This window comes from Polypterus senegalus, chromosome 18 (assembly GCF_016835505.1).
Source record: "Polypterus senegalus isolate Bchr_013 chromosome 18, ASM1683550v1, whole genome shotgun sequence".
Lineage (NCBI taxonomy): Eukaryota > Metazoa > Chordata > Cladistia > Polypteriformes > Polypteridae > Polypterus > Polypterus senegalus.
In genome coordinates, this window is record NC_053171.1 from 51,162,566 (window position 1) to 51,450,923 (window position 288,358).

Here is a 288,358-nt window from a genome sequence, read left to right on the forward strand (position 1 = left end):
AAACAGAGTTTGTATTCAAAACAGAGGTGAATATGGAGCCAATGAAGTGACTGAAGGACTAGTGAAATATGCTCATATTTTCACACCCTCATCAGATCCTTGCAGCACTATTTTGAATTTGTTGGAGCTTTTGAAGGCTCTTGTTGGATATCCCAATGAGGAGTGCATTACAGTAGTCCAGCCTGAAGGAGACAAAGGCATGAACCAGCTTTTCAACATCACAAAGGGAGAAGCACGGACAGAGTTTGGCTATGTTTCGGAGATGAAGGAGTGCAATTTTACAGAGTTGATGGACATGTGTATCAAATAAGAGATGGGAGTCTAATCTGACAGCCAAATTTGATATAGAGGGGGAGAGGGTAATAGTATGAACAGAAAAGGAAATACAATTTACAGAGGAATGAAGTTGATGGGGTTACCAATTAAAAGAGCTTCAATTTTGGTGCTGTTCAGCATAAGGAAGTTCTTGGACATCCAGGCCTCAATCTCATCCAAGCAGGAGTAAAAGGTTGATGGAGGTGTAAGAGAAATCAAATCCAGTCTCATATAGAGCTGCATATCGCCGGCATAGCAATGGATGTTAAAAAGGGTCGGCCCAAGGACTGATCCTTGTGGGATCCCACAGGTGACAGTGTGGGTACGAGATTTAGCATCCCCCAGGGCCACATACTCAGCCCTATCTGTGAGATAGGACTCAAACCACTCCAGAGCTGTGCCAGAGTCCAATTATATGGTGGAGATCATGGAGAAGACTATTATGGTCTACTGTATTAAATGCTGTGAGATCCAGGAGGATAAGGAGTGATGAAGAACCCTGGTCAGCAGCCAACAGGAGGTTATTGGTGACTCTGACCAGGGCTGTCTCTGTACTGTGAGAAGATCGGAAACGAGATTAAAATTTTTCAAAGAGATTAAAGTTTTTGAAGTGATCCTGAAGCTGGACCAAAACAACATTTTCCAAAACCTTAGGCAAAAATGGAAGGTTGGAAATCGGATAATAGTTTGCCATCACTTCAGAATCTAAAGAAGATTTTTTTAAATGAGGTCTAAATTTTGCAGTTTTCAAGGCCAGTGGGAGCCGCTCTGGAGAGAGTGATTAATGATATCAGCAATGAGAGGGCTTATGTCTGATACATTAGCTTTTACCAGAGGAGTAGGAAAGGGATCCAAAGAACACGTTGAGGGCCTCATCTCTGGATGATAACCTGAACTTCTTTACCTGTAGTACAGAGGAACTGAGAAAGGAAGCCCATTGGCTTTGGTGTGGAAATATCCAGCGATGGAGGGCTGGAGACAGACAATGAGGAACGGATGGTATCTACCTTAGAGGTGAAATATTCAATAAAATTATTGCACTACATTAATCATTGGGAAACACAAACCACTCCACCATGATACAGTGATGATTTATAGTGGACACCTAAGTAATAACTACTGAAAATAGGGCTTTATAGCCATATGTGAATAATAAATTAAAAAATCTGTCATTTCAAACAGTAGTAACCAGTAGCAACTTTAGGAATGTCTTGGCTTTATTTAATGGTATCTTGATAAGAAAATGTGTTTATTTCTATCAAAAACATGAACATTTCTGGGTGTGCCCAGTCTTTTAAATGCTTGAGTATTTTATTCCAGTTTGCACTTTTATGATATTTATTGTCATTTTTGTTGCTGTTTTGCAAAGAAATGGAAAAACATTTCCTGAGGCTGCACTTGAGCCATCTTTACCTGACAAAGCACAGGTGATAAAGTGCTAATCTTGTAAAGCCTGTCCTTCCAGATTACTAAATGATGGTGTTGATTCTGTTTCTCTTTGGTTTTGCCCACAGTGTCATTTCTTTCTCACTGATAAGGCCTGATCTTTAATGTGCTGAAGTCACCTTTATGTAGTATAGAGCAGTGTCTGCACAATCTGCAGCTCACACTTCCACAGAGATGGCACCGACTGTGGGACATGCTTAAATCTAAAAGAAATCATTTCTTTCTGCGCTGTCTTATCAGTGATTGAAAAATACATCAATAAAAAAAATATAGAGAGACTGTTAGAACTGATATACGTAAAGGTATCCATTTTCCATCTTAGTGCTTCTGCGTGCTTTAAATCTGTCAAGGTTAATTGCTGTACGGCTTTTATAACTATTTCATTTAGTGATTGTCTCAGTAGTTTTAGAGTTTTGGGATGGGGGTCTTTATAAAAGAAAGACACAAGTTGTTCGTCTTCACAGCAATGAAGTCTACATAAGGTTTTCATTTTTAACTCTCTCATTTTCAGAACAGGACATTTTACAGATTTTCCTCCTTGATTGTATATTTATGAGTAATACTATTATTTCCACTAACCTCTTTGAACATTAAACTTGTTATTTGTTTAATTCAATTTCTACTGTATTTATATAAATAAGGCTTGTATTAAACTTTTATTGTCCATGAAACTCCATTAAAATGTAAACTTGGATGTAAGATGCTGTTGGCAATTTTGTGTTCTATTTTAAAACCCATATGGCCCATAAGGAAATGATATCCATCCATTTTATGAGCCCACATCTTCATTTACATGTTTGGGCAGTTAGATGTTGAAAAAGTTCATCTTGGGTTACATCCACAATTAAAAATGGTGTTTTTAAATGAAAACGATCTCTGTCCACACATTGCTTAATAAAGTACCTCCACCCATGCTATAAAGCCCAAAAATGCATATGACATAGTTAGGGCTTGCATGCATCGGTGGTGTTATGATTTGGAGTTAGAAACATGACACATGGTGTGAGGCCTCTAAAAAGCTCCACAAAAGGCAGGCCTCAACCTTCACATGCCAACCCAGAATAGGCTCACTTTAAACCAGCTTACCCCAGAAATCTACCTACAGGCTATAGGCCAAAATGGGCAGTTGGCCTTGAATGTTCAAAAAGACCATGATTTACAAAAATGTCTTACAAGGAAGTTAAACTCTGCCTTGTAAAGACAATCCCAAACTGCATTTTTTTTATAAATTGAGGTTTTGTTTACAGAAAAAAGAAAAATAACAAAAATTCTCAAAATAAAGAAAAGATGTGCCTAAAAAGGCAATACAAGGCAAACAAGTCCCAATACGTAACTCGATAGCAAAAAACAAAGGCAGAGCAGAAATAATCAGAAAACCAGCACAGGAAACCATCCTCGCTATTAACTCCATAGCACTAGAATGCACTGCTGATGACTCCTTTCCTCTCGGCTGCTTATCAAGCCAGAGGGCAGAGCCAGCAGCAGTGATGTCAGGGTGACCCCTCCTCCTGGGGTGCAGCCCACAAAGAACAGAACTACATTTTAAGAGAAAGTACACAATTAGCACATCACCCAGAAAAACAAAAGAATTAATATACAGTATATACAGTGGTGTGAAAAACTATTTGCCTCCTTCCTGATTTCTTATTCTTTTGCATGTTTGTCACACAAAATGTTTCTGATCATCAAACACATTTAACCATTAGTCAAATATAACACAAGTAAACACAAAATGCAGTTTTTAAATGATGGTTTTATTATTTAGGGAGAAAAAATCCAAACCTACATGGCCCTGTGTGAAAAAGTAATTGCCCCTTGTTAAAAATAACCTAACTGTGGTGTATCACACCTGAGTTCAATTTCCGTAGCCACCCCAAGCCTGATTACTGCCACACCTGTTTCAATCAAGAAATCACTTAAATAGGAGCTGCCTGACACAGAGAAGTAGACCAAAAGCACCTCAAAAGCTAGACATCATGCCAAGATCCAAAGAAATTCAGGAACAAATGAGAACAGAAGTGATTGAGATCTATCAGTCTGGTAAAGGTTATAAAGCCATTTCTAAAGCTTTGGGACTCCAGCGAACCACAGTGAGAGCCATTATCCACAAATGGCAAAAACATGGAACAGTGGTGAACCTTCCCAGGAGTGGCCGGCCAACCAAAATTACCCCAAGAGCGCAGAGACGACTCATCCGAGAGGTCACAAAAGACCCCAAGACAACATCTAAAGAACTGCAGGCCTCACTTGCCTCAATTAAGGTCAGTGTTCACAACTCCACCATAAGAAAGAGACTGGGCAAAACGGCCTGCATGGCAGATTTCCAAGACGCAAACCACTGTTAAGCAAAAGAACATTAGGGCTCGTCTCAATTTTGCTAAGAAACATCTCAATGATTGCCAAGACTTTTGGGAAAATACCTTGTGGACCGATGAGACAAAAGTTGAACTTTTGGAAGGCAAATGTCCGTTACATCTGGCGTAAAAGGAACACAGCATTTCAGAAAAAGAACATCATACCAACAGTAAAATATGGTGGTGGTAGTGTGATGGTCTGGGATTGTTTTGCTGCTTCAGGACCTGGAATGCTTGCTGTGATAGATGGAACCATGAATTCTACTGTCTACCAAAAAATCCTGAAGGAGAATGTCCGGCCATCTGTTCGTCAACTCAAGCTGAAGCGATCTTGGGTGCTGCAACAGGACAATGACCCAAAACACACCAGCAAATCCACCTCTGAATGGATGAAGAAAAACAAAATGAAGACTTTGGAGTGGCCTAGTTAAAGTCCTGACCTGAATCCAATTGAGATGCTATGGCATGACCTTAAAAAGGCGGTTCATGCTAGAAAACCCTCAAATAAAGCTGAATTACAACAATTCTGCAAAGATGAGTGGGCCACAATTCCTCCAGAGCTGTAAAAGACTCATTGCAAGTTATCATAAACGCTTGATTGCAGTTATTGCTGCTAAGGGTGGCCCAACCAGTTATTAGGTTCAGGGGGCAATTACTTTTTCACACAGGGCCATGTAGGTTTGGATTTTTTCTCCTAAATAATAAAAACCATCATTTAAAAACTGCATTTTGTGTTTACTTGTGTTATATTTGACTAATGGTTAAATGTGTTTGATGATCAGAAACATTTTGTGTGACAAACATGCCAAAGAATAAGAAATCAGGAAGGGGGCAAATAGTTTTTCACACCACTGTATACATGAGGAATAACTCAAAATAAACAAACAAATATAAAACAAACACAACTTTAACCCGATACATAACAGCCGGTAACAGGAAAAGGAAGTGTCCTTCATGCTTGGCATTTCTTTGTTACTTGCATTTACACACACAGAACATCAATGTTGAATAACAGAATCAAAAATGTAGATGCAAACAGGTAAGCAACACAACAAGTGTCATGGAAAGCAACTCCTCTATCTCCACCATGTTGGGATATGGTTTTCTTTCATGAAGGGTAAAACTGAGCAGGGAGTGAAACTTTGTAATGAGCAGAATCCAATCAGGGAAAGGCCACATAATAAGAACAAACCGATCAGAGCATGATTAGTGACTATGTTTTCAAAACTCTTTGTTTACACCTGTCCACCTTACAGCACTAAGCTTGCGTTTTCAGAAGTACACGACTCTGGAGAGTAGTTTCAAAAGTCGACATTTTCAAGCGTTACAAATACAAGGGTAGTGTTGACAAATACCGAAAACAAAGACTAATGTTTTGTAATATAAACTATCCTTTTAAAATGGAAACACAGCAGTGTGAACTATCATGAGGCACATCTGCACCTGCAATCAATGGAGAGCCTCCTTGTAACATAACATGTATGTTGCAAGAATGTGGGGGGAAAATCGTGTAGGGCAGAATGTCCAGAATCAAAGTCCACCCAAGTCAAGAGTTGATCCCAAGTGCCTGGATCTGTCAGGCAGCAGCACTGAGAAGATTTTTTTAAACTAATACATTTTGTATATTTGATTTGGAGCAGAAGGTAATTATACTGTATATTGTATGACATCTAAAACCATATGGTTTAATAGAAAGACATGACATGTAGTTCATTTTTGTGCATGACAACAGTTCCTCTCCTAGCTGGGGTTCAAATTCTGTTATGTCTTACAGATTCATTTTGATTCCTTTGTTTATGCTAATTTAGTTGATCATTATTAATATTGCGCCACCTGCCTGTCACTGTCAAGGGGCTGCCCCTCAGCCGACAACCCACAGTCCCTTGCGGTTATTTGTGAGTATGCTCATGGTGTGGTCAATTCTCTTGTGTTTATTTTGTATTACTGGATTTTTGATCTCTGTGTTTGTTTTTGACCATTCTTGGATTTTGTATTTAGATTTTGTCTGCTGTTTTGAAGACATTGCCTTATGTGGCTCTTGTCTTGTGCTTTTTGGAACTTTATTGTTTTACAGAGCATTTTGTAAAATTTAGTATTTTTATTTTATAAAGATTGCCCATTGCCCTTTTAGTTACTTGCCAGGGTTTGACTGTTTTTCTCCAATCTGTGGGCATTTCGAATGATTGTTGAAGACTTTGTACTTGAGACCTGTTAAGTTCAGAACGAATACCATGTCCAGTAAATATACTCAACACATTATTATTATTTTTAGGATTATTGCAGTAGCCATTTACAGTATGAGGAGTGTAATGGAGGTTCAGTGTTTGTCGCTGCCAGCTTGTGGCTCCATGTACCATATGGTTAGGCCATACAGCACCTTCAAATAGTATTCTGGCCCATTCACTTTAGCGTCATGCCTGGAGGAGACAAGACACCACTCACCAACTGTGCAGTACCTTTCGAATGGTAAAGCATGGTAGTGGCAGGCTGCATCAAGTTCTGAGAGACTAGTTTGGATTGAGGGAAAACTGAACCAAGCAAAGTACAGAGATATCCTTAAATGTAAACCTGATCAGGAGTGCTCTGTACTGAAGGTGAGCTTCAAACAGGACAAAGCTATGTCAGTACAGGAATGGCTTTGGGACAACATTTTGAATGTCCTTGAGTGGCCAAGCCACAGCCCGGACTTAACCCCAACCAAACATCTCTGGAGAGACCTGAAAATAGCTGTCCACCAATCGTCTCCATCCAACCTGACAGAGCTTGAGAGGATCAGTAGAGGGCAATGGCAGACAATCTCCAAATCCAATTGTATGAAGCTTGCCATGGCAAGTCCAAGAAGACTGCAGGCTCGAAATGCTGTCAATAGGCTTCAAATACTGTAATTACTGAGTAAAGGCTCTAGATGATTATGTTAATGTATCATTTTTTTATTTAAAAAAATTTGCCAACGTTCCTAAAAATCCAGTTTTGCTTTGTCTTTGTAGGATATTGAGTGTTGCTTAATGATGAAAAAAATTAAATAATATAGTACAAGTGTGCATCATAGCATAATTTGAAATAAGTGAAGGGGTCTGTGCTCTTTAATGGACCTTGTATGGACTAAAGGATTGAAAAACAGACAGATATTTCTTTGCAATTTAACATTGTAAAGCTTTATGTCACAGTAGGGAAGACACAGCCGGGGGACCACACTTCTCATAATGCCTTGTGTTTGTTTGTACCTCTGTACTACACATCTGGTGCAAGGTACTTCATCCTCAGAGAAACTGGTTGGTTGGCTCTCTGTGTTTAACAAGGACTTGGACACTCTTTTACAATTGTATATGAAAATATACACCACCTGTATGAAGGTAACTCCCAAATAACCTTTTGAATAATGTCTTAAAGGTCAACATGTACTTGTCTGCCCTATGTGTTGGAATCCCCAACATAGTTATCAAGGTCAAAATGACCCACAGTTCTGTTAATAGGTGTAATATTTTTATATGATTTTTGTTTTCACTTAACACTTTCTCATTTAAACAGTGTTTAAGGTTTTAACATTTCCTAACAACTTAAAGAAATAAACACAGGAAGAGAGTGAACACCTTCCATTAATCTAGTAATGTTATATTGTGAAGAAGAACAAGGAGAGTTTAAGCCTAGATCTGCTCAGCAGTAAAAACCTGGTGATGAAAGCAGGACCACTTCCAATGCACACTAAAATAATTGTCACACTGGGGGAAGCTCATACAGGCAGATGATCCAGTTTAAGTTAAAAGCAGATGTGATAGAAGACCAGAACCATCGGAAATCAGACTGACGTGCAGTACTCAACTCACATTCTGAGTAAAGAAGATTCCCTGAAAAAAACCATTGATATTAGGAAGTCAAAACTAAAAGATAAAAAGCAACATATAAGAAATGTATCACAAGAGATTTTGAGTTTCATCTTTAAGAGGACTGTCAGGGAGAAAGAAGCTGAGCTACAAGAGCATATTTCTGAAAAGTAATAAAAATTTAGGTTGGCATCTTAAGGTCCTGTCACATTACATGATTTTTCCAAGGATTCTCAGTTGCAGACTTCATTTACATTATCTTAGACAGTTGGAGGCAGTAATGTAGTCTGACATACTCAGTCCAACAGGTCTGCACCTCACCTCTCAAACAATGAGAGTCATAGGGGTGGCTTATTGTGTGTGTGAGCTGATAACCAATTAGCACTCAGCAAGAAGTACAACACGTAGAATGCATACAAAGAATAAAGAACAGAAGAGAAGCTCGTCTGTCTGATGTTGCATATCGTATGTACCACAACGGAATGGAGAAAAATAAAAAAAGGTTGAGACATCCAACCTCATAGTAAACACGGAGTTCCAGACATGATTCAGGAAGCATCAAAATTATATGCTGTAACATTGGATGCATTACTTAAATAAACTGAGATGAACTGAAGAATTTGGTTTCTAACTTTTCTTTTCCTTTAGAGACCAACACTGTGTGTGTTATGTGTAATTCACAGTCTTGATTCCGCATTGATATTCAGGTTATCTGAAGAATTTTAGACATCATTAATGATTTGATTAATATGTACATCCATCTTTATGCAGGATTATGGTGGATCTAGTTGCAGATTTTGATATCACAGGCATTCTAGAGTGTATTTTAATGGTAGCTTCCTTCATCAGAGCATAGATGGTTTTGCATTTTTAATTAGATGTAATAAACAGCACAGAGCAAGTCTTTTTGACTTAAAATGCTCCATCTATCCACCTCTTTTCTAAACCCATGATTACAGTGAGCCTGGCTTAAAATATTTTAGAATGTATTTATGGTCAGACATCCCATTCCCATTGGCTCCTGCGATATGTCAATATTACTATAAAGGGCTGTTACCACTTGAACCCAAACACAGGAAAAGTAGAGTTAGCAAACGGGTGAATAGTCATTTCTAACTGCATGAAGCTTTGAGATTTTTTTTTTTTGTTGTTTGCATTTGCTTTTTCTACATGGGCTAAATAAAATGGACAGACTCTTTAATTTAAAAACCTAAAGTGAGTCTGCCTTTAACATGAAAGTCTCTTAACTGATTTTCCCTCCCATACCCCACACCATACCTGCTACATCAACAACTCCTTTTTGAACAACAGTAGGCACTGTGCAGTCCAGGAGGTAATGTTCTCCTAGCATCTGTCAAACCCAGAATGGTCCACCAGACTACCAGAAAGTGAACCATGGTCCATCACTTGAGAGAACATGTTTCCACTGCTAAATAATACAACATCAACAATATTTATTTCTAGAGCACATTTTATACAAATGACGTAGCTCAAAGTGCTTTATAGAATGAAGAGAAAGAAACAAAATGTAAAAATAAAATTAGGCAATACTAATTAACATAGAATAAAATTAAGCTCCGATGGGCAGGGAGGACAGAAAAAAACAAAAAAAAAACTCCAGATGGTTAGAGAAAAAAATAAATCTGCAGGGGTTCCAGGCCACGAGACCAACCAGCCCCCTCTAGGCAGTCTACCTAATATAAATGATCTCAATCAGTCCTCATGGTATTCAGGGTTCACATGGAAAAACTTGATGATGATGGTCATGTGGACTTCTGGCCTTCAATCCATCAATCTAGGGACTGCACAGTGCTTGGATCAGGTGGTGGTGGCACAGATCACCACCACAGAAAACCGGAGAAAGAACAGCAGAGTAATCCAGTAATCCAGTACAGATTTCTGAGCCACCATGAAGGACAATGGTAATTAAATGCATATACAGAATATCAGGATTAAACTAAAATGAAGCTATGAGAAAGCCATATTAAAATGTTAAAAGCAGTATGCTTGTCACCAGTATTTCTAAACCTTTATAACCTTGTGACCCAGTTTTACCTTTTCATTTTCACTGAAGACTCACAGACAGCAGTTGATTTTTCCCCTTGGGGATTAACAAAGTATATCAAATCAGAATCAGATTTGATGATCGGGCAAAGCTAGTGCGGTTGGAAATGGACAAAAATATCACGCAGCACTGTTGATCTCTTCAGTGGACTGGGGGAGAGGATATCACAACAACACAGTAGCTGAAACAGCCTTTTTTTTCCTTCACTGGGTGTGTTTGCAAGGCCAGCCCAGCTCTTGAGCTAATGCTGCGTCCAGAGACAGTTTACAACTCTATTCTTAGTGATGCCATACAGAATATGCAATTTGTATGTGCTTCAGCACTCGGCAGCCCTGTTCTGTGAGTTTGTGCTGTCTACTATTTTGGGGCTGAGCTGTTATTACTCTTTTCACTTCACAATAATTGCACTTACAAGTGACCAGGGCAGATCTAGCAGAGCAGGAAATTTATGTACTGACTGACAGTGCCATGTTAAAAATCACCAAACTCTTCAATATGACCCATTCTACTACCAATGGAGATTGTACGGCTATGTGCTTGATTTGATGTACCTGTTACCAGTGAGCATAACTCCATTCATATTATTTCACTGCCCCAAAAGCAATCCATGAGCCTCATATCTTTCCTTCTCAGGACAGACGGGAACCTCAAAAGAATCAACTGCTCACATAGTGTCAACTGGAACTGTGCTGTGTGATCGTAGCAACTTTCAGCTCCATCCCACTGCTCGATTACTTGACCCAACCATAAGAAACAGGAATCATGTCATAATCTGGTAGGTCACTAGTACACCAATTAGAACTGGTTTGGATCACTATGGATCATTATTTCATTCATTACTCCACATTAATTATTTTTTTGGATAGGCTACCGTGTGTTCAGTTACTTTCAGTTACTAAGCAGTGCTGCAAAGTTAACTTCTACTGTTCACACTTATTTTCAATGTAGACTGTGATTATTATAGGCATAACAGAATGTAATGTCCATCTTTATATGGATGAGTCTGTTGTTCCACTGTTGCTATAGTATTCATTGCTTAAAATCCACAATGTCCCTTTGATGTTTTGTAAGTCACACTTTCTAATCCTAACATAGTTTTGAATGCTGATAAAACAGAATTGCTGTTTACAAGAACCGTTACATTGACTATGATCCTCCGAATGTGAAAGGAATCCAGCATTGACAGAGTTTCAGAATGAGGATCTTGGTGTTTGGCTTAATGAGAACTTTACCTTTAAATCTCATGCAAGTAATTTGATAAACAAATTGAAGATCAAAAATAGTTTGTGCTTTAGAAAAAAAAATGTATTTCTTTACTTGTAGCTGGAAGTGAATTGATGAAGCAAGCTTCTTGTCAGTTTTTGATTATGGGGATCTATAATAAGAGCAGGCTTCAGCCATGACTCAATAGCCTCTGGACTCAGTCAATCACAGTTACAGTTGTCACCACCGCACGCCATATAGTGAAACTGGATGGTCCTCTTTGTCTGTGATATGAAGCATACATTGGCTATTGATAATTTATAAGTATCTTATTTGCCTTTTGCTTTTACAATGACTTTCTCTAGTGCCTGGAATGTGCCTCATGTCCTGCGAGTAGTTACTGAACTTGGATGGTCTGCTTTCAGTTATTGTGCACCAGTAATCTATACTAATAAAAGGCAAAGCCCTCACTGACTCACTCACTCACTCACTCACTCACTGACTCATCACTAATTCTCCAACTTCCCGTGTAGGTAGAAGGTTGAAATTTGGCAGGCTCATTCCTTACAGCTTACTTACAAAAGTTGGGCAGGTTTCTTTTCGAAATTCTACGCGTAATGGTCATAACTGGAAGCTATTTTTCTACATATAATGTAATGGAGTTGAGCTCGAAAGCCGTGGGGGGGCGGAGTTTTGTGTGACATCATCACGCCGCCCACGTAATCACGTGAACTGACTGTCAACGCAGTGCGTAGAAAACCAGGAAGAGCTCCAAAAAGCGCTTAAGTAAACATGCATTATATAATTGAGAACGCAGCGAAAAACAATAAGAAGCGAGCGAGTGACATATACTACCATATTCATGAGTGCTGCTACTTCGGAAACAAAGCACGATGTAAACCTAAACTTTAAATTAAGTTCATAGACAGGCTGCCGCTGGCGTTTGTCATGCCCACGGGTAATGCAGGATACAAGTTTAATGAGAGGACGCAGGATATAAACGAGAGTTTTGATCACTTTGTAACTAAGTTAAAATTGCTGGTGAAGGGTGTGCTTATGCAAATTCCGAGACTGTGTTTGTGGGGGATTGACAGTTAAGGCGGGTGGGGGAGTCACGTCATCATCTCCCCTCCCATTCATCTCATTTCGCTCTGTGCTGAGCTCCGCGGCTAACGCCGTCTTCCGAAGCAACTTTGTCAGACTGCCACCAAATACTCACAGAAAAATCCACAAGTTAATACACACGCTGTCTCTAGAGTTTCTCCACACTGAATCCTCCAGGCACTACTTACAAAAGGTTACGTTGACAATCGTGTTATTTTTAAAATGTTTCCTTTTCTTAGCACAACCACAGCTGAGAAGCTTCGATGCATGTGCTCCATAACGCGTTAAAAATCACGCATTTAATCACAAGCAAAGGGGAACTTCTGTCAATGCATGATTTCCTGGTACACCGATTACATTGAACAGCGCTTCCCAATTCATTTTACCCTCGCACCTCCTTGGTTTGAGAAGAAGTATGAAAAAATATGAGGTTAACACAGAAAAACAGATCACCAATAGAAGCTTTATGAATAATCGATTCGCCATCAATAATTGTTTTGGTAAAGCCATACTCCTTCCATTTTATTATTTTTCCGCCACGAGCCATGTTTAAATGAACGGTAAAAAAGTAAGAGCAAAGCGAGGGTGACTTATTCAGGCAGGCAGGCGACAGCTCAATAGCTGGCAGGGCACATGCATCATTTTCAAAACATTAACCGAACAGTGTTTTTTTAATCTATTTTTCTGAATACGTTTTTGTTAACTTAGTTCAGTTCAGAGTCATTTCAATCAATAGATTTTGACTTTCACTTTATATATTCAGGAGTGAGTTTATATACTCCGATGTTGACTTTATATAATCAGGAATGACTTTATAAATTCCGACGCTGACTTTATATATTCAACTTTTGACTTTATATATTCCAGCGATGACTTTATATATTCTGACGCTGACTTTATATATTCAAGTTTTGACTTTATATATTCTGACGCCGACTTTATATATTCACAAAATCAATTTATTTGCCTGTTTGGCACCCCATAGTATATGTGTGTGTGTGTATATATGTACACATGTATGTATGTATGTATGTATATATATATATATATATATATATATATATATATATATATATATATATATATATATATACCAGCAACACTCATGACAATGACAAAACAATTACATTGTCAATCATGTTACGTTATTTTTAAAATGTTTCCTTTTCTTTTTACTTCTCTGCTGCCAAGCGGGTATTTTGCTATATATATATATATATATATATATAGATATATATATACAGTAGATATATATATATATATATATATAGATATATAGATATGACAACAACACTCATATCAAAGACAAAACAATTACATTGACAATCATGTTATGTTATTTTAGAAATTTTTCCTTTTCTTTTTCATAACTTCTTTAACACACTACTTCTCCGCTGCGAAGCGCGGGTATTCTGCTAGTTTGTAATAACCTTTAAAGCCTTAAATTTACATACACCATTTCAGATCACCATACTATACCCTGTTATTGTTTTAACAGATCATTTTCATATTTGTAATTGTTTTAATACTTTATTTCATTTATTTTTTTATTTCTGTGTTTGCTATTGTATTTTACAATTTTTGTTATACTTCTTTGCAGATGAGAGATTCCTTCAACATGCTTCAGGTTTAAATAGAGGTTTAAACAAATGAATGAATAAAGGCAAACATTATCCTTTGTAAAGGCCCCTTCATGGTTGACCTGGACAGGACTTTCTAGATGTATTTCCTAAACATACATAGAATATATAGAATATGGACAAGCTGCTTATTACTGATTTCTTATTTTTTACTAAATAAAAGCTTTATAATACTAGTACTAGTACTATGATATTATTTATCTGGACTTTCAGAAAGCATTTGATAAGGTGCCACATGAGAGGTTGGGCATCAAGTTAAAAGAAGTGGGAATTCAGGGTGATGTTTTTAGATGGGTGCAGAATTGGCTCAGACACAGGAAGCAGAGGGTGATGGTGCGAGGAACCTCATCAGAACTGGCTGATGTTAAGAGTGGTGTTCCACAGGGGTCAGTGCTAGGGCCGCTGCTATTTTTAATATATATAAATGATTTAGATAGGAATATAAGTAACAAGCTGGTTAAGTTTGCAGATGATACCAAGATAGGTGGATTAGCAGATAATTTGGAATCCGTTATATCATTACAGAAGGACTTGGATAGCATACAGGCTTGGGCAGATCTGTGGCAGATGAAATTTAATGTCAGTAAATGTAAAGTATTACACATAGGAAGTAAAAATATTAGGTTTGAATACACAATGGGCGGTCGAAAAATCGAGAGTACACCTTATGAGAAGGATTTAGGAGTCATAGTGGACTCCAAGCTATCAACTTCCAAACAGTGTTCAGAAGCCATTAAGAAGGCTAACAGAATGTTAGGTTATATAGCACGATCTGTGGAGTACAAGTCCAAGGAGGTTATGCTCAACCTTTATAATGCACTGGTGAGGCCTCATCTTGAGTACTGTGTGCAGTTTTGGTCTCCAGGCTACAAAAAGGACATAGCAGCACTAGAAAAGGTCCAGAGAAGAGCGACTAGGCTGATTCCAGGTCTACAGGGGTTGAATTATGAGGAAAGATTAAAAGAGCTGGGCCTTTACAGTTTAAGCAAAAGAAGATTAAGAGGTGACATGATTGAAGTGTTTAAAATTATGAAGGGAATTAGTACAGTGGATCGAGACTTGTATTTTAAAATGAGCTCATCAAGAACACGGGGACACAGTTGGAAACTTGTTAAGGGTAAATTTCGCACAAACATTAGGAAGTTTTTCTTTACACAAAGAACGATAGACACTTGGAATAAGTTACCAAGTAGTGTGGTAGACAGTAAGACGTTAGGGACTTTCAAAACTCGACTTGATGTTTTCTTGGAGGAAGCAAGTGGATAGGACTGGCGAGCTTTGTTGGGCTGAATGGCCTGTTCTCGTCTAGATTGTTCTAATTGTTCTAATTGTTCTAATTGTACTAGTGAGCAAAGCATTTTTCAGGAAGTGATTATGGTGTGCTTACCAGTGACCTTGCCTGGAGAATATTTTCCTGTAAACTTGCTGTGTGGCAGGCTTAGACAAACATTTCTTTTTCCCAGAGCCCCATGATACTTTGCAAGGCCTGCATGACATCACAGAGCTGTAGAGGCCAAGGGCTGTACTTTCACACATGCGCACTGTAATCATACTCTACCTCACACTTTACATTGCTGCCCGATCTGCTTTGTGCATGTATGATGTCAGTACTGAAATGCATTTAAAAAAAAAAGAAAGAAAACTTGCAGTATTTTCATTAGAGGGGTAAATTATCCCTCTGTGCTTACTGCTCACTCACTCCAGCACTCCATGGCTAAGTTTGTACGCCAGCCAAATGCTAGTGCAATTAGCCAACGCATGTAACAATGAGGCAAAACAAACCTTAAATGAGCCTGACTCCTCTACAAGTCAGTCAACACATGTGATACCCTGTGAAAAATGAAACATAATTGGCATTTCTGTCTTCTGGATGAAAGACAAAAGTGCAAAACATTTGCACAGATAGATATAAACAAATAAGAGGAACACAATTACAAAAAAAATGGAACAAGCCAGTCCACACTGCTGCTTCGTTGCACAGCTAATGTTTGGCCCAAAGCTGGAACATTGTGTAGTTTGTGGACATTTGTTGTATTTTGTTTGTGGTTATCGTGTGTTTTTTGTTGTTTGAGGAACGATGTTGAAGTGGTTAACAACGCTACCTCACAGCTCAGAACACATTTTTCACCATAGCGGGCAGATGCTTCCCAAGTCCTCAGGGACACTTAAATAGACAACTGCACCATTATAATCTACTCAGAACTTGTTGAGTTCCTCCTTCCCCATTGGCTTCAATGCATTTTGCAGAGTTTGACAAAGTTCTCCAACATTTCCGTGATCTTTCTGAACTCATGGCAAAGCAAACTCTATAGGGTTCACTCATCAATAATTATTAGCTCTGAGATCATTTCATGTGCTTTATTACATGCTGAGAGTCCTTTGGGAGGACTTTTGCAATAAGTCATACAAGCCTTTCTCTTACCAGCAGAGTGAAATCTGTCACAAGACAGGTAGCATAAGTACACAATTGTATACAAACCATTGCCAAAGCCATTCAAGTTACTATGGGACTGCTAGCATTATGCAGTAAGCAACTTCTGACACAGCAGTGCAGGATCAACAATCGTTCCTTTAATGTCAAGAAAAACATTGAAGCTGGTCATTGACCTGAGGAAGCAGCTGGCATTCACATCTGTAATAGATAATACTGGCAGCAGCTTTACATTTCTTAAAGTCACCTTCACAAGTGACATCACTGCTACTGGTGATTGGAAGAAGGAACATTTTATGTCAGATATAGTGAAGAATGCTTACAAACATCTTTACTTCCTCAGACATCTGAGGGAAGTCCATAAGTATAATCATTAAAATGGTGGAGTTCAATATTACTAGCAGTATAGCATCCAGGTACAGCATCCACTCAGGACAGAATGTTATGCCGCTTGGCACTATAGAGGGTTCTAAAGTCAGCATATTAGAGGGTCACAGCTGCTTACTGTTCAGAACACATACTGCTTTTATGACACTCGCAGCCTCAGAAAGGCTAACAGTTTTATTTAAGACCCCTGTCATCTTCCTCCATTCAGGACCATTAACACTCACAATCAGATTTAGCTTTTATTCTCAGGTCAGAAGGTTACGTAATAGCCATTCCTTCTGACAACTGCATGATTGTTTCTTGTGTAGATGGTCTGATGTTGCATTTAATGTATGGTGGTACTTTACTGTCGGTTGCTGGTATACTAAAACTGTCACAAGTCTGTTCAGTTAATTGTACACAATTGGCAATAAATCTGAACTTGAAGTTCATCGTCTACTGTTGCTAAAGATGATGCGATAGGCTGAAAGTGAACCTCCCCAATCAGAGAGACTATAACTTGTGAGGTAACAGATCTTCGTTTCCATTTTTGCTTCCAGAACCATACAGTCACAATGCATGTAATCTGATGGTGGGGGATGAGGAACACATCTGCATTTTGATCAGATTTTATTCTTATTTTATCTCCCACTTCTTTAAATTCATATTTAAATCACATTACAATTTACAGCAGTCACTTTATCAAACCTATGAAATAAATGACGATATTCATGAATGGCTAAGTTTGAAATGCCTTCTAAACTTCCTTGTCTTCTGCCAGACTTGTAAGCTTGTATATACTGAATGTTAATGTTAAGATTTATCTATTCTCTATTTTTGCACGAGAACCTTAAATTATTTGATAATGTAATGGATCTAATTATTTTAAAATTCAGCACTTTAGCTACTCATTATTTAGAATCGTGTTAATATGGATGATACGTCTAGCTGGTGTTCTGCCTTTCAAATGAGTGCAAACAGGCAATCTAATCAGTCATCTCTTTAATGTAGCTGGCCAAAGTCATCCATTTTCTTATCAATTCATTCTGCATACTGTATTAAACATAACGGTATTGTAAATAATTGTAATTATTCAATGAAATAACATCATTTTACACTTTTAATAGGAAAAGTAGTGCATCTTCCAAGACCCCCTGTAACTAAATGGCTGCAAAGACCTCCAAATTTACAAAAAGTCCTTTTATTAAAAAAAAACATAGAAAGATGAAGCTACAGAGTAATTTCTAAATTTGAATGGCAAATAAATAATAATTCAAAGTTAAACAAACACTTTGGGCCATCCAGTTTATATTTTTCTGTTACCTCAGGGCAGCAATTAAAATAATAAAAAGACCAGCTGTGAAAATACAGTTATGTACACAATGTATTTTTAAGAGTGTGTGTCATGTATATGGATATATACGCTATATATAGTGGCCACCAGAGGGTGCACATGTGCCCCAAACCCTTCAGACACCAGTATCTAACTGTATCTTCTTTCTTTTCACTTCACTCCTACTCAGCCTTGTCCACTGGCCCGAGCTGAACCCCCAAGTGAAAATGGGTGTCTCTTTTTATGCCAGACCCAGGAAGCACTTCCAGAGGTACAAACTTCCACTTTGGAAGTACTCAGTAACACATCTGTACTTACTGAGATTGGTTCAATTTGGAGTGACTGATCTGCCCAACCTGTGTGTCTTCAGAACATAGAAGGAATTTGAAGTAAACACAATAAATACAATATCTCGCTTAATGTAGCAGCACTTCAGAAGTCTTTAATTTATTCATCTGTTAGATATGCCAGTTGAGTTGCCAATTCCTTGCCTGCATGTCTTTGGAAGTGGGAGAAAGTGGGAATGCATTGAGAAAAACCCACACGATTAGCTACTAGAGTGAGAGCTTGTGGTGTGCTGGGGCAGCATCATTCACTCCTTAAAATCTGTAAGGGTAATTTATGGGAAAAACGTGTCTGAACAAAGAGTAAGTTGGTAACATGAGTGGCATAAGAGACGCCTTTTTAAAAGTTCTGCACATTTTATTTAGTAGTACTAGTATTAATATTGTGTACAGACCTATGCTGCTGGTATTTACTAATACAAATATTTGCAGAATTTGATCTTTGAGTTATTTTTCCTTATTGACTCTGGCAGGATTGTCGAAGATTTTACATTTATATACAATCAGTATCACCACTCTTTGTTTTAGCAGTGACATAAAAGTGAGAAAAGACTCTTTACAAGTCATCTGCTGCCCTCTGGTGTCTAAAATACAGATATACAGTAAAATCGTTTTTGCACATTTCAGTATTCTTGGGACTCATAATTAGTTAAGAGCGGTAGACACTGCCAAGATCATGACAGACCTGTCTAAACTTGACAGCACATTTTGATTGCATTTATTTCTATGGCACATTTTCATACACATGATGTAGCTCAAAGTCCTTTACATAATGTCAGGAGAAACAGATCCAAAAACAGAAAAAAATTAAACAATGTAATAAAAATATATAATAAGTAGAAACGTAGAATCCTTATATATAGGTTTGATTTTTACGTTTCGAAAATCAGATTCTGTAGTCAGTCCCCCACTGGACATTCTACCGAACATAAATGTTCGTAAATAGATCTTTATTGTATTTTTATTGGAAGATTTAACTTGGTGGGTCTTATGGCAAGTTGGGCTAGAGCAGGGGTCTCCAACACGTCACTTGCGAGCAATCAGTAGCTCGCAACCCCTTTCCAAGCAGCTCGCCAAAGGGTTAATGAATCCTACATAAATCTGAAAACTTAATTCGACAAATTAGGGGTGGGCAATCTTTCCAAAAAATCATATCATGGTCCTTTTAACAGAAAATTACTATCCACAATCTGAATTGCAATCTATCTTTTCAATGTGGCATACACTTAAGAGAATATCCAGACTCAAACTAATCAAGACCTAAGTAACACTTTATTTTAACAAAGTTGAATTCAATTTGTCACTCATTCGCTAGCTAAGTGGTGTTAAGGAACACATCCCGAAACTGGCGAGTGAGTGAGGAGAGCACATCACTCCCCCTACCTTCCTCTGGCCCATTGCATGGATCTTGGATTCTCGCAAATAAATCGGTACCGCAGGTGAACTATGATACAGTCGCAAAATCAACTGGAATGTTTGAGCAATTTATAGAAAAAAACCCGATCTAAATCCGTTGAGTAGTTTTCTCGTGAAAAGTGGACAGACAGAGAGACATTGGATTTTATATATCATATATTAGTAAACCTTCAAAATAATGTGCAGAGAAAGTCTCAACAGCATTTCTGGAGCTTAGTAGAGTCAGATAACTATAAGCATCTTCACCAAGCAGCTCTGAAAATGTCTGCTTTGTTTGGGTCTACATTGCGCTGTGAGTCTGCCTTTTCTGACATGAATGTCATGAAATCAAAGTTCAGAACAAGACTGACAGATGAACATTTAAATGACTCCATAAGAGTGAACCTAAGTGGCTGCACTCCACCATACACCTGCCTCTCCAGTTGACTCCATGCAGTGCCAGTCATCTAACTAACTAAAAAACACATCACACATACAACTGGACATGGGAATAAAGTGAACCAGTGACATGTAACAAAATAACAAATGAAAAAGTCATATCTGTGGATTTGTAATTGCATTGTTTTGTTTTGACAACATTCATGCTTTAATTCAATAGTGTGAGATGCACTAGAAAATGCATACAGACATACAAAATGCACTTGCAGGTGAACTACATATTTTTTTGTGATGTTTTAATGCAAAATGTGAGTTGTGGACACCAACATTTTGTAAATGTTCAGGCAAAACAAGCTTATTCAGGTTGTTTGGGTTGAAATAAGCAATGAGAATGAATGCCATTTTCATTTTGTAAAAGTAGCTCTCAGGGGAAAAAAGGTTGGAGACCCCTGGGCTAGAGCCTCAATCAGTTGGTGCTGGTGCAAAAAGAAAGCAACCAAAAAAGAGAAAAGTACAGTAAAGATTATTAACCTCCTTAGCGTTAGACCCAGCTGCAAAAACAGTGCTAAACGCAATAGTCCCGAGAATCAGTCTGTCAGCTGCACAGATGTGTCTTGCATAAGCGTAGAACCAAGAATCACTGGAGTGGTAAAAAAAAAACTGTCAGTGCTGCCATTCTTTGGAGAAATAATGCCTGAGTGCAGGTTTTCACTAATTATGAAATATCTGCACTTTACCAACAATGAACACTTTGATGAGAATAGCCATCCAGCACTCAAAATGATTAAAGTCTCACGGCTTATAAGGGCTTAAAATGATTAGGAAGCTGGAAATTGGAGGTGTGATGATGAATGTTGGTAGTGGATGTGCCCCGCAAGTTGGGTGTGCGATGGAAGAGAAAGACGATTTCTGGAGTAAGTTGGATGAGGTGATGGACAGTGTACCCAAAGGATGGAGAGTGGTGATTGGAGCGGATTTCAATGGACATGTTGGGGAAGGGAACAGAGGAGACGAGGAGGTGATGGGTAGGTATGGTGTCAAGGAGAGGAATGGAGAAAGCCAGATGATAGTGGATTTTGCCAAAAGGATGGACATGGCTGTAGTGAATACGTATTTTAAGAAGAGGGAGGAACGTAGGGTGACGTACAAGAGTGGAGGAAGATGCACATAGGTGGATTACATCCTAGGCAGAAGAGTTGGTCTGAAGGAGATTGAAGACTTCAAAGTGGTGCCAGGGGAAAGTGTAGTTAAGCAGCATAGGATGGTGGTCTGTAGGATGACGTAGGAGATCAAGAAGATGAAGAGAGTGAGGGCAGAGCCAAGAATCAAACAGTGGAAGTTGAAAAAGGAAGACTGCAAGATTGAGTTTACGGAGGAGGTGAGACAGGCACTGGGTGGCAATGAAGAGTTACCAGACAGCTGGGCAACTACAGCAGATGTAGTAAGAATGACAGCAAGAAGGGTGCATGGCGTGACATCTGGACAGAGGAAGGAGGAAAAGGAAACCTGGTGGTGGAATGGGGAAGTACAGGATAGTATACAGAGGAAAAGGATAGTGAAGAAGAAGTGGGATAGTCAGAGAGATGCAGAATGTAAACAAGAACACAAGGAGATAAGGCGCAAGGTGAAGAGAGAGGTGGCGAAGGCTAAAGAAAAGGCGTATGAGGAGTTGTATGAGAGGTTGGACACTAAGGTGGGAGAAATGGACTTGCACTGATTGACTAGACAGAGGGACCAAGCTGGGAAAGATGTGCAGCAGGTTAGGGTGATAAAGGATAAAGATGGAAACGTACTCATAAGCAAAGAGGGTGTGTTGAAAAGATGGAAAGAGTACTTTGAGAGGCTGATGAATGAAGAGAATTAGAGAGAGAGAAGGTTGGATGATGTGGAGATAGTGGATCAGGAAGTGTAATGGATTAGAAAGGAGGAAGTAAGGACAGCTATGACGAGGATGAAGAATGGAAAGGCTGATGGTCCAGATGGCATACTTATGGAAGCATGGAGGTGTTTAGGAGAGATGGCAGTAGAGTTTTTAAACAGATTGTTTAATGAAATCTTGGAAAGTGAAAGGATGCATGAGGAGTGGAGAAGAATGGTACTGGTACCAATTTTTAAGAGTAAGGTTGATGTGCAGGACTAACTACAAGGGGATAAAATTGATGAGCCACAGCATGACGTTATGGGAAGGAGTATTGGAGGCTAGGTTAAGAAGTGAGGTGATGATTAGTGAGCAGCAGTATAATTTCATGCCAAGAAAGAGCACCGCAGATGCAATATTTGCTCTAAGGGTGTTGATGGAGAAGTATAGAGAAGGTCAGAAGGAGTTGCATTGCGTCTTTGTGGACCTGGAGAAAGCATATGACAGGATGCCTTGAGAGGAGTTGTTGTATTGTAGAAGGAAGTCAGGAGTGGCAGAGAAGTATGTCCCCTTATACTTGATTGTGAGAGAATGATAATGATCTTCACAGACTGGAGTCCAAAACTGAACTGAGTAGGTTAGCAAACATGGCAGATTTATAGTAGAGAAACAGGAAGAGTACAGGAACTGGAAATTACTTGATCAGCCTGGATTTCTTGGGAGGTGGACATTGTGTCATTAGGAGTTGGGTTCTTTTTGATGGTCTACAGAGGGAGAAAAGGTAGAAGCATAAGAGGACAGCACTAACCCCTGGTTTTGCTAAGAAACACTTAGGTTTGAGCCTGCAAACTATCATTCAAATCATTTTTATAGACAATGCTGGCACAATGAATCACACACCACCACAGAGGTTTAATTAAAATGTGCACTCAAATCATATTATGATTTCTTTCCTAAACAGCACTCATTTTCAGTCTGTGTGGTAATTTTACATAGCCTATGGAGCGAGACTAATGCCGAGTGTAGTGTGGTGTGAGATGATGAAGGCTGCACAAGAGAGTTTACTTGATACGTATTACAATAAAATTGAACTTAACTGATTACACTGCGACAGCACAGTGGCACAGTGGTAACACTGCTGCCTCGCAGTAAGGAGACCTGGGTTCGCTTCCCATCTGCATGTTCTCCACGTGTCTGCGTGGGGTTCCTCCAGGTGCTCCGGTTTCCTCCCACAGTCCAAAGACATGCAGGTTAGGTGCATTGGCGATTGTCCCTAGGGTGTGCTTGGTGTGTGTGTGCCCTGCGGTGGGCTAGCACCCTGCCCGGGATTTGTTCCTGCGCCCTGTGCTGGCTGAGATTGGCTCCAGCAGACCCCCGTGACCCTTTGTTAGGATATAGCAGGTTTGAAAATGACTGACTGACTGATTACACTGCATTGCATTTTTTATAAAAGTCTGAGATTTTTTAAATAGTCAAGCCACCTACATGTCGAAACTAAGTTAATGGGACCAATCAGTGCTTGCACTTTCTGTGGTATGTAGCATGATAAAAAAAATTCTGAGAAAGCAAAAAAGGCATATTATGTAATGAAGACAAATCATGATGAAGCAGATTGAAGGACCACAAACAAATTACTGAATTTTATAACAAAAGATGGGGATATTGTAATAAAAGAACCAAGGACAATATTTTTGAGTAAACATTAATCCTCACTCTTTTTTCCTGATAGACATTTACTGAAGTCCATGACATGATTAGATAGTTCTGAGTTGTACTTCATAACTATTTTAAATCAACTTTTAATTTCTTGTATCACATTTATTGAAACAATGTGAGTGACTGTGTGTCTTTTAAATTTTTTATTGTCTAGTTATTTATACAATAAACATAGCAACTCACATCTGGGCATCAACATGCAATAATGTGAATAATCTTACTTGAAACGATTTTTCAAAGTGAAATTGCACTGCTGAGGCATTTAAGGCCACAGAGGAAAACAACAGTGAAGAGAGGAGCACAGCTGGGGCCTCATTTATAAAACTTTGTGTAGATTTGAGAGTGAAAATATGTGTTTACCAAAAAACAAGAAAATGCATACACCGAAAAAAATCAGATTTATGAAACCTGTTTACCATTTATAAATTAGAATCACTTTATAAATATGTGTACATGAGCATGCCATGAAACATCCATGTATAGAGCATGCTAATAAACCTCTTACATTTGTAAACACAATGCTGCATCACTTTTGATGCATTAAAACCCCACCACCTGCATTCAAGAGTAGCTGGTTGTGTTCCACAACTGAGACTGCAAGATCATGCACAGCTATATAACACATCTCTTCTGTGCTCTGGTGGTCTGGAAAAATTGTAAGGCACCATCATCTAGGTGGGTAGCCAGTATCACCTGGCACATGTAATGATGTGGTTGCTGTTTTAATGAATAGTGCAGGCCATATGAAAAACTGAGGGCTCGGCCATTTACCTTACCAACAAGCCAGCTACCACATAAAGCACCATCACATCTGTCAAATCTACATTGCCTCTACATAAATGATTCACGTATTGACCCAGGCCATAGAGACACAATTTTTTTCAGCCACATCTTGGATGTCTTTTGCATTAATGGAATGTCACTGCTTATCATTAACAAAAGCAGCTTCATTCTTGTTAGGTACCTGGTCTTAATTTGGTGGAGTTTGGAGTAAGGTGTAGAGTAGGAGGTTAACACTCACAGGAAGAGATGGTGGGAGAGAAAGGAAAGGGAGTGCTTGTTCTGTTGCTCTACGTGGGCAGGTAGAACACCCATAGTTTATTTGTACAGACTTGAAAATTAAATGAATATTTATGAGAGGAAGGAACAAGAAAAAAGATAAGGTCAAAAATATGCCTAATTAGAGATCAAAGAAAGAAATGACAAAACAAGAAACTTCTTCTTCTTCTTCTTTCGGCTGCTCCCGTTAGGGGTTGCTATCTTCTTCCATATCTTCCTGTCCTCTCCATCTTGCTCTGTCACACCCTTCACCTGCATGTCCTCTCTCACCGCATCCATAAAACTTTGCTTAGGCCTTCCTCTTTTCCTCTTCCCTGGCAGCTCTATCCTTAGCATTCTTCTCCCAATATACCCAGCATCTCTCCTCTGCACATGTCCAAACCAACGCAATCTCGCCTCTCTGACTTTGTCTCCCAACCTTCCAACTTGAGCTGACCCTCTAATGTCCTCATTTCTAATCCTATCCATCCTCGTCACACCCAATGCAAATCTTAGCATCTTTAATCCCATCTCTACCTTGAATGCTTCTGTCACTCCTACTACAGACCTCACCACAGTCACACTTCCCTCATACATATCCTATATAACTCTTACGTACTTCTCTGCCACTCTCAACTTCTTTATATAATACCACAGCTCCTCTCAAGGCACCCTGTCATATTCTTTCTCCAGGTCCACAAAGACGCAATGCAGCTCCTTCTGGCCTTCTCTATACTTCTCCATCAACATCCTCAGAGCAAACATTGCATCTGTGGTGCTCTTTCCTGGCATGAAACCATACTGCTGCTCACTAATCATCACCTCACTTCTTAACCGTTCTTCCACTACTCTTTCCCATAACTTCATGCTGTGGCTCATCAACCTTATCCCTGTAGTTTCTACAGTCCTGTACATCCCCCTGATTCTTAAATATCGGCACCAGTACACTTCTTCTCCACTCCTCACGCATCCTCTCTCTTTGCAAGACTCCATTAAACAATCAAACTCCACTGCCATCTCTGCTAAACACCTCCATGCTTCCACAGGTATGTCATCTGGACCAACGGCCTCCCCATTCTTCATCCTCTTCATTGCTGTCCTTACTTCCTCCTTGCTAATCCGTTGCACTTCCTGATTCACTATCTCCATATCATCCAACTTTCTCTCTCTCTCTCTCTCTCGTGTTCTCTTCATTCATCGGCCTCTCAAAGTACTCTTTCCATCTGCTCAACACACTCTCTTCGCTTGTGAGTATGTTTGCATTTTTATCCTTTATCATTCTAACCTGCTGCACATCGTTCCCAGCTCGGTCTCTCTGTCTAGCCAATCGGTACAGGTTCTTTTCTCCCTCCTTAGTGTCCAACCTCTCATACAACTCATCATATGCCTTTCCTTTAGCCTTCGCCACCTCTCTCTTTACCTTGCGCCTTATCTCCTTGTGCTCTTGTCTACTTTCTGCATCTCTCTGACTATCCCACTTCTTCTTCACCATCCTCTTCCTCTGTATACTCTCCTGTACTTCCCCATTGCACCACCAGGTTTCCTTTTCCTCCTTCCTCTGTCCAGATGTCACACCAAGCACCCTTCTTGCTGTCACCCTTTCTACTTCGATCCTTGGGTCTGCCCTCACTCTCTTCATCTTCTTGATCTCCAACGTCATCCTACAGACCACCATCCTATGCTGCCTAACTACACTTTCTCCTGCCACCACTTTGCAGTCTTTAATCTCCTTCAGATTGACTCTTCTGCATTGGATATAATTTATCTGTGTGCATCTTCTTTTACTCCTGTATGTCACCCTATGTTCCTCCCTCTTCTTAAAATACGTATTCACCACAGCCATGTCCATCCTTTTGGCAAAATCCACTATCATCTGACCTTCTTCATTCCTCTCCTTAACACCATACCTACCCCTCACCTCTTCATCTCCTATCTTCCCTTCACCAACATGTCCATTGAAATCCGCTCCAATTACCATTTTCTGTCCCTTGAGTACACTGCTCATTACTTCATCCAACTCCAAAAAGCATTCCAAAAATCCTCTTTCTCATCCATCAAACACCCAACTTGTGGGGCATATGCATTAACAACATTCATCATCACACCTTCAATTTCCAACTTCATAATCATCACTCTGTCAGACACTCTTTTCACCTCCAAAACACTCTTGACATACTGCTCCTTTAGAATAACTCCTACCCCATTTCTCTTGCCATCCACATCATGGTGGAACAATTTGAATTCACCTCCGATCCACCAGGCCTTACTCCCCTTCCATTTAGTCTCTTTTCAGCACAATATATCAACCTTCCTTCTCTCCATCATATCTGCTAACTCTCTCCCCTTACCAGTCATACTGCCAGCATTCAAAATTCCTGCCCTCAGTTCCACTTTCCCCCTCTCCTTATGCCTCCGGACACGTCTCCCCCATCTTCTTCTCTTTCTTCTTCTTCTTAGGCCAACAGTAGCCCAATTTCCACCAGCACCCTGTTGGCTAACAGTACTGGTGGCGGTCGTTGTTAACCCGGGGCTCGACTGATCTAGTATGGAAATTTGTATTGTCATTCGCATATTGATTTGGCAAAATTTTACACCATATGCCCTTCCTGACTTAACCCTCCCCATTTATCCGGGCTTGGGAACAGCGTGAAGAAACACACTGGTTTGTGCATCCTCTATGGCTGGGTTAAATGGAAAAACCAGAAACACTAATGCAAAAATCAAACTCAAAGTATAGAGCAAATGTCATTTTTTAAATTTCACAACAGAAAGCATGTAGTCAGGAAATTAGTTCTTTCAGAGGTAAACTAAAGCAGCGAGAGGTGGTGTTATATACAGTATCTTACCGATGATGGAATTATCACAACATCCCAGTGCATTTTGGGATGTGTTATCAAAGTAACTAGTGACTCAAAAATCCTTGAAATGGTGTTATGTGACTATAACATTTTAAATAAGGTTTCCAAAAAAACTGATTTCAGAAATGGATTTCATGGGTCAGAAAACCACTGAAATATGAATAACTTTGTTTTAAAGTTTAAGCATACTTCAAGAAAAAGTAAATATAAACACGAGTTACAACATTTAATAGGCCTAGAAAGACTTTAGATGAATTATGTTATTTTTATTCCTTCAAATAATTTAACTCAAGTGATTACTTTTTGACTACGCAGTATATATACAGTATATACAGTATTTTTACACAGTATAAATATACAGTACAGTATATATCTATCCATCCATCCATTATCCAACCCGCTATATCCTAACTACAGGGTCACAGGGGTCTGCTGAAGCCAATCCCAGCCAACACAGGGTGCAAGGCAGGAAACAAACCTCGGGCAGAGTGCCAGCCCACCGCAGTATATATATATATATATACCATGTTGTGTGCAGTGTGAGAGAGAGAGAAAGTGAGACAGGGAATAAATTTATATTTTCTCTATTTATAATTATATTTTGTATATATACTTTTATTTGGTGGAGTGGTGGTTCTGAGGCTAATGGTCTGTGTTGGTATCTGGAAGGTTGTGTGTTCAAATCCCATTACTGCCAGAAGAGATCCCACTCTGTTGGACCCTTGAGTAAGACTGCTTATGGGGCACTGTATAATTTTTGACTACAAAGGTCATGTGAAAAGACAATTTCCCCTTGGGGATTAATACAGTGTACCAAATACTCATTAATAACCTAATTGAAAGTCAAAAATGTAACTTTAGTACTCAGAAGACCCCATAGAGACACAGGGATAATGTATTAATTACTGTCCCACGATGGCAGCTATGACTAAAACTATGTAACAGCTATCACAGTAAACTAGAAAGTACTTTGACAATCCCAAATGAATGCCAGACAGTGAAATACCCCTAAATGCACTCATTTTAGAGCTGCAACAATTAATTGAGGTCACCAATAATAATCAATTAGAATAGCTTACAATGAATTTTGTGATTAATAAGTTGCCTTGTTTCACACCACATAGTTTACTTCATTGACCAACAGTAAGTACATGACATTTAGAGGTAAAGAGGAGACTGAAAACGTAAAAATATATTGATGGCTCAAAGAGCTAAGAATTCACAATTGTGGAGTCATTTCATCTTCATATTGTGTAAGAAATCCATGCCTTTCAGGATGAGTTCAGTCCATATGAGAGGACAACCATGATGTGGGAGCCCCTAAAATAAAACCCCATTTTTGCAATGGTGATCCCATGTCTCACTCACATACTTAGGAATAATCCAGTAGTACTGTTCTCATCAGTGCAGGAGACTGTTTGGGAACAAGTGTGACAGGACAAGGGTATAAAATTGATTATCACAAGTGAAGATCTCAGAGCAAACTACAAGTAAATTACAATTCTTAGGTTACAGGAGCCTCTGAAACCCATTATCAGTGAGACAGAAATTCACCATACCAGAGAGTCTTCAAATGCCTGTTAGGCTCATTGAGGGAGTGAGATGTTCAAAAGGAAGCGGGCATTTCATTCCACATGCAAAGAGCTACACATGAAAAGAGCCTGGATGAAGATTTGATCTTTGTCAGACCTGAGTGGAAGTCAAGGAGCATAAAACCTCACGAGCGTCTTTATATGTGGGTGCTGACCTACTGACTACTGTGAAGGACAGCATCAAGGATTTGAACGTAATGTGTGCTGCTACATGGAGCTAATGTTTTGATCCGAAGATAGAAGTGACATGAGCCCACTTTGGCTGGTTAAACCCATTATATGCCACTGCATTTTGATTCATCTGTAGTGGCTTGGTGACACAGCCAATACTCCCTGCCTATGGAGAGTTGCAGTAGGCTAGACATGACCTGTGCCAGTTGTGTGACTTTGCCATAAGCTTTTTTCATCTGTTATTGTCAATATAAGTTGAGGGTTGTATACATTTTGTACTGATTTACATGTTTGACTGAAATACGTTTTAATGTGAAGCCTTTATGTGAGATAAACACAGACACTTGTTGAAAGCAGAGAATGCCACTCATGTTTTTTGCTAAAGACTTCTAGCAAACAGCAGGTCACTGTGAGCATCTTGTTCCATGGAACATCCAATGTGGACTTTGATTTATCTTCTCTGTTGCCCAGTTAAACACTTGACGCAAACTATGTTTAAATAAACCTGATTAAAATTGTGTAATGTTTAACTTACTGTGACTATAAGCTGGTGGTCTTTGATGCCAAAGCAGAAGGCAGATGCTTTACAACGGCAATCATTTTCACTGGCCTTACTTTTTAGCTGGTGTCGCACACACAAACAAACCCTCTGGCAGATATGGTTAGACTGCTTGTCCACTGGATTTTTTTATTTTGTTGTGGCTTTCTCCAAGCTGAAAAGGTCCCAGATTTTGAAAAATGTAAACATTTGTTTTACAACAAGCAAGAAGTTAAAGGTTTTGATGACACGTACAAAAAAGTATGTCACTTCCAAAATGATACTTATGTTTTTGCCACACTTTACAACAAGGACAACACAAGTCCTCTTTACAGCGCATTCATTTTGAATTCAGACGAATGTGAAAGCAGCATCAACTTGGCCTCAGAATGGGTGGAATCAGAGGTAAGATCTTGGGAATTCATAACAAATTTCGGTGGGCATGGTGTCACTTATGTGTCTCCCAGCTTCAAGGATGTGACTCTTCTCTTTGGCCTGCATTTGAAAGATCTGCTTGCTCCGTTAATTGAAGATCCTGAGGCAGTCCGGTATGTATGATTGTGCAGTACTGTGTGATTGTGTCCTGCTATCCCGTCCAGGTTTGTGCCATGTCCTCAACTTCATGAGAACGAGTAACAGAAACAATGGATTCAGACATTAGATGAATAGTCATTTGCTTTATAAAGAGAGAGAGGCATATTAAATATAATTTAACCTTCTTTATTGGCAAGATTCCAAAATTTATGTGGAAGATTAAATTTACTGAAGTATTTTAAAGTACTATATGAAAAATATTCATCTACCTGTTCTTTTCTTGGTGACTGTTAGGTTTATAGTTTAGATGTTTGATATGTTTACCATTTATTTGCTTCTTCCATAAGCACAGTACCATAAACAGCATTAGAGTTTATTTCCTATTTTGATTTTCGTCCTAATTATTAAAGTCATTTTTAGTAATAATAGTAACTGCATATTTTCTTAAAGTGCATTTACTTAGTTTATTTCATATCATTCAGTTAGTTGGTTGATTATTATTTTGGTAAAACACAAAGGTACCCGATGAACTGTCAAGCTGCTGGGTTTTTTATGCACAGCAGTGTTACAGGTTTATTAAAAAATAAACCAGCACCCACAAACCGTCTGCCAATATCAGTCCTCTGGTCCAAATTAACCACTGATGAAGGGGACCAACAGTGATAAACACACTTTGTGCAGAGAAACGGGCATCTTGAAGCGTGTCGGCTTACAGCTTGATGCCCAAGTGGTAGAGACGGAGGCCTATGAGAACACATAACTCTTAGCATATCTTCACCTGGGCCATGGCAGCTGCCAATCCATCCTACTCCTACCCTTATTGGCAATAAATAGAAAGGTTCTGTTGTAGTTTGATCTGGTCTGCCATCTAATCAAAGTGATGGGAGGACCAGGATATCAAAGAATCAATTTGTTTGAATGGATGTTGAAAATTCATGGCAGCACTTGGAGTGTAATAGAATGCACGGTCGTGGTACAAATTTGGTGTTTCAGTCAACTGATTACCTCTTGTTTTTTCAGTTTCTTCCAGAATATTCTTTAAAAGCATTTTTGTCATAGTATTTACAAGATGTAGGAGAATCTGTTAAACTTCTGATTTTACAGCTTGATTCCATTTACATTCCTCCATATGCACAAATGTCCACTTCTCATCACCTTTTTCTTTCTACATCTTTCATATGCCTGAAATTAATAAAACTACATTCCATTCTGTTTTGATGACATTCTTCTTGAGATCTCTGATCAGATGCTTTTTCTTTAATTATTTTTTACGTATTAGGATTTATGCCTTCATTTTGTCTTTACATGTCTCTCTTCCTTCACCAGAGCAACACAAATGCGTCAGTTGCTTGACTGTAGCATTTCACTCTTCTTCTCCTTCTTTTAAAGAGACAATATAGTTAAATTTGTCACCTTTAAATACATTTTCATATAATACTATTCAGATTCAATCCCCACTCCTTTTAATATTTTTTGTAGGCCTTCCACTGAGCCCACCAATACAATTACGTAGTCATCTGAGAATGATTGAGTTGTATTTGAATTGAGCCCTAAGGCAGGCCGGAGATCCAAATGCTAAATGTTGTAGATTTATGAATAATAATTGTGAGAGACTTGCCTGGGCTGCAAACATTTCCAAGGCACAAGGTACATTGCCAAAAAAAAAAAAAGTTTTAGCCAGGCACTCTCTCTTTTTTATGATATTGTCAGTCAGTCAGTCATTTTCCAACCCGCTATATCCTAACACAGGGCCACAGGGGTCTGCTGGATCCAATCCCAGCCAACACAGGGCGTAAGGCAGGAACAAACCCCGGACAGGGCGCCAGCCCACCACAGTTTATAAAATTGTTTTTTTATTAAATTGAAAACTACAAGATGAAACAACACAGTCTATTTGATTTCAACGTGAAGCAAAGGAAAGACATTACAGGATAATCCAGCCACCAGAGAAAAGGCACCAGAAAAATGAATAAGGTAATTATTAACAGAAAATGCTTTTGAAGGGCTGCAGCAAACCAGGATTTAGACAAGTGAGCAAAAGTCCAGGTTTCAGCTACATCGCTGGGGGCACCATTAACTAAGGCTTATAAAAGTAAATGTGATGTGGCAATTAAGTAAATAGCAAAGAGCAAAAAAACAGAGGAGAAAGATTAAACATGGCACTTGGCAATTCAAAGTGATACAGTAGATGTTGTAAGGATCTCTCTTCTCCAACTCCAGTACCCAGCCAACTAGTGAGCGTCGCACAAGTCCTCAGTTAAACACAGCTCCATGTAAACGAAGCTTACCGCTAAAATATGACGTAAAAGACAGAACTTAAAAGCAGATCCTAGACAGCAACAAAGTTCATTAGTAAGTTAGTCATCTGACGGAAAATCAATCAGTAGTTTAGCCACAATTTAAACTTGAAGGTGAACTTGTCTAACTATTGTAAAATGAAACCACTCGACACACGTATACAAGGTTCGGGGCAGCCACCCATATAATATTCCTAGCTGCAAAGGAGTCTTTTAAGTTTCAGCACTGATGTAATCAGTACGGAGTCCAAAACAGAACTGCTCAAGGGTTGAAAAGATGGCGGTTTTAAATAATCAAACAGGAAGTGACATTTTAACAGGAAGTGATGTTGGTTGACCGGAAGTGATGTCTCTCTGACATCAGCCTGGGAGTCGGGACAGGAAGTGACAATCTTCTGGGCGCCGGAACTGGAAGTGACGTTTTCCTGGGCGCCGGAACTGGAAGTGACGTTCTTCTGGGCGCCGGAACTGGAAGTGATGTTCCTGATTCAGATAGGCTTTCCTGAGGCTGGTCTGCAGAGATAGTAAGAGATGGTTTATTGCACCCCGCCCTTCCCTGGCCTGGCGTGGAATTACCATTACTTGGTCCACACAACGTCCTCCTATTCACACATGTGTGACACTATTTACTTAATAAAATCCCTGCAGCGAGCAGCTCAGTGTGAGTGAGGAGGTTTTCGTAGTGGGAAGATAATGAAATTGTTTATCACATTAAGAGCCACCAAAGGTGCATCAAATAAAAAGTACACTGAGCTGAAACTTCAGTTTAGCAGAGTTGATTAAGTATAGCAGAAGTCCAGCATCGTGGGAAACTTCAAAAATGATATTTTGCTCCCAGTGAGCCTCCTTTAGAACAAACTAGCAGTCTAGAAACCTCAAACATTTAGTAATAAAAGTTATTTTTAATAATTGATATTAAACAAATATTATGGTAAGAGACGAAGGACTCATAGAACCTGTATGGCCATTATACATGTGAGGAACCTGCATAATCTCAGACTCTAACTAGGCATCACGATGAAGCGTTGTGTAACAACTGGGCTTTCACTGTTTTTTTTTTTTCCCTTTCACTTCAAAGTTTATGTTTCCAGTATAATTAGTGCTGCATTGTATCAGACACAGATTGGATGTGCTTAAGCCATGCTCCTGAGCTCACTTGATACTCTTTCTTCATAATCATCACCCCATTGCCTCATTCAATGCATGTCTCACACTTGATTTTGACAGATTCTGATTCCCCTTTTTCTGCTGTCCTTCTTGTTTCTTTTACAGTGTAGTTTCATTATTTCTTTATGTTCTTGTCTGTCAAACTATCTTGTCTAATTCTATTTATACAACATCTTCTCTTGTTTTTCAATTTTTCATGAACCTGTAATAACCCCTGCAGGTGATGACCTTGAAATCTATGGAATAAAATTGACAAGTTTGTGATTAGCTCTCTTTGTCACTTTTTCTTAATTGTTTAAGTTCTCAGAACTCGTATCTGCCTAGAAATGTCTCAGCAAGTCTGTGGTGACATGTCATGGAGATGTCTAGAGTTAAGCATCAACCTGGTTCTGACTCCTGGTAGTGTTGTCTTCTCGCTCTTTGTGCTACTGCAATAGTAATCGTTTTAATCCTTGATGTGCTTTCAGTTTTCACCAGCCATTTTACAGTTCTGGTGTATCTTCTTCACTACAGGGGCAGATTACATTTCTTATGCTTTGCTTCTCAAATGACATAACATTCTTGTGAGAATAGTGGAATGATGTTTGTTTAAAATGGGTGTTAATAACTATTGTTACATGGATTATTATATGGATACAGTGCTAATTTCTTTCTTTATCATCTTAGTGTCCACCAGACCAAAAGATCAATAAAAGCAACCATGATACAGCAAAAGAATTAAATAGTTATACGTCAAGTAACTACTACTGCAGCAACAGGATTCTGAACAGTTATGATTGTGGCCAGGTGCCCATGGATCACATCGGCGGGACTGATATTATTGTCCTGGAAGCCACCTTCTACGAATTTCAGTGGAAAATGTTTGAGGAAGCAGTGAGAGTCATTTTAGGTGCATCGTCAACAAATGGAACAGTTTATGTAATTACAGGTTTGGTACCTTCGGACCAGTTACTCACAGTAAAAAGCCTTTGCCCATTCTACTCTGCAACAGACGAGGTGACCACAACCACTGTCCCTTGCTTTATCTGGAGAGCATTGTGTTTCGAGGCAGCAGACCCCCAAGACTCATTCTCCTTAGCCTTTATGGGAAATAACAAGCGTGTTATGAAACCTGTCACAGTGAAACACCTAGAGCACATCCTTAAAAAACAATACAACCAAACAGATTTTCAAATCTTTGACAGCTGTTCTCATGAAAAAGATAATGAAATGTTTATTCGTTTGAGTGCACAAGTCTTTGTGCCAGAATTTCTCAAAAAAATTGCCAAGGAAAATTTCAGCCCAAATGCAAGAAGGACATTGGAGAGAGTTTTTTTTAAAGGTTTACAGCACAACACTTTTGGCTCTCACATGGAACATATTTTGGTTGAGGACATGAGTGTTAAAATGGAATACAAGAGTTTCGATGACTGGTTTCAAAGCAATGAGAAACTGAAAGCAAATGATAAACAGACCTGCATATTACAAAGCAGTGGCACACTGAAGTTTGAGGGAACACAGGAAGTGGAAGAGTCCAATCTCATCTGCAGCCTGAGGTCAGAGAAGTCAATGCCATTGGCGACAGTTACTGCTGATGGCACCCCATGCATAGCGGGAGATTATTGTGACGTAAAAGATGGGAGAAGAGAGTGCAGGACTGAAAGTGGAAGCATGCCTTGCTGCTCAAGTCCCTGTCTCTACAGCTCTAATCAAATGGCATTTTTCTGCAGGTCTTTGGAGCAAACAATTTCCTGTTCACCTCAATATTCCATTGTAACCATTTCTAACAAACTGTGTGTCACTAATCAGGGATGTGCCACCTATGGGAAAAACTACTACTGGTGTTTCACACAAGATGGGTCATGGGATTACTGCATTCCCCCAGCAGTCCAAGGCATTACAATAAAAGGTGTGGAATGCATCAGTGGGAAGGTGTGTGGCACCTATGGAAAAAAATACACTTGGTGTTACATTGATACGAAGAACAACTGGGATTACTGTTGCTTATCAAATATTCCAAATGTGGCCATCAATGGCAAGATGTGTCGTTCTGATCATAAGTGTGGTACCTATGGCAAAAATTACAACTGGTGTTACACTGGTATGGACAACAGCTGGGACTACTGCTGCATTCCACAGATTTAGTTAATTTAGTGTTCTAACACCTTATCCTAAAGAATTGAAGTAAGTGTAAGGAGAAGATACACGCAAAATATCATTTAGTGTGTATGGCTAATAGAGCTACTAATCAGGATTTATTTTCCAGTGTACGTATACATCTAATAAATTAGCTGCAATAATTTTAGTAGGCATGCTTTACACATTGCATATATATTTTCAATACAAAGTATTTTACATTTAATATAACAGATAATGGATGTGGCAGAAGGCAAGTCCATGGACTCCCAAGTAATTTCTTTCTTTCTTTCTTTCTTTCTTTCTTTCTTTCTTTCTTTCTTTCTTTCTTTCTTTCTTCCACTTTAGACATGGTGGAGACTAGCTTTGGTCAGAAATTCAAAAACATTGGGACCAATTTTAGATTCATTACATCTCATTTGGTAGCATACCTTTTTTTTGCCTTTGTCATTATTGCAAAGGCCTTCAGGTTTTTAGTTCCAGCTCAGGTTCAGATGGACATTTTGACTTGGAGTCTCAGGTTACTTTCTGGGGTTTTGGAGTTCTTCACACTATTGACAGAGAAGAAAAGAAATGGCCGAGGGCAACGTTTTCCACAATGCACTCTCCTTGGTTTCCTTACCATAAATGAAACAACATCAACATTGAAAGAAAAATAAATTTTACAATCTAAATAAAAATACATTAAAATACTAAATTAAGGTAAGTAGAAAAGTAATAAATAATAATTTCTTGAGAGCTTTCAATGCTGCAGTAAGTTCTTTTGCAGCTTGCCCTGTCTGTAAGCTCTGCAGAAATGTCTTCAATCTCAAGGCTTGGTTTTTGTTCAATGCTTGACCTTCTATAGACAGGCATGTGCCATTCCTAATCAGTCCAAACAACTTATTTGACATTATATGGACACCAAACAACGTGTAGAAACATCTCAATGATGATCAGTAGAATGGGATGCACTTGAGCCAACCTTGAAGTGTCATTGCAAAGGGTCTGGATATATGTGTCAGTGTGAGATCTCAGTTATTTATTTATTTTTTGTGATCAGCTTTTTAATAACTAAAGACAAATTGACAGGATATATGAATAAATGGACAAAGCATACAAAGTAACCTAACCCACCCTCTCCCACCTGGCCTGGGCAAATTGGCAAAATTTTCTAAATTCCTTTTTTCGCTTTGTCATTCTTGGGTTTTAATTATTGCTTGAGGGAAAAAAATAAATTGACATGATTTTAGCACAAGGCTGGCACAAAACAAAATTTTACAAATGAAGCCGTCTGAATGCTTTAGTCATATAGTTATATTCATGCGTGATTTAGTAGAAATGTAAGTAATGCAATATTGAAATGCTTTCTGTATTAACTTAATAATATATATTAAACATGATGACCTATGTATTTTGAAGGTTTCATTATCCTGCACAGCTAAGTGGTGCATTGCTATATTATAATAAGCTCTGGATTTCAAAATAAACATTGTTTTAAGCATGATAATGTTATTCCTGTGAGTCGCAGTTTTTCTGTAGTGATATGATCCTCTACAGTTGAGAAGAAGTCTTCATTTCTTTCTTTCGTTATGATAGTTTCATGACTCAAAATAGGTTATTATTAACCATCAGACTGTGATTGTGTGTGTTAGATGTCGTGATGTATGTTTGACATGTTGCAGTAAGGCAGAAAAAAGAAATTTGGGTACCCCTTGTCACACACGTGTGACTAGGAGCGAGCTGACTGGACCACGTAGAGATGATTACCCGCCAGGCCAGGGGGTGGCGGGGTGCTTTAAACCTTTTTCTGTTATCTCTGCAGACCAAATATGGGATAACCTGCCTGGTTTAACATCACTTCCTGTTCCGGGGCCCAGACTAACATCACTTCCTGTCTAGAACATATGAAACCTCCCTCTTTCCAGACCATTTCAGTTCATTCTGGGAACTCAACCTGAGAACATCCTTGTGTTGTCTTTAAACCTTTTGCAGTCAGGGACAATATACGGGTGGCTGCCCCAAACCTTTCTCATTCGTTTACACCCTATCAACGTCCAGCCGTGCTTCGTTCTGCAGGCTACATGTGAAAATTCAGGCTTTGCAAAAAGGGCTTAATTGCAGTTCATAAGACTGAAGATAACTTTCTTTGCTTGAAAAGTATGTTACCTCAGTTTTGTCAAGAATTGGGGCAGCTCATGTGGGATATGCCAATTAAATGTAAGTCATTGATATGCACATATATTCCCATGCTCTTTTCAGGAAACTAAATTTTTGTCATATAGAGGAGAGGATGCAGCACCTATTTAAGCCTAGTTGTCTCACTCAAGCTTTAAAATATTCAGTGAATGACAAAACACTTAAGCATTATAGTTAAAAAAAGTACTTGTTTAATTATTCTGTTCTGGTTTACCTTTATAGATTGTGGCGAGTGGCTGGGGTGCTACCCAGCTGGGATGCCCAGGAGGACAAGGGGGAGACCGCACTGGTGGCTTTGGGGACCACGGGAACGGAGCTTGGAAGCTCAACCCTATAGGGGCCCGTGGTCACCTTCAGGGGGCGCCTCAATGCATGAGGAGTCCTGGCCCTCAGCACTTCCGCCACACCTGGAAGTGCTGGGGGGAAGAAGACCAGGGACACCTCGAGTGCTTCCGGGTGCGCGACTGGTACTTCTGCCACACTGGGGAGTGCTGGCAGAAGATAATCGGGAGGCACCTGGAGGTGTCCGGGTGGGGATAAAAGGGGCCGCCTACCTCCATTCAGGGGCTGGAGTCGGGAGGACGAGAGACGAGGTCTTGGTGGAGAGGAGTGGAGGCTGCCTGAAGGAAGAATAGGCATTGTTTCAGGGCCTGGACTTTTGGGGAGTTTGGGGGTTGTGTGTCCACTGTAAATATATTAGTTTTATAAATAAAGCATGTGTTGGGTGATTATAACGATGTCTACCTGTCTGTGTCCAGGCCATCGCCCACAACATAAAAACAGCTATGGAGATAAAGAGCACATACTTAGTATACAAGAATCTTTAGTCTGACAGCAAAAGCAGGGAAGTGGGCAAAGTCTCTGCCAGATTTTTGACTTTTCAGCTGTGTCTAGTTGTCATGGTATGTAGAAAGTGGCGGAGTGGTGGCTCCAAGGCTAAGGATCTGCACTGGTATCCCAGAGGTTGCCAGTTCAAATCCCTGTCACTGCCAAAAGAGATGCTACTCTGCTGGACCCTTGAGTAAGGCCCTTAACCTTCAATTGCTCCAGGAGTGTTGTACAATCTCTGACCCCAAGGGGTATGTGAAAACCAAGTAATTTCCTTCGGGATTAATAAAGTATAATTTAAAAAAAAAAAAAGGCTTTCAGAGGCTGCATGCAATGTCCCCTGTTAAAATGTGGATAGTAGAAACTGGAAATAGGTTTTTATTTATTTAGTTATTTTTTGACACCCATTACCTTTCCCAAGACTTCTTATATTTTTTCTCTACAGGGTTTATTTTTTGTTCTCGTCTTCTTAGGAAATCAAGTCTGGGGAGCTGTCAAAAACAGGACCTGACAAAGCCTATCGAATCATGATTTTGGGCTTAACAAGAAATAAATTGTTGCTGTTTACAAGAACAAGTCCAACAATAAAAAGTTCAACTGCTCTGAATGTTAACCTTCTGGAATCTTCTTGTAGCTATGACCAGAACAGTTCAATAACAGTGTTGCTCTCGAGTATTACTTCTGTCCTACTGTGTAGTTAGTCTTTGGGGGTTTACACTTGAATATAGTATTATCTTGCAGCTTAAAAATGATGTGTCTAAAAGGTGCTTCTACAAGCGTACAGTATGTTTACTTTTTATCTGTGTTAATACGGTAATCTTCTGCACAAAGCATAACTGACAATTGTCTTGTAACTACTACTTACTACATGTGTGGGAGGAGTTTCTAGTTAATTAACAAAGGACATGCAGGTCCGGCAGAGATGCAGCTGTTAAAACTTGACGTTCAGCTTTTCTTGTCTTGTCTTGTAGGTGACAGCTTCACATTTCCAGCTCTGGACATTCAGGACGAGCCCCAAACTAAGAATGACATGATCAGGTTAGAGGCTGTCAGAAAAAGGAGCCAGAAATCAGGTAGAAGTGACCAGAGCATGCCAAATACATGGAAGAGATTATTTTCTATACCTACTTTATTTTTTATGCTGAGGAACTTAAGAACAAATGGACCAATTCTTGTGAAATTTAGTGGAGAACCTGCATTTGTTAGTCTTAAGAGCTGATTACAGCTGATTAGGATTTGGGGGAATTCTATCTATTCAGTTTGAACTTTAAGAGATCAAGTTTTGTTAAAGTTGATACCAACAACACCTGAACCGATGCTCAAAAGTTTATAAAATTTGCCAGACTAATTTAAGACTTTAAACAACAAATTCTGACTTCTTTCCAAAGCTTGAGCTTTAAGCTTTTAATGTTCCAAATTTTAAAATGCAGTAGTCACAGCAGCTAAACTCAATACAAAAAGCCCTGAGATTGCGTATTTATTAAATTATTTGCCCTAGAAATTTTACAAGACAATAGGCATCAGTTAATCAGGTCTGTCAGAAGTACTGTGTAACTAGTAAGTGCTTTCCTGTACTCCACATTTGTAGTTTTTTAGTTACCACGGGCCAATATTATTGGCAGGTAGTGTGGCGTAGTGGAAGCCTTTGGATTTCAGACCCAGAAATTGTGGGTTCAAATCCCGGTACTGACACTGTGTGACCCTGAGCAAGTCACTTCACCTGCCTGGGCTCCAGCTGGAAAAACCAAAGAAAAGGAACCAGTTGTATCTCAAATATTTTAAGACACCTTGAATAAAGGCATCAGTCAAATAGTAAGTAATACAAATATTATGAGGTTGCTGAAGCTTCTTACTCTTGAACATGCTTTACACAATTGTACATGAGAAAAACATTCCTGAATTAGATCATTTCCTGCTTTTCCAAGTGACTTGGCTTTTTTTTTGATGGTCATTGCCAAACTCAATTTTACATGAAAGTGAATTCTCATGAATTGAAAATTAATTAGCAAGAATATTGTAAATTTTTATTATTATATTTATGATTTTCATTTGTTTACTTTGTGCACTCAAGCATTTGTTTTTGTGTGTTTTGTCAGTCATATGTGCCCCCCTTTAAAGTCTGCAGACACAACTTTATTTGTGAAGAATTTTGTAAAGAAAGGAGGGGACAAGGGGGCATCCCCCTATTCCAAGCAAGCAGATGTGCATGTAAATGGAAATGATTATGGATGGCAGGGTGGAGGTTCCCTTTCAATGTCCATGGAAGCGAATGTATATTACAGTGGAGAAGCTTGTGGGGGACTTGTTAAATTTAAACTGAGACCATCAGCCCAGAGTTGTCTTGGATTGGAAGACACCACCTCCGCCTCTTCTTCTGTCTCCCTCCTTTCTTGCTTCTGGTACTGTGATAACAGCCACAGTATTGGCATTTGAGATTTACAGTGTGTTTGCTAACCATTGAGCTTTGGCCAGTTTTCTGCTTCCACTTGATACCTAATTGTTGACACCAAACATGATCACGTCTCTTTTTTCATATCTAGGACAATGCCTCTTTTTCACTCATCTGTCCACCCTATTGGTTAATAGTGTTTTTAACATAATGATAAATATCAACAGATAAAAAAAGTTATTGACATGTAAAAAACACAGGTAGGCTAATTTTCTTTTTTCCGTAATGTCAACAAATTTTAATTAGATCCATCAAGACATTTTTTAGATTATAGGGTATTTAGTTTTTATTTTGTGGGGTGTGTTTAACCTTAAATATTTATATATGGGGACATCTATTCTTAGCAGATACCTTTGGCCCTAGATGTACCATCCTGCCCAATTTCAGCTTTTTAATTAAATAGGAAATAACATATGAGTTCTGTATGTAGCAATGACACCCTAGGGTGCTGCTGATATATTATAATTACTCGGGTCTTCACCTTCCGTCTCAGGGGCACACTCCATCAGGTCCCCAGTCCAACACACCAACAGGGAAAGTTTCAACAACAACAACTTTATTCAAAGGAGCCACCCTCAATTGAATGGTGTCCCAAACAAAGAAATAGAATAAAAGCTTAACAACAATGCAGTGAAAATTAATAAACAGTAATAAGTATCTTATGCAAAAATGATATATACAATCCAATAACCTGTGCCTCTAAGCAAGCAGTATTTAATAAAAGCTCCCTTTTTGCTCCCAGTTCCTCAGGAAACCTTCTTCCCCTCCCACCTCACTGGCCAGTGATACCAGGAAGACAAACACAAAGAAAACGGCGTTGGGGCCCTTTGTTTCTATCGTTGGAGCGCTCTATCTCCAAATGGAGCATTTGTAATCCACCGAAAAGATATCTGTCCTCCAACTGGACTCTGCAAATAGGTGGCCACAATAGAGTAAAGTAAAGATAGGGATAATTGTGCGATATACAGCTCACCACTTCTGGGTTCCAGAAGACGCAGGCTGCAGACGCTCCTCAGTGATCCAATAATCCCCAGCGGCCCTCTCAAAGCTTCGATAAAATCACTCCTCTCACCGGTTCCTCCTGGTCGATTCTCTCTCTCCTCCGCAAAAGTCTATTCCTCCCCCCCTCACTCTCCAAGTCCGTCCTCTCTCTGTCTCCGCCACCCCAAAAACAGAGTCCCCCCCTGTATTCTATTCCTATCCTGATCAGCCGCTCTGCTGCCATCTAATGTCTCCTTCTTAAAATCGCAGCTCCATGACTCTCTTATTCAGACATACACACACAAGATGTCTGTGTGCATAGCTACACTCTTCCCCCACTGAGGAACCCTTTGTCCCCAAAGGGAGTAAATCACAATTTAACCCCTACAAGGAATAAGAAAATCGTCTCGCAAAGGGACTGCCCACCATGGTGTGTCAGACCAGGAACCAGAAGAGTAGACTTTGTTGTCACTCACAGGCTTCTCCTTAGCTTCTGCTCGACGGTGCACAATGGTGACGATCTCCTCTGTGCTGTTTCCAGAAGAGTCATAGGTCAGTCTTTTAGGAGGCCGAATGGCGCGTTTTTCCCTTGCTTCTGCAGGTTCTGACTGTGGAGTCGAGGTGTGTTTAGTAAGTGCTTCTGAGGGCTCTACGGAAGGTCCTGTCACCAGTGAAGAAGGTTCGATCCAGGGTTCTTCAGGTGGCCTGATGAAAGTTTCTAAATCCTCAGATTTAATGACAGCTTGAGGTACAAACTCAGGAGCTTCTGCCCTTAGTGTACCAGAGGGAAATTCAAATTCAGAGGGATGGTCATTCCTGGGCGCCTGAAACCATAACCAGTCAGAAGCGAACTCTTCATCAGAATCATCATCTTCCACTGCGATCTCACTGGACTGATTATTCTGAACACTCGACTGAGATCGGGTGATAGGGCGTCGTCTCTGAGGCTTTGGCTCCTCAGTAGGTGGTACTCGTACGGCTTCACTTAACGGTAGCAGGTGATTTCGGTGCCAAGTCTTTAGGGGACCAGTCTGTCCCTCAGGACGAATCCGGAATACCGGGATGCCTGGTAGCTGAGAGCAGATGATGTATGGTTGAGAACTCCATCAATCCGCAAGTTTTTGGGACCCTCTATTCTCCGAAGCTTCTCGCGCCTTTTCATAAGCCACTTTGAGGTCCTTCCGCAATCTCTTGACATAATTCTGATGAGTGGTAGCGGACGTCCCATCCAATGAGATGCCAAAAGCCAGATCGATAGGCAGTCTAGCTTCCCGTCCAAACATCAAACGGTAAGGTGAATACCCAGTGGAGTCATGTCTGGTACTGTTATAAGCATGCACTAAAGCAGACACAAACCGACTCCAATGCTGTTTATTCTCTGAAGTCAGTGTTCCCAGCATATCCAAAAATGTTCGATTGAACCTCTCTGGCTGAGGGTCACCTTGGGGGTGATATGGAGTGGTCCTGGACTTCGACACCCCCAACGTTCTCATCAGCTCTTTAATGAACTTGCTTTCAAAGTCTCTTCCCTGATCTGAGTGGATCCTCTGGGGGCAAACCATAATGGACAAAGTACTTCTCAACTAGAACTTTGGCAACGGTGGAGGCCTTTTGGTCTTTTGTAGGAAATGCCTGGGCATAACGAGTGAAGTGATCTGTGATGACAAGGATGTTTCCCTGACCACTAGTATCTGGTTCCAAACACAAAAAATCCATGCACACCAATTCCATTGGGCTTTGACTCTGCAGATGGCCCATTGTGGCAGCCCTTGAAGGTAGAACCTTCCGTTGAATACATCTCAAACAGGAACGGCAATAGTTCTCTACTTCAGCATGCATGCAGGGCCAGTAAAACCGATCTTGAACCAGTTGGAAAGTTCTCTCTGTTTCCATGTGACCATGATCATCATGCAACGCTGTCAGAGCAATGTGACGGTGCTTCTCAGGCAGAAACAACTGTAATTTCTCTTGAGAGTCCCCAGAGGGGGCTCTCCTATAGACCAGACCCTTGTTTAACTGCAATCTGGGCCATTCTTTATGCACCAGTTTTGCCTTTTCAACTTTATCCGTCAACAGCAATTCTTGGTTGTCAGACTCCAATGCTTGTGAGACCAACCGACAAAGAGGATCTTCCTGTTGGTCCTTCTTCAAGTCCTGACGATTTAAAGTGGGTAGACTGTCCTTCCTCAATTGCACCAAATCATAATACAATTCTGGGACCCCGGCAGCCATGACTCCGACTACTTGAGCTCCCACTGTGCCCTTTGCCTGCCAATCCACTCCTTGGTATATGGTCTGAACTTCCTCCGGGCCTAATTGAGCCCACCGGCCATCTGTGGCATAGGGTCTGTGTGATAGGGCATCTGCATCGCGATTAACTGTTCCTGGCCGATACTTCAGACTGAAGTTAAATTCAGATAATGCAGCCAGCCATCGGTGTCCTGTGGCATCCAGCTTAGCTGTAGTGAGGATGTAAGTGAGCGGATTATTGTCTGTCTTTACCTCAAAGCTGGCGCCGTAGAGGTAGTCCCGCAACTTGTCCACCACCGACCACTTCAAGGCAAGAAACTCCAATTTGTGAGTAGGGTAATTCCTTTCAGTCGGCGACAGACTCCTGCTCACATAAGCGACAGGTCTCAACTTCCCATTAAACTTCTGATACAGTACTCCACCAATTCCTTCTCGACAAGCATCAACATGCAACTCATATGGTTTCGTTGGATCCGCATAGGCCAGCACTGGGGCATGAGTAAGACTCCGCTTCAATTGGTTGAAAGCCTGCTCACAAACAGAGGTCTATTTGCTCTGAATATTCTCTTTCGACCCCCGAGGCCCTTTCATAGAGTTCTTTGAAACATCAGAAAAAAGGTCACCTTCTCCCATCTCATTCTTTAAGAGCTCATTCAAAGGCCTAGCAATCTTGGCAAACCCTTCCTCAAATCTTCTATAATAAGAGCAGAACCCGAGGAACGATCTGAGCTCTTCCACAGTGTGAGGAGGTGGCCAAGAGGTCACAGCTTCCAATTTCGCAGGGTCAGTAGCAACTTCCTCTGCGGTGACCACATGTCCCAGGTAAGTGACTGATGGCAGACAGAATTGGCACTTGTCTAGAGACAGCTTCAAACCCTCGCCTTTCAGACGGTCCAGCACCTTAATCAGGCGTTGCTCGTGCTCTTCAAGTGTCCTCCCGAAGACGATTAGATCATCTAGGTATACCAGTACTTCTAGAAGATGCATGTCCCCTACTGTCTTTTCCATCAATCGCTGGAAAGTCGCTGGAGCTCCAGTAAGACCCTGGGGCATCCGATTGAACTGATAGAAGCCGACAGGACAAATAAAAGCCGTCTTCTGTAGGTCATCTGAATGCATGGGAATCTGATGATACCCGCTCCTCAAATCCAGCACACTGAACCACTTAGCCCCTGTGAGACACTGGAGAGCATCTTCAATTCTGGAAGTGGTATATTGGTCAGGTATAGTCCTCCTATTCAAAGTGCGGTAGTCGATGCACAGACGGAGAGACCCATTCTTCTTCCGGACCACCACAATTGGAGAAGCGTAGGGGCTCCTTGAGTCACTGATTACCCCAGTCCGCTTCAGCTCGCCAATCTGTTCCCAGAGGTCGTCAAAGTCGGCCAGAGGAATTCTCCGAGACCTCTCCCGGAATGGTCTGTTATCCGTGAGTCGGATGCGGTGTTGGACACTTTTCGCACAGCCCACATCAAACTCATCTCGGGAAAACATGTCCTTTCTTTCCGACAATATCGCCTGGATCGTTTTCTTCCACTCAGTTGGAGCTGGAGAGTTCTCTGGATAAAACTGTTCCTCACAAAGTTCAGTGGCTGCTTCCCCCACTGAGAAAAGAGGTGCGACCAGGGTGACTGGTTTCGCTTCGCCCAATAACATCCGGGTTTTAAGTCTAACTGGAAAGCCAGTGGTATTCCTGACACTTACAGTAACTTTCCCTCCATTGCGCTGTAAGGCCTGAGTGGATATGGCCTCTGGTATCAGGTCCACTGTGGATACTGAGTCTCCAGCGGAGGCACCTTCCAGCATCACATAAGGTCCCGGCTGCTTCCAGGTCAGTCGTACTTCAGCTTTTAAACAGACAACTTCCCCTGGTTGCAAGACTCTTTCTCTATTGCTCAGAGACCAGAGTTTTCCCACTCCTTCTGACGGGACGTCCTCCTCTTCGACAATACTCTGGTACACAGCTCTCAAAGATGGATGTATGTTCTCTTCTGAACAGCCTCTTTGTCCCACTATTGGAGTGAGCTTCCTTCTCACCAGGTTGGAGTTTGTTCCTATGATCAATGAGCTTCCGGTGAACCCAGAGGGACGGGAACACACGATCGCAAGGGTGTCATAAGTACCTTCGGATGCAGCCAACTGAGGACCTGCAGTCAGTCTAACTTCCACATAACCATCATAGGGGAGATTCTGATCCCCTACACCTCGAAGGTAGGTGTTTAAGGTGCTTATCATAGAAGTCCCGACATAGCAGAGTGACTTAAGCCCCAGAATCCAGGACAGCTCTGGTGTAGATCCCCTCTACTTGAATAGGAACCACTGGAGAAGGCCCAATTAAGTCCTTGGGAACTTTTAAAAAACTTTCGAAACTAGCAGCCCTTGAGTTCTGGACGGTGGCCCTCTCTCTCCCTTGAGAATAGGTAGAAGACTTATGTGCATGTCTCTCCTGTAATAAGGAGACAGACTCAGGCTTGGAAGTCGGAGAATGTGGCCCTGATGGTCCGGAAATTGTTACGGAGACATTACCATTCTGCCCTCTGGGACTCTTCTTTTTACTTTTTGGAGGAACTGAATTGGAGCTAGCCGAAGTCTTTAGGCACCCGGTTGGCTCCTTCACCGGGGCCCTTTGGAGTTTTCCGACGACTTTTGACTTTGTAGTCTCTCTTGGAGAGCACTCAATATCTCTTCTAGTGGGTCGAAAGTAACTCTATCCTCTGTACACTGTGCCTGTAAATGTCCAGTTTTCCCGCAGTGAAAACATTGTCTTCGATCTAAGGGCTTCTTGTTCACGTGTTGAGCCCCCGATGTTGTCTTCTCAAAGGCCAAGGATACTACAGCTTTCTGGATATCTCCAATAGACTGTCGTAATTCCTCTTGAGTCTGTATGACCTGTGTAACCGATCTCTGTGAATCGTTGAATGCTTGCTGCAAGGTAGAGTGGGATTTGGCCACTTGAGTCACTGCCTGCATCAAAATGTCAAGAGCCGATACTTCACCCGTTGAGCCAAGGGGACCATGAGTCGGGGGTTTTATCTGCTGCTGCTCGTCATCGGCTGACACGTTCAGAGTGGTCAATGCAGAATATGCAGAGGTCCCAATGTTCAGTGAATTCAAAGTGGTGGCAGGCTGACACTTGGCTGCTACCAAAACTTCTTCCTCCCGAATAGTTTTCATCAACCTAGAGTAGGTCAATGGTTCATCTTGGCCCCTCACTCTCAGCTTCAGCAAGATAGGGTCCAGAGGTAGAGCTCCTCTGAGGATCTGGCGTAACAGCATTTGGCTGGCGGTTTCAGGCGTCAGTCCATCTTTCAGGATCACTTGGTGTAAGATCTTGTCTAAACAGGTGACAAATGTGGATAGCTTTTCCCCTTCCTTTTGGTAAGTATGTTCAAACAAATACTTCAACTCCTCACTGCTCTTGACACACCCAGAAATCTCCCTCAAAGCTTCTAGGTATTCTGCCGCGGTGCAATCAGGCTTGTCTCGTTTCAAGTTTCGGATAATATCAGATGCAGGGGCCCGAAGACTTTCAACAATCCTCTGTCTCTTTATGGGATCAGGAGCTTCCCACTCACCCAGAGCTTGTGTGGCTTGATCAATCCAGGTCTCAAATGCTTCTTCTCCACTCGGCACAGGTAGGTTTCCGCTGAAGAATCGCAGTTTTCGGTATCCATAATTAATAGGTGAAGAATAACTGCGCACAAAGGTCTCTACCAGTCTTCCTATATCAGTGAAGAACGATGCAGGAGAATACCCTGGTATGGCTGTACTGGGTTCAGGAGAGAGAGTGTTAGAGTTCTGTCCTGTTCTGTTCCTCCAGGTCGATTCTCTCTCTCCTCCGCAAAAGTCTCTCTCCTCCGCAAAAGTCTATTCCTCCCCCCCTCACTCTCCAAGTCCGTCCTCCCTTCGTCTCCGCCACCCCAAAAACAGAGTTCCCCCCCTGTATTCTATTCCTATCCTGATCAGCTGCTCTGCTGCCATCTAATGTCTAGTTCTTAAAATCGCAGCTCCATGACTCTCTTACTCCATGACTCTCTTATTCAGACATACACACACAAGATGTCTGTGTGCATAGCTACATGTATATGAACTGTGTAGATGAGGATGTCTGTTTTCGGCAGGTGCTTATTTTGAATTTTGAACTCGAAACTTTCAGTTGGAGTTGAGGTTACCCGCCAAAAGGTGCACATTTCTCCTTTATCTTGAATAACTTTTTAACCACTTAAATTAAAGAAAGGAATTTGTGAAAACCTCATTCATTATTCAGACTTAGGCCACAAACGTTTATGGGCAGATATTTCACATTTTAATAGGTTGAGGTTGAGGTTAGGAGAAGAGACTGATACAGCGCATTGCTGCACCCACCACATGATGAACCAACTCAGGATCCCATATTGGGACCCGAGTGCAGCCATGCATCAAATGACACCTCAGCACCACACTGAACAGTGGGAGGTTTTTAATGGTGGCTGGAGTGCCAATTCTGCCACCAACTCCAAGGATTTCCCCTGCACGTTGGAGGGCATACATGCATGGCTGGATGCAAATTAACGTCATACGTTTTAATAACATAAATAAAATAGCAGTTAATTTTGTAATAGATTCATCTTTAAATTAGACTGAATTTGTGATAAACAAGTTTCTGCGTCTTGTGTACATTTTTGTAAACTCATATCATATAAGCAAGTTAAGAGATGGCCTCGTGAGCTGTTCTTTTTTTGTCATACTTACAGAAGCGAGAGGAGGTGATTCAGATCATGTAACAATGACCAGTACTAGAATCCTTCCATTGTGCTCTTAACAACTTTTCAGCTGTGAATGCAGGAGATGGCTGCTAGGGGGCACTCTTCCACCAGCAATAAGCCATGTTGTTCCGGCTATAGTATTTTCCTATTCCAGCGCACACAGATTGATTTTGCTGTCATTTCCTGATTTGACCCTAAATCCCCAGAGTATCACAATGTAAATAGTGCACAAGATCACATCATTTCCACCCGTAACAGCTGACCTTTTATATTTTTAATTTAAATTAAATGTCAACCACATTTAACCTTTAACTTTGTTAAAATGGACAAATAAAACAGCAGCACCCTGGCAGCACTTTTACATGACTGAATTAATTTACCATTCTTAACCTGAAGGTCTTTGAGGTGAGGAAGAAAATTGAAACAGCCAAACCACATGCAATCCCTGCATCAGTTCTGTCTCCATAACCAAAGTGGAGGTGTTGTTGAAGTGGGTGACATTCAGGTAATGGTGACATTAGCGAATAGCAGAGAGTTTGCTCACCTCTCAACATGAGTGTGCTATGATTATATCTACTATTTTTTCGCTTCTCACTCATTGCTAATGTTTTCTTCTCTTTCTCTTTTTCTCAGCAGCGCTCATCATTCACCCCACGTTAAGTGCTTTTTATTTTTCTGTTGAATTGTGGGTGGACAATGTCTATGTGGTGGGAAGTGTGCAGAGGATATATAGCGCCTTTAGAAAGTATTCAGACCCCTTAAATGTGTTCACATTTTGTTATGTTGCAGCCTTGTGCTAAAATAAAATTGTTTACATTGATTTTTTCCTTTTTCTTTCATTTCTTTCATTTTTTCCTTCCCAACACTCAATACTCCAGAATGACCAAGCAAAGGCAGGATTTCAGTCTGCAAATGTAATAAAAATAAAAGGCTGAAGTATCCCATTGGCACAAATATTTACGTTACACAGTTCTTTGTTGAAGGATCTTGGGCAGTGATTCCAGTCTGGAGCCTTCTTGTGTCTGACATGAAAAGCTTTTCTCCTTGATTTGGGGATGTTCTGACCTTCTTCTCTGGAGATCATCTCAAACTCTGTCAGGTTGGATGGAGACCGTCAGTGAACAGCTAATCTCATGTCTCTCCAGAGATATTGGATCGGGTTCAAGTCCGGGCTCTGTCTGGGCACATCAGCTACATTCATAAAGTTGTCCCTCAACCACTCCTTTATTGTCTTTGCTCTGTTCTCTTGGAAGGTGAACATTAGGCCCAGTGTGAGATCCAGTGTGCTCTGAGTATCTGAGAAGGTTTTCATAACCCAGTCTAGTCTCATAGTCCCTGATGCTGCTACCACCATGCTTCACCATTGGAATGGTATTGCACAGTTGATGATTGATGCCTAGTGTCCTTCAGATGTGACACAAATCTTAGTTTTGTCAGACCAGAGAATCTTGTTTTTCACAATCTGAGAGTCTTTAGGTGCCTTTCATACAAACTCCCACTAGATGTCCATGCACCTTTTACTGAGGAGAGGCATCTGTTTAGGCTACTGTGTCATAGAACCCAGATCAATGTTGTAGTGATGGTTGTCCTTCTGGTATTTTCTCCTATCTCTACACAGGTTCTCTGGAGCTCAGCCAGAGTGATCATCGGATTCTTGGTCACCTCTCTTACAAGACCTTTCTCCCACTATTTCTCAGATTGACCAGGTGGTTAGCTTCAGGAATAGCTGGGATGTTCAAAACCTCTTGCATTTAAGAATTATGAAGACCACTTTGCTCTTGGGAACATTCAAAGCTGCAGCCTTCTCCAGCTTTGTGCCTCAACACAATCCTGTCTCTAAGCTCAGCAAGTGATTCCTTTGAACTCATGGCTTGGTTTTTCCTCACCTGTGAACCCTTTATAGACAGGTGTGTGCCATCTCCTGAATTGACCACAGGTAGACTCCAAACATGTTGACGGTGATCAATAGAATGAGATGCACCTGATCCAAAGTAAAGGCTCTGAATACTTGTGACAGTGTGATATTTCAGTTTTTTTTATTTATAATAAACGTTTAATACATATATTCTTAAAGTCTTTTTTTGCCTTTCATTTGATGAGGTAAAAAAAAATGAGTGTAAGTGATTCTGGTCAGGATACCACAAAAAGGGACTGCCCCAAAGTATGGTGCTTGACCCACTAATATGACACAGAGATCTCTGTGTGGGCTGCTTTTCTGGTCAGCCTTTTTTTATTGCGCCTTTGTCTACCCTAATATTTTTTTTATTTTGCTGCTATAATTAAATTAGTCTACTGAGTTGGTACCCCAAGAATTCTTGCTGCTTCGTTCCAATTTCCAACCACTGGTCACACATACTGTCTTTACAGTCAGTTGTAATTCTCTTATGAAAATGCATATTGCCTCTAATCTTAAAAAAGCGAATGCTGCAGTGGAAGTGCAAACACAACACAGAGAAATAGCAGAATGCCTTCATGTAGAGACTTGTGAACATCTGGAACTTGTTGGCCTAATGTAGCAAAGGAGCCTGATCTATTAAGCTGACTTCTAGTCAATGGATATGTTAGACTTGCCAGTTGCAGTTGCTGACCTCATCACCGGACCGTGTCACTTCTCATGACTGAAAATTACACCCTATGTCACATTTACCGACTGTGTGACAATTTTCCAACACAATTGTGCCCGTTCCCTTTTCCTGGCAGAAAGAAGCATTCTGCCTAATGGAGCCGGTGATGTACGAGGAGTTAAAAGTTAAAAGCCATAATCTCTGCCATTTTTTTCATCATGTCATGGTACTTAAATCATGAGAAGATGAACTTCCCTTTTCTTTGTGAAGTCAAAAACTTGTGTTTTCCTAATTCCTCATAGTTGTATTCTATGCGTTGTACAGTTTGTAATTCAAGATGAGCTTTCTTTGGCTGTCTGCTCTCATGTCCATTCTGTTACCAAAGAGAAAATCACCAAGTTGTTAGCCTTCACAGGAGAACACTGCCAACTTCATCCAACTTCCTAAGATTATGTAAATGATCTAAATGACAGCTACAACTGAAAATCAATGGAAAACATGTTTAACATGAAATGGTCTTCAATTACTGACTTCACAAGGATTGCACTGCTCCTAGTATTATTTTATTTAGTCAATTTTTATTTCTGAATCTGTACCACAAGTAGATTGAAATATATGGCAGCAAGTCATATATTCCAGACTCAAACCACCTACAACTGAACACCAGCAAAACCAAGGAGCTGGTGGTGGATTTTAGGAGGCCCAGGCCCCTCATGGACCCCGTGATCATCAGAGGTGACTGTGCAGAGGGTACAGACCTATAAATACCTGGGAGTGTAGCTGGATGATAAATTGGACTGGATTGCCAATGCTGATGTCCTGTGTAAGAAAGGACAAAGCCAACTATATTTCCTTAGAAGGCTGGCGTCTTTCAACATCTGCAATAAGATGCTGCAGATGTTCTATCAGACGGTTGTGGCGAGTGCCCTCTTCTACATGGTGGTGTGCTGGGGAGGCAGCATAACGAAGAAGGACACCTCACACCTGGACAAACTGGTGAGGAAGGCAGGCTCTATTGTAGGCATGGAGCTGAACAGTTTGACATCTGTGGCAGAGCGACGGGCACTGAGCAGGCTCCTGTCAATCATGGAGAATCGACTGCATCCACTGAACAGGATCATCTCCAGACAGAGGAGCAACTTCAGCGACAGACTGCTGTCACCGTCCTGCTTCACTGACAGACTGAGGAGATTGTTCCTCCCCCACACTATGCGACTCTTCAATTCCACTCGGGGGGGTAAACATTAACATCATACAAAGTTATTGTCTGTTTTTACCTGCATTTTTATCACTCTTTAATTTAATATTGTTCTTTATCAGTATGCTGCTGCTGGAGTCTGTGAATTTCCCCTTGGGATTAATAAAGTATCTATCTATCTATCTATCTATCTATCTATCTATCTATCTATCTATCTATCTATCTATCTATCTATCTATCTATCTATCTATCTATCTATCTATCTATCTATCTATCTATCTATCTATCTAAGTCTTTATTACTCTGGATTGCATTGCTCTTATATACAGTACCTTTTATGGAGTATCTCTATGGGAGATTGTTGTCTTGTTTTATAGCACCTTTCTATAGGGAGAACCATGGTTTACATGTGTAAGGCCACAGGACATTTGTTGGCTCATGTTTTTGTACAACTGGTGTGCAGGTCTGCTTAGTGAATTACTAAGGTGATGCACTGAGTCAGAGTCAGGAACTGAACCCGCATTCTTGAAACTGAAGCTCCAGTGCCTTAGCTGCTTGGCCAGGCTGGATACCACTGGACCTGCTTGTGCACATCCTCAGTGACTTATTCAATGACTGAAAGTCTTGAGGAGCCTGCTGTTAGCATTAAAACACTTTTGAATAACTAAGCGCACCCCATGTGTTTTCTAACAAACGTGGTCATTTCAAGATTCAGTCTTCGTTGCAACAAGTATTAGTAGAAGAATAGGACATTGCAATAATTTATTACAGATGCCATTTCCATCTGTTGTTAAAGTGAGTACACATCCATCCACCTACAGCATCTCGACTGGATTCCGATTTGACCTTTGGCTTGCCATTCCATAACCCTTCTATTGATGCATTTGCTGGTGTTTTGACGGTTATTGTCATGTTTAGTCGTTTGTCGTAATGGCCATGAGATTCTTTTCCATAAGGTCTTACACAGAAAGCATATTTCTCAGGCCCTGTGCAATCATCTCTGATGTGTGATCAATTGGAAAATATGCTGTCTCAAGGCATCTGTTATGCAGCTTCGATTCATCATCAATGTAGTGCAAATTGAGGCTCAAATATGGCACCAAAGATCAGATGTGGCTGCAAAGTACTGAACAGATTTTTAGTTCAGAAACTACCTTTTTACGACATGTTTTGCACATGTTGGGCACTGTAGTTTGGGAAAAATATTTTCGTGATGGTGCAGTGTATCTTGTGTCAAGGGTTTTAATGAGGTGTGCTCCACTATAGCTATGGGGGCCATACCCTTTGCAATGTAATAGGAAATTGTGTCAGTTATTTCTTTCCATTGTTGTACTGTATAGAAACGATCGCCACAAAATAAACAGAGTTGGGGAATGACCCCATATAATGTCCAGCGGACATAGCAAAGAATAGACTTTGAAAAGTGATCAAAAATCAAAGCAGTTGACAATATACAACTGGAACATGGCGTTATTTATACAAATTATGGCTGACGGAAGTGATGTGGCAGGAGATGACATCAGAACAGGTGGATGGAAGTGACATCATCATCGGGGGACTGGAAATGCTGTCATCATGGTTGCGACGGAGGTGATGTCATTATAGGAAGTGGAAGTGACGTTGGGCGGCCATCCAGAGGTTTGAGTGGTGAGTAAATGGAATTATTTTTCTTATTTTGGTCTGGTGAGAAAGAGAGGGAGGCGTTAGTACCATAAATCAGCCTTTTATCTCGCGATGTTTCACTCACCTCAGGGCTTGTTGACTGCCTCGTAAGCGCACGTGTGTGACACCATCTTCTTGAATCCTTTTCGTATTGTGTAGCATTCGTAAATGGTTGTGTTATCGACAGCTGCATCGTGGAGGAACTTGTTTCTGGGCTCTTGTCAGTCACTCTCTTTGTTTTACGCCATGCACTGTTTATATTCGATAACATTATTGTACTCCAAGTATTGAAACAGATTGGTGGTGTTACCTTTGGCCTGAACTGAAACTGTTTTTGCTGTGTTTACATTTAGGTTTTTTGTTTTGTTTTTTTTTTTGTTTTTTTTTCTATGTCTTTTACACTGAAACCAAAATGTGTCCAAACGACAGACACTGCGTTTTTTTTTGGTAAGAGTTACTCGGTGTTTTAGTTCTCCTTCATGTTGCTTTCCTGTCATTGACTGGACAGTGTCGAGTAACGTGACAACCAACACGGTAGTATGTTTTAAGGGGACAGTACATTAGCACATGCTGAGGAAAGTATTACTAGAATTGAAAAAAGTGAAATTACTAATATGGGCAAGATTACACAGATTAGTGGTTCTAAACGCCGATTTCGATTAATTACCAATTAATTGTCCAGCACTAGACTGCGGTATATAATACGGTGTACCCAATATCAAAAATACTAAATACCAAACAATAAAAGAACAGTAGAAGAAATTGGCAGAGCTTTATTCAAGATGAACCTTAATCTGTCCTTGATATTCCAAGCCTAGTGTACACTTTGGTCCATGAGAGTGAGTCTCTGGTATTCGAAGTGAATAATGGACCTGTGCTAAAATTCCAGATTACACACATTACCATAATCTGCAAATTGTTTGTATTAGCCATTGGCATGTTTTCACCATTTCACCATATGGTTTGCTCCCTTTATTGTGGCGTGTCATGAGTCTTCCAGCTGGTCAAGGTGGCACTTCAGGACTGTTTAACCTAAACAGATCCAGCTAGGAGTCAGGTGAATGTATGCAACAAGAGTGTAAGACAGCAGCATTCATGACACACATGTAAGAAATGGATCTGGTGAGGGATTATAATAGGTAGCTTTTAAAGAATCTGTGAATGGAGGAATGGATAAGGTGTAAACTGGCCATTAAGAGCACTGGCAGGCAGAAAAAGATACATAACATTTGACCTCATGGAGATGTCATTCAATGTAATGAAGAATCCATTAAAGAGCTGATGTACTATAAATCCAAAGGACTTTTGTGGAACTGAAAGGCTGCAGTATGTATACATTTCTGTGTATTTGTTTTTTGGATGAGTAGAATCTGTTTCTTAGGTTAGTTTTGTAATTTGTTTTGAGTCATTTTTTCATTACCGTCTTGATTTTCCTTATTTACGCGACCCTTTTGGAAATGATCATGTGCCCACAATTGTCATGCTTATATAATGACAGGTAATTATGATATATTTCTCGTCAGTGGACGCAAAAATATTATGTTACCTTTAGTACTAGTTAGCTTTATTTCATGTAGGCCTCAGCTGTTATGCTAGCAAACTAGGAAGAATTTTAATAAAGACCAGGAGACACAGGGCAAGATTTAAAACAAAATAAAAAAAATGGTCCAAACCAGAAATCTGCCACTGTTAATACCAAAGCCTAAATGCGAGACAAAAATCAAGGTCAAAAGTTCAGGCACGAGTGAAAAAGACAGAAAGTATGTTGCAAATAGGATTGGAAAAAAGAATGTTGAGGAAAGCTTTTGAATCTGTCAACTTGGACCTGTCAAGTCAATAACTGCAGGTCACAACCTCTGATGACACGTCCCTAACAACATAATAACAGGAATTATTCTGTCGCAGGCACGTTCCCATTTCACCACCCATTTTTAGGACACATGATGGCTGTTCAGGGCATGTCCAAGGAGGTCACAATATGATTACTGCCAACGCAGTATAGATAAGCTGCAAATAAAAAAAGATAAACAATTCTGTCACTTGCTAAAAATCGTTAAGCTTTGTTGGTTTGTGTTTTGACCTTCTGATGCAACCTTGAATGTGTTTCTTGCTCTTCGTTTTGGCCTTGGTTTTCTCTGATCTCCCAGTTTTGATTTCACGTCCTTCTCCGGGTGACTCCAAATCTTATCTGCCTGCAGACATAATAACACGGGAGCTGTCCTGATGTCAGAAGGAATAGATGGCGGCCAAAATGGCACAAAATATTTAACAGAAAGTAAACTTTGAAACAAAACTAGTTTTAAGTTTTAATTCTAGAGCTGCAATAATAAGAAAAATGAGTACTAAATCTAAATGAACAAAAAAACAAAGTTTAAAAATGAATAATTCATTCAGTATAACATTAGTGTATGTTTGGTGCTTCGGTTTTGACCTCTTCTACTTTTGAGCTATGCTTTTTGTTTTACCCTTCAATTTCTGGTTGCTTTTGACCATAATCTCATGCCTTATTTTCATCATCTGCTCAATTCTTACTCATAATAATCCTGGAGCACATGCACTGGAGAGAGCTCACGTTTCATTACCCCACAGTTCTTATCGGGTGCTTGTTGGATTGTAAGTGTTGTTGTCGAGCCACACAAAAGGATGAGCAGAGTCGGATGAAGGCAGCTAAGAGTGATGGAGTGCACAATCTGAGAAAATGAACCGCACACAACCTAGAGAGATGCAGGGTAGCAAGCCAAAATTGTCAGTGGAGAGTAACTGCCAAAGTGCTAAAACAATTATAATGTGTGTGATTTGAGATGCTAACATGTTTCTGACTCCATCGTGACTCTGACGTTGTCAGGAAGACAGTGTCTACGTGGTCATTATATTGTGTCTTATAGGGCAGTGAACAGGGCCTTCTTAACAGCATTATAAGCAGTGCACTGGGCCCCGTGCCTACACAACCACTCAGCAAGTCACAACATACAGACATTAGCATGGGGCCTCCGGGCAACTGCCCAGCGTGCCCATGCATTAAGAGAGCCCAGGCAGTGAAGGCTCAACAGCAGTGTTGTGTTTGTAGCTTTTTCGCTTTTAGTACTGTATATAATCGACTTTCACTCTTTATCCTTCTGATCTAAGATTGCATATACAGTATGTGTACATTTTCTGTTTCTTCATGTGATCACATGCTCTGTTACGTTCCTTGTATGTTGTGGACGGAGTCCCAAGAGGCAGGGCCCCCCCAATGTAACCCCTGAAGGACAAAGGCTGAGAGCGCATACTTCAGTGGTCCATTGAAGTTTTTTCAAATGCATTTTAGCGAGTATTGGATTTTCTATTTTATTGGAATTTTACTTCCATTATTAGTTTTTGATATTGGGATTTGTGTATTTGGATTTCCTTTTATGCAACTCCTTTTTGCCTTTTTTTTGTTCTTTTTAAGATTTTCCTAATATAAATTCTCATTTTTTTTAAGATTCTGCTGTGCAACATATCCTTTCTAACCAGGGGTCTTATGGTTCCTTTCCCTAGAAAGGCATACAAGGTGAGACACACCAATAACCGGATTGGCAAAATAAATATATATTTCTTGATGAATTACTGCATTCTAAACATTTTCACCTTCTATATACAGTACTCCCCCTCCCTATCTCTACACTACTCCATTTGTATCTTCCATTGATTGAAACAGTGCTGGATGTCTTCTTGCTAGAGGTTCATCAACAGGCTTACCGTTTCTGTCTTCACTTCATCCACTGAAGAACAATGTGATCTCTTGAGGTCACTTTTGATTTTCAGGTACAAGTAAAAATCACAGGGAGCTAAATTGGGTGAATAGGGAGGTTGATCAAGAGCAGGAATGTTTTTGTCAGTCAAAAACAGCTTTACAGAAAAAGCATTGTGCGCCGGAGCATTGTCTTGGTGACGCACCCACCCCAGTCTCCTCCACAAATCAGGCCTCTTCTTCCTTACTCTCTCTCTTGAGAGACTTTAGGACCACCAAGTAATGAGCCTAGGTTTTTAGGACCTCCAAATAGTATGCCTGATTGACAGTTTGCCCTTCAGGAACCCACTGTTGGTGGACGATACTACAAATGTCAAAAAAGACAATCAGCATTGCCTTGAATTTGGACTTTTTCTTTTTTGACCTTTTCATTTTCGGTGATGTCTGGGTTTTCCAATGCATGGACTGTCTTTTGGTTTCATGGTCATATTGGAAAATCCATGTCTCATCACATGTGATAACATTTTCCAAAAAATCAGGCAGCTCTTCAATTGTGTTCAAAATGCCAGCACGGATGTTTTTTCAGCATATTTTTGTTTGGGTGAAAGAATTTTGGTACCAGTTTTGCACAAATGTTTGTCATGTGATGTTCTTTGTGCAAAATGTGTGTCACTGATTCCCAGTCAATACCAGCCAACTCTGAGATAGCTCTTGGGCGACGATCATTTCGAACAATCTGATTCACTATTTTGATGTTTTCATCTGTCCGAGATGAGTGTGGGCTACCTGGGTGTTCAATGTCTTCCACATTTTCTTCTCCTTCCTTGAAACGTTTGTGCCACTCAGAAACTTGTGTGCGAGACAAATTGTTATCACCATACACCGTTTTTATCAATGCCGTTTCTGTGGCGATTTTGTTCAATTTTGTGAGAAATTTGATGTTGATTTGCTGTTCGATCTTTTTTCATCGCGGCAACATGGGTAGTGATTGTTGTGCAAATACTGATGTTGCTAATCACAGGATATACCTAGCTGGTCGGCGGTTTGAGAGGGCATGTAGGAGGGGATATAGTTCTATGATTTACTTTCGGCTGACCTCCATACGGTTTTCCAGGAAAGCCCCAAACCCAGTCCGGTTATTTTTGCGTCTCACCTCATATTTGTGTATTTTATTGATTTCTGGACATTATAGAATTCGTTTTGAACTTTTTTTTTTTTTTTATTAATTTTATTACAATCCATACAAAGCAATCAAGTTTTTACAAAAAGAAAAATTGAGTTAAGAACAGATCGATCCCCACCCCTGAGAGAGAGAGCAAGGCAAACAGCATGAAATTTAAGGCTTGTAAAAATACCTAAATTAATAAATTCTCTGTGCTTTATAAACTTATTTTAAAATATTACTGATTAGATCCTGCCATGTTTTGAAAAAAAGTCTGTACAGATCCTTTAACTGAGTATTTGATTTTTTCCAATTTTAAATAATATAACACATTGGTTTCCCACTGACTTAAAAGAGGAGAGTTTGGGTTCTTCCAGTTTATCAGAATAAGTCTGCGTGCCAAAAGTGTAGTGAATGCAATCACAATTTGTTTGTCTTTCTCCACTTTAAGACCCTCTGGAAGAACCCCAAACACAGCTGTTAATGGGTTAGGAGGGATTGTGAGTCCAAGGCTGTCTGAGAGGTAATTAAAAATTTTTGTCCAGAATAATGCTAATTTGGTGCAGGCCCAGAACATGTGACCCAGTGAGGCTGGGACTTGGTTGCAACGTTCGCAGGTTGGATCATGCCCTGGAAACATTTTGGAGAGTTTTAGTTGAGAATTTTTGAAAGTTTTGAACTTTTAAGTCAGTTCCTTATTTTAAGCCAAGTAGGCCAAATCCTCCCTCTGGAGTGGGGAAGTCAAACTACTTGTGGTGAGGAGAATTCTGGACACACTGGGAAGGCCTGATCTGGCTTGTGGAGCCTTTAGGAGGCCTCACACCCTCTTTGCTATAGCAGGACACTCAAATCAGAACACACTTTTATGTTCTGTTTCCTCCTCATCGTCTAAAATATAAAGATCAATAGTGTTGGAAGTTGGTGTTCAGTTGTGGAAGAAGAACCAGACCTTCTTCTTGTGTGTTTCACTTTTCTACAGTGTGTATGCCATAAAATGGAGTGACACCCTGGCCAGGACCTGCTCTATGCTGTCCATCCAAGCTTTGCCCTCCCATGACCCAGAATTGGTCTGGACGTTGTATGAAATGCCTGGCCTTTTCTTTTAAATTAATTATGACTTGTGAAAGGGATGTTATGAAGCACACTCACGTAAATATCAGATGAATAAATCAGGCCTTTTTCTCATGTGAGACTATCACAAATCACAGAGAAGATTCCTAAAGCTGACTGGCATGCTGTATTTAGCTAGTAATTTACAGTCCAAACATTTGAAATACTGCTTCCATGTTTAATAAATATGACAGGGAAGCATCAAGACCTTAAGGAATTCATAATCTTCCTTTATTTGTTCTTTTTCCATCCATCCCAATGGAGCCAATCCTGGCCAACACAGGGCGCAAGGCAGGAACAAACCCCGGGCAGGGCGCCAGCCCACCACAAAGGACAATTTAGAATCGCCAATGCACCTAACCTGCATGTCTTTGGACTGTGGGAGGAAACCAGAGCACCCAGAAGAAACCCACGCAGACATGAGGAGAACATGCAAACGCCACACAGGGAGGATCCAGGAAGCGAACCCAGGTGTCCTAACTGCGAGGCAGCAGAGCTACCACTGCCCAACCATGCTGCCTATTTGTTCTTTATTTCTTCATTAATAATATTCCTCTTTATACAACGTTTAATTACTGTTGTAAATTCTTAAGTGATGATTTAACTGAATTTAGTTTTGACAGACTTGAAACTGGATTTAGACTTGCAGTAAATGTAAGGATCAGCACATCATCCTTAACTTGAGTTCTTAAAGCACAAATAAGATCATGCAAGGACCATGAAGTTGGGCTAGGATTTGATCTCATATATCTGGAGTTGCAAGGCAGTAGTGCTAACCACGGCGCCACCTATATGTAAAATGTACATTTCCTTATTGTGCTTGCCTGTTAATGACAAGATTTTTCAGGTACGGAAGACAGACGTGTTAAGGTAATGTAGTCCTATTCACTAAAGATGGTGCCAGATGGTGACAACATTTTGATTAGTAAACGGACTCTGCACGTGAAAATAAGGTGCCTGTAAGCCAATGTATAGCACTTTGTGTTCTTCGTTATTGCCCTCAAAGCTGTCATTCTCATGTAATGCCCCTCATTGTGTAACAAGTCACAGGTAGGAAGAGTTTGGGTCTGGACTGCAGTGGAGTTGTGTGTGATGCTCAGTCGTGTGGCTCTGTGTTGTACTCATCACTGCTCACCTTGTGCCTTTGTTAAACTTGTTATATTTACTGTTGTGAAGGATGGCCGGCCATTCATCCCGGCCAATACCCCCAAGCCGCCAGGTGAAGCCCTCCTTGCAGCATGGAGGTCCCCAGAAGACCAGCAGGGCATCATGGACAATGGATTTTTTATGCAAAGCCCTGCTGGATGCTGTGGGGGCCACAGGAGGGAGCTGCAGGGAGGACCGAGGGCTTCTTCGTGCCCTGTGACCCGGAGGTTTGTCATAGGAAGAGCGACGGACTTCCGGGTTGAAGAAAAGGACTATTTACCCTGACCTGGAAGAAATAAGGACTTGTGGACTGTTGGGCAGAAACACCTCCGGGAGTATAAAAGGACTATGGGAACTCCCAGACAATGAGCTGAGCTGGGTGGAAGGGTGGCAACGCGTCTGGGAGCTGGAGGATTGTGTATTATTGATTTATTGGTGATTTATATGAGTATTGTGGTGGAGAGTGTGCTTTGTGCACTGTGGCGACAAAATAAAGTCAACTTGAGGACTTTTACCTGGTGTCTGGAGTCGTGGACAGGGGTTCAAGGGAGCGAGAGCGCCCCCTATCATTCACACTGTGTACTTACTGTTTTTTTGCTACATACATAAATTTCCATTTTATATGTTTTTCTGAAGCCACAAAATAAAATTGTGCATGAACAATGACCAAGTTAGATGAACTTCAGGATGGAAGATTAGTGCAGCCTGTTAAGCACATGATTTATTTTAAATAAATGGAATGGATGACTGGCAGACTGGTGCAGCTGCAACAATCTGTCTTTTAACTTGGACAAGATGAAAGAGATGATTGTAGACTTCAGGAAGGCCCATGCTGTCAACATCGCACTGCACATGAATTGCTCTGTGGTGGAACTGGTCAAAAGCACCAAATTCGTTGGTGTACACCGGGCAGCAGTCCTTACTTGGTCAATTAATATCATTTCCATAGCCAAGAAGGTAAAGCAGTGTCTCTACTTTCTTCAGCAGCCAAAAAAGACAAGACTACCACGGTACTCACCACGTTGTACAGGGCCACCATCGAGAACATTCTGTCCAGCTTAGGAACTGCAGTGTCCCTGATCATAAGGTCCTACAACAGATGGTGCATCCAGCAGAAAATATTGTTGAGTCCTCTCTTCCCTCCATTGAAGACATCTTCATAAAGCATTGCATCTGCAAAGTCCACAGCTTGTGAAGTACCACTCACATCCCACGTCGAAGCCCTGATCTTAACCATATTGAGAATCTGTGGCACTATTTGAAAACTGCTGGCCAGAGGTGCCGTCCACCAACCTAGAGGATCTCCATGAAGAATGAGGGAGAATCAAAATGTGCAAAACTGGCAGAGCCTTAACCCAAAAGAATGAAGGCCATTACTGAAGCAAAACGGTTCTTGACAAAATATTAATGTGTAGACCTGAAATATTTATGCCAACATGAACTAGTTAAATATCTGCAGAATATTGTTTATTTTGACTTTTGAAATGTGTTGTTACAGCCTAAGAGTTCACATTAAAAATATAGAATGTATAAATATGTGGACAAACTTTTTGTCATGCTGAAAATTATGAGCACTTTCAAAGGGATTAAATACTTTTGCAGACCACTGTACTTTTATTAAAAATGCAAACGAAGAGATGGAAATGTACATTCTGTTAGAACATGAGATGTTGTGATGAGAACAGGCCATTCAGTCCAGTAAAGCTCACCAGTCCTATCCACTTAATTTCAACCAAAAAACATCAAGTCGAGATTTGAAGGCATGTAAAATTTCACTGTCTTTCACACTTTGTGTAAAGAAAACTTGCTAACAACTGTGTGAAATCTGCTCTTAATAAGTTTCCAGCTATGTCCCTGTTGCTCTTGTTGCATAACACCCGAGATCCACTGTAATAATTTCTTTAATAACTTTAAACACTTTAATCATGTCACTTCTTAATCTCCATTTTGCTGAAACTGAAAAGGTTCAACTCCTTCAGTCTTTCCTCATAGCTTAGACCTTTTAGCTCCAGAATCAGCCTAGTTGCTCATCTCTGGACTCTCTCTAGTTGTATAATAAAAAGTAAGTTTGAAAGTTTAAATTGACACATTTGTGTCTGTCTGAGTCAAAGGAGCGGTACATCATGTGGTAATTGAAAATGGCCACTCCTCAAAAAAGGGCATGTTCTGTTTCGACCAGACCTCTGCATATCCAACACACTCCTTGTCTCCATCAACTTTTTGTGGCATTTGTCACTAGTCAAACATGATGGTGGATTTTATTCTTATGTAGTCTATAGTTTCTCTGAACTTGCATATTGGACATCAGGATGCAAACAGTACTGTTTCTTAAGGAGTAGTCATTCTCAGTTACTGGCTGATCTACCACTCATTTATCTGAAACACACAAAAAAATATGTCAGTTAAAACCTGAAATGTACTTTTTAGTATACATTAAATTGCATACAGTGATATGTTTGTTTATTTTTTAAAACATTTTTAACTTGTGCAGAAATTTTATGGATGCTGTACATCTTGGAGTTCTTGTCACCCCTCGTACATCTTTGTGAAGCAGGCCTGCTTTATGTTATTCTGCAAAAGAGCCATGTCCTTACTTCTCAAAGCTTCTATTTCACAACAGGGACAACCTAAATATTAGCAACCTCACCCAGTTTATGAGATTCAGGACACCAAAGTCAGTCTACTGTACATTTTTCATCCCAGAGCTGGCATTTGGTTGAATATGCCAAAAATTGCCATGATGATTCCATGTTATTGTAGATCTATGTGGAGCCACCCCACTGGACTCTTGCTTTTGACGTGGCTTTTTTAGTTAGCTTGCTGTCATTAGATGGATGGATTGCTGTGTCCACACTAGCTGGATTTCATGCAACTTTGGCAGGCTTTCCTTTTTCATAGGATCCTCTGCAGCTGGTACTGAAGCTGCTTATTTGAATGATGGAATGCCAGCTCATACGACTGGTGATTCATCACTGATAGCCGGCTGATGCTGAATGTCAGCGCCATTCCCGTGTGATGCTTGTTTCACCAGCCATGGTGGTTTTACTTTGAATTAACAACCCATACATGTACAGTTCTGAATTCGCAGACCCATCCTTTATAATGTTTTATGAAAACCTCTTTACTGTAACTGTGATACAATAATCTGGGATTTTTATCAACCACACTTATTTAGTTGGGCATTTAGGAGTACCAGATATTATGGTGTTAGTATATTGTTTGAAATTGATTGCCTTGAGCAGTTTTTACTTATTGTAAAAAAATGATTTCTTGAAAAAAAATATAATGGAAATAACTGTAATAATAAGAGATGTGTATATTCATTATATTGTTATAATGATACTTAATTATTGAAATGCTGATCTATCGATCAGTCTTACATTTAGTGCCTTTCATATCTATGTCTACCTATCAGTCATATAGTGCCTTTTATGTTAATCTGTATATGTGTCTATTATATAATACCTTTTAATTTGTCTTTCTATCTACCTTAATATCTGCAGAATAAGTGTGGCCACATTCCTATTGTATAATTTGAACATTCTAAATCTACTAATAATAGATCTATTTTTTTAAGTCTATTCTAAATGATTTGTTTTTTACACTTTTTTTCACTTTTATGATTATCTATCTATCCATCTATCTTTAGTGCCTTTCACAATCTATCTATTGTGAACGGCACCCGGGCACAGACAGGCGGACATGTTGTTTTTAAACCACCACACGTTTATTACAGCGAATATTTACAATAATTATGGTCACCAAGACCCCCAAATAATGGTCACAAAGACCCAGTTCAGTGCACAAACCCCAAATCACACAAAGTTCTGGCCACAATGCCTTTCTTCGGGCCGCCTCCACTCTCCACTGCTTCGTCCTCCTTCCACCCGACTCCAGCTCCGAATGAATGGAGACGGCCCCTTTTATAGAGGACCCGGATGAGCCCCAGGTGTTCCCGGCAATCTACTTCTGGCCACGCCCAAGTGTGGCGGAAGTGCCGGCTGTCCTCCCGGCTGCTCTCCGGGCGCCGTCATAAATCTTCCCCCCAGCACTTCCTGGTGTGGCGGGAGTGCTGGGGAAACAAGTCCCCAAGGCATTGGGGCGCCTCCTGGCGGTGACCACGGGCCCCTACAGGGAAGGGCTTCCATGCCCTCGACCCGTGGCCCCCAAAGCAACCCGGAAGGCAAACCCCACGTGGTCCAGGCAGGGCTCTGACCCTCTTCCGGTCCCTCCTGGCGTCCCGGCCGGGTCATGGCCCCTGGCATCCCTGACAGTGCCCCACAGCCAGCGAAGACCACTCGTGGGTAAGAGCGACCCGTCCCGCGAGGGCAGCAGAGCCCCGAAACGGGTCCCACTCGAGGATAGCGGGGTCCGGCCCGCACTCCTAGCAGGGACAGGGCGGAGACACAATCTGAGCACCAACCCATGGTGCATCCCTGTGCCTCGCACAGGTTGTGCTCCCCCCTTTTACCGGCACCCCGGGGCCTCCTCGGTCGGCACCCCTCCGAGCCCTCCACGCCCCTTTGTTCCGAGCCACTCGTTCCCCCGTTGGCTCCTCCAGCTGTGAGCGCACCTGCGCACCGGCAGAGATCAATCTGCAGACGGCCCGACATCAGAGGGCTGTTCCGCCACGAAGGGGTTCCTTCAACTCGCCCGGGGTCCGTCCCTACAAAAGAGAATACAGGGGCAGAACCGCTGCCAAAGCACCCAGCTCGTGCCACGCACGGGCAGCGTTCCCCTCAACGGCACCCGGCACTTGCCTGATCGGCACCCTCTCGCGGCTTCTGTGTCCCTCTCGATAGTGGAACTGTCGGCACCGCCTGCTCTCTCACCGCCCGGCCTCAGGGATTCCCTCTGCTCCCTCAGAGGCGGCCAGCCGTCTGCGTGCACCCAGCAACGCGTCTCACTGTATTGGAGGAGGCGGCACCCAGCCGCTTAATCCTCCCTTCACTTTCGGACGCCTTGACGATATGCGACTCCGTATTAACCAACACGAGCCCCTTTCCCGTCTGCGTCCGCAACATATCGGAGGAATCGGCACCCAGCCTCTTATTCCTCCGTTCACTCTGGGACGCCATGACGGTTTGAGACTCCTTATGGAATAAAAGGCGCCTCTGTCCCGTCTGCGTCCCTATAGTGCGGCGCAAGACCGCAGCCGACTCGGGCGGGCGCTAGGACCGGGCACTTAGCAGCCCGTGTCCATTCAGCGTCCTCTCGGACTCCCCCCTCGCCCGCGCATACAGCCCGCGGCGCCGCACCTCCTGTCGGAGGGCTGCTTACTCGGAACTGGTCGTTATCATCACAGCCTTTTTCAACAGACCCTCCCGCATGCTGTACGGAGTCGGCTGTACTCACCGTCTCCGCCGTACCTCTCCGGCTGGAGATTCCAGCGTCGCGCCGTCCCGTTGTCGATCGAAACGTTTGCAGCGCCGCGAGCGCCTTCCTCTCCAGTTCCAGCACCTCAGCCCGGAGGGCACGTAGCATCTGCAATACACGCTGCTCCACGGGCTGAAGGGCGCCTCCAGCTCCGCCAGAGCAGCCGGCAAAGACAGGAAGTTAACCGGCGCGAGCCTACCTGTCTGTCAGCCTCCGACGCCGGCCACTTCCTGTGGGCCTTCTCCTCCGGCCCAATCGGGTCTCCCCCCTGCCCGTGATGGACATTCCTTGGTCCCGCCTCTCTGCAGTCATCGGCGGGCACACAAGACACACCGTCCAATCGCGTGCCTGTCAGGGGGAGGGACTTCTGGTCCGCGGCCATCTTGGCTCTCCTTCTGCGGCGGCGACGTGCTTGCCGGCAGCCTTGCTGTTGCCAGCACCTTTCGAGCTGCAGCGTCTCTTCCTCCGCAGCCCTCGCGGCTGCCGCCGTCTACCGGGCCCGCAAACCAGCATCGCCCGCCACTGGCGGATCCGGGAGGTCCCTGCCTGGAAAACAAAACACGCCCGGCCCCAAGGGCGGCTGCGATAGGCAGGGAACTCACCTCCCAGGTCCCGTCAAACCGAGGAAACGTCCTCGGCGTGGCCTCTCTGGACGCCATGCCGTCCCGGGCGCCTCCAGCAATGGCGCGATCGTGAGAGCCCGCTGCACTCCTCCAATGCACGCCGCCCGCCCGCTTCAGGGAATAACGGCCCTCCTGCGGACCCCTGGCGGTCCGTGGGGTTCCTTACCCCGCGGGCTGTGTGCACGCAGCCCCCGCGGTACGTGGGTGGGGTCCCCTGCTGCACCGGGCCGTCCACAACAATATTGTTTAGATCAGGTCTCCGCCTTGAAACAGGCGGAGCATCCTGCCGACTACGCCAGATGTGAACGGCACCCGGGCACAGACAGGCGGACATGTTGTTTTTAAACCACCACACGTTTATTACAGCGAATATTTACAATAATTATGGTCACCAAGACCCCCAAATAATGGTCACAAAGACCCAGTTCAGTGCACAAACCCCAAATCACACAAAGTTCTGGCCACAATGCCTTTCTTCGGGCCGCCTCCACTCTCCACTGCTTCGTCCTCCTTCCACCCGACTCCAGCTCCGAATGAATGGAGACGGCCCCTTTTATAGAGGACCCGGATGAGCCCCAGGTGTTCCCGGCAATCTACTTCTGGCCACGCCCAAGTGTGGCGGAAGTGCCGGCTGTCCTCCCGGCTGCTCTCCGGGCGCCGTCATAAATCTTCCCCCCAGCACTTCCTGGTGTGGCGGGAGTGCTGGGGAAACAAGTCCCCAAGGCATTGGGGCGTCCTGGCGGTGACCACGGGCCCCTACAGGGAAGGGCTTCCATGCCCTCGACCCGTGGCCCCAAAGCAACCCGGAAGGCAAACCCCCGTGGTCCAGGCAGGGCTCTGACCCTCTTCCGGTCCCTCCTGGCGTCCCGGCCGGGTCATGGCCCCTGGCATCCCTGACACTATCTATCTATCTATCTATCTACCTATCTATCTATCTATCTATCTATCTATCTATCTATCTATCTATCTATCTATCTATCATATAGTTCATTATCTATCTATCTATCTATCATAATATTTGCAGAATAAGTGCAGCCACATTCCTATTGTGTATTTTGGATATTCTAAATGCAGGTAATCAGAAGTTAGCCTCCACACCACTCCTGACACCCTCTGTGGGGAGTTTTATCGATTTGCATGCGTTCAGGTGGGTGTCCTTCCACAACCCAAAAACATCCATCTTAGCGTAACTTACTACACTAATTTGAAGGAAGCAGAAAGCTCATTAAAGACACTTGAAGAGGATTGCTTTTTGGACAGTTCTTTACCATCATTCCATGTATAAACATTCATAACACTCTTAAATGAGTCGCGCACAGTGTGTGGCAGGTAATTAAAGAGAAGATGATATAAGTATCCATGCAGTACACTCATCTACTTTTAGGACAGGAAGTTGTCCCTGATGGAAAGACTTGCTTCTCATGGCTTTCAAGAGGGCACTTTACTGTGGTCTTGTGAACGTTTTAAAAAGAAGGGCCAGTTAATTCGAATTAAAAAGCAAGACCATTCAAATGCACATTTCGAGAAAGCCTTCGTGTAATCATGAGTCACCTCCACGAGATGCTTTCACGTCCACAGCTGCACATTGGGTTCTGCTATGTGAAATTCCCATTATTTGGTGCACCGTGCAGGGATGGCAAATGCAAGTCATTTCTGGAATAAACTGGAGAAGTCAAGTTTCCGAGGTTGGGTCCCTTCTTTTTTTCTCTGTGCTTTTCTCTTTCTCAACTCTTTTCTCCTCTTTTCTTCTCCTTTGACTACCAGCACGTGTATCTTTGCGACCCGCAAGCTCGCCCTCTCCATGTGCTGCACACGTGTGGCCACAGACCTGGAGGTTAGTCGCCCCAACATCCGCTCAATCCGCAAATCTGTTCTGTCAGTGTCACTGAATAACTGGGCACTGTAACATTTAGCTTTGCGATCGCCTACATTTAAGTTAATGCGGTCGGCGGGGTTCACTTGGGTGCTGGCTGGGCATTGACAGCAAACGCGAACGAGAAGTCTTAAGAGAGCGATGACCACTTGTTCTTCACGCCGATCTGCCAAAGCTGCTGTAACGATCTCGTTTTATGAAATTTTTGACCCCCGATACACAATTAGCAGTAATGTAATTGTTTATCGCTTCCACGCGGTGCTAGCTGTTCAGGATTTACCACTGCGCCGCTGAGGGGGGCTTTGCGCGTGCACGTATGTGTGTAAGTGTGCGCGCGAGCTCGCGAGCGGAGGAGTTTGTGAGCCCCGTGACACTAACAGGACTGCGTGTGTCTCCTCCTCGTCTTCTTCTTCTTCTTGTTAGCTTTTAGTTATCCTTCATATGAGCTCAGCTATTAGAATGAGCTCCCGCCTGACAGGACTATAACTGATCCGAACAAAAAGAAGCCCCCTAAATACTGGAGACAGGGGTCTCAGTGCTGTGACGAAATAGAAGATGCAGCGCAAGTAAATCCCGATACACCTTTTATATTAGGCTTTTTCTCTTTTCTTCAAAGGACAAGTACAGCGGCGAAGTTGTATTTCTTGGAAGGTTTTTGTTGAGGAAGCCGTTCATCAGTTGAATGTGAGCATCAGCGCAACCCACGGGCTCGATGAAGGTTGATTCATCTCTGGACATGTGCCGCCCTTACCCGATCGTTGTTCTCCTCGGCGTAGCGACACTCCTGGCTCGTGTCCTCCTGGCACACGAATGCTCACCTTGTGAAACCCGGACGTGCCCTCCGCTAACTTCGCTTGGCTGCCTGGCTGGTCGCTCCTTGGCACGGGACCCGTGCGGATGCTGCGAGCGCTGCGCCGGGCTGCAGGGGGAGTCGTGCGGAGGCAAGGACTGGGAGGTCGGGATTTGCGAGGAGGGACTGAACTGTGAAACGGCTGATGGGACTGGACTGATCAAGCCGCCTGATCGAGGACTGTGCAAAGGTAAATTGACCCGAAATCGATGATTTGATTGTAGCGGCTCGTCCTAATTCACCACATGAGCAACTCAGATATTAATGCGTTAAAGTTGTTAACTTAAGCGGAGAGCTGCTCATACAGTTATCGTCAATAGCTGGACTTTGGCTTTGCATATTGCAGGTGGCCACTTCATCAGGTTAAGTGACGAGTAGTGTCACCTACGGCAAACTAAAGGTGGATATGAAGGAGAAGCGTAAAGATGTACTTAAAGCACTAGGATGATTTGGGAGTTATAACAGAAGCTATAACCCTGGCAAACCGTTGAACGGGGTCAATATTAGCAAGATAGAATAAGTGGGCACAAGTTTGATTTGTCATCGGGTCTAGTGATATAATCATTGTGGCTCCAGAGGTGTAAGTAACGGCCGTTTATTATCGTGCTGACACCTTTATCCAGAGTGATTTAGAACGTTAGAGATTCAATTGTTTCCATTTTCTTTTTCATTTGGAGCACAAGCAGGTGAAATTCATTGCTTTGAATCCATAACCTCAGGGTTTGAGGTCCAGAGCCTTAACCACAATGCCACACTGTCAGCTACTTCTTCACCTTGCCATTGTGAGAAGATACATAGCTTGTGGTTTGATATATGCGGTATTTGTAAAATTAAATAATCTGAGATTATGATCACTGTGACAGATTCTGTCTGACATACGACTGACTTCGTCTATTATTGTCTCTGTGCCCAGTCAGTCTGCGTGGAGTGCACTTTGAGATGATGCTGATGACAGGTGACGCATCCAGAACAGAAAACCTACCCCACCTGTGCTCCGGTCCCAAATTGTGACCCGAGGGTCATCTTTATGAACACTCTTAAAAATATTTGTTTTAAAATAGCTTTTTTTACTGGGCTGTATGGTTCCGCAAAGCTCCATTGCTTGTCAAAGAAACATTTCATCCTGGGAAGACATCTTTGCGTGTGAAGGTTCCTAACATGTTCGCAAAATAGAAATCTTTAATGTGTAGTACACTGGAAAAAAATAATATTAAATTTACGGTAAAGTACTGGCAGCTGTGGTTGCCAGAATTTTACCGTAAAAAAAGATGGTGACGATATTTTTAGGTCCACGGTATAATTTTATTTACAACACATTAGACTAGAAGTGAATGTTTAACCGTAACCTGAAATTCATGCATTGTAATAAATACATTAGAACCATTAGAAAATGTCGTCAGGATCGAACACCAGTACACAGTCTGCCTCAGTAAAATAACAACAACCAAAAGCAAACATTTTGTATCATTTAATTATATGCAATGAATAGAGTTGAATGTTTAAGGAAGTTATGGCCCACTGCCTGTTGGAAAAGTGACGTTTGCTTTGGGGTGTCTAGTGACCTACAGGTGTGCCGCAGCTTATCGAATACAGAGAGATAGAATGAGAGAGAGGTTAGAAACACACGCTGATACCACGCATTGCCTCACCCACCACTTGACAAACTAACTCAGGATCCCATATTAGGAGCCGAGTGTAGCCATGCAATGGGTGACACCTCAGCACCACACTAATTCAGATGGAGTGGAACATTGTGAGGTTTTTATGGTGGCTGGAGTGCCAATTCTGCCACCAACCCCCAACCCAACACAAATCAACTTCTATAACCTCAAAAAAAAAACCTTCAGCACGCAGGGATAAATAAGTCTGCTAACTTTATTGAAGTTTTTTTCCCGCACGGTGCAAAGGTATGTGGATCACCAATAACAATACGGTAAAAGGGGGCGTGTCTTTATGCAAATATTGTGACGTCGGTGTTGCTGACACAGCACTTCACCGTTTTACATTTTACAGTTGCTTACCTTCGCTATTTAACAGTTTTACACGGAAAAATTAACAGCGATTTTTTTCAATGTAGGTGACCGTGCAAAAAACTTTCAAAACAAAAAGATCTGAACTGAGCCTGTGTTGTTGTACGCAACAAGAATCCAGAAACCCATTTGTATTTCAATCTAATTACGGTTGTCTAAGAAGCCTGCTACAAGTCTAATTAAATAAAAGGTTCTTTCTTGAGCCTTTGTTGAGGGCTGTTCTTTTGGAAACAAAAATGGTTCCCGTATGGCATCCTTCAGAAGAACCACTTCGGCAGTTTAATTTTTAAGAGAGTATGTGAAATAAAAAGTATGTGTTCAAGTTTGCTATTGCAAAGAAATTAACAGTCCATTGATTTTTCATGTTGTTCTCAAATTAAAATTGCTTTTGGCTCTAGGGAGGTGTTTTTACGGTTTAACTGTTAATGATTGCATGCAGATTTCTTATTATATTTTCATAAATATTTGCATCCTTCAAGCAAATGCAGTTCATGAGTTAATGAGCAATCACTGTAGATTTACCATTAAATTGCTAGTTGTCAAGATGCCAGTTAGTACTATAAATATTTCAGTAAGAAATTGCATGGAAATAAGAGTAATTACTGTAATGCACGTACAGTACATTTCTGCGGACAAAGGTATTGTGCCTATCATTTATTGTCTCTCTGTTATAATAAAAAAAAACCTGGGATGAGATGTGACTTTTTCAGAGAGACACTTTCACATCCTGCAAGACGAGACTTTGTGCCAAGAGATTTAATGACGCCCAGGGCCGGAAATAAAAGGCAAAGAGTAGATGACAAAGTAGAAAGTCGTAAAGAATTCAAAAACGTTGGCGTGATACACATGCAGAGCAGGTTAGAGATAATGTAAGTATGAGAAATTCGAAAGTCTCAAAAAAATGATAGTAAAGATCGCATTAATGCAAACAAACTGAAATTATTACTCGGTGAAATAACGGAACAGCGAAAAGAGATTGAATATATTGTTCAGATTTAAGTCGGAGACTTGTAGATCGTCTAATTCGTGTTGCCATGAGGAAAAAGTAGTGTTTCTTCCCAATGAAGAGGCGTATCCGCGAGAATTAAAAGATTTGATGTTTGGTGAAAGTGAAATCCACATACGCGAGTGGCAGAGATGTGAAGTGGCTGGCGTGTAGCGCAGGTGGGGGGGTTGGCAAGCGAAGCCCCCTAGTTTAAAAGAAAAAAAAAATTAAAACTTAATATTGCAGTAGTTTGGAATTTTTCTTTCTGGAAAAATAAATACAGTAGTAATGAAAAGCATATCAATTTTTAATTTTATTAATATAATGTACATACACAAATAAAACACAAAGATATTCAACAATTAAGAAAGGCTTTCATAATTAGGAGCATGCTTTTGTCCTGCTTGCTGTGCGACCCGCCATAAAGCAGCTCCCACTGTCACACATAACCTGCAGCACTCATTTGGGGGATAGTTGTCTTAACTACCATTAACGTTTATTTCTGTTAATTACCTGCAGTTTTGTCCTGCCTGTGGGTTTTGTGGGTGGTCCTCAAAGAGCCAGGGCCAGCAGACAGTCACCTCCAAGAACTGCCCTCCAGCCTATAAATCCAAAGGGGCTCCCACAGTTCCTGGCGGTTCATTTGAATGTGCTAGGGAGTGATGTGTGCTTACTGTGATTTTCTGGATTTTGACCATCCTACTCTATTTTTCAACCCCTCTCCTTGCTTGCACTGATGTACCTTATTGCTTCAGGAGGTTCCTATTCCCAGTTGTGCTGTAAAGAGCTTTCTTTTGTTAAATAGCATTTTTGTGAAAATAAATCTTTTATTTTATAAAGATATTAGTGGTCCTCTGTTACTAGCCAGGGTTTTTTAACAGGATTTCCCTCTCTGGTGTGCATTTTTGGAACTATTCAGTACCTGCATGCTTGACTCCAAGTTTACAACAGTATATGGCAAATCGTTTGGATTTTCTTCATTGAAGAGCTTTTCAGAGTACCCCTTCCATCTGCTTTTGATGTTCACATGCTCACTCAAAACCACACCATGCTCATCTTTCACCTGCTTCATCTAACATCTTTCCTAGCCTTGCTCCCAGCTTTCACTATTCTGTCTCCCTCTTTGGTCTCCAGTTCTTCATTCAAGTCCACCAAAGTCTGTGCCTTGGTTTTTGCCACTGTCCTCTTTGCCTTCTTGTTTGTCTGCTAATACATTTCTAGATCTTCCTCCCTCTCTCCCTGATGTCTACTTTGCCACATTCTTAGCCTTTGTCACGTCCTGCCCCTCCCTGCTCCACCACCACAGCTCTTTGCTCCAGCTGGTCTCCTTCTTGTCGTCCTACCTCACAGCTCTTCTCCTCTTTAAGGCTTTAGGTTTTACAGCCCTTCCTGACTCAAACCCTCTCCATACAAACCAATTTTTCCTCATGTGCATATTCTTCAAAAATAATTGTTCTCGGGTGAAAGTCCGTTCATTTTAAGTTTTATTAACTTAATACAACAGTGCTTTGGGAAAAATAGTTAAACCAGATTAAATGTTAAAGCCATGTTGTCTCGAGGAGAAGCTGGGCCGGCCTTTGTGGTGTCGGGTGTATGGCAGATTTCATTCCAAACTTGTTTAATTTCAGCTAAATGTTAGACCTCCCAGGATTCACTGCATTTTCTCCCCATAGACAGTAATTTACTGTAAACATGATTAACATCAAGCTTTTTTTTTTGGAGTGCATTGTGTTTAACAGTAAAATACTTTCATTGTGAAAAATACCTGTACACCCAGCCATCCATTATCCAACCCACTATATCCTAACTACAGGGTCACAGGAGTCTGCTGGAGCCAATCCCAGGGCGCAAGGCAGGAAACAAACCCCAGGCAGGGCGCCAGCCCACCGCAGAGAGCACACACACACACTAGGGACAATTTAGGGTCGCCAATGCACCTAACCTGCATGTCTTTGGAGTGTGGGAGGAAACACATAGAACACGGGGAAAACATGCAAACTCCACGCAGGGAAGACCCGGGAAACGAACCCAGGTCTCCTAACTGCGAGGCAGCAGCGCTACCCACTGCGCCACTGTGCCACCCAATACCTGTACATTTGCAGCAATTTTTACAGTGAAGCTGTGAGAGTTTTTTTTTTGGGTGAGCAAAGCAAATGTCAAATTGGCACACAATTGTGAATTTGTGATGGATTTCTTATCCAAGAATGGCTAAACGTCTTCATGTGCTTCAGTGAGAATTGCTGAAAATAACACTTAAAGGGATTTATGTTCTCAATAGAGTTACAAGGTGTGATACAACAAGAGGCTTTGAGATTCACCCATGTACATGTGCTTTAGCAGCCCGGTTATTCACAGAAGCCTGGCTTTGAAAATGCCGTGTATGCCTTTATTCTGGTTGGACAAACTCGGTTATCGGTCTCTGAGAAACCAGGTGTAAATAAACCCTCTGCCAGGCTGTGCTGATTTCTTCCATTTTTTTTGCCTAGAAGGGTTTTTTCTTGGCTGTCAAAAAACAAGGTTATTGTGGCGTTGCTTGTGTTACTTTGGGCTATACAAGAGATAAACTGTTTTTGATGTTAAGGATTTTGTAGTTTGCACATGTCCATTATGTGCTGTGTTCACCTGCAGAAGTATTTGCATTGCACACACTTTCAGCAACCACAGGTAGAGGTAGAAATGTCCACAAAATAAATTATCAGAGGCAAATATTCGGGTGATTGCATTATCCCTTCTCCCTGCTGAAGTAATCTGTCTCAATAATTCCGTAATCGTTAAATTTATGTTGATTCGCTGAACCGGCAGTGGTAGGCTCAGCAACACAATCTCGACAGCAGTAGGGTAGTAATGTGTGTTATGTAGTCAGATTACCTTTTAAAGTATCAAGTACAGGGTGGCCCACGAAAAAGAAGCCCGCCTTTCTGCCAGAGTGGCGCGCCGATTGTCTACCCTCATCACGAAAGCTGTGTAGACGTAGAGCAAACGTGTGAGTACGAGCTGAGCGACATGTATAGTATTCCATTCCACAAAGAATCATTTTCAGCACTTTCTGTAAAGAGTGAGTAAAGATTTTTGCATTTCAAGTTCTTTCTTTCTTTATGGAAGGGCGCCTTTTTTCGCCAGGGAGGCGGGCTACTTTTTCGTGGGCCACCCTGTACTATTTCAATACTTACCTCAGCGAAGTAAACCAGGTTACACCTAAGGATCCTGTACTCTGTACGTGTCCATCGCACATGCATCCAGCAGCCACAGGCAGAAACCACTGGAAGACTCCACAAAGATAAATTACTGGGCAATCACATTATTCCATTTCCTGGTTGAAATAACCTGTCTCAAAATTTCAGAAACTGCTAAATTCACATTGATGAGCTGAATGTACAAGTGCTAAACTCAGCAGCACAATTTCATGAGTAGACTTGCAGGTAACTCCTGAAAAGTATCGTGTGTTAAGCAGTCAAATTATTTTTTAAAGTAACAAATAACCAAATGCAATACTTACCATATATAGTCGCATTTAAGTTCTCCCGCTGATAAGTCGGGACTTGATTTTACTGTATAATTTCTGGTATTTTATAATGTCGGTCGTATAAATCGAATGTGGAAAACTCACACGCTTGGTCCAAGAGATTATGATATGCTAACCTCACCTGAGAGAGAAACCACGGAGCACACGGCCTTTTTTTCTGTTTATTGTGCCTACGTGACCACACAGTGATACCTGAGCTGTTCTGAAGCGACGTTTGCACTGATTTGTGTTTTTTTTTTTTGTATTTTACACACTCATACACCTTTATCGTAAGAGCATCCCTTATCTACAATGGAGCGTTCGATCAGAAGAAAATATGAAGCTGGTTTTAAATTAAACGTCGTTGAAGTAGCGAAAGAAATTGGTAACTGAGCTGCTGCCACAAAATGTGATGCGTCTGAGAAACTGATGGGAGATTGGAGGAGGCAAGAAGATGTAAAAAAAAAAACCAACAAAATTGTCATATTTTTGAACGGGCGCATATGTTTTTTGGGTTTCCAGACCCGACTTATACGCGAGTATATACCATACTTTTATTGAAGTAAATATATCAGTGTTATTATCTCGGCAGCACTGAGTGTAAGCCAAGAAGGACGTGTACTGGTGTGCCGCTCCTTTGCAGGACAAAGTGTGCTTTGAATGAAATATGGCAACAGAAACATGAGTAATAAAGTGTCATTTTAGTTTTCATCCAGCTCTTTGCTATAGATGTGTTGAAACTCTGTGATCGGGTGACACAGCAGCCATTGTTCATACCATGAATCATCAGGGCTCGGGTTGAGGATGTGAAAAGAAGATGGAGGTGATTTACATCAAAGCACACAAAGGACTAAATGTATTTATGAAACACAAGAACCTTATCATGTTTGGTTGTGTGTCTGGTCAGGTTTTCATGTGTGTTTAGGATTAAATAATGAATGGTAGCCAGTCAAAATACAAAAGAAGAAGGCATAACACACACTGTTTGTAATGTATTACATTTTACAATATCCATCCATCCATTATCCAACCTGCTATATCCTAACTACAGGGTCACGGGGTCTGCTGGAGTCAATCCCAGCCAACACAGGGCACAAGGCAGGAAACGAACCCCGGGCAGGGCACACACACACACCCACACCAAGCACACACTAGGGACAATTTAGGATCGCCAAAGCACCTAACCTGCATGTCTTTGGACTGTGAGAGGAAACCCACGTAGACACGGGGAGAACATGCAAACTCCACGTAAGGCGAACTCGGGTCTCCTTACTGCAAGGCAGCACTACTACCACTGTGCCACCGTGCCGCCCATTTTACAATATGTTGCTATATAATATATTTAGTTACTTTTTTGTAAGTAATGAATAATGTAACTAACTTGTTTTCGGATTTATGGGGTCTGATGAGGACATTTAACGTTTGTTTTGTTTTTGTGAAAGCTGCATAGGTTGGCTCTAGCATGTAAATGGGTTTTATTTAGAAACCTGCTATCTGCCTTTCCTGGGTTACCTCGCCTTAATCCAGTTTTGTGTGTGCCTGTGAATTCACTCAGTGTCAAAGCAGAGAAGCAGAGAGTGACATGAATACATTTGTATACAGTTTTGGCACCGGATGTACAGTGTAGGTGCTGATAAGGTTAAGGGCACCTCAGGAGGGATACCTAAATAATAAGACGCAGAAGTCATATGGAACACAAATCATAAACTTACCAGTAATGGCGCATTGCATGATAACGTGCAGTGACTACACTTGACATGAGAATTCCTAGTTTTCATTCTCTTTCTCTGTACATTTATCATTCGTTTGCTCAGAGGTTGATGCATTTGCTGCATCCTGAGCAGCTCTTCTTTTCTCCACCCTAGCGGCCCGCTTCTTCTCTTCTTTCGGTGGCATCTTTTTGTGTTAAAACTGATTAAGTCAGTGTTTGTGTTGCAATTATTTAGTACGTTTTCCTTATTTTTTCACTTAAGCTGTCACTGAAGTGTTCAATCTGCCTCAAGAATGATTTAAGATATGAAGATGTAGAGGCAGTGATGGCAAAGGTGGTAGGGGTGAGAAAATGGCGCCCGTACACATGCGCTGCACGGCCACCCTGCTGCTGAGAGATGATTCTACAGTAAAATAAAATAAAAATAAAAGAGGAATACAAATCATCACCCTAAAATCGGATAATAGATGTCACATAGTATATGTGTACCAAATGTCAGGTCAATAGGTCAAACGGTTTTTGAGCTACAGGTGATTTAAAATCACAGACAGCCACGGTAGCATAATATATATAAAGATCATGCACGATGCAAACTGATAATGAAAGAAAATGAAAGCTAGAGTTGTGAGAAGACCCAGTGGCCCCTCTCTCTGTTTCTCCAGCCCACCTTTTTTCATTCTCAGTTCACAAAGAACCAGAGCATCTCCCAGCAATGTCACAAATCACGTTCACACACTTTTAGTGACATAGCAAATTCACAATTTCAGTCTCAAGGAGAGGAAGATTTAGAAAGATTACAGGGATTGAAGTTTGGTGGCAGGATGAGTTGGGGTTTGGTCCGGCCCTCCTCGCACCAACATTTCGAGATGATTACCCTTGTTATCCATGACAAGTGCTGGATCTTTTCACTGAGGTATGGCTGTGTTAATTTTTGCAGTTCATCTGGATTACATTTTATGAACTAGATATTATCGGTTTCTAGTAAATGTGTAGATGAACTGAAGTATAAGATCAGAGTGTCAGCTGTTTTATGTGAAAACGTGTTGCATGTTTTGTTAACTTTGTATTTGGGGGGCATGTTGTCTGAAACTGTATCATAGAGTATGTAGTTTAAAACTAACCCGATTCCTTAAATTATGATCTGTTCAGGTTTCATTGTAAATCAGCACTAAGACGTTCTTGGCTTACTTTTGATTTGTTAAGTGTGTGGTGAGTGAAGGACGACAGTCTTGGCGCTGAAGGCCACAACATGCAGCACATGACGTCTAGAGAGCGTTTGAGGCAGCTGCAGAGCTGACGGTGGCCTTGGTGATGGTAAAAGTGAGCCGTGTGTTTAAATGCCCCACTTGATCCCACTTGATCTTTTAAATTACAGTTGGTGAAAAAAGAGGCTGAACATAAACATCATAAACAATACACACATATCGACCCAGACATCCAGGGGTTCCCCTTTCTCATTGCACTGTTTCAGCTCACTGCCTGATAGCGGAAAGTGTGTAGTTTTATCCATCCTGTTACCATGACTGAGTTTTCTTCTGCTTCGGGCTGCCAGCTTTTGTAAGTCTGAAGGAACTGAACTGTAAAAGTGTGAATATTTATTTTCTGCAAGGTTTAATTTACTTCAAAGCTATTTGACTTCTGCTAATCTCTTCAGCTCTCCTTTTGAAGAAAATGAATTTATTGAAATAAAAGATAGGCAATAGGATTTGAAAAGGACTTACAAAAAAAGCACTTTATAGACGGACAGATAGCTGTGTTTCTAATTGCAACATGTGTCTTAGGACACCAGCGCCAGAATTAATCTGTCCTTCCATATTGTGCACGTGCAGACCATGAGCTCTCAATTTGTACAGGTCAGCCAACATATAAAAATATGATGAGAATAGAGACACAAGTCGGCTGACATTGTGAAAGCAAATACTGCAACAGTGCACACAAGAGGTAGTTAGAAGAGAATTAAGAACAGAGACAATAGCAAAAACAGTGAGGTGTGAGTAAGTGAGGTCATTGGTAATCGGTGCGGCGCTAGGTGCTTGGAGCAGATGTGGCAGCACAAAGCCATAGAAAACATCAAATACAAAAGCCACATCAAAGTGAGTGGAATCAGCAGTGCATGGGCTCGATTCACCTTTACATGATCTATATGCCAGGGTCAGATAAGTCGATGTTGTACAGTATAATTTTTGTCTATATTGTGTAATATTAATGTCAAGAACAATTCAATTAGTCATATTTGCACTGAATACAGTTCTATCTTTGTAGTGCTGGCATCCTGGGTGTAAATCACGGCCCATCGCCCTAATGCCGAGTCCACATGTTCTACCCTCGTGTTTCTGTACTTTTCTTTGGGTATTTTTGACTGGTCCCCCACAGTCTGAAACATGACACTAAATGTTAATGCATAGTAATCCTGAAGTGGTTTAACCTGCATTGGCCGTGTCTAACAGTGACAGAGCAGATCACATTCTCCACTTATGTTACTATGTGTGCGTATTGTAAGCCTTACCCGGCGCTCACCAGTTCCCATTTACTACAGATAAATGTGTAACACTGCCACTTGAGAGTATTTGATTGTGGAAATAAGTGATTATACAGAGTCACTGCAGATCCTCTTTCAGGTTGGATGGAGACCATTGGTGAAAGCTACTGTATGTTTAGGTCCCTCCAGAGATGTTCAGTTGGACTCAAGAACATCCCCAGAGTTGTAAACTTTTCCTGTGTTGTCTTTGCTGCTAGAAGGTGAACCTTCAGCCCATTCTGAGGTTCACAGCAGGTTTTCATTAAGCATATCTCTGTTCTTTGCTCCATTCCGTTTTCCCTCAACCTTGTCTAATCTCCCATTTCCTGCTCCTGCCACTACCATGCTTCACTGTTGGAATAATTTTGTGATGGGCAGAGCCTGCTTTCTTCCAGACATGTCACTTATATTGGCTTCATCAGTTTCAGAGAATCTTGTTTCTCATTTTCTGAGAGTCTTTAGATGCCTTTTTGCAAAATCCAAGTGAGCTTTCATGTGTCTTTTACTGAGGAGAGGCATCTGTCTGGCCACTCAGATTAGTGAAGTCTTGCAGTGGTGGTTGTCCTTCTGGAAGTTTCACCCATTTTCACACAGGTTCTCTGGAGCTTAGCCTGAGTGACCATTGGGTTCTTGGTAATCTCACTTACCATGGCCATTCTCTCGTAATTCCCCAGTTTGGCTGGGCAGCCATTTTTAGGAAGAGTCATGGTTGTTCCAGACTTATTCATTTAAGAATTATGGAAGACACTTTGCTCTCAGGAACTTTGAATGCTGCAGTGCTCCCCAGATGTGTGCCTCGACACAGTCCTCTGGCAGAGTCCTGCAGGCAATTCTTTCGACCTCATGGCTTAGTTTTTGCTCATCTTTGGGACCTTCTATGGGACAGATGTGTGTGTTTCCTAATCATTCTAGTCAACTGAATGGACCACAGGTGGACTCTGAACATCTCAGTGATGACCAGTAGTATGGGATCCACCTGAGTCAAAGCAAAGGGTCCGAATACTTGTGTCAGTGTTCATTTTTTTATTCATTATTTCCAAAAATTCCTGAAATGCTATTTCTGGTTATTCATTCTGTGGTATTGAATGTTTGATGAGGGAAAAAAATGAATTTAAATACAGATGGCACTGTATCTAGATGTAATAAGCCCCTATGTTTTAATGTAAAATAATATTTATTTTGAAGATTTTTGCCTTATCCTACACCTTAGTCAGATGCAGTTTAGTATGCAAGAAATATTCTTTAAAAACTGAAAAACAGCAAGGGGAGGAACACCACGAGACCAAAGAAGCTGACAAGATGTGCTAACATTATTTGGAGTATGCCAAAGACATTGGGATACCAAAATCAACTCTTGTATGTGTAGAAAACGACAAAGGAATGTTTTTTTGTTTTTTTTTTTTTATTTAAAAGAGACTTTAAGCACAGAGGCAAAGCGGGAAGTAAGAATACAGCCTGCAGCAGTCACTCATATCTGTAACCAGTGTCATTTGCATTCATTAAGCACGGGTATGTACAAGCAGTCTATTTTAAAACAGTTGTCTTTAATGAAGAATATTCCCTTTATTACCGTTGGAACACCTGTGGTTTCCTGTTTATTGAGTGAGCAGTTTAGGATTTGAAGTCAGCTTAAATTCCGTGGACGCTTTTTACAAGTGTTTCCTTTCATGTCCACAAAGATGTGCGTATTTCGTTAATTGCTGACTCTGAACTGGCCCCGTGTGAGTGTTGCTGTGTGTGTGTGTGTGTGTGTGAGTGGACTGTCATCTTGTCCAGGGTTCATTATTGCCTCACCCCCTGGTGACACTAAATTGGATTAAATTGGTTTCCAGATGCTATGTTTATGTAGTAGTAGTTGTCCTGTCACAGATACAGTGAAACTATTCTTGTATTTATTACCAATAAGATGATATCACAACTTTTTGAAGCCATGGTAAACAGAAATCAATTTAAAAACATTGAATTAGGGTGTTTATAAGAAATATAATGATTGACTTCATGAGGTAGAAGTACATCAAAAACAAGAATAGTAGCATGAGATATCTGAAATATTGAAATGTGTGCTTGAAATTAATCGTTTAAAGCCCAAATGTCCTAGATTGTAATAGAAATTTAATGGTTTTCACCCTCTCATGGAGATCCATAGAGGGCTAGATTGCTAATAAAGAATCAAAAGTAACATATTTGTAATCACTAACCTTAAAACAGTCCAAGATGATACCTCACATGTTTATGTTTGCTCCGTTCAGTTTTTCCTCAACCTTTACTAGCCTTTCCAGTCTCAGATGATGCCTCCGCTGTACTTCACTGTTGGAATGGTATTGCATAGGTGAGGAACGGTGCTTGGTTTCTAAGGAACTGATGCCAAACAGTTCAGTGTTGGTGTCATCAGACCAAACTTTCTCATAGTTGGAGACATTTAAGGTGCCTTTTTGCAAACTCCAACTGTTTTTCATGTGTTGTCTGGTCACTCTGCCTTAAAGATTCTAGGGCGAAGTGGTGGCTTTGAGGCTAAGGATCTGCACTGGTAACCTGACACTGTCAAAAGAGATCATACTCTGCTGGGCATTTGAGCAAAGCCCTTAACCTTCAATTGCTTCCAAGGGCGCTGTACAATGGCTGACCCTGCGCTCTGACCCCAAGGGGCATGCGAAACTAACAAATTCCTGATATAAGAAATTGTATAAGGTGAAATAAAGAAGAAAAAAAAAAAAAGATTAGATTGGTGTAGTGTCAGTTGTTCTTTTTGGAGGATTCTCCCATTTCCACAGAGGTTCCTTGGAGCTCAGCCAATGTGATCATTGAGTTCTTGGTCACCTCTCTTACCACGGCACTTCTCCCATGATTGCTCAGCTTTTCCCATATATTTGTTACAATCCTGTGTCACAAGAATGAGACTTAGACTTTATGAAAGTTTGAGGCAGCCACCCATGTTCCACAGCTGCAAAATGAATTATTTTAAACAGACATGTTCACAGTTTCGAGTCCACAATAGAAATGATTGTATTGAGGTAAAATGGTGTCTTTAAAGGTCAGTAAAGGAAATTACGTCATCGGGGCTGGAAGTGAAGTAATCATTGGGCCTAGAACCGGAAGTGACGTTGTCGGGACCGGAAGTGATGTCGTCATCGGCGCCGGTACCCAGCGGGATTTCCCGTGGGTGGTCTGCAAGAGACTGAGAGAGACAGTAAGCGCACCCTGTCGCCCCCTGGTCTGGCGTAGAATTACTGTCATTTAGGCCCTTCAGCTGTCTCCCAATCGCACGTGTGTGACACCTGTCTTTAATATATGCAGGAAGTTCCTTTGACCTTGTAGCTTAGTTTTTGTCACCTGTGATACTTCTATAGACACGTGTGCATCTTTTCTAATCAGTCTGACTGAATTGAACACAAGGTGTAGAAACAGTCCAATGATGATCTATAAAATGGGATACACCTGAGCCAAAGTGAAGGGTCTAAAGTGTTGTATGATTGTTTTTTTGGGTCTTTTATTTTTAATGCATTTTTAAATATTCCTAAAATCCTGTTTTTGCTTTGCTATTCTAGGGTATTGTGTGTTGCTTGAAGATGGAAAAATAAATGTAAATGACTTTAGCACAAGGCTGCAGCATAACAAAATGTGTAAGAAAGTAAAGGGGTCTGAATATTTTTTGAAGGCAAGGTAGCTGATTCTCAGGAGCAGACCTATATAAGCTTGACTTTGATGGATTATTAGTATAAATAAGACAAAAACAAGATAAAGGTTTGGGGGTTCCGCCCCATATGCTGTAGGTTTCAAGCAAAAAGAAATTTAAGCAAGTAATCATCCAAGACTGAGCCGTAATAAAGACTGACTAAAGGAGAGGAATGATCGGGTTTTATAGCTGGAGGGCAGGAAGAGGCGGGTCCTCAGGCAGAAATGGAGTTAGTAGGGGGGTGGGAACTGCTGCTGGGAGTGGGAGGAGTTTAAGGCAGGCTTTCCCTCTGGAGGTCTGTTAACAAGGGAGGAAAGGCATTAGTGCAATGAATCAACCTCAGACTCTGCGTCTTACTCCCACCAAAGCCCTTAGACTGCTTTTCATGCGCACGTGTGTGGCATGGTCTAACCCAGATATTTATTTTCAGTGATAATTCTTACTTCCTTATGTTAAATGTATTTATCCCCGTCAAAGTCCCACCTAGTTTCTTACCAGGCGCTGACCTAACCAATAAGGGTCAGTGGCTCGTACTTTTTTCCTAAGAGGAGGGCAGTAGTTTGATTAAAGACCTCATTAAAAGTTGCAAAAGCTCTGCGGTGATATTTGACTCGACCGGCCAATTCCACTTGAGGTTATAGAGGGAAGAAATGGGTCATCTGCAGTGAAAAGGAGGGTTTCAGGAAATGTGAAAGTAGTGGTGCTCAAACAAAAACCAGCTGTAGCATGGCTGCAATGGAAATGTAATCATTACAAGAAAACAAGCTTAGCATTGTCAAAAGGTAGCGAAATTGGTCTGCAGCAGCAAAAAGTGAGAAGACTCCTAAGAGCAGCGTGGGTAATCTCACTGGGGTCCTATACAGTTTGGAAAAAAAAGCATAACTGTCTGCTGATTGTTTTGAAAGGGTTTGGTTTAACAACTTGCACCTGTCTAAATCATTTATTTCTCTTTAATTAATGACCTTTAATGAAACTTGTAGCTCATTAAAATTTCTTTTGAGCTCATTGAGCTCTCTGACTGGTTACTTTTTACCCCCGTGATTTACAGCGTGACTGTACATAGCAGGCAGTCAAATCCAGAGCAGCTTACCATCACATTAATTAGCCTTCTAAGCAGGAAATGCAATACGGCAAAGCACAAGGAGTTACAAGGAGGAGCAATTAGATTCGTGACCTATTGACTTGTCTCCTTAAGAAGAGGTGGACGTTTAGTCTTTTCCTTGAAGCTAGGAAGTGATTTCATCTGTTGAAGTTCCTCAGTTACGGTGGGGTCAAGGTTCAAAAACCACTACAAGCACGACAGGACCCTGATAACAAAGGGCAAACTTACAGCCCCACCACGTGTTCTCCACCTGACCACTCCATGCATTCTAGTTCCGATGTGAGCAGCATAAGGTGAAAATGTCAAGGGTGACTCAACTGTAGTGCCCCAATGTCACCATTTGGAATTCCACCAAGAGCCAAGTTACTTTACAGATACCCTGTCACATCGTGGAGATGTCAGAGTACAAAAACAACATCGATAAGAATGAAACGATAATGCATACTTCAAGCAGAAACATCAGTTAGGACCACTGAGAACTTAATGGAAAGCTATTATATGTCATCAACATAAGTACTTAGGGACACCCTGAGTGGCATGTCATCTGGCCAAGTCAAGGCTGAGAACACCTTGGGTGTTCTTGCTGGGTAAAGATTCCGGCCAGATGGCACACTATCTATCTATCTATCTATCTATCTATCTATCTATCTATCTATCTATCTATCTATCTATCTATCTATCTATCTATCTGTCTACTTAGTCCCAGTACATGTTATGAATTAGCATGCAGTCATATGTTTTATTCCTACTTTTGAATTATTGTGTTTCAGATTTTCTCTTCGGTCAATGTAAATGTGCTTATGTTCTTTGTGGGTGGAGCCACAGGAGGCAGGGCCACCCTGACATCACCACATCAAAGCCCCTCCAACCAACCTGGGGAAATACAAGTCTGCCCAGAAGGCTTAGGGATCAGAGATCATTTGTGTTTGTGCAGTTTGTGAGTTACTGGCTTTAGTGAAGTCACTGGTTGCTGTTACCTTCTTGCACTGTTTTAAGGAGTCTGATTTTCAGGATTGTGTATAGTAGGACAGAATTTAGTAAATAGTATAAATGTTAAGGAGGCCTTGAATCCAGATGGGCACACACAACAGCACATAAATTCAAACAGATGACCCCCATCAGGCTGCTATCAAAGTACTGCTGTACTTTTTCCTAATTGCTGTCATTTGTATTGTTTTAGAGAGGAGGCTGCAGGGAAAAGAAAACAAGATCTCAAAGCCGAAGTCCACCAGCCCCCAAAGTCCAGTGTGCACATTTTCAGGGTGCAATTTGATGGATCATGGCTGTGTGTGTGAATTACAGAGCTGCCATGGCCATTTCTTCTATCAAAACAAGAGCGAGTGCCAAATTGCAAAAGGTGTGTTTTGCTCTGGTATGGGCACATGCAGGCCTCATATGTTAGCTTTTGTGTTTTTAGGTGTTTAAGAGTACAGTACACATCTGGAATTGCCCCAATGGCTATTATTCTGAGGCTTGGCAAGAAATCACGGCAGCTTTGTGTTACTTTTATAAATATGATAATTATGCAAGTCTCATTAAGTACCCGGTTAAAAGCATTCGTCTCAAATGCATCATTCTTTCTGCTACTCAATGACGATAGTTATTAATAACTCACAGATGGCTTCCTCATTGGCCTTTAATGAAAATTCATTAGACATTTTGGCCATGTTACCCAAATATGCATCTTTGTTAGAGATTTGTTTGGACGGGCGGATATATTGATTTCCTTTTTTTATTTTTATAAAGACAGCATTTCGCGGCACAAGAATTCAAACCCTTTACCCAAAACTTAATCAGAGCCCTTTTGTCAGTAATTATGGCCTGCATTGGTTTTGGGTCTGCTGTGACAAGATACATACACGTTGATATGCAGATTTTCTGCCATTGTCCTCTGCATTTGCTTTGGAGCTCTGCCCGATCTCTCCAGAGATGTTCAATTGGGTTCAAGTCCTGAAAATTCCTAGAGTTGTCCTTAAGCTACTCCTGTGTTGTCTTTGTTTGTCCTGTTGGAAGTTGAACCTCTGTCCCAGTCTGAGGTCCAGAGCACTCTGCAGCAGGTTTTCATTAAATATTTCTCTGGACTTTGTCCCATTCAACTCTCCCACAACATTGTGTCTGTTCTCCTAGTCTCTGCTGCTGATAAACAACACCACAGCATGAAGCTGTCATCCATGCTTCACTGTTGGAATGGTATTGCACAGGCGATGAGCGATGCCTGTACATGTGATGCTAATGATGTTTCATTAGATCAGAGAATCTTGTTTCTCACAGTCTGAAAGTTCTTTAGGTGTCTTTATGTGTAGTTCTTCAATGTGTTGTTTGGCCACTCTTTCATAAAGCCCAGACGGGTGGAGTGTTGGAGTGATGGTTGTCAGGTGCTAAGGATCTCAGCCAGAATGATTACTAGGTGCTTGGTCACGAACTCTTACCTAGGCTGTTCTTCCACGATAGCTCAATTTGGCTGGACAGCCAGCTCTAGGGAGGGTTGTGGATGTTCCAAACTTCTTCCATTTAAGGATTGGAAGCCCTGATGTTTGCCAAACTCCAAGTCACTCTGTCATAACCAGAGTTGGTTGCCTGGCCAAACTGAGTAACCAGGCAAGAAGGGCCTTGGTCAGGGAGATGATCACTCTAACAGAGCCTCAGAAGTCCTCTGCTGAGATGAGAGAACTTGCAAGAAAGGCGACCATCTCGGCCGTACTCCATCAGTAAGTTTTTTTTGATTGAGTAGCTGACTTTAGTTTATAGTTTGCCGGGCAGTAGTTAAACTCTGAGACCATGGGGAAAAAGATTCCCTAGTCTGATGTGAAAAAATTGGAACTCTTTGAGGAGATCTCCAAGCTGTATGTCTGGTGAAACCCAGGCACTGCTCAACTCCTGCCTAATAACATCCCTACGGTGAAGCATGGCAGTGGCAGTATCACGCTATAGGGACAGGAAGACTGATCAGAACTGAGGGAAGGATGAATGCAGCTAAATACAGAGAGATTCTGCTCCAGAGTGCACCTCAGCCTTGGACAATGGTTCAGTGACCTATAGCATACAGGCAAGACAATACTGGAGTAGATTCAGGACAAGTCTTTAAGTATCCTTGGAGTGCCCAGATTTAATCCCTAAAGCGCATCTGTGGACGATTCCTATCCAATCGAACTGAGCTTGAGAGGATCTGCCAGGAAGAATGGGATAAACAGGCCAAATCCAGGTATGCAAAGCAAGAAGACTACAAAATACTGAGTTAAGGGTCTTAATACTTCTATGAACGAAATATTTTAGCTTTTGATTTGTAATAAAATTTAAAACCTTACGGAAAACGTGTTCAATTTGTCATTATGCGTTATGTAGTGTAGATTGATAGGCAAAATTGGCAACTTTCAGATTGAATCTACAACACAGTAAAGTGTGCTGACAGTGAAGGAGTCTGAATACTTTCTGAATCCACTGTATGCAGACTTCTAAGCACTTGAGGTCTGAAGAGCCCAGTGATGTATAATAATCTTAAGTAGGTTTACTTTATCCCTTTAACTTACTGCCTACGGGAACCTATGACAACTGCAGAACTTCCAGATTTGTGAAGCACTCTGGTTCGGTTCAGTTGCTGGAAAGCTTTAAGTATAAGTCACAGGCATTAGGCTCTAAAATGTTTGTGAGAACAGCCAGTGTACCGTCTTAAGCTGCCCCTTCAGCCTTTACATCTGTCAACAACCTCTGGCTGTGTATATTCTGTAATCCTGTGAAAGCTGTGAATGATAAAGTCCTACTGGGTAGTTTGTAGAAAAATGAAGTCTGTAATCAGTTAGCTTTGACTGCTCAACATCGACTCCTCTGTGCAAGACTGCATTTTCTGGTAAAATTTAAAGCTAAAAGGACTGGCTAAATTAATCATATTTTCAAGGCTGCTTAATGTAATAATAATATTACATTGCCATTTTAAAAAGAGGTCTTCCATATGGTTGGATAATACTGATCCAGGAAATTAGAATTAGAGCAGAGTATGAAGCTTTTCATATATAATACATACTGTATGTCCAGCTGTACTCTTGAAACCAAACCAAATTTCACATGTGTAAACCATAAATAGTGACGTTAAAATGATTTGATTCAAAATCCACTTCCTGGACAACTTCACCTTCAACTCTTTCACTCTGTTTTTTAATCTGATTATATGCTGAGATTTTTCTTTACCCAGCAGCTCTCTCAGGCTTCTTCTGATGGCTCACTGGGAACTGACCGGGATGGCTGACCAGCTATCAGACGTAATCCGTCCAGCAGGTCTTTGGTCTGTGCAGGAGAGTCTGTCTCTCTGCAGTGTTCCATATTTCGTACTCCTACAAAGGGCAGAATGTCTTCACCTGGCCCCTCTAACAGGGCAATGGTCAACAGTTCCTTGGGGGCTTGCAATATTTAACATATTATTATTATACAAGATTGTTATGTATATATTAAAGTGGACAGCAATTAAAACATTTATGAGCTAACAGTACAAACATAGCTACAATTTCCACACAATCTGTAATCTGTTATTTTTTATTTATTGATCAGAATAGACAATACAACCTTTACTTTATGGCTATTCAGAACACATAATACTGTATTCATACGCCATTACCCAAACTCTGTCTAACACTCTTAAAAATGTGTGCATAATGCAACATCTGAAGTGTTCTTTACAGGGGATTTCTCCTGCTTATGGAGTCATTGTCTGAAATCTGTGCCGTGTATGGATCTGCTAATTTTGCCTGTCTGCCAATTGTAAAGTGTTGGTCCTGTCAGATTTCATTTTGAACTGTAATCATAGTATGTTATGCCTGACTGAAAATTGCAAAAGAATTGATAGAATTCTGCATCTGTTTACTTTGCAATGAATTGCAGCTCCAGTCAGCGAGGCAGTTAACTCTGACTGTTAGATCTGAAATAAACAAGCTGGTTAAGTTTGCAGATGATACCAAGATAGGTGGATTAGCAGATAATTTGGAATCCGTTATATCATTACAGAAGGACTTGGATAGCAAACAGGCTTGGACAGATTTGTGGCAGATGAAATTTAATGGCAGTAAATGTAAAGTATTACATGTAGGAAGTAAAAATGTGAGGTTTGAATACACAATGGAAGGTTTGAAAATCGAAAGTACATCTTTTGAGAAGGATTTAGGAGTCATAGTGGACTCGACGCTATCAACTGCCAGACAATGTTCAGAAGCCATTAAGAAGGCAAACAGGATGTGAGGTTATATAGCACGATTGCTATGTCAGTGCACTGACCGTTTTTTGAGGGACAATTAGGAGCCTGATGTTCAGGCAAGAAAACTTAAAACTTAAAACTTAAAAGCGGGAGATCAATAACACAAGCACCAAAGCCAAAATGAGTAACAATTCATTGTCAAAAATGCAAAGGCAGAAAGCCACAAACCAATATGTTTAGAACTGAAAGTTCTTTGAAAAAGAATGATTTGAAAGGGAGCTTTGATTCAACAACTCAGGTGAGAAAGTGAAATCCTGGATGACCCTTTAACCTGTTGTGTTTTTATATGCATGATCACAACCTCTGAATATGCCCTGTAACACTGAGTGAGGCTGCCCTAATGACATGAGACCAAAATGGAGGCTAAAAAAACAACAACAACATGTATTTTTATGGCATGTTTTCATACAATTGATGTAGCTCAAAGAGCTTTACAAGGTGAAGAAAGAAAAAATATAAAAATTAGGCAATACTACTTAACAAGGAATAAAGTAAGGTTCGATGGCCAGGGACGACAGAAGAAACAAAAACAAACTCCAGAGGGCTGGAGAAAAAAAAGAACAAAATCTGCAAGGGATTCTGAGGCCACGAGACCACCCAGCCCCCCAACATAAATGATCTCAATCAGTCCTCAGGTTTTCAGGCTTCACATAGAAGAATAAGATGATGATGGTCATGTGAACCTGTGGCCTTCGATCCATCAAAGTAGGGACATCACGGTGCCCTGATCAGGTGGTGGGGGTACAGATCGACACCACAGAAAACTGGAAAAAGGACAGCAGAGAAAGTAGGGGTTAGTATGGGATCATGGAGACATTAAAAAAAAGATAATTAAACAGTCTAATATATTTTATCATTAAAGTGAACAGTAGCTCCAAAAATAAATGTCAGATTGATAGTCAGTACCTGTAGATGAAGCAAGATACTGTATATTACATTTACTAAGGTATAAAAAGAGGCTTAAAGTGATACTTATCATATAAATTGGCAAAAATCATTTATATCTGTAATTTTTAGTCCAAAATGGCCTCAGCCATCCATTTTTTATGAGATTGCAGTTAGCCAAGCTAGCATCATTCCACGTTACCTCGGATAATCAAGGTTCAACTGTAATGCAAAGATGGAGACGAGTGGCATCTCACTAATGAATGAGGTTATTGTAACGAAAGGCTGTAACTTGAATTCAGTTGTCTGCATTTGGTTGGGATATGAAAGATCAGATATCGATCAAAGAAAAGTAAGACAAAGTTTTCTAAATGATGATAACAGTTCAGTATGTTTAGTTTATTTCACCTCTTCAATCTGAAATACCCAGTGGAATGGAGCGAATGCAAGAAACTGCAGGATGAAGATAAGCCTTGTCCACAACCAACAGCCTCAGTGTATTCTTCATACTGCTTCTGCATGCACTGCACCAGACATGCTCCCTGTTAGATATCTCGTTAAACAACCTGTTTATGTTAGGTGGAGAACATTACATTTCCAGTGGTCGGTGAATAGATACGCTGGTGCTGTTCATCATTCCCTCTTAGCCTACTTTGGTATTTAGGCTACGCTGATGGAGAACAATGAGCAGGCTGTCCATAGCAAGCCGTCGTAGGGCTATCGGAGTGCACTTGGCTCAAGGGACTTCTCCATAAGCAAGTCACTCTGGAGATCTGTAGTTATCATAGATTGAAGGAGCTGGCGGGTGTGCTCTGCACACTATACTGTTTGAAAAAAATGGTAGTAGCAGAAGATTTGTCTAAACTACAGGAAAGAGTGGTGAGGGGGCCAAAAAAGGCAATGCTGTAAAGAAAACTGCAGAGTTTAAGAAAATTTTCATGCAAGTGTTAAGGAAGAAGTGTGGAGGACATAGAAAGAAGGAACGAGGGCTGCAAATGTAACAACAAATTACAAAACAAAAGATATATATTTACTGTATATTTGTTTTTGTGTTTCTAATAAAAATACAGTTGTATTTTCAGTTTACAGAAATTTGGACAACCTTCTTATTTTTGATTTATTTAGTGTTCTCAAGACTAGTTAAAAGTGATGTCTATGTTGAAATATTTTTAAAATAATGTCAACCGTCTATGAAAATTTTAAAACTGAGATTTTATTTGTTTGTCATTTCACCCAGCGCCTGTATGAGCTATGAGGAGAGGCTGTAGGAACCAAACAGTGTAAGAGGAAACCTTACTGAAGTGGTTTCAATTTTCAAGAGACATTAGTACAGTGGATCAAGACTATGACTTTAAAATGAGTTCATCAAGAACACAGGGACACAGTTAGTAACTTGTTAAGGGTAAATTTCGCACAAACATTAGGAAGTTTCTCTTTACACAGAGAACCACAGACACTTGGAATAAGCCACCAAGTAGTGTGGTGGACAGTAAGAGTTTAGAGACTTTCAAAACTCGACTCGATGATAATTTGGACAATTTTGTGGTAAAGAGGATAGACTTCTTGTGCTGAATGTTCTGTTCTTGAAAAGATTGTTAAATTGAAAAGAATTACCATTGAATGCCTATTGTCCTTTAAATGTGTGACTTAAAAACTGATGGCAACTTCAGGTTGCTCATCATTCTTTATCTTCTTTCAAAATGCAAGGGACATCTTAAAATGATCAGACTGACCTACTAATTTGGTTAAGTTCTCTTTCCCAGACAGTCATTGTTCTTGGTAATTTTTGTAATTCCTAAATGTACACTTGTCGATGAATTTCTGTTCCTGCTGGATTGCTGTAGCAGGTAATCTTTTTGACAGCTGTAGCTCTGCTTTAGCTAAAACATCTGCACCACAATCTATGACTATGTGGTGATAAACTGGCCTCACTGTGCCACCCTTCCTGACTTTCACTGACTATCAAGGGGCTTACACAGTGACCTTAAAGGTAGTTAACAATGCATATTATGGCAAAGTGATAGACAATATCCATGTTAACCTAAGGATTTTGATCTCATGGTTAACAAGTGACTTCAGCCTTCAACCACACTTTATTACCAGTTCTTCCACTGCCGAATGTGAGCAATTTGGGCCATGGTGCTGTCAGTCTGAATGATAGATACATTTTCTGTCTAAAGATCTTCAGAGTTGTGTCCCTTCCCAGCTCACCAGTTTCTTTTAATAGACTGATAGAACTATTTCAGTGTGGCATCGGTGCAGCACAACTGGTAAAAGGCTCCAAGTAGCTAATGACTTACTGATGGCAGCTTGTGGCAGCGTACGCTGGGCAAATCAGTATGTTGGTTCTATTTGTACAGCATGTGTCACTGTCAATCACAGTTCTCTACTATCCAGAATGGAGAGCATCCTGGGAATCTCTGGCACTGGTCTACCTGACCAGCAGGACAGAGTTTGTCAGTCTTAGGAAAAGCAGGTCCATCTTAGTGCCAGTCACACAAGGCTCTGTCTTCAGCTCTTTGCTATCTTATATTTACCAGCTCTCCTTTGGCCTGTTAGTTTTAGTTTTTGGGTTGGGTTATCATTCTTATGTGAATGATATTTGGATTTATTTCAGTATTGAAGGTGAAAGTTCATCAGTATTCTCTTGGCCCACTACTGCCTTGGGGAAATTAAACTATGGAAGGAACGCAACTCTACAATTAATCAGAGCACTTTAGCAAAATGACCTCCTTTTTATTCACCCTAGGTCTTTGTTTCTCAAGCACTGCATTGGGTTGCCACTGGTGGTTCGTGTGCTTCCTCCATTGGGTGTGCGACTCATCGACCGTGCAGTATTTTTCCCTGTTTGTATCTGTGCTTGTGGTACACCCCAAATTTGACACTTTTGCTCATTTCACCATGGGGTTAGCTCCAGTCTGACGTTCACACTCATTTCACTCATTTCACCATTTCATCCACTAGGGTGTCATGAATAAATTGAAGAAGGAAAAATTAGGTTGTGAGGACAAATAAGTTGAGAAACACTGCTCTAGGTGGCTATCTTCAATACCTTCTTCTGTGAAGAATAGAATGTCCCTTTCTTATTCAACTCACATTCTAACCCTAACCCTCTTCTCTCCAGATTCTTTTGTTGGCAATGGGCCATCCTGTAATATCTCCTCTCTAGACCCTATCATCCAGTCCCATGGCTTTGCTTATCAGTGGTCTGCTGATGAGACACAGCTGTACCTGTTGTTTCCTCTAGAGGACCACACAGTGTCAGCTAGTATCTCTGCATATGTCATTGATGTTGCAACCTGGATGAAAGTGCACCACCACCTCCTGCTCAACCTGATGAAGACGGAGCTTCTTGTTATCCCAAAATCTGTCTATCTATTCAGCACCTCATCTCTGTTCAGGCTCAGCTCATTATCACTAACACCTGCCAAGTCAGAAAGCATGCTTGGGGTGGTGATCGATAACCAGCTGTCCTTCACTGACCACATTGAACTGTTTCTCAATCTTTCAGATTCACTTTACACATCTGGCAGAGTATGCAGCACAGCTCCTGGTCCAGTCTTTGGATTTTGTCATGGCTGGACTGCTGCACCTCTTCATTGACAGGAGCACTGGCACGTGTCACCAAACTGCTGCAGATGATTTAAAAAGCAGGGGCACGTCTGGTGTTCAAAGCGGCCAGCAGTTTTCCATCTAGCTTGTTTCCATGTGTGTTCATCATGCACTATTTGATTCAATAAAACCCTTAATAGAAAATGTGACAGACTGAAAATGATCCGTTTTAGGCTTCTAATCATTTGGATGATACCCTGGGAAAGGAAAAAATCTGCAAAATAAGAACCTAACATTGTAGACTAACAAGCCATAAAATTAAATAAGGTCTGATATTGGCAATCATTGGTTTCTAATGAAGCAACTGGGTTGGAACGAAAACCTGCAGCCACTGCGGCCTTCCAGGACCGACTTTGCCTTCCTCTGCTTTAGATCATTATATTGACAGCAGGACGTATTAAGTTCAAATCCTCAATGCTTGTCTACAGAGTAGTCAGTGGGTCAACACCTATGTGTGGCCAGTGCTCTTTCTCGACCTCTCAGGCGTACTAATTAAATCCCTGTGGCAATGCCACCTTATTTTGGAATCATATAGCAGTCCAGACTCTCTTCATGTGTCGATCTTAGCTGGTGGAACGAGTTGCCCATCTCCTTTCCAAATGCTGACTCCCTGAATGTTTTTAAGAACTGCCTGAAGACTCTTTGGTTTGGTTAATTTCTGTTTAACTGATATTTGCTGTTAGGTTTTTTTTCACCTAGGAAGTGTAATTCACTTATACAGTATCTTGTGATGATCAATTTTCTAATGCTAGTCCAGTAACACTTGGGGACTGTTGTAAGTATAAATGACGACATATCTCATGCGTATTCATTCCTTAGTTTTTCTGATACTTAGATGCTTGTCGCTGCTTTCCATGAAGCCCACCCTAAATTCTGTATCTCTGTTTAGGCAGATCCCCTTTGTAATCTGTTACTGGAACTCCAGGTGGTTTAAAACTCTGCTGCCATACTCTTCACTTGGACACGCTGTACTGAGCATGTAACGCCTGTTCTCAGTCACCTTTACTAGCACTCTGTCTCTTGTAAGGCTGAATATAAAGCCAGTTGCCTTATTTTCAAGGTGTGCCCTACACTCACTGCCTTAGAAAGGCAAACTGCATGAATACAAATCTCAGCACTCCTCCTAATTGGCACGCACACCAGTAGGTTCAGGACTTTTTTGTTTGTCATGTTCCAAAAGGTTAAAGAGCTTTCAGTCAAAGTGTCTCAGACGAAAGTCTAGTGCCAAATGACCACTTCCTGTGGGTGGGGCGGTCGTAGTCTTTGGTGGAAGTGATGTCATTACTCCTTCAGATGGTTCTCCTCCGTCCTAAGACAAAAAGGTTAGTCACTGTGTCTCATTCAAATCCTTTACAATAATACTAGTCAACCTGACCCCTATGAGACATGCCCTATGCTCTCGCACTTTCTAGTATTTCTAAAACATAAGAAGATGATCACCGGCGTCGTGCTTATTTTTAGAGTCAAGGTGGCTGATGATGACCGTTAAATGTTTTTAATAACGTCGTACTGTTTTGACAAACGAAAACTCCAGAAGATTACTTACTCATGTGAACGTGGATTTTTAAAGATTATGTGTGTGCATGTACTGTACGCGCACTGACCGAGGCTCCTGCTGCTCCCTCCATAGGTCAGCTCTCATGCAGATTCAACAGGGCCCGGTCTTGTGGCTCTGTTGACCAGAACATAAGACAAACAGGCCTTTTGAGCATTAAACTGCTGAATGCTGCATATCTGGACAGTTTCCATACTGTCCTTCTTAAATATGTTTGGATGTCATTGTCATGTCTCTCCCTGTCTGTCTGCGAGAAACTACTCAGCTCCCATTGGGCTGCTTTTGTAGAAATTTGACACGGAAATTATGTCATGTAAGTTCAGTTTTTGTTGAGATACCTCAATTAGGGTGTACTGCACAAAGACTTGAAATTTCAAAAGCTCGCATTGAAAAGCATTGTGAATTTTTGAAACTCTCTTTAAGCAGGGGTACATTCTGTGCAGTTTCAATTACAGATTAGTTTACTGTGCAAAAGCACTACATTTGTATAATGTGTAAACACTGTATGCATGGCACTGTCTGTGTGTTTATGTGTGTATGAGAATTAAGCCTTCAATCCTTAATGACCACATTTAAAGGGTTTAAAGAAATTGAAAAGAAACATGTTGGACATCTTGTGAAAGCTGGTGTGGGGAAGATACAGTAGAAAGCTAGAAAGTAAAACACTAGAGAAGCCATTTCAACTGGAGGATTGTTATACAATTCTAAAGAGGCCCTTGAAGATGAAGCATGGCTGTGAAGTTCACTGTGGTCTAATCAATTTTAAGGGCTGTTCATCTTGAGCCTACAAAGTACTGGACACTGCATACTTTATAAGCTTTACTAGGAACCGGTGTGATACATGGACTTGATGTGATTAATGGGGTGTCTGATTATTGTATTGTTAGTTTCCAATAATGTCTGAGTAACCCTTCTGTTACTGCATTTTATTGTGCTTTTTGTGTATCTATACAGAGTTTATGTGTGTGTGTGTGTGTTAAAAACCAAGCTATTTCTATTTGGCCTCTGCCCTAAAACTAATACAGCAAACTAGGGCGGCACGGAGGCACGGTGGTAGTGCTGCTTCGTTCAAGTAAGAAGACCAGGGTTCATGTCCTGGGTCCACCCTACATGAAGTTTGCACGTTCTCGCCATGTCTGTGTGGGTTTCCTTTGGGTGCTCTGGTTTCCTCCCATAGTCCAAAGACGTTTGGTGCTACTAAATTGTCCCTAGTGTGGTGTGTGTATGTGTGTGTGTTCATCCTGTGATGGACTGGCACCCTGTCGAGGTGTTGTTCCTGCCTAGCAGCCCCCACAATCCTACTCATGATTAGTAGGGCTTACAAGTTGGTATGGTATAACTACATTTCATATTACACACATCCTCCCAAGGTATTTTGATCTGTGGTACCCTTGTTTGAAAATGACCTTGACAGGTGTCGCTTCAATTTGTATATTTATTTTACATATTTCTCTTGTGCTTGTCTGACAGCTGCTCATGATGGTAAAACAGTGAAATGCTGCCAGAGCCATGTGTGATGCAGAAGCTTGTGCCTGATTTGGCTTTTACAAGTGCTGGCAGCAGCTTGTGTGACCCTCAGCCTCAACAGCTCACTGTTGTACCTGCTGGAAATCATGGCGAGTAAGTGATACGATATTTGTGACTGCAAAAGTGAAAAGTGCAACCGCCATAACTGATGTAGACATGAATGGAAGAAGAAACAAGTGCCGTCATTGTTGCTCTGTGATTCATTTGTGTGCAGTTAATAAACACACACTCATCATTTACATTAGCTAAATACAACATTGTGTGTATATTATCTGCCTACTATAACAGTTCAGTAAGTTTTTGATACCACAGTTTATGTTCAAAGGGCCAAAATGACATCACAGTCCAATGCAGCCAGCAGTTTTTGCTTGAGGCTTCTGTACAGACTTTAACTCTCCATCATGTACTTTTTTCAGAAATATGAACTGTAATTAGCCGAAGACCCTCCACAACCAACATTTGATAAGAGGACTCACTGTTAAAAAAATATTTAGTATAAAAACTGATGACTGACTCTTTGATGAAGTCACTAAAGAAATACACAATGCCGCTACTTCAAAACAGTTAACGTCTATGAGCACACCTGAATTCTATACTATGGGTGCTTTTTCAGATTTGTTCACTTTATTCCCATTCCTTAAATCCAAATTACATGTGGTGTTATTTGAATGCTAATGCAGGCAGGCTGCTTCTCTGGACATTTCAACATTTTAAGGCGATGTAAAAATGAGGATATCGAGATAACGGGTAGCATCACAGATACTGAAACACGTTAATATAAACCTCCTTGTAAGGTCTGGAAATAGACAGATTAATTGAGATGTAAGGACCAAAAATAAATAAATGGCAAACTTTAATAAACATTTCCCTAAATGGCCTAGCTTATCATTTATCTTGTCCTTTCCTTCACTCATAGGATTTAAAACGAAGATTTTAGATTTTCAGAACATAACAAATTGTGTATTATTTTTTTGGATTTTGCAGCCAGAGTTCATGTTCGGTATTGGTGTCAGAAAATGGAGACGTGTTACACCTTGATTTGAACATGTCAGTAAGATTTTCAGTATACTCTGAGTGTCTGACATTAACAACCCTAGAAGCCTCTCCATATCTACCTTTTCACTTCTCTGAGTGTCCCAAACTGATCTCAGAGCCCAACATGCTGTTAACGATGAGGCACTCATTTTAGCGTCAGGAGAGACCCACAGACATCGAGAGGTGTAGAATGAGATTTCCATCTGTGAATTTAGCTGATGCCGTTGTTCACACTCAGGGGCCGATGTCTCCTTATTCCAGAGTTGTTGGTATCGGCACAGTGCATCTGGTTAATTCTGTAAGCAAATAACAGAAGCTCCTTTTAAGCACACTATTTTTGTAAAAAGGTGGCAGACACCAGATCCAGAAAAAGCAATAGGCTAACTTTTGCAGTTTCCAAGAAATGAAGCTGTCATCAACGCTGTTAACACAGCCTGTTAAAGCCAAGTTTAGCCTGCTGACATGGCCGTGTGCAGGTAATGCTTGGCAGACATCTGATGTGCAGAAACGTGAGGGACATTTGATGGGAGCCCCTGGTCTGACCCTACATACACAGGATTAAAAATCATTGGGTGACTCAGTGCTTGGGCTTCCAAAGTTAGCATCCTCTGGACATGCACCACATTTTATTGCTTCTTCGCACTCCAAGCAGGCTATAAATATGACATTGCGTGATCCAGTGAAACACTTTATGTTGTAAGCTGTATTCGGCCTGTCATTAAGCACGACTTTGATCAACACCCGATGACCACTTGAGGCCCTGTGCATTACTGTTTTAGGTCCTTGCAGTGTTCAGGTATACGTGTCATCTGTGGCTGCTACAGTGAAACAGTCCTGCACAGTGCCGGGCTCTTCCTTTATGGTAGGTTTTAGAATTGCATTTTCCTCATTAAGTAAAATATATTAATACCAGTAACGGCAGACTGCATGATATCGTGCAGTGAATACACTTGACTTGAGCATTCATAGTTTTCATCCTCTTTCTCTGTACGTTTAGCATTCGTTTGCTCAGAGGTAGATGCGCTTGCTGCTTCCTGAGCAGCTCTTCTTTTCTCCACCCTAGCGGACCGCTTCTTCTCTTCTTTCATCGGTATCTTTTCGCATTAAAACTGATTAAGTCAGTGTTTGTGTTGCAATTACTTTGTACGTTTTCCTTAATTTTTCACTTAAGTCTTCAATTTGCCTCAAGAATGATTTAAGATATGAAGAGGTAGAGGAAGTGACGGTGAAGGTGGTAGGAAATGAGAACGGCACCGGTACGCATGCTCCGCATGCCCGTCCTGCTGCTGAGAGTTGATTCTACAATAAAATAAAAGGAATAACCTTGGAGGTCAATCATCACCCCAAAAGCGGATAGTAGACGTCACGTAGTATATGTGTACCAAATTTCAGGTCAATAGGTCACACGGTTTTTGAGCTACAGGTGATTTAAAATCCTGAATAGACAAAAAGTCAGCCATGGTAGCGTATTATATATAAAGATGCTGTACAAAAACAGTAAATGTCAATAGCATTCTTTCATTTTCTGCAAAACACGTTTAAGTAAATAATTAAGCAAATTCAGCCAAAAAATAAAAAAAATGGCTGAGAAAATTAGCCATAGGAGGCTATCAGGTGTGATGGCCAGTAGTAATCGCACAGGGTGACCAATTACATGACTGCATGGCGACTCTCCAGCTCTGTTGTGCTTGCCTCTTTTTCTGTGCGCCAATAGTGTGCTGCCTGACAGAGCTGAGGTTGTATGAATGCTTTTCAGACACGGTGGTCTGGGCCCTTTTTTTGTTTTTTCCATTGACTTATGGGGGCGGCACGGTGGCGCAGTGGTAGCGCTGCTGCCTCGCAGTTAGGAGACCCGGGTTCGCTTCCCGGGTCCTCCCTGCGTGGAGTTTGCATGTTCTCCCCGTGTCTGCATGGGTTTCCTCCCACGATCCAAAGACATGTGGATTGGCGGTTCTAAATTGGCCCTAGTGTGTGCTGTTTGTGTGTGTCCTGTGGTGGGTTGGCACCCTGCCCAGGATTGGTTCCTGCCTTGTGCCCTGTGTTGGCTGGGATTGGCTCCAGCAGACCCCTGTGACCCTGTATTCGGATTCAGTGGGTTAGAAAATGGATGGATGGACTTGTGGTTTGCAAAGGATGCAGCATGACACAGACAAGGTTGTCCTCTGTTTGTCAGTCACAACACACTTGCTCCTTATTCCTTGTCTCTCTCTCTGCCTTCCATGTTTTGTACTTCAATCTGAACACTCCTTGGTTGTCAGCACTGATGGGGTGAGTTGTGGACTGGTTGGTTTGTTGCTGGGTGTTTTAAACTACAGGACTGGTGGTTATGGGATTGTGTTGCAAACTGCTTCCAGCTCTCTAAGGTAATATAAATGAAATCTGCAACTGAAAATCAATAGAAAAGTCATGGAATGTGACATATCCTTTTAGAAAACAAATAATCAGGTCACCTTGTTTTTAAATTCTAGAACAAGCTAGTTTAATCTTTTGATACAGCAGTTTAAACCCAACATATAGAAAAGGCACAAACAAACAAAAATGACATTACGTAAATGATGTAATACTGAGTACTTGTTCAGCAACAGATTTACTTTGGACATCGCGTTATTCTGTCATGTTTTGCCTTCCCTGTGAAGTTTGGAAGACTTGAATGCATAGAGTTTGGGTTTTTCTAACCTAAGGAATTTGATTTTAGCCTAGAATTCATATTTATAAAGCTGTACGTTTTTATCGTTTTTGTCTTGCTGTGGGTGCCACCTTTTTGTTGGCTGTTGCCATGGCTGTTTTACCAAGAGCCACCCAGTGAATCCCCTGTCACTGAAGTCAGTGGTATAAAGGTTGGCACGGGCATTTCTGGTGTGTTTGAAATTAAGGTAGAAATGGTACTGATGTGTGATTATTTGTGACTGAGTCTTTTCCTTAACCTAATCACCTTGTTTTGATATTTAGGTCCTTGATATTTCATTAGCTTTTTAATCTTGATGACAGTTTTGTTTAATTTTTTTTTGAGTACATCTCCTTTCCTTAACCTATACATTAAAATTCTTAAATTCACTCTTTGAGTCGACACAATGTGATGAAAAGGACAGGAGGGAAATCAGAAAGTGCTGGGGACCAGCCGGTACCCCATTTAATATGAAACTATAACTGGGGAGAAAGAATGTAAAAGTTCCATTGGTTTTATTGAGGGTGGTCGCTGTGCCTCCTTGAGTGCCTCTCTTCTTGGGCTGTGGGGTTTGCCTGTCTTCAGTGGAGCTCAATACTCTTCACTCTCTGCTTTGCAATGAATGTTGACTTCCGGCGACACAATTCTTTCAGTAGCCCATGGGGCAGAAGATGCAAGACCTTCAGGGTTAAGAAGGAAGAGACATTAGTGGGCTTCATCTTCCAGGATTTTGGCGCAAGAAGCTTCCCCAGATGCTGTTACATGCATCCTTACCTCCGTAAAGCTGTGAGGATGCTCTCAATTCGCTCATGTGCAACAACAGTTTAAGAAAATGTAACTATTACATGATATTAATTGTAATATTTCCAAATTAACCGCTTGTGTTCTCATGTTCATAATTGTAACAGTGAATTTATCAACTCACACTTAAATTGTCTCGGTCATGGCTTATTAAAATTGCAAGAAGGGTAGCACAATGATTCGTATCCCTGCCCAGCATCCCCAGATACTGGGAATCAAATCTTGAACTGGATATTCCCAATGTGGAGCTGGTTGTTCTCCATGTTTAGCCTTCTATTTTCTTTGCATGATCAGGTCCACAGTGTGAAAAGAATTTTGTTGAGGTTGATTTGCAACTGGCATACTTTAGAGCAAAATGGCTCTACCCAGAGTGGACTCCCTTGATGTCACACTGTTCTCCCAGTTCTGCATGTTTTTGCATCGTTTTGTTGTCAGCAGACCAAGTTGCCTTTGTGCAGCTCCTTTTTCAGACAATTATTAAAGTATTTTTCCCTTTTTGCACCATATGCCGGTTATTTTGTTTCTCTTTATCGGTGCTAATATCCAGGAGTGGCAGCTGATTTGTGCCACTTTGCACCCAGTCTATCTCGTTGTGACCCTACAATGGAATAAATTCTTAAGAATAAATGGAGTATTCGGGCGGCACGGTGGTGCAGTGGGTAGTGCTGCTGCCTCGCAGTTAGGAGACCCGGATTTGCTTCCCGGGTCCTCCCTGTGTGGAGTTTGCATGTTCTCCCCGTGTCTGCGTGGGTTTCCTTTGGTTTCCGCCCACAGTCCAAAGACATGCAGGTTAGGTGCATTGGCAATCCTAAATTGTCCCTAGTGTGTGTGTGTGTGTGTGTGTGCCCTGCAGTGGGCTGGTGCTCTGCCCGGGATTTGTTTCTTGCCTTGCACCCTGTGCTGACTGGGATTGGGTCCAGCAGACCCCTGTGACCCTGTGTTAAGATATAGCAGGTTGGATAATGGATGGACAGGGTATTCTTAGTGCATTCATTTTGATTGTAAAAATCAAGACACCATCTACATACAGAAAAGAAAGACACAACAAGCACCTTGAAACTGAAGGCACTTGGCTTTAAATTGTAAGGTGGTAACTAGAAACTCAAGCCGAGTCTGTGTTTGGGAGCTTCAAGGGTTGTCAAGGTGTTAGCAATCAACTGATTTCTTACATCTTTCTTAGTGGCAAGTAAAGGAGACTTTAGACAAACCGGGCCAGCTGTCCTTTCATTTTACGAGACCTGGAATATCCTGATGAACAGATGACGACTGTAGTGTTTTAAATTCCAGCACACCATATTTAGTAAATGAAGACCCCTCAGCAGACAACTGAAATTGAAATGAGGAAATGACTAATTGAGCAAGGCATGTTAAAAATAATATTGAGATCTGCACCAAACTCAAGTGATGCAGAAAAGGAATAAGAATAATCGCCATTTTTTCTGGATGACATAACGTGAGAATTGACAGTCCAATTGGGGAGTGAGCACTTTGACTTCTATCTCAACATTGGCGTTCATAACAGAAAGCAGATGCTGATTTTCACACTGTGGCAGGCCCATCTTGTGCTTCATACCAGACGGCTATATGAAATGAGGATTAACGCAATTGATGATTGCCATTTTTCAGGAAAATGCTTTGATAGCCGCAGCCAAAAAAGTAAAGTTACGGTGGAGTGTTTTCTAAGCCAATTCTAGTTGGAAGCTTTCTCCCTGTAATTAGGAAATCAATGGAAGAGGCCCAAGTAGACAAAAAAATCACATTCAAAAAACAATTGATTGATTTAGAATCTCCCAAAAAAGATACAAAGTCAAATATCATGATATTTGAATAAATAGAAATAATGACCCCAGAACTGAATTAGAGGTGGCCTTATTTTTTTAATTCAGTAGTGGAATAGTTTGTAGCACTTTATGTCATACAGATATATGACACCTTCTGAGAGTTTTCAGACCCCTTTACTTTTTTCACATTTTGTTAATTTGTGCCTTGTACTAAAATGGTTTAAATTCACTTTTTCCCTCATCAAACAAAACTCAATACCTCAAAATGACAAAGCAAAAACAGAATATTCGGCAACTGCAAATTGTTTGCAAATGTATTAAAAGTTAAAAACTGACCTATCAAATTGTCACCAGTATTCATAGCCTTTGGCTTGGCTCAGGTGCGTCCCATTCCATTGGTCATTGCTGAGATGTTTGAAATCCTCCTGTGGTCAGTTAAATCAATTGGACCGATTAGGAAAGGCACACACCTGTCCCACATCTGTCCGCACAGATCTGGGAAGGCAGCAGCACTGGAAGCTCCAAAGAGTAATTGGTTGACAGAAGAAGTCTGGAACAACCACACCTCTTTCAAGAGCTGGCTGCCTGGCCAAACTGAGCGATCATTGGAGAAGGGCCTGGGTACAAGAGGTAGCCAAGAACTCTGTGATCACTCTGGCTGAGCTCCAGAGAACCTTTGTGGATGTGGGAGATTCCTACAGAAGGACAATCATCACTGCAACAATCCAATAATCTGGCCTTTACGTCAGACAACACACGAAAGCCTTATGAATTTACAAAAAGACACCTAAAGGACATTCTGACTATGAAAAACAAAACTCTCAGGTCTGATGAAACTGAAATTGAACAGTTTGGCATCAATTCCAAGCATCATGTCTGGAGAAAACCAGGCACCGCTCCTCACCTGCATATACCATTGCAATAGTGAAGCCTACTGGAGGTATCATCAGAGGCTGGGACACTAGTCAGGGTTGAGGGAAGCTGAATAGAGAAAATTCCAGAGATAGTATTAATAAAAACACGAGTGCTGTGGACCTCAGACTGGACTGAGGATTCACTTCCAACAGCAAAGAGAAAAAGTAAAGACAACACAGTAGTGTGTTTGGACTTACATCGTGACAGCGCAACATATAAATTGCCCATGAGTGAGTATCGTTTCTTTCTTTCTAATAAATAAACCGACTTTTTCAAATGTTTGTCCCTGTGATTTGTTAATTGTCATAGTAAAAACTATTCTAACGGGAAACTGTAAATGTTTTAATACGAATGACTTATCAAGATCTCCTTTGGTGTCTAATATTATCTGTGAAAGATGTACTGCATTACCTTTTTTATCACCTGTTAAAATTTTACATGTCAGAATTGTTTGCCCAATTTTGAATACAACTAATCTAGTCCTATTGCATAGCCCATCACTCAGACATAAATTACGCAATAACATTACGATTCATCCTTCTGTCAACAGTAATTTGTGCGGTGGAAGACCATATGGTGTTAACGATTGTAGATATTCTACAGGATATTGTAAGTTGATGTTTTCATCTTCCACACCATTACCACCAACTGTTTCAGCAGAGTCTATTGATATGCATTTAACCAATTTGCCGTGTAACTGATTGACAATTTTCATTGTTTCTATTGTGCTAGGATTGCCCATGTACTCATTTCTTCTGTTGATAACACTTCGGGATAAAATACTTCAATAACAATTGGACATAATACGTCTTCTTTTATTGGGAACTTAAAGTGAGGAAAACGTAAAAATGTATAAGAGCTGAGAGCGCTGGAGCTGTGTCTGACAAAAGCATTCATACAAATGAGAAGTGAGAGGACCGTGGGCATGGGCCGTTAACCTGAAATGCTTAAGAAGAGGGCAGGACCCCCTCTGCCAACTTGAAAAAATCTCTTGTCAATAGTCTCGTCTCCTCCCAAGATTTTCTTTTATAATAGAGAGACATTTGCAAAAACTTCTAAAATTCGGTTTTTGCTTTGTCATTCTGGGGCATTGAGTGTTGTTTGAGGCGGGACAGTTGCTGCAACATAACAAAATGTGAATGAAATGAAGGGGCTGAAGACTTTCTGGAGGTGCTTCACATTTCTATAAGAGGTAATGAATATTTAATGTCATAGTTTATAGTAAGTAATCGTGTTAGTGTTGTGTTTATGCAGTTTAATTAGATGTCATTATAGTAGAGGTGTTCAAGCAAAAACTCCAGAAGCATTGGTGCCCCACAATGCAATATAACATGTAAATAAAGCACACACCTCACACTACTTGGATGTGGCTTTAACAACTGTCTCATAATCAGCATTTTCTGTCAAAGTGGTGTTTCCTTAAGAGGCATTAGCTCTCCAGAAATGTGTTCTTTTGAAATTGTGGCACGTTAAGTAACTAAACAATATAGTAATATGACAGAAAAGGCGATATCCCTCCCATCGTGATTACAGTAATCCCTCCTCAATCGCGGGGGTTGCGTTCCAGAACCCTCCGCGATAGGTGAAAATCCGCTAAGTAGAAACCATATGTTTGTATGGTTATTTTTATATATTTTAAGCCCTTATAAACTCTCCCACACTGTTAACATTATTAGAGCCCTCTAGACATGAACTAACACCCTTTAGTCAAAAGTTTAAACTGTGCTCCGTGACAAGACAGAGATGACAGTTCTTTCTCACAATTAAAAGAATGCAAACATATCTTCTCTTCAAAGGAGCGCCATCAGGAGCAGAGAATGTCAGAGAGAGAGCGTGACAGAAAAGCAAACAATCAAAAAATCAATACGTGCTTTTAAGTATGCCGAAGGTAGAGGAGTGTCCATATCTTCTAAGCAAACAGCCTCTGTGCAAACAGCCCCTCTGCTCACACCCCCTCCGTCAGACAGAGAATGTCAGAGAGTGTGAGAGAGAAAAGCAAACAATCAAGCACCACACGGGAAGCATATCGTATATCATGAAGGAGTTTTAGTTAATATGTAATACATGCTCTGATTGGGTAGTTTCTAAGCCATCCGCCAATAGCGTCCCCTGTATGAAATCAACTGGGCAAACAAACTGAGGAAGCATGTACCATAAATTAAAAGACCCATTGTCCGCAGAAATCCGCGAATCAGCGAAAAATCTGTGATATATATTTAGATATGCTTACATTTAAAATCTGCGATAGAGTGAAGCCGCGAAAGTCGAAGCACGATATAGCGAGGGATTACTGTACGGCGGTATAAGAATCACATGAGAAAAATATATTTTAGCTTACATTTACTGACGGTTGACGCGGTTACAGATGGGAAGCATATGACAGACTTTTATCCAGCTGTGGGAATCTGGATCTACGCAGTCTGCCATTTTTTTGTCACCACGCTTAGAGGGTTTTTGGACGGAGGTCCGACAACAGCTTTGAAAGAAAAATGTATTATAACAAGTGGGTCTTTTGCTCTTTTATGACAAACACTGAAATAAAAGACTTAACAATATTTTTGATATTATCTAATGCTGGTGCAAGTTCAAACACAAATGAACATTTAGCAAATATGGTTAGACTATGGAAATTAGCATGGACATTGATGGGCAACAAATCTGGAAGTGCAGGGCAACTCTAAAAACTATGGTTACCTGGTCAATGGTTACCTGGTCAGGATAATATAAGCTGGCACGTGAAATGCTATGGCAGTGATAAGTGTTAAGTATCTCTGGCTGAAATATTTCCCAAAGAGCAAACCACATTGCAAGTGCATCATCATCTCCATGAGCAAAAGAAATAACAACACAGTGGTGTCTTGATTAAGTTCTTTGGGCAGGTGCAAGTGCAGCCTGCCTTCATGCATGGCACTCTTTTCTACTCAGTTAAGAAGATGTTTGCATCCCACAAATAGATAGATAGATAGATAGATAGATAGATAGATAGATAGATAGATAGATAGATAGATAGATAGATAGATAGATAGATAGATAGATAGATAGATACTTTATTAATCCCAAGGGGAAATTCACATACTCCAGCAGCAGCATACTGATAAAAAACAATATTAAATTAAAGATTGATAAAAATGAAGGTATAACAGATAATAACTTTGTATAATGTTAATGTTTATCCCCCCGGGTGGAATTGAAGAGTCACATAGTGTCGGGGAGGAACGATCTCCTCAGTCTGTCAGTGGAGCAGAACGGTGACAGCAGTCTGTCGCTGAAGCTGCTTTTCTGTCTGGAGATGATCCTGTTCAGTGAATTCAGTGGATTCTCCAAGATTGACAGGAGCCTGCTCAGTGCCCGTCGCTCTGCCACGGATGTCAAACTGTCCAGCTCCATGCCTACAATAGAGCCTGCCTTGCTCACCAGTTTGTCCAGGCTTGAGGTGTCCTTTTTCTTTATGCTGCCTCCCCAGCACACCACAGCGTAGAAGAGGGCGCTTGCCACAACCGTCTGATAGAACATCTGCAGCATTTTATTGCAGATGTTGAAGGACGCCAGTCTTTTAAGGAAGTATAGTCGGCTTTGTCCTCTCTTGCACAGAGCATCAGTATTGGCAGTCCAGTCCAATTTATCATCCAGCTGCACTCCCAGGTATTCATAGGTCTGTATCTGCACACAGTCACCTCTGATGATCACGGGGTCCATGAGGGGCCTGAGCCTCCTAAAATCCACCACCAGCTCCTTGGTCTTGCTGGTGTTAAGGTGTAAGTGGTTTGAGTCGCACCATTTAACAAAGTCTTTGATTAGCTTCCTGTACTCCTCCTCCTGCCCACTCCTGATGCAGCCCACAATAGCAGTGTCGTCAGTGAACTTTTGCACGTGGCAGGACTCCAAGTTCTATTGGAAGTATGATGTATCTAGGCTGAAAAGACCAGAGAAAATGCAGTCCCCTGCAACACTCCTGACCACAATGTCAGACCTGCAGTTCCCGAGACGCACATACTGAGGTCTGTCTGTAAGATAGTCCACGATCCATGCTACCAGGTATGAATCTACTCCCATCTCTGTCAGTTTGTCCCTAAGGAGCAGAGGCTGGATGGTGTTGAAGGTGCTAGAGAAGTCCAGAAACATAATTCTTAAAGCACAAATAAGTACAAATAAGGAGTTGCCCACGTCTTGTGGGTGTTACTGGGTTTAGAAAAAGTCAGTACTGAGATCTTACAGGTGTAGAGATAATGCATGCGATTTATACCACTGGACAGGAAAGTGCAAATGTTTCTAGCAAGCACTTAGAATTTTGTATTTCATTAAATTAAAAAAGTTATACAGGCATTTCAACAAGAAAAAAAAACTTGTCGTGTAAGTGATAAGAGAGGAATGGAAGTGAGGGCTGCGACAGTAGCAACTCAGGGCAGATAGAAGGCTCACGTCTCCTCAAAGCAAGCATACCAGGATACAGTAGGTGTATTCAGTTGTTAATGTGCCTCATTTTGTAATTTTCTGTGACATGCTGTTGGCCAGTCCAACAAAAAACAGTATTTATCATTTAAAATATGAAATTATCAATACCCAATTCATTGTATTATTAAATCTGAATATTTCTATGTATGCAAGGCATAATCTGTATGTTGGTAGAGGCCACACTGATGGTGCTAACTGCACATGGTAATTGACAGAAGAAAAGCCCTCGGGTGTATCTTTTGGAAGATGTACTATAAAATTGATGACTGAGCTTTAAGCTTTCAAAATACAACACTGTTTTGAAATGGAAACTGTGAGAGAGTGCAGATCACATGAAGACACATAGTATGAGCAGTCTGGCATTCGCTGAATGCCATGGGGCTCGCCTGTCAAAGGCCACAAAGCCACCCTTCCCTCTTTTAAACAGTCCCATCTGGCACAATTGGCTCTGAAATGGCTTGTTTCAGATTTAAAGGAAGTCTGGCTGTATATACTTTTCTAACATTTTAAGTTAATTATGTTGTTAGTTTAATGAAAACTAGCATGTAAATAGGCATCTCAGAACGTGATGTTTGTGTGGGTACGTGTGTGATTGTGGCCACTGATGGCCTGACTGTATCTAAAGTGGGATGGAACCTTTCCTGGGGCTGCTGCTGCTCTTGTAATTGGCAGCTGATTACAGAATAGATATGTATATAAGTGTGTAAATGTGTGTGCATTTAAATAAATATACATACATACATACTGTACATTGTAAGAAAAGCACAGAACAAAGAAAGTGATTTGGGGCACCTTAAGGCCAACATTTCTATTAAATGCATGCAAAAATCATGAAAGAATATGTGTGATGAGCAAAGTATTAAGTCTTCCGGTTTTCCTTAGTCAGACTCCTGAAGACAGTGGTTCTTCCATTCATATGGCTGCTAGGTAGGAAGAGGTGGGCCCAGGTGGACGGACACCAGAAGTGACGTCATTGGTGGAGTGTCATCAGTGTTCTAGTCTACAGAGGGAGAAAAAGAGAGAGAGTTATCATATAGCCTAGATTGGTGGAGAATTACTATCTTAAACTGTCTCCCAAGCTCTCACATGTGACAAACTCACCGGTCCCTTTATTAGTACCTGGTTGGACCCCCTTTTGTCTTCAGAACTGCTGTAATTCTTCATGGCTCAGATTCAACAAGATGCAGGAAACATTCCTCAGGGATTCTGGGCCATATTGACATGATAGCATCAAGTACTGTATATACTCGCGGATATACGTTCTTCTGTGGATAAGTCGGGACTTGATTTTATCGAATAAGTTCCTATATTTTATAATGTTGGTCGTATAAACTGAATGCAGAAAATTCACGCCATTGGTCCAAGAGATTATGATATGCTAACACCCACCTGAGAGATTAACCATGGAGCACACAGTATTTTTCTCCATGTACTGTATTGTGTCTACGTGACCACACAGTGATACCCAAACTATTCTGAAGCAACATTTGCACTGATTTGTGTTTTTTGTATCTCACACACTCATACACCTTTATCGTAAGAGCATCCCTTATCTACGATGGAGTGTTCGATCAGAAGAAAATATGAAGCTGGTTTTAAATTAAACATCGTTGAAGCAGCGAAAGAAATTGGTAACTGCTCTGCTGCAACAAAATTCAATGCGTCTGAGAAACTGATGTGATATTGGAGGAGGCAAGAAGATGTAAAAAATAGGAAAATTTAGTGTTACATTTTTGAACGGACATATTATTGGGGTCTGATTTTATGATCGATTTTTTGGGTTTCAAGACCTGACTTATACTTGAATATATACGGTAGTTGCTACATATTTGTCCTCTTGCACTTCATCCCAAAGGTGCTCTATTGGGTGAGATCTGGTGACCAGGAGTTAGGCATGTCTTTCTGTCTGCATTATTGGTTAAACTGTAGATACTGTAGGATAAAGAATAAGGGTTTGACGGCCTCACAGAGCTGGGGCATCAAATGACAAAATGACAACACCGTTTAATGATGGTTGGTTGGAAAACAGAAAAAGAATAGGCCCACAAGGGTGTAAAGCACAGCCCAAGCTGCCAAAATTAAAGAGGAATGGTCCTAGTGCTCAGGAGGGTCTTATGGTCTTGAATGGACTCCCAGCTTCCAGTGGTGTTGGTTCTTTTATTTGGTGAGACAGGAACAGGCAGGCTGTGGAGTCGGAAGTGGAAGTGATCTCTTGGCTTGCTTAGTTGGGAAGCCTCTGAACTTTGGACAGAGGTTGAGATAAAATTCATGATGGTGCTCCCTCTTAGTTTGGGGTGGTAATGCTCGCCTTCATAAAGCCCCAAAAATTATTTCAAAGTTCATGTGCCTGTCAATACTAAAGACTAAATGTGAACACTTAATATGTGTACATGTTAAGTTAAATTATGTACACCAAGTAACAACATCATTCTGTCTAAAACCTATATTGAAATCCACCCAGTTTTTATTTTATGGTGTAAAATCCTCTATGCATCACACATTAAATTCAAACATCGGGGATTGTATATGTTGATGACAAGATGGAGGGAATCATCTCCCAGTTTATTAACTATTCATTGCTGTCCATTTTTTGGTATTCCTCTTTTAAAATCTATAAATTCATTGCCCTATTGTTTTTTTGGACCACAGTCATTTTTCTTGATATATTGTTTCTACTGTGGTTTCTTCTTTTCAAAATTCAGTTTTAGCACGGCTTCAGCTATCAACTAGTTTGTCAATTGGCTTTTTATTAAAAATATAATATTTGCACAAACATGCAAGCATTTTCTTTCAAAAATGAAAGCTTTATTCCTCACACAACATTCTGTTTCATTACAATAGTGCAAGAATGCTCTGAAATTTTGTTTTCCAAACTTTGGCGTACAAACAAGTCTTATTACTTTGAAGGCATCAAGAGGCAGAAGGCTGACACAGTTGTTAAGAGTCAATGGAAGTTGTCTGAAGCGCATTGTTTGATCTCCTTCACTAAATGGCAGCGGACAACACAAGATGAACAGAGGGTTGCCCATATGATGCCTCCTTTTTCTTTCAAACACTGGTTGTTGCTGTCATCAAAAGAAATACTTTGTAAAAGAAGTTGTGCATATTGTTGATGACTACACTGTCACATAACGATTTCAAGCTGCTGTAAGAAGCTATGGTGGTGCAGTGGTAGCGCTGCTGCCTCACAGTTAGGAGACCCAGGTTCGCTTCCTGAGTCCTCCCTGCGTGGAGTTTGCATGTTCTCCCAATGTCTGCGTGGGTATCCTCTGGGTGCTCCGGTTTCCTCACACAGTCCAAAGACATGCAGGTTAGGTGGACTGGCGATTCTAAATTGTGTTTGTGTGTCCTGCAGTGGGTTGGCACCCTGCCTGGGATTGGTTGCTGGGATTGGCTCCAGCAGACCCCAGTGTTTGGATTCAGCAGGTTGGAAAATGGATGGATGTAAGAAACTGACATTTTACAGTGCTGATGGATTATTTTAAAGTGTGATGTACAGAGGCATCACCACTGCACAGATGTGCTTGCAGTTGTGTTCTTGTACTGAGTGCACTCAATTTTACAGGTTTTGTCAGATGCTGATTTCTTATCAGATGTAAAGTGGAAATGACTCAAGACTTTTGAGTTCTTTGCTCTTTGGACCTTTACATCCTTCCCCCATCTCTTCACACATGTTTAATTTTAGTTCAAAAGGGTGTTCTTCCAGAAGTGATTTATTTAACAATATTTTAATAAAAATACACATTTGGGATATTGTGAGCTTATGCCTGGGTGACTTGATATGTGAATAATGCAAAGTGAGTTTTTTTTATTGACATGTTTGATATCGCTTGCTGTTGTTCAGCATTAGTCACCATATATGCCTATTCAATCATAAACTTTAGTATTTGAAAATATAGAGATTAAAATTTTATTTTTTGTAATCTTAACAAACTACATGTGGTAAGTAACATACGAAAAAACGCATTTTTGGGTTTAGTATTCATTTAAACTTGTGTAAAAAATTAGTGATCAGTGGTGTCTAACAACATAATTACAGCAGCATTTCCATCATCAGAAGGTATTAAAATGTCCTTAGCGACAGGACTGAGTGCCCCGTCTTCTGTGATCGATATGGAAGACAGACTGGAATGTCTCAAGTAAACTGTAATGAGAAAAGATCTACAGCTATTGAGCAAATTTGCTTCTAACTTTGGCACTTTGTTCAATAATGCTCTGAACACCGGCAATTTTAGTATGTTAGGGACTGTATCAGTCTATAATGCTATTGATAATGTCACGAGTGGGTGCTGCCAGAGCAGTAATTGAGCTCTTCACTAGTTTTTCAGGTATTGGGTCTAAGAGACGGGTAATAATAAGTTTCATTTTACAAAGTAAAGTTGTTATTTCCTACCATAAAATTAAAATTACTAAGATGAGGTAAATAAAACTTAGGTATATTAAAATCCATGACATTTGGTAAACATTTAATATAAAGTCTGTGTACACAGAATCCTGAACTTAATTTCATATTTCAGTAGCTTAAAATTTGTATATATATATTTTTTGCATATTATACTTGAGCACAGAAAGGCTCTGCTAGTCATTACGTGTTTTATGATTGTGTAGCTGGATGATGCTTACATTTTGTGAGGTGAAGTTTCATAAGTGCAATATGCATTCTACTTTTGTTATTGGAACGCTTTTATCTTTCTCCTGTTCTCACATTCGCTGTCTATCTCTTGCTTACTCGCTTGTTCCGTGCCAAAAGCAGCAATAAAGCAGGTGTGAATAGGATAACTTGTAGCTCGCTTGTAAATCTCATGTAAGCTGCTTATGGATTCTGCCATGTTAATATGGGAATAAAGGGAAAAAAGAATTTGAACAGTGGTTTGGAGTAAATTTTATTAAACTAGATCAGTACTATATACGCAATGCAGAATACATCCGTTTTTAGTGAATACACACACATGCAGTAATTTCCCATTAGAGCAAACATTAAGAGGTAAGTGTCCTGTGTAAGGGAGAGTTGCACTCAACAAATATTTATTACTCCAAAGTAAATCCGCAGACACAAAAAATGTACAGTCTGCTACAACTCAGAATGTTAAACCTAGCCTATTAAAAGAAGCGACTCGCTTAATATCCATTGGCAAATCACTACCCAAAATGCAACGCCAGTGTCTTTTAAATGCCTGTATTGCACAGGTTTTGAGAGCATGCAAAGTAAGTGTACATTAAATGTAAATTCACATTGTTTTATATAATAAAATTAAAATACAGGTGAAATTCTGTTACAACGAATATCTTTACAACAAAATTTTTATTACAACAAAGTATTTTTATGGTCCCGACAGTTTCCCCATATGACACGAGTCTATAGAAATCTCGTTACTACGAAGTACATTCATCAGATACTTTCATTACAACGAAGTGCCCAAGAGACCTTGAAATGCCTGAATGAATTATCCACAGAGCAGTTAGTTCTGTGGTCGCAGCTCAGTTGTCCACAACGATCCCCAATCGCGCTTCAACCAGTTGCACAGCTTTGCTTCAGCCATTGGATTTGGGCATCATTCACACCCAGAAAGTGTATTATGGCAAGGAAATACTGAGAAAAATTCTCATCAGCATAACTTGTAGGCAGGAGGAGATTAAAATTAACATGAATGAAGCTACTGAAATGATTGCAAACACCTGGAGGCAAGTTAAGGAAAGCACTATAGTAACAAATACAGAATCTCATTACTATGCAATTTTCGTTACAACAAAATATTTTTTAGGTCCCTGGGAGTTCATTGTAAGGAATTTTACCTATAATTTAAATACTGTCAGTCAGTCAGTTAGTCATTTTCCAACCTGCTATATCCTAACACAGGGTCACGGTGGTCTGCTGGAGCCAATCCCAGCCAACACAGGGCGCAAGGCAGGAATAAACCCCGGGCAGGGCGCCAGCTCACCGCAGGGCACACACACACTCCCACACACACACACACAAACACACTAGCTAGGGACAATTTAGGATTGCCAATGCACCTAACCTGCATGTCTTTGGACTGTGAGAGGAAACCGGAGCACCTGGAGGAAACCCACACAGACACAGGGAGATATGCAAACATATCTATCTATCTGTCTGTCTGTCTGTACACAAAAAGTACTAAAGGGCTATCGAACACTTGCAGTCCGAGAAATGCGAATGTCACAACTCCATTAGGAGAATGTGAAACCCGTAAGATAACAAATGCTTCAGTTTTAAATGCAACAATTAAAAATAATTAAAAACTCAGAATTTTACTATGAAAAGAGTAAAGAAAGATCAACATGGAGCTCTGTGCACCACCAACCCACCTGCCAGCCAAGCCATCATTTGTTTTAATTATTAAAGCCACAAGAACACACTGAACTTGACAACAGCTATATGTGATGATGCATATTCTACTCACCATATTTTGTCCTGAGTGCACTTCTTTTCGCAGTGTGCCCACACTGCACACTCCACTGTCTCAGTCTCAAACTTTCTCTCCATTTTGTTTGATGGCTTCCCAACTATATCCGCACCATTGCTTCTATACCTGTGTTATAAAAGGGCTCAGTGAACAAACACTGTGTTTAGAAGATCTCATTGTATGAGGTGAAATGAGGCAGACTGACATGGAAGGGTTCCTCAACCCATTTTACCCATCACAAGTTGCTTTAGAACATTAGATTGCTGAAAAACATTTGTGAAGAGAACACGCCATTCTGCCCAATGTAAACCACAATACTTGGTCACTTATTCCATGTGTCTATGGTTCTTTGTGTAAAGGAAAGCTTTAAAACATTTGTGGAAATCTGCCCTTAACAATTTTCCAAATGTGTCCCTGTGTTCTTGTTGCAGCATTTATTTTAACAACATTGAACTATTTATACTTGATTCAGATGTGCATTTTGAATTACAGTATCAAGTTGCATTTTGACAAGGAAGCTTTATTGAAATCCTGTTTTCTCTGTAATACACGTTGTAGTTGGGTAGTGGCATGATTTGGTTTTGCAGCTGATTCTGCAGAATTTATCTTGTACTTGAATTTGGGTTTTTTGAGGTTGAGGATTGCATTTCTGTCATTAATTGCTCCAAACTCTTAATGTTTTAGGTGCTGTGTTTTATTTTTGTAACATCTTTGATGCCACTTTAGGCCCCTAATCTCCACTGTTGTGTACACTCGCCATTAGGACCGCTTTCCCCACATTTCTAGAGGTGTGTGACATTAGAGGTTGTGACCTGTTTAGAACTGATGTGATGACATCAAAGGACAGCTAGAGGTTATTTTCCTTATCTGACCTGTGGATTCTAACACTCTATCAAAAACCTTTGTTCCAAGTTTCCTTTTGTGTTGCTTTTGCTTTTGACCTCTTGCTTGTTCTTTCAGTCTGACGTTTTGGGTTTAATTTCTATTTTTTTTTCTGGCTTCATCCTTTTTTTTGCTTTTCTATATGCATTTCAGGGTTCTGCTTAAAACGTTTCCCTGCCAGTTCTCTGTCAGGGCATTGTACAGAAGGTGGGGCTTAGATGTCCTAAACAGTTTTTATCTTCAAATTGGCTAAACATTTAAATGGGTTTTATACCCCTCCCTAAAGAGCACAGTATGCATTTTGTGAGATGACTATTGATATCTCATGACATGAATCTGGTTACTAAAGAAGTTTATTTGTTGGGGTCTTGCACAGCAGTAGAGGTTTCCTATTTCTCAGGTTATTAACAGTAGATGAGGGTTACTTCTGTTTTCTTCAGTTTGTCTGCAGTCACATTCAGAGCAATACATAAAAAGTTTTCATCACTCTCTGTTATGTCAAGTGAAGCATTTGTAATATTTTTGTGTTTTATAATTGTCACACTATTTTGTGTTGCTGTACATTATGTTACTGGCTTGTCCTTTGGAAATTAACTTGCGATAAATGCTGTATGCTTTGGGTAGAAGGTAAGGTGTCAGTCAGAAAAAAGCCAAGCTTCACTTTGACAAATTTCACAACATCTGCAAGGGGAAGGCAAATCCATCCTGCGATCGTTTTACTCTTTTCACTCGCTGAGGCTCATGCTGAGAGGAGGATTACTTTCTGGAGTTGCATAACAAGAGGTGAACTTTCTAAATCCTATTCTTACAGCACATGGTTGTGCACTCAGATATGAGATTGCCAGCATCCAATGACAAAGAACAGGAGAGGTCTGCCCTAAGCCTCGGCGTTGCACGATCTGATGTGGAATCTCTTGTTTTGTTTTTTTTTTACCATTTTTCTACAATCCAACTGCTCATTAAGTAGTGCTCAGAGGAGCCCTGATCATTATTGTAGAGCTGTTTTCTGTAACGTTAGTAAAAAGTTTTTTTTTATGTTATGGCCCATCTGCAAGTCATTAGTCGGCTTTCGCTCTCTGTGTGTCCACACTTCTTTGCGTTTGTCAGTGTCGGCTTGTAATCAGCACACTGGGAAAATGAATAGCGTGGTGTCAAAGACAGTGTTCTAGTTCTTTGCTCATTGCCGACTTGAAACCCATCAGCATAAGCTTCATATATTTTGGTGCAGAAACAAACATATTTATTGCTTTGGGCTTCTCTTGAGTGAAGAAGAGAGAATTGGCTGCAGAAGTTTAATTGGCAACTTTTAACTTCACAATTAGACTACTTTAATTACTTTGATTTATATGTTGCCAGGTGTCTATGAAAGTGGTGAAAAAGAATACATAAATCTAAATTTCTCCTTTGAGTTTTTATTCAAAGTTCACTTTGGTAGAAGCAACACTTGAAATAACTGAACACAACATAGCAGACAGCTGTGAAAGGGCACCATTACAGAGCACTTGAGCCCTATTTGTACCTCCCACGTTAAGCTTACCTGCTGTCAGTGATCAAACCACAATTCTGCTTGTGGTGGTCTGTCCAATCAGAGTGTCAATGTTCTCCTAGTCAATGAGGTGTCACATGCCTAACCATTTCACAGCAGCTGAAATACCGTGTTTAGAGGACTGCTAAATGAAACATGGCTACGCTTGATGAGACTCTGCTGTTTGAAGAAGAGTTATGTCTGTTATTACTGACTTTAAGAGGTAAAAAAGGAACAACTGGAGTGTTTGTGTTTTCTATGTTTAATTACATATTTCGTTGTTCTGTCCAGAGCTTTTTGCAATTTTCTTTCATGAATTTGTCATCACCTGAATATTTTTGTGGTCTCATATACAACACGCTGTATCAGCATATGCTCCCAACCTTAAGGATATAAGAAACAACTCAAGTCGGTGCAACAGTTCACAATTCAAAGCCATGTCTTTTCCAGATGCAAGTCCATCATTTAGGCTGGTAATGAATGGAGATGTAAGTCTTTATATGGAGTCTGCAGCAGAAGATGTAGGGACCCTGGACATTAGGAGCCTGAAGTCTGCAGATCAACAAGGAAAAGATGCAGCACCATCTCTCGAATCTAGCTGGAATTGCAAACAATACATCTTCTCTGAGAATGTCCTCTATTCACATGTGTGCTACACACTATAACAGCCTTTCAGCTGTGACAAGTACCAATAACTAACCCAGCCATCTTTATCCTCCTCTACAGCAGGAACCAGTTCTGGACTGGATGCCCGTGGATTTCAGTGAATAAATAAAAAAAGCTTTTAGTAAAGTATACAGGAAAGGTTTTATCCACAAAGTACATTTAGGGGCTATCAGAGGTTTCCTTTGAACTCCAGAGGTTGTGACCATTGTGACTACGCCCCAGCCAACCAGGACCCACATCATGGCAGAAAATAAAAGAAAGTGTTGCATCAAGAGGCAGCCCCTCGTGTGGGCAGTATGTGCCAGCCACTTTGTGTCTCTGCTGCTCACCTATGTGGATTTCACTTTCACCAAACAACAAATCTTGAAGTCTCTGAAGTCTCTGACTACAGACTTCTATCATATCACCTATGTCCATATATTCGCTCTTTTCGCTGTTCCATTATTTTATCAAATAATAATTTCCATTGCTTTGCACAAATGCGATCTTTACTATCAGATTTTTGAGACTTTTCAATTTTAGTACTTTTATTATCTCTGACCTGTTCTGCATGTGTATTGTGGCAATGTTTTTGAACCTTTTTACGATGTTCTACTTTGTCTTCTACTCTTTGTCTTTTATTTCCTACCCTGGGCATGGTTAAATCTCTTGGCACAAAGTCTCATCTCACGGGACATGAAATTATCCCTCTGAAAAAGTCTTGTCTCGTCCCTGGATTTACTCATAAGATAGATATATATATCAGGGCTGGGCAAGTTAATGCGTTATTATCGCGTTAACACATTAATTAATTAACACCGGCAATTATTTTATCATGCATTAACGCTGTTTTTGTTATTATTATTATTATTATTTTGAAAGCATCAGTCTCGTTAGCGATCGGTAGAGATCAGTGATCTTGTTGTTACAGCGCTTTTCGATACACTTTTCCTAGAAGGAAAGTTAGCTTTGTTGATTTGACCTCGATTCCCTGCACGTGCATGAGTAGCGAAGAGCAAACAGCTTCTAAAATGGCATGTGGAGAGACACCAAAGTGAATGCTCAAAGCAAAACTTTTTCGTATTATCTCTGAATCGGACTCTGATTTTTCAGACTCCAATTTTGATGCAAGTGATCTGGAGATACAGGTCGAAAACGTAAGTGAGGTACTGACATCAGCTGATTGGTCCCCAGCTGATTGTGGTCCTGAACACGTTTGTGTAGCTAATGCACTGATGGCAGCGTTTGCCTGGGAGGACAGACACTTATGATGACAGGAGGTACAAACCATATTGTGTCTCACTGCAACTGCCACCCCGGCGCACCTGTCTCACAAAGACAGCCAGGCAGCCAGCACACTGTGCATTCCTGCTGGCCGTCGAGCCGCTGCTGCTGCAAACAGGCGCCAACAGACGTTTTATGTTGATTTATGTGTGAAACTATTGCATTGTGCACTTTTCAGAAAACTGAGTTTTTTGGAAAAAATATTAACCTTTAAAGAGTTGCTATTGAACATAGACTGTTTATGCTGCTCCCCAATAAAAGAAAATGTTTCTGCTGTTATCTGTTCAGATGAAAAAACAGACTTAGAAATGTTAACTTGCTGTTGCTCAGAAGGTGCCTGTTATAATATTGTGATTGTAGCTCTGGACTCTGAGGGTAACGTGTTTTTCTATAACAAACTAGATAAAACATTAATGCCCTGTCAGTGGCAAATAACTTTGGTTTTATATTTGATTTGATTACATTAATATTTAACTTGAGATTTACAAGAAATATTTTAACTGCTACTTTGTGAAGGGGGCGGCATGGTGGCACAGGCAGTGGTAGTGCAGCTGCCTCGCAGTATGGAGACCTGGCTTTGCTTCCCGGGTCCTCCCTGCGTGGAGTTTGCATGTTCTTCCCGTGTCTGTGTGGGCTCCGGTTTCCTCCCACAGTCCAAAGACATGCAGGTTAGGTTCATTAGTGATTCTAAATTGTAGCTTGGTGTGTGTGTCATGCTTGAGCCAACCTATGCAGCTTTCATTTGACAAAATGCTCTGATGTCATTAAACAAAAACAAAACAAAAGTTAAATGTCCTCATCAGACCCCATAAATCCAAAAACAAGTTAGTTACATTATTCATTACTTACAAAAAAGTAACTAAATATATTATATAGCAACATATTGTAAAATGGGCGGCACGGTGGCACAGTGGTAGTAGTGCTGCCTTGCAGTAAGGAGACCCGGGTTCGCCTCTTGCTTTGCGTGGAGTTTGCATGTTCTCCCCGTGTCTGTGTGGGTTTCCTCTCACAGTCCAAAGACATGCAGGTTAGGTGCATTGGTGATCCTAAATTGCCCCTAGTGTGTGCTTGGTGTGTGGGTGTGTGTGTGCCCTGCGGTGGTGTGTTTCCTGCCTTGCGCCCTGTGTTGGCTGGGATTGGCTCCAGCAGACCCCCATGACCCTTTGTTAGGATATAGCGGGTTGGAAGATGACTGACTGACTGACTGACTGACTATGTAAAGGGAATACTTTTGTTAAAAAGCACCTTATTTGTTTAAAGTGTTTGCAAACCAAATACACGCAATACACTACTTTTGAGTTCATTATTGAATTTTGCGCATAGCAATGTGATTGTTGTGATTGTCATGCGATTAATCGCAATTAAAAATTTTAATCATTGCTCAGCATTAATATATATATAAAACTTATTCAATTTACTTTAAATGCAAAATGAACATCAAACACCTAAATAGACATACAAAGTCTGTCAGTTGATTCTAACAGTCATCCTGGTTCAGAACTCTTCTATGTGTTTTTCAAAGTTCAAGATCAGTTGCAGTGGAAATTACAGGCAGTGCTCACAGCAGGGCCCGAGGTGCTGGCTTTGGGAAAACATCCTGAAATGATTTACCGTGTTTTTGCAAATGGGCTTGCTCATGAGAACTGTGGATCTGATGCAGAAGCACAATGCATGACAAGCTGCGATCAAACTTTGGTAGAAGACTTTGTTTTACTGCATTTACCTTGGGGTGTATGGCCGGCTGTTTATCTCGGCCAATACCCCCAAGCCGCCAGGTGGAGCCCTCCCTGCAGTATGGAGGTTCCCCGAAGACCAGCAGGGCATCATGGACATTGCAGTTTTTATACACAGCCCTGCTGGATGCCATGGGGGCCACTAGGAGACGCTGCAGGGGGGAACAACGGTTATTTACCTTATGTCCGGAGGTACTTCCAAGTCACATGGACAAGGGGAATGACGTGCTTCCGGGGTGAAGAAAAGGATTTTTTACCTGACCCGGAAGTGATACAGGATCACATGGACTGGGGATTGGGATCACTTCCAGGTCAGGGAATATAAAAGGACTCTGGGAACTCCAGACGACAAGCTGAGCTGGGTGGTAGGAGGGCAACACGTCTGGGAGTGGAGGAATTGTTCATTGTGATTATTAGTGTGTTTATGAGTATTGTGGAGGAGAGGGTGCTTTGTGCACTGTGGCATAAAAATAAAGTCAACATTTGGACTTTTACTTGGTGTCTGGAGTCTTGGCCAAGGGTTCAAGGGAATGATAGTGCCCCCTATCTGTCACAACCTGAACTCGCGATTGCGCTCCTTGTGAGTTTTGGACATTGAGTTGTGCACCTGCTATTCAACCAAGCAAGGCTCATCTATCATTAATGCCAGGGTAACTTGTGGAAAAATTAATCTTAAAGAAGTGAGTTATAGGGGACTAATTTAGCAGTTATATAATTGCAATTGTATTCCCATAAAAAAATGTACCCCATATCTGCATGGGTTCCTTCCGGGTGCTCCAGTTTCCTCCCACAGTCCAAAGACATGCAGGTTAGGTGCATTGGCGATCCTAAATTGTCCCTAGTGTGTGTGTGTGTGTGCCCTGCCCGAGGTTAGTTTCCTGCCTTGCGCCCTGTGTTGGCTGGGATTGGCTCCAGCAGACCCCTGTGACCCTGTACTTAGGATATAGTGGGTTGGATAATGGATGGATGGATAAAGAAATGTACAGTACTGCCAGGACTGATTAGGGTGCATAACGTGGTCATTCAGCAGCAGAAAATTGCAGAATAACGTGCGGCTTGTAAAGACTGCATAGGATGCCATGGCAGATCAGTGAAGATGATGATGGGATCTAATCAAAGCTTGGCCACGAAGGGCTCTTTCACCATCTTCAACAGCACCTTTTTTTGTAGAAGACATGTCTGTTTAGTTTTTGCCAAACAAACAACTGTAGTATTTTATGTAATAGTTGCTAATGCAAAATTTCATAGGATGCTGTTCAATGATTGTGAAGTTTTACAATTGCTTGGTCCTTCGTACAGCATTACCTGAAGTCACTTCTGTTGATAGCAGTTTGCAAACATCTTCAGCCCAGATTTCATAGGCAACTTTAATACTTCTTTCTGCATTAGTTTCCAATTGCTCAAATAAGGACACTTTTTTTTTTTAAAGAAAATAGCCATCAGTATTATGCAGGGGGTGCCTATAATTATGAGATTAAAGAAAAATCAGAGCCTGAGGGAGTCAGTCAGTGTTTCTGTGAAGCCACTGAATGAGCAGTTGGCTTTATGTCGGGAATTGGATTGCAAGGCACTTCTAAAGAGTGCAGGAACTACACAGAGGCGAGAGGGCTGCATTTCATTTAGTAATATAATTTGAGTTTAATGTTGTGATTGATAGCAGTGGTGCAAGATCAAGTCTAACGAACCTTCTCTACATTATGCCTCCTTTCCCAGATAAACTGTTAACCCTTTTAATCACAAAAGGCTATTTTTTTATCAGAGATCTATAGTGTGCCTGACTGAAAAGTCTTACTCTGGAAGTTGCGCTTCTCTCCACTCCACTTATATCATAATACTTTTTCATTTTGATAGAGTAACATAATCTATAGTCCATTTCCTGGAAAATTTTCCCAAGACAGGAAAGCTAAGCCCCATGTAAGAGAGCAAACCAAGCGGTGATTCTTCACATCTCCTACCACGTTGGCTCTTCTTCAAAATGTATGCATATATTGAAACAGCATAATAAGTGACAGGAGAAAACCTTGAAACACAACAGTGTTACGTTAATTTGAAAAGTAACTTGAGAATTTGAGAAAAGCAAAGAACATGGCGGAGACTACACGTCTGCAGGGATTTAGTGGTATAAGGTGCTGCGACCTGCTCTTCGGGATTTACTTGAGCAACATCAGTCCAGGTATCGAGCCCTCGGTCAGCCATTCACAGTGCTCCTTGAAGAGAGTGCCCTTTGCCATACATGTGCCACACTTTGGCTTGAAGCTCAAGTCAGGAAAGTAACAATTTCACAGGACTCTATACGAGGTGTGGCAGAAAAGTAATGAGACTGATTTTTTTTTTACCAAAGTTTTTATTTTTTTCAAACATCAATGTTATCCCCTTCAAAGCAGTTCCCTTGGGCAGCTACACACCGATGGAGACGTTGTTCCCACTGTTGGTAGCAGCGCTGGAAGTCTTCAACTGGTATGGTCTTCAGCATGTCCGTTACACTCTTTTGGATGTTTTCTAAAGTCCCGAAATGACGTCCTTTAAGGACATTTTTCAGTTTAGGAAGAAGGAAAAAGTCACACGGACTGAGGTCAGGTGAATAAGGGGGCTGGGGAACCACAGGAATGCCTTTTGAGGTCAAAAATTCTGTTACGGAGAGGGCAGTTTTTCGGTACCATTTTGGCACAGACCTTTCGCATGTGCAAATGTTCAGTCAAAATTTGATGAACGGTAAATCTGTTCAAATTTAATTGTTCACTCAACATTCTTAATGTTAAACGACGGTCTGATCTCACAAGAGTGTTCACACGTTCGATGTTTTCATTGGTTTTCGAAGTTGAAGTCCTCCCTGAACGGTGTTCATCTTCAACGTGTTTTCTGCCTTCCAAAAGTGATTTGTGCCAGCGAAAAACTTGAGCTCGGGTTAAGATAAAGAATGTTCCCCATAGGCCTGTTTTAACTTTTCAAACATCACACTTGCCGTTTAATGGCACAACGTTGCTCCAAATTCCGCTGTTCCATTTTGCGTGACACACAACCAAAAACACAACTTCGCTAATAGCAGTCACAAAAATCACGTAGTTAACGGAAGGAGTTGAAACTCGCACTGAGCTATGCGAGGGTACTGATACACGTGCTCTATCAAGGACAACAGCGCAGGGTTGCCAGATCGCTTGCAGTGTTGCCAGTCTCATTACTTTTCTGCCACACCTCGTATATGTATCACTTGTAATAATGGACACATTTTGTACATGTATTTTCATTTATTATACAGTTTTTTCACACTGTCTTTTTGTTTTTGATGTTTAACTTTAGTTTTGATTAAATTTTAACAACTTTAGTCTAATAATTCATTTTTGTTTTGTTTAATTGACACTATTGTCTTGTGCCATGTGACTTCTCCTTCAGGTTGGTGACATCATTACGTTATTAACTCTGGTCAGTGTCATTCTGTGCTGTCTCTCGGTGGATTAACAACATCTCATTTCATGCAGCATAGCATCTGATTTTTCAAGGAGGTCCAAGCAGTAGGTTTGCTTGTGCTTTTTAAATTTTTTTTCTGATTAAATAGGGGGCTCTGCCCTCTGTTCGCTTCGCTCGCCAATCCCCGAGTAGGCACTACACGCTAGCCACTTCACAGTTCTGCTGCTCGCGTATGGGGAAGCGGATGTGCAATTTAAACAGATTGTTATTTTCATGGGAATTGTTACATATGCATAACAGAACTAACTATTTTACATTACAGCAAGTAATTAACCATAGTAAAAAAGTAAAACGTAAAAATTTGAAAGAAATTATGTTTCGTTAGAGGTATTCATTGTATTATACGTTTTCGTTCTGTTTGGCTTTGAAATTAACACGCAAATACTTTTTAAACTTACACTTTTACTGTAAAACTTCAGCAAAAACTATTTTTCGAATTACATTTTTGTCAATATCGCATTGAATTTTGATTTCGTGTTTGGACTTACATGGCAACTTTTTCAAATGTTTGTCCCTGTGATTTGTTAATCGTCATAGTAAAAGCTATTCTAACGGGAAACTGTAAACATTTTAATACAAATGGCATATCAAGATCTCCTTTGATGTCTAATGTTATCCATGAAAGATGTACTACATTGCCTTTCTTGTTGCCTATTAAAATTTTCCTTATCATTGTCGTGTAACCGATAGACAATTTTCGCATAAATTTGTTTGACTTCATCGTTTCTCTGTGCTGGGATTCCCTGTGTACTCATTTCTTCTGTTCATAATCCTTCAGGATGAAATTCTTCATTAAGATTTGGACATAAAATTTTCCTTTGGTGTCTAATGTTATCCACAGAAGATGTACTACATTACCTTTCTTGTCACCTGTTAAAATTTTACATGTCAGAATTGTTCGACCAATTTTGAATACAACTAATCTTGTCCTACTGCATAGCCCATCACTCATACATAAATTACGCAATTATATTACGATACATCCTTCTTTCAACAGTAATTCAGCCAGTGGAAGACCAGACTGTTAACCAGTGTTAACAGTTGTGGATTTTCTACGGGATTTTGTAAGTTGATGTTTTCATCTTCTGCATGATCACCACCAACTGTTTCAGCATAGTCTATTGATACACATTTAACCAATCTGCCATGTAACCAATCGACAATTTTCACGTTAATTCATTTGACTTCATCATTTCTCAGTGCTAGGATTGCCCATGTACTCATTTCTTCTGATCATAACCCTTCGGGATGAAATTTTTCAGTAAGATTTGGACATAATACGTCTTCTTTTATTGGGAACTTAAAGTGAGGAAAATGTAATAATGAAATTTATAAGAGCTGAGAGCACAGGAACTGTGTCTGACAAAAGCATTCACACGAATGAGAGGTGAGAGGGGCGTGGGCCATTAACTGGAAATGGTTGAGGGAGGGCGGGACTTGAAAAAATCTCTTGGCCAAAGTCTCATCTTGTCTCAAGATTTTCTTTTATAACAGAGACACATCTTGCTCCTTGACTCCTGGTTATTTTTTGAGCTCCTGTTTTTTGATCTTTTTGATCCCACTCTAGTTTGTTCCTTTTTTTGTCCCCTGTGCTTTTCTAGGCTCATTCATTAATGTCTCTTATCCACAGATGGTATTTTGGAGTAAGTATCTACCATATTCTGACTTTGTGATTTTTCAATCATCATGGTCAGGAGATTGAGGACTAAATGAAACTTTTATTAAATAAGGCCCACCATGTAAGATTTGGTGTGATGGTAAATTTGGTGGAAATTGGAACAAATGAAACATCTGAACCATCCTTAAATCCAAAAGCTGTGACTCTGAATACTTGGATTTGGAAGGAGAAGTTCTTAAATTTATGTGAATCCCAATTATATCTCTGTCTTTGAAACCATCTCCCGGTCTTTTTGATCTCTCATAATAATCTTTATCACTATGTGTCTCTTAACAACAATACAGTAATAACTCTGTGACCTATTGCCAGGTTTTGCACAGATTGTGTGCAATCTCACTTTTATGCGGTGTGACTAGTGGACAGACTGCAAGGAGCTAGGAGAATAGTTGGGGCTCCAGCCAAGTTAGCCCATTTAATTGTAAAGTGTTGAGCCAAAGAAACGGAAAGTAAAAATGAAATTGGTACACTAGGCACAAGAACAAGGTCCATGAGTGGAAGCTCCATCTCCATTGTTGGTTGAGTGAAGAAGGAGTCCCTACTGGAAGGAGCAGAGGTGGCTCGGGGCTGAAGATGAGAGTTAGGCATCTTCTGGGTGTTGCCTTCCAGCACTGAAGGTGAAAAAGAATACGTTCGTTAGTGACTGCAGGCCCCTCTAGTCCCAGAATGGTACAGCTTCAGTCAGAAGAGCCATAAAGATGATCCCCAGGGGTAAATGAATGACAGCAGAAATCACAATAAATTGGCCTTTTCTCTGCCAGAAATGGTTCTAAGGTGTACTCTAGAGCAAACATTCTAAATATACAGTATTAAAAAAGGTAAAAAATAGCAGGTAAATACACTGTATACCAGTTGTATAAAGGGATGAGTTAAGCAGGTTAAGAGTTGGAGCACCATGGGTGTCCCAAAATGATGGTAGAATGATTTTTATTTTGGTATAAAAAAGGATGGGAGAGTAACAAAACTGAGTAAATTCCGAAGTAAAAACTAATGAGGCAAATCATTCTTTCACCAATCCAGAAAAGGGATTCAAGAATCTGTATCGTAAGTCATAAAGTAAGTAGGAACTCTGAAAGCAGCAATACTGTACTGAGAAGCGCACATTAAGTCTTTATTTTTTGCAAACACGGATATGAAAATGGCACATAATATGAGCCGTGCACACGCTGTGGGGGACGTCTGGGGGGTTGCAGAGGCAACAGTAGATGTCAAAATCACCAAGAAGGCGCTGCCCGTCAATATTCAAAATGCGTGTTGTTGAGAGGTTAAAAACGTGCATCTTAGTCAGGAACAAAGATGGGGCAACATGAATGGCTGGTTCATATTTCTCAGCATCAGAAACCCCATAAAGCCACCCGGGAGTCTCAGTTTCTCAGGAAAGTGCAAAAAGAAAAATGAATAAATAGCACCCATCACAATAGTAAGTTTGGTCAGAGAGATACGTGGGGGGGTTTCATGTACGTAAGTTAGAAGGTGCTGGACAAATAAAAACTGAAGTGATTTGAAAACATTCAGAAAGACTTCCTATGAACACAATTCTGATGTTTCCTCCTGGCAGTCCTTACATTGACGGACTGAAGGCCAGAGGTCCACATGACCATCAATGTCTAATTTTTCCACGTGAAGGCTGAAAACCATGAGGACTGATTGAGATTATTTATGTTAGGGGGGCTGGGTGGTCTCATTGTTTTTTTTTTGGTTTTTTTTTTCTGTCCTCCCTGACCATCGGCCCTTACTTTATTCGTTGTTTCTTAGTGTTGCCTAATCTTATTTTTATATTTTTCTTTCTTCATTTTGTAAAGCACTTTGAGCTTCATCAATTGTATGAAAACGTGCTATAGAAATAAATGTTGTTGTTGTTGTTCTCTTAATGGCCTGTTCTTATGTTCAGGTGAACATGTGATGACCCTATAACCTCAGGTTTTTACATTTTTCACAGCATCAGACATATAGATGGTGAATTGGCACATCTAAACCCATCTTGTATTTGTGTCCTCTCTGAGGTTGGCCCCTGCATTGCTGCTGCAGGCGTTTCCAGGTCTGACTGCTCACAACCCATTACAAAGTAACTTAGGACGCATAAGACAAAGCACTGTTTTAAAAAAATAAACATGAGAGATCTGAAACCGCAGTCTTCTATACCCTCAATGAGCTGCATGGCAGTCAATCATTTAGGAAGAAGCTGTGGCAGAAAAAGGCATTTTGATGTCTTAAACAGATTCACATACCCCACTGTAGTTGGTCCTTTATGCCCCCGTGTTTTTCTAAGCTTATTCATTACAGTGCCCTATCTGTAGATGCCATTTTGGAGTGTCTGTGCTATTCTAGGTGACATTTTAGTAACATTTTGCAATCATCATTATGCTGAGGTGATTTAGGAGTAAAACAGAGTTGGGATGGTAAATGATTGAGGAGGCTGAAAGTATGAAAGATCTGAACCATCCTTAAATCCTACAAACTGGGATTAAAACAGGCCATTACACGGCAGTGAAAAGTACTGGTACTTCTCCATTTTTCTCAGCTGCGTACCATCAGTGTTTGGTGCATACAAACATGCACAATTCAGCACAAGCTCCTAAACTCTAATCTTTATTAAAATGTATGTTTATATATTGTCATTTTTTAAATTTCCACAGAGTAACCATCCACCTTCCAATCCAATCTTAAATATATGTTGGCGCCCGAAGCTCCCTACTGTTCTCTGATCTAAAGTGGGAATATACTGTATTACTGCTAGAGAAACACAGAGTACTGCCACTTATATGTCACCACCTATACATAAAACTGGATTTGAAAATAAGTAAATAGGTTAAACAATTATAGTGTTAATCCTGTCAGCCACACGTTACACTCCCTTCTCCCATTTCTGTCTGGCACAGATCCATAAGTTCAATATAAACTTTCTTGCAAGAGTCACACGGCGTCTGAAATCACTGATCAAGAATCCAAATGCACAAAAAGATACTGAATACTTTAATGTAGAGCTAAACTGAGGAACCATAAAAACGTAAGGCTCTAGCTGCTTCACTCAGGTTTTACTGCACAGGTTTTCTAACTAACATGAATCCCAGCATGAAGCATTTGTTCCTTCTCAGCTGTTGTAATTCTCCTCAAAATCGAATTTAAAAACACTCATCAGATGTTCAACTATTCACCTTTGAAATGTGGCCAGCACCTGGAGAAGTCCCCATATATATATACATGGTGAGAATGTGTCAACTCCATAAGCACAGAGTCATTTTTGAGCCAGACATCCAGCACACCCTGTGACCCTGCTCAGGATTAACTGGGCCTGGAAAATGGTATGGTAGGTACATCTAGCACATTCCGAACTGCTGCAATCCCTCTGCATAAAGCACAGTCTGTGGTTCTTCTCTGTCTCCCCCACGTCTCCAAACACTTCCATCACACCTAAATTATTCTTACTTTATAAAGGCTGCTGTTTTGTCTTGTTGTTTTATTTGTTATGTACATGTGCTCTACATGTAGAGTTGTGGTAGTGTTATATGCAGCGCTTCAGAAAGTCTTCAGACCCCTTCATTTTATCGTGTCACAGCCTTGTGCTAAAATCATTTCAGCACATTTTTTACCTTGTCAAGCAACAACAACAACAACATTTATTTATATAGCAAATTTTCATACAAATAATGTAGCTCAAAGTGCTTTACATAATGAAGAAAGAGAAAAAAAAGACAAAGTAAGAATTAAAATAAGAGAACACTAATTAACATAGAATAAATGTAAGGTCCGATGACCAGGGAGGACAGAAGAGACAAAAAAAACTCCAGACGGCTGGAGGAAAAATAAAATCTGCAGGGGTTCAGAGGCCACGAGACCACCCAGCCAGTCTAAGCATTCTACCTAACATAAATGATCAGTCCTCATTGTATTCAGGGTTCTCATGGAAGAACTTGATGATGACGGTCACGTGGACTTCTGGCCTTTAATCCATCAATGTAGGGACATCACGGTGCTTTGATTAGGTGGTGGTGGCACAGATTGCCACAACAGAAAATTGGAAAAAGAACAGAAGAGAGAGTAGGGGTTAGTACGGATTTTGGAGCAAACACCATGAATAGTAATGATAATTAATTGAATATACAGAGCTTCAGGATTAAACTAAAATGAATTTATGAGAAAGCCATGTTAAAGTATTGCGTTTTCAGCAGTGTTTTAAAGTGCACCACTTAATTAGCCTGGCGAATTCCTATTGGCAAGCTATTCCAGATTTTAGGCGCATAACAGCAGAAGGCTGCCTCACCACTTCACTCAGCTCCAAAATGACAAAGCAAAAACAGAATTTTAGAATGTTTTAAAAATTCATTAACAACTGTCCACATTACCATGACAGGTAATAGAGTAAATTTAAAAATAATTGCCCTACATTAGCTTCTGTCTACTTTTAATTTCAGAGTTTGAACTCTCAGCATTTGTCCCACACATTTTCTACTGCTTTTGTGTCTCATACTCACAGTTCATTTGCATCACCAAAGCCAGACTGACCAATAAGACTGTTCTAAGGGGCCGAGCACACACACAGACCTTAGTGTGTTATTATATAGTAAATAAGAAAACTGAAATATCCAATTGACACAAGTATTCAGACCCTTTACTTGGTAAATAGCTGAACCACTTTGGCAGCAATTATGGTTTGGAGGCTGCTTGGGTCTGACACGACAAGCTCCATTCACCTGTATTTGGGAATTTTTTGCCATTATTCTCTGCAGATCCTGTCCAGTTCTGTCAGGTTAGATGGAGACCATCAGTGGACAGCTAATCTCACGTCTCTCCAGAAATGTTAGATTGGATTCAAGTTTCAGCTCTGGCTGGGCTACTTTTGAACATTGCCAGATTTTTTCCTGTAGCCACTCTTGTGTTAACTTTGCTTTGTGACCCTTCAGCCCTTTCTTAGGTCTGGAGTGTTCTGAGCAGGTCTCTCTATTATAAAAGAAAATCTTGAGACGAGATGAGACTATTGCCAAGAGATTTTTTCAAATCTCATCCACCTCTCAACCATTTCTGGTTAACAGCCCACGCCCACGATCCTCTCACCTGTCATTTATGTGAATGCTTTGGTCAGACACAGTTCCTGTGCCCTCCGCTCTTATAAATTTCATTTTTACATTTTCCTTGCTTTAAGTTCCCAATAAAAGAAGACTTATTATGTCCAAATCTTATTGAAGAATTTCATCCCGAAGGGTTATCAACAGAAGAAATGAGTACATGGGCAATCCTAGCACTGAGAAATGATGAAGTCAAATGAATTAACGTGAAAATTGTCAATTGGTTACATGGCAGATTGGTTAAATGTGTATCAAAAGACTATGCTGAAACAGTTGGTGGTGATCATGCAGAAGATGAAAACATCAACTTACAAAATCCCGTAGAAAATCCACAACTGTTAACACTGGTTAACAGTCTGGTCTTCCACTGGCTGAATTACTGTTGAAAGAAGGATGTATACAGTGTATTTACCTGCTATTTTTTACCTTTTTTAATACTGTATATTTAGAATGTTTGCTCTAGAGTACACCTTAGAACCATTTCTGGCAGAGAAAAGGCCAATTTATTGTGATTTCTGCTGTCATTCATTTACCCCTGGGGATCATCTTTATGGCTCTTCTGACTGAAGCTGTACCATTCTGGGACTAGAGGGGCCTGCAGTCACTAACGAACGTATTCTTTTTCACCTTCAGTGCTGGAAGGCAACACCCAGAAGATGCCTAACTCTCATCTTCAGCCCCGAGCCACCTCTGCTCCTTCCAGTAGGGACTCCTTCTTCACTCAACCAACAATGGAGATGGAGCTTCCACTCATGGACCTTGTTCTTGTGCCTAGTGTACCAATTTCATTTTTACTTTCCGTTTCTTTGGCTCAACACTTTACAATTAAATGGGCTAACTTGGCTGGAGCCCCAACTATTCTCCTAGCTCCTTGCAGTCTGTCCACTAGTCACACCGCATAAAAGTGAGATTGCACACAATCTGTGCAAAACCTGGCAATAGGTCACAGAGTTATTACTGTATTGTTGTTAAGAGACACATAGTGATAAAGATTATTATGAGAGATCAAAAAGACCGGGAGATGGTTTCAAAGACAGAGATATAATTGGGATTCACATAAATTTAAGAACTTCTCCTTCCAAATCCAAGTATTCAGAGTCACAGCTTTTGGATTTAAGGATGGTTCAGATGTTTCATTTGTTCCAATTTCCACCAAATTTACCATCACACCAAATCTTACATGGTGGGCCTTATTTAATAAAAGTTTCATTTAGTCCTCAATCTCCTGACCATGATGATTGAAAAATCACAAAGTCAGAATATGGTAGATACTTACTCCAAAATACCATCTGTGGATAAGAGACATTAATGAATGAGCCTAGAAAAGCACAGGGGACAAAAAAAGGAACAAACTAGAGTGGGATCAAAAAGATCAAAAAACAGGAGCTCAAAAAATAACCAGGAGTCAAGGAGCAAGATGTGTCTCTGTTATAAAAGAAAATCTTGAGACAAGATGAGACTTTGGCCAAGAGATTTTTTCAAGTCCCGCCCTCCCTCAACCATTTCCAGTTAATGGCCCACGCCCCTCTCACCTCTCATTCGTGTGAATGCTTTTGTCAGACACAGTTCCTGTGCTCTCAGCTCTTATAAATTTCATTATTACATTTTCCTCACTTTAAGTTCCCAATAAAAGAAGACGTATTATGTCCAAATCTTACTGAAAAATTTCATCCCGAAGGGTTATGATCAGAAGAAATGAGTACATGGGCAATCCTAGCACTGAGAAATGATGAAGTCAAATGAATTAACGTGAAAATTGTCGATTGGTTACATGGCAGATTGGTTAAATGTGTATCAATAGACTATGCTGAAACAGTTGGTGGTGATCATGCAGAAGATGAAAACATCAACTTACAATATCCTGTAGAATATTTACAACCATTAACACTGTCCGGTCTTCCACCAGCCAAATTACTGTTGAAAGAAGGATGTATCGTAATGTTATTACGTAATTTATGTCTGAGTGATGGGCTATGCAATAGGACAAGATTGAGTTGTATTCAAAATTGGTCGAACAATTCTGACATGTAAAATTTTAACAGGCGACAAGAAAGGTAATGTAGTACATCTTCTGTGGATAACATTAGACACCAAAGGAGATCTGATATGCCATTCATGTTAAAACGTTTACAGTTTCCCATTAGAATAGCTTTTGCTATGACAATTAGTAAATCACAGGGACAAATATTTAAAAAAGTCAGTTTATTTATTAGAGAGAAAGAAATGAAATTCACTCACGGGCAGTTATACGTTGCATTGTCATGATAAAAGTCCAAACACAGAATCAAAATTCAATGTGATATTGACGAAAAGTTAATTCCAAATATTGTTTTTGCTGAAGTTTTACAGTTAAAGTGTAAGTTTAAAAAGTGTAGTGATCGTTCCAAAATTCCTCTTTTTAAGAATTATGAAGGCCGTTGTGCTCTTGGGAACCTTTACCCCTAACCCTAACCTTTAGGATTTTTTGTTTTCTTCCCCATTTCTGTGCCTCAACACAGCCCTGTTTCTGAGCTCTCGGTTTGGCTTCTGCTCACATGGTAGACCTTTTATTGACAGGTGTGTGCCTTTCCAAGTCAGTCCAATCAATTTAATTGACCACAGGTGGACTCCAAGCAAGGTGTGAAAACATCTCAATGACCAATCGCATCCCAACTTGTCATAGCAAAGGGTCTCAATAGTTGTGTCAATGGGATATTTCAGCTGTTGTGCTTTTTAATTAATTTGCGAAAATTCCTAAAATATTGTTTTTGCTTTGTCATTATGGTGTATTGAGTGTCGCTTGATGAAGGAAATAATTAACTTAAATGATTTTAGCACAAGGCTGCAACAAAACAAAACGTGTAAAAAGTGAAGAAGTCTAAATACTGTCTGAAGGTGCTTTATCGTATATCGTGTTGTTATTTCTATTTATTTTTATCAGTTATGGATTCAACACTAAGGAATATTCCTAGTAACAACAGCATGTTACCTGACAGTAAAGTTCAAGTTCAATAGAACTCCATTCCCTAGAGCTGTGATGTATGACGATGGCTACTGTTAACATTAAATATTCGCTTGGGTGCCATTCAGTAGGTTTCAATATTTTCATGCCCTCTTAATCCACTGCTGGATCATGGGGGATCGGAGCCTGTCCTGGCCGCACTGGGGGTGTGTAAGACAAAAATCAGTAAAAGACAGGGTGCCAGTCCTATGCAGGGCCCACTCGTATACAATGCGCCAGTTAATTAAACTGCAGCTGTTTGAGGATGAGAATGGAAAAGCAAAACACTCTGAAGAGCAACAATACAAAGTGTGAGAACATGAAAGAAGTCGTAAAGCAGGATCCGTGAAGAAGCAATGCCAGACACTGCACTGCCTCACTGTTGAGAACACCTGTGCTAAGCTGCAGACTCTCCACAGCGGCCTGATAGAAACCACTTTTTTAATTAACTTAAATCTGAGTGCTAAATCTGGAACACTTTAATGTTAAGTTGCCTTGGCAGAGCAATTGGAAACATTTTTTTTGTTCCTTCAAAGAAACCTCTCATTTAAGTAATTTATTTTAAAATTGCAGACAGAATGTACATGACACCCAGGAAAGAGAAGTCTCAAGAAATGAGATTAAATTGCCACTCGAGTATGCAGAAGTAAAGCTAGCAGCGATGGCTCCTGTGCCAAATGAACTCCAAACCTGCACATTTATGGCTCGGCCCAGTGTTAGTCCTCTGTTTGCTGCTCATTTCCATATCACTTTCAACACTTCTAATGAAATCTTTTGAACAAGAAATAAATGTTGTTAGTAAGGTACAGAAACCCTTCCATATTGTGCACTTTATTCAGATTGCGCAGGACACGTCTTACATATGAGCAAAGATATGGGAGTTCTTATTTAGGATATGAAATGGAGAATCAGAGTAAATGAAAATGTGGCCATATTCGAGTCGTCAGACATAACCGAGACTTGGAGATTAGTACATTTTTATAAGCAGAAGATTCACAGCAGAGAGCAGGAACAACACAAAACACCAGTGGCATTACCAGGGGGGGTGCCATTTGGATCGGCAGGTAGGGCAGCTGAATTCCAAAATCAGCTAAAACCATTTTCACTGAGTTTTCAGTGGACAGAAAACCATTCAAGGTTGACATTAAATATGCTGTGCCTTTGAGTTGAATCTGTCTTCACAGTAGACCAGCTCTTCTGCAGGACATCCCTATGGTCTCACATCTCTCAAACTTCCACTTCTTTTGTATGTCATTTTCCAACTTAAGTTTATAAAAGAAAAACAAGGTTCTAAAAGAGGTAAAATAGAAGGTTCTCTAGTTTGCAGATCTCTAACAATTACCATGGTCCACTTTGATGACATATGTTTTGAGCAGATGGTCAGAAGGAAGAGGTAAATAAAAACTTTGGCTGGCAAGGATGCTGGATAAATATGAAGCCCTATAGGACTCGCTGGTGGTCCCGGACATTGTACAGCTGTAAAATGTGACAGAGTCGTTCAATTTTATCCTGAGTGTGATTAAATGTCTGAGAAGATGTAATGGTGGAGGGATCAAAATCTCAGAAGAGGCTGCACAGTAGTTTGGGCAGGAGGCAGTTACGCAGAATGTCACCATAGGATGTCGAAAAAGAAAAGCCACCAATATCAGGTATAATATAAATATGAATAACTAGCTGAAGCACCTGGAATCCACCTTAATAGAAATGTGTCTCGGTGTCTGTGTCCATCTGTTTGCTATGTCTCTGTTGTTCCAACAGATGGTGCATCACAAGCAGTTGTAGTAATAAAATGCATTGCATTTGTCATTCCAACAGTTGGTGCATCTCAAACATTAACACAGCTGTTACAAATCCCATATCCCATGACATATAACAGAAGTATATGCATTGCATTTGTCATTCCAACAGATTGTACATCATAAACATTTGTAGTATTCCATTTTATTACTACAAATGTTTGTGATGAGCCATCTGCTGGAATGACAAATGCAATGCATTTTATTATTACATGCATTACTAAATACATTCTAATGCATTCAGACTTTAACGCCGATTGCTTAGATTTCAGCCATCTTAGACAGGGAACATACCTGGTATTTGTATGATGGGTTAAGGTAAGATTACATGTACAATGCCTTCAGAAAAAATGCAGACCACTTTATGTTGTAGGCATTTTTTTCTGTTGCAGCCATGTGCTAAAATTATTTAAATTTATCTTTTACTTCATAAAACAACACTCAGTAATGACAAAGCAAAAACAGCATTCTAGGCATTTTAGACATTTACTAAAAAATAACAAAACTGAAGTATCCCAGTGACACAAGTATTCATACCCTTTGCTTTGGTTCTGGTGCACTCCATTCTGCTGATCATCGTTGAGATGTTTGGAGTCATTTCAGTTGACTGGACTTATTAGCAAAGGCACCCACCTGTCTGCAGAACGTCGCACCAGTGCTTTTAGTCATGGCAGTAGTTACTTGACGATAAAAGTTAAAGATTCCAACTTATAAGCCTGCTTTCCTGGTTGCTTGTTTTGCTCAATTCTGTCGCCAGATGAAGTTCTTTTACCCAGGTAGGTCTTTCAGTGGTGCTGGAGATCCCTCGCAATAGAAAAGCTCCAGTGACAACCCCCTGGGTGAAGTCTAAAGGTAGTGGACTGCAGGTGTAGGTGTAAGTGCATTGCAACTGTAAGCTGTATATCCCTAAAAAACAGACAGGCGAGAGAAGTGACAGTTATAACATGTAACTATGAGTCCACAGGAATGCAATCTGTGCATTTGGTTCAAGGGGATTTATATCTTAGGGAAAAGTGTCCCCAAACACCTTTCCCACCAAAAACGCTTGGCACTGTGATTTTATAGTGTGATAAAACAATTACCACTGGTTTAATGGTTCTGCAGTGAAAATGCGGTTCTGTTTTTGTGAGAACTTGCAAACCTCATTTCTAATAGGAACCTCAAGGCCCATATAGTCTGCATTTTTAGTTGTTCATCCATTTTCTACCGCTTATCTGGTCTTAGGTCTCAGGGGCAGCGGTCTAAGCAAAGATACCCAGATGTTTCTTTTCCCTACCACCTTCCCTCCAACTCTTATGAGGGGGATACTGAGGCATTTCCAGGTCAGCAGGGAGATATAATCGCTCAAGCATGTTCTGGGTCTGAGGTCTCCTCCCAATTGGATATGCTCAAAATATCTCCATAGGAAGACACCCAGGAGGCATCCTAATCAGATGCCCGAACCATCTCAACTGGCTCCTTTCAATGCAGAGCAACAGTGGCCCTATTTTGACCTCACCCCGTCTCTAAGGCTTAGACATGATATCCTACACAAAGGAAACTTATTTCCTGCCTTTTGTATCTGTGATCTTCTTCTTTCAGTTGATACCCAAAGCTTGTGGCCCTAGGTGAGGGTAAGAATGTAGAATGACTGATAAATCGAAAATGTTGCCTTTTTAGCTCAGCTCTCTGTTCACCCTGACTGACTGGTACAATGTCTGCATGACTGTCGATGCCTCTCTGATTTGCCGGTCGATCTCTCTCATTCGTGAATATGACCCTGATATACCTAAATGTCACCATCCTCAATGCACCAGATCGTTATGGCTTCTTCTGCATGTGGAGGGCCCATTGGAGAACCATCCCATTATACTTATTCTGGTTCTGCCTGCCTGGGCCCCATGGGTAAAGGCCCAATCAACTGGCTCTCCTCAACAAGTTTACCTTTTCTGGGCAAGTATGCTGGGTATTTGATAATTTTTCTCATAAAGGTCATATGAAGCACAAGTAGTCTGATTCCCCCGACGTAGGACCAATTTCCCTTGAGTGACCCTCCCAGGCTCAATTACCCAGGACAACATAATTCTTAGGATCACTGGAGCTCAAAAATCCCTCCACCATAATAAAGCGACAATTAATGGAGGAGATATTTTAAGTTATATCAAGAGTAACATGCATGCAGAATTTCACAAGCTTTGACTCAGCTGTTTTGGAGTGATACATTTTTGTCACTTTCCCAATAAAATTTTAGAAATTGGGTAAGGCATGTAATTTGCCTGCACTTAGGGCAATCTACATGCAAAATGTCTTGAAAATGTTTTGTGCTGTTTTGCTGGGACTAGCAAACAAACAGGTGCTATACGATCAGAGGGTTGAAATGCGTTTTTTAATGTCTGGGACGGATAAATAACATTAAACAAAGCCGAAAAATTCAAACCACAAACAGAGAATATTACAATTATATTAAGATGGACTAGCTTTGCTACCCTATAGAGGTATATTTCGGACAAAATTAAATAAATAAATCTCTCTATTATAATAAAAATAAAATCCTGGGATGAGACTTGACATTCTCAGAGAGATGCTTTCACATCCTGCGAGACGAGACTGTGCCAAGAGATTTAATGATGCCTGGGGCTGGAAATAAAAGACAAAGAGTAGATGACAAAGTAGAACATCATAAAAAATTAAAAAACAGCGCGATACACATGCAGAGCAGGTTAGAGATAATGGAAGTAGTAAAATTCGAAAGTCTCAAAAAAATGATAGTAAAGATCGCTTAAGCACAAATAAATGGAAATTATAAATCGGAGAAATAACGGAACAGCGAAAAAAGATTGAATATATTGTTTGGATTTCAACTTTAAGTCGGAGACTTGTAGATCGGAATTCATGTTGCCATCAGGGAAAAGTAGTGTTTCTTCCCAATGAAGAGGCATATCCGCGAGAATTAAAAGATTTGTTGTTTAGCGAAAGTGAACTCCACATACACGAGTGGTAGAGACGTGAAGTGGCTGGAGCATAACACAGGCCAGGGGATTGGCAAGCAAAGTGAACAGGGGGCAACGCCCCCTAGTGTATAAATAAATAAAAGACCTTACGGATGGCACTGCAGTTGTGACCCACTGGGCTGACTACTTTGAGCAGCTGTTTATAGGTGATCCTTCAGCTAGGGCATTGGACATCTCTGGGTCCATGGTCCTTGGGGCTGATCCTTCAGCTAGGGCATTGGACATCTCTGGGTCCATGGTCCTTGGGGCTGATCCTCCAGTTCACTGGAGTCTCTATCTCCTGATCTGACGTATTGCATTAGGCATGAGCAATCTATACAATACAATTCACCAATCAAAAGAGAGTATGCTCTAGGGTCCACCCTCTCAAGTTTGATGAGTGAATGTGATGGTTTTATTTCAAGCCATATTTCATGATGCGTTTGGAGGAATATTACGGACAAAATTAAATAAATAAGCAAAAAAAAGTACTTTGTGACACATTTTTTATGTTAACATTTCATGATGTATTTATTTGTCTGTGGTCATGAATGACTGAGATTTCACAGTACTTTTATTTATTTGCACATTTATTTAAGTATTTATTTTTGTTTGAAATATTCCTCCATACTACCCATCTTAGACGGGATGAAATCAAAGTAATCAACATAGACCATCTATTGGAATTTTTTTTTAATGCATGTAGTAATAAAATGCATTGCATTTGTCATTCCAACAGATGGCGTACCACAAGCAATTGTAGTAATAACATGTATTACTGCAAATGTTTTGATGTGCCATCTGTTAAAATAACAAAAGCAATACATATTTCTCTATTATATGCTATTTGGTATAGGATTTGTGAAAGCAGTGTTAATGTTTGTGTTGCGGCATCTGTTGGAATAACAGAGATATAACAACTGGACATATATGCAGACAATTATCCTTTTATTAAGGTGAATTTTGACAGTCTAATAGTTGTGTTCTGTAAAGACTCAAATTTGCCACTATGAATATATGTAAAGTTTCTAATATATGAGTATATGGTATTCATTGTAATGTTTTACAACAGATGAACTACAAATCAGTCATAGCATCCTTCTAGCCAACATGTTGGGAAGAGTTATATGTTCAAACTGTCTGATTTTTATATGTACTGTATTTATTACATTAAAGTCACTTTAATACCTGTACATCTTATTATTGGATGGGAAACCAATAGAGGAGGGAATGGTGTACTGAATGGACACTGAAGTGCAGGGAAGAGTGCCAGGCAAACAGATAAGCTTATTGTGAGGTGCAACTGGCAGCAACCTGTGCATTTCACCTGATGCCTTGTGGCACTCTGGAATCTTCACCCATGGCTACCCTGTGACTTTTACAATAAGAACCCTTTCTGTGATTTTGCTTTTTCTTAAGTTTCATGTTACATGAATATGTTGATGGTTGTTACTGCCCATGTCTTGCCGATGAGGATTGTGGACCACCAGAGTTCATCCAGTCATCCTATGCTTTGATTTATGAATATATTTATATATATTTAGTTTGATGTTGGGGTCCCAGCCTCGTTAAATTGCACAGTCATGCCTGGGACAAGAAAGAAAGAGCGCGAGAGATCACATTTGACTTGAGTGCAAATGCACAAAGGCAGGATGGCTGCTCTGTATCTGGGACATGAGCCATCCCTTTTTTGGCTCAGATTTGCTTACATGTCTGCCTGTGGTGCCAGCTCAGTGAGCAAGCATGAACGTTTTCATTCAGCGCATAAACGGGGCTGCCGGGTGGGTGTTGAAGGAGCTTGTTTGATTGGCGCGGTATCTGATATTTAGCTTTATGGTTCTGCTTCCTGTGAGGAAAGCTCTGATCTCAATGCTTCTTTATGGACTTTATGCTCACACACTGAACAATGCTAAGTTCTCTGAACGGCTGGTGGCACACATCCAAAGCGGCACCGATTACGTGAGGAAACAGGCCTGTTATCCTTTTGCGTACTTACTATATAAAACCTGACGACCTCCCAAAACCACATAGGGCCCAGCAGCACTGAGACAGCTTTGTTCTTCTCTGACTGGATTCCAAAGTCACTCTGAGAACAGAACCTATATTGTATAATTTTTCCGTGAGTAAACTTCAGGCTGTCAACATGACTTGTTGAGCCTACAAGAGCGTACACAGTACCAGAAAGTGAAGCAGAGCTCTGGGTGGCTCGTATTCACAGGCTTTCTTTGCTCTTAATTTTCATTAAAAAAAAAAAAATCACCACCATGTGATGCTTAATTGCCATTTCCTTAATCAATTCAACTTATTATTTTTTTTGAGGATTTTCTTTGTGCCTTTATTCCAAGAGCTCTTTTTGTTGTGAACAGTCAGACATGCACAATTAACTTACTATAAATGAGGCTTTTTTTTTCTTAAACAAATGGGAATACATTAACAGCTGTTCATTTTAAACTGATTTATCTATTACTGGAGGCAGAAGCTGTTAGGTATGGCTTTAAATTATTAATCCATCAGTAATCAATTAATGATGCCTGTGTTATCTCTCTATTATAAAGAAAATCTTCAGACCCAATGAGACTATTGCCGAGAGATTTTCTTCAAGTCCTGCCCTCCTCTCAACCATTTCCAGTTAACATCTCGTGCCCACCGTCCTCTCACCTCTCATTTGTGTGAATGTTTTTGTCAGTCACAGTTCCTGTGCTCTCAGCTCTTATAAATGTTTACATTTTCCTCACTTTAAGTTCCCAATAAAATAATACTTCTTATGTCCAAATCTTATTGAAGAATTTCATCCCAAAGGGGTATCAACAGAAGAAATTAGTACACAGGCAATCCTAGCACCGAGAAACGATGAAGTCAAATGAATTAACGTCAAAATTGTAGATTGGTTACACGGCAAATTCGTTAAATGCGTATCAATAGACTATGCTGAAACAATTGGTGGTGATCATGCAGAAGAAAAAAACATCAATTTACAATATCACATAGAAAATCTACAACTGTTAACACTTTCTGGTCCACCGGCTGAATTATGGTTGAAAGAAGGATGTATCGTAATGTTACTGCGTAATTTATATCTGACTGATGGGCAATGCAATAGGACAAGATTAGTTATGTTCAAAATTGGCCGAACAATTCTGACATGTAAAATTCTAACAGGCGACAAGAAGGTAATTAGTACATCTTCCGTGGATAACATTAGACACCAAAGAAGATCTTGATATGCCATTGGTATTTAAACGTTCACAGTTTCCCGTTAGAACAGCTTTTGCTATGACAAGTAACAGATCACAGGGACAAACATTATTAGAGAGAAAGAAACAATATTCACTCACAGACAGTTATACGTTGCGTTGTCACAATGTAAGTCCAAAGAATCAAAATTCAATGTCATATTGATGAAAAGTTAATTCCAAATATTGTTTTTACTGGTTTTACAGTAAAAGTGTAAGTTTAAAAAGTATTTGTGTGTTAATTTCAAAGCCAAACAGAACAAAAATGTATAACGCAATGAATACCTCTAACGCAACATGAAACATAAGTTTCTTTCAATTTATTATGTTTTACTATTTTTTACTATGGTTAATTACTTTCTGTTATGTAAAATAGTTATATTATGCATATGTAACAGTTCCCATGAAAATAACAAATAAATAAAAAATTAAATTGTACATCTGTTTTCTCGTACGCAAGCAGCAGAATCGCAAAGAGGCTAGTGCGTAGCGTCCCCATGAGGTTGGTGAACAAAGCAAGCGGGGGGCAGAGCCCCCTAGTGCCTAACAATGGGAAACGCAGTAAGATACCAGAGCAGGAGAGAAAACATCAAGAAGACAAGCCAGAAAATCGAAAACCAAAATTCTGTCCTATTGCCTACACTGACCCAATAGAGACAGCAAAGAAAAAGATTAAAATGACTAGTAGATGTGTGGGTAAAGAGTGGACTAAGATCTGATACAGAGAGTCAAAAAGATCCACCCATCCATCCATTATTCAACCCGCTATATCCTAACTACAGGGTCATGGGGGTCTGCTGGAGCCAATCCCAGCCAACACAGGGTGCAATCTAGGAAACAAACCCCAGGCAGGACGCCAGCCCACCGTAGGAGTCAAATTGATCTTTCACCAAAACCAGAATGTAATCAAAAACTTTCAGTGTCAAAAAGCAGGCTGAAGTTTGTTGGCCCAGTAAATTCAAAAAGAGAAAGTCTGTTGCACGATTTTAGGGTTATCCATCAAACTTGAATACTCCGGAACTGTCCTAAGCAACCTTTACATCGTCACCTCAGTGATGTCACGGAGCATCCCCCAGGAAGTCTATGATTTTGTTCCATTTTGTTGAAATGTTTTGTTCCATTTTGTTGAAATGGAAATCAATTGTGCACTTGGTAACAAAGCAATATACATCAAAATGGATGTTAAACTTGGAATCTGTGAGTGTGGAAACCACGTGTTCAATAAATGGCTAGCCAGATCTGAGTCTAGAAAATGTATAATGCATTAATAAAATACATTTATAAAAATGAATGCTGCCAGCAGCACCAATTCCTAAACACTAACCCATAATTATAGTTGTTAAAAAATATGTCCTGAGTCTAACTACTGAGCAGATAAACTGCAACGCTGCACCCATAGGATGTTTTCCTTTGTTTCTGTCCACAAATTCAGATGACCAGAAAGCACCCGACGCTGACCTTTATAAGATGACATCCATGACACCAGCGCCACACACTGGGATGCCTCTTCACGGAGAGGACTGGGGGAGCAAGTGTGGGCAGAACAGTACCTCCAACAGGGCGTTAGATGGCAGCCCCCATGGGTTGCAGTGATGCCTCAGATTCATACAGGGCTTCATGGGAGATGGAGTTATTTACAGCCCTGTTGTGATCCAGCGGTGCTGCAACAGATGCTGAGTCCTCTTGGGCGGAGGTGCTGCCAGAAGTAGGTCAACGAGCACCTGGAGCACTTCTGGAGGTGTTATAAAAGGAGCCAGAGTCGGGAGGAGGGAGACAAAGCTTGCCGGAGAGGAAGAGAAAGAATAAGAAAAGCGAAAAAGTAAAGTATTGTGATTGTGTTTAGTGCTTGGACTGTGTTGTGGGCTCCTGGGGACGGGGAAGATCCACACTAGCGAAGAAAAATAAAAAGCTTGTGGTTTTTATAAGTGTGTGTCCCCCCCGTGTCTGTCCGTGTCCGGTTAAGCGCTGGTATAGTGCCATCTACTGTCACACACTGTAGCCACTACCTCTCAAAATGACAGCACCGTAAAGTTAACAATGGGGGAGATACAAAATAATGTCAAGTATCTTCAAACAGAGTCTTAGCTCAAAACAAATGCAGGAATTGAATTCAGCAACTCAAAACTTGTAACAGAGTAACAAAGGAGTTCAAGAAAATATGTAAGATTACAATTCAACGTGAGTTCCCATTGTCTGCTTCAAATTGTGCATGTGACATTGTGGAATGGACGGCCTTTGGTGTCTTTTGTGTTTTGGGGTATCGCTCTACTTTGCTCCATTCCCCTCCACCCTGTCTAATCTCTCAGCTTCACATACGTTTTGTGATTTTCTGCTCTTCTTCCCGGCAGGTCCTCTCAAACCCCATCAGATTGAATGAAGACTGTCAGTGGACAGCTGTTATCAGGTCTCTCTAGAAATGTTCGATTGGGTTCAAGAGGGCTAGGCCAGCCCCTCAAGGATATTCACAGAGTTGCCCCTAAGCCACTTCTCTGTTGTGTTTGCTTTGTCCTGTTGGAAGGTGAACTTTTGACCCATTTTGACCTAGTCTCCCAGTCCCTGATGTTGCCATCGTTTTGGTTTGCTGTTGGAATGGTGTTGAGCGGTGCATGGGTTCCTGCAGATGTGATGCTTAGAATTGAAGCCAATCAATTTAATGTTGGTTTCATCAGGCCAGAGAACCTTGCTTCTCACAATCTGAGCAACCTTTAGGAGCTTTTTTGAAAGGTCTTAGCAAGCTTTCATGTGTCTTTTACTGACACAAAGTTTCTCCCTGGCCAGTCTGTCATAAAGCCTAAATTGTTGGAGTGTTGAGCGATGATTGTCCTTCTGCAAGTTCCTGCCATCTCCACACAGGTTCTGTGTTGCTCAGCCAGTATGACTGTCGGGTTCTTGGGCCTCTCTCTTACCAAGGCCCATCTCCCCCAATTGCTCATTTTGAATGAGTGACCAGCTCTAGGAGGAGTCGTGGTTGTTCCAAAATGTCTTCCGTTTAAGAAATATGGACGCAGCTGTGCTCTTGGGAACCTTCTGTACTGTAACAGGTTCACACTAAGGAATTTGGTGCTCATGACCAGTTCCATTATGTGCAGTGGGGTATTGACTGCATGGGCCTTCCTGAAGTCAACAGTCATCTCTTTTGTCTTTCCACATTAAGAGACAAATTGTGAAAAGCTGGGGTTTGGCAGTTTTCCCCCCTCTAGTGGGCATTTTGAGTATTTTCAGGACTGTGCGCTTAAGGACTCTCAAGTTCACAACACAGAGATTTTTCTACAGTTTCCCTTCCATCCTTTTGTGAATGTTCAGAGATTTTGAACTTTAAAAAGCACATTTTTGGGGCCTGTACAGGCCTCAAGCCTTCCTTTTGAGTTTATGAAGGATGAGCTTTTTTAGTGTATTCAGACCTGAATTTATTTGTGAGGGACAGGAATTTAAACAGTCTTAATGTACACTGACCAAGGACAATTCAGTTCATTCACAGAACCTCAGTTTACAGAAAAGTGTAATGTAAATATTTTTCAAAAACTCTCAGATGTAAATCCTAGAAAACATTGACTGCTGTTAGGATAATGTTTAGGACTTTTTTTTTATTCCAAGATACTAATGTTTCTGAAAAAAAAAAATGTCATACACAAATGGTAGCACTGTCCACAGAATGTGTGCTATGTAAAACATACACTGGGTGGTTTTGTGAATGAGACAGGCGACGGGCCACAATGTTTGAGTTGCTGCATTTCGGCTCCACAGCTTGGGACTCGATTCCCAGCACAGGCAGTGCCAGTGTGGAGTTTTGTGCATCCTCTTTTTATCCACAGGACCCACATCCAGATAACCAGTAATTAAAAGTAACTGGAAACTGCAAGTGGTCTCGTGACAGTGAGTGTGCACGCGTGCCCTGTGGTGAACCCAAAGCTACTCTGATAAGTGGTAGTAGAAGAAGCAGACTGAATAGGTGGATTTAAATAAGACATCTTTGTGATAATAAGCAAGGCTTTTGTGAACTTTAGTTTTGACTAAAGTTATTATCCATCGCCTGAAGTGTTCCTATTTCATTCATAGACACCATGGATTGGGAGATTTAAAAGAAATGACAGAATTGTGCCATCTGTCCGTTTTTTTTGCCTAATCCTCAAGTTCAGACTGATGCTGTTGGGTGGGACATAACTTGATTGTGTTTGCATGACTTATTATAGTTTTATTGTTGATTTCTGGATTCTGCAAGAATCCCATTATACTCCTGTAAGCCGCCTGAAGGTTTTTGTTACGCAGTAGCGATTCCATCTTTCCAGTACTACACAATAATTAGGCTCTGGTGAAGCAGCCTACTAGTCCGTGTGTTTACAGCTGAGGCCAGAAGTTTCCGTTCACCTCGGCTAAAGACTTCCAAACTCCTTGTTTCCCAGATGTTCCCATACATTCCCCGTGTTAAGTCTATTAGGGTCTCTTATTTCTGTAATTGGTCATGTCATAGTAATAGCTATGAGACAAATTGATTTCAGCCTTACTAGATCAGATTTTCAGCAGGTCTCTATACACTTTATTAGTTTTTGGCCGGCATTGACGATTTAGGTCGCCTTCCACAAGCTTCTGTTATGGCTGAGCCAAACGAGAAAAGGAAATGAAAACAAGGGTGAAGATGAAAGCAAAAGTCATTGTCGGGAGGATAGAGAGGTTGAAAATGATCAAGCTGGAATCATAAAAAGGGCACACGAGAATATCAAAACTATAAAATCAGACAAAACTAGTGTAACAAGATGTGCATTGTGCCAGCATATAAAGGGTCACACTATTGACATCACACCGTACAAAATCACTCCACCGGCAACCAGGGCTAGCATCTTGATGTGCATCGAACAACAGAATAACGATGCTAAAAATAAAATACATTCACAGCAGCTTCTCACAACGCAGGGCAGCAGGACCTCTTAGCCATCCCTCCTGGCAGACCTCGTGTATGTCGCTGAAGTTTGTGAGTCTCCTTGGTTGGACACGATTTTTCCGTTTCTTTGGGATTGACATCACGGCTATGTGATGGCCACTCCAATATTTTCACCTTGTTGTCTTTGAGCCATTTTTCTACATCTTTGGGGGTATGGTGAGCATCAGTGTCTTGCTGGAATACAAATGTTTGATCATGTTTGAACTTTCTGACTGATGTCTTGAGATGTTGCTCCAGAATTTCTTTCCTTTCTCGTGATGCCATTTATTTTCTAAAGTGCCCCTGTCCCTTTAACTCCCACATTACGAAGCTGCAATTGCCATGCTACATAGTTGGGATAGTCTTTTTTGGCTTAAAAGCCACCCTTCTTCTTCCATGATCATTATGTATGTTCAAACAATTCCATTTTTATTTCATCTGACATTAGAACACTCCTGCTGATTAGCTGCAGACTTCAGCCTTGCTTTTTTTTTTTGGTCACTCTTGGAGTTGGGGTTTCTTTATTGCACAATAACCATTCAGGCCATGACACTAATGGACTCTCTTAAAGGTGGATGTAGATGTTTTGGTGCCAAGTTCCTTTGTTTATTCAGGTTGTTCATCACTTGGAGTTCATTTTTGCCTCCTTCCTCTATGATGCAGTGCCTTTGTGGTCATTAGATAGTTGTATTTGTGTGTAGTTCTTTGTACAAAAGCTTGTGGTTCCTTCAATTGTTTGGAAATTGCTCCTAAGGAGGAACTGGATTTGTGGAGGTCCACAGTTTTATATTCTAAAGTCTTGGTTGAATTGCTTGGATTTTTCCAAAGGCAACAAATGCACTGGCTCTAAAGGTAGGTAGGCTCTTTATCAAGACACACACACTTAACTCAGAAAGGCAACTGCCCAATCAGAGGCTAGGTTAATTGATGATTGATCAAAGGCCATGAGTCTCTGTTCAGTCATGATCAATAAAAGGTGAGTGTTGGTGGTCTCCTTGGAGGCGAGAGGCTAAAATGATTGACAGTTCACATACTGTAAGTTAAATAGAAGCTTGTGGGCTTCTGAATAGGGGGGCTTAGGCATATACCTGTATATACGCCCCTAACATACAGAAGTCAGTCCAGCAGGTGTTTGTGTAGATGGACGCTGTCTAAACAAAGTTTAACAAGAAGGGCTTACATGATGGCCCTTTATTAGGAGTGAAGGGCACACAATTTAGGAGAAACTTAACATATAAGGAAAAGAGATCGGGAATAAAAAACCTGCATCAAAATGTGTATTTCAGATAAGTATTATGTGTTCTATTAAGAGCATTGTCAAATTATGAACGACTTTATGTCAAGCAGCTTTGTCCCTCATACTGACTAGAGTTGTGAGTATATAAAAAGTGTTTACTTAAATACTTATTTTTAAACGCTTACATTAATTACAAAAAGACTTCAGTAGAGCTGCAAATCAGAAGGTGCATAGCCTGGTGAGTGCTGTCAATTCAAAATGAGTATCACACTGTGAATTTCACAAACCAGTGGTCGTTTCTTCAATAGGTCAGCATTGTTACTTGAATGTGTTCCTGGAATTGACATCTCTCAATGTTCTAAGGTCACCTTTAGGATATTGTGGGCCCTCTGTCCTGATTTCCCCCAAGCCTTGGCCTTATAGTTGTTACTTCACTAGCCGTTCTGCTGTGGCATCTCCACCACTCTCGCTCACCCTAACTCATTTGTGCAGGCGACTCTCAGCTGCATCCCCCTTTGGCTCCTGCATTTTTTGTAGTCTTGTTTTGTCTCTCTTTCTGCTGTTGTTGTACACATACACTTGTTAGCCTTGAGAAGGAGCCTCCATGTCTGATAGGTTCACTCGTCCTAATGTGGTATAATCCATCTGCTTATAAATTCATAAGATGATAATAAAAAATATGACCTTCCAGAAGTGTAATCTTTTTTTGGTTCTCCAGTGAAAAATGTTTATGGTTTTGAGCAAACTGTGATCCTTTTAGATGAATACCATAAATAAGGGCTGGCTATTGTCATAAAATACACATTATTTGTTTTACGTTCTGCTGTTAATTTCAAGACCCCGATGTGTTTCATGTTATTTCTGTGAGTAGCATCCACACAAAGGTTTTCAGTATAGTTTACAGAACTCGACAAATCAGGAGGTTTAGAGTTACTGAGCTGTCATATGATCACGAACGATGCAGCAGCTACTGCTGCTGCCAGCCTCGTGTACATGGCTGCTCTGACACTGCTTGATTCTCTGTGATTCTGTATAGTGTGTAGCCGGGACATAAACATTTACTTGTACACAATCTGATGTAGTCGAATGAAGAGGTTCATTTGTGATATTTGAAGCAGGATACTCTGTGTTTTGTGCATTTTCTGATAATATGGCATATTCCAAACACTTCACTAAGCACAGTTCTTGTCTGTATGTGTATCTTCCCCCAGAATCTGAATTCTGCACAGGTTAGATGTCCCACTGTGATTGCCGTATATACTTGCTTTTAAGTTCTCCTGCGGATAAGTCGGGATTTCATTTTATCGTATGATTTCCGGTATTTTATAATGTCGGTCGTATAAGTCAAATGTGGAAAACACCCGCTATTGGTCCAAGAGATTGTTATGCTAACACCCACCTGAGATAATAACCACGTAGCACACGGCCTTTTTTTTAAGTATTGTGCCTACGTGACCACACAGTAATACCTGAACTATTCCAAGGTGACGTTTGCATTGATTTGTGTTTTTTGTATCTCACACCCTCATACACCTTTATCGTAAGAGCATCCCTTATGTACCATGGAGCGTTTGATCGGAAGAAAATATGAAGCTGTTTTTTTATTAAATGTTGTTGATGTAGCGAAAGAAATTGGTAACTGCACTGCTGCAACAAAATTCGATGTCTCTGAGAAACTGATAGGAGATTGGGGGAGGCAAGAAGATGTAAAAAAATGTAAATGTCTCATTTTTGAACGGGCGTATAACTCGGGGTTTGATTTTATGATCGATTTTTTCGGCTTATACGTGATAATATACGGTAACTGGAATTAAACTGAGTCAGTGATGGTCTCATGCCCAACCAAGGTTAACTGGCATAGGCTCTTAAAGATCCTGAGAAGATCCTGAAAAGGCAGGGGCTGGCGCAGCTCTAAAGGCATTCTGCCAAACTTCATAAGAACACATTTGCAAAGTATAGGTTTGTCTGTGAAATGTATTTTAGGATAAATTATGGACCTGCACACATTGCTTATGAGGTACCAGAGTTTTCACAAAGACTTGTTGATTTGCAGTCCGTCAGTATAGTTCTATGACGTATGTGTTCTTTTTGTAGTCTCTTGGCTGTATGGAATTTTTGTGGCTCAATTATTAAACTCTTTTAGCCAGAAGTACATCACTATTTATAATGGTAACTATTAGAAAATTACAGTGGCATTTTGTTGAATTAGAAACTGACAAAAACTAAAGATTATATATTGATTTTAGTATGTACGATATTTAAACTCGAAACAAGAGACATATTTTATCATCCGTACACAGGCCTGTACCACGTATGAAATGCAAATTCATTCACTCTTGCACAGGTGTTCTCACGTGGCCAGCTTGATGTTGTTATATTATGTGACGTAACACAGAACATCATAAACAGACATCAGCCAACGACCTGTAATACACTCCTAAAACTGAAACTGCATTCTATATTCCAAGTGTGGTGTGATAATATAGTGAAAAGAAGTTCTATACTTTAGCACTTAACCGATGTTTTTGAAGTATGAATTATATGGTGTAAGCAGAGAAAGCTGCAAGGCAGGTACAGTGGATTCAGACAGTGTTCACTTTTCCACATTTTGTTCAGTTTCAACTTTGTGCTAAAATCATTTAAATTATTATTTTTTTTCCCCATTCAACTGACCCTCAATACCCTAGAATGACCAAATGATCACAGCAGTTTAGGATTTTTTTTTTCAAATTTATTAAAATTACAAAACTGAAACATACCATTGACATAAGTATTCAGACCTTTTACTCAGCGATCCACTGAAGACTCTCTGGCGGTGACTGTGGCCTGGAGTCTCCTTGGGTCTCACATGACAAGCGTCACACACCTGGGATTTTTAACATTCTTCTCTGCAGATCCTTTCAGGCTCTGTCAGGCTCATTGATGGACTGCTGTTTTCAGTTCTCTCCAGATATTTTTGGCTGGGTTCGAGTCTGGGCTCTGGCTGGACCACTCAAGGACATTCACAGAGATGTCGCTATGTCAATCCTGCCTTGACTCTGTGAACCTTGGTTCCAGTCTCAAGACCAGAGCACTCTGCAACAGGTTTTCATTAAGGATTTCTCTCTACTTTCCCCCCCAACCCTGTCTAGTTTCCTAGTCCCTGATGCCACCACCTCCATGCTTGACTGTTGCACAGGTGATGAGCGGTGCCTGGTTTCCTCCACACATGACACTCACCTTGGTTTTATTAGACCAGATAATCTTGTTGTCGAGAGGTATTTAGGTGCCTTTTTGCAAAATCCAAGTGGGTTTCCATGTGTTTTTTTACTGAGGAGGAGGTTCTGTCCAGAGGTGGATAGAGTAGCCAAACATTGTACTCAAGTAAGAGTAGCATTACTTCAAAATAATATTACTCAAGTAGAAGTAAAAAGTAGTCATTCAAAAACTTTCTCAAGTAAGAGTAAAAAAGTATTTGGTGAAAAGACTACTCAAGTACTCATTAACTGTTTGATAATAATAAATGATTTATTTTTTAGAAATTTAATAAGATAGACAAAAATATAAAATAATGTGCAAATTCTACTTCCAAATAGTAAAATAAAAAAAATTAGCAAATATAAATCACATCTTTACAAAATAAAGATGCACAAATAACACAAAGTTCCAGATCTCAGTTTTCCACAGCAAAGCTTTTGAAGCCGTCACCTACAGTAGGTAACATATATGTTTGAACAGTGCAAACTACTTACAGTGACGAGATATCCTGTACACTGACACTATAATACTGCATATGCACTTTGTAGTGCAGCGGCTTCAAAAAAAAAAAAGTTAATCAGATAGTTGGAGCGAGTCGCACCTGCACGTGCAATTGCTTTATTAGCTTCCTGCAGCGTGTGATTAAGGCCCACGGGGACGGGAGTGTATATATACAGGTCAGCACAAAAAAGATGGGGGAATCAAAGAAAAGGAGAAAAAACATGAGGTTAAAAGACATGAAAGGCAGGCTTGGGAACGACGATCTGGTTCTTGCAGTGAAGCTGTGACCATTTAGCAGTGAACAGGAGCCCCGCATGACTAAAAAGTCTCTCACAGGCTGCAAGACGCAGGAAGTTTGTGTGTGGTCATGTGACTGCAAGGCTATGTCTGATTGGTGAAACAGTCATGCAGTAGATCCACTGGCAACTTCTCTCTTGCAAAAATATAATTTAAAGTATAAATGGAAAAAAGTAACGATTTGAGTGTTGCCCAATATAGCGAAGTAAGAGTAGCGTTTCTTCTTCACAAATGTACTCAAGTAAAAGTAAAAAGTATGGTGCAGTAAAACTACTCTTAGAAGTACAATTTTTTTAAAAATGTACTCAAGTAAATGTAACGGAGTAAATGTAACTTGTTACTACCCACCTCTGGTTCTGTCTCCCCACTGTGTCATAAAGCCCATATTGGTGGAATGTGGCAGTGATGGTTGTCCTCCTTGGAAGTTTCTCCCATCTTCACACAGGTTCTCTGAATGTCAGGCTGAGAGACCATTGGGTTCTTGGCCACCTCTTACCTCGGTCCTTCTCCCAAGGTTGTTCAGTTCAGCTGGGCAGCTACATTTACATTTACAGCAAACTTGTTCCACTTAAAAATGATGGAGGTGACCATGCTCTTGAGAGGCTTCAGTGCTGCCAGAATTTTTTGTAGGCTTCTACAGAACTCTGTCTTGACACAATGCTTTCTTCAAGCTTTGCAAAAAGTTTCATCAACCTCATGGCTTGGTTTTAGTTACCTGTGGAGCCTTCTCTAGACAGGTGTGTGCCTTTCCTTATCAGTCTAATCGATTGAACTGAGCACAAGTGGACTCCAAACAAGGTGTAGAAACATCCCAATGAGGAGCAAAACGAATGTTATGCACCCGAGCCAAAGTAAAGGGTCTGAATATGAGTGTCAATGTAAAAATTGCCAAAATTCCAGAAATCTGTTTTTGCTTTATCATTCTTAGGTGTTGAGTGTTGCTTGGTGAGAAAATAAAATAAATTTAAATGATTTTAGGACAAGACTGAAACGTAACAAAATGTTAAAATGTGGAGGCATCTGAAGACTTTTGGAAGGTGGTGTATACTCCTTTGTTGAGGCCTGTACTGCTGGGGTAAGCACCCAAACAAAGACCTTAGGAAGATTCAGGAAAGGCATGGGTGGATGCACCTCTAAAGGCAAATTAAACAAGAACACATCCGTAAAGTTTAAATGTATTTAAAGATGAATGATGGACTGGTTCACATCACCATGAATACTTTCTGAAGGCGCTCATGTCTGATAGTTGTAACAGCTTTACAATTAATCAGTACCTATAAAGTATAATATGGGGCAGCATGTTGGCACAGTGTTTAGTGATGCTGCATACCACACTCAGTCTTTGCCCTTCATACATTCAGTGTCTTTGTGATATTTTTTTGTTTGTTTTTCTCTCCTGGGTATCCTGGTTTTCATTCATATTCCCAAAAATGTTCAAGGTAAGTGAACTGGCGACTCTAAACTGGCCACAATCTTGCATCCATTGCAGCCAAGGTAGGCCCCATCCCCACCATGATTAGGATCAAGTGGGTTTGACACTCAATGTCTCAGTGAAATAACTGCTGAACACTAAGGCCGAGATTATACTTCATGTGAGGTGACACCTGCGCCTGTGGACGCCACTGCTACGCAAGCTTTGTACTGTTTATACTTGCTCACGTACTTTACTTAAATCTGGAAGGTTCCACCAGGTGACAGTGTAAGATATCATCATGGTGAGAACAGGTTCGGCGTCACTGTGTTGTGAATTGCCTGAAACACCTATTAAATTCTGAGGACACCTTGCCACGATATCTCTGAAAAGGATGGAAGTTTAATGATTATATCCATCAATCTGGGGATGCACCCATTCCTGCAAGCATCGGGCGTGAGACAGAAACAAAATCCCAGGATGGGGCATCAGCTCATCGCAAGGTGAACACAAGCACACACATCCAACTAGCGCCATTTTATTGTCACCAAACCCCCAAAACGTCATGTTTTTGGAAGAAAAACACACTGTGGATATCCACAGGAAAACATGCAAACTCCAGGCAGGGAACACCACTGACGTGACTCCCTGCGAGGCAGACCGTGCTGCCACAACATGTGTAATTATTATCAGTTTTCATTATTTAAATGAAGTTAACGACTTATCTGTGAAATGTAACTACATACTTTAATGCATTTCATCATGAAAGTGATATCAAGTATAAATCTAAGGATTCTAAATGTGCACAGAGCTGAAATATCATACATTTAATGTGTTCTGTGATCAGATCAGGAGGAAGCCCCAGAAGCACTTAGTGATTAACAACTGGGTCAGTTTTAAGATGACGTTTACGATAGTCTACATTTAATGATAAAGTAAACTACGAGGTTAAAGTGGACATTTTGAGATTTATGCTGAAATATCCACTTTAATAATACACCTTTTTACCATGTCCTTAATTTTATTCTCTGTGGCTCAAATGCGCTGCAATACATTGTGATGTTGTTGTGAAGGTGCAAAATAAAAAGAAGATGGTATGTGAGACCTTTAAAATGTATCGTGTCATTATGATGGGGAATATGCGACGCTTGAATATAAAAGCACCACCAATGCATTTGTATGTTGGCATTTTACTTCACCACATCAAACCATTCATCAAACACTGAAGCGCGTACATCGATCCCGTAGGATCCACAAAGCAGACAGTAAACAGAGAGTCTGACGTCATATTCCGACTTGATCACACTGCACCTCGCGACTTTTTGCTGGTACTGCAACTCCCGCATGTGTCACATTAATTTCTGAGGATGTGCTCAGAGGTCACATCAGATGAACGTTGGGAATGCATGTCAGCCATAATGCATGCGAATACACGTTCTGAGCGTGAATTATGCCCAAAAGATGGCACTTAAATAGCAGCCAATTGGGCCCACATGCAAACAAGAAGCTTTGAGAGTACGCTGTTGTTGTATCTGCTCATTAGGAGAGCTGTGACAAAGCACTCACTATTTTTAAAGCTGAGCTGCTCAAGCAGACTACAGGAGTGTAACTCGATCTTATAATCTGACACCCGTTCCCTGTGTGTTTTGGTTCGAAAGTGAAAGTAAATCCTCACTGGTTTTATTATCAAGAGAGTAGTGATGGCGGTATTCTCTGCTGTCTTGACAAGAGTTAATCTGATAATGGATGGCAGACTTTATCAATTTCTTCAATAAATAAAGGATGCCAAACCTACATGATTTAGAAAGCTGATATCCTCCAGTGGGCAGACAGCTTCAGGCTTCACTAATATACTGCTGTAAGATCTGTGCCCTGGAGCACAGTATGGATTAGTATAACTAAAAATAATAAATAACTTGATCTTTGAGGGAGCAGATTTTGAACTCCGTGTGTGAAGCACCAGTTAGCACAACTATAAAGTTTTCCTCATCTGTTTCAAAACTTATCTGTATCATCTTACGGAAATCCAAATGTCAGAGCTTACAAATATGTCCTCTCTCAAGTTCATATTGCATTGCAGAATTAGCCTGCAGATGAGCTGCGGCTTGAATCATCTAAAAGTCAGCATGGGCAGCAGAACAGGTACTTAGAAACTAATAAACAGCCGTGCAAACAAAAGCCCAGGACTCAAATAGTTTTTTAGATTATTCAGCAGTTCTGCTTTTATAATCAGTATTCTAGTTTTACACATCCCTTAAACAAAGTAACCAAGCAAGCCACCATTTAACTTGCTGGAGTTTGTAACTTGGGTGCAGTTTATAGTATAGAAGCCATTGTTTTTATATTCACATTCTTGTCAGATGCCAACAACAAACAACAAGGCATCAGCCAATAGATGGAGCCGTAGTCTTTACCCTCCAGGTCCTTATATTGTCTGCTGTTCTTCTTCCTCATGGTGTACTGGGATTTCTTTTTCCATACAGTGACTACACAATCTGTCAGATTTCAATTATCCTTATCACAGAATAACATTTAATAAACAGCCATACTTGTACACACACATGGTTATGCAGTGGCTAAAGTGGATAAAAAGAACTGGTGGCACTCCATGTTGTTTTGGCTGAAGACTGTTAAAGCAACTTCAAATAACGCCAGGGGTGCGTGGTACCCCTTGCAGGTCTGAAATACAGAAACTGTTTGGGGGGGTTTGAGATGTGCGCTGATACATAGGGCCCCCATTGGATATGCAAAAGCTTGGTGACATTACAGATTTGTAAATACAGGCTGGCTGGGTCTTCAACTGATGGCTTTCATGAGTACACAGACAGTAAGTGCCAGGTACTCATAAGGGCAAAACGGAGAAGTGCTGGTACAAAGTACGCTGTTCTGGAATTTAGAAAAGGCTAATGGTTCAAATTCCAATAGGATAAGGCAAAAATGACACAAAAATGGGTTAGCGTTAGCTCTGTAAGAGTTCTTGAGTGGCCCTGCCAGAGTCTTCATTTGATCCCAATTGAACATCTCTAGAGAGACCAAAAAATAGCTCTCCACTGATGGTCTCCATCCAATCTGAAAGAACCTGAGAGGATCTGTAGAGAAGAATGGCAGAAAATCCAGGTGTATGAAAATTGTTGCTTCAGACACAAGAAGACTCCAGGCTTCTGAATAGCAGAAAGAGGCCGCACCTGGCTGGTAGGAGGTCAAGACACATTGTTGCCAACAGAGGATAGCAACTGGCACTAGGCCGAGAGAAATTGCACCATATTGCTCTTTTTAAACATTAGAATTGATAGGAGGTGACTACACCAAGCAGTCTGTTGTTTAGGAGAACACAGTGCAAGAGTGAATGGAGGAGGACTGTGTGACCTTTTAAGAGATGTAGCAGAAAAACAACATCGTCCACCAGGTGACAGACAATATGGTCTGGAGGGACTGTGACTTTACAGAAATGGGATGGCATATTGTCAGGAGCCATGTAGAAACATTAGACCCCAAGACTGGAGTTCCTGAGGGGGTCAAAGCTAATCGTTTTTTTTAAAAACTAGTGTAGTGTTAACTCAAAAGAATGAGATGAAGAAGTACATTATTAGATCACATAATTGATGAAGTCATACTATTAGCTAGGGCAGGCATGTCAAACTTACTACCATTGGTGGGCCGCTTCGATGGCCATACGTGCGTCAGCGGGCTGCACTGTAACAAATATTATTATACAATTATACAAAGTTACTGTAGCTTTCTTTCCAATACTAAAAACTTTAAAAAATGTAACACTTAAAGTTTAAAGTTTAAAGAAAAGCAATTTATTTCCATACAATCTCCGTGCAACAACGTACAATTAGAGCCTTAGCCTCTTAGCAAAGTCCTTATATTATTATCTTATATTCATTATATTATATTCATTATATTATATTCATTGCTTATATAGGAGACTTACAGTGTGAGATTTATTTCTTTTGTCCCGACACTTGGCAACTCTTGTTAATAACCAGTTTGTCAATATCAGACTTGAAATCTTGTGCAGCTGCAACTTTTATGAGGGATGAAAGGTGCTCGACAGTAAGTCTTGAGCGATGTGGGGTTTTGGTAGCTTTCATTAACGAAAACAATTGCTCACAAAGGTAAGTGCTTCCAAACATACACAGTACTTTCGATGCCAACTTATGGATCTGCACATACGAGGGTGGCAGGTAAGCATACAAGCCTGGCACACCAACTTCGTTGTATTTTGCCATCAGAATAGAATCTGACTGCAGTTCAGTCGATTCCATTTGTATATTCTCAGGTGCATTCTCAACGTTGTAAGAGTATGGTGATGTAAACAGCACAAAGTCCTGTTCGTGTGAACTGAAATCGCGAAAATGCTCACTGAATTTATTGCTCAGTAATACATGTTGGAAAACAAATCCTCCAAAAATCTAATATTACTTTACTAAGTTTACTTCAAAGTTAATAGTGTAAAATTAGCCGATATGCAAAAAGCCCCCTTACCTACACTAATTATACAAACTCAAAATCACAAAAATCTGTTAATAAACAACTCACCACCTTTCACGTCCACTTCAGATCTTCAGCTGTAGTCTGCACTAACTGTTCGTTACAATACTAGCACAAAATTACATAAAACTAGAGCAAAAAAACGTGAAAATATGCGAGCTATTACTACTCATGATGGTCAGTTCTGCCCAGTGGCCAGTCTCAGCAGCCCAGCCAGTAGTGTAGTCCAGTGGTCCGCAACCTTTTTGACACCAAAGACCACTTTACTAGAAGCAAATTTTTCCAGAGACGGATGGGTTGTTGGAGGTTTGAGTTTATGGGGTGATTATGGGAGGGTTTGTTGGGTAGTTTCATACACAATTTACAACACATTTCTATTATTATTAAGTTATAATATAGTAATAGAAATTATACAGCATACCATAATGCAGAATCAGTGAGAGCCCTGAGCTTGTTTTCCTGCAACCAGACGATCCCATCTGGGGAGGATGGAAGACAGTGACACGTGAAGTGTGTTGCTTATCTTCAGTCTACTCCGTGATCTCGTTTTGGTTGCTGTCACTGCAGAAAATGTGCATCACAAAGATAGGATGTTGGAAATGGAAGCAGCTTCAATAGCTTCTTTCGCGTTAAGTTTAATCTTCTCCTATCTACAAGTTATGCTGACGAGAATTTTTCTGAGCATTTCCTTGCGATAATACATTTTCAGGGTGTGAATGATGCCCAAATCCAATGGCTGAAGCACTGACGTGCAATTGGGTGGGAGGAATTCAACGTGAACATTATCTAAATGCGGAAGCATGTTGTGGTCAGCACAGTTATCCTTTTCTTCTTCTTCTTCATATTGTGAGGTTTCTGAACTCTTTTGGGTTCTGGGATCCCCCCCCACCTAACGGGAACGACACGCTGAAGTGCGTCCCGAAGCGCTATTGCCACGTGTAAGATTGTCCCAAGAGAGTTTAAAAACATCATATATTCTTGAATGAGTGGCACATTAATAGAAATGTTTCTTGAACAAGCATCACTGCAACCACATTAAAACGGCTTTTTCGGCGTCTTCAAATGCAGCAGTTCGCATACGTTTGCAACCCGAGATTTTTCTTCTTTTTTGCATATAGCAAGTATGCCGTTTCTATAGAAGGGTGACTATGAGTTAAATTCCAATGGATGTTTTTCAAATGTTGACGAGCAATAAGGAAAAGGTATCACTTAATACCACACAAAACAAAAACAGCAAAAAAACAGTACGAGGAATGTTCGAAGAAAGAACATTTTTTACAATGTTTCTGTTTGGGGATCATTGTGAAAATGTCCACAACTGAGCTGTGACCACAGAACTAACTGCTCTGTGGATGATTCATTCAAGCATTTCAAGGTCACTTCGTTGTAATGAATGTATCTGCTGCTGAATGTACTTCGTAGTAACGAGATTTCTGTGGACTCGTGTCATATGGGGAAACTGTCAGAAACAAAAATACTTTGTTGTAATACTCTCTCACCGCGGTCTCTCTCCTATTTCTGCGCCGCTGCAAAGCCCCGCCCGCCTAGCATTCTGAAGTGTCCTCAGTGAAGGGGGCAGCCTTTTTGCTGTAGCCCTTCACTGAGTGAGTCTCTGTTGCTGGCAGTTCTCTCACGACTTGGTAATGGTCCGAGACCGCAGCCTAGCAGTTCAGTTGCGACTTCGCAGCTGCAACTATACTAGCAGAGGATGTTTCCGGTACCGTAATGCCATGGGAAAACATGCTTTTGTCAGAAGGCAGAAGTAAGAAAAGTCAATAAGTAACGCCAAAGATGCAGAATGATTCAATCACAAACGATAGTAATCATTTTGTACAAGTTTAGTGCTAACTAGGATCTGTCATGCGGGCCGCATGCGGCCCGGGGGCCGCGTGTTTGACATGCCTGAGCTAGGGGTTCTTAAAAATTTCTGTCGGAGTAATTAAATAAAATCAGTGCCATACAGGAACCCAAGAAGAGGATTATTACCATTATAGAGGCAGAGCCATAAACAGACACATAGCAATGGCTTATATGAAAAAACACAAGACGATTTTGCTTTCATTTAAGCACAATTTCTCACCTGAATACTGCTAAAAAGAAAAATGCAAAGTATCAAGATCGAGTTATTTATTATTTTTAGTAATAAAATAATAAGTATCATTCAAAACAAAGAGCAGATATATGTTGTAAATTAGGCACCCATCGATTGTCCATTGCTGCTAAAACTGCATTTAGCATACAACATCCTCACAGTCATCACAGCCTTATGCAATTCCATTGATTTTGTTTCACCACCTTAAAGGTTAATGGAGAGATATTGTTGTTCAGTTTTATTAATTTGTTTCTACCACAAAATGTGCTGACTTCTCTAGGAAATATTAACTTAAGAAATATGTATTTCCTTTCATGTACTGTATATTTCAAGACAATAGCCATGATGTAAGAGGCAGGCTAGTTTTTGTCCTTTTGGCAACTCTGATCATGCATTTCAGGAAGTTTGAAAAACGAATAAAGGCTAATTAATAATTTCGCTAATTACCAAAACAAATAGTAATTGTTGGATACATAACAGTATCTCTGTCTCTTATTCTACCTTTGCTCATTGTCCTATGCAGTGAAATTTGTACTGTTAGCAAAAATGACCTATAGCAATGTATGATGTAAGTCAAATAAGAGGGGATAGATTTGAGGTGGCTCTTAATACACTGTGAATGTATCACATAAGGCATTTACAAATCCAATAAGAGTCCTGAATCCATTGATGTAATAAAAAAGGCCTTTTTACTAATTAATGATGTGGCTTATTTTTTTCCACATCGTCATAGGGAAGATATGTTATGTTTTTGTACCATAGAAATGAAAGCTGTCTGTGGTATGCCAATGGCAATTTTTATAGTTGCATTGCGTCTTTGTGGACCTGGAGAAAGCATATGACAGGGTGCCTCAAGAGGAGTTGTGGTATTGTATGAGGAAGTCGGGAGTGGCAGAGAAGTATGTAAGAGTTGTACAGGAAATGTACGAGGGAAGTGTGACAGTGGTGTTGTCTGCGGTAGGAGTGACAGATGCATTCAAGGTGGAGGCGGGATTACATCAGGGATCGGCTCTGAGCCCTTTCTTATTTGCAATGGTGATGGACAGGTTGACAGATGAGATTAGACAGGAGTCCCTGTGGACTATAATGTTTTCTGATGACATTGTGATCTGTAACGAGAGTAGGGAGCATGTTGAGGAGACCCTGGAGAGATGGAGATATGCTCTAGAGAGGAGAGGAATGAAAGTCACTAGGAGCAAGACAGAATACATGTGTGTAAATGAGAGGGAGGTCAGTGTGATGGTGAGGATGGAGGGAGTAGAGTTGGTGAAAGTGGATGAGTTTAAATACTTGGGATCAACAATACAGAGTGATGGGGATTGTGGAAGAGAGGTGAATAAGAGTGTAGGCAGGGTGGAATGGGTGGAGAAGAGTGCCAGGATTAATTTGTGACAGAAGGGTATCAGCAAGAGTGAAAGGGAAGGTCTACAGGACGATAGTGAGACCAGCTATGTTATATGGGTTGGAGACGGTGGCACTGACCAGAAAGTAGGAGACAGAGCTGGAGGTGGCAGAGTTAAAGATACTAAGATTTGCATTGGGTGTGATGAGGATGAATAGGATTAGAAATGAGGACATTAGAGGGTCAGCTTAGGTTGGACGGTGGGGAGACAAAGTCAGAGAGGCAAGATTGCGCTGGTTTGGACATGTGCAGAGGAGAGATGCTGGGTATATTGGGAGAAGGATGCTAAGGATAGAGCTGCCAGGGAAGAGAAAAAGAGGAAGGCCTAAGAGAAGGTTTATGAATGTGGCGAGAGAGGACATGCAGGCGATGGGTGCAACAGAACAAGATGCAGAGGACAGAAAGATATGGAAGAAGATGATCCGTTGTGGCAACCCCTAATGGGAGTAGTCAAAAGAAGAAAAAGAAAAAGAAGAAGCAGGCAGGGTATCACCCACTACTGAACTGAATTAACTCATCTAACTTTACTAATCAATCATGTAACGACTCTCCAAAGTAAAGCTTCATTTGTAACGAAGATTTCCAGTTTCACATCATGTGTGTCTAAGAAGTGATTTTTCTTATCAATGTAACAATTGGGTTAGTAAGTCGGGTGACTCAGCAGTATCTTTATTGCTGGAGGTTTTGTGACCTGTTGCTATTGAGACACAGTTTCTGTAAACCAGAATGAGAGATACATTGGAGATGACCCTCAACATCAAGGTATTAACATTATTTCAAAGCCAATCCCAAATATGTCCAAGTATCACAAATATGTTTTTAACCTTTCTCTAAATTAAAAATATCTTTGAATAGTACTCCTTTTCTGTAAAGGTTTGCTGGATTGTGTTTGGGACATACTACTTACTAGGTTATTTTCATTTGATTGGGTTTTGTTCTCATATTATGTGCTGTTTCTTAAATGAATAGTTAAAACTTGTAGGCAGCAATCTGTTTCCTCGTGACTATTGCTGCTTACGATTCTGCTCTCTCCAGAGTTAAAGACTGCCTGTGTTACTGACTGTCTGGCTTCTTCTGTTTTTTACAGTGGCCTGAGGTTTTGTATCTTTGTGTTATACTGACCTTTTGTCTCATTTTGAATCATGTTAATTTTGGTGTATTTTGTATTTTCCAGGTAAGCTGAATTGTTCTGATGTCAAGTGTCCTGATCAGCTAAAAGCTGACTGCCCAGCAGACTCTATTCTTAGGCAGGATTTAGTCTCAGAGAACAGCTGCTGCCCAATAGCCTCTCAGCGATGTGTGTGTGACCAAGAGGCATGCGTGAAGAAGACCTGTCCGGAAGGATTCCTTTTGATTCTGGTGTCTCAAGGCAAAGGAACACCTGGAGAATGCTGCGATGTTTATGAGTGTCAGAGAGGTAAGAGGAAATGCTTTGCTTGGGCTTCTACATGTCCATTGAGGCTGTGGCAGACACAGAGCTCACAAGTAAAGGTCATCTTTAAGAGTGATTTTCAGATGTTGACGTCAAGCAGGAATCATCTGTCTGCTTTGTATTTTTATTAGTACAGGTAGCCACTGTTCCGTATTTTGTTAATTTTTCGTACCTATTATTGGGAGGTTTTTTTTTTACATTTTTGCTGCTAAACTGGGCTTTTTAAGTCAAGGAATCTGTTTGGATATAATTACTTTTCACTGCCTTCCTTCCTGAGAAAACGTATCATTTTTTTAACATTTTCCCGTAATGCCATTTTGTATTGTTTATGGGTGCTGCCATTTGTAACATTAATGTTGACTGTTGTCTTGTTATTCTCTCCCAGATAATCCCAGGAATGTGTGATCTCTGTGTTAGGGTGCTAAGGTGGCCCTGTTCTCCCTTTTATACTATTTATCATGTAGATGTTAAAAGAATTCCTCATATCCCATACACTCAACACACTGTCAGGTTTGACTGCTATTGTAGTTCAAAATTTCACCCTTCCTTGTATATCTGTAACTCCAGGCAATTAGACAGAGTACCAGAACATGCAGAAAAGAAAAGATTACACATGTATTTGTGCATTATAGATAGTCAATTTTAATCTTTAACATTAAAATTAGTGCCATAAGCAAAAGCAAGTAGAATGTGGCTTTGCAAACCATGCAACCTGGTATTGCTAGATGTGTAGTTGCAGGTGGCACATAAACTTGTTTTTACACTCAATTCTTTCTGGTCAGCTCATCCCTGATCTGTTCTCTTCAGGTCATTATCTGGTCTGCTCTCATCTCTTCATTGTCTGACTTTAAATAACTTCCTTTTTTAATGGCCTGTCTCAGATACATTTGCTGGGCTCATAAATCTAAAACCTGTCTCTCATCCCCCAAGCTTACTTCTGTGAGGGGGATGACTCTTAAAATGTAAAGTATCCCTGCACTCCTGAGCAGTACTTGCACAAATAAAAGGTTTCATGTGACCCGGTAAATCATAAATGTCCTCAAGGACTCTTTCCCTACTTTTTAAACATTTATATTACTACTGCAATCAGAACTCCACTAGGATAACCTCCCTGACTATTTATTGCAATTGAGACTTCACTGGGACAAACTCCCGGAAACTCCTACCCCATTTATTACAAGCTGGCCTTAATGGCTTCGAGAGAGAAGTGGTGCATAGGTCAGCGCAAACAGGCGGCTCACAATTCTATGTTGCACCAGGGAGGCTAGAGCAAGACATGGCTTTGTGGAGTTATCTGTTATTTATTTCTGAACTGTTTTAGTACAGGTATTGAGGTCCAAAAGCTGGTATTGATACCAAAGTCAAAGTTTTAGTATTGATCCAACACTAGACATTACAACAACAACAACAACAACATTTATTTATATAGCACATTTTCATACAAACAGTAGCTCAAAGTGCTTTACATATTAAAGAATAGAAAAATGAAAGACATAATTATAAAAAATAAATCAACATTAACATCGAATAAGAGTAGGGTTCAATGGCCAGGGGGGACAGAAAAAACAAAAAAACTCCAGACGGCTGGAGAAAAAATAAAATCTGTAGGGATTCCAGACCATGAGACCGCCCAGTCCCCTCTGGGCACTAGACATTAATATAAAGGACAACCTGAACAGTTCCAAGTGATCTGAACTTGCAGAGATAACACCATACTTTGTGTCATTTTAAAGTACTGATTATGCTATTTGAAATCTCCCGTTATCAAACTTCTTTCTTTCATTCTTTTTTTTTTTTGACTTTTGATTAGTGTTAATGTTCAGGTCTGAAGTCAGAAGAGAGCAAGAGAGAGTATGGGGCTTTCTAAAGGCTCCATAAGATAGGCCAAATGGCTTAATCCCAAACTTAATGGCCTGCCTCGGCCTACGCAAGCCTGAAAGTAGTTAACTTGTTAAAATAATCTAACTGACCCTCAAATTCAGAGCGCATCTCAAGAGAAAGGGAAGAATGATACAAAAAAGTTTTGACTTGAAAAACCATGCACAAAATTATCTTTATAAATGAAGAGATTTATTAGCAATGAAAAAGCTTAGCAAACTGCTCAAAGAGCAAAAGGAGTTGTGTCCAGGGCAATTCTAAAGCAAACAGCACCTAAAAACACAATGCATAAGCAGAATCGATCATAAAATCAGACCCCGACTTATACGCCCGTTCAAAAATGAGACACATTTTTTTCATTTACATCTTCTTGCCTCCTCCAGTCTCCCATCAGTTTCTCAGGCACATTGAATTATGTTGCAGCAGAGCAGTACCAATTTCTTTTGCTACTTCAACAACTTTTAATTTAAAACCAGCTTCATATTTTCTTCTGATTGGATGCTCCATCATAGATAATGGATGCTCTTACAATAAACAGGTATGAAGATGTGAGATACAAAAAACACAAATCAGTGCAAATGTCGCTTCATAATAGTTTAAGCATTACTGTGTGGTCACGTAGGCACAATACATAGAGAAAAAGGCAGTGTGCTCCGTTGTTATTCTCTCAGGTGGGCATTAGCATATCATAATCTCTTGGACCAATAGCGGGAGTTTTCCGCATTCAACTTATACGACCGACATTATAAAATACCAGAAATTACATGATAAAATCAAGTCCCGACTTATCTGTGGGAGAACTTATTCACGAGTATATACGGTATGTACAGTATTTACTCCTTATTGTTATATGTTAATGTGTACTTTCTTTATTTACTAAGAAAAAAGAACACTGTATTGTTGCAGTCTCATAGCATATCAGACACAAGCTCTTTGCGTCCAATCTTGTTCACTCTTGTTTCCTGAATGCATTTCATAGCTTCTATATATTCTTGAAGTTGGGTGCATAATCATGACAGGTTTATTAAGGAATCCAAGTTAGAAAAGAGGTGTCATTAGCTTATTCCATGTGACTTTGGCTGATCCCGCTCTATAATAATGACAATTTCGAATAACAAGAACAAGATTAGTGAGGTTGGTAAAGAATCTGCACCAATGAAATCCATAATAGTGTAGCACCCTTGGGTCTACACCCGCGAGGGGCATGCTCCTCTGGTGGCAAAGATCAGAGAGCAGGACTACCTGGAGAAGCTGGCATAAAAGCAGCTCTGTGATTAGCATTGGGAGAAACGCAGATGCAGTAGTTAGAAACCACGTCAAACACATCTGCTGGCTTACATACATCAGTGAGTCATTGCAGCTTCAATGAAGCAGCAGAAGAGACCTATAGCTGATATGAAGATGTTGGTTGCAGCATGGATTGGCGACCATAAACAGAACCATATACCACAAACAACATGGAGATCACAGCAAAAGCACTAAGTTTCCTTAAAATGCTTAATAAAAAATTAGGTTCTGAATGAGTTTATTAGACCTCTCCCTCATAACTATTGACATATGCCAATGCCAGAATATAACCCAGACATAAGCTGATGGTTGTCCATAGTTCAAATCAGAGAAAACACGATACTTACCATCACTACAGAAAACTTCTGAGCTTCCTCTGTTCTGACCTAAGCAACTAGAGGGTGAGCTAGGAGTGGTGATGTCAAAAATACAAGGGACATGAGGGAACATAATATTACACATAGAAATGCAGTATTTAAAAAATGTAATATTTAAAGAACATATAATAAAAGAAAAACATTATTTCATAATCAGCGTCACCATATAAAGGTAATCTTGAGCAGTCCTAGTATTATCTGAGATTAGGTTTCTTATTTGTGAACTCTGTGCTTTACTTTGGGAATTGTTTGGTATTGACCCTTGCTTTGAACTTTAGACTTTGATTTTTGGGTTAGCATTTCTGGTTTTGTCATTTTTTTCTTTGATCTCCAATTTTGACCATTTATTTCGTTTTCTGGCTTTATCATTTTTCCTGCTCTGTTATCTATCTATCTATCTATCTATTATATAGTGTCTTTCATACCTTTCTATATGCGGTGGCTGACGCCCTGCTCGTGGTTGGTTTTCTGCCTTGTGCCCTGTGCTGGCTGGGATTGGCTCCAGCAGACCCCTGTGACCCTGTAGTTAGGATATAGTGGGTTGGATAATGGATGGATATCTATCTATCTATCTATCTATCTATCTATCTAATAGTGCCTGTCATTTCTTTCTATCTCTATATCCTGAGCAGGGTTGTAGGGCAGCTGGAGCCTACCCCAGCAATCATGCTGTACAAAGCAGCAACAACCCATGAACAAGGTCCCAGTCCATCGGAGTGTCAACGCACACACACATGTGAGGATGCAGTTTAGAATAAACAATCCACCTAACCTGCAAGTCTTTGCAGTGCGGGTGGAAATCGAAGCACCCAGAGGAAATCCACAAGAAACAGGGAGAACATGAAAACTCCACAGGAACACCTGGGATGTGAACCCTGGTTTCCTTACTGCGAGGTAACAGCAATACTACTGCTCCACCATGCCACCTGCTGTGCAACACATCATTTCTTCATAGGATTAAATGCAAAGCAACAGTCTGCCTGCCTCATGCCTCATAATAAAGGACACACTAGGCTTCATGCCATATTCTTCGTTCCCGTACCTGCCTGATTATGTGAGGGAAAGGGGAATGCATTTGTATCTTGAAGTCTTTAGATCTAAGAGCCCCTTAATTAGAAAAACAAGACCCACAAGAGTGGATAATCTGTTGTAACACACACTAGAGTTTCTTGCTCTGTGGCTGTATTGGCAGTTTTGGATTAAAAAAATGAAACGTAGCACAACATGTGGGATGTGTTTGAGTGACATACAGTATGATAAAGGTCTCAGCACACAACATTTAAATCAGGTGTATAATTTCTAATTATTCAAGCAATTTTGTTTCCTGTAATACTTCACAACATACGCAGTTTCTATTTCCAGGGAGGTCACATGCCATTGTTCAAGATGTCCTTTGCCAAGCTTCTGTTAGCATTCAAGGAGGCGTGTGGTGGAATGTGACCGTTGATTCACGTCCCAAGTATTTTTTCCTCCCGAGTGGCATGAGTTAAACCTTCCAGAACACTAAACAAACTCATAGTCTATATACTACTCAATCTTTTTAAAATAATAATTTCCATTTTTTTAAAAGATTCCATGAACTTCAGATTTTTTTTTGCTTTTTAGTGAGTACAGTATATGTGTAAGAATGCAGTGTTTGTCCTTCATTTAGCCAAAACAAAGTGCAAACACAAAATGCAGTGCAGCTTTATTGAAAATTGTATAAGCAATGGCCCGATCACTTGGCTATACACACACTACCACATGGCACACGCTTTGGTGCAGCACACTCTTTTGAAGTGCGATTGTGTTCAAAAATGAAGTCATGGTTCTGTAACTTCCACAATGCACTAGACCCTAAAACCTCCCAGGTGTGTCATGGCTTCTCGCCACAGCCCCTACTAGTAGGTGGGCTCATGTCACTCGCTTTCGTTGTCCACCATCTGCAGAACGACGCCACTGAGCACAAAGTTGAGCCAGGAGCTCATAAAGTTTAGAGCATTCTGTCATGCACAGTTAATTCAAAATGTCTTCATCTCTCCTCACTTTCTCCACTTCATTGGTTGTAGATTTCATTTTAAATGGATGAAAATAACAGTTTTGCCTGTTAATCTACAGTTGTGGCCAAAAGGTTTGAGAATGACATAAGGATTGATTTTCACAAATTTTGCTGCTTCAGTGTTTTTACATCTTTCTGTCAGATATTTCTATGATATACTGAAGTAGAATTACAAGAATTTCAGAATTTTTAAAGGCTTTTATTGACAATTACATTATTTTTACGCAAAGAGTCAATATTTGCAGCGTTGGCCCTTCTTTTTTGAGACCTCTGCAATTCACCCTGGCATGCCATCAACTGTGAAATCTTGACTGATGGCAGTCCATTCTTGCAAAATCAATTCTTGGAGTTTGTCAGAATTGGTGGGTTTTTGTTTATCCACCCGTCTCTTGAGGATTGAACACAAGTTCTCAAAGGGATTAAGGTCTGGGGAGTTTCCAGGCCATGGACCCAAAATTTCGATGTTTTGTTCCTAAACCACTTAGTTCTCAACTTTGCCTTCTGGCCCGGTGCTCCATCATGCTGGATTGTTCATTGTTGGTCACCCAACTCTTCTTGGATGGTTGGGAGAAGTTGCTCTCAGTGGATGTTTGCGTAAACTTAATGTAATTGTCAATAAAAGCCTTTGAAACTTATGCAATGTTTGTAATTCTACTTCAGTATACCATAGAAACATCTGACAAAAAGATCTAAAAACACTGAAGCAGTACACTTTGTGAAAACCAATACTTGGGTCATTCTCAAAACCTTTGGCCACGACTGTACACTCAGTAACCCATGATGACAAACTGAAAACCTGTTTTCAGAAAGGTTTGTGAATTTGTTAAAAATCAAAAACTAAAATTTCTTCTTCCTAGATGTAGTCCGATCCTTTGCTGAGGCCCTCCAAATTGTGCTCAGGTGCATTTTGTTTGCTTTATTTCTTGTTAGAGATATGTCTACAAGTTGATCTGAGCCAATCTGTGGCAAACTGAATTGACTGGACATTGCTTTGAAGTGCACAAGTCCATCGTTGTATAGACAGTCCTGCAGTTCCCCATGCATGTGAGGACAACAACCAAGTTATGAAGTCCAAAGAACTTTCTGTTGACCTCCATGATCAAAGTGTGGTGTGGCAGAGGTCAGGGCAAGGGGATCAAACCATTTGTAAAGCTTTGAGTGTTCCCAGGTGCTCAGGGGTCTCAGAAATTGTGAAATGGAGGAAGGTTGGAACCACCAGGACTTTTCCTAATAATAAATAATTAAAGAACACTTTTACACAGTGAGTGGGGAGCCACTTCAACCACCACTAATGTGCAGCAGTCACCTGGGTGATGTGACAGCAGCTATTTTTGTGCCATTATGCTCACCACACATTAACTGTTAGGTGGAGAAGGAGTGAGAGATAGTTAACCAATTAGACTTGATGGGATAAGAAGGGGTACAGAATGACTAGGCCATGGTGGGCAATTTAGCTAGGACTTTGGTATACACCCTAATCTTTGTGAAGGATGCCCAGATGTTTTACGTCTCATCCTAGAATTGACCATACAGTCAAACTGAGTAACCTGGCAAGAAGGGCCCTGGTAGAGAAGTTGGGGGGCGACTCAATGGCTATTCTGTAAGAGCTTCAGAGGTCCTCTGCTATGATGGGAGGACCTATTGGAAGAATAACCATCTCAGCAGCACTTCATCAGTCAGGCATCTATGGTGGAGTGGCTAGACAAGGGTTATGACAGTTTAAAGGACTCTGTCAGCATGAGGAGAAAGATTCTTTGGCCCCATGAGACACAAATGAAACTTTATGAGCAGAACTCCAAGCACAATGTCTGGAGAAGACCAGGCAGTGCTTGTCACCTGCTTAATATGATCACTTTGATGAAGTGTGGTGGTGGCAGCATCGTGCTATGGTGGAGGAGAGACAAGGAGACTTACTGGACATATAGCAGGGTATCTGCCTTCTCACCCCAGTTTTTCTGGAGCATTTGTGCTGCCATTTTGTGCTTTGACATCTGTGGGGAGCTTTCCTGCCTATGCCATCCCCATGGTGCCCCTGAAAGACTCTGACAAGCTGGGCACTCTCTCAGATGGTCTCCTGTAATGAGACCAAAGGTTGGTGTATTTATGTTTTATATAATAAATTATTTTCACTATTTAGTGAAATATTTTAAATCAGCAAGTTCTTGCAAGGACGTTGAATCATCTTTTCCATACAGAGTACCACAGCACACCATACCATTTTCTAACTCCGCTTAATCCTCGTTGCATGTGGGGTTGAAGCCTAATTCAGAAAGCATAGGGAGCAGTGCAGGAACAGTCTCTGGTCAGGACAGTAGGGAGCACACCGATCCAAACACACACATTACACACAGACTAGGGCTAGTTTAGCATTACTAATCCACCTAACCTGACAGTGAGGGGAAATGGGGCAGACACGGTGAGAACATGCAGACTTCACACAGGGAGGACCCAGGACATAAACCCTGGTGTCCTTACTGAGCTGCTGCGCTACCTCTGTACCAGTATGCCAACCTGCAGTATACAGACTAACTTTTGTGGTAATTCACAATGTTTTCATGTGTTCTTCCATTTGCACCTCTGCCAATCAGAGTGATCCACTTCGGCTCTGTGAAGTATAACTTAGCTTTGTGTTAAATGTGTTGGCCGAATGTGCTAAGTGAGGGTGAACAGGAACTGTTGGTCCTTACGATCCTCAAAATTTCTCAAGTGTCACATGGGAGCCATTTTGCCCTAGTCAGTAGGCCAGTGGGCTTCAGGGTTGAATTCTCCTGCTAGCTAGCTTTGTGCCATTGAGCAAATTGCCCATGACCAATTTCTACAGTTGTCCACTTTATAGCACAGCATTTTTGTACTCTTTTCTTTAGCCCTTCATATAATATAGTACTGCCTTTGAGGTGGAGTGCTTTTTTATAAGCTAAGCCCTTGTGCCTGGGCCTTGAGCCTTTATCTCTCATTTTGACTTCCTCTCTCTGCATACCTTTGCACCATAACTTAAATCTTCATGTATGTCAGTTTGCTGTTTTCTTTTGAGTTTAAGCGCTTATACTTAGAAGAAGACTGCTTAGCACATCACTTTGCCTAAACACAATGGTGGACTCTAAAAACACACATCGACAACAAAGACGTTCAGCAGTTTGGCGCTGGGAATGGTGTCAATGTTTTTCCTTCTGATAGGTGGACTATAATTCAATTACATATGTGGCACTGACTTCATTGTGTTTGGAGGAAAGGGGATCAGACTTTGATAACAAACGTCGCCTGCTCTTTTCCAGCAGAGCTTGACTGCTATTGTTCTGACTATAAAGAGCCAATGAATGCCATTACATCAAAGACTGCCTACAGTGAGAAAGGGATGAACTTTCAAATCCTGTCCAAAGCATCGGCTGAGACCAAAATGTTAAGGTTACATTTACATAAGGTCACTGGGGGCCGAAGCAATAAAATCATACAAACAAATTGAGTGTAACTGCTCTGTCAGCAGCTGGTTTCATGTTTTTACAGAACTGAAATCAAATCTCCACGCCATACTCAAAAATTTGTGAAACAGAGCGCATGGCCCACAGTGCGAGCGGTTTGTCCTTGTCTGTTAGTTTTGCTTATACTATAATATTAATATATTAATGTAATAGATTTATTGATATTTGTATTAATGTCTGCTTTCACTTCTTTCTTTTAAATTATGGGAATGTAAGAAACTGGCACTGTAACCGCTTATTGGCAAAACTCAAAAATGTGCCAAAACATTTAGGTTTGTTACTACCTGTGCTGCCCATATTAGATGGGTTGAAATCTAAGTGGCTAACAGAGACCTCAGCATTAATGTTTGCAGTGCACTTTCCATTGGAATGTATTTTGTAATTCATGTAGTAATAAAATGCAATGCATTTGTCATTACAACAAATGGCACATCACAAATATTTCTAGAAATAAAATGCATTGCATTTTGTCATTCTAACAGGTGGCGCATTACATATATTTGTAGAAATGAAATGCATTGCATTTTATCATTCTAACAGGTGGCACATTACATATATTTGTAGTGATAAAATGCATTGTATTTTTAATTCCAACAGATGGCACATCACAAACATCTACACTGCTTTTGTGCATTCCATACCAAATGTCATATAACAGAGACATATGCACTGCATTGTCACTGTAACAGACGGTGCATCACAAACATTAGCACAGCTTTCATGAATCACATACTAAATGTCATATAACAGTCAGGATAAGGTAACTTCTGTCCGTCCAGCAGTTACTCTCTCTGTTGAATGTATCTAGCGTTAACCTTCTAGTGCAGTGTGTATGTCTGGGGGCTGAGGGCTGAGGGCTGAGGGCATTAGGCCTCACCTTTTTGGGAACCACCAACAAAACACAAGACACATAACACAAGCATAAGGAATAAATCAGAATATAAACAGAAATAACTAACATAAATCAAAAACTCAACAATACACCAAAAATACATAAAAAGAGAATTTGAACCCCAACCAGGGGAGGAACCCATGCAGAAATACGTAACTAGCTAACTTACTTACTTACTTTATTTGTCTCAATGGGGAAATTTGGCTTTTTACAGAAGATCAATAAATAAATACATTTATAAAATGTGAAAATGAAGTTCTGAGGTCGTCATGAAGACCCTGTTTGATAGTAACAATGTGAATTAAACACAAGTAAAAATTTAAAAAAAATGCAAAGGAAAACACGCTAGGACCACTTGATTGATCAGGTTTTAATGCTTATGCGGGTAGCCTGACTCCAGCAGATGCGGTGGGATGTCTGGTAATGTTTATAGCATTCTGACCAGAAGGGGCAGGGGCTTCCAGGAAAACAGGAGGTGACATCACTGCTCTTCAGCAGCCTCCTCCTCCTCCTCCTCCTCCTCCACTCTAGGTCTGGAAGAGGAAAAGAAGTTAGCAACTGTGCTTCACCCAAAGCTATCCCAGAGTTCACCTAATGTCCTCCAACGCACTCCTGTAGCTCACATTTATTTGTGTGTGCCAAAATAAATAAATTAATAAATATTATAACAAATACGCACAAGAATCACTCAAAAGAAAGGCATGGCCTTTATCATTGTGCTTTGACTGTTTTCAGGTAAGGAAGACAGAATTTTTGAGGTCAGGTTGTTCTTCTCACTCATCCTAGCCCCAGAGATTGGTGATGTGTTTTATGCTGCTTAGGGCAGGCAAGTGAGAATTTCACTGGACTGTGTACACTTGATAAGAATGACACCTTATTAGGGTTGCACTGTATAAATGGTACTGAAAAAGTATCGAAAAAAACACATTTTTAAACAGTGCAGTACCAACTTTTAGGGATTTTTATTAGCAGAAGTAAATGTCACCTTTTCTCTCCTTTCCTCCTTCCCTCGCTAATTGTGGAAAAATGCCAGTTTTGTTGACTTCACAAAATGAAACTACAGGCATTTGACACGATCGGAGCTTCAAAGGGGAACCTCTCCTTTCATTACCTCGACACGATCAGGACTGCACAGCTACTAAGAGAGAAGTGGGGCGTAGTGTGGCGCAGTTGACAGTGCACCAGGGAGGAGAGCAATCATGCAGTGCACTTGCGAGGCCGGAGCAAGATGGGGGGTTTTGGAGTTTTCTGTTATTTGTTTGGAATTGTTTGGGTTTGAGTCCTGAGGGCAGAAAGCTGGCATCAAAACCAAAGTCAGAATATTAGTATTAATCCAGCACTCTCCTGTAATGACTCCATGATATGGTTGTATGCTTTTCTTTCCTTGAATGCTATTCTTTGCAGAATTTTCTTGTGCTTTGACGCATATAAAGGTCTAGTCTTGTACTGTAGATTATGGGAAAAGTACACATCCACAGGCGGCGTAGATAGCGATCCCCTTCATGTAATTCTCTGTCAAGAGAGTCTCCGAGTGAGAGAAACAGCAAGTACCTCAGAGTCACAGGCTCCAGGAAGACAGGAGTGAGCCAAAGTTGTAGCAAGAAAAAGGAGGGCATTTGAATGGAAGGACTGTATGGTGCAAAGTGCACTTAAAGTTGAAGTGCATTTAATTTTGTAAAGCAAACAGGATGGACTTCAAGTCCTCTAAATACAGAAGCCTTATCTTAAAGAAAGGCTGTGCCCAGGAGAGGTTTTGCTTTAAGACTGGCGCAGAGAATCATTCCCACCATCAGTGAGAACCCTGTGAACAGCCTTGGGAAATGATGCAGCGCTGATAGAGATGTTAATGATACAGCGCTGATGGACATGTTAATGATGCGGAGCTGATCGAGATGTTTATAATATAGCGCTGATCGAGATGTTTATGATACAGCGCTGATTGAGATGTTAATGATACAGCGCTGATTGAGATGCTAATGATGCAGAGCTGATCGAGATGTTAAAGATGCAAAGCTGATCAAGATGTTTATGATACAGCGCTGATCGAGATGTTAATGATACAGCACTGATTGAGATGCTAATGATGCAGAGCTGATCGAGATGTTAATGATACAGCACTGATTGAGATGTTAATGATGCAGAGCTGATCGAGATGTTAATGATACAGCGCTGATCGAGATGCTAATGATGCAGAGCTGATCAAGATGTTAATGATGCAGAGCTGATCAAGATGTTAATGATGCAGAGCTGATCAAGATGTTAATGATACAGCGCTGATGGAGATGTTAATAATACAGAGCTGATCGAGATGTTAATGATACAGCACTGATGGAGATGTTAATGATGCAGAGCTGATTGAGATGTTGATACAGCTCTGATGGAGATGTTAATGATACAGCGCTGATGGAGATGTTAATGATGCAGAGCTGATCGAGATGTTAATGATGCAGAGCTGATGGAGATGTTAATGATACAGCGCTGATGGAGATGTTAATGGTGCAGAGCTGATCGAGATGTTAATGATATAGCACTGATGGAGATGTTAATGATACAGCGCTGATCGAGATGCTAATGATGAAGAGCTGATGGAGATGTTAATGATACAGCGCTGATGGAGATGTTAATGGTGCAGAGCTGATCGAGATGTTAATGATACAGCTCTGATGGAGATGTTAATGATGCAGAGCTGATCGAGATGTTAATGATGCAGAGCTGATCAAGATGTTAATGATACAGAGCTGATTGAGATGTTAATGATACAGCGCTGATGGAGATGTTAATGGTGCAGAGCTGATCGAGATGTTAATGATATAGCACTGATGGAGATGTTAATGATACAGAACTGATTGAGATGTTAATGATGCAGAGCTGATCGAGATGTTAATGATACAGCTCTGATGGAGATATTAATGATGCAGAACTGATCGAGATATTAATGATATAGCTCTGATGGAAATGTTAATGATGCAGATCTGATCGAAATGTTAATGATACAGCACTGAGCGAGATGGGCGAGAATGGTCTGCTGGAGAAGTTTCAGGCACCAGGCTCTCTGCATAGAGTCTTCCCCAGACTCTTGTGGCCACTACGTGTTTACGAGGTCCCACTGTCCACTGTAGCAACATTGCAGAGGATCTTCAGCAGCTTCTCAAGGAGGTGGCTGTCAGTTCTTAAAGGTTCCTGCAGCATTGGTATATACAGCTCAGGCAGCAAGCTGCAGCTGCCAATAACATCAATTGTGGAAGAGTTTAAGGTGACAGAGGTCTGGTGTGCTCAGATGCTGTGACACAGGGAGACTGAAATGGTCCAGTGGGCAGGAGTCAGCACCCGGGCTGGACGTAAATGGACGGCTAGCAGTGCTGTGAGGGAGACAGAAGAGTGGCTCCAGTACATTGAAATTGTGGGGACTTTGAACCCAGGGAGGTTGGGGCCAGGTCTTGTTACTTGGTCAAGATGGAGGGGTGCTAAATCATAGAATCTTTGGGCCATTATGCCAAGGGAGATCTGGGCCTCAGAGGAGGAGGAGTGCAGGCGTTCTAAAGCAGTGGCCATAACACAACAGTGCAACTGGAGTCATTCAGACTGTACACAAGGGAGCACCTGAGCTGGAAGGACTCGTGTAACATGGAGGAGCACAGGATTAAGTTCTTACTTTGCTCTGTCTATGACATTTTTCCCCACACCCAACAAACTTGCACTTTTGAAGATTAACAGAAAACCTGAAGTGCATGCTGTGTGAGAGACCTACCCGCCTGAAGCACATCTCATCCTGCCAAGTGAGCCTGTTGGATGGAATGTCCAGTTGGCACCAGAATATCAAGGTACAGGCCTCAGGGTCTTGGTTCATCAGCTTCATATGGCTGGGAGAGAAAGTGAGCAAAGGGGAAAGGAGCACAGAAATACAGGCTACAACAGTTGACTGCAAGGTGGCGATGGCAATTGATTGGCACAAGCCTGCAACCAGAAATTGTCCTGTGGTCCAGTCATGGTTCTCCTGGAAGTATATGATTGAGGACGCACATGAGGATAAGCTCAGGAAGTATAAAGCTCTCATCTTCAAAGTGCAAGCATCGAGGATGGAGTGTCTGGAAATGCCCAGTGCAAGTTAACTGCAGGGTTTTCCCAGGGAACTCAGTTTGGAGTAAACTGGGAATCCTTAGGTTTGGAGGTCCAGTTAAAAGGAAGCCAGTGGATAACATCAGCTAGCAGGCAGAGGCAGTGGACTGTAGGGGCTAAGGTGAAGATCCAGGATGCTGGCTCTACTGTCGAGTCTCGTCTGAGGTGTCACGGGCTCATCGACAAAACACCAGAGAAAAATGGGGGTGCACCTTGAAAACTTGGTGAAACGCTCACAGTCTGGACCTCAAAACTCTATCCTGAAGAAGGGAAGAATGAAAGAAAATGTCCTTAAGAAGGAGGGGAGCGATTAATGCCATCCGCCTCACATCAGATACAGGAGAAGCGTCTGGTGGTGATTTTCGTGTTACACATTTTCAGTCAAGCTCTAATTCATGTAGTCATTCATTGGTCAATTTCATTCATGCCCAAATGTATCGCTGTTACAAAATATATGTGTATGTTCAATTTGTACAGTTCAATAAGAAGAAATGCAAATATGTTTTTATGGTAAATGTGGGTAAAAATCCAAATACAAGAATAATACAGGAAGAAAACCAAAAATAGGAAAAAACTGAACATAGGAACAAACATTCTGTTCTAGGGCTAGGGGAATTTGGAAAAGAATTAAACAAATTTCCAACAATAACTAATAAATATATAAAAAAAATACCAAAAATTCCAAAAACACCAACTTTATGGTCCTCCATTTGCACCTCTCTTGTTCACTCCTGATGTTTTGTATTCCCTGTTCTTCACACCTTTTTCACTGTACTCCTGTTCATCTATAGCTAAGAAGTTGATTTGTGTTATCTTGCTAGAAAAGCCCAGATGAGTGTCCAGTACGCCCCTGGCAGAATCGATATAAAATACTAAAGGTCGTGTCTATGATTACGCAGATATCACTGGAGCTAGGACCTTAATCTTGGTCTTAATTAAAAGCTTAGGACATGATATACGACTGACCTGTGCTTCTGCCCTCACACCAAAATGATCATTATAATCACAAAATACAGTGTTGCACAGAACGCCAGCAGTGACATCTCTCTCCTGAGCATCGAATCAAACCCAGAAGTGCTTCAGTGATGAAGAATGGTGAGAGGTAAGCCTGAATATGGAGCCATTGAGTGGCTGCCTAATACTCTGGCTCATCAACCTGCCAGACATATAAGAATGACAAGGAAACATATTTATGTTAGGTAGAATGCCTAGAGGGGGCTGGTGGTCTCGTGGTCTCTGAACCCCTGCAGATTTTATTTTTTTCTCCAGTCGTCTGGAGTTTTTTTTGTTTTTTTCTGTCCTCCCTGGCCATCAGACCTTACTTTTATTCTATGTTAATTAGTATTGCCTAATTTTATTTTTATGTTTTGTCTTTTTTCTCTTTCTTCATCCTGTAAAGCACTTTGAGTTACATCATTTGTATGAAAATGTGCCCTAGAAATAAATATTGTTGTTGTTGTTGTATGCTGACAAATGAGGAGATTGTCAAAAACTCACATTTTCCGTCCATATGGAAACGTTGCTTTTACATCAGTGTTTGACTGAAGAGCACTACTCACCGTTAAGCAGTATTTCTTAATACTGGAAACAAAAGAAAGTTTGGCCAAAATATCAATGTTCAGCTTGCTTTATATGAAGCACCTTTACTAGAGGACCAGACATCTGTGCGTTTCCTAGTTTATTTAATAGCCTGATTCTGTGAGACCCTTCAGTGACTCCCATTAATTTCTACTCTTCAATTGCAATATTATCTCTTGGACAAAGTAGTCAGTGCCACCTTGGTTGAGACTTCACACTTCTTACACATACTGTACTGTATTTAAATGTTTTCTGAATGAAATTAATTCAGCCTCGAACAGTTCCGGTTCATAGAAAGCCGAGGCCTAACCAGACAGTGTAAGGTGCAAGGCAGGAGTCTGCCCTTTGCCTGTTGTCTCTACATGAACATTTCACATTTTAGCACATGATGGCAGCCCAGTCAGCAAGGGCAGAGAGAAGAAAAATGACTGGGAGAAGTGCAAACTCAGAAAACAGGTAATGGGGCCAACTAAATCAGCAAAAGACAACACAAGACGCGAATCAGAAACAAGAAATGAGAGCGCACAATTAAAAACAGAGAGATCAGAAATGAATGAATTGCAAGGAAAAAGGCAAACAAAGAGTTTTGTGTCCTTAAAATCGGAAGCCACAGCATCTTTTTAGACAATCTTTAATCCTGTCACCAATTCACACATCAGCAGTGCTGCGTCTCCTGTTCCCATGAATACTGGAGACACAAACAACACAAAAGCTAGTGGTGCTCGTTTGGGATCCAAGATAGTGTGGCCATATTTTAGTTTTCCTTTCCAATGGCATGTTTGTCCTGTTAAAAAAAAAAAGAAAACACTTTAAAAGGGAATTTTTTGATATCAGAAGATAAAGTGCTGGGAATTGGCGCCGCGCGAGCAGTGCAGTCCATGTGGGCACTCCAGACAGACCATAACAAGTTTACAAAAGAGTTTAAAAATGGAACTTTACAGTGTGGCTGATTTCCTCAAAAGAGAGCCATGTGTCACCGTCTTTCTTTTTTACGACAGCCATCCTGACTGCAGAATAATAAAAAAAATACAAGCTAAAATTAAAAAAGCCCAGGCTTTAAAGCTTGAAAACAGAGCCTTGGAGATTTGCGCTGATCTTGGCAGGCTGCTTGATGAGTCAGTGGTGTGCGAGAAAGAAAGCCTTTTCTCCACAAGATGACCTAACTGCTGCTCCCGCCGGGGACGCATGAACACAATTTAAAAATAATAGTTTTTGTGTTACAGCCAGAGAAATCCTTAGAAAATTGTACAGAATAAAATTGCACAGTTGTGATATTAAAGGCACTCATTGTTTGAAAAACTCCTTCTTTATATTCTGAAATGGTCAATTTTGGTTTTTGGTATAAAAACCCTAAAGGTGTGGGGTAGGTGCCAGTTAGCACTGTACTCTAAATAAAAATAAAATTCCTTTGAAATATTTAGTTGCATTTTTATTCCACATTGGCTCATTGAGTCATAATTATTTTTGAATTGCTATTTCAAAATGGGCTGAAGGCAGGGCAGGACACCAGTCCATTACGGGGTCTCTCTCCCTAACACTCCTAACAGGCCATTTGCAGGTGTCCTCTTAGCCTAAGCCACACGTGTTTGGGATGTGTGAAGAGACTGGCATGCTTGAAGGCAGAGAGAGGGGGCACACGGTGGGCCATCAGACACATGGGCAGGGGAGGCCAGCAGATCTCCTTCACGTTTTACTGTATGTCAAGCTGACTCCATTATAAAGAGAACAATAAATGCACCTGAACAGCATCACATCCCAGGACTGGATTAAAATATGCTCTTCAGCCAAATATGAGGGAAATTACTCAAACATAAGAAAACAAGGACTCACTCCAGGAATATACAGAGCATTCAGATGCCTTCCCTTTCTGTTCACTTTACCCTTGTGTTGATTTAAATTGATAAATTTGCCATTTATGCCCATCAGTCTACACTCAGTAATCCATAACGGCAAAGTCAGAACATGTTTTCAGAAAAGCACTTCCAGCTTTGAGTCTTCTTGCTAAGTCTTTACAAGCTTAGCACCTGGGCTGTTCATCCCATTCTTCTTGGCAAATCCTCTCTAGCTCTGTTAGATTGGATGGGAATTGCCTGTGAACGGCGGCCATCTTCAGGTCCCTTCACACATGTTCTATGGCGTTTAAGTCTGGACTTTGGCGAGGCCACTGTGAGTGTGCGGGTCCTGCTCCATGCTCCCTCTTCTCTTCTGGGAGCCTCTCGAATCCAACACCATTGGTAATGTAACCCAATGAGCTGGCAGATGAGGAAAAGAGCAAAGGGAAGGCGTAAAGTGTGCAAGTGCTTTTATTTAAAAAAAAAAAAATCTAATCTAAACAGGGTCCAAATAAAGTGCAGTAATTCAAAGTTAATAAATAAATAAATAATCCATAAACACCATGTAAATCCAAACATTTAAAAACAGGCTAAAGCGAGACTAAAATCGGCAACAGTCATTGCTGGTCTTCCCAGCTCACCCATGGCTCACTCAACTGGAGAGACTTCAGCCGCCGTGGTCCTCTCACTACTGACCCCCATCTTGGCTGCCTCCGTTGGTGTCTGTCGGACCGCTCAGGGTCGGTTGTCCTGTCACCCTCCTTCTCACACACGTAGTTGTCCTTCAGATTCCAGGAGTGGGCAACACCTCAATCATACCCACTCCTCTACACAATCAGTGGGTATGATCCGTCCCTGGAGCACTGATCCCTGGCTCTGTCGTGGAACCCCTGACCACGCTGACCTCTCTCATCAGCTGGCTGGCTCGTCCTCATTCACTGCCCCACTCTCGCTGTGCCTGCCTTTCATTTCATCCTTTGTCCCTTTTTCATTTCCCCACCAGTCTGTACTTTTACGGATCCATGGGTGCAGCATCTCACTCACACAATGCAGGAAGCAGATAATGCAATTGAGAACGATCGGACCCTTACATGCAGGTACGACTCGCCCCAGTTACCTCATCAACTATCCACAGCTGCGCGAGTCACGGAGACTGACACGGCCAATGGATTATTTAAAACCCAGCCATTCTTTGGGAGTCGTGGTCCTGCTCTACCATGTCAACTTTGATATCTGACCTTCTTTTTTATTTTGGGCACTGTGTGACTTTCGGAACTTTCGGGACATGAACTTTCAAGTGTCTCCGCAATGCTGTATCACTCCATCAACTACCTTTTGTTGCTTATACCACTGCTTTCAGCCAACAAATAGTATGTTGCTGGTGTCTATTTGTCTGATTGTATTTTCTTCTTATAAAAAGGGCTCAGAAATACAAAAGGAACTTTTAAATTTTCACATCTTCCATGAAGTGAGATGCTGTAAAAGTGGCTTCTCAATCTTGCTTTTTCTAGTATTATTTTTCTTAATATCTGTTGTTTCTTTGGCAAACCATTTTCTTGTATTTTGCATGTACAGTATGTATTACACTCTTAGCTGCATTTTGTGTTTTTTTTTTTCCTCAGTACTGTATTATTGTTCTTTCTGTGCTCCTTAGGAACTAGTTGCATAGACAGTTACTCAAACTAATCACATAGGTTAAGGGTAACAAAGACACCCCTTACAGACTCACCATTAGGACTAAATTTAATACATGTTGTGTATTTTTTCTCTCTTTTGTTGCTCCTGTAATGGCTAGTCAATGTCATATTGTGCATTATAAGCAAAATTTCAATATTTCTCTTTTTTGAGTGAGAGCAGGAATTATAATCCTTGACCCGTGGAAGAAACCAATATCTGTTTTGCAACAAAAAAGTAACTCTGTGTTAAAACACTATTTTTATAACCAATCATTATCTTGTTTGTATCACTCATGATTCTTTTTACCTTTTTACATTTTTTTTGGTCTTAACTTATATTTATTTATCTAAGTTTTTGTAGTTTTACTTTTATTTTGCTCTTCAGTATTGTTCGGGGTCCTAGAGTTTATTTTTAGTGTGATATTTTTCATCTCCCTCAATACCATTTTGTGTTCCTATGACTAAGGCATGGGATTCTGTTACTAGGGGCCCAATCCCAAAGGTCCCATTAAATGTTGTCTTCAGTGCACTGCTGTTTAAGCCAGCATTGTCCAGTTTTATGAATACAGTCTAAAAACATTTCACAACTGCTTTAATTCACTGTTTCTTAACCACGGCCACTAGTCAGTTGCAAATGGCTTATCTTTATAATGGTAGACTGTTGCGGTGGGTTGCCAGTCCGAGCATTGTGCTTGATTTTTCCCCCCCTGCTCTATTAATTGGGGTGGATTCATCTAGGGGGACCACCCTCTACCTTGCTGCGTCATGAAAAGACTTATATAGGAAAAGTGAGCTGTGACATCAGAAAGGCTAAGAGACACCTTTTTTATTAACATCATTCTGGTTCCTTGTTTTTTACAGTCTCGGTTTACACACTATTGTTGCCTATCTGGTTTATTTTGAGCTAACGTTCATCTATGGACCCCTTTTCCCTTGGTCTTCTAGCCTTTGTTGACCACCACAAAGCTCTGATGATCAGTCAATAGAGTCTCTAATCTAATATGTTCTGTTTATAGTTTATGTATAAGTACCTTGGGGGGATAAATTATTGAACATGTCATCATTTTTGAAGTTGTCATTACAAACAAAGGCTTCTCCAATAAGTATTAAATAAGCGTGTTCAGTACTTTTTCCCTGTGTCATTCCACTTTATTACACATATCTTTATTTATGGCCATTAATGTTGTGAATTCTTTATATTTGTGAATACCCAGGACACATTGCTTCCTCTGATTTCTTCACTCCCACACTCATTCTGTCATTGAAACAACAAACTGACAAATTCAGCTTCCCAGTCCAGTTTCCTTAGTCTCCCAGGGCACTGTTTCATACTTACTGGCTGCAGTGCTATTTACAGCATTTGTATTTGTAATGTCTGTTTCCTATGGCTTGTAATCTCTTAATATTTTTAATGTGTTTATTTCAGTCATTTTAAATGATTTGGCTCTCATTTAAGGGATTTCTGAGGTCACATAACTTAATTCTGATGTTTATGTTTGATTTAACCATCTTCTTTTATAGTTGTTGAATTTTGTGGGTCATTTGATCACCATCTTGTATGTTTAATGAGCGTCGCTATTTTGGCCACCTGTTGTCAGGTTGACCCACGTTACAAGGGACATGACCTTAAAGGATTGTGACAGGTTAAAAGGGCTGAAAGTTCACTTCTTCCAAGTTGTGGATTCAAAACCCTTTTGCTAAGTATCCCTTTGCTGAAATCTTTATTTGTTTGGGTCTTCTGGTTCGGACATTTTTTCCTAACATATTTTTTTTGGCCTTGAATATTGTCTCTCGTATGACTTGTCAATCTTGTCTTTTTGACCTCCCTTTTTGTGGTCGTTTCGTCCATCTCTTGCTTTTCTTCCAGAACTTTGTCAGTTTGCTGACATAATACTGTTGTCCTTTTTAAGAGGCAAGGACAGAGGAGGGGAAGTAAAATGGGATGCTAAGCATTGAATTGAGTAAAAAGGCAGTATGCACCACGAGGCAAGTGTCAGACAAGGTGCAATTATGATACACAGCAAGAGAAAAAAATAATAAAATGAATCAAACGGGGACATCCGAGTCAAGAGTCTGAAAGTTAATGTGCTGAGGGATCTGATTATAGTTATCATTCAACTGTTTAGCTGTCTTTTTTTTTGTGTTATGTTCAGTATTGTCTATAAACTTCCTTTTTTTTTATAGTATCCACCAAGTGTTTTCATGACGGGAAAGTATATGGAGACAGGGAAGTTTACCGAATGGACACATGCTGGTTGTGCCAGTGTCGACAGGGAATATCGTTCTGCTCCAAGGTGGAGTGTGCGGAGTTGGAGTGTGACAGCTTCTACATCCCAGATGGAGAGTGTTGTGCAGTCTGTAAAGGTACTCTTCTCTTAATAAATAATGCAACTGCTGCCTCACGGTTTGCCAGTCATAGCCTAAAAATGACCACCCCTTGTCTATACCCCCTTTTTTTTGGTCAGACTCAAGCTAGTCACGAGAGCATTCTAGACTACACAATCATTCACAATCATTTAGGACTGAAGCCAGAAAGCGCTTCTTTATTCAAAGAGTTGTGGGAATCTCGAAACAACTATAGGTAGTCGTCTAATTACGACCATTCGACTTACGACCAGTAACGCATCTTCACAGGCAAATGACAGTTTTCGCCACACCGGCTCTCTATGCTGTGACTCATTCATCTCGATCACAGTTTATTACCTGCAGCGGTTTCGACCACATTCAGCTATGTTTGTCTTAACAATTATAGGAAAAAAATGCAATTTATCTCGAAACAAAAATGAAGGAGATCGAGCAGTATGAGGGAGGAAGGAAAGCACTGTGACTTTGAATCCGGTTAACCTCCGAAGCTGCTGTGTTGTGACTCACGATATGCCACTTACAAAGGGGTAATGAGACCACACTGAACTCCTTTATCTTTTAATGTTTATTATTAACAGGCTGGAATGTTAAAACACAAAACATCTGAGTGCTCAAACTCTGCTGGTACAGGTCCTAATCTCACAGTCAACACAATGAACACTGGGAGAGGCTCACACTGATGACATAATGCAACACTGACAAAGAAAGGATTCGTGAGGCTGTTAAAGGTTCAGTACCTATGCGAGCAACAGTAATAATGAAACTAAATGATGAAACAAAAGAATTATTTAGATAAACAAAATATAGTAAATCTACACAATGTGCTAAAAATGATGATAAAAAAGATCAAACAATATGACTTAAGGGACTTATTATACAGTACTATACATGCGGTCAGGTTTGACTACATATACCAGTCTGCCTTACGACCAGGTCGACTTACAACAGGCCTGTCAGAACCGAAAGTGGTCGTAAGTTGACGACTACATTACTGAGCCACTGAGTGGAAGCAGAAACCGTGAGAACCTTAAAGGAGGTTCTGGATGAGAATTGAGGACCGCTCAGCAATTAGCTAAACAAACGAGTGACAAATGGATCGAATGGTCTCTGATGTTTCTTATGTTTTCACCTCTAGAAGAAAATACATCTTCTGCATATGAAATGTGAAAATATACATAAACATTCTAGGGCCTCCCAACTGGGAAGTAAATACAGTACATGCTCCAAACCTGTACATTACAGATAAGGATTGAGCTTTCAAAATGGAAAGAATTACCGTAAAAAAAAGTGTCGCATTTTTGAGCGGGTGTCTGATTTTTTCGGGTTTCAAGACCCGACATACGCAAGTATATACGGTAATATTTCTTACTTTGCTAATTTTGTAAATTTTCTTGCCTGTTCATTTAGTTGCTCATGGCTTGCCTTTTTGTCAAACCCTTTTTGCTTTTTTTTAATTTTGCTAAATACATTCTTCCTTCATAAAGATTCTTTATTGCCTCTTATTTACAAGCCAGGGGTTTGCTGTTATTCTCTCCTTCCCTCCCCATATATGACATTTTGATACATTTTGGGACATTTCTTTATATTTTGAATCATTAAGTTGCTTTTACTCACTTTGGGCCTAACCAGGTCTAAGCCAGCAGGTATTTGTCTGGGGCAAGCTGGGCAGGCTGGTGTCTCTTCTGAGCTGGCTAGTGAAGGTATTGGCCTGCCTTATGGGACTTTTTTGAAAGCCTCAACACCTTTTTGCCATGTTTGTAACTTACAACATTAACATGATTGATTTTGTCTCACTGAGCAAAGTATTTGCATGGTTTAAAGCTGCTGCCAGCCAGTATAAATCACATATACCAGGATTCATGTACAGTAATCCCTCCTCGATTGCGGGGGCTGCGTTCCAGAACCCCCCGCGATAGATGAAAATCCGTGAAGTAGAAACCATATGTTTGTATGGTTATTTTTATATATTTTAAGCCCTTATAAACTCTCCCACACTGTTAACATTATTAGAGCCCTCTAGACATGAAATAACACCCTTTAGTCAAAAGTTTAAACTTTGCTCCATGACAAGACAGAGATGACAGTTCTTTCTCACAATTAAAAGAATGCAAACATATCTTCCTCTTCAAATAATGTGTCAGGAGCAGAGAATGTCAGAGAGAGAGAGAGAGAGAAAAGCAAACAATCAAAAAATCAATACATGCTTTTGGGCTTTTAAGTATGCCGAAGTACCGTGATAAAGCGTCATTTTTTAGAGGAGCGTCCGTATCCTCTAGGCAAACAGCCTCTGTGCAAACAGCCCCTCTGTTCACACCCCCTCCGTCAGGCGCAGAGAATGTCAGAGAGGGTGAGATAGAGAGAAAAGCAAACAATCAAGCACCGCGCAGGAAGCATATCGTATATCATTGAGGAGTTTTAGTTAATACGTAATACATGCTCTGATTGGGTAGCTTCTAAGCCATCCGCCAATAGCGTCCCTTGTATGAAATCAACTGGGCAAACAAACTGAGGAAGCATGTACTATAAATTAAAAGACCCATTGTCCGCAAAAATCCGCGAACCAGGAAAAATCCATGATATATATTTAGATATGCTTACATTTAAAATCCGCGATGGAGTGAAGCCACGAAAGTCGAAGCGCAATATAGCAAGTAATCACTGTACTGTGTATCAGGTGTTCAGTTTGTACTTTCATCCTTAAAACTTGCTGAGCTGGAGTTGAAATTCAGTCTTCACTCTGTGTGTACCTAACACCTCAACCATTGGCAATGATTTGTACTGCCCATCAAAAATAAGCACTTCCTGCTCGTGTGTGCCTGTGATGAGCATGTCTATTGTCTTCCAGATATGGAACTCCTTCATCTTGGCAGTGGAGGTGCCAGTTGCTGGGCAGGCAACACCCTCCGACAGCATGAAGAGCAGTGGAAGGAGGACGATTGTACCTTCTGCCAGTGTGTCAATGGTGACCCTCACTGTACTGCCATGTCCTGCAAACAGAGCTGCCAGAATCCGGTGAAGATTCCTGGAGAATGCTGTCCTTTCTGTGAAGGTAACTCTGCTGGAGCTTCAGTATGATGGCGGTCCTGCTCTCTGAACTATACTTAGTCTTTGACACCAGCTGCTACTGAGCTTCCATTCTTCTGCACACTTATTAGAGAGACTTTTCACATCATAAAAATAAATGAAGACCTGTGTACTTAGAGCTTAGGATTTTTACTTGGTTTATGGACCGTATTTATCTCTGCCATTTTTATTGAAAGAAATTACAAGACTAATCTGCATTTTCAGTCCATTTGGCATAAGGCAGTTAGTAGATGTAGTCTTGTGTCCATTTAATTGTTAGCCTTATCTGCAGTAACTACACCTAGTTGATGCAAAATACAGTGCCTGTTGAGACCCCTCACTTTTTACAGATTTTTTTATGTTGCAGCCTTGTGCTAAAATAATTTCAATAATTTTTCCCTTATTAAACAACAGGGACAAATCAAAAACAGGATTTCAGAATTTTTTGTAATTTCATAAAAAATAAAAAGACCAAAATCTCACATTGACCCAAGTATTCAGGTCCTTTGCTGTGACACTTGAATGTGGTTCAGGTGCATCTCATTCTATTGCTCATCACTGAGATGTTTCTACACCTTGTTTGGATTCCTCCTGTGGTGAGTTCAGTTGATTGGACTGATTAGTAAAGACACACACCTGTCTCTAGAAGGTCCACCTTGTGAGCGGAAAGAAAGCCATGAGGTCAAAGGAACTGCCTACAGAGCTCAAAAGGCAGGATTGAGTCAAGGCGCTGATTGGAGGAAAGATACAAAAAATATCTGGGGTCTGTCAAAAAACGGGGCCCATTACAGCCCATTGCAATATCCCTTGTGTGATTTTGGGCTATACAAGAAAGAATTCTATATTTGTTAAATGGAAGAAGTTTGAAACAACCATGACTCTTCCTAGAGCTGACCACCCACTCAAAATGAACAAGAACATGATGGTCACTTTGGCCGTGTGCAGACAGAAGAGGCTTCCAGAAATACAACTAGCACTGCATCACTCCAGTAATCTGGGGCCTCATGTATAACGCCGTGCGTAGAACTCGCACTATAACATGGCGTAAGCACAAAAGCCGAAATGTGTTTACGGACAGAAAAATCCAGATGCAGGAAATCTGTGCGTACTCCAACTTCCACGTTCTTCCGCTACATAAATCCCGATCAGCGTGAAAACTAATGCTCGTGCCCGCGCATTATGTAACGCCCCAAATCCTCCCAGAATTACGCCTATTTGAATATGCAAATCAATATAAATCGCCCTTAAGCGCAGCCTTCTGTGAAAAGACAATGGGAAAAGCACGGGGAAAATATAAGAATTTCAGCGAATACCAAGTGGAGGCAAATGAAAAACATACTATTTGTTCAAATAAACCGTGGTATAATCAACAAAATGAAGTTGATCAAGTGACATAGCGTGTTGGAGAAACATGAAAGCTCACATCCACAAAATCGCACAGTGCCGGAAATAAAAAAGAAGTCACATATCAAAGTTGCCGTGAAAAGAAGAGTTGTAAGCCCACTGTCTGAGTATCATATGAAAGCTTATTAGGGTACAGAGAAAAAAGCCATACGGTGGGGAAAAAGCACGAAATGTCCACTACAATCTCGACATTTCCACTTTAATCACGTAGTTTATTTTGTCATTTAGTAGATTTTAAACTTCATCTTAAAATCGTTTAATTAACCAGTTTCTCAAATCACATCGTAATTAAAGTAGCACGTTAAATGCTTTGTTTTGTATTTGATCTTCTACTCGTATGTGCTCTATGTGTGTGAATCACTACTTGCTTCTTAAACTGGCTCTCTTCCTCCAACTGGACACAGAGTCCATTACATTCGTGATATTACAGCTCTCTGAATAACTAAAATACTGAGATGTATACGTGATGTCATTTTCATGATGATAGGAGCTAAAGCACATTATTAAACATGTGTTTCATGAGCCTCGTGCTCATGACAAGCATTTATCTTTTGTCGAAATTTGTTGCTGCGTTTTTAGCTGTGTTGTTATTTTCTCTTTCTGTTTTATATTCAATATATATTGGCGTAGCCGTCACTGCAGTCAGTGCTTTTCTTTCCCCAAGTAACCGATCGCCATACAATCAGCTCTGTAATAGAAGTTAAGCCATCTGTAAGCTTAGCGCCGATTCTTCAAAACGTTTAAAGAACATTGAAATATCTTCGTAGTACATGTTTAATTATTCTATCCTTCACGACACTCCCAGTGAAGAATATAGATTATTTAAATGAAGTTAAAGTTTTATGTGTATAATTTAATAAACATATTTTGCTGCATTTCACCTTAAAAATGATATTGTCATCATATGTAAATACGCGCTTTATAAAGTGGCTCAGGTTGTGAGATATTATAACTGTAGTGCAAGTTTACAGTGGGGTGATTGTACTTATAAGTACAAACAGTTCTACAAGGAGCACTTGATTGGCTGCATTTAAAGTTCTTGGGATTAAACTGTTTCTGAACCGCGAGGTCCGTACAGGAAAGGCTTTAAAACGTTTTGCAGTGGCTGAGACAGCGTGTCCTTAAAGCTGTATACCGATAATTCTCTTTCCGATCAGCTGCTGCTGTGATTCACACTCAGATACAGTGATATAAATACTCCGAGTCGTGCAGTGAGAGTAATAAGGAAAAAGATGATCCGCTGTGGCAATTCCTAATGGGAGGAGCTGAAAGAAGAAGAAGAAGAAGAAGTGGGAGTAACAACGCTAAAGCAGTTATGGTATTTGGAATACTATGGCTGTTCCCTGGACCATTATATTGTTACGAGTTAATTACAATCAGATGCATTACACTAATAAACAATATGCGGTTAGTTTCTGTGTATTTATAAAGTCGCGTCATGAAAATAATGAGTAATCACACAAGAACAGTAGCATTGCTTTGACGCTGGGTGCCGCCAGTTTGCAAAACCGAGCGAAGAACTTGCGTACGACAAGGCATGAGGTACCGTGGAAAAGTGCATGGCTTTACGCCAAGTGTAGGTTTTATACATCGCGATTTGAACGTGGAAAAGTTCTTACGCAACATTTCTGTGCGTACGCACCGTTTATACATGAGGCCCCTGGGCTTTATGACAGATTGGCCAGACAACACATGGAAGCCTGCTCAATGTTTGAAAAAAAGAAGGCACCTGAAGGACACTCAGACTGTGAGATACAGGATTATTTGGTCTGATGAAACCAAGATTCAACTGTTTGGCCTCCATTCTAAGATTCATGTCTGGAGGAAACCCGGTACTGCTCATCACCTGTGCAATACCATTCCATAATTGAAGCATGGTAATGGCTGCATCTGGCACTGGGAATCTAGTCAAGGCTGAGGAAATGCTGAACGGAGCAAAGGGCAGAGATATCCTTAATGAAAACCAGCTTAGAGCACTAAAGGACAACTCTGGGAATGTTCTTAAGAGGCTCAGCCAGAGTCTGCTCTCTTAAACTCAATCAAACGTCTCAGGAAATACCTGAAAACAGCTGTCCACTGATGGTCTCCATCCAACCTGACAAAGCTTGAGAGGATATGCAGAGAAGAATGGCGGAGAATCCCCAAATCCAGGGGTGAGAAGCTTGTCACATCAGGCCCAGGCTGGAATCGCAGACAAATGGGCTTCAGCAAAAAAGTAAAGGGTCTGAATACTTTGTGTCAATGTGAGTTTTCAGTTTACTACTTTTAATAAATTTGAAAACAAATTCTAAAATCATAAATTTTCATGATGAAAAAAAAAAAATATATATATATTTCAGCATTAAGACTGCAACATAACAAAATGTAAACAAACTGAAGGGGTCTACATATTTTATGAAGGTGCTGTTTGATTGTGATAACATTTACATAGACTCATTCTTTATATTTCCTTAGCCTGCTTATCCAGGGCCAGGCCGAAGGGCAGCTGGAGCCTCTTTAAATTGTTTCCCTGTGGTCGAGAGGGTGTCCAGTCATGTATGTACCCTGCAGTACACTCGCCTATGTGCCTTTTGCAGTTTATTACAAATGCATAATAATCCAGTGCTCAAAAGCTAGAATCCCAACAGATGCATAGGGCCTTGAACTTGGAGGTGTCCAGCAGGAGAGTAACTTTATGTAAGACACACACAGGATGGGGTTAACTCACTCACTTAGAATACAACATGCAAGAAGTATGTGCAGATTGGTTTTCAAATGACATGTGTCTTAGTTTGAAGTAGCTCACACATTCATCTTTGTAAGGTTTAGATTATAAATGCACAGCACATTCCCTTTTGAACCTCCTTGAGATGAATTTGTTATGGAGGTAAGCTAATTTCTCCTTTCTGTTATTTATATGCTGATTTATGATGAGGAGGCTGGCTGCCCCTTTAACATTTTTGAAGGAAAATGATGCATTTTCACAAATAAAATAAGGTGACGATTTCCCAACATGCAGTGTATTCTAGATGCGCCCCTGCTTGCATCTGTTCTTTCATGATTGGGTTGCTTTGAATAGATGCTCAGACAGTGTCCACCCTCTTGTCTGCACAACTGGCAACTTCTGTATTTTTTGCCAAATAACCAAAGAAACAAAACATCAGACCAAAAGCTCTAAAAAGCACTTCAGTTTATGAAGGCCATGGAGCCGGTGTGAAGTCGTCACACAGCATCTCAGTCACTGCAAAGAGAAACAATCAAACTAACCATTATTGCATGAGGCCTCCAACCCAATGGTCCTTCTTGTTTCCAGTTACCTTAGTAGTTCTGACAGGCAATGCAATGTCCGTCTCCAGTTTAAACTACATGATTTTTAAACTTCTGAAGGTAACAATGTTCTGTTTGCTACCATTAAGGTATTGAATTATGAACTGTGAACAGTTTAAAAGTTGATAGAAAGTGCAACATGGGTGGGGCTGTCATTAAGTAGTAGAGAATAGTCTGGGGGCATCGTGGTTCAGAAATGGTGGGCGATGCTGCCTTGGAGGTCCAGCTACTTTATGCCCAGTTTTTGTCTCTTCACCCCATCTATACCCAAATCGAATTTGCAACACTAAATATTGCCCATGATGTGTGCCTGTGATAGGCTAGAGCTCTGAGCAGCATTATCTTTGCCATGCTTTTTAAATGTTAAGTTCACATTATTGATTGATTTGAAGATAAGTAGATGCTCACAAATTACTTTTTCCTGATACTTTTGTGGTAAAATAAGCAGAACATGTCACTGCAGTAAGAAGTTTAAAAATGGAGTTATGAAACCATCAGTAGTTGCACTGAATGTTGATACTGTCCTTGTGTGACAATGTTTGATGCGTCACTAAGCCATCCTGAAATATCTGGTCCGTTCAGAGGTGCTCATTTTGATTTTTTTTGCTGTCACTGTTTTAATAAAGATTAGACTCATTGATCTTGGGGACTGGCCACCATAACTTTAATCTGCAGTCCCCGAGACCCTCTATGGCTGACCAAAGCCCAGTGCTTGATGCCTCTCTACTAATATTGTCTGGTCTGACACTTTTCCTTTACAGAGCCTACGTATCAAACGGTCAGCCCAGTCCTATGTCCGAAATTGGAGAACTGCTCTCTTTCTGAGAAAGACTGCCCATTTGGTTTTGTTCAGGACAGAAATGGTTGTCTTCTGTGTCACTGTCTATCAAGTGAGTGTTCACGTACATTTTTCCCATTACTGGGACCTCTCAGGTCCATGTCATAATTCGTTTCTAAATTTCAGCCCACAGTAACACTCTAGTTCATTTTAGTCGTTTTGCTTTTCACCCCATGCATGATCTCACATTTCTTATTTCCTTTTAGCTGTCCTTTTCCAAATGTCTCCTTACTTTCAGTGCCCATATTGAGAGTAGTCCCTTGACTTATTTCCACTTGAGATATTAAGGAGCCTCAATCTTTCTACCTCCTCATCTTGGTCCACATCACATTTATTTACATGCTATTAAACCCGCACTTTGCAGCTGAAGAACTTGACCCTCTACAGACAGTAATGGTAAAGAGAAGGCATCACAGGGGACTCAATATCAAAACCATCATTTTATAAGTGTCTGCGGCTAATGTGTTACGCAAAAAATTGAGAGAACAGCAAACTCCTAAGGGAAAATTTGGAATGGCTGTAATTGTTTCATCCTCCTCCTTATACATTAACCGTGAGCATCACTAGCTTTCAAATTTTTGATCGACAACTCGAGCACACCAGCCAAAGCCACACTTCTTCACACTCAACCATTTTAGCCAAGCTAAGAGCATCAGTGTAGACAGATGAGAAAAAATCAGTGAACTGAGAGAATTTGTGTCCTGAACACAGTCAGACACACTGGGCTGGAGTCCAGTGGCTGAAAACAATAAAAAGGACTGGCAGCAGTAGCCCTCGCTCATCCAACCTCTGCCAGATCTGTTTGAACAAACGCTTGGTGATTCTCTCTTACATTAATTGTGATAATTATTTTGGTCATATTTTTTGGAAGTCACAAAAGCAAGATTTAATTATTGAATTATGGAAATCATGAAGCAAGTGTGTGTGAGTGGGCTGCATGATGGACTGGCACACTGTCCTGGCCTGTTTCCTACCTTGGCCTCTCATAGCCCCAGAATAGGATTAAGTGGGTTTAATAAAGTTAATGCGTAATTACAAAAATCAAAACAAAGCAGATGAGGAGACTGACAAGAATCAAATGAGAAATAAGCCCACTCCCCAAAGACTCCCTCAGTGACACAAATACTACGCTCAAAAACCACAATTAGTTCTACTCAAGTCTACAGGCCTGCTCCTTCCATAGCCTTCAGTGGTGCCAGTTATTATGCCCAGCAGGCACAGGACTTCAAAGGTTGACTGGGAGACAAGGACATGGTCAAAAATGTAGTGAGGTTCAGAACCAGGACTAGAACTCTCAATAATCTAAGTCAAGAGTCACAAGACAAAATTAAACGAATTGAAAGATTTTTTTTTCAAAATGGGTTTCGGAATCCATGTAGTCAGAGGTAGAAGCAAATCCCTGGATGACCTTTTATCCTGCTGCCTCGTATTTTACAGACCACAACTTCTGTGGACATGCCCACTTTGGGACAGTCCTAGCAATAGAGATCAGCAATTGCACCATCAATTTGCTGTTGATATAACTGCCCAATTCCCAAATCAAAATTGAAACTATAACTATATTTCAAACACAAATGAACTGAATGGGTACTTAAGGGTATAAAACCTCCCCACAGAAGCAAACAATATTCAAAATAGGAGTCCCTGACACCATTAGCTTAACAATCAACCATTGCTTTGTACAGAATTAGTGACTGAAGCCAAGAATGGAAAATTCTGAAAAGGATGGACACAGATATGACAGCAGGCAGAAAACATCTGAGGAATGGGAGAGTTTGGGCTATTGCACCAAAGACTGATGGTGAGGTCAGAAGCTTGGTTGGGGACTGCAGTGGGCATATATTACTTTTTTAAAAGGACTAGGGGGCTTTGCCCCCTGTTCGCTTTGCTTGCGAATCCAGCCTCTTTGTGCCTCTGCTGCTCACATATGTGGATTTCAATCTTTTAATTCTCGCAGATACGCCTCTTCATTGGGAAGAAACACTACTTTTCCCTGATGGCAACACAAATTAGACGATGTACAAGTCTCCAAATTAAAGTTTAAATCCAAACAATATATCTACATACTTCAGTCATATCACCATGTCCATATATTCGATCTCTTTTCGATGTTCTGTTATTTCACCGAGTAATAATTTCCATTTGTTGACACTAATGCGATCTTTACTATCAGTTTTTTGAGACTTTCATATTTTAGTACTTTTGTTATGTCTAACCTGCTCCGCATGTGTATCACGCCATCGTTTTTGAACCTCTTTACGACGTTCTACTTTGTTATCTACTCTTTGTCTTTTATTTGCGTGGTTAAATCTCTTGGCACAAAGTCTCGTCTCGCAGGACGTGAAGGTACCTCTCTAAAAAAGTCATATTTTGTCCCAGGCTAAAAAGCCTTGTCTCGTCCTAGGATTTTTTTTCTATAATACAGAGATATGAGCCAGGAATGGGGGTGCGCATTAGTTTAGGAGATTTGGCACTGCCAGTTTTCACTGGTTGGGAAATAATGAAGTAATGGCATGGTGAAAATACACCACAAATTGGCGAACACAGTAAAGAGGAATAAAGCCTCCAAATAATGCAGGCGACACCAGGACGTCATCGAGTCTGAGTCTCAGAAACAGATCTCACCCCAGGCATCCTGTCCCCAAATGCAAGTTTTTGTTTTTAATACATTTGCAAAACTTTGTCAGAACATGTTCTCACTTTGTCATTATGGGTAATTGAGTTTAGATTCATGGGCCGAAATGGCAAATGTAGCCATTTCCAATTAAATCTACAGCACAATAAAGTTTGTCTGGGTCTGGCAACTTTCTGAATCAATCAATCAATCAACATTTATTTATATAGCACATATTCATACAAAAAAAATGTAGCTCAAAGTGCTTTACAAAATGAATAGAAAAATAGAAGACACAATAAAAAATAAACATAAGTCAACATTAATTAACATAGAATAAGAGTAAGGTCCGATGGCCAGGGTGGACAGAAAAACAAAAAAACTCCAAAGGCTGGAGAAAAAAATAAAATCTGTAGGGGTTCCAGACCAAGAGACCGCCCAGTCCCCTCTGGGCAATCTACCTAACATAAGTCAAACAGTCCTCTTTGTATTTACGGTTTTCATGGAAGGACCTGATGATGATGGTCACATAGACTTCTGGCTTTCAGTCCATCAATGTTGGTGCATCATGATGCTTTGAGTAGGTGGTGGTGGCGCAGGCCGCCACCACAAAGAAACCGGAAAAAGAAACAGAAGAGAGAGTAGGGGTCAGTATGGATTTTGGAGCCACTGTGAATAGTTATTATGATGAATTGAACATACAGAGTATCAGGATTAAGTTAAAGTGAAGTTAGGAGAAAGCCATGTTAAAGTAATGTGTTTTCAGCAGTGTTTTAAAGTGCTCCACTGTATTAGCCTGGCGAATTCCTATCGGCAGGCTATTCCAGATTTTAGGTGCATAGCAGCAGAAGGCCGCCTCACCACTTCTTATAAGTTTAGCTTTTGGAATTCTAAGGAGACACTCATTTGAGGATCTAAGATTACGATTTGGAATATAACGTGTCAGGCATTCCGATATATAAGATGGAGCAAGATTATTTAAGGCTTTATAAACCATAAGCAGTATTTTAAAGTCAATCCTGAATGACACAGGCAACCAGTGTAGTGACATCAAAACTGGAGAAATGTGTTCGGATTTTTTTTTCCCAGTTAGGATTCTAGCAGCTGCATTCTGCACTCGTTGCAAGTGATTTATGTCTTTTTTGGGTAGTCCTGAGAGGAGTGCGTTACTGTAATCTAGTCTACTGAAAACAAAAGCGTGAATTAATTTCTCAGCATCTTTCAATGATATAAGAGGTCTAACTTTTGCTATGTTTCTTAAGTGAAAAAATGCTGTCCTAGTGGTCTGATGAATATGTGATTTAAAATTCAGATTACAGTCAACGGTTACCCCTAAGTTTTTTACTTCCTTCTTAACTTTTAATCCTAGTGCATCAAGTTTATTTCTGATAACCTCATTGAATCCATTATTGCCAATTACTAAAATTTCAGTTTTCTCTTTATTTAGTTTGAGAAAATTACTATTCATCCATTCTGAGATACAAGTCAGACATTGTGTTAGTGAATCAATAGAATCGGGGTCATCAGGTGCTATAGATAAGTACAGCTGTGTGCCATCAGCATAGCTGTGGTAGCTCACATTGTGCCCTGAGATAATCTGACCTAACGGAAGCATGTAGATTGAGAAGAGCAGCGGACTCAGGATAGAGCCTTGTGGAACACCATATAGAATATCATGTGTCTTTGAGATGTGATTACCACAACTCACAAAGAATTTTCTCCCTGCCAGGTAGGATTCAAACCAATTTAAGACACTGCCAGAGAGGCCCACCCATTGACTAAGGCGATTTCTAAGAATATTGTGATCAATGGTGTCAAATGCAGCACTCAGATCTAAGAGGATGAGAACAGATAAATGGCCTCTGTCAGCATTTACCCGCAAGTCATTTACTACTTTAACGAGTGCAGTTTCTGTACTGTGATTTGTTCTGAAGCCTGACTGAAATGTATCAAGAATAGCATGTTTATTGAGGTGGTCATTTAATTGCAAAATGACTGCCTTCTCTAGAATTTTACTTAAGAAGGGCAGGTTAGAGATGGGTCTAAAATTTTCAAAGGCAGAGGGGTCAAGATTATTTTTCTTGAGCAGGGGTTTAACTACAAATCCACTGTAGTGTAGTCATGCATCAGTTTTCTAAGTCTGTTGGGAAGGCAGGATCCAACTTCGAAAGTGGTGCCAGTCCATCACAGAGCACACATTATGTTACACCTAAACTCACTTCTTACAGGCCAGTTTGAATTCACCAATTAACCTGACAGCATTTTGGTCAACTGTAGGAAAGGCAGAAAACCTTCACACAGAGGGCACCCTGGCTGTAAATGTAATTGTTGGGCTCTTACTTTTCAAATCAGAGCCCCCAGCACAGCAGTTAAGGTGAACAAGCGCTGGCTTAATCTAAAATTATAATTAGATTTAAATGGTGCAGTGAGACACTCAGTGCATTCTGCAATCCAGAAGACATCCATAGACATTCATCATTCTCATTGTATTTGCATTAACACAATGCTTGGCATTTCACCTTTGATAAACTTGTCACCAGTAAAGTATGTCCAAGCCATGGCAGCTATGGGTTTTGACTTTGATTTTTAAACCCCGAATGAGGTCCATCTGCCAACAGATTCCATTTCATAGCACAGCTTACAGATCTTCAAACACTGGCTTTGTATTTCATCACATCGTGGGCCAGCTGATCTGTGCCCTGAGTGCCGCGTATGGCCTGAGGATAAGGCTCTCTATTTCTTACACAGCAGTTTCCCTGCAATTAAAATGCCTGCTGCCATGTTTCTGTGAGCCAAGTTATGTGCCCCAGTTAGGAATTTGGGACAGGCTGTGATTAACAGAGACTGTGATGAGCAAGCATTTCTGCACACAATACTTGTTTTCCACCTTGGCAAGCACATCACTGAATTAAGAGCATTCAGATCTTCATCAGGGCACACTGACAAAGGCATCCCTTTCGAATATCTCTTTTTAAAAATGTAGAAAACGAACGGCTGTCTTATTTTTAAACTACATCAATTCAGAGCATCAAACAGATCATGGAGTGACATCAGTACTTGTTTCAGATTCGCAGTTTCGCCTAACTCAAAGTTGAACTCCCTGGAGGGCAGCCGCAGTGCCAGGGATGCCAATGAAATCCCACTTAGTTGCAGAGGACCCTTTTCCACACAGACTCCCTGAAAATCCTTTCCGCAAGTACCCAATAGGCAGTTTGTTGCTTCGTATCAGACCTTGTTGACTAAAGCTACTTAAAGCTCATCACAGCCTGCAGCAGTTCTACTTTTTGGTAAGATATAATGTTGTTTTATTAAGGCTGGTCAGGAGAAAAGACGAGGTCAGGACGTAGTGAAAAAATCAAAAGCTGTTTATACAGGCAACAAAGCCAAGATGTTAAGCAAAAATGAGAGTCAAAAATTCAAAGATTAAATCCTGAGTAGAGCTGCTGTTTAGCTGTGCACACTGCATCTTTGTTGTTAATCATTGGTACTAAAATATAAGTAACATGATCAGCAGCGACATTCATGTTTCTGGTGACTCTTCCTATGAAGTCAGCAGATGGATTGGGAGAGCATGGGGGGCCATGAGATCACTGGAAAGGGGTGTGTGGCACTCCCGATATCTATGCAAAAGTCTTTAGAGTCCTGGTGCTTCCTGTGTTGCTATATGTTTGCAAGACATGGACGATATCCAGACGAAGACTGGACTCCTTTGGTACTGTGGTACTGTGTCTCTCCGGAAAATCCTTAGGTTCCACTGGTTTGACTTTGTGTTGAATGAGCAGTTGCTCACAGAGTCCTGAATGAGGCACATTACCTGCATTGTGAGGGAGCGTCAGTTACGGCACTACAGTCATGTGGCACGATTATCCGAGAGTGATCCGGCACATAGGATCCCCATTGCTGTGGACCCAAATGGCAGTACCAGGCCAAGGGGACACTTACATAACACCTATCAGTGGCAGATAGAGGGTTCATTTCCGTTGGATGGGACTGGACTGGACGTCTGCCTGGGGGGTTGCCAACAAAGATCCCAATTTGTTTCGTGATGTGGTGGGGTGCACCAGTGCGCTGTATCAGTTCATGCTGCCGAACCTGACCTGAACTGTATCTGATGCACACTTAACTTGTTTTTCTTCTTGGTACTCACATGTGGCACTTGCTGCCACTGCTCTACTGCCAAGTTGTTCGCCTGCCTATGGAAAAGTCTCAGATAATGGAGCACTGGAATCATCGGGTACAAGTGTCCTTTTATTTGTTTTCTTTTTATTTTTTATTGATTTTATTTGAAGAAAACAACATTTCACACAAGCAAGTCAAACTGAACAAACCAGAATTCAACCCCGGCCAACAGCACAAGCAAATCTTTTAAAGCAGCAAAGAAAGGAGAATGTCCTTTTCCCTATGCTACTCTAAGATATGGTTAATTAGATCTTACCATATTTTAAAAAAAGTTTTGAACAGATCCTGTAAGTGACAATTTATTTTTTCCAGTTTCAATGTTCAAATAGTATAGAACATCAGTTACCCTCTGACTTATAACAGGTGCACTGGGATTTTTCCAGTCGAGATGCTGTCAGTGTGGTAGAAGCAGATACAAATAAGTTGTCTTTCTTCACTTGAAGAATAATAGGGCAAACCCCAGCAACAAAATGCTGAAGTTCAAAGTGCTTTACAAGATGAAGAAAGAGAAAAGAAAAAAAATATATAAATATATGATTAGGCAATACTAAGTAACAAAGAATAAAGTAAGCTCCAATGGCCAGGGAGGACAGAAAAGAAAAACTCCAGAGGGCCAGAAAAAAAACTAAATCTACAGGGTTCTGAGGCCATGAGACCACCCAGCCCCAACTGGGCACAACACCAACCCAAACACAACTGTTAGTGGATTAGAAGTGATTGTGATACCAAGGCTGTTTGATTGGCACTCAGATATTTTGTTAATTTGGTGGACTCCCAGTGATGCTGGAGCTAAATTGCTAAATTCACATGTTGCATCTGGCCCTAGATAACAATTTTAAACAAGATAAATGAGCTTGATAAAAGATTTTAAGTTGAATGATTGAATGCTTTGTGCATATGGAGCTGGAGTGTTTTCTGTGCATGGCTGCCTTCCACTTCTCTTCATAGATGTTAAGTAAAAGATCCTTTCCCTGCAGTACCATAGGAAATTATGAAAGGAGGAGGTTTTAAAATGTTTTATGTATTATTGAGATACTATTTGAATGTTTAATGAGTATTGCCTTTGGAATAGAAATGGCAGGAGGTGAGGAAAATTGGGCAGGTTCCTTTTAGCAAAGTTTCTGATTTGAATGTAGTGGACAAATTGTGTTGTTGGGAAGTTAAATTTGAAGTGTCAATGTTCACAAGTTGCACAGACATTATCTGTATATAGTTCTCTTAAATGTTTTAATCCCAGATGTTTTCCAAACATTAAATACTGTGTATTATCATGTAAATGTGCAACAAATATGAGCTTCTCTGTCTTAAAAGTGCTTCCTGCATTGGTTCCATATTCTGAGTGATTGATGGACAATTGGATTATTAGTATACTAGCAAAATACCTGTGCTTCGCAGCAGAGAAGCAATGTGTTGAAGAAGTAATGAAAAAGAAAAGGAAACATCTTGAAAATAACGTAACATGATCGTCAATGTAATTGTTTTGTCATTGTTATGAGTGTTGATGTCATATATATATATATATATATATACTGTATATATATATATATCTAATATCTATATATATATCTATATCTCTCTCTATATATATACACATACATACATTATATCTATCTATCTATCTATATATATATATATATATATATATATACACATACACACGCACATTATATCTATATCTATATCTATATCTATATATATTGTGGTAGATAGGGGGCACTCTCGCTCCCTTGAACCCCTGTCCACGACTCCAGACACAAGATAAAAGTCCTCAAATCAACTTTATTCAATTGCCACAGTGTACAAAGCACACTCTCCTCCCCAATACTCATATAAATCACTAATACTAATCACAAATAACCAATCCTCCAGCTCCCAGACGCGTTGCCACCCTTCCACCCAGCTCAGCTCCCCGTCTGGGAGCTCCCACAGTCCTTTTATATTCCCTGACCCGGAAGTGTTCTCAATCCCCGGTCCATGTGATCCTCAATCACTTCCGGGTCAGGAAAAAGTTATTTTCTTCACCCCGGAAGCCCGTCGCTCTTCCTATGACGAGCTTCCGGGTCATAGGGCACAAATGAGTCCTTGGTCCTCCCTGCAGCACCTTCTTGCGGCCCCTGAGGTATCCAGCAGGGCTGAGGATAAAAACTACATCGTCCATGATTCCCTGCTGGTCTTCGGGGCACGGTGAAGTACTGTCTTAAAAGTTTTATTAAGAAGAAAATTAAACCTTTTTAAACTGAGGGAAAATATACCAATAATTATTTGTTAAGGATCTCTTTGTATACCACATTGTGAGTTCGGCCCTCCGGTTGTATTATGACCAAGCTGTGCGCTGAGCTTACTCTTGAGCATGCAATGTACAGTTGGCCATGTGATCAGTAATCTTGTTTCAAATCTCACAGTTTGGATTGCTGCTGTTATAATCTGTTTGAGGTTCGTGGTTTGTTTCAATTACGACAGTATTTGTAGGACTTGTGTTGAAGTGACATTCGGCATCTGTCAAGCGTTGTAAGTATACAACCTTTTTAATCGATACCTTCACATCCAGCTTTTGAGAGTTTAAACATTCATAAACATCAAAGTGTCCACTACTGAAATCGTCACCTGTGAATGTAAGATGTTTAAGAGGCATTAGCGGTTGTCCAAAGGTGTAAAATATTTGGCCATTTCGGTACACTTGAAAGCAACAACCAAACAATTCAGTGGCAGCCATTAACTCACATGCAGATGCATAGGTGAAGGGCTTAAGCATTTCACTCTTCTAGTGCTCCTGTGTAGAATAATTATCTACTGTACCATCATCAGTCCACACCTTGAACCTGTCCCAGTCATTCAATACCTAAGACACAATGTTTCTCCGGATATCAAGAGTGAGCCTGATATGGCCGTGCAATATGTAACAAAGAGAATGAAAAAGGTAGGTGCCATCTACCGGGCATGGAAACCACTCGGTAAGTGACAGTTCTTTGATCGATGGTGATCACCTCGATAGACATGTTAATGCGGGTACGGTTGGAATGATAAAGGAAATGGGCACCTGAACAATGTAAAGTAAGTCTAAAATACCTACACAATAACTATAATCATAATAAATGAACAATAAAAAGGCTGTAGTTATCAGCAGGGAGACGTGAATCCCGTGGCGAAGCAAGGAAGGGAATGTAGAGACTGAAGCAACGGACGGCCTTATATAGGCAGGCAGCCAACAACGTGGGAGGCGTTGGGATGGGGGACCCAACGCCGCCTCACATGGTGACAGAGCTGCAGGCTATGGGCGTATATATGTACGTAAGTAGGATTCAGTTATCGTTGGGAACCTGCGTACCAAATTTCTTGAAGATGGGCCCATAAGTAACAAAGACTGTTGAAAAGTTCAATATGGCGGCCGACAGTGGCGTCATACTACTGTAATAAGTACCAAATTTCAGCCCTCTACCTACACGGGAATTTGGAGAATTAGTGATGTTGGAAAGTTCAATATGGCGGGTGACAGTGGCGTCATACCACCGAAATAAGTATGTACATTGGTTTCGGTTAGTGCAGGGAAGCCGCCTACCACATTTCGTGAAGATGGGGCCATAAATAAGAAAGTTCAAAATGGCGGACGTTGTTGACCATTATGACCGTAACGCGTAGAATTTAAAAATGAAACCTGCCCAACTTTTGTAAGTAAGCTGTAAGGAATAAGCCTGCCAAATTTCAGCCTTCTACCTACACTGGAAGTTGGAGAATTAGTGACGTTTGAAAAGTTCAATATGACGGCAGACAGTGCTGTCATACCATCAAAATAAGTACGTCCATCGGTTTCGGTTAGCGCAGGGAAGCCGCCTACCAAATTTCGTGAAGATGGGGCCAAAAATAAGAAAGTTCAACATGGCGGACGTTGTTGACCGTTATCGACCGTTATGACCGTTACGTGTAGAATTTCGAAATGAAACCTGCTTAACTTTTGTAAGTAAGCTGTAAGGAATAAACCTGCCAAATTTCAGCCTTCTACCTACACGGGAAGTTGGAGAATTAGTGATGAGTGAGTGAGTAAGTGAGTGAGTGAGTGAGTGAGTGAGGGCTTTGCCTTTTATTAGTATAGATTGATGATAATTTGTGTTTATTGGGGTACAAAGTAGGGCATATAAAGAAGTACAGCAAGTTTTGTTTTTTATCTATTGCAGACCAGGCTTGTGTGTTTTCATCAATGTCAATGTTCATGTCTTTATAGCTTGTACATTAGCCACCCAGTAATAAAATTGAAAGTTAGGTAGTGCCATGCCACCTTCTGCTTTAGGTCATTGTAGGCCTTTTGGATGCAGGGAACTTTCGAATTCAAAATAAATTAGGTTATAATTGAGTATAATTTCTTAAAGAATGATTTGTTAAGGTTTATGGGGAATCTCTGAAATAGAAAAAGATGCTTGTGACTGATATTCATCTTGACAGTACTGATTCTCCCTGCTAATGTGAGATGGAGGGTGGACTATCTGCTCACATCTTGTTTATTTTTTTGATGCAGATAGCAAAATTTATATTTACTTGTGATGTTTACCACTGGGTATTATATTCTCCTGATAAAATACATGAGAATGTGCCCAGTCTAATATTGTGTGCTGGAGAATTCATTGGAAAAAGCACACTTTTATTCAGATTAATTTTGAGTCCAGATATCTTTTGAAATTATGGACGTTTGTGGGTCTGATACATACAGTACCATGTCATCTGCATATAATTTTCTGTTCACATCTTTCTCTGGTAATCCCCTTTATCTCTGATATATTTCGAAAGTGAATGGCCAGTGGCTCAATGGTGATTGCAATGGTGATAGGGGCATCCTTCTCAAGTACCACATTCCAGTTTGAAGTAGTTGAAAATAATGTTGTTAATACAAACTGAGACTTCTGGACTGGTATAAAGTAGTTTGATCCATGCAGAAATGTTTAGGCTGAACCCAAATTTGTGCCATGTGGTCAATAAGTAGTCTTATTCTACCATGTCAAATGCTTTTTCTGAGTCCAAAGATAATAAGATCTCTGGTGTGTTAGATTTCATGTGTGAATATATTACAATAAACAAAGGTCAAAGGTTAAAAGCTAAGTGTCTGCCTTTAATAAATCTGGTTTGATCTTGTGGTATTACAGAAGGATGCACTTTCTCTGTATTTTCAGCTAGAACTTTGGAGAGCATCATAACATCATTATTCAGAACTGAAATTGGTCTATATGATGCACATTGTAATAATTCCTTTTTCTTCTTTGGAAAGACAGTAACTAATGCATGACAAAAAGTTTGAGGTAGAATTTTGTTGTCTCTACCTACTGTAAATGTTGCAAATAATGGAAGTGGAGCTAACTTATTTGAAATGTTTTTATAAAATTCCAATGGTAACCATCGGGACTGGCTGCTTTCCTACTGGGTGAGTTTATAGCATCTAGTAATTCTGAGAGTGTCAGAGGTTGATCCAGTTCCTCTGCACTCAGTATATCTAGCTGTGGTATTTGTAAGACATAAAAAAATCAGATTGTCTCTTATCTTCTCTAATATACGAAGAAGACTTACAGAACTCTTTAAATTCGTTGGTTATATTTTTATAGTCAATGATTTTATCTCCTGCTTTTGTCTTGTTAATTTCTGTTATTGTATTATGAACTTCCTGCTTGTGGATTTGTTGAGATTAGATCTTATTAGCCTTGTCTCCATGTTCATAGTAGTGATGTTGCAATTTAAACATGAACTGTTCCATTTTGTTTGTTGTCAAAAGGTTAAATTATGATTGCAAAACCTGTCTTTTACTATAAAGTGCCTAATTTGGAGACCTGGCATATTTTTCATCTATTCTAGTAATTTCACAGGTCAACTCTGATGCCTTCTTGGTTTCCAATTTATTTTTGTGGAAAATATGTAAAATTCTCTGTCCTCTTAAAAAGATTTCAGAGTTTTCCTGCAGAGACCTCTGAGGATGCATTTGTCTCTAAAAAATAATCAGTTTGCTTAGATGAATTCTGTACAGTTCTCATCAACAAATGGGGTTAAGACGCCAGCTTTGAAATGAGCATGTAGGGCATAGTCATTTGAGCTCAATGATCAGATGGGCATGGTCAGAGATAACAATAGCGTCATACTTGCAAGATTTAATCGTAGGCAAAAAATTGTTACCTATAAAGAAATAATCAATTCTTGAGTAACTGTGATGTACTGATGAGAGAAAGGAATAAGTTCTTGAGTTTGGATTTAAAAATCTCCATGGGTTTGATCAATTATGATCCATTACAAACAGTGTGATTATTTTTCCAGAGTTAGATGTTATCATCATTGTAGCTACAAACTCGTCCAGGTCTAGATCTATAAGATACAATTAAAGTCAATGGCCATTATAATTTTATGAGTGTTCAGCAGAATATATTTTGGACGAAATCTCTCTCATCCACATTAGGGGTGTAGATATTTATCAAAATTAGTTTAGAGAGGTGGGGGGATTGGGAGCATGGCACTGGATTGACATCCGAGTGCAGCCGTGCAACGGGTAACACCTCAGCACCACACTGGGGCAAGATGAGCTTTTTTATGTTAGCTGGAGTGCCAATCTGTCCACCAACCCCCAGGTTTTCCCTGCAAGTTGGAGGACCTGCTTGCAGAGCTGGATGCAGATTAACATCATTCCCAGGTTATTACTTTAAATTTAAATAGATTACCCATTACCATGATATATCACCCTTCGGGATCATATACCACGCATGATGGTACCAATGAGATTGTTTTGTTAATAAGGATTTCACCAGCTATAGTTTTCTTTGTATACAGTAGCTGGAGTGGCACATTTGGCCAATCTAATCTCTTTGCAACCAAAACTGCTCCTTACTTTTTAAGTGAGTCTCCAGTAAAAATACTATCTTGGCATTTAGACCTGTTACATGAGAAAATAGTTTTTTTCTCCTTAGATCATCATTGAGACATGTGAAATTCCAGCTCACAAAATTCATAGTTTGGTGAGAGAGACATGCTTCTGAAGTTTTGCAGATATTTTGTAAACTTAAGTAAAGATAGTATGTTGTTTCATACAATAGCATAAACCTTGATTTCATGTTTTTGCCAGGTATTGTGGCTAAGGAGCCTACTGTATTATGTTGGCACTTACAGCTGTCGGGGTAAAAAGGGATCAATAAGAATTGCAAACATCCAAAGCAAACAAAAATGGATTTGGTAGTTTAGTGCATCTAAGGTTTATATATGAACTCGGACAGTAAAGTGCTACATCACAAATTATTTTTAGTGTTGTAACGTCCATAGGTCTGCCCACCAATATAGCAAAACCTGTGATATACAAAATGGCGGCATAAATAGTTCAAAATAAAACCACAAAATCTAACCTAGACACTAATGACAAATCAGTCTGTCATGACGACTAGCTTCTGCATGTTTTAACTTCCCATTGGCCAAGTTCTGATAAGCTTGTCCAACTTTAAGACCCCTGTGGGTGCTGCTGCATACATTCAACCTTTGAGCCGTCAACCCAGAGCTCCCCAGTGTCAACATGCCACCATCCCACTGTTCACACTCCCCTAAAATTTACTGCTGTTCTCATCATGTTTCTGAGCAGGTCCGTGTTACCAACATCCTGTGTCAAAGAGGTCCCTGAGCTGGTTATGCACCACTACAATTGACCAGTCACCATATTCCATATCTCACACTACCAGACTTCCCATAATCTGAGGCTCGTCTTCACCTTTTGTCATAAATTGAGATCTTAAGCTCTTCTCCATGATTGTTTCTCTTTCAAAACATCCTTTTGCTCAAGTTTTTCCTTGGAGTGATGTGATGCTTCTTCTCAGTAATATCTGTCCATTCTCCCAGAATGTCCTCTTCTAAATTTGCACACAATGCCAGAGCTCAAGGACTCATGATGATTTGTTTGCATTTCCCTTTCAGATGACTCTTGTCCTGATTTGACTACCTACTGCTCGCTTCAGTGCCCCACTGGCTATGAGGTTGACGACTATGGCTGTCAAGTTTGTGAATGTGTATCGCAGATCCCGAAGTGCAGGCCAATCTCTTGTGGTAAAACCTGCCCTCATGGATATGTGTAAGTAACTGTTAAGGTGCCTCTCCTCTTTTTTTTTGTTCTTAACTTCTGGGGGCCAAACACATTGTGTTATAGCCGCAAAGGTGGAAACAGTTCAGCTCTGGGTTTTGTATACAAAAGATTACACCTCAGGACTTTGGAGAATGGCAGAAACACTTCAACTTGGTGATGTCTTATGAGGAACGATGGTGTTTTGTCCTGGTAGAGTAATATATTACTATATTAATAGTACTATACTAATACTACAGTATATTAATACATTACTCTACTTTCCCCTTTTGTATTATTAATGTGTAGACTTTGTCAGAACACCTCAAATCTCACAGATTTGCCACTCTTTATAAGGTATTGTACCATATAACTTCTCCCCACCTTCCCTTCTAAATAAATAACCTCAGGCAGTTAGGTATAGTAAAAGACAAGCAGGAGTTAAGTTACACTTTAAATAATGTGTTATTGATAATACTCAAAAATAATAACAATATGCAAAGTACAAGTGAACACTGGCAACCATACAACCTGATAAATGGTGATATGTAGTTTCAGGCGGCACACAGACTTGTTAGTTACTTAAAATGTCTCTAATGAAGGCATCACTTGAGATCAGCTTTCTTCAGAACAGGCCGCATGCCTGTTTCAATATGGCTGCCGAGCTGTGCTCCTCATTGTGTTGTCCTTTTCAGTTCATGGTGTGAGATGGTCTTTCATCAGTTTGGTAAGAGAGAGAGAGCTGGGTAAAGTAAGCAAATTTATAGGTTTTCTGTCCAACCCCTAGAGCCAATAGGACATCATGGTACTTAAAGGCTTCTGATACAAGCCAATTCCAAACAGCCATACTTCAAACCAATGGGGGAACAGAAAACATCTTCACACCTGCCACTACCCAAAACCATTTATTGAGCTGATGCTTGCCAGTTAGGCAGAATGGCTTTCCTGTGGGGGTTGACTGAGAAAGTCCTGAAGAGAATCACTGGCCAAACTGGTTTGAAGTACTTCTCCCAATCCTGTCGTAAAATTACAAAGGACTGGTTCTTAACCATCTAACCATTGCTGTTCTTATCAATGATAGATATTAGTGTTATAAGTTACAAATAAAGACATACAAAATATTTATTAACTTATATGAAAAATTTCAGACCACAACAGATGGTCAAGGTGATGTCCATGTGAATGTAAGAGCCATTTGCTAGTTATTTAAGTTATAAAAATGTTTGCCTAAATATTACTGCATAGTCAATGGGAGGTTCCTACAATCCTCATAAGTTGAATTAAATTTGTATATTCTAACTATTTCTAGCTTCTCTGACTTTATGTTATACTCAATTAGTGACCTGCCCTGCTATGTGTAAGGCGTGGGGGGCACATGGTTTTAAACTGTGCCATATGTGCCAAGTACCATGAAAGACAACAAGCTCTATTGAATGTGCAGCGCTGTACGTTTAAAGCGTACCAAAGAAGGAGTAAAACATTTTTAAGTATAGAAACAACTAAACTTTGACAAGAAAAGCTATATTTAAAGAAGAGACATTTTTTTCTAATGTTTTGCCTTTTATTCTACGTGTGTAACAACATTTTTTCTTTATTGTTGTGTGGACTGTTTGCTTTGAATTTTCACTAAATACTTTAAAATGAACTTTTGTACTGAGAGATTTCTTTCGGCACACGCGTTACCCGTTCTTGAACTCGCCTTACACACCCGCAGCTACAGTGATGATGCAAAGAAAGAGATCATGAATTATTGGGATTGGCAGTCAGAAATGGACAGAAATGTGAATTATTTGGGTTCCACTCTAAATCACATTTTATCTTAAGCTGACAGTTCACATTTTTGTGAACACTGAGAACTCAGCTGAACAGGAGACTAAATTTAGGGTTCAGAACACAAATCAGGAAAAATCATGAAAAAAATCTCACGTATAATCCACATGGAAAGTCAGTCACCCAGTCGCATACTCACAATGTCTAAAACTTGGATTTTCACCAAAATATTTTTAAATAAACCACTTCTGGAAAGCTGTCCCATGAACAAGGAAGGAACATACGCATGGACACAGCGCAGGAAGCTTATGGGTGGCCAATGAATAGGAAGGAGTCCTGATCAATGAAAGAGGGGGCAGGTGGGTCTGTTTTGTCATGTAGGGTCCTATGATGACCCTATTTTCCCCTTTATATTCTTTATTGTGTAGACTTAACCAAAATGTGTGCATGCATGTGTTCCTTCCTCATTCGTGAGAACCCTTTATTGAAGTGATTTATTAACAAATTAAGAAATTAGTGGAAATATGTGATTTGGATCTTGTGAGTAAGTGACTGGTTAGATAGATAGATAGATAGATAGATAGATAGATAGATAGATAGATAGATAGATAGATAGATAGATAGATAGATAGATAGATAGATACTTTATTAGTCCCAGGGGGAAATTCACATACTCCAGCAGCAGCATACTGATAAAAATCAATATTAAATTAAAGAGTGATAAAAATGCAGACAAAAGGTAAAACAGACAATAACTTTGTATGATGTTAACGTTTACCAAAGGGTGGAATTGAAGAGTTGCATAGTGTGGGGGAGGAATGATCACCTCAGACTGTCAGTGGAGTAAGACAGAGACAGCAGTCTGTCACTGAAGCTGCTCCTCTATCTGGAGATGATACTGTTCAGTGGATGCAGTGGATTCTCCAAGATTGACAGGAGCCTGCTCAGTGCCTGTTGCTCTGCCATGGATGTCAAACTGTCCAGCTCTGTTCCTACAACAGAGCCTGCCTTCCTCACTAGTTTGTCCAGGCGTGAGGCATCCTTCTTCTTTATGCTGCCTCCCCAGCACATCACCGCGTAAAAGATGTCGCTCACTACAACCGTCTGATAGAACATCTGCAGCATCTTATTGCAGATGTTGAAGGACGCCAGCCTTCTAAGGAAGTATAGTCGGCTTTGAACTTTCTTATACAGAGCATCAGTATTGGCAGTCCAGTCCAATTTATCATCCAGCTGCACTCCCAGGTATTTATAGGTCTGCACCCCCTGCACACAGTCACCACTGATAATCACGGGGTCCAGGAGGGACCTGGGCCTCCTAAAATCCACCACCAGCTCCTTGGTTTTGCTGGTGTTCAGGTGTAAGTGGTTTTAGGGTCCTATACTCCTCCTCCTGCCCACTCCTGATGCAGCCCACGATAGCAGTGTTGTCAGTGAAGTTTTGCACATGGCAGGACTCCCGAGTTGTATTGGAAGTCTGATGTATATAGGCTGAACAGGACCGGAGAAAGTACAGTCCCCTGCGGCACTCCAGTGTTGCTGACCACAATGTCAGACCTGCAGTTCCCGAGACGCACATACTGAGATCTGCCTGTAAGATAGTTCACGATCCATGCCTCTGTCCAAGTGGGAGAGGGATCGGTGTAGCATATAGATGATGGCATCCTCCGCTCCCACCTTCTCCTGGTATGCGAACTGCAGAGGGTCGAGGGCATGGCAGAGCTGTGGCCTCAGGTGGTGAAGCAGCAGCCGCTTCATGGTCTTCATCACATGTGATGTCAGAACGACAGGCCGGAAGTCATTCAGCTCACTAGTACGTGATACCTTTGGAACTGGGGTGATGCAAGATGTTTTCAAAAGCCTCGTTGACTTTGCATGTGGATTATGTGACACAAGTAACACAAGTTTTTTTTCATGGATGTTTCATGGAGGGGTGGCGCAGTGGTAGCGCTGCTGCCTCACAGTAAGGAGACCTGGGTTCGCTTCCCCAGTCCTCCCTGTGTGGAGTTTGCATGTTCTCCCCGTGCCTGCATGGGTTTCCTCCCAAAGACATGCAGGTCAGGTGCATTGGCGATTCTAAATTGTCCTTGGTGTGTGTGCGCGCCCTGCCCAGGGTTTGTTTCTTGCCTTGCGCCCTGTGTTGGCTGGGATTGGCTCCAGCAGACCCCCATGACCCTCTAGTTAGGATATAGTGGGTTGGATAATGGATGGATGGATGTTACATGGATATTTTGATATTGTTTGCTGTTGTACTGCATTGGATCCCCTATTGCAACCATCTTACCTCCTTTATGCCTGAAAACACGAGAAGTAAAATTTTTCTTGGCCATTGCTATAAAGCACATGGGGTAAGTAACATTTAAGCAAAATATCTTTTTTGGTGTACTCTTTAAAATTCACCTCATGCTAGTACCTCTAGTGTAACACCTGGTGTGTTTTGCTCTGAACAGAAAGAACAAACACGGCTGTGAGATGTGCCGTTGTGTGAAATGTCCTCCGTTCATCTGCGGCAAGGAATGTCCAGAGGGCTACAAGCAGAATAGAAAAGGCTGCTTTGTCTGTGCCTGTAAAGGTAGGTGTGCTTCTTAAAGGTGTCACACACTGCATTTGCAATGATCTGGAGTCCTCAGCAAACTCATTACTAGATCTTAGATAAAGTCTTGGGAGATTAATTTATTATATTTTGTTAGGGAGAATTACTTAATAAATAAAAAAAGTCATTTTAAAAAAATAAAATTCAAGATGGACATCCTTTTGTTACACAGATTGTTGGGTCCTCCTTGTGCTATAAGCACCTTGAGCATAGGAAAGGCACTATATACATATAAATTATTATTATTATTCAGTGTCTTATTGTTTAGGTTATTTTGCATAACATATTTAAATATATGTAATCTACATCAGAGGTCTCCAACTCCAGTCCTGGAGAGCTACTGTGGCTGAAGGTTTTCATTCTAACCCTTTTCTTAATTAGTGACCAGTTTTTGCTGCTAAATAACTCTTTGTCTTAATTTTAATTGATACACAATTTAAGACTCAGGTCCCTTAATTATTTATTTTTTCCTTAATTAGCAACCAACAATATTAAGACACAAAATTAACTAAAACATAAATAACAACAATCAGCGTCCATCACACAATAGCTGAAAATAAAGAAAGGTGAAGGCCTCAGTAATGTTGATCTGCTCAGGTCCACAAAACAGCGCTCTTAAAGAAAAAAATAATGTTTTGGAAATGTCTGCCATGGCAGATTGAGCACCATGGAATTAAATAACGGGTGTAATTAGCAACAAGAATTGGCTTCAAACTAAGAAACTGAATGAAGTGAAGTTGGTTGGAGTTTGAGGCCCCAACTTAGTTGGTCATCTGTTGGCTCACTTCACATCAAATTTATGTTTAGGTGCCAATTAAGGAAAAAAGAATCAATTTAGCTTCTCAAGAAAAGTTAACTAAAATAAAGGGAAATAGTTAATTAGCAGCAAAAACTGGTCATTAATTATAAAAGAATTAGAATGAAAACTTCCAGCCACAGTAGCTCTCCAGGGGCCTCATGTATAAACGGTGCGTATGGACAAAAATGTTGCGTACTCCCATTTCCACGCTCAAATCGTGATGTATAAAGCCTAAACTTGCCGTAAAGGCACACACATTTCCACAGTAGCTCAAACCCTGGTGTACACAAGTTCTCCGCTCGGTTTTGCAGACTGGAGGCACCCAGCATCAAAGCAGTGCTACTGTTCCAGTGTGGTTTCCCTTTCTTTTTAAGATCCACATCCCTGATGTGGCTTTATAAATACACATAAATAAACTGCATATTGTTTATTAGTTTAATGCATCTGATTGTAGTTAACCTGTAACAATATAATGGTCCACAGAATAGTCAAACATTCCAAATACCATAACTGTTTTAGCGTTGTTACTCTCACTGCACCTTCTTCTTCTTTCAGCTGCTGCCATTAGGGGTTGCTGCAGCGGATCATCTTTTTCCATATTACTCTCACTGCACCACTCAGAGTATTTATATCACTGTATCTGAGTGGAGAATCAAAGATCTACAGAAGCTGAGAAAAAAAGAAAACGCTGCCTCAGCCATGCTATCTATTGAACTGCTCACATATGACAACCACTTCAGAGCCTTTCTTCGCGGTTCAGAAACAGTTTCATCCCAAGAACTATAAACGCACTCAAATCAGTCAATCAAGTGCTCCTTGTAGAACGCTTTGTACTTATAAGTACAATTACTTCACTGTATAATATTGCACAACCTGAGCCACTTTATAAAGCACGTATTTACATATGATATCATTTTTAAGATGAAATGTAGCAAACTATGTTTATTATATTATACAGATAAAACTTTATCTTCATTTAAATGATCTACATTGTTAAAAATGAAACATGTGAGGACACAGTGCCGCAGCGCTAGCGAGACGCTGGTGCTCTGTTCACGGATTGTTTCTGCCTTGCACTGTATTCTTGCTGGTGCTGGCGTGACACTGGAAGGATAGATGGATGGAATAATTACACGTACTACGAGGATATTTCAATGTTCCTTAAACGTTTTGAAAAAATCGGCATTCTAAGCTTACAGAAGGCTTAACGTCTATTACAGAGCTGATTTTGTGGCGATTGGTTATTTGGAGAAAGAAAACTAAGGACAGGAATTGCAGGTTAGTACGTTTGAAACAGACAGTACTGCTGCAGTAAATTATTTCATCGAAGGTTGCGCACAGCGCAGCAAGCATCTTGTGTGAGACATGAACAATCACTGCGCCATCGTGTTCCCATGTTTAATAATGTGCTTTACCTCCTATCATCATGAAAATGATATCACGTATACATCTCAGTATTTTAATTAGAGAGTTGTAATATCAACGAATGTAATGGATTCTGTGTCTTGTCGGAGGAAGAGAAAGCCCGGAAGCACGTAGTGATTCACACACATAGAGCACATAGAAGATCAAATACAAAACAAAGCTTTTAATGTGCTACTTTAGTTATGATGGGGTTTGAGAAACTAGTAAATTAAATGATTTTAAGATGAAGTTTATGAAGTTCTACTTTAATGACAAAATAAGCTACTGTACATGATTAAAGTGGAAATTTCAAGATTAAAGTTGACATTTCGTGCTTTTGTCCCACTGTGCGCATATTGTTTTTCTCTGTACCCTAATAAGCTTTCATATGACACTCAGACAGTGGGCTACAACTCGCCTTTTCACAGCGACTTTGGTATCTGACAACTTCTTTTTTATTTCGGGCACTGTGCGACTTTGTGAACTTGATCTTTTGAGTTTCTCCGACACTCTATGTCACTCGATCGACTTCCTTTTGTTGTTTATGCCACTGTTTAAACCAACAAATAGTACGTTTTTCTTTCTTTTATTTCCCCCCATGCTTTTGCCATTGCCTTTTCACAGAACGCTGAGCTTAAGGGCTATTTATACTGATTTGCATATTCAAAGTGGTGTAATTCTGGGAGGAGACGGGGCGGGACAGCAGGCGCCTGCACATACATTACTTTTCACGCTGACTGGGATTTATGTAGCGGAAGAAAGTATGAGTTGGCATTCGCACAGATTTATGCATCTGGATTTTTTTGTGCATACGTACATTTCCGCTTTTGTCCGTATGCCACGTTATAGTGTGAATTCTACGAATGGCGTTATGCAGACACCTGCTCTACACCAATCAGTACACAGATAAATGGTATTTTCCACAAACATCCTGATGTCATTAAGCATTATCTAAAGTCCTAAATTAGTGAAACATATTAAAAGTCTTGAATAAACATCTGATTCGTTGAAAAAAGATTTAGAAAACAAAAATATAAAGTTAAAATGTTGTATTTAAACTCCTCTGTAATTTAATTGTGTTGGTACAAATGATGTCTGGATGTCACAGGCAGGCAGTTCCAAGCACTTTTTCCCTTACATGTTTATACTTCTAATTTATCAAACAGTGCAGAAAACTCCATTCTTCTCTGTTAAGAGTGATATGAAGTTTATTGTTAATTATTTTTCTTAGTTAAGCACATTTTTGTGAATTTTTAAGAAGCTTTACAGTAGCTGTATGAGGCATTGATTTCTTTACACATAGGACCACTTTTACTATTAATTGTTTTAACTTCACTAAAGATGCACAATGCCTTCACAAAGTCTTCAGACCCTTCACTTCTACAGATGCTGTTATGCTGCAGTTCAGTTTTCCTCATCCAGAAACACTCAGTACACCAGCATGACAAAGCAAAAACAGGATTTCAGGAATTTTTGCAGATTTTTTAAAAATGAAAAACTAAAATCTTACACTGACACAAATATTCAGACTCTGCACTCAGCACTTTTTTGAAGCCCCTTTAACAGCAGCTCCATCCTGGAGATTTGCTGGGTCTGATGTAACAAACTTCACACACCTATGTGGGAAGTTTCTGCCATTCTTCTTCTCAGATCTCTCCAGCTCCGGCAGGCTGGATGAAGAACATCAGTGAATAGGCATTGTCAGGTCTCTCCGGAGATTTTCAGTTGTGTTCAAGTCTGAGCTCTAGCTGAGCAACTCAAGAACATCCCTGTGTGAACCTTCGGCCCCCTCTAAGGTCCAGGGCTTTCATTAAGAATATCTCTGCACTTTGCTCCATACAGCTTTCCCTCAACCCTGTCTAGTCTCCTGATGCTGCCACCGCCATACTTCATCATTTTAGTAGTAGTACTGCGCAGGTAATGAGCGCTGCCTGGTTTCCTCCAGACATGATGCTTAGAATTGAGGCCAGAAAGTTCAATCTTGATTTCATTTGACCAAGGGAATCTTGTTTCTCACATTCTGAGAATCCTTTAGGTGTCTTTTTGCAAACTCCAAGTGAACTTCTATTTGCCTTTTACTGAAAAGACTTCTCTCTGATTGTTCCTTCATCTTTTCATTTGTCAGAGACTGATGAAGTCCTAACAACAACACCACCATTAGCTCCAAAGATCAGCTACTGCCTGACTACATCAGGCCATCGCTACAAAGAAGGAGAGAGCTGGCATGACGGCTGCCGGGACTGCTACTGCCATGCTGGTCATGAGATGTGTGTACTGATTACCTGTCTGGTCCCAAACTGCTCTCATCCTGTGGTTCGAGATGAACAGTGCTGTCCAAGCTGTGAAGGTAAGTGCCTGTGTTTGTGTTAATTCCATGCAGTGTAGTTGAAGAGGCCCCAGCAGGCCAACCTGTCAGTTCAGTGCGGCTTCTTCTTAATCAAAGAACATTCATTTAATGCAGAGAAAGCACCACTAATTACTGCAGATGGCTTAGGTAAGGTAAAATACACCAAAGTCGTGCAAAGAAAAGCTCAGACATATTGCACTGTCTTCAGATAATTTTTTTTCTTAGTTGCTGTGGTGAAAAATTCACTTTTATTATTTGGCTTCTTGCAGAATTTAAAAGTCCAATTCACGATTTATATGATACAATGACAAACTCTTCTCCAAGACTTTACCTTGCGTGTTTACAGGATGTGTTTGTAGGCATCTGAATGCAATCATCATATAGAGCAGGACTGTGCAGCACACAGCTGTTGAACCGCCTGCCATGCTTTGCTTTATTAACAGCGTCTGTCAACAGACAGAATCTAGAAAGTGATAATCCACAGCAAGGTCTCCATTACTCTTTTTACAACGTCACTTGATTACTTCATATCATTTATTTCTATGCTCAGTTTTACTTACATTTAATAGCATGGACTACATGTTGACTTTTCTCCACTAAATTAAAACAATGTAAGAAACCAGAACCCATTGGACAAACCAACCAATTCCAGTTTTGGATTAAAGCTCTACAAGCTTTGCACACCTGGATATGGGCAGTTGATCCCATTCTTCCTAGCAGATCCTTTCAAGCTATGTTAGATTAGATGGGAAGTGTCTGTGCACTGCCATCTTCAGGTCTTTCCACACATCTTCTAGGGCTGGGCAACTCCAGGACAGTCACAGAGTCACACCAAAGCCACTGCAGCATTGTCTTGGCTATATGCTTTGGGTCATGCTGAAAGGTGAACTGTTGCCCCAGTCTACATCATGTACACTCTGGGGCAGGAGTCTGGGCTTGGGCTGGACCACTCAAAGAGACTCAAGGGCTAGTCCTAAATCCACACCAACGTTGCCTTGGCTGTAGGCCTTGGGTTTTCTTCAAGGACCTCTCTGTGTTTGCTTGCGTTCATCATTCACTTAATTCTGACCATTCTTCCTGACCCCCTAGCATGATGCTACCACTACCATGACTCACCATAGAGATGGTGTTGGGCAGGTGGTGAGCAGTGCCTGGTCTTCACCAGACATAATGCCAGGAGTTCTGCCCAATGAGTTGAAATCATGTCTCATCAGACCAAAGATCTTTTTTCTTGTTCTCTTAGAGTTCTTTAATCTAGCCTTTAATCTACCAAAAACACCTGATTGCTGGAGTGCTGTGGAGAAGGTCGTCCTACTCACAGGTTCTCCCATCTCAACATAGGACATCAAAAGTCATGTTAGAGTGACCATTGGATTCTTGGTCACCTCCCTGACCAAGGCTTTTATTTGTCTGGTTACTCAGTTTGGTTGGAGAGCCAACTCTAGGAAGAGTCCTGGTTGTTCCAAATTTCTTCCATTTCACAATTGTTGAGGTCTCGGTGCTTCTGGGAAAACTCAAAGCTTTAGAAATGGTTTGATCCCCTTGCCCTCATCTGTGTCTCATCACAAAATGATGGTGGAGGTCTACACAGAGTTCCTTGGACTTCATGGCTTTGAATGGTGATTTGCAGGACCTTCTATACACAAGTACATGTGTGCCTTTCAGTTTAATGTGCCACTGGTGTACTCCAGTCAGGGTCTGTACACAGCTCAAAGACAGTTAAAGGAAACAAGATGGACAAAGCACAATTTGAAGTGCCATACCAAAAAGTCTGAATATTTCGATAAATGAAATATTTCAGTTTTATATTTTTAATAATCCAACTCAGAATTGAGAAGGGAGCTAAATGCAACGGCATAGAGAATTTTTAACAGCCCAAATCATGACAGCTGGCATTACGTCAAAAGGCTTCCAGCATTCCCCATTAACCCTCATATAATGGAATCATGGGAGAGCACCCCCAGGACTTAAGGTTTAGTGTCATCTCCAGTGACAAATGACAAACACCGCTATAATTCTGCCTGCAGGTATTTCTGTTTTATATCTTGGCTGAAAGCAGCAGGAGGTACCCATTTTTTCAATGTTGTGTTTTTCAGATGACTCTGGAAGTGGGCAGCCTGAACCCCCTGATCTGGTGGTGTGTAGAGCACCTGGTGGGGAACTGTACGTGGAAGGAGAGACTTGGCAGTTGGACACTTGCACTCGCTGCACGTGCCGCCAGGGTCGGGTTCTGTGTGACACTGAGGTGTGCCCGCCAGTGTTGTGTCACTCACCTTTCAAAGCTCAGACTGCATGTTGTTATGCCTGCCCAGGTACGCCATGTGCCCATGTGTGTGTCATTATTGTGGCATCCACCAGGTCCATGGAGATGCCAGCTGGCATTTTTCATAATCAGTTTTGAGAGGGGAAAAAATCACAAATAACAATTAATGTAACTTTTATTGCTTCCATGAACTGTAACAGGATATTAGTGGGTGACATCAGCTATGTGGGAAAAAAACAGAGCAGCTATTGTTTTGAGTTGAATTGCATCTTTAGTTGTAAATACGTATTATAATCCTTGTGGGGCCAATCCAGTTATGAAGAAAAAGCAGAATGTGTTTTGGGGAAAAGGCACTGAAACAAATTAAAAATGTGAAACTGGCATTGTGCAGAGCCTTAATTTAACAGCAGAAAATGAACTCTCGTCCAACAGATGACCAACTGAAGCTGCTACCCATCAACGCCAGCCAGCAGGAGTTCTGCGTGTCCACTAATGGGGAAATCTCATTGGCTGGAGAGTCATGGAAAGAGAATCCGTGCACAAGCTGCATCTGTAATAAAGGAACCATCAGGTGCTTCTCACAAGGATGCCCTCAAGCATTCTGCCGCATCCCAGTCTTGAGGAAAGGACAGTGTTGTCCTCAGTGCTTAGGTAAGCCGCTCCATTTCATTACAGTTGGCGCAGGATGAAAGCTCGCATAGCCTGAAGGATGCAAGTCCTGTTCAGTCCTTCTCGGTTTTTTATTTTGTAACTCCTTTCACAAAAGTGTGAATACACTCTGAGAATGTGCTGTAGATTCAGAACATCTCCTTCACTTTCTACCCACTTTATTGTGTGTAGATTTCATTTTAAATGGATACATTTGCCATTTTTGTCCATTAATCTACACTTGATAATCCATAATTAAAAGTGAAAAAGTGTTTTCAGAATGATTTGCAAGTTGATTAAAAACCACCAACTGAAATCTCCCCTTCATAGAAGTATTCAGACGCTTCCAAATTGTGCTCAGGTGCAGTTCCTCCTGTTTGCTTTAACTGTCCTTGAAATGTGTCTACGACTTGCCTGGAGTCCACCTTTGGTAAATTGAATTGATTGGACATCATTTGGAAAGACAAATGTGTGCCCAGGTTACTCAGTTTGGATGGAAAGCCACACCTGGAAAGAGTCCTGGTTCAATTTTCTGTTCAGTTTCAAACTTCTTGAGGCCAATGTCCTCCTGGGAACACTCAGAGTCTTAGAAATGGTTTGAGCATGGAGGGCTACAGAGAGTTCCTTGGACTTCATGGCTTGGTTTTTGTCCTCACAAGCAGTGTGTCTATACACAGGTACATGTGTGCCTTTCTAAGCCACGTCCAGTTAGTTGAATTTACAACAGTTGGACTCCAACTAAGTTTTAGACGTATCTGAAGGAGAATTAAAGCAAATAGGACAGACCTGAGCACAATCTGAAGTGCCACAGCCAAGGTATGAACACTTCTTGGAAGGAGAGACTTCAGTTTTTCATATAACCCTTGTTGTGTGGAGAAGGACCGTAAAACCTCTCCACTTGAATAGCAGGATGTCACGTAGTCTACTGGATGACCTAAAACTCTTCCAATTTCAGATTTATGAGGCCAGGACACATATGTCAATCCCAGAAAGAGAATAAGGAAGATCACTACTCTATATGGATCAGGATTAAAATGTCTGGCACATTTCAGAGCCATATTGTCCCATTGAAAAATAATTAAAGGAAGGCTATCATAACTACCAGGAGTCTAGAGCAGAACAATGCCACCACTACCAAGATAAACACTTTAGAGAAATAGCATTCTTAATGGATTGCAGGGTAGCCCGTCAAATCTTTGGCTGACAATTCCACCCATCCATGTGCCCTCCATTATAAAAGCATCCCAACCAGGTAAGGGACCACACATCTCAGCCAGGACGCCAGTCAACCCATGTTGTCCATGACACCATCTCAGAACGTAATGCATTACAGATCAACAGCCCACCCAGTTCTACAATTCCAAGATGACTTAGTGCAGTTAAGTTGATCAGGACTTAGCTTGGGGTTGCTCCATCATGGTGTTTCCTCCCTCTTTTTGTCATTGTTCTTCAGTCTACTCTATTTGCTGGCCAATTTCTGCCACCCTCTACTTGGGTATTCTTTAATTAACATTTACTGCTTTGCATGGCTTTAGGGGGTATTTTGGTGATATTTATTTTTGTTGTTATTAAGATCAAGCAAGTACAAAAATGTATGCATGCCGTAGCATTGAGATGCATTTGGAGACTTGGTTAGCTGGTTTGAAAGTTGGATTATTTTTATATTTTCTAGTCACGTTATCAAAGAGATGTTTGTAACACTGTGTCATGTGCCAAAATAACAGTGATAATAGACTGGAGTTTGATGTATTAGTAGTGTGCCTAAAATATGTTTTTTTTAATACCATTTTATATCTTGTGGCTTCACAGGCAGCAGATTCCATCTCAAGTGATGTAAGGACTCCCATGCTGTTGTTAGTTGCTGGATGTCAATGGTCTCTGGCTAATTGGATTTTTTCTTGAACATAATATTTTCCAAAAAGTACCCAATAGGGGCTTAAAATTGGTGCTGAAGTTGTTGGCCACATCCAAACACATCACAGCTAGGAGATCATGGCGGCACTGTCCCGACAATTTACAGTGCCAGAATTCCAAATCACTGTAATCTTTAGATGAGCATTATTCAAATGGCAGGCCACGAGCCACGTGCAGCCCAGAGGCAAACTCCGAGTGGTCCAGTCTGTGGTCCCGCCAGGAGTCCAGACTGCAACTAAAATGGTCTTAAATGCAACCAAAAATAGGCTTTGGCGGTTATCATTTCTGCTTAGATCGGCCTTGGCGAATGAAATCATTGAAAGTTTACACCATTATATTGTAACAGATGCAAAAGGCCATTTTTATTGTAAAGCGGATGTGCCTTTAACATAGATGTCGCCTGCCTGATGTTTCGTCACATACAGCAATGTGATGAAGTCTGTGTTTGAAGGTTGCAGGTGTATTACTGTCGCTTTACAAGGCTGCTCTGTGATTGACGGAGGACAGTAGACTTTGTTAAAATGATATCAAAAAATCCACTTTGTTAATTGTTACTTCAGTCGTTTTGGCGTGCGTGCTATATGTTCTGTTACCAATAAATTCTTCAACAGGAGCTCATCAACATGGAAAATAAGATTTAGTAAAAAAAATAATAATAGTTATAGTTAAAAATTCATTACATGACACCCAAAAACAGTGTACATTTACATTTTAAAGACAAATCATTAAATAAATGTACTACCGTAGACCCCGGAATACAGGCTGATTCGGTATATTAGCCGAACCCCTTCTCTACCTACTAAATTACATGCATTTGCCGATGACTGGTATTTAAGCCGACCCCCTTCTCCAAGCAAAATTTTCTAAATTTCCTTAAAAGTGTCTCTTCGGGTATATTTATAATGTATATCGGCGAGAGTTTGAGACTTCCGGCATTTTTGATATACAATATAATGTGCATAATTTACCAAAACACCAATCATTTTTCTAATGTACTAACCAAAAAGTTATAAAAAGTGCCAAGCCTACTTCGATTAAGCTAGGAGCATGGTCACAGCGGCTCAGGGCTCTCCTTTTCAGTGCACTTTTTTGTTGTATTTGTACTTTTTTTTGTCCTTGTTTGTGCACAATCGGTTTGGCGAACATCCGCTACACCATTCAGAACCTTATAGACATCGGTGTCCAGAGCCAGACATCTGTTTCGAGTGTTTTTCATCACACGCACAACATCCCAGACAACATAGCGAGACCAGCGGGCTCTCCGTGGATTGTTGTCAGGTCTAGGAGACGACACAGACGGAGGAGGAAAAGAAAGCAGAAGCGGGGCCGCAGATCCGGCGTTATGCTAAAGCTAAAAAACAACCATATAAGCCCTATACAGAACTTTTTTCTGCACTGAAGGAGCTGCTTTTAATCTCATTGTGATGCGTATAGTGACAATAAAAGGCATTCTATTCTAGAAACAATTTCATACTGTACTCACCATTTAATTTGACATCTTTGGGCTGCAGTAAGGGAGGAGATATTTCCACACAATGTCCATCTTCGTTTCGATTGCGATCGCTTTCTTTTACCTTCTCTTCCTTCCTTAGCAATTATGTGTCTTGCTTGCATGGTCTTAATGAATTATATATATATATATATAGGTAAATCACTGCAATGACGGAAATTACATCCACAAACACATGTATCTGGGCTCCGACTGACACTACTAACGCTCGGTTGTTTGTTTACAATCGCTAAGCGGATACACGTGACCGCATCCGTTTAAGTAACAAAGATGTTGATCGTAAATCAAAATAAAAAATTTCATTTTAAACTTCCCGATAATTTATTATAAATTTTATTAATAAAATCAACAACTAAAACACTTTTTTGAATAAATTCTTCATTTAATTTAAAGTACCAGCATGCAAAGTTACTTCTTCATCTGAAAGATGGCTCTGTGGTTTCGTCATTATTTACTTCCATATTTATCGGCAAAACCTTCATTGCGCTGGAAATCTTGAATCTGAAACGATACTCGTTGTATAAACCGACCGCCAAACTCCAAGCCAAAAATCTAGGACGAAATTCTCGGCTTATATAACGGGATCTACGGTAATCTATTTTCACGCCATACGTAGTGCATTTCTGTTAAACATTTACTAAGGCAGTTTTTTTTCTCGAAAGGTGTTGCTGTGGAACTCAAATTTAACCTCTGAGTGATTAAAACTGTGTGAATGAGTTTAAGTTCTAGGAAAAAACAAATCTCCTGCCTGTCATGACCACCCCTTTGAATTGGGGGAGGATCTCATATTTCAAAAGGGAAATCAATGTTATTGCTAATATTGTGTACTTTTTTTGATTTTATGCATTTTGAGATGTGTCTGGGTGAGATGTGAGCAAAATGTTTATTTTTTATTTCAAAAGTGGAATAAGGTATTGCTACCATCTCTAATTCTGTTCATTTATAGCTTTTTTGTTGTTTTTATGTACATATTTCATGTGTCTGTGTCAGATGCGACTAAATGTAAAAGGGAAACGGTGATTAAACTATTTGTTTTAAATACATTCATTTGTGCTGATTTAAAATTTGTCATTACCTACTGCTTACCGACTGCTGAAAATGCCTGGCACAGCTACATTTCTTGGTCTGAAAATCTGGCCTAACTGAAATTGTAATTAATAGCTCTACTTGTTGTTTTGAAATACAGAGTATACATTTAGTCACTGAAGCCCAAAGTGTCACAGAGTTATATTTCATACATTTTTACATAAATTACGTTGCCTTTGTAATTGACAAACTTCATGCCCACCACAAGCAGTGAAGTGGTACTGTGGATCAGAGCAGGAGTCCTTGTTTCCGTATTATTACAGTGAAACTCTTCCTTATGTTGCTAATCATCATCCAACACATCACCACTCTCTGCCACTGAGTAGACTTACCTGACCTCAAAGTTTCTGTCCTCCTCACCTGAAAAATCTCCAACCATATTTGTCATTGCCAGTGACAAGATAAACCCCAAAAAAACTCCAAATGTCCATATAAACCACAGCCTTGTAATTCTCACTATAGGTGACATTCATGAGAATTCACTGTCCTGTAGTCGCTCCCCCATTTCCTAATAACCTCCAGTGTTGCATGGTGGGTGTCGCTCCATTATGCAATCCTGATTGCAGCCTATTCCTTTACATTTATCTCCATTGTTAGAAATGATGGACTTTAAATCATTATGCTGAGGACACTAATCTTGAGCTTTGTCTCGTTCTTTCCTGAAGATGGCACCACCACGGTCATCCCAGTGATACTCTCCACGCGGTCCTCGACCCTTGAGACATCCTATGTTGATGAACAAACCCAGAGGCTGCCTACTACTGAACCTCACACCACAGTTTCCAGTACAGGTAAGAGAGGTGCTGCCTTGATCGGATCTTTTAGGGTTTTGCTTTCCAAGTGAAATAATTGTTTTGTAAAATGGTGAAAACCCTGAATGGTCAGCGTTGATGTAATCAGTTGTTGTATTTGACAAAGTGACCAAAAAAAAAGCCAAGAGTATTGTTATGTGTCAGCCAGGGTTTGCACAGATCTGGTGTTTTATTGTTGTTTTTGTGAATTTTAGTTCATTATTCCTGATGTTACTGCATTAGTTTTGTTATTTTATTTTGTAATAATTATATACTGTCTCTTTAAATATTCCGATGTTTCTTGTGTTTTGTGGGTTGAGCCCCCACGAGATGGAGCCACCCTGACGTCACTACTGCTGGGTCCACCCATTGCCTTTATTTTATGTCAGAGAGGGGAGCCCAGCAGTGTATCATTGAGATTGTCTTGGAGTTGTGCAGGTATTCCTTTTCATTTGGTTTTTCTGTATTTGTGGATTCTTCACTCTATAATCGGTTTCAGCTCATGAGATCACAGATTTGCAATGCTTTTTTGCCTTTTGCTATTTTTGCCCTTTTTTTGAACTGTTTCACTGCTGCCATTTCAAATTACACTTTGTTTGCTGTTGCTAAAGGGGGTTGCTACTTTGTGCGACTTGTAACATCAGTGGGCAACGTAATAAAGGTCACTGTTGCTCATTTCCTGGTTGTCCAAGATTGTGGATAAAAAGACAACATTTTTGCATTGTATAGGATTGAACAAAAAAATGGATTTTCTGGGCTTAGAATTTTGCTTTTTTCCTGACTCTGATTTTTGTTTCTGCAATTGGCTTTTCTAGTTGGTATTTTCTGTCTGTCCCTCTGACACAAAGGTTTTGTCATGTCCATTTCCTGGTCCTATTTCCTTGGTTGATTCTCATCTAATTCCATCATAGGCAGAACAGTAGTGATGAAGAGGAGGTAGTTATTTGACAGATGAATTCCAGTATTAAAAATGTGTGGTTTAGGATGACATGTAACGGCCTCCGTGTGGTATTCCAGATTATCAGCAAGCTTAAAAAGGAGGTGGATGTCAATCCACACAGTTCACCATTTGTTTATTATTATTGTCATTAAAGCTAACTTCACCCTGTGATCATCTCTATTCAGACTAATCCTTAAATATTTTAGAAAGGCCACTGATTCTTTGGAAAGTTAAAAACCAAGAGAGAGAAGATGAGATCAATGACTGTCACTATGAAGGACTCTGAAATTCTAGGCCTTGTCACAAAGCACAGCGCTTAGTGGGGGTCAGCGAGAGTCAGAAGCTGCTAAATAGACACAATAACCAGTCTAGAGAGGGGGGCTTTTAAAAACCTAAAAATAAATATTAAACTCTGGGGACCACTAGTGAATTAAACATTTGTTTGTAATATTTCTTTGCAATTTTATACTTTTCATTTTAGATGTGAAGGTTCTTCATGAAGACTATCCCATCCAGACAGAAATGGCTTTGATTTACCAGTCAGCTGCGTGGGTTTTGGCCGGGATATTACTGGCTATTGTCATATTCCTCAGTTCAGCCATTCTATTGAACAAAAAGAAGAATGGGATTCAAATGCCATGCTATGGCGCACCGAAAAAGGTGGGGCAATTTGGTCTGAGAAGTACCTTTAAGTTGTGTAGTAAGTTGTGGAGATGTTTTACATGTACATAAGTGGACCACTGTGATCCGAGTATTAGATAAGATGATTTCCACACAAAATCTTTTGTTGTTACTTAGCACATACTGTATCTGCTGGGTCTCCTTATGGACTAAGCTATTATATATATATATATATATATATATATATATATATATATATATATATATATATATATACATACTAGGGGGCTTTGCCCCATGCTCAAGCACCCCCTACCCCCAGGGTGTGCTACGCGCCAGCCACTTAGCATTTCTGACACTTGCGTTGTGAAGGGAAAGGGGGCTGAACGCATGCTAAGGAGATGCGGTCAGATCAGCTGCTGCCGAGCTGCATGTTCTGCTTATCACACTGCACGTCAATCGATCATTTAAAAGCCTGTGCAGCAGCTGCCCTTTTGTTTCACGGGATGTTAAAGTGTCTTTTCGAGAAGATCATGCGGGACAATAAAGTGTCTTTCTGAGAAGCTTACGTCTTGACCCAAGATTTTTTATTACAATATATATATATATATATATATATATATATATATATATATATATATATATATATATATATAATCAGTGTATTTTTCCTCAAAGACCTCTGCTTGCATCTCACCATCCAAAGACGTGATGTTAGCCTGACTGATATTTATACATTAGTCTCGTGTAAGTATAAGTGGCCACGCATGAATGCACCCAGCGTTGTTTTTCTTTCAATGGTTGGTTCTTTCCTTGCATGCAGTGCTGTCAGGAAATGTCCTGGCTCCCTGCAACCCTCTCCTGTATTAAAAGATTCTAAAAAATGATAAACGACTCAATTTTTCAATTTTTTATTGTACCTCCTTGAGGTACAATAGGTAGAGCCTAAAGCAAATAGCGAGTTTCTTTAACAAGTGATTGCCATTGTTAAAAGGTTTGTACTTATCAAGGTATTCGGCAAGCAGCCTTACCCTGATATTTGTGGGATGACAAGTGTGTGGAGTCAGGGTGCAAAACAAATGCATAAAGCAAAGCTCTTACCGTCAGAAGAACACATGAAGGGCTTTATTTTGTGGCGTTGACTGGAAGGCAAATTTATAAACTTAGCAACAAAGTGACCGATGGAATAAATAAGTCCAAGTGATTTATTGAAAGCAGCATTTTTGTAAATTGTCCCCTGCCCAGCACAGCATGTTTCGATTTCCAAGCAGTACCTGAAAATGTCAGCAGGCTGGCAAATAATGAAAACCTTGTGCACATCCATCCACATCTGGATTGCATCACCACAAGGAGGGAGTTTCAGTGAAAAAGAGTTTTGGGGTTTGTCCTTTCAGTATCGGGACCCTTAAACCAAGTCTATATTTTATTGGATTAGAACATAAAGATTAAAAAATCGTAGGAGAGTTTCTGTCTCTGGTGACACATTAATATGAATGAAACTCAGGGGGGATAGGAAATTTAGAGAAGGGCAACCGTGTCTGCCGTAGCAGGCCTTGTAGTTCTTTTTTTTGGTGTCTCATTAGACAGCCCCTGAGCACTGTAAGTATAATACACTGAAAATAAAACCCTCCAGTATTTACATGTTTCTATACTTGTATCTCTCAATGTCTTTTAGGTTTTTATACATACAGAATTTGTTAAAGTGAGTGAGTGTGACCAAGGAGTATCATGAAATAGAAATGTGACCAGGAGGTAAAAAACATGTCCACTGAATCCGAGTTAATTAAATGTGCATGTCTGTGTACAAGTCACAGCTTCACTTCTGGGCTGAAAATTCCACTTGTGGTGCTTTTGTTAAGAATATGTGTAGTGACACTCCTGTTAAAAACCACGCTTTAGTTCATTATGGGCTAATAAAGGGGAGGTACATCGCTTGTCACAGCTTTCTCTGTGTTTCTCAATGAAAATGGTGGATATTTTCCATACATTTTTATGCTTTATCCTGAATGAATTCTGGCTAATTGTATGTCTGTTCTGGGGTTTCGAAATTCAGTGATGTGGATTCTGAAGTTAGGTTTCAGGTTTAATACATTTTTGAGGAACTTGTAGGTTATTATCATTTTGCCAGGACACTATTTTGTTTTTCCTTGGGTTCTGCCATTTTGTGGACTCCATCGTCATGATGCTGATCCTGGTTGCTAACTTCAAGGGGTCAATTGATGAGTGAACTGACTCAAGATGAGACAGTAAAATGTTTTAATGAAAAAGTATCAGAAGACGTAGTTAAGAATAAACATATCGACCAGTCTTGAAGTTCAAAACACTAAGCAAAAAATCTTTTAACCAGTAAAATATTTGTTTGTGCACAGGAGAGGACAAACGAAAACAAAACAACACACACCAAAATTATAATCCTAATATAAGATGCTCCAGAAGAAAACGCTGGTCTATATACTGGCGCTTCTAACGTCAACACAAATCACACACTCCCAGATGATTCTGGGAAAAATCACTGTGGCAAATGTCAACACACTACTAAAAATCATCAATTTGGGTTGTAAAACTCATATTTGATGTATGACTAGGGGGCTTTGCCCCCTGCTTGCTTCACTCACCAACCCCCCCACCTGTGCTACGTGCCAGCCACTTCACATTTCTGCCTCTCATGTATGTGGATTTCACTTTCACCAAACAACAAATCTTTTAACTTTCGTGGATACGCCTCTTCATTGGGAAGAAACACAACTTTTCTATGATGGCAACACGAATTAGACGATCTACAAGTCTCCAAATTAAAGTTTAAAGCCGCACAATATCTACATACTTCTGTCATACCACCTATGTCCCTATATTCAATCTCTTTTCACTGTTCAGTTCTCTGAGAAATAATTTCCATTTGTTAGCACTAATGCGATCTTCACTATCAGTTTTTTGAGACTTTCAAAGTTTAGTACTTTCATATTCTCTAACCTGCTCTGCATGTGTATCGCGCCAACATTTTTGAACCTCTTTAGGACGTTCTACTTTGTTTTCTACTCTTTGTCTTTTATTTCCGGCTGGTTAAATCTCTTGGCACAAAGTCTCATCTCTTGCGGGACATGAAAGTGTCCCCCTGAAAAAGTCTTGTCTTTTCCCAGGATTTTTTTTATATAACAGAGAGTCATGTGTTCAGCCCTCAAGAAACGCAACACAAATTAAAGAAGATAGCACATTATAGCAGTAAGAACTCGTTTTGTCTATAGATAATAAACCTCTGTTTTTTTGCAACATTTATTTTTGATTTCCTAGTTTCAATTTTTGTTCTGGTCGTGCCTTCAGTGATATAGCTAATGACGTTCGGTCTTGACCTCAGCTAGTTTTTTTTACTTTGTGTATGTTTTAACAAAAATATAAACTGTCCTTCTTTAAGCCAGTAAAATTGGAGTAAAGGGGCAGGAGTCTTTGTGCACAGCCCTGCTGAAGACGATTGCACTTTGCCAAGTTCTCTAAAGGATTGTATTCAGTGCTGGTTTTGAGTTGTCTCACTTATTGATTTCCTTTAAACTAAGTTTGCAGTTGGTGCTCTCAGCATTGGCAAGACAAAACCTTTTAGATCCTGAAACAGGAGAATGTCGGGAGGACTATGGTGCTTGTTCGGTGCTTTGTGTCCCTGACAAGATGGATACTGTGTGGAGTTTAAGGTGTCATGTGAGTTAAGACCACACTTGGGCTAACAATGCAGCCAGAAAGTGGAATCAATGAAACGCACCACCTCATCTTCTAATTGTGTGTATGTTTGTGTTTCCTCAGACAGTAATACTGAAAAAACACGTCACCAAGAACTCAGTGGTCTATATGGAGCCTTCCAGTGAAGATGCCTTCCAGAGCATTCGAAACGGATGCACGCTCGGCTTGGCCAAAGACCTCAGCTCTCCTGGCAGGGATAGGTACGGCAGCAAGCAAAACTCCCCCCTGGATTAGAGTGGCGTTGGGCCTACAGCACAATCTGCATTGTCCTCTGTCCACTAAACACACACTGTCTTTCCATCAAACTTTTGGTAAAAGGATTTGGGGGAGCCTTCTTGCTGGTGGCTGCTCCCGCCATATTTTGTATTTCCAAGTGCCTTTTGAGGAGAATCATTTAAAGTAGCACAAAGGATGTGCCCACAGTGGGTGGGTAAAGCTGGGTAAAGGTACCATCAGAGCAAAGGCTGCAGCAATTGGGATGAAGACGCCAGCGCTGCTATGCCAGACAAGTTTCAAGGTGATGCTGAGCCAATACTCTGTATAGCCGGACAGTCTTAAAGTGAGATTTACACAGAAAAAGTATTATAAGGTTTTTTTTATGTTTCATTTTTTTATTGTTTAAAGTGTGCTTTTGGCTGTTCTTAGTACAATCGTTCTAAATCTGTGAAATGTTCTGTTTGCTACTTCATAACAGATGTGGCTTGATGTTGAAGAGCTCTTAAACTTAACATGAAATGCATGGGCTGCTCACTTTGGGCTTAATGTAGTAGGTGAGGGCTTTATTAACAACTAGAGCACCCCCTGTGTTCACCGAGAACAATGACCTATCATATCTAATTTCTCTCTCTTCTGAATGAAGTTCTTCTGTCACTTTAAAATGCTGTGAACTTTTGGGTTGTTTAGGTGAGTTCGTTTATTTCTTTAAGGATAGAAAAGGCCAAGAAAACAAGTGCAACAAAAGATAAGCTGTAGGTTGGATTCTACAGCACCGTCGTCCTTCCTGCCACCTCAGTTTTAAAATCCCCATGAAGAAAATGAAAGTCTCTCTGGACTTTGCTTTTAGACTGGCATCCTATTCGGGGCTGCCAGGCTAGAATGCACCCTTGATTGGATTGAGAACGTTAGTCCTAAATGTCTTATTTGGTTTAACTATTCATAGTTGAGGTTGGTTAGAGGCTTGTTCATAGTGTCAAAGCCTGTAAAAAATAAGAATTCAGTGAAAGGATCTTTAAAGCGATATTATAATTCATATTCTTCATCTTCATCATTTGAGCAATGGGAGCAGAGCAGGTGTGAGCCTTGGGTGGGCTCCATTTATTGACCAGGGTGTGAACCCCTACCTCTTCCATTCAGATTTGCTCTTCACATCCCACACCTAATTAGTCATCAAGTGCAGCCCCAGTTGTGGTGTCATATGAGCAAAACCTGCAGAGCTGTAACATCGTGCCTGCTTCACCCAAAAACGATTGTTTGTTTATCTGTTACTTGCTGATCTTCAGTTGAAAAGTTCCATCTTGTATTGCCACACTTCCCGAGGTGATTTTACAGAAGTGGTTAATTTAATAATATTTCCGTTAAAATACATGTGTTAGTGATATGGTGAGCATATGACTGGATACCCGACATGTCAAGCAATGAGGTTCTTTCATGGACATTTTTGTTATGATGCGATTTCATTATAAGTTTATTTTTTTTATTTTTTCTTGGACATTTTTGATACATTTAAGGATTTTGAAGGTTTGCTAAATCTTATTTTGATCACATTTTATTTGTAAAAATGTTTTATTAAAGATGGTAAAATATGTTAACGTCTTTCCATAACACCATTTTGTTTTCTGTAGGCGCCATTACTTTAGGTTTATTTTATGTACTGTTGCTAGCTACGTTGCTATATGGGGCAACCGGAGTTCCCAACCAATGATGCTATGGGTTAGAGGGTATGAAGTTCAGCTCAAAGACTTTATGGTCATCCAAATTCTGGATAAAAGTCTTTAGCAGCAAGTGCATTTCGTTTATCAGTCTTTTGGGGACAACTTCAGGATCTGTTACATTACGTGACTTTCAGTTTTATATTTGTCATAATTTATCTAAGAGGACACGATTGATGGGACACTTCGATCGTGGGTGGGCTCTGTGTGTTGATGTGAGCTGACAAGCAATGAATGCTCATCTGAAGGCATATAATACAACAAGGAATAAGGAATGCGGGTGTTTTGGACCTCACAAACAGAAGAGAAGCTCGTCTGTCTGATGTCTCAAGTTTGACATACTTCAAAATAATGGAAAAAGAAAAACAGGGGTCGGGATTGCAGCTGAACTTGGCGTACCTAGTAATCTTGGCACAACACTGGCTCCACAGTATGACTGTGCTTGAAAGTTTGTACACGTGACATCGGCTTTAGGGATTTATTTTCTTTCGATTTCCAACACCTTCAGTAGGCTTGATGACAGGTCACTTTAGACTTCATGGTTTCAGTCTTTGCATGACTTTAGGCCATGTTTCATCTACATTTTTGTGCAGGTTGGAGGGCCTACATGCAGGGCAGGACGCAAATTAACATCATACCTAGGACAGAGCAATTTCAGGTTAAGGGCCTTGCTCAAGGGCCCAACGGAGTTGAGTCACTTTTGGCATTTAGGGGATTTGACCTGGCAACCTTCCGATTACTGGTGCAGATCCATAGCCTCAGATCCTCAGTCCAACTCTAGTAGCCTGACTCCCACTCCCGACACTTTTGAGACCAAAGCCTTATTCAGAATGAGGCGATTTATGTGACAATGACATCTTCAGTGTCTGTCTGTCAGGTGTTATGAGATTGGATGGAGTTGATGCAGGGCTTTCTCAGAAGACATTAGGAGAAGTGAAATTATGGATACCACTAGTGTTGTGCAAAACGGTTCAGTTTTGAAATATGTTTTACAAAATTGAAACTAAATTTCATTATTGATTTTTTTATAGGTTTATGGGGATGCTCAATAAAGCATCCCATAAACACCTTGTACCCCTTTAGATTCCAAACAGTTCTGTAAAAAAGGGTTCAAATTGAAAAAAAATTACCTATATGATAAGCAAAATTGAGCTTTGCCACTGTGGTGTTGCTAATTAAATCCACAAAAAGTGTTTGCCATGTGTTTATACACGATGTTGGGAAAAATGGGACAAGACGTGATAAAGTGCTGGGGTCTAGGTTGAGATCCCCATTTATTAGAAGCAATGCTAATAAAAATAAGGCAACGAAAATAAAGAGAGATGTGGAATTTGTTTGGCATTCCAGGCTTTTTCAAAGGCAGTGCTTCTGTGGGCTGATGTGCCTCCAAGCAGTCACGGGTCTGAGAATGAGCACCAACGTCCGGTCATCGTGATGTTTATATAGGGGTGGGGCTTCAGTAGGGGCGGGGTGTAATGAGGCCACTGTTCCTTCAAGGGCTCCTCCTCCTCCTCCATTCTCAAACTGGTAGATATGCTTCAGCATAACCCGTTCCCGTTATGTTCTCCTGATTTGGGCCCACAACACACTCGCGCATTGCACATGCATGATGACAGAAGAAAAGGCTCCAGATGAGAAGAAGACAGAGGACAATTAAAGGATTTTAAAGTTAAACTCCTTGACTTTCTGGGTCAGTGTTATGAATTTTTCTGATCACAGCACACCACAGTTTGAAGGGAAGATTTTTGGCGAGTACCCCAGTCAACAGCTGTGTGAGTTGAACTTTCAAGTGAAGCTCTCAGGACTGTACACAGCGACCGAATCCTAGTGTCAACAATAAACAGGAAAATTGTCCAGCATCCTCAGCTTCACCAAAGGGGGCACAGAATAGGAGAGGTGACATGGCTGAGCTGCACCTTGGTGGTTTAGCGGTTTTGTGATATTCTGGCACAGCTCCAGCCTGGTCACCGCCCTATGTAGATTTCCTCTAGACATTAATTTTTACCTCCAACATCCACAAAACATACTGTACATTTTATGATAATTGATGAATTTAACTCTTTTAGGGCGGATGTTGACTTTTGTCACAAGGAGTTGGGTGTAGATGTCACTGGAGGTAGAGGGTCAAAATCGGCTGTCACAAAATCCGACATTACATTTTAGTTTGACTCTCGTTTCTAGAAGGAAAGTTAGCTTTGTTGGTTTGACCGAGATTCCCTGTGTTTGCGTGAAAAGTAACAAGTAAACGACAGCAGAAAAAGCATTGACATCTGGCAAGAGAGTGAAGCAAAAGCAAACCAAAATACTTCATGGGCATTGTTTTGCTGTATTATCGCTGAAATGGATATTGACTTGTCAGACTGTGATTCTGCTGCGAGTGATCTGGAGATCAAGATCAAAAAGGAAAGTGAGGTACCGGCGTCAGCTGAGCATGATCGTGATGTTGAACACATTCGTTTAGCCGATTCACTTGGGAGGACTGCCAATTACAGTGACAAGGGGTACAAACCAGATTGCATTATACTGACATGACCGCCATCACTGTGTGAAGATAGCCTGGCAGGCGGCCCACCACTGCCACCCCTGTGCAGCAGTTGCCAGCAGAAACAGCAAACTGGTGACAAGAGCAGCCACAGCACCAGCAACAGACATTTTATGTTGATTTACATGTGAAATCATTGCTTTGTGTGCTTTTTTAGAAAACAGAGCTTTTTGGAAAAATATTCATCTTTGGGAGAAAAGGAAAAAAAATAATCAGCCCTAAAAGAGTTAAACTGAGCTTTGCTGTGGGTAAGGATGTCTCTGGCATAGAATGGCCTTGTACCGACCAAAAATGGGATGGGCATCAGCCACAGTGACCCTGTACTGGCCATTTGATTAACAGATGAACAGATGTAGTGAGACATATAAACACCACATCCTCAGACCTGTTTAACCCATTCTGGGCCGCCAGAGGGGTCAAGCTGTCACATATGTACTGGAAAAGGTATGCAACAAGCTGGCAGTTTCTGTGGGGAGCGCTGTGAGAGGGGACATGGCTTACAGACAAGTAGCATTTGAAGAGCGTCTGGGAATGTGCCACACCAATGCACTTCCAGAAGATTCCGTTTTCTGAAACATTGCTCATGCTGTCTTCTGCACTGTCTTTGGGAGTTGGAACACTAATATTGCTGCTTAGTGTGACATGGACATGGCTAATTCATTGAGATGACCACAGGTCAGTGACCTAGAGTTGATATCAGGATGTCCCGAGCGCCCTTCACATGACACACTCCGGGCAGCGAAGCAGCAAGCATGCAGCTGATCTCAAGTTGCTCAGATATCCCGATAGCAGCGCTGTTTGGAAAAAAAAAAAAGTTTTATAAAATGGTGGCATGTTGAAATGGTCACTGGAAACTGTTTGGCTATGATGCATCTTCAGCTGGTCATTATTTGGAAATCCGCACTTTGGCCCCCCAGAGTTTCAAGTGAACTCTTAGGCTTTTTCACCTTTCCTTGATGGAGGCAGTTTTGCTCATAAGAAGATGTTGTTTGGTATTAAAAATCTTAGTGTTTCATAGACAGAGCCCAAACGATCCTTGTGGTCAGTGTGCCACGTTCACATGAGCCACTTGTGTCTGTGATGTTGTTAAACAGAAGTGTAAAAGTAGCCAGTTTAGATAATGGATGATACGTCATTGAAGTATTCTTGCATTTTAATCGACACGTGGTATAGTGGTCCTGAAAAAGGATAGAAAACCCCCCATTTTTAGAACCTGCAATCGGTTTTGTTGTTTTGGTAATGAAAGTAAATGGTAGTTGCACATAATGTGAACTCCAAGGTGCCCACCTCTTTGATTTACATCAAGGGGTACCCCTGCTTTTTGAAGGTATATACTTAATATAAATGCACTAGAGACTCCAAGGAGACCAACCTTTTCTTAACAATTTTTGGAGTAGCAGGGAGGTTGACCAAGGAGTCTTGCATCTTTGTTGACTGGGGGTACAGAGTAGCTATGGGGGTCAAGTTAAATGATATTTACTTCTGTACTGTTTTGGTACAGGTACTGAGGTCCAAAAGCAAGTATGGACAGAAGTCAAAATTGTAGTCGAGATCCAGCACTGCTCGGTACCTTGTTTTCAATATTTTGGTGGGTCTTTTCCGAGATGCCCCTCTTGTTCAGCTCAAAAACGTTTCTTAAATCCGAATTCCTTCTATAAGAATATGGGGTGGTAGACTTTTATGGGTGACTGTAGAATTATCCCAGCCGTTCTGCTTCTAAAGGGGTCCACAAGTTCAGGAATGGGGAGGTCATTTGACTGTGTCTAAGCGGATTAACGTTTTCAGTTGTAAAGTTTCCTCTTTTCAAACCCTTGTTGAATGTTCTGCTCCAGTCTTGGCCTCATCCTCCTCAGTTTTATCGGCGTACAACATGAAGGCTTGTGAACTCTACTGGCCAGTCCTCCCCATGTCAGGCAAGTCGTAGATGCTTGTGTGGCTTCACCTTCAGGCAGTTTGTTCTGTTTTTCAGTGTTTTGGTCCTGGACTTGATAGAGACCTTTTGAGACACAGGAGATGAATGAAGGACGGCACACTCCTGATATAAGAAGAAAAATGAATAAAAAAAAATGATGATGTCCGTTAGACACATTGTCAGTGATTATTGTGGACAGGCCAGAGAAGTTTGACTTAAGAGTTCACAGGCCCACCCCAGGCCGGGATGTGATGCTTGGAACATCTCAAAGCAGCTCTAGAGTTGGCTTCAAAAATGTACACTCTGCCACAGACCAACGAAGAAAGAGCTGAAAATGGGGAGATAGGGTAGGGAGACAAGGGGGCACTGGATTTTGATGGGCAAGCCACCCCAGAAGACAGCCCTAGGGTTAGAGATTGGGAAACGTCTTTTTCCATAGCTCTTGGTCTCTCATTTTAGGCACTACTTACTGCCTCTAGGATTGACTTTGTTACAATATGCTAAATAAGTCATAACCTCAAAATCAAGAGTTGCCAGCGAAAACCATCTGAAATGAACTCCACGGTCATGGGTATTGTCTCCAGTGGCAGCCCCCAAGGCGATGGAAGATGATGTGTGCCAAAATAAATGTCAGTCCAATGTGTTCACTCCTTTGCAATGATATAAATAAGCATGCAGTGCATTTCATGTTAGCAACGTTTTATTGTGTCCTAATTAAAAACATATTAAACTGACCGATCAATTGCCTTTCACTATAGCAAACGATTATTTGTGTCAGTTTAAAAGAGGATTGTACTTTAATTCTTCTCCATAGATTGCGAGCCATTAGTAAAAGAAAAGCAGACATGTTGCGTTTGGCTTAGTGGCTTCTCTGAGTGTAATGGATTTTGATTCAAGACCACACATGAATCATGGCAAAACTGAATGGAGTCAAATGACCAATCAGCTTTAAAAGGTGGGGCAAGGGGTGTCAACTGTCACAAGTGTGTTCACCCAGCACTGAAGATGGGAAATGAGGAGCTGATAAGACAGGGGATTCACCACCTCATTGAACAGGTGGAAGTGGGTGATGTAAATGACATGTGGAAATAAGGGAAAAATAAAAAAGATCAGCTCATCACAAAGGCTGTGATTGCTCCGCCCCTTCCCCCTGATTGGTTATTTGACTACACACAAGTTTTGACTGATTAATGGCTGGTCTTGAAGCAAAGTGCAGCTGCTATGTGAAGTGCAAAATGTCTGCTTGTCATTCAGTCCTTAACGTTTGTATTGCATCTAAAACCGATACAAAATGTCGAGCTGCTGTGAACATCAAAACGATCCTTTGGTTGTTGTTTTTAATTTGCCAAAGTGAAATGCGCGCCTGCATATGCATGGAGTTTCAATAATAGTTCACCCCAACGTTGCACTGCATTTCATTTTACACGAGTGGTCTTCCATAAAAGGCGTCCCATCTCCTGTGTTACGTAATGTGGCACAAGCCCACCATATGTGATGAAGTGGAACGAGGCACACGATTGATGCTCACACTGCCCTCCCGCTGCACCCGAATGCTTTAAGAAACTCTGACGAAGAAACGGGTAGCCTCAAATACAGAGCTTTTTATTTATTTTTCTCCACATACTTATACTATTTATTAACATTAAGATTGCCATTTTTATTAGTGGATTTGGCCATAGTGAAAAAATGTTAATGCTATTGAGCCAAACTTGCTGTACATTTGTAGTCTTTTATTTTTTCTATCACCTATAGACTTCTGAACATGTATATGAGCTTATTTATTTTCTCACCTGCAAAATATGTAAATAAATGTTTCATTGATGTTTGCAATGCTTACTTTTTTCGTTTTTTTCTTGAGAAATAAACACTTAATGTGAATAAAACTGTCTCTGCATGGTGATTTATTACAATGAAACACCACTGATGAGGCCTTCAGGCAGACTTGGGTTGGGAATCGGATTGGAATTTGTACAGTAAACTTGGAAGAAAAGTTCTCATTTATTTAAACAAATTTAGGAAACCTGAAGCTGTTGGTGTATTTCAAACAAGTTGATGCTTGTGTTGTGAAGTGTGGTGGCAGTTTTGGGAATGGCACACTGAAATTGTTAACTACGGAAACAGGAAAAAAGGAGGACAGAGTTTAAAGAAGGTAAAGACATAGTCCAGGAGAAAGGTGTTCATGGCTGAATTAGTGGGTCAGAGCACTGTAATGGAAAAAGCTACATTTAAGAATGGCGTTAAGACGCTGTGACAACAGATTCAGAGAGTCAATGAACGCGTTTCTGTGACTGAACACAAGCACATCATTGTGGCTGTGACCAAGTGGGTGACCCAGACATCAGCTGCCCTTCTCTCTTCCTTTGCTTTTTTGACAAAGAAGGCGGCCAAAGAAGGCAGCTGCACAAAAGCCATTAAAAAAGGATTAGCTGTCCACCGCACCGATACTACAAACCTTCATTGGTGAGCTGCACCGGGTCTCCTGAACATTAAGAGGTAGAATCATTAAATACTGGAACATGAAAACATTGAATTGTAACTGCTTTAAATGTGGTCATGTTGTGTCATAGGCTGCAGGCATGTGCATGGAGAAGGCAATGGGCTCTCAGCCCACCAGTGCAAAGAAAGCAGCCCCTTGGTCATCACTCACTGGTAAGTCAGCACTACTGTCACGTCCTTCTGACTCCATCACAGTCCACATCAGCACAAAATAGTGTTGGATCTGACTTTGGTATTAACACCAGCTTTAAGAACTTGATACCAGAACTAATTTGGTACCAAAGCAAAAAACAGCTAAATCCTCAAACCCCAAAGTCACATTATATTATATAAAAAAAAAAATATATATATATATATATATATATATATATATATATATATATATATATATATATATATATATATATATATATATATATATATAAAAATATATATAAGATATATAATCCTCTTTAATAAAACCCCTGTGTGCATCCAGGTGTCCGTGTGTGTGTTTCTGGTGAAGTGCGCATGCGCGGGCCACACGGCACGTGTTCAGTCTCTTCCTGTGCAGAGAGAGAGAGAGACAGACACACACACAGGCGTGTAAAACACAGATACACACACAGGCGCACGCAAGACAGACAGACACACACACACACACAGGCACGCACCAGACAGACAGACACACACACACACACACACACGAGACAGACAGACAGACAGACAGACAGACACACACGAGACAGAGAGAGAGACACACACACAGGCACACAGGCACACAGGCACACGCGAGACAGACAGACAGATGCTATATGCTGATGCTATATTTATGCCTGCAGACGAAGACCAGTCGTGGAGGATGCTTCAATTGATGTAGATGGTCAAGCAGGTAGAACACGACCTTCGAGTCTGTATAAACAAGCTGGAGGGGAAGGTGGTCGCGCCACGTCAGACCTTACGTCATGAGGAAGAGAGGCGCGATGCTGGAATCTTTGGCCGGAGGATCGTGGGGGTACAGGTGAGTGAAACCGGTACCGTAAAGGAAAAGGGAGGCACAAACGAACCCGTCCCAGGATCGCGTGTTTCCGGGGACTTAGTAGCTGCATCTCCGACAGCAGAAACGGAGAGAGGTGCTGATCACTTGGAAGGGGTGGAGCCAAGACGCCGGCTGACAAGTGCCGTGGGTCCTAGTGCTCTACCGCCGGAGCCAGTATCTGTCTCGCGTCATTCTGCAGGGGCGCAGATGGCAAGGGGTCTTTTCCTTTCCCGTAGGAAGACCCAAGCTGTCAGAAGGCCCCAGAGAAATAGGAAGAATCGTAGGAGGCAAGCCAGTTCTTCCTACAAAGGGAGATGTGAGCCCGTGTGCTCACGTAGCGTGACAGGACGTCCTATGCGGAAACAGAGGGAAGCTCCACAGTCAGCCAGGGCAATTATAATAAGTAACCCGAGGAAGGGGAGTGGATCACACTGGAGCAGGTGCCGAGGTATTGGAGACCAGGGTGCTGGTCAAAGGGTGGAGCGTTGGCCCTCTGTCAGAGATAAAAACGCCAGACAGTGGTGTAAGGACAACGACTCCGCCCCGGGTCTTTTTTTATTTTTATAGGACCAGGACCTGGGAGATGACAAGTTATGCCCACTTTGGCTAAAGTGTACACTCGCGGGAATGGCCGCTACGAAAAACTGTTCTTCGCTGGCGATGGGGCAGTGTCACAGACGGCTGGGGTTCTTACCCAGCCAGGACGCCTAAAAGGACCAGAAGTTGGCAGAAAAAGCTACCAGGCCATGATGGGGCAACCGCCCTGGAACAGGAAAGGACCACGGGAAAAGAGAGAAAAGATTATAACTCATTGGGACCCGTGGCAACCGCTAGAGGGCGCCTTAAACCTCATGGGACCTGGAAATAGTTACTTCCGCCACACTCTGCAAGATGGTGGAGGAACCTGCCAGGGACGCCCGGAGTGCTTCCGGTGCAAAGGGCAGCACTTCCGCCACACCAGGAAGTGCTGCTGGATGGACGTCATCAGCCACCTGGAGCACATCTGGGCAGGAATAAAAGGGTCCACCTTCCAGCAATCGGGGAGCTAGAGTCAGGAGAGGGAGCAGGACGAAGCTCCCAGGAGGAGATTGGCGGCCAAGAACTGAGAGAAAGAAGGATTGTTTGGTGATTATTCCTTTATGCATTGTGTGGTGTTTCGGGACTGTATTTATTTATGTTAAATAAATGTGTGAACTTTATAAAGATGTGGTCTCCGACTGGTGGTGTCCAGGCAAGTCTCACAATATACTGTGTATATATATATATATATATATATATATATATATATATAGTGAAATCAGGCGGTCCGGACACACACAGGCGAACACCAGTTTAGCCATCACCACACGTTTATTTACGGTATTTAGAAATAGTCAAGTGCACTGCCACCAAACCCCCCAAAGTCTAGGCTCTCAATAGCCACTTCCTTCACACAAAAACACACGGGCCTCTCCTCACCACGACCTTGTCTTCCTCCTCACCCAACTCCAGCCTTGATTGCAGGGCGGGCTCCTTAAGTAGGTGGCTGATTGGTGACCACACCCAGCCACCTGCGATAATATATATATATATATATATTATATATATATACTAGCAAAATCCCCACGCTTCGCAGCGGAAAAGTAGTGTGTTAAAGAAGTTATGAAAAAGAAAAGGAAACATTTTAAAAATAATGTAACATGATTGTCAATGTAATTGTTTTGTCGCTGGTATGTGTGTTGCTGTCATCAAGGATTTGATTATCATTATTTCTTTCAATTAGGTTCGTCTGTGGAGGACGTGTTGTGTTCAAATTACATTCTGTGTTTGTCAACCGTTGTAAAGATAACAGTTTTCATGCATCGAATTGTTCACTACCCAAATTGCTACTCATGAATCTAAGATGTTTAACAGGCATTCCCGGTATTAACTTGTGGATTTGCCTGCGAATATTTAGCGGCAGCGTGTCTATAAACTTGTGGATTTGCCTGCGAGTATTTAGCAACAGCGTGTCTATTAACTTGTGGATTTTTCTGCGAGTATTTGGCGGCAGCGTCACAAAGTTGTTTCTGTATAGCTGCATCAGAAAATGTACCACGACGTCTGACACAGCTCCTTTTTACTGTTTTCTCACAGCTTGGATTGCTGCTGTCATAATCGGTTTGAGTTTCATGGTTTGTTTCAATTACGACAGTATTTGCAGGACTTGTGTTGAAGTGACATTTGGCATCTGTCAAGCGTTGTAAGCATACAACCAGCTTCATCGATAACTTTGCATCCAGCTTTTGAGAGTTGAAACATTCATAAACATCAAAGTGTCCACTACTCAACCTGTAAATCTAAGATGTTTAAGAGGCATTGGCGGTTCTCCAAAGATATAAAATATTTGGCCATTTCGGTACACTTGAAAGCGACAACCAAACAATTCAGCGGCAGCCATCAACTCACATGCAGAACCATAGGTGAAGGGCTTAAGCATTTCACTCTTATAGTGCTCCTGTGTAGAATAATTATCTCCTGTACCGTCATCAGTCCACACCTTGAACCTGTCCCAGTCATCCAATACATAAGACACAATGTTCCTCCGGATATCAAGATTGAGTCTGATATGGCCGTGTAATATGTAACACAGAGAATGGAAAAGGCAGGCAGCATCTCCGGGAATGGAAACCACTCAGTAAGTGACAGTTCTTTGATCGATGGTGATTACCTCAATAGACATGTTAATGGGGGTACGGTTGAAACGGTAAAAGAAATGGGTACCTGTACAATGTAAACTAAGTCTAAAATACCTACACAATAACTATAATCGTAACAAACGAACAATAAAACAGCGGAGAAGCCGTGGATTAAATAAAAAGGCTGCAGTTATCAGCAAGGAGACATGAATACCGTGGCGAAAAAAAGGAAGTGAATGAAGAGACTTAGTGCGACGGACAGCCTTATATGAGCAGGCAGCCAATTATGTGGGAGGCGTGGGGATGGGGGATGCAACTCCGCCTCACATGGCGACCGAGCTGCAGGCTACGGACGTATATATGTACGTAAGTAGGATTCAGTTATGACCGTTACACGTAAAATTTCGAAATGAAACCTGCTTAACTTTTGTAAGTAACCTGTAAGGAAAGACCCCGCCAAATTTCAGCCTTCTACCCACACAGGAAGTTGGAGAATTAGTGATGAATGAGTCAGTGAGGGCTTTGCCTTTTATTAGTATAGATATTAGTGTATATATATATATATATATATATATATATATATATATATATATATACACACACACACTAATAACTGCTCAAACAAATTAAAGAGCACTTTGAAAACACACGTATTGATGTGCCATCCTGGAGAAGTTGGACTACCTGTGCAACCTCTGTAGGGTCCAGGTATCACCTCATGGTACCAGTAGTGACACTGACCATAGCCAAATGCAAAACTAGTGACAAAGCAGATGAGGAGGCAAAAATGTCAGTGGCCTCCCTCCACCTGTTAAACAATTCCTGTTTTGGGGGTCATCTCATTGTTGCCCCTCTAGTGCATCTGTTGTTAATTTCATTAACACCAAAGCAACTGATTTAAAACCCCCTCTGCTACTTAACTGACCAGATCAATAGCCCAGAAGTTTCATTGACTTGATGATATAATCTCATTAAAAATGGTTCCTTTAATTTTTTGAGTGTGTGTATATATATATATATATATATATATATATATATATATATATATATATCCATCCATCCATTTTCTAACCCGCTGAATCCGAATACAGGGTCACGGGGGTCTGCTGGAGCCAATCCCAGCCAACACAGGGCACAAGGCAGGAACCAATCCTGGGCAGGGTGCCAACCCACCGCAGTATATATATATATATATATATTATTCAAACCCCTTTGGCGAATTGGTCCCCCTAGGTGAAACGAGATAAGACGCAATATGTATTTTGCATCCCAGTGCTCTTGGGGGTGAATCATAAGAAATTACTTTGGCGCATGGTGTTAAAAAACGACCGTTTACTTCTGGCACTGAAATGACCAGGATACTGGTATTATTTGGCCCTTTTTATTTTTTTCATCACAACCGTATACTGGGCTCATGTTCACTTGTGTGCCCTGACTGCTTTGACGTCAGCACGGGTTTCATGCCCTCTTAGTCCTGAACGCTCTTCTGGTCAGGCCCTTTTGGTTTAAGCCTGGGATGAGTATCCAGCTGTGAACGGCGCAGGGCGCACACACAGTTTCAGCATTATCACTACGTCACCTTTCTGCTCAAACTGCCCCCTGTACTTTTGACGACTTCTCTGTTATGCCTCCAGATTCACTTAACGGTGCCAGTTTTCTAAAGTAATGCGTGCAACCGACCATCACGACATCCCCATGCCTCAATTCTCAACCGGTTAATAGAAACATGTTCCATTCAAACAATTAATAAATACATTTCCTATTAAATAATGACAAATGTTTGTTTTAAATGTATTTATTTAAAAAAAAAAACACTTCCTTCATCAGGACATCTTTGTCTCTCCTTCGAGAGATTAATGACTGGCATGAGTCATATAAAAATATTACAGTAAGACTGATTTATAACACTTACAGTATGTCAGAGCTCTTGAAGAAGGATGTGCACTTGGACCCTGGCCGGGCCTTAGTGCTCAACACTCACTTTACACTCCTTGAACTGTTTCCCATTGTCTTTACATTTTTACAGAACTTCTTAGAATGTTTCTGAAATGGGAGCAGAATCCCTAGTTTGCATAACCGCCACACAGAGGCCATTAGAAAAGGATCTTGTAGTAGTCTTCTTTGTAGCTGTATAACACCAGGACTGCCACTCTGTAGGGGACAAAAGGGACAACAAGTACAGCGTCAACCTGCTGAAACATCTTCAGTGCTCCACTGCTGTACTGAAATACAAGGAGTCTAGGAGGCAGAAGACGGCTTTTTGGATGGGGTCGTGTTCATGACTGAGGCTGTTGTGATCTCGACCTAGACCACTGAACATCACAAGTACAAACGGTGCCATTGAATCTCCTGCGGCAACTCATGAAGCAGCAGAGATAAAGCAGATACCCAATCCAGACCTGCTGGCCTGCTATCATTGGGGTGTTAAAACGAGTCAAAGTGCAAATGTCAAACATACTGATTGTCGGCTTTATCTTTACAAAATGGCCATTAGGAATGTCACAAGAACCAACACTTGCACACTAAATTAGTACCAGAATTCAGTAAACATAACAGTGCCAGCTCTTTTTAGAGAATTGTTAGCTCCAAATGAGAATCGATACTGAACTTGTATGTGACTCCGCAAAGTAACAATAATACGCGAGAGAACGTCAGCAAACATTACATATGAAAATGGCTCACGGTTGGTGATGAATGCAACATGGTGTGAACATTAGAAGTCATGTCTGGAAACGCTTGGCATTCTAAGCAGGAGAATTTCAGTTTGTGATTGCAGGAATTGGGCTTATTACTATTATTTTAAAAAAGGCCAAACACACACACACTTTCATTATTGCCACTTTTTTGGATTTCTCTTTGTGATGTCGAGTATCACGAAATTTCACTGGCATTGGTGTTGAAGACAAAAATTCTGGTATTGTGACATCTCTAATGCCTTTCCAACCTCAACATTTTCTTTCAATTTAATGGATTTTAATAATTGCTAAAAAAAATTAACAGGTTGTGCCAAGACTGGAAAAGCCAAAAAAAGTTCTATTGGCATAACAAAACCAGACCGCCTGGCATTTGGCACAGCAGAAGCATCATATTAATAATTCTATAACTATTAATCACCTCCACAGTCTGATGGCTTACCTTTTCACCATTTTGAAATCGTAAATTTCATCACAAATGGTTTTTAAGTACCGTTGCTTTGGCAGTCGAGACAGCAGATTTTTAACACTTGCGTGGAATAACTGATCATCTCCATCAAACTGAAACACACAGAGAGAGACGGACAGGTTAGCACTTGAAACATGCGCCAAACGACTGACTGCTTCACTGTTCTGTGTAACTGGCTCATATAGAAGGACAGGTGGGCTGCACACAGGTGGGCTTCCTCTCAAGATGTCGGTTGGAATGAACACCACAGCAGGCCTGGATGACCTCCACTTTAGATGCAGGCTCCTTACACAGCACGGCAGTTTATCTGCCAGTGCTGCTCCAGCTTTACTGATACAAAGCCCACCACGTGTCATTTACATCTTGTAAGAACAATCGGGGTCGAAACAGCAGTGGCGCCCGTGTGGTCTGAATCTGTGCAGCTCAGTGTGTGGCGCTCAGCCCACTTCTTCTAAAACGATCTCGGCAAAGGCTGGATGACAGACAACTGATTGGGCCACCACTCCCCTTCCCCCTTCCATGTCTCCTTGAGCTCTGAGGTAAGTGGTGTTTCTGTGGACCCCAAAACCCCCCGTGGTACCCACAAAGCAACAAAAACACATGTAAATAAATTTTAAAGCAACCTGGCGCCTTTCTGCAGTGAAACACCTGCTAAGCCCCTCACTCAGCATAATGCAGTAAATATGATTCAGGGCTCCTTTATTTGTCACCAACACAGTTAGGCACGACCAACGTGCAGTGAAGCATCCAGCTGCTTCACCACTCGCTCCAATTATGATAAAGAGAGGAAAGTGAGAAGCAGAACTAAAAAGAACAGCTTAAAAATAAAACAGCAATATACAGGGGGTAAAATGCAGTGGAAACATAACATCATAGCACGTAAGGCATTAAATTATGACACACATATGCCTCTAGGGAATTTTAAATCTATCAATCACTTTAACAAAAAGGTTGAACTAACATAAGCTGCCCTCATTCCGGCTGTTCGTAAAAAACATAATGATTTACTTAATGAAGTAGAAGTACATAATAAAGAAGATTACTTGTGTCGTATTTGACATATAAAAATGTGTTTGCAATTTAAATGATTGAAGTCTAAATATTTTTGATTGTAATAGAAACTTCTTATTTTGCACTCTCTGGTGGAGGTCCTCAGATGGCTAGATCAGAACCATCACAAATAGCTGAGTAGTCAATGTCTGTGTTGCACCATTTATGAACTGACCGTTACAAACTTTATTCATCTACAGTATACGGGGACAGATTCCCCAACCCTTAATCTTGAATCTTGTACTCTTGTGTCTCTTTTACAATATGTATATATTGTATTTCTCAGTTTTTTTATTTTTAATAAATTTGCAAAAACCTCAAGTAAACTTTTTTCATGTTGTCATTATGGGGTGTTGTGTGTAGAATTCTGAGGAAAAAAATGAATTTAATCCATTTTGGAATAAGGCTGTAACATAACAACATGTGGAAAAAGTGATGCGCTGTGAATACTTTCCGGATGCACTGTATATACACTACCTGATTACCTCACTGAGTGCAAGGGAAAAAAATAAAATGTAGTATATAAATTATTAAACAGTAAAACATTAACATGTACGAAGTAAACTTACATTGAGCAGTACTGGAGTGCTTTCGGGTAAAGTACATTTTAAAGGCGCTATAACACAACAGGTAAGTAGCACTAACAGTAGCTTAAATGTATCTGGATCATCTCTCGGTAGCAGATCCCTTGTGAAAGGCGCTACACAACCGCTGTGGTATTGAAATTACATTTTACATGCGATCCTGCAAATTTTTGCCTGACAACCTTGCACTATGTGCCTGTGATTTAAGAGAAAAATTATTCTGAGAAATGTGGATGCTGCCCTTCCGTGCTTAACGGGCAGAAGGTCCAAACAATTCCCAAGTCCAAAACTTAACATGAAGAGGTTGGTACATCTCCTTAGATGTAAACCCTCCATCGTCTTAAAAGAATTCATCACAAAAGCAACTTTGAATGTTGCGGGGTTTTAGTGACCTGAACTCACCTTAAGGGACAGTAAGTAGTCGTGCAGCGCAATTTACAAAGAGAGTTTTGCTTCGATGGCACCGATCACACTCATTTGGAAATATTTCAACTCTCCCAGGAGCTGAAGGGGACTCGAAGTGTCACAAACAGTGCGAGAAGAGAGGACGCTGCCCGAAACTGCGAAGCTCTTGACCCTCTCGATATATATTATATAAAAAAATCCTGGGATGAGAGAAGACTTCTTCAGAAAGATAATTTGAAGTCCTGCGAGATGAGGCTTTGTGCCAGGAGACTTAACCAGGTCCACGGTCCACTCATCTCTCCTTTGTGTGAATGCTATTGTCAGACACAATTCCTGTGCTCTCGGCTCTTATAAATTTTTACGTTTTCCTCATTTTTATAAAAGACATACAATCTATTTATTTCCTTTGATGTAGTCCTTTTCTGGACAATAATTTTATATGTTCTAGATCAGTGTTTCCCAAACTCAGTCCTGGGGACCCCCTGTAGCTGCAGGTTTTTGTTCCAACCAGATTCCTAATCAGTAACAACACCTGATAACAGTGATTTCATTTAATTAGCTGGTATTTTTTTTTCTTTTATTTGACGTTCAGAAAAGCACAGCAACATGATTTTTACATTTATAAGACATTTAGAAATATTTCTGCTTTTGCTACACATTTAAATACTTAACTCTCTTTTGTTGATTTCATTATATTTTGCCCTTCCTCTGTGCAGTTTTTCCCCCTTCGTTGTATCTTAATAATGATCATTTAAAATGAGCTGATCAGACACCCAGGCAAACAACACTGAATAATCAAAAATTGCAACTACTTTAGAGTCAGACCCACTAATAGTAAGTAAGTAAATAATGGATTAATTAAACAATTAGAACACCTAGAAAAGTGGAATGAAAAATCAAGAAGAAAATACTGTTAAAAAGAAAAAAAATACATTATTCCTATATAATTGATTGGTACATTTTAATATTTTATTTTTTGGCAAACTTAATTTTCTAATTTCTATATTGTTCCCTAAACACAGAACTTGGGAAATATCAATTCACTATCAATTTAGCCCAGGAGTCCAATTAAAAACAGAAGCCTGTTGGAACAAAAACCTGCAGCCACAGGGGGTCCCCAGGACCGAGTTTGGGAAACACTGTTCTAGATGAAACATCGACGACTAAGCGAAGAAGAAAGGGCAGCACGTAGAAAAGAGGCCCAAAAGCATTGGAGAGCAAAGAATTCAAAAAAGAACAATAACAATATAAGTGTAAATTCGGAAAATAAGGAAAGTTATAATCAGCCCGGACCAATTGGAATTGAAAACCTAACAGGTCCAAGCGGGGACGGATATAAAAGACAAAGACATCGATATATAGATAGATAATCACTGACTCTGAAATTGTCTAAAAAGATATCCCACCCTCTTATGTTTCAAATTTGTCAATTTGAACCTTCTGGGAGCTAAGACCACCAGGAAATATTAAAAAATACTATCACATACGTGATCAACAACTTCAAAATAACAAAAAGAAACGACATTCCTTATGCCTGTGTGTTACAAATTCCAAATTTTTTGTGAAAAGGTGTAACTTTGACCCCCTTCATTAAGGGATGAAACCACTGGGGGCGGTTGATGTGGCAGGCACAACTTCAAGTACTTCTGATGGTTTTATGCTGAAGACACCTACTGGTTTATTTCTTTTTTGTAAGGGTGGTCCACAAATAGTCCAAAATTAAATTGTTTTTTTTTTTTAAAGACTAGAGGATCAAAAATAGGGGGCGACTCAAAAAAGGGTCAAAATCTTGCATGACCAGACCTCATATGTGGATGTTTTCTTATACTGATGAGTCAGGAGACACTGAACAAAAAATCTGAAGTGATTTTTTAAAGCATTTAAGTAATCCACTAAAACTCAATAAAAGGCAGGAGTATGGTCAATAAGACCAGTGTAGCTCTCCCAAGATGCTGCAGAGGACCATGGCCTGATCAAGAAGCCTTACAGCCTAAGGACAGGAGTTTCTCCCAAGCCTCTCTATTTTGGCCATAACACTGCAGAGTCGTTTGCCTGATTTCACTGTGGTGGGACGAGTCCATCATTGTGGTGGGACGAGTCCTTGGTGATTTTGGTTGCTCAGGCCCTATGCCACTTGGGAGAGGTGAGGGGAGAGCAGATCTTTATGGTGCCCTTTGCTGCGTTGCTTGTACTTCTTTTGCAGGACTTTGCAATCCTGGGCAGAGCAGCTGCCAACCCCATATGTGATGCGTTCTATCAGTGCCTGTGTAGAAATATTACGGGGTATCTGAGGAGATCCCAAATTTCTCTGCACTGCCTCACCTCTGTGACCCAAGTTTGGATATGCTGAGGCTCTGTTAGGTCTTCAGAGATATGAACTCCAGGGTACCTGACGCTGCCCACCCAGCCCAGTGGTATTGAAATGAACTCTTTGGCTGATAAACTGATTGACTATGTGGAGATGATGCCCGATCTTGAAGGTGAATATGTAAGGTGGGCGTCACAAACATTGAGGTTGGGACTCATTATGTGAATCTGAGGCTGAGACACTCAGAGATTTTGGGACTGATCCTTTTAACTTACTTTGAACTAAGTTGGGTACACTCGTGGCGTGTCTTAAGTGAAGCAAAAGTTTTAAGGATGGACTTTAAGATTCTATGCGGGTGGGGGGGGGCAGCATTAACTGAAGAATAGAAGTTGGGTTTTAACTGGTGTGTGTTTGTATGAGAGAGTGTGGCGTTTTATTTTCAGGAGCGGATGATTAAAAGGTGGGGTCTGGAATGCCTATGGGGGAAAGTTGTTGTGTGAATGGGAAATTAAGGGTTGATGTTACATTTTTTATTTGTGAGTGTGGAAGTACTGATTTGGTTGTAATAGTTGATTCTTAGTAAAGTGTGTGTTCACTAAGTAGTCAATGATTTGTTTAGTTCAATTTATTTAAAGAGACCCCTATTGATATAAGGAGCCCCTCGTTCTTATTAATAAAAATAGTATTGGAAATGTATTTATTGTATACGATTATTTAGGTGCACACATTTTTCAGATTATGTGATAAACGAAGGTGGTTTTACCGAACTCTGTTGTGAGACAGTGGGCATCTACTCCAAGCTGTCCAGTTCCGGTTATTACATTAGGGAGTGGTGCAGGTAACAAGGTCTTAGCCCATCGTTGAATTTCACACGCGTTCTGAGGCGTGCAGGAATTACAAATGGTGGTGGTGGTGGTAGTGGTGGGTTTTGTTGTGATTTCCACCGTGGGGTTTCCCGCAACGTAACTGAATTTCATAAAGGTGAATCAGAGGCTAGAAATTACATATCAGACAAAACTATCAGGGGCTTGCCGCAATGAACAATTCATATGACAGCCAAAAAGATCAGGGGCTTAACTGTAGTGTTTCAAAACCTTCTGACGACACCGCGCAGGACTGCTGCTGTTTCCTGCTGAAACCAACGACATGTCTATTCCATTTGGAAAGCACTGGTGTATATGCCAAGTAATCGATCATCTACTTTCGTTACCGAGTTTATCCAAGTTAGGGTCATGTGCGAGAGACGACAAACAACCAATCGCGGCTGGCAACCAAACGCTTTAACTGTATGAATAGGAGGCAAACATTGAACTCTTGAAGATGTGTTTTTCATTTTGTGATCCGCTTATTCGCTGGGCTTTTGCATCCTAAGATCGACGGTGGTGTCCAAAGAGAAGAATCCTTCAAGAACCACAAGCAGTCAGTTCGATCGGTATCCATATGCCCATCTAAAAACCCGTCAGTATGGTTGAGATTGCTTGTATATGTGATGTGAATAGTTGATCGCTGTCACCTGTCAGAGGCCAGCGCGCTGTGCGAGTCGCGAGTAAGGCTTGCGTTATTGAAATAATACTGTCATACAAATTAAACAGTTGAATAAACACTTGAAAGAAAATGACAACGTATTATCTATGCTAAGACATGACCACGTGTGTCTATCCGTAGTTTGCCTTTAACGTCGTATGTTTGCTGTGCCGTATAAATGTTAGCAGAATATCCGAACGATCCGCCGGTGCCGGCGGAGCGCGCGGTGTGTTCGGGAGCCTCTGCCGGCGAAGCGGAAGGACAGGCAAGTGACAAATCTCACGAGAATCACGTGACCGAAAAAACCCGCTCTCTTCGAAAGGCTTTAACAAAACGGGGAAGAACGTTTGGAATACGCTTATGACCACAAAAACTGAATGTCTTTAAACGTGTTTGTAAATGTAAAACATGGAGACACGACGATGACGGCCAGCATCAACGGTACAGCACTGGAGCTCCGACGGCAGAGGCAACGGCGGACTTAGCAGCTTGGCCTTGACGAAGGTTCAAAATGCTTCAAGTCATATGTGAAGGTACTGCAGCTTTAGAGACTTTACAGTTAAACAACCTCTGTTGTATTTTATGTGCATTCACGTTGTATTTGAAAGGCTGGATGGCGTACCTGCGCAAACGGGCAGCCGCCCCCTACATGTTAATGTTTTAAAATGATTTGTTTGGCGGCGCGGTGCTGAGGCTGTGGCCTCACGCTAAGGAAACCTGCGTGGTTTTTGCATGTTCTATCTGACAGCATGTTTGACGATGATGAATTGGAGTGGCCACACTGGACCGTGATATCTGTGTGTGTGTCTGGCTCAGTGTTCAAGGGTGATCTCTGCCCTGTGCCCTCTGGGGTTGGTGATGAAAATGGCTTCATAGAGGGTGCTGAGTGCACGGGGCGTTGAGTCATTTTAATTTCCTTTCTGTGGCTCTTCTCAGTGTTTGTCTTTCCGTTTTCATCGACAGTCTCGAGTGTTCTGTCGACTCAATGGTAGCTTGCAGTTTGCTCATGTGGGTGATCTGTGGTTGGCTGGCGGAGGACTGGATCTCACGTCTGTGGCTGTTGTGATACGGTGCTTACAGATTTCCGTTTCATTGTGTTTACAAAGTCAGGCGTTGTACTTCACAAACTGATAAGGCCATAACTCATTTGTCAGGTGGATGTTTGAAGTGCCCCAATATAAAAGCATTGCATGACCTGTTAGTTGCATTGTTTGCAAGAATTATGGGTTTGATTTAATTCATTTTTGCTCTGGGCAGCCTTGCAGTGTACATGCATGATGTCCAGAGGTTTGCTATGTGCTACAAGAATAGGCTGCAGCCCCCCATGACCCTAAACTGAATAAGACTGTTAACTAAACAGAGCAGTGGTTATTTTTATTAGTTGTGTTACTCTGCTTACTCTGGAATATTTTATAAGACAGTGGGTGCCAGTTACAGTGCCCTTGGTTAATTAGAGTTATCAGTTATTGTGTAACTAAATGCACGCTTCTCAGTGTACAATATTTGTAGGTTTAAGGGCTAAAATTATTGGTGTGCAATGTGGCTTTGGACCAAACCCTGAGACTGTGGATTTATATTGTGTTACTGACACTTCACCTGCCTGGGCTTCACCTGGAAAAACAAAAGAAATGGACCCAACTGTGTCTTGAATGTTGTAAGTCGCCCTGGATAAGGGTGTCAGTAAAATACCCAGTAATAATAATATTATGAGATCACCAGAGCAGTTTGCTCTTGAACATAGTATACACAACTGTCCATGAGGAAACATTCCTGCATTTGATCAATTTCAGCTAGTGACTTGGCTTTTTTTTTCTGATAGTCTTTGCAGAATACAATTTAACAGGAAAGTGTATCCTTTTGAACTGAAGCAGATAATCAGTAAGAACAGTGTGAAATTGGAGATGTATGATTATTATTAATAGATGTTTACGATTTTCATTTATTTATGTCATTGACTCTAGCATTTCTTTTGGTGTTTTTCGACAGTTGTGAGTGTATATGTGAGATAGGAAGGGGCAGTGGGGCATCCCTCCCCCTCAAAGTAAGCAGATGCACGCATGTAAATGTAAACACCTTTGGAGGGCAGAGTGGGGGTCCCCTTCCAAAGTCCACAGACACAAATGTATATTAAAAAGGAGCAGCAGGTGGAGGGCCCATTCAGTTTAAAGTTGTGCAGTCAATTCAAGGGCATGTGTAGGGTTTGCAGGTATCGGGGTCATGGTGCTCTCTCTGATAGTTGCACGTGGCCTAACATGTATATAAAACTGTAGGATTCTCTTTAGGTAGACATTCATATACCGTATATACTCATACATAAGTCGGGTCTTGAAACCCGAAAAAAATCAATTATAAAATCAGACCCGACTTATACACCTGTTCGAAAATACAACACTTTTTTTTATTTTTACATCTTCTTGCCTCCTCCAATCTCCCATCAGTTTCTCAGACGCATCAAATTTTGTTGCAGCAGCGCAGTTACGAATTTCTTTCACTACTTCAATGACTTTTAATTTAAAACCAGTTTCATATTTTCTTCTGATCGAACGGTCCATCGTAGATATGGGATGCTCTTATAATAAAGGTGTATGAGGGTGTGTGATACAAAAAACACAAATCAGTGCAAACGTCGCTTCAAAATAGTTTGGATATTACCGTGTGGTCACATAGGCACAATAGAGAGAGACAGAGAGGTTAGGAGCACACGGTGATACAGCGCATTGCTGCACCCACATAGTAAAAAAAAGGCTGTGTGCTCCGTGGTTTCTCTCTCAGGTGGGTGTTAGCATATCATAATCCCTAGGACCAATAGCGTCAGTTTTCTGCATTCGACTTATACGACCGACATTATAAAATACCACAAATTATACTGTAAAACCAACTTATCTGCAGGAGAACTTAAACGCAAGTACTGTATATATGGTAATGGTATTACATTAATCAAGGGCTATTTTGTATATGATGAACAAAAAGATGAGGGGCCTACCGCTATTGATCATGTATGTAATGTAGAACCCCCATGCCACTGCATCAGTCCAGGTTTGTCTTGGAGTGGAGGGCACCACGTCTGCCTCTGCTCCTCTCGCTCCCTTCTGTTGACACCTGCACTCAGGGTTTATGGCGCACGTCCTAACCATTGACCTTCGCCAAACTCCCATTTCACACCTGGCTGCCCATATCTAATGTGATCCCATCTCATTTTTCCCGACCAGGTTACCCGTTTTCTTCACTAATCTGTCCACCCTATTTGTTAGTGGTACTGTTTGCCTGTTGTGTCCCTCATTTGTGTAAAGCCCCTTTTCAATGGGGCAGAACACATTACTAAATATCGACAAACAAAAACATATGCCAGTTAATTTTCTCTTTTCTATAACATCACTAAATCTCAACCAAAATCTGTCAAAGCATTTTTACGATTTTGGGGTATACTGTATATTGACATAGTGAAATATTTTTCTTAGCAGATGCATAGTGCCTTAGAAGTACAATCCTGAAATATTGTCACTAATTAGGAAATAGTGCTTGTGTTGATGAGTGAGTGAGCTAGTCAGTGTGTGTGTGTGTGTGTGTGTGTGTAGGTAATACATATACACACTCCAGAAACTTCAGTTCTAACCCTGTTCTGATTACTCTTGGTGTGGTTTTGCACATTCCCTGTGGACACTTGAGATTCCTTCCACCATTGAAGTGCCTGCTGCTTTTTAAGATACCTGGCATGTCTAAATTGGCCCTCTGGATGTGTACACTGGACTGGTATCCACTCTGTACTTGCTTGTGGCAGGGACTGCTGGGATAGAACTTGGAAAGCATGCCATTACCAAATAAATGGCTACCTCAAGTTAATTTGTCCACTGCTTTTCTTATTTGCCCCATTTTGTTATTCAGTGAATTGGCCACATTGACTTCAACACTGGCAGAAGACTTCTGAACATTAGAATTAGACCATTCAGCCCAATAAGCTCAACCATTCTGTTCACCTTGATGGTCCAAAATAACCTGAAGTTGAGATCTCTAGACCCCTAAAGTTCTGCAGTCCAACAAAGCACATGGTCACTTAGTCCATCCGTCTGTGGCTCTCTTTGTGTGAAGAACTGGTTACCAGTTGTGCCCTCAATACGTTTCTAACTGTGTCCCAGTGTTCTTTTGGCAGAGTTTACTTTAAAGTAACATCTGGGGTTTACAATCTCTTTCATAACTTTAAATTGTTCAGTCACGCTACCTCTTAATCTCCGTTTGCCTAAACTGAGGGGTTCAACTCCTCCATTGGCCCTCACGGCTCAGACCGCTCAGTCCTGATCAGCCTGCTTGCTCTCCTCTGGACTTTCTCTGGTGCTGCTGTGTCTTTGTAGTAATATGAAGACCCAAAGTGTAGCCTTCCTAGCATCCCCTCCCTTGAGTTACACTTCATGCATCAAGTCACTATACAACCTAACAGCCCGTTAGATTTCTTGATTGCTGCTGTACACTGCATGGATGTACAAAAATACAAATCGAAATATAGGGGACTGTGCACAAATTCAGCATTGTGGTAAACCGGGCGACTGTGTACACTTTTTATCATATCATTGAATTTAATGAATGTATACATTAGCTTTGAGCAAAATAATATCTTACCTCAAGAGAAAAGAAGTTTATTAACAATTCCTTTGGCAAATCAACCTGCAAAGTGACAACAGAGAGGTACTTAGTGAATCAAGTCCCGCACACATTTTCCCCTTTAATTAATTAAGACACACATTTCACATTGAGGTTCACTGGTGGTTTTCTTCTGTAAAGTGAAGGGCACTTTGTGACATGCATTATGTAAATGAAAGTCCAACTTAATGCCATGGTGGTACTGTTGGCAGGGGTCGAGCACAAAAGCCTTGCCTCCACCAGGACACTGCATGGCTGGGCACACAGACTCTTTTCATCAAAACCTCTGGACTGTGGAGTGAGGTGTAGTTCAGCTGTTCAGGGTTTGCACAGTAAGTGAAGGTGCTCAGGTGTTACTTCTGTATCACGGTAAGACAGAGAGTCATAAAAGCTGTGCCATGCACAAAATCAAATAACATTTAAAAGTAAGCAAGCAGCAATTCGACTGGCTGTTTGATCAGAAGAGCCTCCATTAATCATTTCAGAGTCAATGAGTCTACTCAGCTTGAAGATGCCAAAAACTGCTCTTCGGTTGATTTCCAAAATCCATAAAATACTCTTGCAGTGGAAAAATGGCACAGACTGTGGAAACACTCATTCTTCAGCACATCATTCTGTGACTGTCATGATAACAATTAGATTCCACATTTTATTCGTCGCTGAGCTGTAATTTGTTCCGTAAACAAAGAAAGGATTGCCAAGCTAAACACATTTAGTCAGGCAAAAATAGCCAAGTAGAACAGGCAGCTTATTGTCTTTCCTATTTAAAAAGACAGCGAATCAGCAGCTCAGAAACCATGCAAAAACTTCCTTCCTTTTTGTCTGAAACATAAACCGGCCTTCATGGGAAGTGGCAAATCACACAATTACTGCATGTTAAGTGACTTGGCGGCTCTCTGCATTTCCTCTCTGTTCTGCCATTATTTTATTCTTTCTTAGTTAAAAAAATAAAATGAATTGTGTGGAAAGCAGCAATAATGCTGTGAAGGTTATAAATGAAGGCTTGGGATTCAAAAAATGGCTGAAAGTTACAAGGGTCTCGGTTCAAGCTCAGGCATGGACTGACCTGCAGCAGGTGCCCTTTATACACTTAAGTTATTTGGTGGGGATTTGGTGAAAATGTGCCAATTTACTCCGTCAATTAAAACATTTTTGTTTCAAGTATCTGCCACAGTATGCGTCATTAGTGGTACAAATGGTTCTTGGCTGTGTTGTGCCCAGTGCTCACAACAAAAAAAAAAAAAGACTTTTTCAGTGGAAGGTTTTTTTTTTTTTGTTTTGTTTTTTAATATCAAAATCGGAATGAAAATAAGGGCTGAGATTGCTGTTGAACTCACGGCATCAGCTCCGTCAGGCAGCATGCTATTAGCTGTCACAAAAAAGGGTGAGCATGGCTGAAGGTTGGCATGCAGTCGCTAAATTTGACAGTTCCCACAAATATCAGCCATGTAAACTGATGTTGTCTGGCTGTGCAATCAAAAACGGCAGTCAGGAAGTCTGATGTACCCCACAACTAGAAATCATGTAATGTGACTTGAGTTTTAAATGTGACTTGCCAAACTAATTGGCAAGAGATAAAGAGTACGGGTAAGGACTGCTACTTTTTTCTGATTTATACAGTATAAATGACACTGATTTTGGTGTAGCTAGGAAGCTTGTGAAATCTGTAGATGACACTAAAATTGGAGGAATGGCAGACCCTAAGGAGGCAGCAAAAACAGCTCAGAAAGACTTGGAGAAGCTTTAGAACTGGATGAACACTTGAAAAATTGAGTTTAATGTAGAAAAGTGCAAAGTGCTTCATGCATTCAAGAGGCACATTAATTATAAATCCAACATGGGAGACACTGAGCTGCAGGAAGCAGCGTCTGAAAAAGGATTTAGGCATTTATGTTATGACTTTCTCATTGACTAAACCAGTGTTTCTCACCCTTTATGGCTTCAGGACCCAGTTTTACCTTTTTAACCACTTCCGCACAAGGTGTTCCGTCGGCAGGACACTGCCATATTTCAAAGTTGTAATAAGCCCACAAGTCAATCCAAAGCAGCAGTGGCACTTTTATATACCCTTCTTTCAAATAAACCACAAGCCTACCCATTTCCTGCTGTCTTTGTTTAGTACAGTATATAATATGCATATGTATATGCTGAAGCTAGCAGTGCGTCTCAGCTGAGTGTACCTGCTTTGATCAGATACCCTCCTGCACTGAGGCACACACGGTGAAGGGCTCACTACCGTTAAATGATGCATGGCTCTCTGTGACTGGTCATGCAGACTGCGCTTCACTGCTGTGCATAAAAGCTAGGAAATAAATTGTGGATGCTGCAGATCAACATTACACATCTTTATGCCCAAGCGTCTGTGAGAATGCAAGGAGACTGTTTGGTTGAAATGCCTTCTTAATAAAAAAAATAATAAAAGAAAATACTTGGTTGTAGAAGTTGTAGAAAAGTTACAGAATGCTAGTAATATAGAATATGAAGACCTTCACCCTCAGTCCTGACTTTATTGAGAGTGTATAGAATGTTCTATGTTTTTAATAAATTCAATAAAAGATCAAAAACAAAAAACATCTGAGAACACTAGGTTTGCTGAATGCGTTTGGTTAGTAAGTATTGCTCAGTGTAACTTTATGGTGTTGCAGTGTTACATGGGTTCAGTTATCATACCTGGACTCTGCCTGCTGCATGTTCTCGCCATGTTAGTTACCTGAGCAGTGTGCTCTTCCAGTTTCAGCCTCTTAGTGTATCGGTGAAGTACTGTTGCATTACACCCTCTCACAGCTTCACACAGGGAAACCCACCCTCTCCACCATTTGAGTGTACCAGAGTTTGACACGCATATAAAAATGTGCTGTTTTGGTGTAGGTGTGTGTCCTGTCCACGGCTGCCAGGAAGGCATTGCCCTTGGCCTTTTGTGGTGAATTCTTAGAATGTATTTCTTTGCTGTGCTTCACACTCTACTACAACTGGAGTCCTCAAAATTAGATGAGCTTATAGCTCTCCTGCAAAATGTCTAGTAACATTTGTTCAAAGCATTTTCGTTTCTAATTGCACTTTTCAGGAATTTGGCAAATAGTTTTCTTCCTTACCTCCCCAACATTTATAATTATCATAAAAGGCAGGAGCATTTCAATATCCACGATGTAATTATCATACTAAGTAAATAAATAAACGCCAGAAAGTTAGTAATAGATCTAAATAAGTGCCCTGTAATCAGAAATCGGCTCCTCAGTTTCCCCGGACTTTCTCAAGTAAACCTTTTTTTACTTATAAATGCCCCTGATATGATGAACGGCAGGCCAAAGCATTTTATGGGTATAGTACAGGACTTTAATTTCTCAACCAAATTATTTGACTTTATTTATATATAAAAAAAAAAAAGCAAGCACTCACCGCTAAAACTTCAATGTTGTTTTGTAAATGAGATGCCAGATTTTGCAATCTGGATTGAATCTACAAGTAGAAGATAAAAAAGAAAGCTTCAGATAAGCAGGTCATCGATTATGAAATCCTGTTCATCTAACACATCCCATATATCAACATGTTAACAAGTGGACCTCCTCAATATGACAAATTCATCTGCAGTAAGTACCTCATCTGTGTGGAGGTGGCTTAGTAGCAGAGCAGTGAGATGATGGGCATCAGTCTGGAGTCAGCAGGACATGTTTTAATAACACTATATTTTTCCTACCTATGTCATAATGTGCTTAACTACAAACTACTTGAAGAGGCTCCAAGGAGAAAGCAGTCATGCACAGTACACACCTGGTGGGTGTGGTCTCAGAGTCACACTTGACCAAACACATCCATGGTTTCTAATAGCAGTTCATGGATAATAATACAACACCATTTATTTTTGTATACCCCAAAATCACACAAGGAGTGCAGCAATGGGCTACATTTTTAGACAGCTCCTCAGCCTTGACTCTCCAAGAAGACAAGAAAAGTCCTTGTAGGGGAAAAAATGGAAGAAATATTGTGATAGGCCGTTCAAAAAAGACCCCTTTCTAGGTAGGATGGGCATTCAGTGGGTGTCGAAAAAGGGGGGTCAATACAATACACAGAACAGAACACAAGTACTCCTCAATACAATACAATAGTGCAATAGAAACATTACAAGTACAGAGTAGAATTCAACAGTAGATGATATCACATAATAGGATTCCTGTTTGTTCAGAGTCCTGGAGACCACGACCACCACACTGCCTAAAATAAGAAAGCTTGTAATCAAGATGGATTAAATAAGTAGGAGAATCTTAAGTTATACTGAGACATGTGGGTAAAGTTGTCATGACGGTGCTAGCACTGCCGTGTCAAAGCCCACAGACCTGGGTTCAGTTCCCTGCCCTATCTCAGTTATTGTTTTCTTCTCCCTCGATCTGTGAGGGTATTCTGTTATAGCTCATAAATGTGCTGTTTGAGTTTAACAAGCAACAGAAAAATGTGATCATGCCCTGTTGTGGGCTAAGTACTCAGTCTCCCTCTGTCCTGCAGAATTAATGTATTAACTTAATTCTGTCCTGCTCCTGCACCTGACGCTCCTGGGATAGGCCGACAGAAAATGGTGTTAGTTAATGGCATGGCTGTGTTAGAAATCCTACAAAAAAGTTGTTGCTTTTCTTTTGCATGCTGCTGAGAGATTCTCAGTTTTATTTCAAGACAGACCTAAACACAGTGTGATCAAGCTTCCTCCTTATTTGTTAAAATAAAACGGACTAGGACTTAGTGTTTGGTCTGCACGAGTCCAGTGTTGAAGGCCTATTTACTCTGTAGCTTCAGCGTTCAGTTGCTTCCATGCTGTAATTCTCTTGTACACTTGTAGTTTATAAATGCACAGACAGATATCATTGTCACACTTTTTAGTTTATTTGCATCTAATCAAGTCTGACCCAGTCTTGGGCTGGGTGTAGACTGTCTACATTTATTGAGCACTAGTTGGAGTGTTTTACAGCTTATGTCTATCAGGAGCTGGTCATGGGTTGTGAAGGAAATGAAAACAGTTACCTGAGTCTCATATCTTCGTCTTGTGCTAGCAGATACCTTCTCAGGAGGGATGACGTTCACATTGGGCAGTATATTACTCCCATGAGGCTCTGACAACCCTGGAAGAAATGCAGTTATAACCAAAAATCAGTTGCAAACATTTACTTATTTGGCCGCTGCCTTCATCCAAGGTGACATAGCATTTATGATACAGTTGGTTACATTTCTTTTGGTTTTTCAATTGGAGCACAAGTGACTTACTCAGGGTCACACAGTGTCAGTAGGGGGATTTGAACCCACAACCTAAAGTCCAAAGCCTTCAACAACAACAACATTCACCACTACACCACAATGCATGCAAAAAGGCTCTCTGTAATATTTAAGAAAATCATGTTACCCACTGGTGGACAAAATGGTGACACATTGACAGTTACCGTGTAGCTTGAATGTAAGACATGTGAAGGATAAAACTATGGTCCAGAGTCTGGTTCTTGGCCTGGTCACTATCTGTATCCTGTCAGTGTGGGTTGACTCAGTGTGCTCTGCTTTCCTCCAACATCACCAAGATGCATATTAAGTCAACAAAAAACTTGAATAAGGGATGGCATGTGTGCATGAGTTTGTCCTGCTGTCCTGTCCATGGCTGGTTCCTGCCCGTTACCGGTTCATGCCTTACAAAAATTGTGCCTGACCACAACCCTATGAGGCATTTAGCTCAATGCATAAAAGATGTCTGCTGGCTTGTACACACACATTTACAGCAGCACAGTACAGGCTGGCTTGAATTACTACCTTCTTCAGTCCAAAAAAATTATTTTTTTGTTAATTAAAACAGTGTAACATTCAAAATAGACTAGGCAGATGCAAACAAATTATTGTCACTGTAAGTAGTGTGGTGAAATTCTTTTCCAGAAATGTTCTAAAGACGCCCAGTTAAAGATTCCTTAAGTATTAATTCAACACATCTATGGTAAAGTGCAAGTGAAATGTGACTTGAGCTTATGACTTGACTCATAACTTGAGCCACTCTGACTAGACTAAGCTTATACAGACATGGAGAAGAATTAACAGTTAGGACCAGTTAATGAAAGAAAGTCAGAAGCTTAAGGTAAACAACTTGTCACATGATCAAACCAATGTCATCTTTGATGTGAGGATGGAAGAAATCCTTTGTTCTATAATTAATATATAAAGAGATAGGTAGAATGCAAAGTGGACAGACTGACTTACTGACTCACTCTCTCCTGCTTAGTTAAAAAGTTGAAATTTGGCAGGATAGTACATAGGAAAACTAAAAACCCAAAATCTCAAAAACGATTTGAGTGATGTGATTTGATATTTGACGACTTTCCAGAAAAAAAGAACATTAGGGTGGACGGATGATGGATGACTAAAGAAGAGACAGGAAAAAGCAGACATAATAATGTCTACAGTCAGGTGCGAAACGTAAAGTGAATGTTCAGCGAAGCTTTAGGATGATACAAAGCTTAATAGTTAAAAAAGCACTATAAAGTACAAGTGCTGGTGGTGCCAGACACGGTGCTGCTTTGCTAGAAGCAAAAAAGGCAGAGAGAGAGGAACAGAAGTGGAAGTGAATTTTTGATCCAAGACAAGGGGGACAGATGGTGTAACTTTGAATGTAATGGGTCAGTTGCAGTGTACATGAGAGAGAACTGTAGTGGCTACAGATGAAGGCCAGACTATGCAGTTTGGTACTCAGAAAAGACAACCCTCATGGTCGAAGTGCTGTTGCAGTGGAACAAGATCAATACCAAGTTTAAATAAATCACTGCTAGTCTCTTGTTTGTTTTGTAGTTCTCCTTGGTTTGCTCAGCAGGACATCTAATTGTCTTTTAATGGCGAGGCGCTGGCAATTAACGTCTCAACCTCTCACAATTAGCGAGGTGCTGCTATGCATTCCTCTCAATTTAAGGAGACAGAGCACAGGGAAAAAGTATATTTTCACATAAGTGAGTGTCGCTCTTGTTATTGTAAATGTTATTCACGATAAGTGCCTGAAAAGGCCGTGAAGTCTATGAAAAGTATATAGCAAGTAATGATGACAAAAGGTAAACATTAGTAGAATCTTGTGGGAAGCTAAATTTTCTGTTTGCAGCTGAATGGTGGCCCTACCATCAGGGTCACCTGGGTGTGCACCCTGATATATGTGAAAAAAAGTAATGCAAGTGTTTCCCAAATTCAGCCCCCCTTCCCACACTCACGTGTCACTCCAGCCAAAAACTTTTTTTTTTTCTTAATAATTATTTAAGTAAATAAGTAAGTACCATTGATTAATTTTGTCAAACTATTAGGGGGGCCTAACATGACCTTAAGGGCAGACTTATTTATATTTTGCTTGTTGTTATTTGGTGGTGTTGCCTTTAGATTGCGTAATCCAAAACAAACATTTTAAAGCCACCTTCCACATTTTATTACAATATTTTTTGCTGGAATTCTGACTGATTGAGTCAAGTTCATGGGTCTCCTTGCCCAGACCTGCTTCTTCAGTTCAAACCACAGATTTTCCATGGGATTCAGGTCAGGGTTTTGTGATGGCCACTCCAATACTGTCATATTGTTGTCTGCAAGCCACTTTGGAAGACCCGCTTGGATTGACTGTCCTGTCGGAAGACCCGCCTGCACCCAAGTGTTAGCTTTCTAGCGGATGGCTTGAGGTGTTTCCTCAGAATCTCTAGATTATGCTCCTTCTTCATGATGCCAGCTACTTTGTGAAGTGCATCAGTCCGTTTACCATTAAAACATCTTCACAACTCCGATGCTGCCTTCCCTGTACGTCACTATTAGTATGATGTTCTTTAGATCAAGGCTCCATACATGCTGGTGATCGTAATCGGCAAACAGTTGAAATTTTGTTTCATCTGAGCAGAGAACACATTCCTCCAGATGGCTACGTCTTTGTCCTGGTGAGCAACTGCACTCTGTACTTTATGTTGATTTTGAACTAATGACTTCATCCTGTGTGTCCACCTTTCAGGCCATGACGATGAAGTGCTCTTTTAATGGTGGGTGATGACACTTTTGTTCCTGATACTTCCAACTCCTTCACCAGTTTCTTAGTTGTTATCTTGGAGTTACATTGAACATTTTGAAAAAAAACTTGTACATCCCTGGGAGTCAATTTGTGCCTCCTTCCTGAATGATGTAAATTCTGTATGGTCCCAGATTTGTATATTTTCATACAAGTGATTGTACAGTTGTACTAGCTACTTTGAACATTTTAGGGATGTTTCCTAAGGAGGAATTTGAATTGTGAATATTCATTGTTTTCCTGCTAGATCTTGGCTCAGTTGTTTTGATCTTCCCTTTGACTTGACCAATGGATTTTAACAGTAGGTCCTTATTTGCAGTCACAGGTTTCCTAACAAACTACTCATGAAAATTAGCAGCTCAGAAACTGTCCAAAGTAAAGACATCAATTCCTGGAGTCATCTATGCTGTTTAAAAAGACAGTCAACTTGGTCTATTAAAATTTTTTACTCAATGAAAATCGGACATAGATGTTAAAAGCTCAAAATCAGCTGTCTCTTGATCTTTATTTTGCAGGAAACCTTTAATAGAAATTATTTAGATATACTAATTGAACTAATATATGAATGGTTTGGTAATGTATGTACAGTTTGGGAATTTTGAGTTTGAGCATTTTTAGCCAAGGTGTTATGTAAACTTTTGGTCTCAACTGCAAGGTGTAAATATCTGAAATGTATTGGGCAGGAAAAAGATCTGCCAAACACTTAACTCCAGGAAAGCTCTGCAAGTGTCCTCAGCATCATTCTCATTGTTTTTATCTCCTTGTCTACACCTCCTAAGCCTCCATGCCATAATAAAGCTCCTCACACGGCTTCCACAAGGCTAGACCTTCAATAACAAAGAATCATTTATAGTAGTCACAGAGCAGCACTTCTTTGAAGGGTGGCACTCGTTTGTTGCCTCAACCTCCTTTAAACTGAACATCAAAGCTTTCCTTCCTTTTTCAAAAACACTTATTTTTTGGTGTCACTTTGTCTTATAAGATCAAGGTACAGGACAATGTGTGTCTTCTTTTTTTTTTTTTTAAACACAAACAGGTTAAGTGGCTTGCTCAGGGAACACAAAGAATCAGAGGTGGGAACTGAAGTGGCTGTGTGCCAGGTGCTATTAAGTCCAGTGCACTACACCTGGCATCTTAGCATCATATACTACAGAACAGATTACAAGGAGGAATCTTTGGGCTTGATTTTCTGTTTGTTTTTTGTCTCATAGGATAACTCAAATAAGAATGCTAGTACAGATGGTGTTGTCATTCTATTAGTTCTTTTTCTATAATGATTCAAGCACCTTCAATAGACTGGTGTTACCTTGTTGCTTCTGAAAATTGTGTCTTGGTTTGAGTTTACTCAGGCACTTTATAACCCGAAAATCGGGAGAACGCAAAGTGTCCTTTAAAAGGAAAATGGCATCTCCTCTGCTGCTGCAGTCAACTGCTGTGTCAAAGTTGATTTCCAGGGGGTGAAAGCAAGATTTTGCAGTAGAGGATATTGTTGTTTGCCTTTGAGTGAAATGAGTACAAGATAACATCAGGCACCCAGAATAACCCATTCATGAAGCATCACAAAGCTGTTTACTTTAATTATTACAAAGTTTGACCTGGTGTTTTTATAAGACTTTATTTCCTATGCTGTGGAATATTTTTTGTATAAATGTAAACAAAGTTTTAAAAGATACCAAGTACTTTAAATAAAAAGAACAGATACTTATTTTTATAGTGCTGGAAACTATGGGAATATACAGTATTTTTTATTTTTAAATAGATAAACATACCAAGTGCCTCTCCCTGGATATTACATCCTAAAAACAGTGATGAATAAAGCTTTGAAGGGAGGCAGAGTGTCAAGGGAGTGATGGGCTGGCTAGTTGACCAGGGTCACACACGAACATCTCAACGTTCCTCCTCTTAATGACCACGGCTTTCATAAGTTGATTATCATTTATTTATTTTTAATCCTTGTAGACCAGTGTTTAGTCTGCCTCTTGGTTTCCTCTGATAAATACAAGGAGCCTTCTGAACCTCATTAAATAATTCTTACTTTTTGTATCTGTTAATATACTCTCATTAACCTGAAACAGCAGTGTCATGAATTTGGTCATAAATTGTAAATGTTTTCTTCTTTTGTTACATTTTATTCATTTTTTTTTTTTGTATGTTATTTACATATTTAAGCATCGTTGGTTACTATAATGCCATTTTTGGGGGTCATACTACATGCATGTAGTGTCGAGGGGCACGGTCACATGTTTGGCATGCATGTTAAAAAGGTTGAGCTGAATACTCTGCAATTGTCTGCATTTTGTGTAACCTCCTTAGTGTTACATTTTTTTTCCAAAATAAATGTAAAACAAGTTGTGTTGTTTGGCTTGAAAAATTACATTTTTATTAAATCTCATCTTTCTACTGTAAAATGTGCAAAACAATAAAAGTACAAAGTCAGAAATAATGATGATAATATGAACAGGACACTGCACATGTGTGAGTGACACGAGTGTCACTTTTGGATTCCTAGACTCACTTTTGGTTTCACTGACCGCTTAAATTTCATTGCCTGAAGACACATTCACTTCATCATTGCTGCTGATGAGAGGCGCTTCTTACGAGCTGCCGTTATGAGGCTAGAAGACGTGTCTACACCGTTGCCCAAGGGCACACTTTATGCTGTACTGCGTATCTCGTCCTACCTGCAAGGCATAGTTCAGGAATGGTAATTTTTTGCAGAAATAAAAATGGTGCAACTGGTCAGTATTGATCAAACACTGTACACAGACATTAGAACAATGATCATGACTGCCAGTCTCTCATATTAGCTAGGACACTGAGTTTTTACATTTCACATTAAAACAGTTTTAAGTATTAAACACCATAATGGTTACTGAATGGTTGCTTATTATTTTTCAGCAGAAGCCTTTAGCCAAACTGATTCAGCAGAGAATCAAAGTGTATTACATACATTTGAGTGATCACTGGATCCGCACAAAGTTGAAGTCAGTTAAGTGGTGGCAGACCACGCAACATTCAAGTAGACCACTACGGTCAATGCCAAGACTGGAAGAAAGCTAGCAGATCAACAAGTGACAGGTGCTTGGCAGGTGATTGATTCAAAAAGAGGGGAGAGGAAGAAGGGACTGAGGAGGCCAAACTTTTCTTTGACAAAGTCTGTTTTTAAGAACTTCTATGGTTGGACTGCAGTTTTTCAAATTCTCACCTCTCCTGAAAGGGACGAGGCACAAACCATAAGCACATAACACTTGCTGTGCTCTGTGTTCACTGCTGTGTTGTTCATTAGTGTAGGTTTACCAACACAAGAAATATACCAAAACATCCAAACCTTTTCCCCAAAGCTCTTCTTGATTCAGGTCTAAATGCTATGACTTTCTCAAGGCAGCTTTAAACCCCTACACTGCAGCTAGTTCTGGGTTACATGTGGCTTTATTTTGCTTCAGAGCCTACAAGCTCGAACTTCTAATGGCTCCTAGTGTCCCTACATGCCTTCAGTTGCCTTTATAGCGTCAGGTCTTTTGGGAAGCTGTCATTTTGTTCTCTTAAAGAGACAACCGTAATTCGTGCACCAGCTGAACTCGCAGTTGAATTTGTTAACCTGGCCTTTTATTCCCAAGCTTGACATCATGCTACCACCTTTTGGTCAGGCGGTCTTGCCAGCCATCCGGATAGAGGTGGTTGTCTTGTATATGTTGTACTCCACACTGAGCACACAGTATACTTGAATAATTTTCATTATGTTGTGTTAATGGTGTTATTTTTACACAGCTCAAATGTAATTCAAAATTGTGATGTCCATTTAACCATCAAGCAGGGCACAGCATTCATACACATAACCAAAATATGCCCTCAATACTGTTACTGATAAAGAGTCTTTCATTAACAACAGAGTGGAGGGTCTGGAAGAATTGTGCAGTCAAGATCCTTTTAGCATCTTTGGGCTTTTGAATTCTTGTAATTTCACACTGAATCGGCAGAGCATGTTATGCAAACCATATAAATTTCACAATAAAGATTGTTTCCTTGGTTCATCTTCCAACTTTCCCAGTAACAAAAGTCAAACTGACACCTTGATTTAGTGGCAGCTGACATGGAACACATATTGTAGACATTAAAATGTAACATCCGAGTTCCTAAAATGTCTGTCGTGATCATCTAAAAATCACAAACAGGCCACATCGGTGGAAACATCCTTAGGCTAACAGAAATGGTATCACAAGTCAATGTAACCTTTCAATTGTGGTTCACCAGAGAACATTTCACTTACCAGAAGTCACAACAAGTGATCCTTTGGGGTTTTGAAGTGCAAAGCTTTCTGGGATTTCCCTGCAAAGACCAAAGAAATCACAAAGCAATTTAAATATATACATATTTTTAAATAAATTAGATTTGAGCACGGTAGACTCCTCATAATGTCTGGCCAAGTTCAGCTTGTATATTCATTTATGCTCTGATCCGTATAGCCACAGTTCTGAAATTGCTGCCAGGACCATTAATCAACTACAGATATTACTGGGAAAAGACTAGATAAGAGCACTGTGTAATGACAAATGAAAACGGTTTGCTGCAGGCCTTCAGAGACCAGAAGTAAGGCTGCCAAAGCCTTGGTTAGCTGGTCACTTATTGATCCAATTATGTCATCCTGTCATCTCTTAAATAGAGTAGAGGCTGTCTTTTCACTTCAGCATAAGGACTGGGCAGTCTATCACTGAATTCAACTGCCCACTTCTGTAAACAAGTACTTCCTGTTTAGTCTAAAATCCACTTCCTCTTAGTTTCTAAAATCCTGAAGTAAACAGTGAGCATTTGAAAAGCAGCTACTCTGTTTACCAGCATGTTGCCTACCATTTCAAGCACAATACAAAATTAAATTTGTAAGGCAAATGAAAATTGATTTAAGGTTTACATTAGTTGTTATGAACCCTGCCAAACACATTTTAAACCTCAGACTGGCTCAATATATTATTACAAAAAGGACCTGTTGCATATCCTAACCCAGAAATAATCTGGTCAAACAGAATGAAAAAGGTACTGAAATAAGGCTTTCTTTGCCAATAAACATATTTGCTATCAGTGTGTTTACCTGCACATACATAACCAGGTTAGATCCAGGACACCTCACATACCCAGAATGCATATATCTCAACGTTACACAATCTCTAATGAGACTGCTTAATGGTTTTAATATAAAACAACAGTAAATCAGGGATCTCAGCTTCAAGAGAGAAATGGAACAAGTGCAGAACCAAAACAATACTTTTAAAGCACTGGAGAAGTTTTTAAAAAATGTTGTTAATATACAGTTAAAAGTTTCTCTCGCACTTTCGTGGAGTTTGTGCCAAACACTAGTCTATCCCTGACCATCTCATCTTCGTTTGCATAAGCACAGTCCTTCACCCTCGAATATTTAGCGGCAGCGTGTCTATTGGATTGCTGCTGATAGACGGCCTTATATGGGTAGGCACTCAATTACGTGGGAGGCGTGACGATGAGGGACGCAACTCCGCCTCACACCACGACCGAGCTGCAGGCTGTGGCCGTATATATGTACGTAAGTAGGTTCCAGTAATGACCGTTACGAAATGAAACCTGCTTAACTTTTGTAAGTAAGCTGTAAGGAATGAGCCTGCCAAATTTCAGCCTTCTACCTACACGGGAAGTTGGAGAATTAGTGATGAGTCAGTCAGTCAGTGAGGGCTTTGCCTTTTATTAGTATAGATTCGATCATTTTCCTTAATAAATAAATGACCAAGTATGATATTTTTGTCTCATTTGTTTAACTGGTTTCTCTTTATCTACTTTTCAGACTTGAGTGAAAATCTGATGATGTTTTAGGTCATATTTATGCAGAAATACAGGGTGGGCCATTTATATGGATACACCTTAATAAAATGGGAATAGTCGGTGATATTAACTTCCTGTTTGTGGCACATTAGTATATGTGAGGGGGAAAACTTTTCAAGATGGGTGGTGACCATGGTGGCCATTTTGAAAATGGCCATTTTGGATCCAACTTTTGTTTTTTCAATAAGAAGAGGGTCATGTGACACATCAAACTTATTGGGAATTTCACAAGAAAAATATTGTGCTTGGTTTTAACATAACTTTATTCTTTCATGAGTTATTTATAAGTTTCTGACCACTTATAAAATGTGTTCAATGTGCTGCCCATTGTGTTGGATTGTCAATGCAACCCTCTTCTCCCACTCTTCACACACTGATAGCAACACCGCAGGAGAAATTTTTGTTCAGTGATGAGGCAAACTTTTATGTGAATGGTGAAGTTAACAAACAAAACCACCGCTATTGGTGTGACACTAACCCACATTGGATAGATCCCTCCAAGACTGTTGGAACAAAAAAATTGATGGTATGGTATATGGGGTACAAAGATAGTGGGGCCATTCTTCATCAATGGAAACCTCAAGGCCACTGGATATGCGAAATTGCTACATGATGATGTGTTTCCCTCTTTATGCACTGAAGCTGGCACGTTCCCTGAGATTTTCCAGCAAGATGGTGCACCACCACATTATGGGTGTCAGGTCCTAGCATTCCAAGATGAAGTTTACTGGAAAGTGGATTGGTCATCGTGGGCCAGTTGAATGGCCCCCAAGGTCTCCCGATCTGACCCCCTTAGACTTTTATCTTTGGGGTCATCTGAAGGCAATTGTCTATGCTGTGAAGATACGAGATGTGCAGCACCTGAAACTACGGATAATGGAAGCCTGTGCTAGCATTTCTCCTGCGGTGTTGCTATCAGTGTGTGAAGAGTGGGAGAAGAGGGTTGCATTGACAATCCAACACAATGGGCAGCACATTGAACACATTTTATAAGTGGTCAGAAACTTGTAAATAACTCATGAAAGAATAAAGTTACGTTAAAACCAAGCACACCATTGCTTTTCTTGTGAAATTCCCAATAAGTTTGATGTGTCACATGACCCTCTTCCTATTGTAAAAACAAAAGTTGGATCCAAAATGGCCACCATGGTCACCACCCATCTTGAAAAGTTTTCCCCCTCACATATACTAATGTGCCACAAATAGGAAGTTAATATCACCAACCATTCCCATTTTATTAAGGTGTATCCATATAAATGGCCCACCCTGTATAGAAAATTCTAAAGGGTTCACAAACTTTGAAGCACAACTGTAACTTTAACATTCAAGAGTGGAGCAGGGCTTCAACAAAAACACAATGGCATATAAATGAGAAACTGTAAAGCCAGTTTAGAGCAAACTGACGATGAAACATTAGTTGAATCAAGCGATAGTGATGACAATGTAAACTAGTCTGCTGTTGTAGCCTACAATAACACAAGGTGGGTGTTGATCATGAAGAGCAGGAACTGGCATTCTACTCTCTTATGCTCAGGCAACACAAAAAATATTTTAAGAAATGTGTGCAACGAAAGTCACTAATACTGTCCAGACTTCAACATCAGGCTGTGCAATGGTGATGGTCTTGAAACATGTCACATGAAGGACCTGTACTAAATCTGCATCACTACAGCAGTAGACACTGGATAGATGCATCTTTCCTACTGTGATTATGTTGATGTTTTGGTACTTACATGTTTCTGTTACACATAGTAACATTTTTTATTGTTGTAAAAAAAAAAAAAAAACTATTTTGACTCTGGGATACATTTTAATGTTAAGGAGGCTACTAATGATTAAAACATGGATTACTAAGTGATATGCAACACACATACAAAAAAAAATTACTGCAGCACAGTGTGTCTGGAGTAACATGGTGACAAAATTAATGCGAGGCAAAATACAAAACCACTCTTCTACAATTGAATATCAGCGTTTGCTTTCAAATTAGATTTTTTTCACATACATTTGAAGTATACTCAAATAGTGATGTTTGATCTGAAAGACCTAGTGTATTGGGTATAAACAATAATGCTAAGAAAATGTTAGTTAGTGTACTAGGCCTCTGTAATTTAAGTGTGGCCCTTGTTGTGTGGCTTGTCCATCTTTAAACTCAAATACAGTGGTGTGAAAAACTATTTGCCCCCTTCCTGATTTCTTATTCTTTTGCATGTTTATCACACAAAATGTTTCTGATCATCAAACACATTTAACCATTAGTCAAATATAACACAAGTAAACACAAAATGCAGTTTTTAAATGATGGTTTTTATTATTTAGGGAGAAAAAATCCAAACTTACATGGCCCTGTGTGAAAAAGTAATTGCCCCCTTGTTAAAAATAACCTAACTGTGGTGTATCACACCTGAGTTCAATTTCCGTAGCCACCCCCAGGCCTGATTACTGCCACACCTGTTTCAATCAAGAAATCACTTAAATAGGAGCTGCTTGACACAGAGAAGTAGACCAAAAGCACCTCAAAAGCTAGACATCATGCCAAGATCCAAAGAAATTCAGGAACAAATGAGAACAGAAGTAATTGAGATCTATCAGTCTGGTAAAGGTTATAAAGCCATTTCTAAAGCTTTGGGACTCCAGCGAACCACAGTGAGAGCCATTATCCACAAATGGCAAAAACATGGAACAGTGGTGAACCTTCCCAGGAGTGGCCGGCCGACCAAAATTACCCCAAGAGCAGAGACGACTCATCCGAGAGGTCACAAAGACCCCAGGACAACGTCTAAAGAACTGCAGGCCTCACTTGCCTCAATTAAGGTCAGTGTTCACGACTCCACCATAAGAAAGAGACTGGGCAAAACGGCCTGCATGGCAGATTTCCAAGACGCAAACCACTGTTAAGCAAAAGAACATTAGGGCTCGTCTCAATTTTGCTAAGAAACATCTCAATGATTGCCAAGACTTTTGGGAAAATACCTTGTGGACTGATGAGACAAAAGTTGAACTTTTTGGAAGGCAAATGTCCCGTTACATCTGGCGTAAAAGGAACACAGCATTTCAGAAAAGAACATCATACCAACAGTAAAATATGGTGGTGGTAGTGTGATGGTCTGGGGTTGTTTTGCTGCTTTAGGACCTGGAAGGCTTGCTGTGATAGATGGAACCATGAATTCTACTGTCTACCAAAAAATCCTGAAGGAGAATGTCCGGCCATCTGTTCGACAACTCAAGCTGAAGCGATCTTGGGTGCTGCAACAGGACAATGACCCAAAACACACCAGCAAATCCACCTCTGAATGGCTGAAAATGAATACTTTGGAGTGGCCTAGTCAAAGTCCTGACCTGAATCCAATTGAGATGCTATGGCATGACCTTAAAAAGGCGGTTCATGCTAGAAAACCCTCAAAAAAGATGAATTACAACAATTCTGCAAAGATGAGTGGGCCAAAATTCCTCCAGAGTGCTGTAAAAGACTCATTGCAAGTTATCGCAAACGCTTGATTGCAGTTATTGCTGCTAAGGGTGGCCCAACCAGTTATTAGGTTCAGGGGGCAATTACTTTTTCACACAGGGCCATGTAGGTTTGGATTTTTTTTTCTCCCTAAATAATAAAAACCATCATTTAAAATCTGCATTTTGTGTTTACTTGTATTATATTTGACTAATGGTTAAATGTGTTTGATGATTAGAAACATTTTGTGTAACAAACATGCAAAAGAATAAGAAATCAGGAAGGGGGAAATAGTTTTTCACACCACTGTAAGAAACTCCTCTTTTGCTTCCTTCTCACTTTCTTCAGCATCTCCATTGAATTAGCCTTATGTAATCTGTTTGAGGATCAGGGGCTGCACTGTTAAATCACTCAGCCATAGTGCCCTTCAATTTTCTAGTGTACTGTTTGAAAAGGCTGCCACCTCTGATCTTGACTTGCTTTCCTGTTCTTCATATAAATTATTAAGAGTGTCAAGATTGTTCTTCTGGTAATCCTTGGTGCCCTCCAGTGGCTGGGGATAATTAGTACAGGAAGATTTATTCAAATCATAATGTAAAATTCTCAAACCTGCTTACTTGATTCAGGGTTAGGGTAGGGGATAATGCCTATGGCATCCGCATGGGTAAACTGACCAAAGATTGAGGGGGCTGGAGGTTATCCCCAGTAGTGATTCCCCTAATCTTAGACCATTTTGCTGTGCCACAGGGATAATGTCCACAAGGGAGGACTTTACCGTTAATTTTCCAAAATCGGTTTGTTTCCACAGTTCATGTGCTATAAATCAATAAATCAAATATCAATTGTGATTGTAAAGTTTGTTTTGCCAGTTTGGCGAGGGGATTTCTTTTCTCATTCTTCCATGCAGTAAAGACCACAGAGGAAGTATATAAGAAAGGGCAGGGGATGCTTTTTTCCTTAGGAGACTGTGTTCCTTTAATGTGGAAAGTGACATTCTTCACATGTTCTACAACTCTATGATGGCCAGGTGCTGGGCTGGTAGCATCACCTCAAGAGAGGCCCACTGAATCAACAGTCTAATTAAGAAGACAGGCTCAGTTATGGGACACACTCTGGACCCCCTAGAGGTCGTAGTGCAAGAGAGGATTAAAACAAACCTGAGTTCCATTATAAACAAGGCTACACATCCTCTCTCTCACACTCTAACACTGAGGACTTTCAGTCAGTTAGTCATCATCCAACCCGCTATATCCTAACACAAGGTCACAGGGGTCTGCTGGAGTCAATTCCAGCCAACACAGGGCGCAAGGCAGGAACAAATCCCAGGCCGGGCGCCAGTCCACCCCAGGGCATACACACACACACACCAAGCACACACTAGGGACAATTTAAGATTGCCAGTGCACATAACCTGCATGTTTTTGAACTGATGGAGGAAACCAGAGCACCTGGAGGAAACCCACGCAGACACAGGGAGAACATGCAAACTCCACGCAGGGAGGATCTGGGTTCTACTGCGAGGCAGCAGCGCTACCACTGTGCCGCCCCTAAGGAGTTTCAGCCAAGTAATTATTCAGTAGAAATGTGTCAAGAAACACTACTGGGGCTCCTTCATACCAACAGCAATATAGTGCCATCTGCATCAGTCAAGTTAGAAGTTTTCTTCTCTTTTCTTTTTAAATTTTCTACCTTTTTAGTCATTTTGGTGTGTGCTCAGACCAAAGATTGTGTGTGTCTGTGTGTATATATAGACACACACACACACACTTGTTTGTTTGTTCATTTATTTAAAGAGCTTTATAAAATGCTTAATTTGCCCCTAGGGGCAAATAACATTTGTATATATACAGTTCTATCTATGCAACGTACATAAAGTGCCTGCCAGTAATCGAAAGTAAAGAATGTTACCAATCGCACAATATGCAGGTGGCATTAGAGAAGCAGAAGGAGGAATATGGGGTGTTTGTGCAGTCTGCCCTCCATCATTATCTACAGGTGAGCAGTAGCTGCATTGGCACAACTATTCAGAATCTACTGACTGTCTGGTGACCACCATAAAGAAGTGCATTTCAATAACATAACGTGAAAACAACCATTTATTTTTTTAATTTACAAAAAAAAGTAGATATCATCTGCTGATAGTGTAGAGTTGTTTTTTATTTCAATACCTTGCTAGTCCTATTTATTTAGAGTTCTTGGGAAGACACAGGCAAACAGTCAAAAGAGTCAGTAGAGCCTAAAAGTATACATTATGTATTGAATAAGTAAATAAAAAACTCTAACCTTCCAGGCCACTTATGAAGGTTCTTAAAGCTGGTGCTTTACTGTATTCCCCTAACAAAAATGCAAGGCTACAGTTAAGCATTAATGAGACACCAGCTCTCTGCAGACCTGTCCTATAAGTAACTGATAAAATGTGATACTACAGTGTGGCACACTCTCCCGTGCTCATGTGTAAACACCTACCCTGTAATGTGCCCAGTCTGTGATTAATACATGTAACTAGTACATTGCCAAGGGAAAGGCTTTAGCTCCTTGAAACTGTGTCCTAAATAAAATATGTTTAAAAAGTTGTGAATGGTTGAAAAAATAAGCTTAACAGTAAAGTACAAAGTAGTGAGAGTGAGGCATTCAGAGCTTCTATGGCTGTTATTACGTAATAGCTCAGCACAAATAAATGACTGCTATTGTTTTAATAAGATATGAGAGGAAACTTCAGGGACTGCTTTATAATTGGCACAAGCTGTGCCACCAGATGTTTTCCCACTGTTAGAAAGTATGCAGCATTACTGCTTTTATTAAAATGTGATCCATCAGAATGGATTTGGGCAGCCACAAATAGCATTTCACATTCACAAGTGATGCTAGTATTGTCGTCTTTTTTTTATTTTTTATTTATTTCTTCAGCTGACTCTGGTTACTCTGTACAAGACGTTCACTCTTCAACTAGTATGAATGGCATTGTATATAGTATGTGCCTCCAAAGACACTACGCTATAACAGGAGTGAGCGCTTCAACACAATTTTGATTTTATTTTGGTTTGATATACTTTATAATCCCAAAGGGATTTGCCCCTTCCTTATATCACCTTAAACATATTGATATGAAATTAGTATTATGACATCTGAAAAAAATACAACAACAGGCTCTAAAATTCTACTTGTTTTGCGCTGCATGAATCCAACTATATAACTAGAATGGCCAAACTGGAACTTGGAAACATTACAAAACTTACTGGCTCCCACAAATGAATCCAGACTTCAAGAAGTGTCAACTACAATGACAGTACTAAAGGATTACAGGGCTTCTGCTGTTAGTGGAGGAGTGTGCATATTAAGTTACCCATCTTGCATGGCTGGACTAACTGACGTCAATTTCAGGTGGTGAAACTCGGTCCTTGGAGGATGTGGCAGCTGCTGGTTTTAATTTTATTAATCTGGGATTAGTTTAGAAATACAAGTATGACTTGCTCATAATTAACTATTTAGGAATGTAAAGAAATCTTGTATATTTTATTTTTTTGACGGGGGTTGGGGTAAATCAACAGAATTAGATTAATTTATTATTTAAGAAAACTAAAGCTGTGTCCATATTACATGAAATGTACCTTGCATGGGTCTGTCCAAGTATGTATTTTATAATCCACACTTAGGTGCTGCAAATCTGTTTATTCAGAATATTCACCCCATGTATATGATTGCAGAATAGATTTGAATTTTGCACCCAGCATGAATCACATTGGGCCCAATAAGCATTCTGTTCATTAAAAATAAAAGAAACTGTATTTTCTTGGAGCAAGAAATATATTTGCAATCACGGTTCATTTCTCACAGTGATGATGCACACGTCTTGTTACTGTCCCCTGACACCTTAGACCAGCGTTTCCCAAACTCAGTCCTGGGGACCCCCTGTGGCTGCAGGTTTTTGTTCCAGCCAGCTTCTGTTTTTAATTGAACTCCTGGGCTAATTAAGTGATGTGTTATTTACCAAGTTCTGTGTTTTGGGAACAATATAGAAATTAGATAACTAAGTTTGCTACAAAAAAATATTAAAATGTACCAAGCAGTTATATAGGAATAATGTATTTTTTTTCTTTTAAACAGTATTTTCATCTTGATTTTATTCTACTTTTCTAGATGTTCTAATTGTTTAATTAATCCATTATTTACTAATTAGTGGGTCTAACGCTAAAGTAGTTGCAGCCTTTGATTATTCAGTGTTTGCCTGGGTGTCTGCTCTGCTTGTTTTTGTCATTATTAAGATACAACAAAGGGGATAAACTGTACAGAGAAAGGACAAAGTATAATGAAATCAACAAAAGAGAGTTAAGCATTTAAATCTATAGCAAAAGCAGAAATATTTATAAATGTCTTATAAATGTAAAGCTCATGCTGCTATACCAGCTAATTAAATGAGATCAGTGTTATCAGGTGTTGTCACTGATTAGGAATCTGGTTGGAACAAAAACCTGCAGCCACAGGGTGCCCAGGACTGAGTTTGGGAAACACTGCCTTAGACTCTCAAAGTGTCTGGCAAACTACAATAAACGATGTGCCTGTCTCATATCAATTGTTTTATAATGCATAATGTAGGGGGCTAGCTGTATAAAAGAAAACTTGTTTAGTCATAGTCTCTGGTAAAGAATCGTTTCCTATTGATAATGCCATACCTGCTCCAAAGTTAAGAAGCCTCATATAACCAATGTGGAGTCATGTGTGCTATAACATGCATAAAATTGAATTATTTAAATGATTGTTTTAACATTGTCTGCTTATACAGATTAAGGTTAAATTCATATAGTTTCTAAATATTCCAAACTAAAATTGAAAAGGCCAAACATGCTCCTAAATACACCTTTACTTGCCTGACATTTCTGTCTTCATGAACTCTGGCTCTAGACCTCTGGAACAGATGATCAACCAAATCAGATTCCAGTATACGTTTTTCTGACTGGCGATCTTTTTCAAAGCACTTAACCTAAGAAATAAAAAAAAAAAAATAATAAGTTAAACTTATTATTTTGGTGACAAAGAAAATACTTGTCAAAAGTACCCACTAAGCTCTACCTTCATATTAGTTCACTTCATACAATATGTTACAAGGTCTAGGCATAGTACAGAAACAGAAATCATTTGAAAATTTAAAAAATCATGAAAGTTTCAAAAGCAGATATTACTTTGAAAAGTTTTAATAATGTACCCATTTTTTTTTTTTTTTAAATGACTTTACCAAGAAATACTGCCTCTCACACAGAACTTGTCAAGGACTGGAACTAACCAGGCTAAGACTGCTTTGACCAAACTGTGCCTGTACACCCCTCTGTACCACATTCTTAATGGAGATGATGCATATGGTATAAGAAATGTGAGGTGTGGACATCAGTGCGGTAAAATAGAGGAAACACCAACTTACTAGTGCTGAATTGGTACTAACATTTTGACTTTGGTATCAAAACCAACTTTCGAACCCCAGTACTGGTTAGAAAAAGGTTACAAAGCTAATAATGGCTAATTCCAAAAAAGAAGTGTTGTACTCCAGCCTCCCTGGTGCATAGCACCACCACGTTGCACGACGTATTGCTTGCCTCTTGATACCTGTGAAATCCACAATGCCTCAAAACAATAAAGGGTGTCCCCTAATTATGCACTGATCATTTTGAAGTAAAAAGGAGGAAGGTGGGGTTTTAACCATAAAGTTCTGATCGAGTCAAATCATCCAGTTTAGTTTTGTGAAGTCACAAAATAAATGTTTTTCAACAACTGCAACTGTGATTTTTCTAGGGATGGGGTGTTGGTGGTGGTGGGGGATTAAGAGGAAAGCTGACATTTACTTCAGGAAATGATGGTACTGTACCGTTTTAATATTTGGGTTTTTTGGTACTTTTCCACCACAGGAATACCGCACATCCCTACAAGTGACATACAGTACATGCAACGCAGAGCAGACTTGTGCATTTGAATCCTGGTCTGGGGCCTTTGGCTTTCCGTACCACATGCTAACACCATGAGGATTTGGTTAATTGGCAAGTGTAGTTTGGCACAGTGCACCTGAACCCTATTTAGGGTCTGCAGACAGGCTGCTGTAATAGGCTGATCCTATTTTTACCTATCCATCATACAGAATCTCTTTCAATAAAACATTTGAAAAGACAATAGTGGAGGTCTGAGAAATATTGATCTGCTCTGCTCTACATAACATGGTACAGAAGCACATTAGGACCATAGGGGGCACAAACACCAGTGACACAGTAAAGGAAAAGCACCTCTTTTTCTGTGTTAATCTTGCACTTAATTTTCTTTTTTTTTTCATGCCGCTAACGGCCACAGAGGTGACTGCGGGATTGAGTGGAGGCTGAAGCCAATTGTTAGCATGTAATAAAAGCTATCACTGCATTTTGATAAAGTAAGGGAAGTAGATGAATAAATAAAAAATATCGATACTACATTGAATAAATAAGGAATATCATTATTAGCAAACTGAATAAATAAATGCATATCTAACATTGTACCTTTCTTCAATTATTATATTTGTTCATCCAAAACCACCTACAATATGAGCCCACCCCATCATGTGCCCTGCAGCGAGGTTTTCTTGCTTCACTGCATGCAACTGTGTGCATTTCTCTGTTTTGCGGTCAGGAGTGGCTGTCGTACCAGTAAAATAAAATATATAAAAAATAAATAGACAAGCTGAGGGTAAAACGTGAAACAGTAAGCTAATTTGCAGCTGAAGTTGTACCAAATATTTGTCTGTTTTAAGAGATGAGTTTGCAAATTGGCCAATACATTTCAATGGTTGATGTGTATGGTGTGTTGTAGTAAAGATATCTCGGTTAAAATGGAACTGTCTCGACAAATATCCTTAAAGAGTAAGTGCGTCAAATGTCAGCAAAACTGGTCTACTGGGAGCTGAATTGTTTCAAGTGGACACATCAACAGACAAACAGATATGGCTATCACAATAGATGATTCTTGCATTATATGCAAACAACCCTAACAAGTGATTATTGAACACATTTGCCCTTCTCCCACTAGAATGTTTTAAGAACAGACCTAATTTAAATGGTTGGTGTGATAAGCTGTCTGCCAAAGACAAAGAGCAGCTAGAGAGAGTGGTTTGTGCCACTTCTAAAACCTCTGGTCCTCACCTCCTTACTGTGGCTCCTCTCTGCTCTTTCACACAGGAACGTAAAGTCACCTGTCGCGGCCTGCCCACCCTCTGTTTGCAATTTGTTTATCAGGAGAACAGCTCTGGTCAATCAAGATCAGAGCTACAGAATAAAAGTGCTTACCCATAAGCCATGGGATGCAAGAATTTAACATACTGTATTGGCCTTAAGGGTGTTCTGTACTAACTCAACAAATATGTCCAAGAGTGTTTATGTTAATTCAGCTGTTTGCAAAACTGTTGAGCAGCGACGGTTACTTCTGTCTTAAAGTGTTATGTTACTTGGTAAGAATGTCATCAAATCAGAATGCCCAAAAAGTGTTAATCCTGCATTACTTGTGATTTTTACACAATGATACTTTAATCTTGTTATCTCTGATAAAGACACGTGTTATTGTGAATGTTTTTAAACAGAATGATCAAAATTAGCAGGTACCTTCACATATCAGAATTTTGCAGAATCACCACGAATGTAATTTCTGTATTTTTTGTTTTTATTTTTTCAGAAAATCCATCTAACAGTGACTAACAATCTTCTGGATGAGGGCCAGCAATATGTATGATGCATGATAAAATGTAACAATCAGACCATCAAGTAATGGCACTTAAAACTAAGGTAAAGTAACAGTGCTGTAACATTTTCAGATCTGCTTAATAATTCATGATCGTGGGGGGGGGAGAAAAAGGCAACAGCGCTGGGTACAATGCAGGAATCAGCCCTGGAAAAGGTTCTAGTCCACTGCAGTGTTCTCACTCACACGGGGTTACAACATAGAATGCAGGATCTTCAGGCAGTAGTGTTGAACCACTCCGTTATCCAACAATAAGATAGAATATTTACCTTAATGTAATTGCCTTCTTTATCAGAGACCAGTGCTAAAAAGGTGATGCCAGCTTGTTTGCAGTGCTCTTGCAGAGCTTCCTGAGACTGAAAAAAGATAACAGCATTGAAAAGTGTTTGTTAAATTCAGATTCACTCATTTAAGGTACAACTCAGCACTATGAATCTAATTACAATCTCCAAATTAAAACTGAATGTTGTGCACAGAACTCTGAATACAATTTAAAGCACTGGGATTGCTTCTTTTGGAAGGGATTCCCACTTGACTGTTGATGAATGAATTGGGTTATTTTCAGCAAAGACACACGATATGCTACTCCATGAAGTTACAGAGAGCATTTGCTAAGTGCCAAATGACTATCCTGCTTTGCAGTAAAGAGAAGCTCCGGGTCACTCACAGGATTCATTCATTGTCTTTCTGGTGTAGCCCACCGTGTGCTGCAAACTTTACCTTCAGTGGCTCAAGTAAGTCAGTTTCTTCAATTCATACAGAAAACTGAACATAATTGCTTTAGCACAAAGCAAAAATCACTCAAGTGCCAGGTCCTACTTAATTTTCAACAAAGCAAAATTTTTGTTGTCACATACAAATTAAACATATGTAACAGTATGTCATAACATTTTACGTCTCATCAGGAAAGAAACCCTTAATTTAGCAATATGAAGCACAAAACCTATAATGCACTAAGTTATTCTAATATTTTACTAAAACAGTGTACCTCATAAGGTCTCCACTGTACACAAACATCCCAGTACTTTTATATTTCACATGCTAGCAATCTGGAAATCCCATCTTATCTTGGTCTAGGATACACATGAAGAGATGTCACATTTCCAAACATTCTTCTGGCAAGAGAGTCCTCAGCAGGAGGCTCAAATGCTCCAAGGTCACGTCCTGTGTAGGCTCCAGTCTTCTCACTGGATGAATAAGGCATTTGTTTTTTTTGTTTTTTTTTCCCTCTTCTTGAAGATGATAATTACTGTGCAGGCTCTTATTTTTATAAGCAAACAAAATACATGCAATGCAGTCTATCATTATATTTTCAGGAGTGTTTATCAATCAATGCTGCACTTTTTGTGATCAAATATTTATTGAAATTTTGTTAAGCATGAATTATACCCCACAAAGAACAGTGCAGTACAGATACGTTAACTCACTAATGTCCTTATGACCAATTTCTACCCACCCCTACCACACTGTTTCTGGGGAAAAAGAGATAAACAGGAGGCAGCACTTCAATTGGGATATACACTAAGAGAATAGTATATACTATTCTATACTATATATAGTATAATATAGAATATTATATACTCAATATAATGGGGTTCCATTTGAGTAGGTACTGTATATGTACCACAGAACATCTTTTTGTCCCATCTAAGCACCCTAAATTTGTCAGGAGGTGAACTGCAAGGCAGTTGCATGTGTAGCATAAGACTGCTGACCTTTATTAAACTTAGGTTTTCCAGTTTGATCACTTGCAGTCTGTTGTAATAAATCAAGCTTTCTTTATGGCCTCTTTTCAGTGCTTGGTTCACATCAGTTCTGTTAATTCCATCTCATTATTTGCCAAGTCCTGATTATATGGGGTGATTCAAAAGGAAATAAACGATTTCAAAAATGTTTTATTCAGTAGCTAAATATCATATGAGCATGTAGTTTGGATCAAATACGTTAGTTAAAGTTAATGTTTATTTAGCACTTGAGAAAATGACGGAACATATTGTGGCTGCTGTAATTTGTTGCAAGGCATCTGGGGTGCCAGCATACAGGATTGTTGTGTGCCATACATCTCATTTCTTTTAGAAATACACACCATAAGTGCAGAATCAGAATTTAGAACAATCTAGAATTTATTCAAGTTACATGTCCTGCTGTTATATCTATAGTCTGAGGTGGACAGAGTGAAGAGAGAATTAGACAGTCCTGTTCATTGTGGTGCACCAATGTTGCTCACACAGTCCTTGAGACTCGTACACTGCAGTCTGCCCCACAGATGATCCAATTTCCAGGACACAACAGGCTTATCCACCTGCATATCTCTGAGTTTACCCCTTAACAGGGATGGCTGGATGATATTGAAGGCACTAGAGAAATCAAAAAACATCATTTTCACAGTGCTACTTGCTTTGTCCAGGTTAGAGTAACCCTTGTGGAGCAGGCAGATAATTGTATCCTCCACTCCAGTCTTTGTCTGATAGGCAGTGGATCCAGGTGATCAACCACAAGAGGACTCGTATAGTCCAGGACCAGCCTCTCAAAGATCTTCATGATGTGAGACATAAGTGCCGCTGGTCTGTAGTCATTAGGCGTGCCTGCCTTCTTTGGATCAGGAACAATGCAGGATGGTTTCCAAAACAGTATCACTTTCTGGAGCCTTAGGGACAGACTGAACAGGTGACAGAGGATACCACAAAGTTGGTTAGTAGAGGCCTTAAGAATTCGAGGACTGACTCCATCTGGTCCCACAGCTTTTCCTTTGTGTAGCTTTGTCTGTTGTTTTCTCACTTATTCTTCAGTAATGGACAGTCCACACTGATGGTCAGAGACAAACTCATCACTGGCCATTCCAATTAATGTTTTAGGAGTTGTTGATGATGTAGGGATGGTATGGGGAGACCACTGTCATTGTCACCTTCTTCCAATGATCAGTAAAAATCTGTTAAAAAAAACTAGTTCCTGCAGGACGTTAGCTTTCACTACATTCCCTTCTAGCACTCTAGCCCAGGATTACTCCTTTACATATTTGAGATACAGATAAGCGCCATGTTCTTAATGGATTACCAAAATTCAAAATGCATACTGCTGGAATCCTGTCACGAACTAAGCGAATAGACAAACATCATCTGGCTTTCTGCACATTATTAGATTATCTTTAAAACTCTGCAACTTACTTACAAAGCTGTAACCTCCAGCACCCCGATTACCAGTCATTGTTTCTTGCCAGTTCTAAAGGCTAATTTATGAGTCACATTGGTTGGCCTAAGGCCAGGTTTATACTTCACCTGAGGCGATGCATGCTGCAGTGGATGCTCCTGCTACGCAAGCATTGTACTGTTTATAATTGCGCGCATACTTTACGTGAATCTGGAGGAATCCACCAGGTGGCAGTGTGAGAAATTATCACAATGAGAACAGGTTCAGCTTCGCTGTGTTGTAAATTGCCTGGAACACCCATTAAATTCTCTGAAAAGGATGTTTAGTGATTAAATCCATCAATCCAGGGATGTGTCCATTCCAGCTAGCATTGGACACGAGGCAGAAATAATCCCTGGACGAGGCATCAGCTCATCGCAAGGTGAATACAAGCACTCACATACACTAGCGTCATTTTAGTGTCACCAAATCTGCCTATCTTTGGAAGGAAACCGGAGCACACTGTGGAAACCCAGCAGGAAAACATGCAAACTCCAGGCAGAGAATACCAGCGATGTGACTCCGTGCAAGACAGCAGTGCAACCGCTCTACCACCATGTGTGTAATTATTAAGACTATTCTTTATTTAAACAAAATTAACAATTTATCTGTAAAATGTAACATACATACTTTAATGCATTTCATCATGAAAGTGACATCAAGTATAAATCTAAGGATTCTAAATGTGCAGAGAGTTGGAATATCATACATTTAATGTATTCTGTGTGGCGATCTATTGCTGTTTGCCGCTGCTGTCAGGTCCGGAGGAAGCCTCAGAAAAAAAAAGATGGCACAAAAGACGGTATGCGAGACTTTTAAAATGTATCCTGTCATTGCGATTGGGAATATGTGACACTTGAATATAAAAGCACCACGGATGCATCTGTATGTCGCCATTTTGTTTTACCACATTGAACCATTCATCAAATATCGAAGCCTGCACATCGATCCCGTAGGATTCGCAAAGCGGCTTTCTGTCACATGTAGATAGTATACAGAGTCTCTGACGT

The 288,358-nt window shown here is 40.5% G+C and overlaps 4 protein-coding genes across 5 annotated transcripts in view; 2 read left to right on the forward strand and 2 right to left on the reverse strand.

Moving 5' to 3' along the window:
* Positions 1–30,010: 30,010 nt before the first annotated feature.
* On the forward strand, positions 30,011–37,586 carry LOC120518893. The gene is made up of 2 exons (XM_039741905.1): positions 30,011–30,392; positions 34,652–37,586. The coding sequence occupies exons 1-2, from the start codon at positions 30,108–30,110 to the stop codon at positions 36,107–36,109; spliced, it is 1,743 nt and encodes a 580-aa protein (XP_039597839.1). The 5' UTR covers positions 30,011–30,107; the 3' UTR covers positions 36,110–37,586.
* Positions 37,587–47,399: 9,813 nt separating this feature from the next.
* On the reverse strand, positions 47,400–48,767 carry LOC120518401 (paraneoplastic antigen Ma2 homolog). The gene is made up of 2 exons (XM_039741186.1): positions 48,673–48,767; positions 47,400–48,555 (listed from the first exon to the last, which is right to left on the reverse strand). The coding sequence occupies exons 1-2, from the start codon at positions 48,765–48,767 to the stop codon at positions 47,400–47,402; spliced, it is 1,251 nt and encodes a 416-aa protein (XP_039597120.1).
* A 20,655-nt stretch (positions 48,768–69,422) lies between these two features.
* On the forward strand, positions 69,423–235,075 carry LOC120518319 (cysteine-rich motor neuron 1 protein-like). 2 transcript variants are annotated; one of them, XM_039741057.1, is made up of 13 exons: positions 69,423–70,997; positions 165,234–165,476; positions 186,826–187,005; positions 189,851–190,054; positions 195,540–195,668; positions 210,324–210,477; positions 214,686–214,807; positions 219,157–219,378; positions 221,475–221,690; positions 222,074–222,292; positions 227,465–227,590; positions 229,012–229,190; positions 232,941–235,075. In XM_039741057.1, exons 1-13 carry the CDS (start codon positions 70,670–70,672, stop codon positions 233,109–233,111), a joined length of 2,493 nt encoding a protein of 830 aa, XP_039596991.1. In that variant the 5' UTR covers positions 69,423–70,669; the 3' UTR covers positions 233,112–235,075. The 2 variants fall into 2 exon arrangements, with proteins under 2 accessions (XP_039596991.1, XP_039596992.1); XM_039741058.1 differs by lacking the exon at positions 195,540–195,668.
* Positions 235,076–247,229: 12,154 nt separating this feature from the next.
* Positions 247,230–288,358, reverse strand: part of eif2ak4 (eukaryotic translation initiation factor 2 alpha kinase 4) — a 173,704-nt gene continuing 132,575 nt past the window's right edge. Inside the window, exons 32-39 of the mRNA XM_039742281.1 lie at positions 284,432–284,518; positions 281,288–281,400; positions 271,398–271,456; positions 264,103–264,200; positions 262,492–262,551; positions 259,075–259,119; positions 248,566–248,684; positions 247,230–247,581 (exon numbers count right to left, since the gene is read on the reverse strand). Of these exons, the coding sequence (XP_039598215.1) occupies positions 247,524–247,581; positions 248,566–248,684; positions 259,075–259,119; positions 262,492–262,551; positions 264,103–264,200; positions 271,398–271,456; positions 281,288–281,400; positions 284,432–284,518 (639 nt within the window). The 3' untranslated portion in view covers positions 247,230–247,523. The remainder of the gene's footprint in view (positions 247,582–248,565; positions 248,685–259,074; positions 259,120–262,491; positions 262,552–264,102; positions 264,201–271,397; positions 271,457–281,287; positions 281,401–284,431; positions 284,519–288,358) is intronic.

Excerpts from the sequence above, each read along its gene's own strand:
- LOC120518319 (XM_039741057.1), top strand. The coding sequence starts at position 70,670 with ATGAAGGTTGATTCATCTCTGGACATGTGCCGCCCTTACCCGATCGTT. Across the intron at positions 221,691-222,073 it reads ATGTTGTTATGCCTGCCCAG|ATGACCAACTGAAGCTGCTA; the intron begins GTACGCCATGTG and ends CTCGTCCAACAG. Across the intron at positions 229,191-232,940 it reads GCTATGGCGCACCGAAAAAG|ACAGTAATACTGAAAAAACA; the intron begins GTGGGGCAATTT and ends GTGTTTCCTCAG.
- LOC120518401 (XM_039741186.1), bottom strand. The coding sequence starts at position 48,767 with ATGGCAGCAGAGCAGCTGATCAGGATAGGAATAGAATACAGGGGGGGA. Across the intron at positions 48,556-48,672 it reads AGGGAGGACGGACTTGGAGA|TACAGCCATACCAGGGTATT; the intron begins GTGAGGGGGGGA and ends TCCTGAACCCAG.
- LOC120518893 (XM_039741905.1), top strand. The coding sequence starts at position 30,108 with ATGGTTAGACTGCTTGTCCACTGGATTTTTTTATTTTGTTGTGGCTTT. Across the intron at positions 30,393-34,651 it reads CAGAATGGGTGGAATCAGAG|TGTCCACCAGACCAAAAGAT; the intron begins GTAAGATCTTGG and ends TTATCATCTTAG.